This window comes from Epinephelus lanceolatus, chromosome 18, assembly GCF_041903045.1.
Source record: "Epinephelus lanceolatus isolate andai-2023 chromosome 18, ASM4190304v1, whole genome shotgun sequence".
Taxonomy (NCBI): Eukaryota; Metazoa; Chordata; class Actinopteri; order Perciformes; family Serranidae; genus Epinephelus; species Epinephelus lanceolatus.
The window spans coordinates 6,886,701-7,175,058 of NC_135751.1; the positions used below are offsets into that span (position 1 = coordinate 6,886,701).

At 40.2% G+C, this 288,358-nt stretch overlaps 7 protein-coding genes across 14 annotated transcripts in view; 5 read left to right on the forward strand and 2 right to left on the reverse strand.

Moving 5' to 3' along the window:
- Window positions 1–623: 623 nt before the first annotated feature.
- Window positions 624–18,278, forward strand: rrn3 (RRN3 homolog, RNA polymerase I transcription factor). The gene is made up of 17 exons (XM_033645899.2): window positions 624–970; window positions 1,197–1,253; window positions 1,354–1,443; window positions 2,325–2,454; window positions 4,003–4,062; window positions 4,806–4,869; window positions 6,347–6,416; window positions 6,647–6,745; window positions 7,078–7,161; window positions 9,355–9,478; window positions 10,059–10,189; window positions 12,246–12,376; window positions 12,495–12,682; window positions 14,201–14,309; window positions 15,440–15,592; window positions 16,954–17,038; window positions 17,725–18,278. Exons 1-17 carry the CDS (start codon window positions 875–877, stop codon window positions 17,860–17,862), a joined length of 1,809 nt encoding a protein of 602 aa, XP_033501790.1. The 5' UTR covers window positions 624–874; the 3' UTR covers window positions 17,863–18,278.
- Window positions 18,279–20,552: 2,274 nt separating this feature from the next.
- On the reverse strand, window positions 20,553–142,425 carry LOC117267843 (syntaxin-binding protein 4). 4 transcript variants are annotated; one of them, XM_078161309.1, is made up of 21 exons: window positions 142,255–142,425; window positions 83,550–83,623; window positions 75,262–75,357; window positions 65,802–65,871; window positions 65,622–65,696; window positions 57,336–57,415; window positions 55,565–55,688; window positions 53,755–53,896; window positions 43,220–43,326; window positions 42,882–43,023; window positions 42,167–42,239; window positions 35,323–35,411; window positions 31,831–31,927; window positions 30,496–30,623; window positions 30,236–30,328; window positions 29,811–29,876; window positions 28,085–28,282; window positions 26,294–26,410; window positions 24,084–24,133; window positions 23,840–23,970; window positions 20,553–21,706 (listed from the first exon to the last, which is right to left on the reverse strand). In XM_078161309.1, the coding sequence occupies exons 1-21, from the start codon at window positions 142,317–142,319 to the stop codon at window positions 21,648–21,650; spliced, it is 2,076 nt and encodes a 691-aa protein (XP_078017435.1). In that variant the 5' UTR covers window positions 142,320–142,425; the 3' UTR covers window positions 20,553–21,647. The 4 variants fall into 4 exon arrangements, with proteins under 4 accessions (XP_078017435.1, XP_078017434.1, XP_033499778.2 ...); XM_078161308.1 differs by lacking the exon at window positions 142,255–142,425 and adding an exon at window positions 140,865–141,090 and having other exon boundaries at window positions 29,811–29,864; XM_033643887.2 differs by lacking the exon at window positions 142,255–142,425 and adding an exon at window positions 140,865–141,090.
- A 45,281-nt stretch (window positions 142,426–187,706) lies between these two features.
- Window positions 187,707–218,529, forward strand: ppl (periplakin). Its single transcript, XM_033645070.2, has 22 exons — window positions 187,707–187,975; window positions 194,276–194,375; window positions 196,209–196,363; window positions 196,898–197,018; window positions 199,138–199,263; window positions 199,726–199,767; window positions 201,021–201,182; window positions 201,328–201,435; window positions 202,218–202,313; window positions 202,419–202,541; window positions 202,623–202,769; window positions 204,673–204,824; window positions 204,931–205,034; window positions 206,946–207,106; window positions 207,247–207,425; window positions 208,894–209,032; window positions 209,590–209,783; window positions 209,921–210,071; window positions 210,165–210,248; window positions 210,352–210,468; window positions 214,877–214,969; window positions 215,066–218,529. Exons 1-22 carry the CDS (start codon window positions 187,926–187,928, stop codon window positions 217,733–217,735), a joined length of 5,274 nt encoding a protein of 1,757 aa, XP_033500961.1. The 5' UTR covers window positions 187,707–187,925; the 3' UTR covers window positions 217,736–218,529.
- Window positions 218,530–222,998: 4,469 nt separating this feature from the next.
- glyr1 (glyoxylate reductase 1 homolog (Arabidopsis)) lies at window positions 222,999–241,650 on the forward strand. Of its 2 annotated transcripts, XM_033644544.2 has the most exons (16): window positions 222,999–223,108; window positions 225,288–225,324; window positions 225,430–225,509; window positions 225,594–225,732; window positions 227,808–227,918; window positions 228,839–228,922; window positions 232,297–232,350; window positions 233,356–233,406; window positions 234,153–234,226; window positions 234,575–234,674; window positions 235,582–235,692; window positions 235,808–235,909; window positions 236,178–236,340; window positions 238,745–238,924; window positions 239,164–239,288; window positions 240,838–241,650. In XM_033644544.2, the coding sequence occupies exons 1-16, from the start codon at window positions 223,071–223,073 to the stop codon at window positions 240,910–240,912; spliced, it is 1,524 nt and encodes a 507-aa protein (XP_033500435.1). In that variant the 5' UTR covers window positions 222,999–223,070; the 3' UTR covers window positions 240,913–241,650. The 2 variants fall into 2 exon arrangements, with proteins under 2 accessions (XP_033500435.1, XP_033500436.1); XM_033644545.2 differs by lacking the exon at window positions 228,839–228,922.
- Window positions 241,651–247,676: 6,026 nt separating this feature from the next.
- rogdi (rogdi atypical leucine zipper) lies at window positions 247,677–266,244 on the forward strand. Its single transcript, XM_033645187.2, has 11 exons — window positions 247,677–247,861; window positions 249,887–249,958; window positions 253,100–253,182; window positions 255,615–255,669; window positions 255,775–255,855; window positions 258,187–258,282; window positions 258,406–258,504; window positions 260,994–261,107; window positions 261,197–261,246; window positions 261,995–262,121; window positions 265,053–266,244. Exons 1-11 carry the CDS (start codon window positions 247,787–247,789, stop codon window positions 265,092–265,094), a joined length of 894 nt encoding a protein of 297 aa, XP_033501078.1. The 5' UTR covers window positions 247,677–247,786; the 3' UTR covers window positions 265,095–266,244.
- A 3,264-nt stretch (window positions 266,245–269,508) lies between these two features.
- Window positions 269,509–276,794, reverse strand: smim22 (small integral membrane protein 22). Its single transcript, XM_033644239.2, has 4 exons — window positions 276,542–276,794; window positions 274,615–274,743; window positions 272,083–272,153; window positions 269,509–269,953 (listed from the first exon to the last, which is right to left on the reverse strand). The coding sequence occupies exons 2-4, from the start codon at window positions 274,733–274,735 to the stop codon at window positions 269,906–269,908; spliced, it is 240 nt and encodes a 79-aa protein (XP_033500130.1). The 5' UTR covers window positions 274,736–274,743; window positions 276,542–276,794; the 3' UTR covers window positions 269,509–269,905.
- A 4,352-nt stretch (window positions 276,795–281,146) lies between these two features.
- Window positions 281,147–288,358, forward strand: part of cog1 (component of oligomeric golgi complex 1) — a 19,606-nt gene continuing 12,394 nt past the window's right edge. For all 4 annotated transcript variants that reach the window (XM_033645563.2, XM_033645564.2, XM_033645561.2 and 1 more), the window contains exons 1-7: window positions 281,147–281,494; window positions 282,183–282,430; window positions 282,611–282,792; window positions 284,646–284,822; window positions 285,510–285,666; window positions 287,341–287,551; window positions 287,750–288,113. In XM_033645563.2, coding sequence (XP_033501454.2) covers window positions 281,189–281,494; window positions 282,183–282,430; window positions 282,611–282,792; window positions 284,646–284,822; window positions 285,510–285,666; window positions 287,341–287,551; window positions 287,750–288,113 — 1,645 coding nt within the window. In that variant the 5' untranslated portion in view covers window positions 281,147–281,188. The remainder of the gene's footprint in view (window positions 281,495–282,182; window positions 282,431–282,610; window positions 282,793–284,645; window positions 284,823–285,509; window positions 285,667–287,340; window positions 287,552–287,749; window positions 288,114–288,358) is intronic.

Here is a 288,358-nt window from a genome sequence, read left to right on the forward strand (position 1 = left end):
AGCAAAAAATAATTCAGTCAAATCTGTAATGTAAAATCAGAAGCGTATCAATTGGGTTCTATATAGAGTCAGAGGTGCCTTACGTTTTTTTAATCTCATTTTGGTTGCTAACGTCTGTTGTGCAACGATCTGAGGATAAGTACAAGACCAAAATAAGGAGAAAAATAACTCTAACCCTAACCCTAACCTTAAATACTTAAGTAAATATTCTAAGGAAACCTTAAGGAGAATACTTGGGGGTGTGGGTGTTTTTGCAACTAACCCTAACCCTGTGCAACTGGCCACGGGTTCCCAGTCATTGTCTATTGATGACATCACAAGTTTGAGACTTACTTCTCTGGTTTCTTGCTTTAACAGAGAGTCGCTCATGTTCACAAATATTAACTGAACTTCCTGAGGCCATGGAAATAACATATTGGAATTCCTAATTTAGGTGGTGTTCCCCTTTAACATATATCTTTTGTTGTGTATACTTTTACATTGACCTCCGGCATTTTGCTAACTTCCCTTTATGTTACCTTTTCAAAATAATAAATAAAAAAACAAAAGAACAATGGCCAACCGGAACCTTGACCCTATGAGTCAAGCTTATGGGAAGACTTTGAATGTCGCACCGGTGTCCTGTATTCACTTCCGTAAACAAGCGGTTCTCTTCCTCTTGTGAGCACATGCGCCTGTAGACGGCACATTTAGGGACATATTTTCAAAACAGTGCAGTAACTCTTTAAAAAAATCCTTAACATTGTCCTTAAACTTTCGACTGCTGATGACCTTAACGATTTAAAATGTAACCAGCTTGTCTTTGTTCATCAGCCGGAGCCTGTGTCGTGAGGAAAGCTAACGTTAGCGTAGCAAAAATAAGCATTACTGAAGTATGGAGATAGACGGTCGGGACTTTTTGAACACTCCTCCTGTGAAGACTGTCAGATTTGGAGGCAGTGTCGCCGAAACGTTAGCTAAACATAAGCAGGTGAGTAACTACGTCATCTCTGCCTGTATTTATTGATTTAACGTTAGTTAAATGAAAGTTGAGACTGTGTTGAAGTGCAGCCCGGTGATGTTAATCTTTTAACACTGACGTTTCCGGGTGCTGTTAATGATGAATGAAAGCTCTTTGTTGCTGAAGTTACATTTACAGTAAAACATGAACTGTTTGCTTTCTGTGAATGATTTGCTGTTTCTGTCCTTGTTTGAAGGGAGACTCAAGTGACTATGAACTGCTGAAACATCAGCTGGCTGATCCTGAGATAAAGGTAAAGCCTTGGTGTGTTTCAGCTGACCTGGGATCTGTGTAATAACAGTGAGCCTTGGCACGTGGGTTTGTTCCTTACTGAGCTCTCTCTCCTCTGACAGGATGCTCAGATCATCAACTGGCTACAAGAGTTTCGGAGTTGTGTGACCCAGCTAACCAAGGACCATGAACAGCTCATCTATACTATCTTGGTGAGTGTGGCAAGACAAGAGGCTGAGGGTGAAGAATGCTTGTTGTAGCTCATCATATTCAGCTGTGGGGGTGGACACAGAACTGAAATAGGGATGCACGATACAGGATTTTTGCTGATATCCCACATTCCGATATTTTCCAACTCAGTTTGGCCGATTGCCAACGCTGATAGATGCACATATTAATTGCAGAGAACATTAAAGTCTCACCTGTGGTGGAACTGACATATTTTGCTTACTCTTATCATGATGGCCCATTAGCAGATGAAGATGTAACATACAATGGTTTCTGAATGTACACATTCACCGGGCAAAATAAGAAAACTACTTCAACCTGGCGTGGTGTCTGCAGTGATGCAGGAAGGCTGAACTGGAAGGCAAAGCTTCTGATTTACTAGTCCATTTACGTCTCTACTATAGTCATGAGCTATGGGTAATGACCAAAAGAATGAGGTCGCGGATTCAAGCGGCCGAAATTAATGTCCTCAGAAGAGTGCCTGGGCTCAGCCATAGAGATAGGGTAAGGAGCTTGTAGCAGAGCCGCTGCTCCATTGTGTCAGAAAAGGTCAGCTGAGGTGGTTTGGGCATCTAATCAGGGTGCCTCCTGGGTGTCTCCTGTTAGGGGTATTGTGGGCACGGCCAACTTGTAGGAGGCCCTGGGGCAGACCCAACTTCGGGTAAGTGGTTGAAAATGATTGGATGGATTTTCAAATTAAACTGTAAAATTCATCTCTACTTTAACAGACATGGATGATGCTATGCCTGAGATGATCCAGACTACAGCCACAACCAGGGCCAATTCCTAGAAAATAAATGAGCAACTGTTTAAAATATTGATTAATTGCTAAAACTTTTCTCTGGTTTCTTTTGTGTTTTCCTAGAGGCTTCCATGGGTTGGCCGGAGTCATGCTGTGGTGGAGGAGTACATGGCCTTCCTCAGTAATCTGGTCTCAGCACAGACTGTTTACCTGTGTGCCTGCCTCAAGATGGTGGTCTCCCACTTCACTCCCAGTAGGTCCCCCTGACTGGTGGTAAAACAATCCAAAGTTTATACACTAAAATATGGAATTTAAGCTCTCCCAGTGGTGTCAAAGAAGTTAAGGAATGTTGGTTATCTTAACACCACTAGTCTGCAGCCTGACTGTCATCATTTTATCTTTTCAGTTTGGTGTAAATTTTCATCTGAAGGCAAAGGGTGAAAAGAGGAGATTGAATGTATTTACTGTATTAACCATTAATAATCAATCAGTCAATTTATTTGTCAAATAAATCATGTACGGTATAATTCCAGTGAAATGTGATCCTATCATTTTCTTCAATTTTTACATTGTAGTTTAGTCTCTTCTTGTGTCCTTTACTGCTCCTCTTACATTGTAGGCTGCAGCCTTATAATTGTTTGTGTTTCCAGACGAGCTACCCTGAGGTTTTTATGCCATCCTAGATGGTTCTGGTAATCCATGGTTTCTGATTGGGGAATGATTTAACTGTAGTTATGGGTACTATTGTTTTTGTTGTGTTACAAATTAAATCTACAACAGACTCAGGGACGACAACAGCGATGGCCTTGAATGTGCTCCAGGTGGTCTGACCTTTTATGTCAGTGAGAGTGTGCACTGTAGATTTTTGACCACAATAAAATGGCTGCATGGATGCTTTTTCCGAATGCGGGTAGTAATTCCGCTCTGTGGAGTAAAGCAGTGATCACAGTGTTTATTCCCCTTTTGGCACAGTCACTATGTTGATGGAAGTCAGGCATAACCTTCCTGAGGTTAGCCTGATGGAAGTCTTCACGAACATGAACGCAGTGTCAGGAATTACCAGTTTGTGAGCACTTCAGGTCTTTGCAAAGATACTACGGGGCAGCTTCTGTACTCGCCTGTGGCAAAATGCAGACCGCCATTACAGTGACTGATGTGAATTCCTGTGGTAGATAGTATAATCTGCAACTGACTGTTAACCACTCCAGATTGGGGCAGCATTTCAGTATTCCTACCATCACACCAGCCCTTACTCACCATAAAGCACACACCTCTCCCTTTATTCTTAGCAGAGTCCTCTCCTCTGTTAGATCAAAATGTAGCAGAAAAAGTCACCCTGTTTGATTGTGCTGTCTGGTATCCTGGGATTTAGTAACTTGGCAGAGAGGATCCATGTGGCTGGGACTGCAGCCGGTGTATAAGTCATCCATGGATAAGGAGATGGACGCAGAGATGGTCCTGCTTGTCCCTGTAGTCAGGATCATAGCTGGTGCCCATCATCTCCACCTTTCCTCGGTGTTTACTCTGATGTTTACATTTGAAAACCCCAACAGGCTAGATAGCACATTTTGTAGGAGCAGAGTGGTGAGTTGATTTTCACATCCAAAAGAGTAACGCATAGCCATATGCCATCACTGTCCAACAACAGTAACAAAAAGCACAACCAGTACTTGTAAAATATAAGAGCATAAATGTAGCACAGATTTAGTGGAGCTGATGGGGAGGGGTGACTGAAAAGGTCTACGCCTTCTAGAAAAATATGAAGTGACTCATGGAAAAATATTTGTGTCCTTGTTTTCAGAGAGAGTGACCATCTGTGAAGGAGGGGTTGATATCTCTGATTCAGATGACGAAGATGAAAGTAAGTGTCCTCCTCTTGTTTCAAGTGAAACTTCAATATGTTAAACATTTGTTTCAAACATCAGAAACCCACTGTGGTTCAGGACGTTGAGCATGTTTTATATCTGACCATTGTGCTCTGGTGGACTCAGGGAGGTGGGGGGAGGCAGGGGACCTAGGTGCCCTCATGTTTGAAAAAAAGATGCCGCAAAAGTGCCCTCTTTGATGCCCCTATGGAAGATAAAACATGATCAGTTACCCTCTAGGGTGCCCCTTTCAGTGAGGGGAAAAAATGATGTGATGCTCTACGGTGCCCCTCCAATGGAGAAAACACAATAAACTGCTCTCTAGGGTGCCCTTCCAATAGAGAAAGCATGATGAAGTGCTCTCTAGGGTGCACATAAAATTAAGAAACATGATGCCATACAGGATGCCCTACATGCCAGAAAACTTTCTGCGTGTTGGTACCCAACCATATGCAGCTGGTGCCCCTTTTTTATGCCCCTGCCCCTTTGAATTGAATTGAATTGTTTATTGATCCACAATAAGCATCCTTTAACAGCATGAGTTTCCACTGCCATGGCCGGTTTTGCTGCCTGCTAAGGTTTTGCAGGTGACGAGGAAAGGGCAGGGAGAAGTGTGAATGGGAAGCAGGGCAGCGTTAGAAAATGACTTATGTCTTCATCTGCAAATTCTCTGGTTAAATACAAATGATTTAATGACGAATGTTAAATACAAACTCTGCTGTTGCTTTGATTTGTTAAGACCTCCCCAGAAACTTTGATCAGTGTCACCAGGCATTGCAGCTCATCACCAGATACGTTCCATCGTAAGTCTTTTAATATTCAACCTGTTTGTCTTCTTGTTCTAGTTTAAGTGTTTTTACCCACCAGCAGTTAAGATTTGGTCTTATACTTTTCTACAGGCAGAAACTAAAATAAACTAGACTGAATTATCTATAACAGTTGATAAGTGGATTAACTGGCAGAAATGATGTTATGCGTGTGCATGTAAATGTTTAACTAACAACTTTTTTAAAATATACTGGTGTGGCTTGACCGCAAAGTGCTTATATACTGTCTTTGGTGCTAAACTCCATGGCAACAGTAAACAATTTGTCACAGCAAAATCAGAGTAAATCTCCATGTGCAGGGGCGCTGTTAAATGTCCACAATTTTAATTGTTAGCCAGTTATCTCCCCTAAGAATCAGTCTTCTCTCCTTAAGGAGGTTGTAAGGAGAATAAATTCATTCAGAATGCCATCACGACTGCTGTCACCCCAAAAACAGTGGGTGCTGCAGCACCCTCAGCACCCCTACTTTCGCGGTGATGACTTCATGCAAATCAGATGAACTACGATCAGGCTCATTTACATCTGTAGTCTTAGTTAATACACCACTTATTTAGATTTCGTAAAGACTGAAGGTAATTTGACAGTAGGGGTGTAAATCACCAGTTTCATCACGATACAATATTATATTGATTCTTTGGACAACAGTATTTGTCGATATTACAAAGTTGGCCTCGATACGATTACGATTTAATGCGATTTTGCGATTTTGCCTGCGATCAGTATGAGACGATATTATATCCCAATTTAACACAGTCTGTTACAGAAGACGCTGCCACCCCTTTCTTTTTAACTTTTGGCCATATAAGATAAAAACAACATATAAATAACGTAAATAATAGTAACTGCCTTAGTGCAGTCAAGTTTACTTACTTCACTAACACACATAACACAGCACATGGGAAAAGTTAACCTTCAGGGCTTTCCAAGCCATCATCTTTTTCCTAAAACTTCAGGTCTGTCTGGCTTAAAACCCTGAAGGCAAACTTCTCCCAACAGCCATAAAACATGGTTTAGCAACAATATCGTTTAACAAAATTATCAAATTAAGCTCAGTTATAACTGTGTTGCAAACAAACAAAAAAACAAAAACAATGGAGATGGATATTTCAAACTGCTGTGTACTTGTCCAAATGCTATTGAAAGCTGACTAATATCAGCATATCTCACATGTCTTAATCGGAATATAATACATTTGGAATAAGACTGAATTTGGAATATTTCAACAGAATATTTAATCACATAATTTATATCAAATTGAGAAGTTTGGCATATTTGGAACAATAGTGAAATTTTAGCATGCATGTAAATGTTCCCATTGTTTCTGAAAATACTGTCAAACTATGCGTATTTATAAATAAAGTACAAGCATACTTTATTATGCATAGACAGCATGATCTTCACAAACCTATTTTCCTCTTGGTCTGTATTGTACTGGTTTGTCCTCTTCTTTCAGCACGAGTCGCTTTCTGATGCCCATTCTGCAAGAGAACTTCCCCTTTGTGCAGAAATCCTCCAGAACACTGGTAAGAGACAACTGAATGATGCGTCATGTAATACAGGTCTGCCAAGCTTGACAGGGGCTGATTATGATTGGGTGTAATTTGTCAGCTGCCTCAAACAGTAACAAGTAGTGAATGAATGTATACTGGTTCGGACACAGTTAAGATTTAGAATAAGATGTAAACAGTAAATTCTGTTCTGTTACAGCTACACAGTAGTGTTTTGTTGAATGATGGTTTGTTGCTCTCTACAGGAGTGTTACGTCCACAACCTCCTGAGGGTCACCACGTACATACCATCAATCCAGCGAGACATTCTGGAGGTGATCATTGGAAAGATGCTCAAACTGGATGTAAGTAGTTAAACTCCAAAATAACACAAGTGATCCAAAGAGTTTTACAGGGTACATTTCCCTGACTCGGTGGAAGGTGGATATGGTCTCTGAGGAGGCAGGACACCCGGTGACACTAGAATATACAGATAGAAAAACAGGAAATGTTTGTCTGCAGTGAGGTTGTCGCAGATCTTTAGGTTATTTGTAGCAAAAAGACGTGTCAGAAGCATTTCCAGGATTAAAGATGTTTTCTGTTGTGCCTGGCAATACAACTGATTCTGACTGTGAAAATAGTGCTGTTAGTGTGTCTCCTACTGTCTGTAACTGTGTGTGTGTGTGGTGTATTTTAGGTAAGTGCGTCGCGCTCAGACATTGAGGAGGCAGAAGAGAACGTAGTGCAGAACCAGCAGACAGAGGAAGGACTCTTTGACATGGTAACATCCAGCAACTGTTTGATGGTGCTTTTGGGATTTGGGGGAACTCAGTTTGAAATGCTCACTTTTAGAATAGAAAAATTGGTTGGTATAAAGCATTATGCATCTGGCAGTTTCACCCCAGGAAAGTGTTAAGCAGATGTAAAAGAAGAAACTGAATGACAATAAATAAATAATGGAAGTATGCTTATTGTTGAAAATGTTGAAACGTTTCTTATAAAGTGAGTAATAACAAATTTGAGTTTTTGAAATGTCTTATGTATGGCAGTAACAACAAGAACAAAAACTGCATAACTTAAAAGTCAGATTTAAAGAACCAATAGATAACCCTGCAAAAAGCCCCAAAGAACTGTCACGGAATGAAACATAAATCCTCACATTACAAGTGAATAAAAATGTGTACAAACATTTGGCAAATTTTTGGCAAATCAAAGTTAACGCAATGGATCAGAAATCATTCACAAGAACAATTAGGGAAATCAGCAGGGAGACATACACCATCACCTCAAGCCGTAAATTAGCCTTTTTGCGTCTTTTAGTATAGTAATCTATATTCCCCTCAGAAAATAAGCTTCACCCAACAACTATTCAGTAGTTTCTGTGCTTTTACACTAATGCCTAACTATAAAGCACCTTGACCACACGTGATACACTTCTGACAGACACTGAGCCTGCTGTCCTTAGAGTGGTTGTGGAAATTAAAGGGATGCTCTGCGGATTTTTAACCAGCTTTGTGTCAGTGTGGGTAGTATCTTGAAGTGAATTGTGTTAAACTTCCCACTGTCTTTCCAGAGCCCTGATTTCCCTGCTCACTGGCCAGCAAAATGCTGTGGATTTTCACTGGCCTTCATGCTGTTGCCCATACTACAGATTGTACTTCCTTATTTTCTATGCCCACCACCACTGACACGGAGACTATACAGGCAGCATGAGAGAGAGAGAGCTGCGGCTGTAATACAGGAGTTTGTGAACAGGAAGTGGGCGCCATTCTGTTTCTTGTATTGTAAAAACAGAGGCTGAAAAAACTGAGATAAAGTGGTAAAACTAGGCAGTGCTGATCAAATATAAACCAAGATTCTGTTACTGCCTTGCCTGCTTTTCTCCTCAGATGTTTTCATAAACATTTTAGCTTACCGTTAACTGTAAAATGAGATCGTTTGTTTTTGAATAAGCAACTCGCATTACATCACCAGTGGGAATGTTAATGGGTCCAATGTAGCGCAGTGGATTCTGGTAGTTGTACGATTTCCAAAGTATTTGTGTCTTCTACTGCACAGACAGCCCAGTTTTATAAAAAGACCATCTTTCCAGCAGTAAAAAACTTTTTTTAAGGACAAACAACAATCCCCCTTCAGACTAGCACTGCTGGAATAAAACTTTTGTAAAACCTTACAAGGACCCAACTCTTCCTCTAATTACAGCGTACAAAGTGAGTCAATACTGAAAAAAAAAATCACCTCCAAGGCACTGGCATCCCGGGTAGAAACAATCCTTCCATCTTTAATTCACAGTGATCAAAACCAAACCACTGACATTAGAAGAATCTGAAATTTGATTAATTTACAATATAATAAAACATAGACAATTATTGTCTTATTAGACACAGATATGTCTCTTTTCCTCCCATATCCTTACACACACAACTCCCATACACACATGTAAACCTACTCATGCGCACAGTACAATATACAGTGGCATGCAAAGGTTTGGGCACCCCTGGTCAAAATTTTCTTCACTGGCTGCAACACAAGCCTAAAGTATGATTGAGCCACCCCCGTGTTTGACAGTTCAGACTCATGAGCAGACCTGCTGCTTCAAATGCAAGAGCTCAAAAAAACAGTGTCTCTTGAAGTGTTTGCTGAGGTGTAGTGCTCAAAGGGGATTAAAGTATCAGTGGAGATGAGTTTGGTAAAGAATTGTAAGGGTTGCTGTATCAAGCAGAATGATCTGGCAGTGACACCACTGGAAATGATTGTTGTTGAATTAGAATAAATTGTATGACAATAAATCAAATAACGAATTCTAGCATTTAAGCAGGGTGTTCAAAATAGATAAAATGTCTGCAGGAATGTCTGTAATTAATACCATTAGTATATTACAGAAGTTAAAAAAAAAAAACTGACAACGTGAAGAAAGGTGACTGACCAGTGTAGAAAGGCCTTGACAACCTGTGTGTGTGTGTGTCTGTTTCAGGATGAGGACATGTCAGCAGATCAGCCCTCCAGGACGGCTGTGATGGCCCACCCAGTGGCTGAAAGGCTGGACACTCTCATGGCTGTTCTGATGGCTTACATCAAGGACGTCTGCTATGTCAATGGTAGCTGAATTAACACAGCTTTAACACTGAAGACCAGAGTTGCGCCCATATTTCTCGTAACAAGAATGACCAATAACCCCAAAAACACACTAAGCAGCAGCAAAGTGCAGCTCGCCGCATTACTTCCTTTTTTCAGCAGCTGGGAGGCATATTCATGTGTTTTAGGTGGGAAAGAATTCTTTGTAACATCGGTCAACATGTCACAGGAGTCACAGAACAACTCTGTTTGCTGACTGGCTGCAGGTATTCTCTGGCTGTAATTTGAGGCTAAAAGTTTAACTATCACTAACTTTTAGTTTGGCCACACTTCACCATCAGTCGGCCACAGCAGCCTTCCATAGCCATTGCATGGCAGTTTGCTGCAGGCCCCACTTCGCCGCTGCCTGGTGTGTTTTGGCATAACCAGCAGAGTTTATAGAGGCTCTGACTGAGTGGAATAAGTTTGAAAGAATTTCACACAACACAGTTTTGAATCCAAGGAACTGTCAGATGCACTTTTTGTACTGAGCAGCCTTTGTGTCCTTGTGTGGTGAATATTTTTGTTATAAAGTAGTGTCATCATCTGTTTTCTCTCTCTCAGACACTCTTCATGTGGAACGGACCAAGGATCTGTACAGAGATTTGTTGAGTGTGTTTGACAAGCTCATTCTGCCAACACATGCTTCCTGTCACGTCCAGTACACACTCTTTTACCTCTGCAGTTTCAGAGTGGTCAGTACTTTCCACACTTTGTGTGTGTGTGTGTGTGTGTGTGTAATGAAAGCAGAATGTAATATTAAGCCTTCGACCTTATCTCCAGCAGTGAGAGACATACTTAGTTATACTGATGTTAGGGGACAGACACAGTTAGTGACAAGCTGGTGAACATCATGGAGCATGTAGCAGCTGAAGAGACAGATATTTCATTCAGGAGTTGGTGGAGACTAAATATAGAGCTAAAATCAGTGTTGGATTTACATTCACAAGGTGAACACAAACTTAACCCTGAATGAATGTTGTTCTATTTTGCCAAACACAGTGGTCGTGTGATAATGTTAATCCCATGTGAACTGGCACCGCTGTGATTTAGGGTTGCATAGGCTGTGATGATAGTTATACATCAAAGTTTTGACAGCATTTTGGCTGCAGAAGGCTCATCTTGCTATACAGCCTGGAAAAGTGTGCACACAGAAAAAAGCAAGCTCAGATTTTTTCAGAATTGGACAATGTATGGGACACTTGCTTTAATTTAACCCACATTTAAATAAACAATCATTTTATCAGTGTAAAACACACTTCATTCAAAGTCAACAAAAACAAAACAAATCTCACAAAAGCCACCTTGGTTTGTCTTTCCACTGTTCCAACAGTCACAACTCTGGAAATAAACCCTTAATTCACCCAGTTGGATGTGAAAATATGCTGGCTGTATACACGCTCAAATTAATGTTTTAATGCCTCCACGCTGGCGATAGCCGTGGCGCTAATTCTAGTTTAAAATGGAGTCTGGTGGGATTGATGATGGCGATTTCATCTCTGTTTCTGGTTAAACATAAGGAATCTTAATCTTCAACAAAGACATCACCCTCTGTAGGGATCCTTTTGATAGTCGTCAGCCACTTAGAATAACAAGCCTGTCAGTGGCAAAAATGCACTTTATGTGGACATATATTGACAGTGCTCAACTGCCCTGAGGGATTACAGTGCAGCCTGTTTTTTGGCACTGCTGGCTGTGTCGCTCAAAACTGGACCAATTTCAAAAACTGTTGTTCCCATTAGTCACTTAGACACAAACACATGGGAAAATAGGGTCCAGATTGTTACCCCGTAGTAGGGCTGGGTGATATAACATCTGTGCCATATATCAATATATTATCAGGCAGATTTAGATTTAGACAATACAGGGTCAAGTTGCATTATATAAGGCATACCAGTGTGCTTCTCTCCTCTCTCACACTCTCCGCACAGCTCCACCCAACTCACTCACTCGCAAACTCTCCAGCAACACAAAGAGAGACACAGTACTGCTACTGTTTATTCTGTCAGTTTAATCTGTCAGCTCTCAGTACTTTTGTAGCTTCTAACTGAATCTCTGTGGTTTGTTGTTTAGTTTCTCTCCTGCGTCCTGTTTGTACTTTCTGTTTCATGTTCGCTGTCGGCTGTATTAGAAGTTGTGTGAAGTTGCAGCTCAGAAACCCAAGATATATATCGTGTATTGCCATTCAGCCTGAAAATACAGAGATATGAATTTTTGTCCATATCGCCCAGCCCTACCCTGTAGCAACTATGTAAGGTGATATTATGTCCAGTGTTGGTGACAGCTGGTTCTAGTGCCCCCTAGTGGCCAAAAAGCAAAGAATGCCTTGTTCAACTGAAATTAAATTCCATCTTTTTCTCCTACAGCATGCATATCTGCTAAAAAATGGCATTTTCTTTGCTCCAATTTGAAAAAAAATGTAATGATGACTGTGCTGTGTGATTGTTGGTTTTATGATGGTGTGTATGGCAGTCAGAATGCTTCACTCTTCATACAGCCAGTCACCTCACATCCAATTTCTTCGTGAGTTCTACAATACAAAATGTACCACTATCCAAATAATCACTGTATGTTTGACTTACCCAACATCAAGTGTAAACTGCCTTGTTCTAAATCACCTATGCTGCTTTGGATTTGTTGCTTTTTGAGGATAAGGTCTGATTTAGTTATCTCATTTTCTTTGGTGAATATGCTCCTTGTGAGATGAGGCCTGTCTTGAGTCCCGTATGTGTTGTATTCTCTGTGTCACAGGCCCTGGCTGAGGCCTTCCTGGATCACCTGTGGAAGATCCTGCAGAGTCCCTCTCAGCCCGCTGTCCTCCGCCAGGCTGCTGCTGGATACCTGGGGAGCTTCCTGGCCAGAGCCAAGTTCATCCCTGTGCTGTGAGTTCATTCTGCTGAAGAGAACACAATACAAAGGCAGCCAAAGTGAGCAGTTCATTCCTCTGTGACCATGTTTATTCTGCTGTTCTAATCCCCTCTTTGGTCCTCCCTCCTGCAGCACCGTGCGGGCATGTCTGGACCTGCTGCTCTCCTGGATCCATCGCTACATCGACAGCCAGGACAGCAGTGGCAGACAGGCCTGCTGTGACATCAGCCTGCATGGGCCCTTCTACACTGCATGCCAGGCCGTCTTCTACACAATTATCTTCAGACACAGAGCCATGCTGGAGGGCAACATGAAGAAAGGTACACGCCTCTGATCTGCAGCAACATCAACAGTCAGCATCACCTGACACTCAAACATGTTAATCTTTTTTTCAACTGCACAAACTTTCCCTAGGAACCTTTTGAGGAACTTGTTGCATTTTGACTGCAGAGATCAGGGTCTAAATTCAGTCGCAGGAACATTCTTTTACCACCCAAAAAGTCTCTGATTGGAGGGTTAGTACTAGGGTTAGAGGGTTAGAACAGGAACTTCTGGGATGGAGTTTGCAGGGAGGCGTGTCACTGATTGGTCAAACACACAATGAGCCTGCTTCAAGTCAAGTACCGCTTTATTTATAAAACAAGGAAGTACTCTAGTATCAATTTAGGATCACTTTAGGATGAGGGGAGAGCATTTCTCTTTTTTTATGTAAAGGCAGGCTCTGCTGTGGTCTTCCTGACTCATTTTAAAACTGAGAGCGAAAAACAGACATCACACCAGTGAGCTCAGAGAGGATGACAGTGCTGCAGTGCTGTGAGGAAGGTGGTTAATGAGAGAAATAAAACAAATTCTGATTGTTTCACAGAGGATATAGAAGTAGTTTCACAGAGGTCTAAAGCAGAAATAAATGACCATCAAACTCAACAGATGATCCACTGTGGAGACAGACGCTCAAAGTTTCAGTGTCCTTCTCAGCATTTCATTCATTACGTCCAACTTTCAGCATTATATGCAGCAGTAAATGTTGTCGTTGTGTATTTTTCATTTTTTTTAGATGAAACGGGTGGGCAAACTGACTTTGAGGCTGCACTGAGCGAGTTCACCTCTGCCCACCAGCAGCCCTTGTCTGTCATGTTGCTTTCTCTTTCATCAGCAGACTAATTTGCCCAGTCTTCACGGGTTTTTAGACCGTTGTGGAACTGCAGATAACAGTGGGCTGAAGAACCTTTCAGTTTCTTGAAATGTTGACTCTGGGACTAAATGTCCTGGAAACTTTGATTCAAAACGCAGCTTTATAGAAGTCATTATAGAGTCATTTTGTCATCCTGACAGGACCACACCTGAATACTTTCATGCCGTTTGACATCACTGGTTGTTATTAAAATGTGTCAAACTACACTGGGCAAACACAGCTCATCAGTGTATGAACCCAAGGTTCCTGTTAACAACCAGGATTTAAATAAAACACAAACTGCTGAAAAACCATTAACACCAGGGTTTAAGGATTTAGTGCAAGTAATACATATTAGAGTGTTTATGGTTTATCAAGTCAATTGATTATACATCAAATCTGCTTACAGCTTTAAAATTTTTTTGTTCAGTTTGACAATTTAAATGAAACTCAATAAATTCCACTTTCCAAAATAAAATCACAGGTTACTGCGAGTCATGTGATGTTTTAAAATTGCTGGGGTTTTTTTCAACCAACAGCCCAAAATTGGCAGCAAATCCACACTGAACAATAATATCAGAACATCTAGTTTTGTAACAAGGAAAGAGTGGAATGAATCCAGAGTCACTCTGTCTTTTTTTTTTGTGTATGTGTGTGTTTGTTTCAGGTCTGGAGTATCTGCAGAGTCTGAACCTGGAGCGAGTGGTGATGTGTCAGTTGAATCCCCTCAAAGTTTGCCTGCCATCAGTCACCAGCATGTTTGCTGCCATCACCAGGTGCGCTCCCTGACCTTCCTCTCTCATTGGCTCTGCTCATCCATGCTGACAGTTGACAGTAACCGTGCTCTCTAACTTTGATTACTAGTTTCTGTCCTGGAAATGCGGCATAGATTAAGAACCAAACAGTTATTACAGCTGGGAATGTTGTATTTTTCTGAACGTTCTCATGTGTCTCAATTACAGTGGTAGGAGAAGAACCAACACCACAGAGTAAAACTACTTCACCACAAACATTATCAGCAAAATGTACTTGAAGTATCAAAAGTAAAAGTACGTGTTCCACAGGAAAATGGCCCCTGTGACTGATAGATTATTATTTTATTATGTGAGTAGACGTTGATGATAATTCAATGTGTGAGCAGCGTTTTTGTAATCCTCTGATAATAGGTCGCATTTTGCAACCATGGAGCACCACTGTGACTTGCAAATATTATTAATATAGGAACTGGGGAGGTGTTTGTTTGTTTCCAGCTCACAGTGAATAAATTCTCATGTTTAAAGACGTAGCGGTAATGGTTTAAGTTAATGGCAGTTTGCTAACTGCTAACAGTTAACTGTTGGCAGAAAACATCAACTCTTCTGGCTCGAAACAAGCTGGGTGCTTCAAAAAAACAAACAAACAAAAAAAAGCAGCAGTGGTTCCACTTTGATTTATGTAATTATAACAATGCTTCATTATCACAGTATTTTATTTAACTTTATTAGAATAGTACATTATTAAGCTTTATTATTACAGTAGCCACTTTATTTAACTTTATTGTAACTGTAGTTCATTTAATAATTTTAGAATTTTGGAATAGAAGTATAACGTAGCATATATTGGACATACTCCAAGTACAATTACCTAAAAATTTTAATTAGATAAAGCACTTGACTTAAACTTAAATGTGCTTAGTTGCTTTTCACACTGCCAACTTGGTTTTAAATAATACACACAAGAGCTAACGTGGCTGCCTCAGTGTTTTTAGGTACCTAAATCCAAATGTAATGTTATTTGGAAATGGCACATAGTGTGGAATAAACCACAGCTCTGCATCAGCATCAGCATGCCCCCACAGTCGATTGTTTAAATGGTGTTTGAAGTTTCCCTCCTGGTCATCACAGCAGCTCTTGTTGTTTTGTTGCAGGACGTATCAGGTGGTGTTCTGCTACACTATCATAGAGAGGAACAACCGCCACATGCTGCCGGTGGTCCGCAGTTCTGCAGGGGGGGACAGTGTGACCACCAACACCAACCCTCTGGACAGCTTCTTCCCCTTTGACCCCTACCTGCTCAAGAGGTACACTGGCTCATTATTCTCTGTAATGTAACCTTTTTGGGCAAGACAGTCAATCTATAACTCTTTTATGTCTTTTATGTCCTCTGACTTCCCCACAGCAATCTCTGAGTTGAAATTTTGATGAAATTATATTTCTTAGGAGTCAGAAGTTGTGAGTGGATTCTGTAGAAGGGGTGCCATATTCCAGATTGTTCTAATATTTTCAGTGGGATGCTCAATAGGCTGGGATTCAGCCTTCAACTGTAACAACAACAGCATTATGGAAATAATCTTTACTGATGTCGACCATTTTGTTCAAGCATAAAATCCTTTTTGTTTAGTCAGGAACAGCCCCGAAATCATCACTATTGTCAAACCCACCAGACTCCATTTAAAAAACAAACAAAGAGTAATTTAATCATCAAAAGAGACACTTCAGTCAAAGTAGACAGAAGCAAAATAAAACTCAAAAAGCCTGTCTTGGTTCATGTCTCCACTGTTACAACAATCACCAACTCCGGTTTGGTTGAAATAAACTGTTAATACACCCAGTAAGATGTGAAAATATGCTGGCTCTATATGCGCTTAAATTAATGTTTATTTAAATGGAGCCTGGTTTGTTTGGTGATAGCCATTTTGTGGCTGTTTCTGGTTAAACAAAAAAGGATCGTACTCTTTATTAATAAGGTCGACCTCTGTCGGGATCTTTCCATAATGTTGTTCGACACTTAGAATAACAATCTGAGCCAATCAGTGGCAAAAACCAGCACATTTGTGGATGTAAATGAACAGTGTTCAGTTTGCCCGCAGGGACTTTTTTTCTCTTTTCTTTCAGTGGTAGGTCATCTACACTGTTGCTTTGTTGTAATTAGCTTCGTACAATAAAGCGATCCATTGTCCCATTCATGGCTTTCTCCTTATAAATGTTATAATCCCTCACACTGGCTGCCAATCAGGGCTTTTGATGTGTCTCACACAGTAATAATTCCCATGCGCAAACCATGAAGGTTTTTTAAATTAAATCAAATTATATTTTTTAGCCTCTTATCTTTTAGCTGTACTTCTTTTTAGGAAATGGGTGCACACAACATACTGATACATTCAGTTAATAATTAATTAATTATTCTCCAGTGCACACCAGTGTGCCGCCATTTCAGAGCCACTGTCCTAGGAGACTTTGTGAGTGTCTTTGGTGCACAGGAGGTGTGTGACTCTATGTTTGGTGATTGTGTGGAATTAACTGAGAAACAACGTCATACGTCAGACAATGGAAACTCAAACTGTGTAAACCAAAGGCAACAAACAGGGTCTTAAAGGTGTGTGTGTGTGTGTGTGTGTGTGTGTGTGTGTGTTTGTCTGTTTGTGTCTGTGTGGGTGTGCAGGTCTGGTAAGCTGATTGAGCCACTGTATCAGGTCTGGGAGGAACTATCAGATGCAGAGCTGCTTCCCACCAAAACAGGACAGCAGGTGAGACGACAGAAGGATCGGCCTGTTTAAGGAGTTCTATAGCAATTTACTATGACACTGCCATTAAGTTGGAGGACTTGGCAGTTTTTTTAAGAACTGGGTCTGCAACTGTTCTATTTTATTATCAATTATTTCCTTGTTCGATCTCTTTGTCTGTAAAAACATCAGAAAATAGTAAAACATCCCATCACAGTTTCACAGAGCCCAAGCAGACATATTTAGATGTCTTGTTTTGTTTAATCAACAGTCCAAATCCCAAAGACATTTCCTCACCTAAACAATGATATAATGATATACCTATAAACAGCCACATTCACACAGTGGAGACTCTGGAACCAGAGGAACCAACGTAGGAATCGTAGTCACTGATGTCATTAGTGACTTTATTCAGACAAAGAGCAACAAAAGACATCAAACAGCTGTTTCCCCAGGCTGAGTCATCCTGCCTGTGACCTGTAGAATATATGTCAGTGATTAAATGTCCCTTTAAGTCTCCTTCCTCTGTGCTAAGGTTAAATATATGTCATCAGAGAAATGAAAAATACATAAAAATATGAAATGGAAATGTATGTGTTATGGGTAAAAATGAGAGAATATGGAAATTAGCCATCAAGTGTCACTGTATCCTGTGTATTCCTTGATATGGGTTTGGGTTTTATCTTCATGTTTCATTTTGTGTGTGTCAGGGCTCGAGGGAGGACGAGGATGACTTTCTGTGTGGGGAGACGCCCAAAGCGGAGGGCATCGTGGGAATGACACCGAGCTCCTACGGCTCAAACATCTGCAGCCCGAGCAGCGTGGGTTCACCCCCTGTCGCCTTCTAGAGACCCTGATAACGAGCATTACATTTAATTTATATTCAAACACAAACTGAGGAACACATGAGCCAGTCACACTGCGGTGATGGGACTGAGCTCTCATCTGTGTTGAAGAATCAGACTGTTCAGTGTTTCATTTTAGGGAATTACAGGTCTACACAGTCAGATTTAAACTTTATTATGTTATGATTAATCACAGTTCAGGCCATGTTGGCACGTGCAAAAACAGCATGGAAACTGCAATGAAAGCAACCGTATCAGTGAGAGAGCCTCAAACTCCTGATGATCAGAGTAAGTAAATATTCTGACGAAGTATCTGAAGTTTGAAACAAACTGTTTTAGAGGGGCTCTCTGCTTTTGTCTGTTTTTTTTTGTATGGCAGAAAAGTCAACTCAAATTAAACTGAGTTTGAGAAGTTAAATTGTAAAATATTGTTATGAGACAATGTGTTTGTTTATGAAACTCACCAAACAACAATCCCAAAGACATCTGACATCTGAGACAGGAGTCTGAATTGACTGCACGCTTGGCTCATCACGATGAGTACTCTAGTTTAAGCAGTTCTGAAGGGGCTAACCAATGAAAGGGCCACAGGAAACTGGAGGCAGCAGACATTCATTGCCACTAATGAAATTAATGCATTTAGTTACAGTTTGCTACCATGGAGCACTGGTTCAACTTGAAAATACTATTAATATATGAACTGGAGAGCTGTTAGTGCGTTTCCAGCTCACAGTGAGTAAGTCCTCATGTTTAAAGGCGTAGTGGTAACAGTGTACCTCTGTGCTAACTGCTAACAGCTAATTGTAGACCAGAGGGTTTGTAGTTTGCAGTTCATTGCAAAAAACATCAACAGTCAACTTTATTGTTACTGTAGTTCATTAAGTAATTTTGTATTTTTAGTAGTCTACAGAACTTAATATTTCAAAATATTTCAGAGTATATCGTGAATCATGATATAGCCTAAAAATATTACGATATTATCTGAAGCCACACGCCCAGCCCTATTTACAACCATTTATCAAAAGTAAGTCCACATATAAATCAAACTTAGCAACAGAACAATCGATTTTGTATCAATAACGTAGCCTACCATTTTTTTATTTGCTATGGAAGCTACAATGTTGCCATAGAAATGGCAGAGTAGGGGCGACCTCAAGCTCACCAGGTAACGGTTAGGAGTCCTAAGCAGCTGCCCGGGTTAAACTAGAGGATCTAGAGGACTCATCATGACGAGTCCTCTAGTTTAAGCAGTTCTGAAAGGAGTAACCAATGAAAGTGCCGCAGGAAACTGGAGGCAGCAGACATGCACTGCCACTAATGATATTAATGCAATGGGACTCATTGAACAAGCTTCATGGGAAAGTTTAAGTTTAAGTTTATTTACTTTATTAATCCCCTGAGGGGAAATTCAATAAAGATATTCATAAAGATATTCATTCATAAAGAAGACGGAGTGACATAAGATACATGGGTTACACTTTGTAATAACCATCATTAAAAATGGTAAATTAATAGTTAAACTTTAATTGATAGTTGTTTTACTGTTAATAAACAATGAAATGATAATTAATGGTTACTGATTACTAATAATACTGTGTCTCTTCAAGTCTTTTTTTTTTTTTTTTTTTTTTTTAAACCTTCCTCTGAACGCCACAGTTTTTATTTGGCACATCAACTTTCCTCAGATACGTCTCAGATTTTCCACCATAGCATGCACACACAGATGCAGCACTGAAAACACAAAACGTTTTTTTATGTTTCTATACATTTCTGTGGTGTGCTCCCTCTGTCTGATGCCTTTAGGATTTCAGTAGATTGAAGTTAAGTCATGTTTCTTTTCTGCACCACAATTGTGTAAATACATCCCATGCTGTTTTAGGCCTGCTCTTCTGTTTGCCAGAGTCTAGGACAGAATGCACATGGAACACAGGCAATCTGCCCCTCAGTGACTTCTCAGTAATCTTGTTGTTAGTACACATTGTCTGGCATCAGCTGTATAGCACAGTAACATGAGATATGAAAGTCTTGTAGTCTAAGGCATTTAGTTACTTCTGTAGGAAACTGTAGGCCGGTAAACAGATCATGTTGACCAGCCGCCACAGCAGGGCCGGCGTTGTTTTCACCTTTTGAATCTTTGTGTGTGTGTGTGTGTGTCATCATGGCAAAATGGGGTCTTGGAAACACCAGCAGCAGGAACTACCAAAATAACTATTTGAGCACATTGCTCTGTGTTTAAATTTGACTGTGGACAGATTCTGCCACTGTGATAGACTCACAAAAGTAAAAGATGCAGTCACGAAACTTTACATGCGTAAGTTTTGATTAAAATCAAAGCAGAGTTCGAAGATTGGTGGGGTTTGAGCAAGGGTGCAAGAAGTGTGTGTGTGTGTGTGTGTGTGTGTGTGTGTGTGTGTGTGTGTGTGTCTCTCTCTCTCTCTCTCTCCCTCTTTTGGGGAGTGGTGGGGTGGTAGGTCCCTGGCCTAGTGGCAACCTCCAGGCTGAAAATTAAGCCAAACACTGCAGTTCCTCTAGTGCCCACTTGAGGCTGGCTCCAAGAGTGAGTCAATCCCCATAGACTCCAGTGTTAAAATGCCCAACTTTACAGCAGAAATAAACATGTTTACCGAGTAAACAGTTTTAGTTAGTAGTGGAAATATGACGTTAGGAAATCGGAGTAAACACACCATCAGATCCAGTTAGCAGTTAGTCCTTTAATATAAAACAGTAACAGAAAGATATGAGGCCACACCAAAGATGCAATTTTGTTGAAGTACAGGACATGTCAGTATTTTTAAAAGTATTTGCAGCTGTTCATATAAATGAAATGAATGTTCCACATGTAGCCTATGGCTGCCTAGACTCTGTGACTACCAAACACAGGTTTACACAGCAGGAGCTACAGCGACGTCAAAGCCACTCCTGGATGCAGGAGACACATCAATATGAATCATGCAGTACAAAGCCACAGATGACAAACACTGCTCCACTCCAGTATCTCTGAATACTTCATTCTTTGCCTTTCTTTAATGAATAAGGGCATGAGGAGAGGTATCAAGATGGACAAAGGGACACTGTTGGTTTGTTTTCTACTTTTGCTCAACAGTTCATAAGCCCTGTGGCAGAGCAAAGAAGCGACGTTGTGTGATGGAGGCAGATGGCAGCGAGTTATTATGACACAGAGGAAGACTCGTTGAACAGACCAGCTCTGGATTGTTCTTTCCAAGCTAACAAGTCCTCCTATACATGCAATCCAGGGAGTGAAACTGTATGTGTGGGAGGGGTTAGAAAAGTGGTCAGGAAGGAGTATTAACAAGGTTTACAGCAGCATGTGTGTGTTGTGGACTTGGTCATGCAGCTCCTCCAACACCACCTGCTGTCTGAGTAACATGAGAGAGAATTCCAGCAGACTTTTTATTTGGCAGAGCATTTCTCATAGAGACTTCTGTACATAGATTATGGGTGAATGATGAGAGGCCTCGGGTCACAGCTGACTGCAACACACCTTGCTGCTGCTGAACCTTCCAGAAAGACTTGTCGAATATTTCAAAAGAAGACACTAATTTGATGTGTGCGAGCAAACTTTGGCATTAAAACATGTTGTGTTTGATCTGTCTCTGTCAACTGAGGATTTGATTGGATTGGATTGAAGTGATATCATTATTTTGAGAAGGCGTGTTGGATGGTGTCCAGTCTGTTGACTATGATGTCTTCCATCGTGGGTTCAGCTGCTGATTCAGCCTCTTCAGCGTGCCCAGGTCCTCTCACAGTCCTCTCTGGCTCTTTGTTGCTCACATATGATGAGGGTTAACATCTGGGACTGATGCTGCCTCTGATGCACTCGGTGATTCTAAAGGTCAATCACAGTTGGACAGAAAAAGACAAACAAACAAAATCAAGTACTTTAACATGCTCAGTATCATCATCTGTATCTTGTGGTGTGTGACAAGGACAGTCGATGTGCCAGCAACTGATGAAGCAGCACTGGACACCAGCTCCATTCAGTATTAAGCTCAGTAATGGTGCTTTCATACCAAACGTGATTACATACAAAGTCAATGCAAAGACGCAAACAGGTGCGTATTTGTGCTAGACAACGTGAATGATGCTAACGCATCTTCCTAACATACAGTGAGTGGGCGAACTCTTGGGGATGGAGCACGAAAAATTGCTAAAATTTAATTACTTATATTACTCATATTACTTTAATTACTTGTATTAGTAATTACTAAAAATACTAAGAGCGACAACAACATTCAGGGAGCCTATTGAGCCCGAATCGAGCCAGAGCAGCAACTTTCTGTTGCTCTGAAAATAGGTCGGGGGGTGCACGAAGTTTAACAAAAATAGAGCCAGGGCAAGTGGTTTTTAAAATAAGTGACACCTCCCTCAGCCTGTTTGCTATAGCATGAAGCAGTTCACGACATCCTCACTGGGAGTAACTGGAACAATCTGATGTTCCCTTGTTCACTTGTTCGCGTCAAGTTAGGAATCAGTCTAACACATGAAATTCACATAATCATGCCAGTTTAAATGTTTTCAACGTGCGAAAAATTCATGTGATGTAAAGCCTATCAGTGTTGAGATCTAGTTGTGAATAACCTGAATTGACCGAGAATCAGAAATGATGGACAAACGTATTGTTACTGTCTGCATGCACCTGGAGCTCTACAACTCAACATCAGTACTGAAACATTACAGAGACAGAGCAGACAAGAGGGCTCAGAGATTAGTGAGTGATGCCATAGGACTACATAATTAAGTTCTCAAAATATGGTATTTATTTGTGACTTGTTTAAGCTATTTTTCTTAGTTGCTTCTTAGAAAAAATGCTCTGAGTAATTTAAGTTAGTCTTTTATTGTGGAATGTAACCAATGGAAAGAGCAACTCAGTAATGTGCCTCTGTGGTCAAGATGAAAGACAAAGAGTGCTGCCATCTGGTTAATGTTGATTCAGAGCATGGAGCCACCATGTTAACTGTGTTCACATCACTTGATTCAAGTTAATGGTTATACTTTACAACAAATTAAGCTTGCGGGTAGCTGCCTTCCTCAATTGGCAAAACCATTAGCACCACTGTGAAGGGTGAATATTCACCAAATGCAAAATAGTCCAAAAAGAAAAAACACTCCAGCAGCTGTATTTGTGTGAGTAATGCAAGACAAAAATTGGCTTTGCATTCAGTGTGACTGACCAGCCAGTCAGGTTCATCCTTCACTTTTACACACACTATCAAAACTTAATCTACCAACTGCTGTGAAATTAGCCGAGGATGAAACATTTCTAACATGATAATTGAAAAAGAATTGTAAAACAGAAAGTGAAAATAAATAAAATCAATAATAGAGTAATTTGAGTTACAATGTAACCTGCAGCAGACTGAGCCTGTTTCTATCATGCTTGACCAAACCATCTCAGAATGATTAACATAAATATATATCAGTAAACATTAATTGAGTATCAAATTTGATTTCACAATGAATCCATTATTAAATCAATTAGAGAACTAATTATTTCAGCTTGGGCGGCACGGTAGTGTGGTGGTTAGCACTGTCGCCTCACAGCAAGAGGGTTGCTGGTTCAATCCCGGGTGTGGGAGCCCTTCTGTGCGGAGTTTGCATGTTCTCCCCGTGTCAGCGTGGGTTCTCTCCGGGCACTCCAGCTTCCTCCCACAGTCCAAAGACATGCAGATTGGGGACTAGGTTAATTGATAACTCTAAATTGTCCGTAGGTGTGAATGGTTGTTTGTCTCTATGTGTCAGCCCTGCGATAGTCTGGCGACCTGTCCAGGGTGTACCCTGCCTCTCGCCCGATGTCAGCTGGGATAGGCTCCAGCCCCCCCGCGACCCTCAAGAGGATGAAGCGGTTAGAAGATGAAGAAGAATGAATTATTTCAGCTCCAGTGTGTCATGTGTGTTGTAGAGTATTCCAGTGTAGTCTTTTTCAGCCTGCTCTGGTGTATTTCTAGTGTGTTCTCTGTACCTCTGTCATCAGCAGTGGGGGTGCAGACTCCTGCCACCAGCTCTTTGGCCTCCACAGCCAGTTGGAAGGCAGGATCAGGGAGTGGTGACGGGGTGTCAGGGCTGTCAGTGGCGGGAGATGACCTGTTGCTCCTGGTAAACAGAACACAGAGAGGAAGAGTGGTTACAGCAGGACTCTTGCTGCAGAGCTGCTTGTGGGTGACTAAAGATGTGATGTAGAGCAGTAGCTGTTCAAAGCCTCTTACCCGCCTTCTCCTCCAAACAGGCTGGGTGTTGTCAGCACTTTGTGGACGTTCTGAGGACACAATAAGAATTATGTGAAGTTCTGAATTGACATTGATTTCTTAATAACACTGAACCAATTCAGATACCAAGTCTTCATGTGACACTGAAACAAGGACCTGAAGGTCCCAAAGACAGAGAAGGTGATAAAGTGTTTTCAGAGCCGATGGGGAGGTCTGATTTCAAAGCCAGTGTTACAACAAATAGAGCTCCCACTCAGAATGACAGTAGACCACACATACAGTATGAAAATCATGGACAATCAATCATCACTCATGAAATATCTGCACATACCAACTGTGAAGTATCTACAAATGATGCATGCAATAATGTAAACTCTGCCATTCACTCTCATTATTATATCTTGCTTTCATTTTTACTGCTTACAATCATCACTCAATATGAGTATATGCTAAACTGTGCAATATCTATACTTTCATCAGTCTATAATGTGAGATCAGCCATTTAGTCTGTCTCTTTATTATATTTTGCTTCTTTTTGCTGCTTACTTATTATATTGCTTTGTGTTTTAATAGTTTATTTATTATATTGCTCTTTGTTTTGTACAGCTTGGTTATTATATACAGATCTGTGTGTTTCTTTTTACTGATTCGTACAAATATATTACTTTGTTTTTTTCTATTGATGCTTCCTGTTTGCACTATCCCTTTGCTGCTGTAATGTTGCAAATTTCTCCGCTGTGGGAGGAATAAAGGATTAGCGTATCATATCATATGGTATCATATCATGTGGTATCGGATCAAATCTCCTACCTGACTGAACAAATTTGCGGGTAGCTCATAAGAGGGAATTTTTAATTGCATTTAGGAGAGCCCCTAGTAGTAAGGTAAGATCCTTATGAATATGCTGTCTGATCTTTATCGAAGTGGTCTTTCATGTACAAATTTAATGCCATAGTCTACAGCCTGACTGCCAGTAGAGTCGTGTTTGTCACTGAACTTAAGCCTTTCAGAAGCAAGAAAAGACAGACCAATCCATATATATGACACTTGCATGTGGACCAGTCCCACTACTTTGTTCTTTTGCTGCTTAAGACTTGAAAACCTTCTTCAAAAAAGTGACTTTAAAAGAAAGGGTGAGACAAGTCTGTCTGGTTTATCAAATGTTGCAGGGAGCTGCAGTGTGTCTCTCGGCCACTGGGGAGCAGACTGGCTTCAGAACAGTTTAGGGAACTAGTACTGTAGGGCATGAGGATGTTTAAAACTGTCAGGTGTTTCTGAATAGCTCCATGTGCTGTCTGTCTGTTGAATCCAGTGTATGAGACTGCATGAAGTGTCCCACTCTGCATGGATTATGAAATGGGACAGAACACATGCTGATTGTCGTGTTTGTCTGTTTTCATCTATTGACAGTCTTAAAGGCCTGTTAGGTAATGAATTACTCTTATCAAAATCTACAGAAATCTAGAAATGACTACAAATACAGCACTTATCTTTTAAACAAGCTACTGTCAAATATGTGCTATGAACCACTCAAACTGTAAGCTGATCTAGCTGATCTGTTTCTACTGATCTGCTCTGTCTTATAATTAAAAATGACAGCAAAGTTACAGAAATCATTTTAGAGATTTGTCTCTTCAGACGGGTGTTCTCCTCCACAGTCAGACATGCTTTCTGGGAAGGACAACAGAGTGGTAAATGTATTCATGTGTAGCATGTGATGCAACGCTATGCAGACTTCTATAGTTGATTCTTTTATTTTATATTTGTGAACAAATCTAACTGGTTCCATCATCGAAACAGATGGAAAATAACAGCCATGCAACATGGAAGTGCCAAAAACTGCAGTTCCTTGAATGGCCACTTGAGGCTGGCTCCAAGAGCGAGTCATTCCTCATAGACCCCCGTGCTAAACTGCCTATTTAAATGTTAATAAGGCTTAATGTTATGCATAATGTAAGGCAAGGCTGCTGTGAGTGACAGGTGGGTGCCGTCCATTGACAAGTCACCACCACAGTGATAATGTTGGTGAGGTAACGTAACCATGGTGTAACCCCAGATTCACAGAGTATAGACGTTGCCATAGCTGTCCCGATCTTAGTGTGTTTTCAGTGACGTGCTTTACTGTAGAAAACTTCATTAAAACAAAATGGAAGGAGTGAATGAACAGAGAAAATCAAATTCAGTGTGAGAGTGTCCAGTAAAAGTTGTACCTGTGCAAAGCCCAGCAGCTTCTTGTTGGAGATCTCCAGGTGTTTCCTGCTCAGCTCAGACTTCTTCAGCTGGCAATCGATAGTTGTCAGTCTCTTGTTCAGCTCCAGCACCTCATCCTGAGAAACACACATCACAGACACAATCAATCATTTCTTTCGGTATGTCAACAATAAACAGAGAAAGAAAAATAATAATAAATCAGCACAAAAATAATATGGTTTCAACCCAACAGACTTGAACCCCTGAAAATGAAAGAAGAAGGGGTAGGAGGAAGGTTCCACTAGATTAGACCACGTATTTAAACTCATCTAACCACGTGACCATGTACTCAGCAGCTGTCATATTTATTTTGGTCTTCAGAGGAGAGTAGTGAAGAGGTTTCAGAACCTGCTGTCCTCATTTCTGTTATTCTCTCATCATATTTGCCACTGGATAATGCTCTGCCTCACAGGAATCCTATAAGGCCGTATGCCAGTGTACAGCCAGAGGATTTACCACCTGAGATGAAAAGCCACAGGTAGTGAGGCAGTAAGCCTGAGAGCCAGAGGAAATAAATATAAAGCCTTCTTTTCATCAAAGCAGGCTGCTGCGGGTGAAAACAGAGGCAAAGCTCTGTGGCTCTTTCAGTAGGGCTGTGCATCACAGAGAAAAGCTGGGGCACACTGATGCTGCTGCAGGGCCTCCAGCCTGTGACAGAGGATGGAAATAGAACAGAGGAAAGGAAAAGCTTGGCTCAATGCTATTTAAATTCCATGCGATGTTATCTATAGGAGAGGGTTCATGTCTGCACAGTCAATTGTTGCCTCTCGGCTTGAGCTCATATAGCTGCAGAGGTTGTTCCACACACAGCTGCTCTATCTGTTTACCTCCTGTCTGTAGGTGTTACAGGTGCCATCCCACAGAAAAAAGCCTCCGACGGATTTTAAACAAGTCTGTGCACAAGTCTCTGATGCTGGCAGAGATTGTTGAGAGTGAATTCATATGTTTTGAATTAAACATAGACCCTTTAAAAGGCTGCATTACAGTGAAGTGATGTCATTTTCATAACTCACCAGACTGTTGTAGCTAAACAATTATTTATATCTCTATGTTAATATTTTGTGGATCAAACCTATAAAATCATCACAATATTGATAGATGTATTCGGTAAATAATATTGTGATATTTGACTTTCTTCATATCACCTAGCCCTATTAGTTCAATGGTGTTCATTATGTCTTTAGTTTATGATAGTGACTTTAGGTTCTTTTATCCCAGTCCATAAGATGATTTTCTCTTTTGCAGTGATCTGTTATGGCTGATTTGTAGGTTTCTTGGACTATGCACTGAGGACAACAAATACCGGCGCATGGAGGCTATTGAAATAAGGAAGCGGGGCCCAGGGACAATGAACAGGGACAAGGGGGCATACATGCTCTCCCACACCTGGAGCAGCATCCTGGAGAGGCGGCGGACGGACAGCAGGTGGCTCCCTAGTGTTGGCTGATTGACAGATCAGCTGATAAAGGCGTGTCACAACCACCACGAAGTGACACTTCTGAGGAAGGCCGAAGTTTCCGCCGAAACATGTCAAGGTATGTAATATCCTAACATGTCTGAGATAAAAGAACCTAAAGTCATTACCTAGCCCTATTGTTGGGTATGCATTTTATTTGTTGATTACATGTATTGTATGTAAAATCCAAATCTATGAAGTACATAGTAACACACACACGTTTCTGAAATGTAATAAGGATAAAAGTAAAAAATAACATACAACAGAAATTGTTAAATACCTGCTTGAGACTCACCTTGGAGGACTCCATTCCTCGTGTTTGCCTCTTGCTGGCCAGCTGGTTCTTCAGGTCTCTGATCTCAGCTTCCAGCAGTTGTATAACCTCCTCGTAGTCCTGCTCCGCACTGCTGGCCTGCCGCTGGCCTGCCTCAGCCTCCGCTGCCTGCAGACGACTCTTCAGACGGGTGTTCTCCTCCACAGTCAGACATGCTTTCTGGGAAGGACAACAGAGTGGTAAATGTATTCATGTGTAGCATGTGATGCAACGCTATGCAGACTTCTATAGTTGATACTTTTATTTTATATTTGTGAACAAATCTAACTGGTTCCATCATCGAAACAGATGGAAAATAACAGCCATGCAACATGGAAGTGCCAAAAACTGCAGTTCCTTGAATGGCCACTTGAGGCTGGCTCCAAGAGCGAGTCATTCCTCATAGACCCCCGTGCTAAACTGCCTATTTAAATGTTAATAAGGCTTAATGTTATGCATAATGTAAGGCAAGGCTGCTGTGAGTGACAGGTGGGTGCCGTCCACTGACAAGTCACCACCACAGTGATAATGTTGGTGAGGTAACGTAACCATGGTGTAACCCCAGATTCACATAGACGTTGCCATAGCTGTCCCGATCTTAGTGTGTTTTCAGTTCATGAAAGTTTATTGTTACTTTTTGGTTGCCTAAAAACGTCTTGTTCAGCGTTTGGTTGTACTAAAAGAGACTCTAAGGAGTCGGATATTCAGTTTTTCTGATAAGTACATGTTTTAAAGAAGTGGTCTTAAGCCTGTTTTCACTAGTGAAAATTAACATATCGTTGTGCAGAAATGAGTCCTAAAACTCAGAAATGAGTTAGTATTTTAGCACTCCTGGTTAGCTCCTCTTGAAGTCAGTGGGGTTTTTTGAATGAGTTTTTGGTTAGATGCCTGAAACAAGGTCTGTCACAGGCTGAAGAGACTTTCACGTTTTGTTCTATGACATCAAATACCTCAGTAAATACCCCACTCATAAATTTTGAAGCCTTTACCTGTCTTAAAAAAGAAGGTTGCTGGAGTGGCTAAATGAGACTATAGAACTTCATCATGTCCAACACGACTATACAGCCTTGTTGTGGTGGCAACAGTGAAGTCATGCGAACGTGGTGTAATTATTATTTTTTTGATTGCATTTACGCTTCAAAAATCATAAAACTGGTGTTCATTTGTGACGATTATCTTGTTGAACAAAATGTGTAATTATCATAAAACTTTGTTCTTCACAGAGCTTATTTTCTGCAAGAAGTCAAAAGCCAGTGGGAAAATTCCATAGGCTATTTGCTGAGGAAACTGGTTATGTGAACTAAATAAATGTCACCCCTGCAGCACTCTATTAGTATATCACAGCTAATAGCTGTAAATGCACAGTGCTAACTAAGCTAGCGGCTAGCATTAGGGTTATCTCCACCCTCTTGTCCAAATATTGTCATTTCTGGCTCCAAAAATCCAAGATGGCAACAGCCAATATGCCAAATTTGAGTCTTCAAAACAGGAGTTCACAAACCAGTGGATAACATTCAATTGCTTTATTGTCTGTTTCAAACTTGACAACATAAACATTCTATATGGGTGTATTTCCTCTTAGAACATTTGTTGATGCCTTAGCTAACAGGAAGTAAACAGGGATCAAAGATGTTGCCCTAGGAGCAGTATAGCAGTGACACGGTCTATACAGTTTATACTCCATATACTGTCTTGGCTCGAGTCTCACCTCTGAGGTCTTCTGCAGCTCCTCCTCCAGGGTTTTCTTGCTATGCTCCATGTCCTTCAGCATCACCTGCCAAGAGAGGCAGCAGATGAAGCCTGGGAGGGTTTTGACAGCTGCATCCATCAGGTCAGAGGGTCTGAACACTTCTGTGGCTCAGTGAAACCAGACTACATAACAGAGAAAATGCTTCCTTTTGCCCTCATTCATTTCATTTTATTTGGTTACCATAGACAGGTGTCAGCTGTTTTCCAACTCAGCTTTGGCCACTGGCTCAAGGCCACCTTACGATTTTATCCCTAAGACTCAGTGGCTTCTTTGACTGAAAAACACTTTAGAATTGTAGTCCCTTATATTTGACTTTGCTAGAAGTTTTTCCACATTGTAAGAAAATGTCATGTATGTAACTGTGTGTCTGTGTCTGAGTTCACCTTCAGCTGTTTCATCTGGGTTTGCAGCTGCTTCACCTCTGTCTGAAACTGTTCCATCTCCTCACTGCTGTAGCTGCATTCTGATTCATATGTCTGCACACACGCACACACGCACACACGCACACACGTGTACACAGTCATGTATTTTACAGGTTACCTTCATGACAATGAAGCAAATGAAGCTACACCTGTTGGGTATCTTGTAAATATACTCTGTGTGAGAGTGCTAGCATGTGAAAAACTGTGTGAGGACTGCTTACGGGGGAGTGGAATGCGGACGTGTCCATCAAACTAGCTGCTTCATGATAGGAAAACATGAAGGGTCCCGTCCCTAAACCCAGCTCCTCCAGGTTCTCCTGGAAAATGTTCCGGGTGGCCTCCACGAAGTCTAAGAGTCAACAGAAAAATACAGACAGAAATGTTTGCTATTGGTGACAAAGAGGCCAGGGTTGCCATGGCTACCAAACCAAAGAATACTAATCTAAAGACAGGAGAGCTTGTTAGGGCTATGGCTTGCTCACAATCATCATTAGTAAAATGCCAGCTGATGCATATTTCAAAGCTTTATAAATATTCTGACTCCTGAAACCTTGTCCCAACAATCAGTCTCCATGGGCTCCTCTAAACAGCTGCCTAGCACTCTGAAAACTAAAATAAGTGATGCCCACAAAGCAGGAAAAGGCTATAAGAAGATAGTAAAGTGTTTTTAGGTAGCTGCTATCTTTATCAATGCAAAATAAAGAGAACTGGTGAACTTTGCCAAGATAATCATGACACCAAAACATCTGAGAAGTAATTTGCTGAAGGATTTGGGGTTCGACAAAATAGAATCAAACATTGTGGATCAAAGTGAGGTTGTTTGCCAACTTATACTCTGCAGGATAACCACTCACTGTTTGTAAACATGCTTGCCAGCAAAAGTGAGAGTAAAAACCAATCCCAGCTTGCCATTTTGACACTATGTGTCATGTTTGTTGCCATAGAATCCTACACCACATGACTTGGTTCCCGATTTTATTTGCATCTAATCGAAACACCCAAATAATCCTGATGTTTTGATCTGAGAGTGACAAAAATGCTTCACCATGTATACATATACTATAGGTCTGGAAGACATTAGTACCGATAATTAATTGCAGCCCTGAAGAAATGAAATTCTAACTTAATTTTCTCGTACCTAAAAGTGTTTATAACATGTTATTTAACTTAATATTTTAGCATACATTTGAAGATTTATTTTATGACACCTTAATTAGTTGATAGAATTCATACTGATTAGTAATTAGTAGCAATAAACAAATATCATTTTATAATATCATAGCATTTATGACCCAGCTCCTGCTGTGATAAGAGTTACAGGTATGGAACATCATAGAAATGTCTGCCTGGCTACAAACAGACACAGAGCTGCTTCATGGTTACTCAATGTGACACTGCACCCAAGTGACACAGTCACTCACTGACACTTGCTGACATGCAGCCGTCACATGGAGCCTGTGATATGACAGCATTTCAACGCAGATATTTCACCTTGCTGTTGACACAACTGAAAGTGTGAGTGTGTTTGTGAGTGTGTTTCTGTGTGTGTGCTTCACCTCCATAGGCCACAGTGCCTTGTGGGTCTGTGGTCAGACTCTGTCTCAACTTCTTCCTCTTCTCCTCTGTGACATCCAACCCGAGGAAGGACAGAGCCTGAGAGACAGAGACAGAAGGTAAACAGGGATATAAAGACAGCATCTTTACCATAGTTCCTTTGCAGCATCACTTAAAGGTCCAGTGTGTAGGATTTAGAGGTGTCTATTGGCAGAAATGGAATATCATATTCATATTTAACTATGTTTTTTTAGTGTATAATCATTGTGTTTTCGTTACTGTAGAATGAGCCATTAATATATACATAAAGAGTAGGTGCTCTTCCATAGAGTCTGCCATGTTGTTCTACATTAGGCTTGGGCGGTATTTAATTTTTCATACCTTTATACCTACTGTAATATATTTGCATATACCACAACCATCCTCTCTGTAAAGTACTGTAATTAATTGATATTGGAGTTTATGAATAAAATTGAAATTGAAGTCATTGTACTTGGCTCATCCTTGTGTTCTTCTTTCATTGACTTTTTGTGCTTTATGACAGTTGCTCATCTTTTACAGTAGGTCTCAAAGCTAAAAATACCCCTAATCCATCTCACTCTCTCTCTTTTGCAAAGGAGCCAACAGATCAAGAGAGAATTGTGCCTGTTTTCAACATTTAAACTCTCTGTCTCTGTCTCTCTAATCCCATTAATGAATTGGTAGATTAGGATCAACATACTGCTGAGCTAAATTAAAATCAAAGCTGAAAAACAGTAACAAATCTGTACAGGAGGAAGAGACAGTGAGACAGAGAAAGAGGCAAAGGAAAATAAAGACCATCAGCACAGAAATAGGAAGCTGGAGGGCAGGGGTGAGAGGGGGAGCAAGGAGACAATGTGCTGAGAGGGTAAAAATAATGTACAGATGAAGAGCGCAAGTGTGATAAAGCAAGCAGAGAGAGACTGCGAGCAGAGAAATCAATAATTAGAAGAAGAGAGAGCTTGGGGGTGGAAAAGTTGCAAGCCAGTTAATCAGAATGAGAAGAATCTTCAGTGTGAATTCACTTCATGGAGCTTCTTTCAAAACTTAAATAAATGAGCAGAGAGACGTACTGAATGCAAAGTCCTCCATACAGCTTACAGGACTCTCTGGATGTTCTGATGAGTATGAAAATGCTGTGGATCATATACTATGTCCTTCACAGTCACCAGTGTTCTCCACCACCATCATCACAACTAATTAACCTACTGAATGTTGGGTATACAAGTATTAGCCAAGCTGTGACGAAATGTTGGTGGGGGTATAATTACAGTCCCCAGAGGATTAATCATTTTGGCGACCTCATGACCTTTTCTTTTGTGCTACCATCAGGAAAAACTTTCTAATATGGATTGATAATCTGTTTGGGCAGGCTGCCATTAAATGTACTACATCTAAATCTACATCTAATGACCCTATTACCTTTACAATATTTATCAAAATGACTAGTAAGGCTCTGATAATAATTATCAGCATACTGCTCTTTCCATCTGTCATTTCAGCCTCCATGAAATGTTAGCATGGATATTCATGGTCCCCACAGGATTGATTCTTTAGGCGACCTCATGACCTTTCATCTTGTGCTACCTTATTCACTGTGAGGGTCCAAGGACAGAGGGATGTTGTATGCTGTTATGCCCTCTGTGGCTAATTGTTATTTGTAATATTGGACTTTATAGATTAAATTGATATTGAAACTCAGTGGTACTATTTGTACAGCCCTTTGAGGCATGCTTTGTGATTGGGCTCCAATGACTTGACTAATCTGTACAGCGCTTTAGCTTGCTTTTGGGTATGAAATGTGCTATATAAATAAATTTGCCTTGCCTCACCTTGCCTACAATGCTGAGCATGTTGCTGCTCCCCAGAGGAAGCATCTTTTTACATCTAATGACCCCATTACCTCTGCATTTGTTAGCGCCACAACTGCTAAGGCTCTGATAACTGTCATCAGCATATTGTTCTTTCCATCATTTCAAGCTCACACTGCACACTGCAGCTATTCAGCTATTGACAGGCATTATTATGGATCCAATCCTGGAGCCAATCTCAGAAACGGTTTGAGCTTAAAGTTGTAACTTCATGAGAAAAACTCACATATATACTGCCAGAAAGTCAGGTCAGTGGGTATAAAGAGTGACACAGTCTGTGGAGGTACGATGAATGGGTTGAGCACAGAACTTTCACACATGAGCATAGGGTTCCAGTCCTGTTTGAGTCAGTACTGGCTGGTTATTTTTAAACTTAGTTGACTTATTAGTTTCATTTTCTAGGATGTACAAAGCTGCTAAATGCACACTGTGTACATAAACTTTAGCAGAATACCTCCAGAAACTTTTCATTGGGGTGGCCAGATGTGGCCACTGAAAATCTTGGGGTGGCACACCAAAACCAAACGCCAAAACCGAATTTCAGGCATTCAATTACGCTATTGAAGTATATAGGCTAGTTGAACGGGGGGACAGGGGGGTAGGACTAGAAAAGTTTCTTATAACTTCTTCCTATCCCTTTTGGACATGATGTTTGGGTGATAAATTGAATATAGGCAGATGTACTGTTTTCCAAACTGTTAAGGCCTTGTTGCCTGTTGATTACAGGTTTATTTGTTTTTTTGGTTGTTGTTGTTGTTTTTATTTGTGTGTAGGCTTTATTCCTTATTCTGCCTGGATTTTGATTTTGTTTTTATTTTGTTTTAACATGTTCAATAAAAATTGATTGATTGATTGATTGATTGAAAACTATGTCAATATAGAGTTAAGGTATCACGTGGTTTCTTATTTTTGGTTTCTTATTTTACTAATTATCTGATGCACATAGACTAATACAGGTACAGTTAACATTTTAAGCTCCATAACAGTCCTGTTTTAATATGTTATATATCTGTATATACATGTTAGGTGATTGATTGTTCTTCAAACAGGCAGGTTGCCCTTTTTCTTGAAAAGACAAATATACAGCTTAAATTTGAAGGAATAAATTGATTGTAAGGAACCAAATACTTACTGGAAACAACCATACTCCGGTTAAGGGCAGCCTTGTGAGTATCCATAGAACCCATTTTCATTTAGATATATTGAGGTGAGAGTTCAAGGGACTCCTTTAATAATGGCCATGCTAGTTGTTCCCTTGCTAAAATTTAGCCTAAATATGAGGCATTATTTAACCCGTTTCCAGACAAGCAATGCCAACATGGTTGGTACAAATGTTTCACAAGACACTTTGACCTAGCTTAAAAAAATCAGCATGCCACAACCTCTTAAAGACAATAATGCTGGACTTTAATTATTTTGGCCAGGTGGGGCCAGTGGGGGGGCTACAATTGGATCAAGGTGGCCACGGTCTCCCTGCACAGGGAGAGACAGCTTGAGTAAACGACTCCAAACATGCTTTGCATCACACGCCAGGAAAAATATATTTAGCAGCATGGCTTTAAAATAACATCCTTGCCCATCTGACCAGAGGACACGACTCACCAAGTCTAACTTGTCTGATTTGAGGCGTATGTAAGGGTCCAGTGTTATCTTCGGTTTGGAGCCTGTTGGCGACCTCTGGCTGGTTGAACCTAGAGAAAGGAGAGAAGAAAACGAAAAGGAGGGTGGAAAAACAGAAGGGTGGAAAAAAAAGGTAGATGAAAAGATAAATGAAAAAACATGGTTGAATTTGTTAAAGACAAATGGTAAAAGCACTGACCAGGGTCAGAAGTTGCATAAAAAAACATTCCAATGTAGAAAGTACATTATCTGTATGAGATATCAAAGCAGGGACTATTGGCCTTTAAACAGAATGAGGACAGAGTATGTGAGGCCACAGAACACTTAGTAAACAACAGGAGGAGAAATATCATTGGATAATCTGTAATATCAGAGTGGATGGACAGATATTCTCTGTGGATTTGGTGGAAGTGGGCGGCTGTGGTGATAGGGGAGGTGTGTGTGAGTATGTGTGTGGGTGTGGTTGGGTGGGGGGATGAAAAGCAGATGATTAAAAAGAGAGGAGTAGAGGAAAGGTGGATGATTATATAGATGAGAGTGAGGGAAAACAGTGAGAGAGGGGAGGGCACACAGCCAATGCCTAATATTAATTTGATGAGTTTGTCTGTCCCAGATTCGTGTGTCTGCTCGCTGTGGCAACAGGAACCTTTCCTCTGAGTGTCTGTGTCTGCAAACCCCCTGTTGCTAGGGGTATGAACTCATCTCAGTGACTACCCTCCTCCTCATCCCACCCAAAGGATTTGCATCCACCCACCCCCGGCTGGTGGTGATGACTGACAGATCTGCCGTCATGACAACAGACGTGCTTTAAACCCTGGTTACTTCCAGGGTTCAGGGTATTCCACATCATACAATTTGTTGTCATTCTGGTATAATGAATTACTGCCTCGCGGTTGTATGCTTCCCGCAAACCCATCAAATTGCAGTTACAGTTTACATCCATGTCTGTAAAAACATAGATGCTTCACACATATCATCCCCCCACAGCACAAAAAGTCTATACTATCAGCACAGTTTCAAGGCGGACACCTAAGATTAGAATCACCAATTCAGTATCTGACCAAATGTCTCCCTTTCTGTTCATGAGTTATGGTGTTGAATAATGGCCACAAAAGTGTTTTTGCAAAATGTTATGATGTCATAGTAGACTTTGACCTTTTGGATATAAAATGTCATTATCTGATAATTTTTTTCTGTAAGACGCTTGTTTGAAATTTTGTCAAAATTAGCGTAAAATCATGAGTTATAACCAAAAATATCCTCTGTAAGGTCATAGTGACCTTGACCTTTGAACTTCAAATTCTAATCAGTTCATTTGTGAGTCCAATTGAACGATTGTGGCAAATCTGAGCAAAGTCCCTCAAGGCCTTCATTAAATATCACATTCATGAGAATGACACAGACTATTTGTGACACACCCATCTGTTACGAATGTGGTGTTTCTTTTGTTTATTTTGTACCCATCTTTGGCGACAATTAAAGGCCTATAAGATTTTGAGTTCATAAAATGATCAGACATCATTTAGAAGGTTGGGTTGTATGCCTGTATTCCTTGAATGGTGGAATTTCCCACAAATAAATGAATGTGTGGGAAACCCTGGACTGTGTAAATAAAAGTACAAATTTAGTCAACAGTCAGGTTAAACAAAGACACAAAAGGAGTGATTTAGACAGTTAAAGAGGATACATTTTGGCCCTGCATTTGGGGTATAAAAATGTGGCAAGTAAGTGTAATTGAAGGTTGCAGTTGTATCTGTGTGCAAGTGTAACTTAAGTATCACACACAGTTTGAGAACTTTGGGTTACACACAATTTTTTGCTTTAAATCTGTTCACAGATGATCACAGTTTTGGTTTGAATTGACCATTGATACTGTAAATCTTTATAAACACATTATATGTAGATATTGTTACATTGTTTCTACAACTTCAAATATTTTTTGCATATTAAGAAAGTTGCAATTTTCATTTTGATTTCATAGCTTTACAAAGGTTTGTATACCACGACAGGCACTGAAATTATTTCTAAACATCAGAATGAACAACATCATGAACTGAAATTCTCATTGACCCTCAAGATAAAAGATAAATCTTGACCTTGAGCACAGCAGATTTTTTCATATTCAAATTACAGACATGTCATATTCACACAGATGACCTCTGCAATAATTTCAAAATATACAATCCAATCAGCAGAAAAAAATGTTGGAATTGTACATTTCATTGCATGTGCACGTTATTATGTCGTGGATATATTGAAACTTTATGTTTCCACAACACTGAAGTTGTGAAATGTGTGTTTCAGTTTAGGCACAAAAAACACTCAGGTATGGTTAGTAAAAGACCATGATTGGCTTAAAATACACAGTTTTGGGGGCACAATCCCCCGCTGATATCTAACGATAAAAAAACAGCCATGTTTGGTGCTTAAAAAGCTGCTAACCAGTTTTGCTGTTCGTTGGTCTCCTACAGTGGTCTGCAGCTTGGCATGCGACTCGCTCATGATAAAGTCAGCTCATTTACAACCTCACTTTAGAAGCATTGATGATATCATACATGCAAATGTATAATAATAATAATGTAACATAACTCTGGACTGTAGAAACTTAGGATGTGGACATTTTCTTCAGGCAACTGGGCTGAAAGTATAGTAGGTGATAATAGTTGCGTGCACATAGGGTTTTACACATATCTACACAGTTTATCTCCCTAACCCAATCCTAACAGGATTGAACGTCTCTGATGACCTGTCTCCATGCTGTGCTTTGGAACAGGTCAGACACTGCATGGGAGATAAGAGATGAGAGGTAAGAGGAAGGTCAGGCTTTCGGAGGGGTCGGCTGTCTCAGGGAGACAAGCGTGCATACTGTATGTCTAAGTATACATGTGTTATGACCCAACGTCATCAGTTGGCTAAAGAGGCTTAAATTAAAACACAGGCACCCACCAGCAGCAGGAGAAATGAATTAAATTCAACTTTACTTAAACTGGCAGTAAATTAACAAGGCTGCACATTTGTTTCCCATTAATTAACAAGAATGAAATCATACAGAAATGATTATTGTCAGAAGTCAGTGTCAGTATTTTATAAAAATAATAAATGATATCCAGTCAGTATTTGTATCTGCTCACCTCAGCACAAACTGCTGACATCTGTCACAGCTAGCAACTGGCTTAACCAATAAGAGGCTGGAGGGGAGCTAAGTGGTCACAGCACCTAGGAAATAACCTTGACTGGGGTAATCCAGGCCAATAGGATTGGGACAGGCTGACAGGTGGCGCAGAGCTGGGACCCACGGGCGACCCTTCACATTAGAGCTGCTGGTCTGCTTGTAATCTTTCCTTTTTATCATCAAGCACTTTCTCTTTCACTAAAAGCTGACTGCTGTATATTGTTTTTAGTCTTTAAGTTCCCCAGCAAAAATATGTTGTCTGCATGTGCACTGGTTGACCCGCTTTAAAATAAACTATTACACATGCTATTAAAATTCACATGTAGTTTAATCTACAGTAACAATACATTAACTGGTGTGATGTTTATGACCACACTGATCGTCTAATGGAAATCCCTGACCTGAACTGACACTACCAGGACACTGGTGGATATATCTATATTGATATTGGTATCAATTATGTGTCAAATAAGCTGTCAAAAAATGCAATCCCTAGTTGATTTACTGATTGACTGTAACCTTACTATGCCACATGGGGCCAAGCCTGTCTGGGTGTACTAACACTAGACAGCAACAACAAGATGATCACATAACAAATCATAATTGACCGATGCACAAATTGAAAGAAAACATTTTAATAAATACATTAATATAACTAAAATCGCCTGTTAAGAAGGAGACATAATACTGTTGTGATGGGGTTAGGACATTTAGCTAACCTGTGTCTCTCCCCTGCCTGCAGCTGACTGATTGGCCTAATCTGGACCACCTGGGTCTGGTGTCCCTAGTTTACTTAAAGGGGCTCTACTTGAGATCCAGGGAGTCTAAACTGTCTGGATACAGTTCTTAACATGGTGGTGGCTGAGCCGGCCGCTAGCAGCTAATGTTGCTAACTCCATAAACAGCGTTAAGCAACTGCAACAGTGCTCACAGAGCTAACCAGGGGGGAACTAGGGTGCCATACCATTGTTCCAAGGGCCCAAAAGTCATAAGTCCCATTAGTTCAAAAAATGTCACACTGGACCAAAAGCCCATTTCTCAGACAGACCATTATCTGCAAAACAAATGTCCAGTGCTCAAAAGTCCTGGTTTTACAAAAATACACACCCTGCAATTAGTTTCATTTTCCCAGCCACATTTGGGCCACCAAACCGGCGCGACTGCCACTGAACTGCAGCTGTTTGTTTCTGCAGCAAAATGCAGCCAAAATTAAACTTGGGGGTAGTTTCACTTTTAGCAGTGAATTGTGGCCAAGGAATTCCCACAGCCAAACAGTTAAAAGAGTCCTGTGAGTCCTGTAACATGTTGACCTATGTTACAATGAATTTCTTCCCACCTGAAACTCATTAACATGCCTCCCGGATGCAGAATGTAATTATTGCGTTGAACTGCTCTTCGCCACTGCTTGGTGTCAGAAATATATTTATGTCTCTTGCTATCTGTCAGTCATTGTATAGGCTACCAGTGTATCAGCACACACTCATGATCCAATACTAAACATAATACCAAAAGCTTGTTAGACATCCATGTTTTAACTATCAGATCATTACAAACAAATCAGAGCATCTTAAAAAGATTGTGATTCATCATTATCATGAGCTGTGTAGGTCTGAGGGAGAGAGATTTGCATTTTGCAGACACGCTGAGGATAAAATGAAGCATAAAACTATAAAAAACTACACCCACTATTATCAAGACAGTCTTTCATGATCCCTCACATTCCTGTGTACTTGGAGGTCCCCTACTGTGCTGTGGTTTCTATTAAATCCCATCCTCTCCTCTTAATCTCCAATCTCTGAGGGAGCAAAAGTTCCCCGTTATTCATTCTCGGATCAGATGGGTTTATCTAATATGCGTCTGATTTCAGGGACTTTTAGGACAAATCACTGAAAATCTCAACTCTCAGCTGATTTGCCAGGTGTTAAATAGTCCTTTAAAGGGATTTTTTTATGGCATAGCTGCTTTGATAAATGATATCATACAAGTAAACAGGAAGAAAGTGAGAAGGGTGGACAACGGTAAAGGGTTAGAGATGGGTCTTAGGGTTTTAACCAACATTACAGGTCAAATAACCACCAAAACACACATAAAGTAATTATATGAACATTCATTATTGTATCTTTTATGGGAGAAAAATGATATCATATTCTATATTTCTCCTGTTGTTATCAAACCACATGAAAAGATTAAAAAACCCACAATGTTAGACTGTCTCTTAATTCTGTCCCTTTGGTTTTTACCGAAGACTTTAAACAGCCCACTGATATATATAGCTGGCCACTGTTGGTTTTATCAAACCTTACGAGGAAATAGCAAGTCTGTTGGGGACTATTTTCAGATGTGGATTAATTTGGTGCTCTATGGGACTCAGTCCAAATAAACTACAGTATGTGTTTTCAGCATCCCAATCACCATAAAAAATGCTGACGTATGTTTCTGCAAACGACAGATATGCCACATTTGCAAGCTAAAACGTTACATTTCAATAAAGCTATGGTTAACATGCGGTTAGGTTGAGGCACAAAAACCACTTGGATATGATTAGGAAAAGATTATGTTTTGGCTTAGCATTCCCAGTTAGGGTGGCACAATCCCTGCTGAAAAAAAAGTGACAGGTCGCTAAAAACACCCACATCTGGGGGCTGGAAAGCTGCTAGAAACACAGCAATGGGTCTCTAAAAACACACACAGTGGGATGCTATGAAGCTGCTGGATAAAAAGGGATGAATGCTAAAAACACACACTTTTGGGTGCTAAAAAGCCACTGAAAAAATGCACCAGATTGCTAACCCATGTTAGGGTACTACAAAGCTGCTGGGAAACTGTGATAGGTTGCTAAAAATACACCCACATCTGGGAGCTAAAAAGCTGCTATAACTCAGCGATGGGTCACTAAAAATCACCTGGGTTCAGGGGCTGAGATCCCACTGGAAACACAGCAACTCATCCCTAAAAACACTGATGTTGCGGTGCTAAAAAGCATCTAGAAAAACAGCATCAGGTAGCTAAAAGCCCTCACATTTGATGCCTACAAAGCAGCTGGAAACACAGTAATGACTCGCTAAATTACAACTGGTGCTGTCTGTTGGTATTGAACAGTGGCCTGTAGCTTGGCAGGTGTCTTGCCCTGTCTCGTCATCCACCATCCCTCCCACCTCCTGATGATAAAGTCAGCTCACATACAAAATCACATCAAAAACATTGATATGATACTCACGTTATGTTCAAATATAACATTTTTGTGGTTTGCAGAAACATATAATGCCAACATTTTCTCAGGGTAATGAAGAAACATGTCAATCAGTACAACCGTGTGGTTCATTGATGTGTTTTTAATAGTTTGGAGCTCTATGGCAGAGGAAGACTATATATATTAGACTTTGATACACATACAATACTTGATTATAGATTCATGTGTTGCTGCAAAGGGGATTTATTGACATTAAGTAAAATATAGAATATTGCCAGATTTACTGTGAGACCTTTAAAGTTATATAAAGATATAATGTTTGATATTTGAGCTCCTGTAATGTGAAATGGTTCTAAGTACTTCCAATCCTGCGGTGAAACAACAACCCATTCTGCTCAGCGGCAGAGGACAAAAATCAAAGAGAAACAAAGAGAGAGTGTGGATGGTATAGTGAGGTGTTCTACCTGAGATATGGATATCTGGTGGGCAGATGTCAGGAGAAGGTGAGGACACTGGGGCTGGCTCCTCTGTACAGATCTACAGAGAAAAATAGATACAAACTTGAGGACACACAAAAGATGACTATATTAACATTGCCCAGTCATTATGTTCTCCAAAGGTAAGGCTTTAAAACTGTTTAGATAGGACAGCTCTGATTTCCAGGATGTCAACTGAGAACTGTGAAGTGATAATTACTTACTCTGCTATCCTACTGGAAATTAAAAGACATTCACCAACTACTGCACATAATGGAGATGACTGTGGGAGCTGGGCTGTGTCACTGGAATCAGTTTAGACTCTGACATTGTAAAATCCAAAAAAAATATTATTTCAGGGGCACACTCCAAGTTCCACAAATAAGAACACAGCTGATGAACAACACATCCGACCTAAAGTTCACTACAGCTGAGAAAGACCCTGTTTCCCTTAACCCTCTTCTCAACTTTAATCTTCCATCCTGCTGTGAGGAAGCTGGAATCGGAGCCTAAGAAGTGTTTTCATAAACATATTCATCTAATCATATTTTGTCCACTTTTAAATTATTCTCCTGTTGTTTCATAATTGTTTTTGTTGCTAAGGTCATAAAATGTTACAATATCTGGAAATCCACTGGCAGAATATCTACAATCTTGACCTAGTCTCATATGTGTCTAATGCTTGAAACAAATTGCAGCTGACCTCAGGTGATCTGATGTGGACTTTTAGGCGTCCAGAGTTGTAGCTGTTGCCTGCGGCTCTCTGGACCCCGTTGTGGAGAGACGTGCTGCTTGGAAAAAGTCCTTTCCCTGGAATGAAGGCTATGTCCACAGCACTGTCTTGGCTGGAGAAACAAGACATAAAAATACAAAGACATGAGCGTGTACACAGTGATGTACATATAAGCAGAAGAAAGAGGGTGGAGCGTGGCAGTGTGTATATCTGACTGACCCCCACTTTGATCACAGTCTACTCAGAGATACACAGATGTGGCACTCTCATGGTTACTGAATGGATTTAGATGTGCAGACACCACCCACCTTAATTTGACTTTGTTCAGCATGCTTTTCGCCTCCTCGTGGGTCACACCTATCAAGGACTCCTTGTTAACAGCTATGAGCTGATCTCCAGGCCTCAGACGTCCATCCTGCACAACAAAGAGACAGAGTCACGCTGAGCTTAAGAACCACACAGATGTCCTCTTTTCCTTTGATGGCTCATTCTGTTAAACAAGATTGCTTAATCTTCTTGACTTATGCCCACTGTCCTGGGTATGTATAACAGTACAGGCCAGTGTCAAGAATCTTAGTACCTGGCCAAGGATGATCACCCTCAGCCCTGCTCCTCTACAGGAGCTGTGTAGTTATCGACACAGTTTGTGCTTTTGTTTCTACTGTATTTGGGCTCTGCTCAGGAGGTGATACCAAGTGGTAACCTCTGGGGCTGAAAATAAAGCCAGTGCTAAAGTGCCAAAAACTGCAGTTCCTCTAGTGGCCACTTGAGGCTGGCTCCAAGAGTGAGTCATTCCCCATTGACCCCCATGTTAAAATGCCCAACTTTACAGCAGAAATAAACATGTTTACAGCCTGGTACAAAAAACAGTTTAGGTCTCTTTCAACATTTATGACAACTATGCAGGGGGTGAATTTTCATATAACTCACCTGTTTAGATAGTATTAAGGCTTAAAGTTATACACAATCAAAGGCGTGGCCACTTTGGTGGGTGCTGTCCATTGACGAGTTGCGACCATGGCGACAGCATTGGTTAAGTAATGTAACCATGGCGTAACCTCAGATTCACAAAGTATAGGCATAGCTGTGGCTGTCGCTATTTTGATGTAATGTCAGTTCATGAAAGTTGTTTGCAATGTTTTGGTAGCCTAAAAAAATATTTTTCAGCATCTGGTTGTACTAAAAACCCTTAAAAGTCAAATGTTCCATTCTTCCAGTAAATACATTTTGTTTTAATGAATTTAAGCCTGTTTTTTGCTAGCAAAAAAGTAGCCTTAGTATTATCACAGTTAGCCATAGCTGTAAATGTACCATGCTAACTAAGCTAGCAGCTAGTGTTAGGCTTATTCCTCCCTCTTGTCCAAATACGGTCAAAATGCCAACTAGAGGTTTCAAAATAAAAGACCACAAACCAATGGTTTATGCAGTCTATAGGTGATATTAACAAAACATTTACAGAGACAATTCAGTCTGTGGTGTGGGACACGGATCAGAAACAAATGAAACACTGCATTCCAAGTGCTATGGTTGACAAAGTGATATAGTGACATATAAAAGAAAATTTCTCAACTGATGAATAAACATGATGAAAAGGTGTTCTATATGTGGGGGGGTTAACTAGTTGACCACTACAAAATGTCACCCGAGGGATCAACAGGCTCTGCTGACTCTTACCACTAAATATGGCTCAGCACAACCTGTGGTCTGAAAGGGATCAACTACATTGAACTGTTCTGAGAGCATCTTTTTGGAGCAGATGACCTCCACCTCTGCAGATCTGGACTGCCTGTGACACCCACTGTCCAGGCCTAAGATGGCACACAGCCTCAATGCCACAAAGGCAAAACATCACAGCCTCAATGTCAGCATGTGGACAACCTGTTCATGTCTCCTTCTTCTCTCACTCTGTCCTGCCTCAGCCCTCTTGGGATTCACTGACACAACGGATGGATAAAATGGTTAACCCTAGCATTAAAGTCACACCCCAGTCACTGCCATGTCTGTCTCAACCCAACCAAGGTCAAGTTGTGAAGACGACAAAAAGAGACAGCAGCTCTCTCCTTATGAGAGTGAGAAGGCCAAATATGCGTCTTCCTCCCCCTGTTGATCAGAGACCCGCTGACTCGTACTGCAAAATTCTTCTGATGGTTTGTAAACTACTGAATGGTTTAGAGCCAAGATACATTTCTGATCTCCTGCTCCGTTATGAACCAGAGTGTTGCCACCTTATAGCTGCTCCAGTTCTGACAGATGCATGGCTGCATAATTCCCTGGCTGACTCATCCCATACAACAAATCACAGTGCATGCAATGCTAGCTGGCTTCCTATATGACACTGGGGATTACGAGTTGGGATTTGGAGGAAATGGACAACCTGCTGCCATAAGCAGAAGACTGAACAGCTGAGAGTGAGTGTCAGTAGCTGTTGTAATAGAGCCAGGCATTAGTGTACAGTGTCAAGTGACAAGTGTGGACTGCTGCTGGAAACCAAGTTGATGAGAGCAGTTTGTGGGCAAAAACCACAACAATGAGTTTCTATAAAAGGCTCTGCAAAGCAGAGGGGACCTCAGATGTGCATGAACCCTGAAAACTGTTGTTTACTGCAGCATTAAAGATATCAGTACAAAATGCTACAATAACTTATATGATTTTAATGAATACACTGAGCCAAAAAACATTCACATACATAATATGAAATATTATCCAACAATTTGTGACAAGCACACACCATGAGTAATGCTGGTATCAGATTACATAATATTCCTGCCTTTTAAGATAGTCATAGCCAGATATTACAGAACACACTGTAGAAGTTTCTCCAACTCAGTGAGAAAAAGCAAAAAAATGTAGCATGACAGACTTTCAGTCAGGATGTTGTGATGCATCCTTGATGTTGTGTTGGTCATCCATGAACATTATCCTACATGGAATAAAAAGAGCAACTGTCAGCATGGTGCACAGTGGCACTGGGTCATTAATAGGTTGATATCTTGATCTTGGCACATGACTGTCTTACCTGTGCCTGTTAATGGTGAGTTAAGATTAACTGAGTTATGCTCATCATTCCGGGTTGACAAGTGTCAAACTTTGGCAACGTTTTTCAAATGAGAGGAAGCTATTTGATGATGGTGCTGATGTGAGATTTGAAATTTAAATTGAAATCTGAGATGAGCCCCAATCTAAACATCAGAACTGACCAGAGGTGACAGATTACCAAACTTCTGTGATAGCATGCTAAATTCCATCTTGCTATAATTTAACTTTAAAAATGTTATTGTTCATCCAAATATTAATGGCAGATGAGCAGGTTTTAAGCAAGATCAAAGCCTGAGGATCGTCATGCTAAACTAAAATGTAGAACTGAGTATCATCAGCAAAGGTGTCTTGTAAGGTTGTGCAGATGATGTGAAATACTGGACCAATACATAACAATTTGGCCAATACCCAAAAGCTGATACTGACACCGATGTTTTTGTTGTTGTTATTATTTTTCATTTTTCCTTTTGTTTACAGGGAAACAAAGATATCTTCATTATAAAAAAAAAACTAACTGAACTGTTTTAAAGTCATTCAGCTCTTCATTACATTATTACAGGAGATTACAGGAGAGCACAAGTTCAATAATGCAAATTTAAGAAACAACTTTTCATATAACTTCGCACAAGAAAAACATCTTTTAAAATGGTTCATAAGCCTTTTTACTCTATAAATCATAATTCCCTGTCTAATATCTATTTTTCATTGCTGTGAAAATGAACAGATTTCTCCTTGGAACTGGATTTATTTAAGTTTCTTGTCAAAAACTAAATTTCACAAGAACTCATTTCATTTGAACTCATCATGATAATGTTATAATTTTTCTTCACTCAATACTAATTTTTACAGAATAGAGCTTCAGCGCATCATAATGTATCTCAATGTAACCTCTGTTAGCTGTTAGTTCCGACCACTGGCTGCTAATAGCTAACAGCTAACTTTAACTAGCTCTCCTTTGCCAATTTCAACACAGATTTGTTGTTCAAAATTTAGCAGTATCAGGGAAACGACAGGGTTGATAGAGAGTTAACTGTGTCTGTTTTTCCTGAAGGCTTCCCTGGGAAAAACTCAGTTGGTCCCAGACACATTTTCTAGTGTTAGTCTGGAGCCCTGCTTTTTAGCCATGCATATCAAGCTGACACTTAATGTTTAGTGGGAACATGATCTGTTTTTCTCTTAGTACAGCATGTACTGTTAGAGGCTCTGCTTGCAATAAACAGGTCAATATCAGTGTGGAGGTTTTCACTCCAAGCAAAGTTTTCATCTCAGCCATGTAGAGATGCTAATGCATTCTGGAGGCTACATGTGCAGCATACAGGCCACAAACAATGCCAATAATGATCATAAAAAGGCCAGTGAAACTGTATTAATAAACAAGTGTTATTTTAGAGATAAGACAGTATAAGTGTTGCAGAGATGGGTGTTGATGTGACTGATGACTTTTCTGTCTGATTTACCATGTATAAAAAGAGGAAATCTAAACATGAACCACAGCCTGTGTCTTAGTTACCAGAATTTCACTTTCACAGGACTCGTGGGAATCTTGTAACAAAATGTACAAACTAGCGCTCAAACAACTTTCCACAGGGATCATGGGACTTATTCTTAGCCCTGAAGTGCTCTCTTTGATTCACTGTCACTCACTGGCATCTTCAATAAAAATGATGTAAAACTTTGCAGGACATGTGCAACAAGAAACATCTGCTTAGTAACAGCTTTCTTCAAGCCTACAAACACCAATGCATATTCCTGTATTCTGTGTCTCTCCCCTCCATTCTGCTCCTCTTCTTCTTTGTCATATTGCCCACAGTTGACAGTGAGTGGGCGGACAGAGAGGCGAGGATGATGGGATTGGGGAGAGAGCAGCAGAGAAAGCTAGAAAAAAGGAAGATGGCAGCAATATGTGCAAACTGAGGTTTTGTAGGTTTCTGTCAGTGCACATGCCTATTACTGTAAGGTTGTGATTGTTGGTGCTAATTCATCATCATCATCATCATTCTAATTCCTCTTCAATCTGTGAGAGGATAACTGGCTTCCTTACAGATGGCAGGCGATCTGAGTGACTTCCTGCTTTCAAATAATATCATAGTTTTTCAGACATTTCTTCTCTGTTACTCCCTGTGTATATTTGTGGCAATCTCAAACATTCCAGCCTTGTCATTAACCTATACCATCCCATCAAACTATTTATACTACTGCCCCCCTAAATCCATCATAGAGACAGAGAATGTTCCTATGATGGCCTGATTTAAAGGATGACTGCAGTTTATTACAACATGTGGGTCTCATATTTATAATTTTGGAATGAATTCTGAAATTCTTTGGTGTTGATTACATTGTCTTCACCAAAGTAACCTGGAAAACAGCAAACTAAAAAAGCACCAGGAAAAGCACTCTGCTAGGTGATTTAGTGCAGTGGCAAAAGCCAGAATTTAAGGAAATGTTATAGCCGCTGGCCCAAAAATGTCTGTGAAGTGTTTTTTTCTCTATTCCATTCATCTATATATGACTAGCTCAGCCAGAGAAGGACCTGATGTTCATGCTCTATGGGCTCAAAAATGCAGAATGCAGAGTTTTCAGCATATGCACCTAGTGAACCACCATCCTGGAAGCATCCAGTTATCTTAATACACTCCTACAACAAACACAGACAGTCAGCCAATCAGACGGGTTGTAAAACTGTACCAGCTGTGTGCACCACCTGCAGTGCTGCCCAGCTCAGCCAGAGAAGGACATCAACGTGAAGCTCCAGGAAATACACCACACCAAAGGTGAATCCTTTGCTGCCATGGAGGTTGGCTGTAGCACTACACTTGCAATAAAACAAAAATGGATTTTAATCATGGACAGCTGCAGGCTATAAAACCACATAATACCTGTGCATGGCAAATGGCAAATGTTAAAGGTGCTGTATGTAACTCTGAAGAAAGATAGTGGATTGTTGAGTCTCACTCCCAGGTTGTCAAATACCAACGCTTTAGATTGGCTGTTGGACTGTATCACCAACTCAAAGTGTCAGTAATTGATGGCCTGGAAATGAGACTCAACAATCAACCATCCTTCCCCAGAGTTACATACAGCACCTTTTACTGCAGCTCTGTGATGGGTCATGAATTCCAGTCTCCAGCATTTACGTCAGGTGTTTCAAATGTGCCATTTACTTTCTGCGTTGGCGTGAATTAAAATGCATAAGTGTCCAATATGGACATAAATCCCATGATACTGGGCTGTTATAATTTTGTAACAGGCAGGTTAGTGAGAACACATATGTCAAAGTATTGACCATCTATAGTAAATTGTTAAATTAGATTTGGCAGGAAAGGGACTGCTGTGTGAGGGAGCTCTAAAAGAACAAATCCCCCTTAACAAATATGTACATAAACGTTTTAATCAAATCAAATTTCAAAATCTTATCATCATGGTGGAGGGTAATGTAGACGTAAGTAAGATGAAGTCTTCATGATAACCATACTGCATTCATCTGCTGCTCTCTCTCCTCCAGCAGACAGAGTGATTGTGGAGGCCTCCTCTGAGGTTGTGAGGTTGCAGTATTCAGCACTTGTTGCCTTGTTTCTGTCAAGCACAAATTACTGTGTTCCCTACATTCCCTGAGACACTGTGGCCAGGGTCCAGACCTCATCCATCATGTTTAACAGCAACTTCCTGCCAGGATAGATGGAACATTTACTTTATTTCTCTCTCACCTCAACACTGACATGCTTCCACCAGTGCACTCCTGGGAAAGGTCCTTCAGCCCCTCTTTGTCTTTTGACAAAACCATATAGCCAACTGCTCTCAGGATATAAAGACTGGACGTGTAATGATCCACAGATTAAAGGCTAATGATGCTGTACACTTTTCTTTTTTTGCCAACAAATACTATGAAAAGAACAAAACCAACAAGAACTTGATCTTGCTAACAAGTATTGTGTGTAAATTAGAGATCACCAATTTATTATTACATTTAATAATATATTATATTTATTATTATCCTCGTCATCACAGGGAAAATAATAAATGTGTTTGGGATGAACAGAGATCTTCGCTGGTATATCTTTAGGATGAAAGGATGACGTTAACTCCCCATCGACGCATCAGGTAATGCACCCTATTGATAATGCTACATTTTAAACAACAAATCTGTGTTGAAATCAGCAGGAGAGCTAGTTACATTATCTGTAAATCAATGCAACCTCTGTGAGCTGTTAGTTGCAGCCACTGGCTGCTACTAACAGCTCACAGAGGTTGCATTGATTTACATTAAGATGCATTCAAGCTCTATTCAATAAAAATTAATATTGGACGAAGGTAAATTATAACATTATCATGATGTGCTTAAATGTAATCTAATGAAATTCCGTTTTTGTATACATAAAGCTCATAAATATGTATGATTGAATTTGTGCTCATTCAAAGGTGGTTCAATGACAGGCTTCATTACTTAAAAACAATTCAGAACTTTTTATAGACTTTTGTAGATTTTTTTGTTTCCCTGGCACAAAAGGGACAATAAATAACAACTAAAACAAAATAAACAACAATATAAGAACACTGGTATTGGCACCGGCCCAAAATTTTAAAAACCCAGTGTATATCCAAAGCCTGTTGAAACACCTCAATGAGCTACACTGAGCACACACACTGTAGTTTATTTGGACTTAATCCCTACAGTCTTGTTAATAGAAACTCTCACTAGAGCAGTAATTGTAGAAATGTTGATTGTTTCACTGATGAAAACAGTCCAAAACAAATCTACTATTTGCTCCTGGTTGAGAAATGTTTGACACAAACTACAGTGACCAGCTGTCTTAGGTAATTACTGAGACCTTTTAAAAACAATTGAAGATGGAAAGAAACGATATATTTGTACGCATTTTCTAAAGATTTATGTCTTCAGTGGGTCGAAGTGCCATACAGGATACAGACTGCAGATGCTGCTGCTGCTCCTGTAGTATGCACAGATCTACTAGTGTGCAAGACAAAATTCAAAATCCTCTGCATTGTAATTGTGCGTGTGTGTAGGTGGGGGTGGGGTGTAGATGGGGGTGGGGTGATGCCCTAAGCAGAGTCCTGGCTTGATGGCTGACCTTCACACCTGGTGTAGTGTGTCTGTCTGTTCTGGGACTCTGGGACTCCTCTAACAGAGCAGCACTGACACTGAATCAACACAAACACTAACAAATACACAGCGTTTAATGTTCTTTAATCCAGCATGAATTCCTAATTATTCAGTAGGATTTAATGAACAGACAGGATGGTTGTGTTTGGAATGGTAATTTCCTTCAGGAAGTCAAGGTGACACCACAGATAACAGAGAAATACTTTATAATTTTTTTGTTTTCGGAAAAACAAGGAAGGAGCTCAGGCGTAGTGCACTTTGATATGTGACATACTGTGATATTAATATTATGAAGACATATATATATATATATAAAAATATGTATATGTATAGAGTGAATAGTCCTAAGACTGAACTTTGTGGGACACCATTTGTTATTGGTAAAATCTAATATTCCCACTTTTACACACTGTTGTCTGCCAGAGATGTAATTGCTGAATGTCACTTACACAAAAGGCAGGACCACTGAGTTGCTCATTTCTTTTGAGGAACTTACAATAGTTTCTTTTTATGTACATATAATATACCTGCTATGAACCTTTGAATAGGTATATGCTAAATTCAGAGAGTATAAATTGTCTGTACACGGTTCTCAACATTTGGGGCACTGAGCCGCTAATGGTGCTAACTCCAAAAGCAGCAATAGACAACGGCAACAGTACCACTAGAGCCAACAAAGTTAACCGGAGGGTGGGCGCTAAACTACCCCGATGACACCATCCCCATATCAGTGGTAACCTCCATATGAACACTTTGTGAAGCGACCAGTGGGATACGCACTAACATGCACGAATGGCCGGCCTGCCTTACCACAACAAACCACAGAGAAGCTCAGTATACAACAGAGAGAGAGAGGGAGAGAGAGAGACAGAGAGAGAGAGAGAGAGAGAGAGAGAGAGAGAGAGAGAGAGATGACTTCATTCTCTGCTCAGGATGCCATTACTCCACTTTATCTTTTTTCCTCCTTCCTTGAGATATCACTTTCACAAGAATGGGACATACATACATATGGACAACCCGGAAACATAACGCCTCCGGTCATGGCCACTGCCAGCACGGAGGCATGAGTTACAAGCCCCTTTTACACTGCCAGATTTTCGGTGAATGTTGGGCCGTTTTGCCGGCAAGCTGCCAGTATTTAGACACACAGAGCTGGACTGGCGAGTTGATCCGAGGTGCCCAATTTTCCGCCTCGTAGGGTAGTCATATTGGCAGAACCTCTTTGGTTTAAACAGAACGAAGTGGCCTTCTGCCACGGGAGGGGCTGTTGATGACTTGTGGGAGGAGCTGTTGATGACGCCGCACGTACGAGCCACTGGCAGTGGATAAACGGGAAACAGCTGATAGCAGGAATTAGCGAGCAGCTAGTAGCAAGAGGGAAACGCAGATCTGACAGACACTGTAAAGATGAGCAACTGGGGAGACAAGGAATTGTGTGCCCTCCTTGTCCTCGTAAACTAAGAGGCCATTAATTGTCAAGTGACGGGGACGGTGAAGAACGGGCCAACTATGAGAGAATCGCCAAAGGACTGACTAGCCATGGCTTCCCTCCCACGTCACAGTTTACGTCACACGCTGAGCTACACCTTTTGTTACTTGTTCACGCCCCCCATTGCCCCGAAAAAGGCGCATTCTGTATAAACAAAAGTAGGTAGGCGGCATTTTGCTGCACTCCCCGATTTTGCTTTTATACTGCCAATGCTGAAAAAAGACTGATTGGGCTTTCCTGCACATTTGCACAATTCCTGTTTAAAAAGGGCTACAGATTCATGTACAAAATTCAGCAACAACCCTACTATCAGTTGATATTATTCTCAGTTATTATTACTTTAAGATGATGTTACTCTCAGTTATTGTTACTTTAAGTTAATGGTAACACAGTTAATGCTTTATAAATTTTCATTAAAAAAAAAAGACTAAAACTCAAAGATGCCAAAACAAACCCTGTCACCCAAACTCAATCATATCACTGTCATATAAAGTTAATAAATAATAGTTAGTAATTAGTGTGTGTCTGGATGGTCATACGTATTTGTGACAACTATGCAGGTGGAGGTGACACGCAGTTAGTGTATGTCCATTTGGGACAGCTAGTCACAGACACAGGATCAGCAGCTTGTGACCTGAGGCCAAAGCTGCAGAGGTCTGCACATGCACTTTACTTCCTGCTTTGCCCCTCTTTCTCCTCTACCTTCCTCCATCTTGTTCACTTCATTTTCCTACAAGCATTCCCTCAGTGCTACACTGCATCCATCTCTGTCATGTTTTATCCAGGTGACCTCAAGGTCCGCTGATACCGTTGTTTCCATACTGTGGGAAATCTGTTATCTGTAATCGATTGTAGGCTACAGACATCAATCTGATTTGAACATAAGTTGGAAGCAATCATGTCTTATTCCTGAATTATTGCTAAAGAACTACAATCTTCATGCACTTTATCCAATCAGAATATACTATGTATTCAAAATACACTGATCTTGTCAAAGCCCCTAACAGCAGCACAAAATCCCAACATTAAGACCTACTTGTGCCTTGTTTATCTTTTAATTGTTTCCACAATAAAAATATCTTGCTATGGCTCAAAGCAACAACACTTTCTTCCTTATACTCTTCATCTTCCCTTCACTATCTGCACTCTGGACGAAAGTGTCACTCTGTGTATCTCAAGCTTGTGGCTTCATTTCTTACCCGGTGACAGTCTCCTCCGGAGAGCACCTCCTGGATGAAGACAGCGGGACCGTCGGGCCTGTTGGAGCCTCCTCCGATGGTGATGCCTAAACTGCTGGATCGTGCCACTGAGATGAGCTGAATCACTCCTTCACCTGGATGACTGAGAACATGTAGACACATAAACACATCAATCTTTGAAGTAAAGAAAAGGGGCTCTATTTTCGTGAGTGAACATGTCTGTCATGTGTGTAAGCACACTTTTGGTATTTTTGTAGCCAGGGGTGTGCCACACTAAGTTTTATTAGGCCTCTGTGGCATAACTGTAATACCTCGGCACAGTCGCAGATAGAGAGAAAGTGACAAATCTGACAATAGTTAATATATCTTATTATTATCGCCGCTATATCTGTATTGGTCAGTCCCTCCAGGATTTTGTGGGCTGTTTTTGGGATTATTGCGATCCGAAATGCCTGACTTCCCGGCAGCTTTTCTAAAAAAAACTATGATGCATGTTTTTTGCAAAGAAATATTGGGGTTAACTAAAAATTGAAAAAGAAAAAAAAAACAGTTGTGATGCTGTCTTGGATTCTTTGTAGATCATTACAACACTTGAGTGAACCAACAAAGCAGACATGCTGTATTGCACGATCCAAATCTTTGTGAAGAATTGTGATTTGTCAGTGTATATGTTGTTAGCTTGAAGGTTCTTGTGTTGTTTCCCGTCTCAAAGGGGATTTGGAAAATGGTACCACAAAGATAGCTGAAGGGAGGGAGAATGACGGCCAGCAGGTTTATGGCCACAGTCTACATCCAGTGAGTCAGAATAACCTTCTCTGGTCAGGTGGGTGGTGGATGGTGCAAACTATGTTCATTTTTGGCCCTAAATTTCAAAATTCAGATTGGTCACCAGAATCACCAAAATACCAAACTCAGCCCTCACTGTGCTTTGCACTCTATGCCTGCACAGAAGATACAGACCAAGACTGACAACATTTTGGAGAGAGTGACCATTTTCAATTTAAATGATTCTGAACTGAATTTAAGATAGAATATATATACAAACATATACAAAACTATAATATCTGAACATTTTACACAGACATGACTGAAAAAGTACTGGTAGGAATTAGGGATGCTTGTTATTGGATTTTTTTTTTTGCTGATATCCGATATGCGGATATGTAACAGCCTATTTGACTGATGTTGATACATCATCTTTTTTCCCCAGCTAATTGTAGTGATCATCAAGTCCCTTCTGTAGTGAAATTAACATCATATTAAGCATTCATACTCGTATCGTGATGGCCCACCAGCAGGTGGAGACATAAAATACAATGCTTTCTAATGTATGTAATATTCTTTCATTGTGCAAAATAAGAAAAAGAATGTTGGCCGATGCAAATAATTAATTTAAAAGGCTGATTGGCTAATATCGATGATATGCCAATATTATCGTGCATCCCTAGTACAAATTAGTATGAATATAAAGTGATAGTTTAGAAAGGCTGAAGTTTCCGCTTCTGCTGACCTTAGCTTTCACTGCTGCTGTACAGAAATAAACTCTATCCAAATGCTTGATAAAGCACTTAAATTCTGGTTTTTAGTTCAGCTGGGTAGAACGTCAAGCTATAGTTAATCTTAAAGTCAATGTCAACTGCCCACCTGCTGAGAGTACCAATGACATGTATGAATGCAAATCTATAATATAGTTGGTCTGTATATCTGGGTTAAAAGCAAGTATTTGCCAGCCACATGTTCCGAACTCAGTCTCTTCACAACAGCAGAGCAGTGTTGTGGTTGATGTGAATCCTGTACAAACCAATGTTACCTGAGAGAGCGCAGCATTGGCCCACCGTTGTTGTACATGTTCTGAGAGCCCGCTGGACTCAACAACAAAGGACTCTGGGAGCGAGACGAGGAACCAGATGATGTACTATCCAGGTAGCGGCCTCCTTTGTCGTGGCAAGAAAGAACAAAAACACAAAATAGACAGAGAGTATGTACAGTCATTTAACCTGTGTTTTGCAGGGACGTGTAAGATCAACAATTAACAAAATGGTAAAAGAAAAGGCTATAAATATTTCTATATAAATACTTACTTATACTGGATAAGTAATTATTTAGATGACGGGTATTAACTGAGCATGGCATCCTGATATGTGTTCTTTAAGGAGGAATAGTTTAGGGAATATTTTTATTTTTATTTTTAACACATTTCGGCGATACTGTACCGAAATGTATGGAAGCCTTCAAAAATTTGCTGCTGCTACAGATGACTCCAGTGGCACTGAGCTCTCCACTGACAAATGTGTATATTCCTGTTAAACATTTTTTAAACCTGAGCAACTCTAAGCACTGAGTAATACCCAATATGCTGACCAGACCAACTGCCGAGCAACCCAAATATGCCCCAGAATGTTTTTTTTCAATCCAGTGCCTGAGGTAAACATCTGCTTCTTTTCTGTCCTCAGATTCAGAGGTAAACGTCATGGTGAGGAGGTTATTCATGCTGAAATTCAGCAGTATACAAGGATGTCATGGATTCTTTGATAAAATGAGTTGAAAAGACCTCATTTTGTGAGCTATTACACACAGAGCTCTTGCTTCAAAGTGAGTAAATGAGGGGAAGCAAAGCACAACAACATGGAAAAAAAATACTCCATACTGTTTGTTTGCTTGTTAACATGAATAAGATCTGGTTGTTTAGATATACACACCAGGCATAAAACCAGTGTCACATTTCTATAATCATTCCATGCTCGATAAACAATGTGTTTCATATTCAGTCATTTGCATTCATTCCTAAAGGCTTAAAACTGTAGCTTTATCTGATGGTGGAGGAAATGGTAGCTGTGTCCTATGGCAATTGAGCCAAGGACATAGACCATTTCAGTTTGTAACATGTTCACTGACATATAATTCTACACACTTTTTCTTGCTGTTAAAGACGTAGCTTATTTATTTATTATTATTTCTTATTTATGACATCATGGTTTGACAACACATCATATGAACCATGTACTACATTATCTCACTTGTCATCTTTGAGCTTATGGAGACCAGACCACAGTAACTGTGTCAGTCTTTGAGTTTCACCATATTGCAGGCATAACAGATTTTAGTTTAATATCAACAGGATGGCCTTAAATCCATATATCCTCATTCTGGCGCTGATGTACCCTGATGCATCAACACCATTCCCTGCACAGAGCAAACAAGACTCCTCACGTGCTGAAGCCATGTTTTAACAAATCTGTACCAGCTGGCTGCCTCCTTCCCGACTGAAACAGATGTTGGCAATTGTGTAATGGACAAGTGCACTTGTCATAAGCTATTTTTAAAGGCAGACTTACTTCATCTACCCTTAAGCCTTAGTGCTCTGTCAAATACAGGAAGGTCTTTTTTTCCACATACAACTGTATGATAATGCCATTAAGCACTTTGTGACAGTAAAGAGAATATGTGGAGGAGTGCTAACATGAACATTCAATTCCACATAAATTTACATCAGCAGGAGATCTGCCCACATTAAATTACAGTTACTGCTTGTGAAAAAAAAAGTAATGTACAATACAAAACCTGAGCAGGGATTTGCCTACCTTGCTGTATGGGAGAGTTGCGTGTTGATCCTGTGCTACCATTGGATCCATACTTCTCCAGTAACTCAGCAAATTCTCTCCTATTCAGGCAAAACAAACAAACAAACAAAAAAAAACATGATTGAGATGAGAGCTCGTCACACATGGACAAGACAGAAAGAAATACACATAGTTTTATTGACTAAGACAGTGTCTGAACCAGAGCTAACCTTGAGTTGATACCTATCAATTAAAGCTATTATCTTCCTAAGGTATACAGAGTTTTAAGCTGTACGGAGGTTACATTTCTAATAGGTTCAGCTGTTCAGCAGCAAGGTGTGTGTATAAAGGCCTACATGAGCAAAAACCATGGTTTTTCCAATACAATGACTAAATAAGTGCATTGAACAAATAAGTGATACGTTTCTCCACCTATATAAGGATAAAACGGAAATATTTACTTTTGGTGCCAAAAAGGAACGATCAAATGTCAGTGCTAATCTTGAGGTCCTAATGAAGAAATAGACTTCAAACAATATCAAGAGTTCTTGGTGTAGTTCTGGATTCTGACCTAAATATTAAAAGCCACATCAACAGAATTACAAAATAAGCCTACTACCATCTTAAAATATTGCTCGACTTAAAAGACTCATGTCTCAGCAAGACTTAGAAATACTTATTCATGTCTTTGTTCTTAGTAGACTTTATTATTGTAACAATGTGTTCAAAGGCCTCTGTAAAAAAAATCAATGAGACAACTGCAGCGTATTCAGAACACTGGTGCTCGAATCTTCAGTAAAACCAAGAAAGTGAAAAAACATCACCCCAGTTCTCAAACTTTGCGCTGGCTCTTCTGCATCAAAGAAGAAGAAGACGACTTCAATATATTATTATTAACCTACAAAGCATTGATTGGTGTGCTTGCTCAACATCTCCAGGGTCTGAACCAGACATGCAGAGGCAGCTTTCAGTTTTTATGCACTGCACTGATCTGGAATACACTTCCTAATGACTTGAGATCTGCCCCAACCCTGTGTTCCTCTAAACTGAGGCTTAAAACTTTTCTTTTTGCCACTGCAACTCTTGAATCCTGAAAATCTGCTGTTTTGTTTTGTCTCTTTTTGCTTATTTATGCACTTTGAATTGCCTTTGTGTCTGAAATGTGCTGCAGTCTATAAATGAATGTGGACTGGATTGGATTAAAGCAAAAATGAGCCTGGCATAGGTATAATCCTAGACAAAGTCTAAATTCAGCCTAAATTCACAGTTTATTCAGATTTAAACCTTTCAGTGTGTTGGGCACCAGAATTGACCCTTCACTAAGCCCTGCCCCTTTGTGATGGTTCGTCAAGCTGTTGGAGTTAGCATGGAGGCCACACTGTACCAACTGCACTCCCTGAAGAAATATTGTCACATTTTTGGAAAAATAAAAAAGTGATTACAAAGAGAAGAAGACAGTGTGGTCTACAATAGAGGATATATCCAGGATGTCAAACTCACTCAGCAACAAAAACAGGTTTAAAAAGATAGTTAGAAGCTAAAGCTTGACTATGGACTACAGATGACAGTGTAAAAGTGATCCACCACATTAATGGCGTCGAGACAGAAGACAATGACCATAAAGGGAAACTTGACCAGTATTCAATCAGCTGTGTTTCATCACAGTGTGTGCAGATGAACAGTGTTTGGCTTCCCCCTGTGTCGCTGCCAGCGCCTGGACCTCCACTGCTAGATGGGCGGCGAGCTCCGGGGGAAGCCAAACAACCTTCATCTGTACAAACTGTGATGACACACTGCTGGATAAATATTGGTTAAGTTTCCCTGCTTCCCTACAATGGTTCCTGTAGAGCAGGGTAGGTTTTTATTCACTGTTAAAATCATTACAAAGCAAAAGCAGCATGTGTATATTCAGTAGTGTCCCTTCAGTAGCTAGCTAGCTAGCCAGCTAGCTAACTAACACTTTTCAGGGTTAGATTTATGATTTGGAATGGGGGAAAAAACGTATATCTCCTTCCAACCTTTCCAGGTAGAGTAGTAATGTATATCATTATCACACGTGCCCCAGGCACAACATTTAGCTCGATATCCACAAAACCTGAAAATGACAGAAATCTTTTTTTTTTCTTAAAGATATTTTTTGGGGCATTTGCCTTTAATGGACAGGACAGGAAAGTTTGAAAGGGGGAGAGAGAGGCGGGGATGACATGCAGCATAGGGCCACAGGCTGGACTCAAACCCGGGCCGCTGCGGCAACAGCCTTGTACATGGGGCCCCTGCTCTACCCACCAATCCACCAATGCCCCGAAAATGACAGAAATCTAAAATGACTGCATAAAGCCTATAGAGCACAGCTGTGTAGTTGTTGCACCTTTTTCAGAGCTGGCCAATGCTACGCCATTATTGACTAGTCTGCTTTTGTGGGGCAGGACATAGCTTATGGTCAGTTCATAACAGTTGACCAGATTATGTGAGATACTGTGATTCCATTCAAAAACGGATATTCAACAAAAGAAATGAAGAGTAGAAATGAGTGAATGTATTTAATATTAAATACAGAATAAGCTGAAAAGCTTTGGTATGAGTTCTGTGAAATGGACATTGTAATAACACTGCTCATGTCAGCAACGCAGTTTGACAGGAAAACAACATATACTGAGTAAAAATGGTGTTACTGCTTCCTGTCCTTTGCTATCATGTTGTATTGTAGATTATCACTGACAACACAATAATATCATATCCCCTCTGAATGATGATTTGAATGTGCAATATCTAAGCAGATTATGATAAGCGGTTGCATTGGCTTCATGGTGAGTAAGGACACAAATTGTTCTTGGACAGCACAACATGACGACCTCAGGATGCACATCTTTCATAACCAGATGACTGGGTGAAAGGTGGCAGCAGGGCCAGCATTTTCATTTCACACTGAAGTGATTGGACATAATCACAACAGTGAAGCAGTCTGAGAAACTACCACATTTATTCTTTTGATAATTCTCATCCTGTGATGTGTAAGAATCTTTTTGATCTTTGTCATCTTGCATGGGGTATAATGGTGTATACTTTATTCTATCCAATCAAATGTAATGTGGGGCATCTGGCTAACCCCGCATATCGTATAAATCTGCTTTTGACCTCTTTAGCTAGAGTGTCGTTGCAGTTAGTGGATCAATATCATAATTTATACCCCTTTTCCGCCAAGTTGGTTGCAGCTGGAACCAAAAAATATCAGGTTTTCCTTGACCTGAGAGTGTGAAACACAAAGGCATAGGGGGCAAGTCATATTCTACAAGTTGAAATAAAAGAATGGAGTCTTGCACTTAATTGTCTTCTATGTCTTCTTATCATGAAGTGTAAAAGCAAGTATATATAATAACAGACAACAACCTTCACATCCTTGATTATGATAGTTGTCCTCAAAGATTCCAAGATCCTGATTAAAACATGTTTAAGAACCAGAGCTAATTTGGTGAAAAAGGGGAATTGGGGTACTTTAACACCTGAGCTGTTTGCTCCATTTTAACTGATCCTGAAAAATGTCATCATATAGCCTGGTTCATTTGGGCTGGTGTGAAAGCTGTCAATTGAACACTGGTGTGGACCAAACAACTGAACAGAGACAGCCTGAAAAGGTGGTCCTTGGTCCATTTCCAAGAAGACTCTTACAGTACATGATGCCTTCTTTTTGTCTGTCTCTATATGTCATTTTTCACAACATGCAGTCAAAGTGTAGTCTAACAATACTAAAAATGCTTTGAGTCAATTATTTCCTCTTTATGACACCAAAGAACATAAAAAATATACACCAGAAGTATTAAAGTACTGAATAAGCTCCTGTCAGTCACCAGAATGTATAAATTCATTTTTACTCTTCTTGGTTTGTTTGTAAAATGTCAGTGTGAATGGGAACTGAACCAGAACTAAATCCAACAATTTATCACTTTTTCCCCCTGGTACAGACCAAATGTAAAGTACCCCTAGTGGTGGGTGTTAGGAAACAAGGATTTTATCACGTGATGTGAAAAAGTGGTTGAGATCTAATTTATTTATTTCTCACTCATTCCCTGCCTCCTGAAAATGTGGATAAGAGAGGTGTTGGTGGGGGCCAACAGCCCTGTACAACTGTATAAATGGTGGTATCCCACTGCAAACTGCTGTGGTTGTCTGGGGACTCGCTAAGTTGCACCCACCTTTGAGAAATAAATCATATCCCTAGAGGATGTGATTAAATCCCTTTAGTAGGCTCATTATACCCTGACCACATACTCCATTTAATTTCAGAAAAACATCACATCATAGAAGCTAAAGGCGCTTCATGTTTAGCCAGCCCTGTCTCCTAGAAATTTTGCTTATGTTCAACTAATTTGAAATGGCCATATGTTGTGAGGGAAACATAATGCTGAGCAAATTATGTTTTCTTTTAACATAATGAGGAAATGTTGCTAATTAATGTAGCCTAGCTGAGAAGTCATAAAAATTTTGATACTGATCAGATTATCAAAATGTTTATCAAAATGGTCTTTTCCACCAAAACAGGCAATCAAGCAACAAAGTATGGTAAATGGACCTGCACTTGCATAGCGCTTTCCTAGTCACCTGACCCCTCAAAGTGCTTTTTACACTACAAGTCACATTCACACACATATTCACACTCTGATGGCCGAGGCTACCATACAGGGTGCTACCTGCTACTGAGTTGTTAACACACTCACACACCGATGGATAGGCCACCGAGAGCAATTTGGGGTTCAGTACTCTGCCTGACGAAGGTTGTAATGACCGAAACATAGCTGTCTTGTCCCATTAAATATTTTGCAAGTTTGGCAACAGTGTGCGGGAATCTTTTTACTTTCTTGGGTTCAGTACTTCGACTGTAAGGACTGAACTGCTGATCTTTCGATTGGTGGTTGACCTGCTCTACCTCTGACCCACAGCCGCCCTATCCATTTTTAGTCACTACAACATTAAATGTTTTTATTGCATTTTCAACATTTAACCAAAATCATAATCTTTCCCTGACCTTAACCAAAGTGCTTTTGTTGCCTAACCTAAGACAAGAGTCTTTGTTATTACTTGTACCCCTAACTGATATGACCGTCTTTCCCTAACCTTAACCAAAGTGCTTTTGTTGCCTAACCTAAGACAAGAGTCTTTGTTGTTACTTGTACCCCTAACTGATATGACCGTCTTTCCCTAACCTTAACCAAAGTGCTTTTGTTGCCTAAAACTAAGACAAGGGTCAGGATTTGAACCTGAGGTACTGGTGTCAAAGTCCTGGGCTTTGTATGCCTGCCATCCTCCCCAACTACCTTCCCACAGAAGCCTACATGTATAGAGTGTCCCTGAACAAAATCCAGACCATGATTACGTTGCCACAATAACATTATTAAGGAAGCAGTTTAGTAACATACAAATGTAATTTTTAAGAAACAGCATTGAGCTACTTAGTAGAAAAACAGCTTCATCTTGTTTCTGATGAATTTTGTTGTGGTTTAAGTGCATTAACCCTTACATTAAAGAACAGGTTTTGCTGAGGTTATGATCATAGTAAAGTGATTTGATTTTCTGTATTTTTTCCCAATATTCAAAGACACAGCTGGAAAACATTAGCTAGTGCTAAAATAGTTTTGACTTGTTTTTAAAAGAAATAGAGGAAATCTGTTGAGGGGCAGACACAGACAGACAGACAAACAGACAGACAGACAGAGAGCCATAATCCCCCCTCTTCCCTCCTATCTACTCTCCTCCCCTCCAGCTCCTCTGCTTAGGGAGGGTAGTTAAAGCACATAGCACAGATTAACACACAAGGCTCATCTCATCAGGAGCACAGCCCCAGGTTAAGCTCTCTCCTTTCTCTTAGTCTGCTGTCTTTCCTATAAAGACAGAGGAGGGTTGGAGGGGCTACCTCACCACTCACACAGAATACATCACTACATTAGAGTAGGTTAATAATCAACTCCAAACTACACTGCACAAGACATTTGTGTTTTAACCTTCAGAAATCTTAGGATGTCACTCATCAGCATTCACATTCATGCAGTTCTACATATTCATAGCAGCATCTGCCTAATAAATCCACAGTCTGCTACTGGTGGCTGTGTCACAGTGCTATTACCACTGTTAACTTCCAATTTCTGTCAGGTATCCTCTCTAACAGCTGAGGTGTAAATCATGTTTACATCAGAGTCTCTTCACTAAGGATTACACTTAAACGCACTTAAAATGCCACCTATAGGAAATATAAGAACTGATTCACATTCATGTGCAACATAACGCTGTCTGAAATGGACTTGAGGGGAAGATGAGGCCTGTGATGCTGACAGCTGGCACTGACCTTGTTTCACCCAAACTGTATGTGGTCAGATTAGAAAGCTGGTTGAACACTAATACACCCTGGTAATATCAGTGTTGCAATGTCAATACTACTTTTCATTTATTTAATGTATTGTCTACAAGTTTCTGAGTGGATACATTTGTCTTGTTATTTACTTTGCTAATTTTTTATGGCTTGTGTGGCAGCACGTGAGTAAAAGTCTCCATTGCAGTTGGACCATAATAGAAGATGACCCACTGCTGCCTTCTAGGTCTGGGGTCTCATTTATAAACATTGCATATGCAGAAAACAAGGCCTGAAAGAGGCGTACGCCACTTCCCACGCAAAAGTTGTGATCTATAAAGACAGATTTGACAGGGAAATGTGAGCACCTGAGGAAAGTCTGACCCATGGAGACGGGAGAAATTAACGACGCAGATAGTAAGGTGGTGAATTGAAGCCAAATCAAAAAAATCAAATGTGAAATCCGTCATTATAGCCTATGTATAATTATGGCTTTCACACACTTAATGTTGCTACATATCACACATTACTTAAAGATACACCTCATCATAAGCAGTCAATCCAGCAGTGTTTGTGAGCCATACATTTTCCATAACTACCTTTCAGTTGTAAAAATTATAAGCTTACTCAAATCTCACCTCAAATTCTGCTCATTATTTCATCAGTGTGTGACACCATCACATTCCCCCCAAAAGTGCAGAGGAGAGGGATGCAGCTGACACTCGTAGTAAGTGGTGGAGCGCACATCAAATAGCATTAAATAATTGCAAGACAGAGCGTCAACAGATTCCAATAATATCCTCCAATACCATAAATACATATCACCAAGCATGATTTCAGTTTTCAGATAGTTTTTGTATTGTTAAATCACTGCAGTGAACAAGATTGTGCGCACAGAGCGCATTGGAGACACCGCGGTGGTTGCCAATCACTTTTCCTTCACCTGTCACCTCATGAACATCTTCACCACTTGCATATATGGATTGTGTAAATTAGTCAAGTGGGGATTTGGTGGCGTTTAGCAGTGAACTGTAGATTGCAACCAGCTAAAAACTTCTGCCGGCCAGAATTCCTTCAGTGTTCACTGTTCAGGAAGTTTTAATGGGGAGCCAAATTATCCACAGAGGTCTCTTCTCCAAAACAAACGGACCAGGCAATTAGAATCTCTAAAAACACTTAATAACACAGTTTCACATTACAAATCCATGTATTTCTGACACACTTTAGCATGTGGCTACGGAGGGCCAGTCCAAGACATGCTAATGGTCACCTTCTTTTCTCTGATAACATAAGATCCAGATGTTCAGAGAAGGCAAAAAAGCCTGAATTGCCTTATCTGGAGCCAGTGTTTGGTTTGTCTGTTCTGGGCTACTGGAGAAACATGGCAGTGCAACACGGTGATCTCTATAAATTAAGTACATATAACAGCTCATTTTAAGGTAAGGAGAACACAACAATTCATATTTTCAGGTGATTATACACTAAAGAAAACATAATTGTAATATCATATTCAATTTCTGGCAATATATACCCCTAAATCTTAAACATTGGTCCATTAATCACACCTGGCTGGAAAGTTAGCACCACCAACTTTTATCTTGTTGCGCCCAAAACACAATAACACAACTCACCTGTGTTTGAACTGCTTAGGATTCAGCAGTAGTCTAGCTTTCAAAATCATGCTAACATCACAGACCTACTACAAAATCCTGTGGCTGATCTGCTGTATTTCCTTTTGTGTACACTACAAACATACAAGAAGCAGAGAATGATTGCAGGAGTTCGCCTCACACTATGGATGGCTACTTGAAGAAGTTGCAAAATTTGTGCCTAATCACCATGGGCTCATCATCTAGTTCATGAAAAACATTCATCTTGAAAAATTAAAGGCAATCTTTTTACTAACTACACCAGGGTTTGTCGCTGTACTTTATCATCGTACTATATTGTATACATAGACATTTGCTTACTTTGCTTCCTCATCTCTGGCTATGAGAAGGCGCATGTGATTGGTTGCAGAGGCTGCTCTCAGGATGTCCACAGCTCTGTAAAACAAAGAATGGCACATAAATATATTTACATTATTGTAAAGGCTTCACCTCAGCCAGTGATTGTGTGATTAAATGAATGACAAGACTTTACTGGACTACCTTTCACTTGTGACTCCTACTAGACTGTCTCCATTCACCTCCAAGATCTGGTCCCCTGGCATCAGGTTTCCTGTCAGAAGTCAGAGAAAGGTCAGGTGACTGTAAGTCCTTTAGTACATAGTGGAGGTGTCAGCTATAAGAACCTGTAATACAATATGTAGTTCAGTATGGCGAGAAAACATTTCTATTTTTCAACAAGGGCGATGATGAACAAAGATGACAGAATGAGAGGATCCCTTATGTGGGACTTAAAGCTCCGCAACATCAGAGACTAAGGCCCAATCCTATTTCTTTCTTTCTTTATTTATTTTTTACCTCTTCTTATTTTTACTTATCACAATAATGGTATTATCACATTGACATTTGCTATTTATTTGATGGAGATAGAAAAGCATGGACACTTACAATTCTTCATAACTTAAGTTTCACGCTACCAATCGATCAAACAAGTCATTAAGTAAACTAGAATTAATGCCCCACGGATGTATGCCTCTGAGCACCAGACAAGTTTCTTTTACAGTTTACATCCATGTCTGTGAAAGCACAGATCCTTCACACACATTTACCCCCAGCAGCAGAGAAGATCTATACAATCAGCACAGTTTCAAGGAGGGCACCCAAGATTAGTGTCACTAATTCAGTATCTGACCAAATGTCTCCCCTTCTGTTCCTGAGATATGACAATGAGTAATGGACAGAGAAGCGTTTTATGCAGAATATTATTATCATAGTGAAGCTGACATTTGACATTTTGGATATAAAATGTCATCACTTCATAATTATATACTATTAGACATTGGTGTGAATTGTTGTCGTAATTAGCACAAGAATTCCTCAGTTATGGGCAAAAAAATGTTTTGTGAGGTCACACCGACTTTGACCTTTGACCACCAAAATCGAATTAGTTCCTCTTGAGTTAAAGTAGATGTTTGTGCCAAATGTGTTTGATAAATTGATTTGAAATTCCTTCAAGGTGTTTGAGAGATATCTAATCTAATCAGTTCGTTGTTGAGACAACATTTGTGCCAAATATGAAAAAAAACAATTCCCTAAGGCATTCTTGAGATATTGAATTCACAAGAACGAGACAGACATATGCATGTACGGACGACAGAAGGACCGACAGACAGACAACCAGGGAAAAAAAATGCCTCCAGCTTCTGCTATCACCAGAGTGGAGGCAGAAAAACAACACTGCTTCATTACCAGGTCACTAGCAGTGCTCTGTAGGCTAACATTAGCAACCTATGCTGCAACCGTGCCAATCTGCATATCATATCTAATATCAGAGTAGCAGTAACAAGTGAAGTCACTTCGCTGTTGGACTCAAGTTAAATTTCAGGCATCATATGCCTTCAAAGAATAGAATGTAACATGTCAAAATGTGGGACTGTCATGGCGTATGAATTCCTGAGTCGTGGCCAAAAACATGATTCGTGAGGTCACTGTGACCTTGATCTTTGACCTTTGACCAACAAATTCTAATGAATATATTCTTAAGTCCAAGTGGACAATTGTGCCAAATTTGAGCTATATTTGCCTTTATGTGACCATTTCACAGTCTTTTATTTGGATTTTGCATTTGCCAGAAGTGATCATTACAGCCAATATGATTTTCTCAATACTTACTCAGAATAATACACATGTTTTTATTCAAGTCAAGCAACCAAAAAGTAAGTAAAATTGGTTAGTACTTAATTAAAATAAGGAACTCTCTGATAAAACAAAAAAAAAAACCAATATCACAGTCTGTAATTTGTTGCCAGCTTTTGGTAATACACTCTCAGGCAGAGTAACAAGCATATTGTGCAGCAACAACAACTGTGTATGTATTGAGGAAGTGAATAGTAGAATGATCACAGAATGTTTCCTTTTGTCTTTTAGTTTGTGCTGTGGCAGCAAAGAAAACGTTGGTGGAACACTACAGGACCTGAATTAAAACAATGTGAGGAAACACTTAAATCAGGAAATGAACAACATCATTGTACACAGAGTATAATGGCAATGAGAGGAAATAAACACCCAACTGGAGCCAAATATGTAAACGTGTACAAGCATCCCTCAAGCTTAAGGATTGTGAGAGGAATGGCAGAGACTGCTGTTTTGTAACTGTTTTGTGAACAGGAGGGGGTTATGATTATCTTTGTGCTGACATGGCAGTAGCTGGGTAAGAGTATGGAGGTTATAGCTACACAGCATAAGGACTGCTGGTTATTCTTGCTGATGATGCTACTAAATACTCTTTAAGATCCACGCTCTATTACTGCACATCCACCAAATCAGACTCCACCCAAATACAGTCCACTGCTACAGTTGCCACACTGCATCTAACACCAGCTGATACTTCCATTCTGAGAGTATGAAATGCAGTCATGTGATGGAATTAAGTGTGGGAATTCTTCACAATAGTACACTCAACTTTAAGATCTGCTACAAGGCTAAAACCTCAAGGGTAACATGATGTACCAAATCTTACTGTGCCACTGCCACTTCCTCAGCTCTAAGCTCCCTCCAGCATTACTCCACTGCTCGTAACTCGTTCTCTGTGATGGTGGGAAGACCTCTCCTCCTCAGTCTGACTTTAAGACACCTGAAAACTCATGTCTTTAAGAAACAACATTCTACTACCTTCTGTCTCACTCCTCTACTTTTCTGACCAATAGTATCAGACTTTGGAGAAAAGGATTAAACCTCTGCGTGACCAACCTCTGTTCACTGCAGATTTACTGAAAGTAGAGTGTAGCATGGATAAGTAACTATGCGTCATCTATCTATCTATCTATCTAAAGCTCAAATAATTTAATGTGCCTTCTCACACGATCCGTCTGTCCTTTTGGTAACTTCTGTTTAACTTAACGCAGTGTTAAATAAACACTAAAATTACCGTATCGTGGTTGTATGCCTCCACAAACCAGTAAGGTTAAGTTCACATCCACATCTGTGAGAACATATATGCTTTACACGCATCTTCCTCCTGGCAGAACAGAAGATCTATACAATCAGCACAGTTTCAAGATTAGTGTCACCAATTCAGTATCTGACCAACTGTCTCCCCTTCTGTTCCTCAGTTACAACATTAAGTGATGGTAAGAAAAGTGTTTTTTGCAGAATGATGTCACCGTGAAGTTGACCTTTGACTTTTTGGATATAAAATGACATCACTTTATCGTAATATCTTTTTAGACATTTGTGTAAAATCTTGTCACAATTAGCGTATACAATTTTGAATTATGGCCAAAAACATGTTTCATGAGGTCATACTGATGTTGACCTTTGATCTTTGACCACCATATTCTAATCAGTTCATTCTTGAGTCCAAGTGGACATTTGTGCCAAATTTGAAGAAATTACTTTAAGATATCACATTCACAAAAATGAGACAGACGGATGGAGAGACGGAGAGACGGACGGATGGATAAACAGACTGACAACACAAAAATATAATGCCCCAGCCTTCTGCTATTACCGGTGCAATGGTATTAAAAAAAAAAAACAGGTTCAAGTTGTTCTTTTTAACATATCATACCATAAAATATGGCGACAAATCCACAAATATAAAAAAAAGGATTTGTAAACTCACAAAGATATTTTGCAAATATAAACAGATCTGCACATACACAAACAAAATCTAGAAATAAAAAAAGTTATCTGTGAAGACATTAATTTAATTTACAAATAAATAAAAAGCATATGTGAATATCTTTGTAACGTTCACAACTTTCAAACAGGCTGTTGTGAATTAAGTTTTTATTTGTGAGTGGAGAAGGCATTTGTGGATCTCAATTCTAGGCTAATGTCATATTCCTGTGCCAGAGACAGAAAAATTACAACAGGAAACAACAATTGCAACAAAAATGGTGACAAGCACAGAGTAGATCGACTTCAGTGTGTAGGTTGTTGTAAGCGGGCTTACAAAAATGTAATAACTCTTTATCATCATATGTCATGACAAACATTATGCTAACTTTTTGTACGTGAGTGTTTAAAGTTTTAACTTGCAACCACCACCATAATTTTGTGTGGATACATCATTTACTAGTGATTGCTTAGTACAATAATCCCCCACTACCTAACAGAAAACAGCTAACGTGATCAGATGACGCCTGCTCAGTCTGATTATCAGACCAGACAGAACACAGTGTTTCATAAAGAAAATGCTCCTCAGTGTAAGGTAGCCTTATTCAGGTTATTACCAGACTACCACCGCCTGCTGGTATGGAGATTTAGTTCTTCTCACACAGGTGCAGAATGTATGAGCTAATTGGCTGTTGATTGTAGTCTTTGCTGTGTGTTCAAGTGCAACTTTTTTGCCGAGACACAGGTGACCTTAGGCGACCAAAAGTCTTCCTTCATCATCACTCTTTCTTTGATGTTGGCTTGGTGTGTCTGGGCCTTAAATAAATGATTCAATCACTGATCTTTGTGTTGAGCTGATGACATCATGCTACTGATCCAATATTTTTTTTCACATATGGCCTGCCTCTTAAAGGGTGAATGTACACTGCAGTCCCCAGAGTGTCTCTTCAAACCAAGTTCCAAGCCACAGAAAATGTTTCTGTTTTCACTCCAGTGCTCTCCAGACAGGCTCGACACACACAAAAACAGTCTGGCATCAGATTTTATTTAGCAACACTTTATGCAAATCTGATGAACTACAGCTGAACTCATTTACATCTCTAGACTTCGTAAATAAAAAAGATTAAAAAAAACCTTTGCATTTCTGATGGTAATTTACAACAAGCTTATTATATAATGGAACCAAGAAACATAAATGGCACCTTTTCTTTGGATGATCTATGACACACTCTTTGACTGATATATGATTGTTCACTCTGAACTGACACCTTTTTAGAAAGTATATGTTCAGGTGTTAAATCTGAACTTCATTGATCCTACAGATGTAACCCATTTTGATTCCGAATCGAATACGGACACCTTGTGACACTGTGACAAGATGCCTGTGGTATTGATGCCAAAGGCACCCTTTAGTGTTTTTATGCGACAAACCAGGCTTTTAACTAACTCTAGTGTAAACCCATCCACAATAATTGACACGGCGAATAACTAACGTAGTATAAAGAGCAAGAAAGTCTGCATACAACGGGTGGAAGGGGAGGTGGATGGGTCAAAGAAAAACAGACTTTTATCCAGGAGACCACAGTTCATGTCCCATGTGAAACCAAAAGTTGACACTGTTTAAATGTAACGCTACATAATTTACATACAGTCATCATGCATTGACCGCAACCAAGTCATTAATTAACATTACATTATGTAACAAACATACTTTTTTTAAAACCCAAAACGTTTTTTTCTCAATGTAACCAAGTAGTTTAATTCTTAATTTAATTTAATTTTATATACTTTATTAGTCCCATAGGGTAATTCAATGTTTTCTCTCCGTTGTCATATACATACAGTATACACACAGGCCCGAAATACACACGTATGCACAAACAGGACCTAGACATGCATTAAATGGAGAGATGTCAGAGTGAGGGGGCTGCCCGTGAACAGGCGGCCTGAGTAGTTGGGGGGGGTTGGTGCCTTGCTCAGGGGCACCTCGGCAGTGCCCAGGAGGTGAACTGGCACCCCTCCAGCTATCAGTTCACCCTCCATATTTGGTCTGGATAGGGACTTGAGCCAGCAACCCTCCGGTTCTCAACCCAAGTCCCTATGGACTGAGCTACTGCCTAAAACTAACCAGGACTGTTTTACACTGTATAAATAATGGAAGTAGCTACCATAACATCATCCACTGGTTTGTGGAATGCCGTTTGAAGCCTTGAGGTCAGGATTACAGTTGTCAACAGCTTGTTTTGAAGCCAGAAGTGACCAGTGAAAGGCTGGAGCTGTAGAGGAGCTAGGGGGGATCTGTCTCATAGACTGCAGCGATGCCTCGCAGATAGCCTGTCACTCAAGCAGCCCGCCCTTAAATATGCCTAACTTTAGGCCTATATAAAATGCAAATGAGCGAGTTATAAAAAAAAAATCACAGTTGTCATAAGTGTTGAAATTAGCTATAAAGACCAAAGCCGTTTTTTGTACCAGACTGTAAACATGTTTATTTCTGCTGTAAAGCTGGCATTTTAACATGAAGGTCTAACTTCAGGTTTGGCACGTCCGCATTGGCTTCATTTTTCAGTCTTGGAGGTTGCTGCTTGGTTTCACAACATTACACCACATGTTACATGTGTTTCATCTGTGCGTCGCAGATACACTACAGGGTACCCTGTGGGTCGCTATCAGACACCTGAGGGTGTGACAATGGGCTCTAATTTCACAGACCGGGCGAGGCGGGGGGCGCAGCGCACCTGCGCTTCGCCAGCTGGGTGTGTCCAGGCGGATTTTGCAAGTTTGGCACACCGTGCACCTGGCGCAGCTACTCCTCTTTCCCACCTCCGTCCCTCCTACCTGCGCAAGTCAGAAAGAGGGAGGAGAGAAGGCATGGAGTGGGTTTTACACACATCACACCAATCAAATGAGCCCCTTTCCTCGCCCTTAAATGCACCGTGCGAAGGCGTAATGAGAGTTTACTCAATTTGCCATGGCAGAAGAGAGCAGCAGCATCAGACGGCCAAACTTCTCCCAGGAGGAAACTGATGCAGTGTCCGAAAATACGGAACTGCGAGCAGACCTCCACGGGCTGATGATGCAAAGGTAGCCTGGGAGGAGGTCACCACAATTGTAAATCAATGTTGCGATTCTCACGTGCGCGCGCGCTCTCTCTTTCTCTCTCGCAGTCTCACTGTTTCTTTTCTTTTGACTTTTCTAAGATGGCAGATGCTGAATATATACTCCCTGTCTGATGCTGTGGCTGTTTGTGGTTGGCTGAGAGGGATGTGAACTCATTAGTTTGCAGTTGTGTTTATCAAATCAGGTTGGGTTTCCATTACGCGTGCCAAACGTGCCAAATGTGACAAGCGGTGCCAATCCCCTTTGATCTGACATCAGATGTGACGGGACAGTCGATACAGAGATACATTTATGTGCTGATTGCAGATAGTTGCATTGAATAGTGGTTTTTTGGGTATTTATTGCATCGTTAACGTGCCTGGCATTCTGGAAACCTGCCTGTGAGGTTTTGGTGACGTGTGCGCACTGTCCACCGGTCAGCCAAACTTCGGCTTACACCGACTGCGCTCCGCCTGCGCTGACAGTAGACCTGGTTTCAGCTGGCGAGCTTTTAGTGCATCTTCGGCGAAGCCTTTTGGCACGAAACTGTCACTGCCCCAAGCTGGATCTGTCGACACCTCCCCCTGCTGCGCCGCCACACCCATCTCAGCGCACCTCGGTCTGCCAAACTACCAAACTGAGCGCGCCTTGGGTTGCGCTGCTCGAAACTAGCTCTGTGCGGGGTTCGCCACCCTGCGCCACCCTGCGCCACCCTGTGCCGCACCGTGCCGGGAAACTAGAGCCCATCGTGTCAATATTTGATGACCTGGGAATGACAAAGGGTTGGACATACATATCTCTGTACAAAAACAGTATCAAGTATCTCTGGTGTAGCCAGTGACAGTAATCAACAAATATCTATACATGTCGTACATCTTTCAACAGAATGACTGCTATTGTGCTGGAGGGTTGCAATGCTGGCTCAAGAAAGAACTACAGGTAACTGTAGCCAGAGAAAACAGGTGTCCACCTGAACAACACCCTTCTCTGACTCTGGACCAAAACCAAAAACCAATTCTCCGCTAGTACCCCTGAAAGACAGGGACACCCCCACCCCCCCACTTAGTTGCAGCACTCAAATGGTCACAGCTTAAACTTCATATGACACCTTCTACACTCTCTGCCCTTGAGACAGAGTGTGTTTGTGTGTGTTCAGGGAGAAGGGGAAGAAGAAGAGAGAAAGACTGTGTCTTTTTGGTCAAGGACAATAGACATCAGGTATCCGAAACCTGCACAGGCTCCCAATCAGTTACCCACAAAAAAAATCCATTTATGAATGACACCTTATCTGATTTGCAAATTAGCACAAGTAAATTCCTCGGTGAGTTCATTCAGGGACAGGAGACTTCAACAACATATGTAGACCCTCTGCTGGGTACTATATGGACAATCACATGGAGTGTGCAGAGGTTCTTCTTTTGTATTTACATGCAGATCAATAAACCATAATGCATAATGGTCAACTGTCACCTTGTAAATCTGGATTTTCTGTTTCCATTAAGTGACAAGGAAAACAGCAAACCCAAATCCAGGCTTCAAAACCTCCCTACAAGAATGCACCTGGCTGACATCACACTATAGTCATGTCGTCAACAGTCCACAGGCTTGTCCTCAAGCTTATGCTCTACAATGCAAGTAAAAAAATTATAGTAATAGTGATCGATTGTAAAGATAGAAAACCTGATTTACACTTGACTCAGTGAATTAGCTGAAACAGCTTTAAGTTCTCAGGATTTGAAAAGACAGTAATCTCAAATAAAGGTGGGCATCTCCATCACCGATGGTTGTCAGTCATCCACCACTGAGCCCAATATCATGATTTTAAAGCCCCCTGAAAGCTCTTTCTGGCAGAAAGCACCTGAAGGCAAACTTCCTCCAACAGCCATCCATGCCAACGCTGGGCATCCATTTTGTGCATAAAAAGTAACAATTCTGATGAATCTGCCAGATCATCTGTCCTCATCTCAGTCCTGACAACTGTGCTTCTGTTATGCATTAAGATGACAGTTTGCAGGTCAGGTTCAGATTGGTAGAATAACAGCTATCTTTGTGTTGTTGCACCCCCCAAAAACAATATCTTTGTCCTTCACTATGTTTCACTGCCGACGTTGTACTAAGCCAGTTTGATGGACATCATCAAACCCTGATCTCAAATGTACTGATAGTGAAGCTACTAAGGTTTAAAAAAAGGTGAGAAAACTAGAATTTCCAGTGGGCACCCAAGATTAGTCACCAATTCAATATACAACTAAATGTCTCCACTTCACTTCCTGAATCATGATGTTGAATAATGGCCAGAAACATTATGATGTCACAGTATTGATATTTGTGTGAAAATGCTGTTGTAATTAGTGTATGATTTTTTTAAATTATGGCCAAAAGATGTTTAATGAGGTCACAGTGACCTCGACCTTTTGCAACAAAAATCGAATTACTTATCTTTGTTTTTTTTTAAACTTCAGAGTGTAATAATGTTTGATTTAAACTATTCTCGAGTACACCATGTTTTATTCACCAAATGGGTTTGACTTTAATAGGAATAGAATTGTAATGGACTACAGTGCATTATGAAGACTAGAGTAAGATCATCAGAATCACACAGAACTACAGATGAAAGTTTGACATAAGACACAGCACCCTGAGCTAATGATCAGCAGTATCACTGCCTCTGTGTATTTTGCACTTCTGTCTTATTTTCATAATAGGTATCTTTGAATTGAAGTTATAAAACTAAGCCTGGGACATGATGACAAGAAAACATACCCTAGGAGGATGCAGTACTTACCATCACTTGATGCAAGGCCACCTGGTAAAATCCGTTTGACGTAGACTCCAAACTCTTCTCCAGTTAGCTCCTTCACTCCACCAATTACTTTAATTCCTGTTGGGAGGAAAAAAAAAAAATTCTTTATGTTTGTCCATTTTGAGTTTTCAAAGCTCAATCATACTGTAGATATCAATCACTGTGACTAGAGAGACTAATGATTATCTTCTGGCTTCATCGTGTTTAGGACATCATTCATCAACTTACACACATTCATAAACTGGTGGCCAGGGCTACCATACAAGGTGCCCCCTGCTACACAATTAAACCTGCACATGCAATTTGAGGTTTAGTACCTTGCCCAAGGATATTCCAACACGTGGATTGGAGGAGCCGGTAAATGAAACCACCAATCTTCCGATTAGTGGAGGACCCACTCTACCTCCTGAGCCACAGCCATCCAAATTTTCTCCTTTCAAATTTAGAAAATTTGGATTCAAGAGTTTCAGGATTTAATTTTACAATACATTTTTCTGACTCTTGTCTACATAACAGAAAAAAATACAATGGTTAACTTAATATCCAAATGCCTTTTCAAGTTTTCCTGTCTCTGACAGTATGTACTGTATCATTGTACTACCAGTACAGAGTAAAGTCCTCAGGACAAGAAAGTGTACTACATCACTACATGCATATCACTATTTAAGGTTCCACAGTAAAAGGCTCCAAATGGAACAAATGCTAATTCAGTACATAAATGAATAATAATAACTTGGTACAGATGGGATTTTAAATATTGTGATCTCAGGGGAGTGGGGGTAAGGTCATTTGTCAGCAGTTGCTATTTTATCAGCATGCTGCTGACAGAAGAGTAACGGCAGGGTCATTTAAGTCAGCTTTCCAGTCATTCCTTGATTTCAAGGAGCACAAATGTTTTCATTCACTGCAGATTGAGCAAGAGCATTCTCAAGCTGTTCTCATCCACTGTTTGTATGTATAACTATGAAAAGTAATGCACCAGAATTTGTACATTACCTCCGTAATCATGAGCCAGGAATTAATGTATAACCGGCATAACAACACAGGACTTTCCTCTGGGACACAGATGTTCGTGTCCTGTTTGAAACCAAGTTGATGTTGCATTATATTAAGGTAGGTTGTTATGTTGTCATGTTACATTAATTTCGTAACATATCATTAAGTACATGACGTGATGATGCCCAACCACGCTTCTTCTCTCTTCTCTCCTAAATCTAACCATTGTAACTTTACTAAACCTAGCCTACTAAAATCTAGGTTATGTAACTTTACATTAAGTACAAAACGTGACAATGCTCAACCATGCTTCTCTTCCTAAACCTAATCTATGTAACTGTACTTTAGTAAACCTAACCTACCAAACTTAATGTTATGTGCTTAACTTTACATTATGTACATAGCGCGACAATGCCCAATTGTGCTTCTTTTCTTAAACGTAACCTATGTTACTTCACCTCACTAAGCCTAACTTAAGTAACTTTACAAAACTTAACCTACAAAACTTAATGTTATGTAGGATTTCTAAACCTAACATAAAACTAACCTACCAACCTTTACATTAAGTATGCAACTTTATGTCAAGTACATAACATGACAATGCCCAACCAGGCCTCTTATTCCAGATCTTCTTCTTCTCCTTTTTCTTCTTCTAAAAAACTAACTAACCAAACTGTGCATCAAGTATGTAACATGAAGACGCCTTACCATGATTCTTTTCCTAAACCTAACCTAACTGGTAGGGGCACTAATTCTTGAGGCAATAAATAGTTAGGTATCATACAAACCATTGTTTGAGCATACGTTGTCATGCTACTAACATGTTCCATCCTTGTGCTTGAAGTGACTACAAGTGACTGAAGCCTAGCTGGAAAAGTTTTCCTTATCTAACCAGGAGATCAAGGCTTCTTTGGTGCAAGGCTGCTGTTACCACAGTGAACACAAAGCTAACACTAATTGGGTCTGGAGCGAAGTGGCGCATGTTAATTATTGCCTGTTGGAAGAATGGGGTTATAAAGTTCCCTGCCTCAGTCATCCCTCCCTTCTTCCTCTTCTCTGAGGAGAACACTCTCTTGTTCTTTTGTTCAGCCTCAAAGCAATCTCCTCCCCCCCTCCTATCATCAGATAAGAAAAACATCATACTAATGCATAAGCAGCTGGAGCAAATATAAAAGATATGCCTCTCTCCCTCCCGTTCAGCTTCCCATTTTGTTCCCAAATCATTATTTTTTACTGCTCTAGATGCATCAAGGGCATGTTTGCCTCCCAAGGATTAAATGTTCCAACACTTTAAGACCTTGTTAAGATCACAAATTTCAATGTGATGAAAAGGCACTGTTGCTTCTAAAAATGGTTTATAAAAATCCAAGATGACACAACAACATAAAAATAACATGTTTATTGAACCTCACAGCGTCACTGCTGCATTTTTCAGACTGAATATAAGCTTCTTTAAAGCCCACTCTGCAGACAAAATCAGCTGTGACAGAAATGATGTTCACTATGAACACTGTGTCCCATCCACGCACTGAGGTGGTAGAGCTTTCAGTTGCATTAACAAAGAAATTAGCATGTGCTGTCCTCAGTGTAGGACAGCAGCACTGCTTGCTTTAGTGTGCACAGCAGACACCCACCTGCTGCAGAGGCTTCAGTCAGGGGGTCTTTAGGCTTCATGTATTGAACAGCGTGTACACGTACATGTGCCCAAGGTGGACGACTATAAGCTGCTTTGCTTCTCACCTGTGTGCTGCTTTAAGTACTGTGGGTTCACACACACACACACACACACACACACATACACACACACACACTCAGCCTTTCTTCTATCTCCTCCTCACATGTTGGGTGCTTTTCGCTGCTAACTGTAATACGCTTTATTAAATCTTTATCTTCATATATGTAGAGCTCATGTGGTTGATACAGATATAATTTCCACCTCTGGTGCAAAGGTATGGTAAAAATATAAAAACATTGTTTTTAAAGACATTTCTGGCGTGCGTTTGCTCTGTTGTGATTGTTTCAACACAGACAATTGTGATATGTCATACTCTGTGTAATTCTTGCTGACAGGTGTTACTGGTGTCTTTTACTATTCTACTACTACTATCCACAACAACTGTCATACCTAATGAGTTACTAAGTTTTAAAAACAATCTCATTGACATCCATCGCATTTATATCTCAGTTATTAGTAGCAATACAAACACCACTGATATTCTCAGTACTGCACACTGATAAATTGAACAGAGGCTCATTATGATGACATGTTTGTGAGTTATTTCGGGTTTTCTAATGCATGAAAGTGTAGTACATGGAGGCACGAGTTCCACTGTCCCAGCTCAGCATCTGTCTACAATACAACCTACATTTAAATTTGAAATTGCTTAGTATTGCAGATTAATTGCATATAAGCTCATTATGCTGCCACATATAGTATATAATTTACATAATGCATTAATGTCTATGAAGCCAATGAACTACGAATATGAACCACGAATGAGCTATAAATAGTTCTAAGTCTACTAGCACAATGCCTGTGTAAACATGCCTCCTAAAAACGTGCCTATTCAAACAACTAAACACTCAACACTACTCCTCCTTGTCTCCTGGGCAATAGACTTGTGATGACATACTTACATCCCCTAGCAATACTAGAGCGGACGTGTCAGTTGCTAATGGCTAGTTATATGGGACCAGGCTTTTCCAGAAACAAAAGCTCTCACTCCAAAAGTTACACCAATGATGCAAGAAATGTTTGCTAAAATGTAAGATTTATTCATCTGTTCTTCAATGTACTGTAGCAAGTGACAAGGTAGACTGTATTTTGTTTTGTTTTTTTTATTTATTAGTGGTTATCAAAAAACAACAACGATTAAAGTTGGCAAGAGGGCTTTTGATTTGCAACAGTAAGTGATGGCAGTAAGTTCCAGACTTTTGCTCTTATAGCCCTGGCAACTGATGTGGGCCTGCCAAAAACTTAATCTAAATGCAAGTTAAAATGAAGAACAATACACTTTTATACAGTCATGAAGGAACCTCCTAGCTGTACCCACTGATCACTTAACACAACCCTCCCCTATTTAGCACTGGTTGGTAATGTATGTCCCCACGTGGTGGAAGCTGCGCAGACATCGGCCTCTATCGATGCCAAGTTCTTTGATAACAATAGTTTGTAAAACATCCTATCAGCAACCACAATTAGCTGCTTCCAGCATCAGCTCCGAAAAATGATGTGGTAAAAGAGTGTAGATTTTTTTTCACCACTTGCAATTGAGCAAGTAGTGCTGTGGAATTCTGGATCTTAATCATATCTAACAACCAAAATCTTTTCAGATGGAGGTCCCTGATGCAAAATGTTATTAAATGGGGGTCCGTGACCTAATGTGTATCTGCTTAGGGGTCTTTGACTCAAAAAAGGTTGAGAACCACTGGTGTTATAGTTAATAGGGTACATACCACACTAATAATAAATATGTCCAATAACTTAATCTTATGAGCTCACACTCAACACTGCACTTCCTCTGGTCCTCAGCAATACACCTGCCATGTGTGAAGTCAATTGGTTTAATGGTTGTTGAGAACCTCAAAGCACAGACAGACAGAGACTCCTTCTCTTTTAGTTAGATGAGTTCACACTGTATCTTCACTGTATCTTTCACACTGAAAGACAGAAACAATGTAAATAGTACTGTTAAAATCTGTTCGGTTTTTGCAATCAACAAATCCTCCAGAAAGAATATTCTCTTCTCGCTTTACATGCCGTAAAACTAACTGGTATTCAAAATCTTTTATTCCCTCTGCTAATCATCTTTTAAATTCTCTGTAATTTTTTTTAATCTCTTTTATGATAATCTGTCCATTAACTTTTATTATTAAGATTTCTTTATTCCACTCAACGCTGTGGCATATTTTATATTTTTGTTTTATTCTATTACTCATCTATTTATGTCTCTGCATGGTATTGTATGTTATGTTATAGTATGTGTGCAAGGCAAGCTGTTAAAACAAATTGCCCCTAGTCAGATTAACAAAGTTGTCTGAATCAGAATCTATGTACAATTCAGCACCGGTATACAGTACAAATTATCATTAGTCCAAGACCCCACAGTCAGCTGAGATTGCTTTAAGTTGTTATTCAGTGTGCGGTGTACCTCTGGGGACGTTTTGGTCTCCCGCTGGAAAAACAGTGACAAGTCACTACAAAACACCAACATTTGGTGCTTAAAAAGCCGCAGGGATTCCAGCGATGACTCGCTAAACAACAGCTAAAAAACAACCAGTGTTGTTGTTTGTTGCTTCTGAACAGTAGTCTGCAGCTTGGCAGGTGTCTCACCTAGGTGACACGCCATCCTCCATCTCCTACTGTAGATCTCCTGAGGACAAAGTCAGTTCTCATACTACATTATTATAGAAATGCTGATATGATACATATCGAACATGTAAATGTAACCTATTTGTGGTTTGCAGAAATGTAGAATGCCATAATTTTCTTCTAGCAACTGGCCTGGTGTAATAATACGAGTTTAATTCTGATCAGGGGCACAAAAATGTGCTAAAAACACACTCTGTTAAGCAGGATATTTTATAGTCTGACTATAATTGTATTCATGCATATAGAGTGTTTGTCCTTGCGTAGGCACAGGCTCCACCAGTGTGGTGGTGTGGAAGTGCAGTAAGGAAAAAAACAACAGCAGCTCTTTGCATTCTTAACCCAGCTGAGTTAAGTGGGTTAGGGCTTTGCCACATGACCTACTTCCCCTCCCAGGCAAACACACTGATACTTAACAGGGATACGTACTCTGCGGAGAAAATCCCTTTAAAAGTAGGACTTCAATTATTGCAGCTATACAAAATCACACTCCATTGCCAGGAGGATGAGGCTATGTACATTATGTTGTTAGTTTAAGCTGAGCATGTGATTTGGACTTCATATGAGTGAATGTATTGTGTTGCTAATGATGACTGAATTAAAATAGTACATGTTTACCTGGGGTGTAGAGGATCACTTTTGTCACGTCAATGTTATATATATATACAAAATGAACTACATGTAGGTGGGCAGCAGGTGAGAACAAAAATGTTTTATTTTATTTTATTTTTCAGAACAAAACAAATGAAAAAAAAAGTACAGTATACGTGTTAAATTTTGACATCTAAATCACTATTATCACGCTTCAGTTAATTTTATTCTGAAAGTCAGTAACAAAAGTTGAACCTTTGACCCATTCGTCACCTACATGGAAGACTTCAGCCATGAAACTTTGCAGCCTGAGGATGAGGTGGCAGCCTACATCGAGTTCAAGACATCCAAGGGGATCCTTTTGAGGTTTTATTGTGATGGAAGTAGCATGCTAAAATGTTTCCTAACCTGGCAGTGATTGCGCAGAATGTTTACAGTTTTTGCCATTCTGGCATTGAACGCAGCCAGTGACAGAGACTTTTCCTCTACTGGATTTGTAATTCGAGAACAAAGAACCCAGCTTAATGTGAGTTACTATAGCCTGTGTGTTTAATCACGGGTGCGGGTCGGGTCACAAGACTTTTATGAACGGGTGTGTGTGGGTGTGGCTTTGACTTAGACATAATGACAAGTAACGGGTCGGTTCTGGTACTGAACTTAACAGGTATGGACGGATGTGGGTTTTCAAAAACAGACCCATGCAGGACTGTGACACAGATAGAGTTAAAGCTGCACTTAACGATATTTATGCAATAACAATGGATTACATGACTGACTCATCATATGACTATAGGCAATGTGTGTCACTCATACTAACGAACTCAAAGATGTTTTAGCCTCTTTCAATTCATTGTTTTGGTTTTATCATGCACAACTTTGTTTTGGTTCAGTCTTACAGCTCTCATTAACCTGCTTCACAGCAGCAGCAGGCAGCTCTCTGTTGTCAGTGAAAAAGCTCTAAAATCCCTGCAGATAGAGCCCAGCTGGTGAAAACATTGTAGCGTTTAGTAGGTAATGATACAGACATTTCTCTCTCGAGAGTTGGTAAAGAGTAAAGACGCACAGCTAAAGGAGTGTGAATATTGGACTGACATCCATGAGGCGGACACAAACACAACTTCAAATTAATGATACTGCTGCTCTGCACCTGCTGGATGTGTTTGCTAATCTTCTTGCCATAACGGCTTTGTGACAACTTGTTCTGCATCCCCCAAGTGGACAAAAAAATTAGTTAATATTGCTGTACAATATTCAATCAAATCAAATAATCAATGTTTTAACAAAACTCTGATGGAGACATTTCAGTTTATTGAAACATTGGTTGCTGCACTTTACTGAAGTGTTAAACACTAGAGTACAGGACTTCGCATATAAATGAACGTCCATTACATTCAAGCCCTTGCCAAGTAAGCTCACACAATGCAGAGTAACACTTCTGCCACCAGGGACAGCTCTCTCTAATTTTACTCTCTAATACTACAGTTTAAGTGTCAGGTGTCTGTGGCAATTTTCGCACACAGGTGTATTGGGAGTAACCAGCAAGAGCGAAAGGGTGGAGAACTCTTTTTTTTTAAATTTACATTAGATTTGTTTTGCTATTGTTATCTCTTTCTTGGAGTTGCAGCAAGCTAGTATGGGTCGACAGTGTTTATGTAATTACTCTCACTGCCAGAGGGGGGAGACAAAAGCTTCACTTCCCGGCTTTAACTACTCTGACCTCATCCCTCCAGACCCTGCCACAGTGTCCTGTCTTGTTTTGCAACTTTTTAAAGCAAATGATAAGTCCTGTATCTGTTAGCGTTTCTATTGGACAGATACGTCTGACTAGCTCCTGTTACTATCTGAAACCACCAAAGATTATTTATAGTGTGAGGATGACATGCAAGCCAACAGGAGTATTTCGTCATATACTCTGTTCAGTTTTGGTGCCAAGGGTAGGATATTTTAGTTATAAAAAGTATGGAGATTTGTGGATTTCCGTGGAGTTTACATGTTCTCCCCGCATTAGTGTGGGTTTCCTCGGATGCTCCAGTTTTCTCCCACTGTCCTAAGAAATGCAGCATAGGCAACTTGGAGTAAGTTTTGTCTATGTGTGTGTTAGTTGTGTGATAGACTGTAAACCTGTGCAAGGTGTACCTTGTCTCTGACCCTGTGAATGCTAGTATAGGCTCTGGTCCATGACAACCATGAACTCTGGAAGCAGTTAGACCACAAGGAGTGAAGGAGACGGAGAGGAAACAGTTATGACATCTTTACTGTGACAAGTATTTCTTTCTTTCTATCCATGGCTGCTGAAGAGTCAGAATCTACTTACCCAGGCCATTCTCACAGTCTGTAAACTCCATGGAATGAACAGCTCTATCGACTCCGTATGGACCCATTAGTGTCCTGTTAAAGATAGAAGGATGAGAAGGATGGAAAAAAGGGGAAACAAGATACAGAAGACAAGAAAAAAATGTCAGAAACTTCAAACTGAGAGCTAAATCTACTTTGTACTTGTTTTTCCTTAACAGATTAGGCCCTTGAAAGCAACGTAGTCACACTGTGACTACTCAATAAGACGGAGTGCTTGGGAGGAATGTGACTTTGTGATGAATACAGAGTGTCTGTCTCAGAGAGTTTCTCCTACAGCCTTGCAGCAGGAGACTGGAAACACAGCTCTTAGCTCTGGAGCAGTGTGGGGGTAGGCTGTCAGTGTTTCATGTTTGAGCAACCGCCTACCCTACAGTATGCTGGAGACATGCAACAAGGGCTGTCTACAAAATGCAGATTACATGCTAACTCTGACCAAGAGATACTCAAAACTGTTAGAATGCATGCTTAAAACAACAAACAACAAACAAAATGCAGTGCACAAAGGAAATGGAGGAGCAGCTTACAGCTGTGAAAAATTTAAAGTGACTGTGGAAAAACAGCTCCAGGAACAACTCGAAAATGAAACAAATAAATATTGTGCCAAGTACTGAATCACTTCCATTCAGCGTAAAACATTAAGTATGTTGAATTCTTGTATACAAACTGCAACAAGACAGGTCAAACCCTAGTATATGGCTGAACTGTGTATAGTCAAAATGGTGGCACAAATATACCCTTTTTCCATTACAGCTTTTGGCTATGCCCAGTCAAACAATGTTACACCAATATGCAGTGGATAGCGGTGATGTCTTGCCAACCACAGCCAGGCATATAGTTTTGATAGCTGTTTCAAAAAGCATAATGATACTAGTCTACATGGGGAAGGCCTTGGTCTCCTTTACAGTCACATAATGTTTTGTCTGATTTATATATGGTTTTCACCAGTCCATGAAAAGTTGTATACAGCTTCATTACATTTTGATAATGCATTGCGTGGTAAGCTTGATGATAGCATATAACTTAGATGTTTTATTTTAAGAACTATTACCATGTTTAAAATATGAACTTTTCCTAAAAGGGATTTAGCTTGATACCCAGATATGTCCAGACCAGATGGTTGCTGTGTAAATTGCCATCCCTGCCTAACACTAAGAGGGCAGAGTCTCTATAGGAGCACTGCTTCAAAATTCAAACAATTTATTTTGTATCCTGATATGCCTAAAAAAAATATTAATCAAGGTGATGATGTGAGGCACAGTTTTTGCAGGGATTCTGTCAGCTTTAATGCCAACTATGTTGTCATTTTGCCTTACAGCAACTGGTAATGGTTCAAGTACCAGTCCAAAGATTAGGTGAGATAAAGGGCAGCCTTGCCTTGTCCTTCTGTGAAGCGGAAAAGGAGGGGATTTCCTGCCATTTGTTAGCAAAGATGCTTTAGGATTGTGGTATAATAATATGGCCCATTTAATAAAAAAGGGATCAAGGCCAAAGTCTGCCAGTGTTAGGAAAAGATACATCCACTCCATCCTATCAAATGCTTTCTCTGCATCAAGTTAGAAGCTACAGTTGTGTCATCCTCATTTCCACATGAGATGCAACAACCTGCAGAGATTATCAGATGATGTCCTATTTTTAATGAAACCCACTTGTTATAGATGAATAAGGTTCGGTCATATTTGTTCTTAAAGTGAACTAAAATAGCATCTTTTTCTTATTGAAAATATTTATCATTTTATTTTTATATGAAACATCAACTTGCCACATTTAAAGTGGGGACACCTGCTGTTCATCCAATGTTTGGAATGAGGGTTTTGAAATAAAACACTCTAATCGTTTTCAATGGGGGAAAAAAGTGGGTAATATTTAGAATAATCAAGAAAAAAATATTGAAAAGTATTAATATGTTATTGACATGAGAATATAAAATAGCAGAAATTGCTAAAGTTAAGTGTTCAAATAGTGTTGGAATAAACTGACTGAACTGTGTTGTAATAAAGTGAAGAAATTGTAAGCAATGTTGTAAGAGGTACCAGTAATACATCCTGAAAGTTTCATTCAAACCCTACCCAGCATTCAAGTTGTAAGGGTCCATGCTGTTTTTGATTTCTTTGCAGCCGCTTTGCTGTCGTTTGCGTCTCTTGGTGGCCATTTTACATCTCTTTGAAGTCATTCTGCACTTGTTTCTTTGTAATTATTTTGCAGTTGTTTTGTGTCTCTTTGGAGTTACATTGTGGACGTTTCTGATTTCGTTACAGTCCTTTTGCAGCCGTTTCGCAGTTGTTTTTTGTCTCTTGGTAGCCATTTTATGTCTCTTTGAAGTATTTTGTACTTGTCTCTTTGTACTAGTATTGCAGTTGTTTTGCGTCTCTTTATAGATGTTTAATGACTTTCCAACAAGAAATATTAACTGTCACTTTAAACTAAGACTCTGGCCCAGGGGACCCTTGACCTCTTAGACCTCTGGGCTTGTTCCCCGTGGGCCCATTCAGTCATTCAGCCATGATGCTACAGATCATTAGGGCATAGATGGCATCTAAACTACTAGCTCCTATATGGATAACAGACCCTCATTACAAAACCACATCAAAGTATTCAAGATGAAAAAAGAAGCAAACAAAACAACCACTATCCTCCTTTTGAGGACAAAATAATGAAGGTTGCTGTGTGTAAATGACCATCAATATGCTTAACACACAATTCACAAGATTAACCAGTGCACGCTTATATCTGTTTACTAGTAAATGCTGTTAGCAACATTGTTGGTAAAATTTAGACATTATTGTGTTTATATTTTGGAAATCTGGAACAACGTCTTCTCAGCAAAGGAGTTTACACTTTCCTGTCTAGTTGCCACCCGAACAACAAAGAGGAATATCAATATTTCAGATGCAGAGGGTTCACCAGAAGCAACCTGAGACTGCTGTCAGTGAAATAAAGAGGCTAATTGAGGACACACTAAACTTCAAATGAAAACACCGTCCTTATGACTGAAAGCAGCAGCACATTGTTCTATTCATTAAGTAAGAAGACAGGAAGAAGTGTGGGGCATAAATTACACTAATGATGACTTGTAATCATGATTCTTTTGAGAGTGATACTTAAACACTAAGCCTTGATTCATGTGCATGTGCAATTTCAACAGAATCTGTGCGCAAAGCAAGTGGCAACCTCTGAGGCTGAAAAATGAAACCAACACTGGGAGTACCAAAAACTGCAGTTCTTTGAATGACCACTTGAAGCTGGCTTCAGAAGCCATTCGATCCCCAAAGGACCCCCCCTCATGTTAAAATGCCCAACTTTACAGCAGAAATAAACTTTACAACCTGGTACAAAAACAGTTTTGGTCTTTATACTGTACGGCAGTTGAATTTTTATATAACTCACTCGTTTTCATTTTATTAAGGCTTAAAGTTACACATAATTATGGGCGAGTCACTTTGAGGCTGTCTGCTGATAGCGTCCTAGGCTCTCAGTCAGATCCACCCCTTGCTCCTCCACAGCTCCAGCTTCTCGCCCAAATATAGTACTCTTCTTTTGATACACGCACAAAAATATCTTAGCCCTGGTTTCATTGTTCAGATGATCACAACTGAGCCAGCTCAATGACAACAGAGCAAACTCCATAAGACATAGTGGTAAAGCATGCACAGGTGGATTTAATTGCATTAGTGATGGCTGCATTCCACTTTAGGGGGAAGGCCCTGGTGTTGTGCACTCTGGCAAACTAAAAAAGCTTACTGAGACACTTAGTGGCATCGATAGAATTACTAATCTCACCTGTGCTTTTCGAGAAGTCAAAATGTCTGCTGTGTCTGTTGTGACAAAGGTTTGTATGTTATGCCTAACAATAAGCCTAAAAAACATTTAAAAGGGTGAAGCTATACAGAAATTCACCCCCCCCATACAGTTGTCATGAACAGGGAAATTAGAGACCAAAAATGTTTTTTGTACCAGGCTGTAAACATGTTTATTTCTGCTGTTAAGTTTGCCATTTTAACATGGGGGGTCTATGGGGACTGAATGGTTTCTGGAACCAGTCATAAGCGGTCATTCAAAGGACCGCAGTTTTTGGGACTTCCCGTATTGGCTTCATTTTTCAGCCTCAGAGGTTGCCACTTGGTCAAGTCTATAGGGACTGACCAGGCCCCAAGGAAGGCTGCTCAGTCTTGAAGCAAATTTTTCCTAGTGGCCACTCACAGTACTGCTGTGAAAATAACGCCTGCATCCCAAAAAGCTTTTTCCCCATAGACGACCACTGTAAAAGAGACATCTGTAAAACTGTTTACAACTGCAAACAAGGTCGATTATGACTCTTTCTAATATCAATTTTTGAGCCATGGTGGATTTGTATTTGTAAAACTTTCCTTGAGCTGAGAAAAGAGATTTAAAAATCTGTGATATCATCACAATATAAAGTCTATGAGCTGCACAGTCACAGTGGGCCACATATTGCAGAACTAAACCTTGAAGCTAGAAAGGTTTTTTTGGCATATGCGCCAGGCAAGCAACTCCATTGAAATGAATAGGTGCCATCTTGGCATCCAGTATCTAGGTATTATTAAAAATCTATGGGATTGACTCTCTCTTGGATCCAGCATCAAGTGGCCATTAGTGGAACTGTAGATTTATGCACCTATACACTGGCTTTATTTTTCAGCCCTGGAGGTTGCAGCCTGAACCCCATGAATCCTTTTGGGCCTACATCATCTTGCAGACATCTTGTTCTCCGCACATACTGATACATTACTTTCTTTTATGGGTCAATAATGTCACTATCAACACCACATCTACAGCAGAAATATACAGTATGGACTACCTCAATCCTGTGCTGGTGACATGGATGTGCAATTTTGTGTAGTAAAGCACACAATTTCATCCAAACACAGCTCTAAAGCTCCACATTATAGTCATGTGGTTAAATATAAAATTCATTGATTTTTTATTATTTTTCCTGTATTTTACGATTTTTTAAAAAGCAGGTACCAACATGCATGGAGCCATACAGTACATATGGGTAAATATGCTCTACTGCAATAAACATAAGTTTCATGTTTGATTCTCATAACTCTTTCAAAAGCTAAATTACATCATTTTAATCACCAAAAATATTTTATTTTAGCCAAAGGAGAGGCTCTATGCCCCTCATCCCGTGGGTCCAGGCCTTTCTGAGGACATCAGCTACTTTATTAAATCTATTTAATCAGGTTGATTTGGCACCGGAGTAGTAACCACAAAGATGAGCCAAGATTTCGTCCTTAATTCTTTTAAAAAGTTTGTAGTCTGGCTAGTCCTGAAAGCCTGATTTCCTCAAGTTCCAGTGACAAGTTGTTCTGTAATTATCATTACATAATAGTGCCCACCACTTATTTACTACATGCCAGCCAATAATATTGCCATGGTCTCAAGATTCCAAATGCCTACATCAGGGGACACAAAACCACAAAAGACAATTTGTGACACTCAAAAATTTCACATTAAATAACTGAGTGAAGTTTTTGTATATTCCATAGGAAATGTGTCTCTGGTAAAGGGTTGGGCAATATAGACAAAATTATATATTATAATCTTTTTGACTCAGTACCTTCATACAGATATTATGAGGATATTGTAGGATTGATTGTTGGTACTTTCAGGAAATATTTACACAGTGAAATTTTTGATAAATCATTATCAGTAATGTTGATATAATGACTATGAGTAAAGGCAATTAATAGAACAGCTGGAACAGTTTTGTAAGTTCAGAAAATGACATCACTTCCTCTCTAAGATGGTATCTAGTCTAATTCACTGTATCTTTATAATATTGATATATTGCCCAGTCCTAGCCTGGCAACTTGTTGTGTTGGCCCTAGTAGCTCTGACTTTGGATTAGCATAATTATTAGTGGTGCAAGTACAATAAGTCAGTTAATAGATAAGTTGATCAACTGAGAATGTATAGGCAACTGTTTTGATAATTCATTAACTGCTGAATTGATTAAATCAAATTTCAAGCAAAACTGCCAAACATTTGATGGTTCCAGCTTCTCAGATGTGAGAATTATCTGTTTTTCGTTTTCAGGTTGCTGACGTTTTAAATGTCTAAGGATGCTAGAATTTAATGCTGTGTGGATGTTAAGGTTATGACGTTTTACAGATGTTAGGTTTTGTTCTCCATACCTTACGACTAAATGTTGGTATTCTATGTCAAGATGACACTGGTTTGAGAAACCAACAAAATATCAATGTCATCTGTCGTCAATATTCTACATTATTTGAGGCTGGCATTAGTTGTCCTGACATTAAATTTTGGACACCTGACGCCACAACCTAAATTTAGCTAAATCTCAACATTGAAATACATTGGTGGCCAGCTGTGGTCTTGCATTATCATCTACTTTTGGATTTTTGGTCAGACAAAACATGACATTGGATCAACATGGGCCATGCAAACTGAACTTTTTTCACTGTTTTCTAATGTGTAAAAGACCAAATGATAAATCGAGAAAATAAGTGTCAGGTTGATTGATAATGAAAATAACCATTCATTGTAGCCCAGGTAAGCATTAAGCCTGACTGTAATCTAAAACAAGAATATCAATTTATACAGTGTTCTATTCATTTTCTGCTGGTTTAAACTTAAATAATACATATAAAAGCACAATTAAGTATCAGAAATAGACTTCATAGGCTCACCACCAAAAAAATGAAACCTGTAAACGGTGATTGATTGATTGATTGATTGATTGATAAGCAGGAGGAGACATGCTAGGAAAAGGACACTATGGTTCACTAGCCTAGCGGCATTTGATCAATAGGAGACTATTGACACTAATCATTTGGAAATCAATAGGAAGCTTGCTGTTAACCTGACTGATTCATGTGGTGGGCGAATCCATTTTTACAACATTACAACCTCTCACCTGTTAAGGCACATTGCTACACCAACTTTTTGAAGACCATTATAAATCAAATGTAGTCTGCGTTAGAAGCCACAGAATGGCTGTTATTGCAAGGGCACATCATATAGCCTACAGCCGCCTCTCAATGCGCGCGGCGCACGAGCGGCACTGCACAGACGACTGATGGAGAGCTTTTTCTTTTCCCGTGGAATGAATACCAAAATAACACCAGAAAAAAACACGCTCACGAGCTTTACCCACTTTGGTTTACCAACGTGTATGCAATTTGTCTCTCCAAACAGCCACGAGGAATATATCTCGACACTAAGCACGTCCATTTTCAAACCCCATTAAACGCAGCAGCATGTTGACTAGTTTACCGAATGACAGTTAACTGCTTCGCACGCGAGCTCCGCACGAGACCCGCTTTTGTTAAATGCCGTTTTTTCCCCTAGCCTATACAATGACCTCTACGTTTCACTTATTGTTCCACAAACAGAAGCCGTAAACACACTCCAGCACCGCTACTACAACACACACACTACTCTTAACAAAAGTAAAAACACAGCAGCAGCGTCAGCCGGTGTTTCCCCCCCCCCCTACACACACACGCACACACACACACACACACACACACAAACACACACACACACCTTCACCGACACCTCCCGCTTGTTTTGTTCCTTTACCTGCTAATGATGACAGCTCCTTTGTACATGACGGAAAAGGTTGGCATTTTGACATTGGAGCCAGCTGCCCCGGTAACACGCTCGGTCTGTCGGAGCTTCCCCAGCTTTCAGCCTCCAGCCAGCAGCCACATGATGGTCTGTCTGTGTACACAGGCTGCCTCTAATTCCAGTTAACCAGACTGTCCGCTCCAAACATCTCCACCTTCACCCACACATTTAATCTCTTACATAACTAAAGTCGGCGAAAAATTAAAAAGGGCACAGAAAGCACCGAGGGGAGAAATTATTTTGGCGAGGCTTATCTCTCACACGTTCTACCTGTGGTTTCTCTGCCTGTTGGACCACAGCAAGTATTTATTGTTGTTTGAAACAAGAGCTGAAGTTGCATTAGCAGGACAGGACATCCTCAGCACAGCCTGTCCACTGTACAAGATTACTGCTATAATGATGATTACACTGTTCACACTTCCCCCAGTTACAGTAAAATATGTATTTTTTTCTATCTTGTAAAATATATTTAGCTGGGATTATTAGACACTGTTACAGGCATTTTAATTTATTAAATTCACATTTAAAAATGTAATTATTATATTATTATAATTATAATACAAATAGAATTTTCAGACTAATAATAATATTGAATCATAAAGAATAAATTGCATTCATAATACGCTATAGAAATTGTTAAGTCTAAGATAATTCAAACAGCATGAGGGCTTTAGATGCCTTTAAACACATTAATACACAAGTGCCTCGCTCTCCATTTTGCAATTTTAATCCTCAACTGACATCCATTACTCAACATTGTCATTCCTCATTCAAACCAGCTGTGTTTTTTGCTGCGTGTCCAGACTGCATACATTTAAATAATTACGTTAAGTTAATAAGAAGTACAATTTGAAAAGGGAAGGTAATGATAAAATTGAAAGAGTTTTTGAGACTAAGTTCCTCGGGGTAGTGATAGATGATAAATTAACATGGAGACAACATATTGATTATATAAAAAGTAAAATATCAAAATCAATAGCAATCCTGTATAAATCTAATACAGTACAAAGATTCTTTTCTGTGCGGGCGGGGAAATATGGTTTAAGAGATGTTTCTAAGTTTACTAGCCCAAAAGCTAAGAAGGGAATTAAAAGAAGATGTATTTCTGTTGTTGGGGTTAGATTTTGGAATGATGCTGATTTAAATTTACGAATGTGTAACTCATTGTTGATTTTTAAACAAATGGTTGTTAAGGCTTTTTTTGAGAGTTATAAATTGGAATAGCTTTTTTTTTTTTTTTCTTTTTTCATATAAATGATGTTTGATGGGTAGCTTAATTTAGGATTTATGTAGGGTAGGCAAATATAAGCATTATGCTTCAGCCTATACCTTTTCAGTCATTACCATCATATATTAATTAGCATTTTTTGTGTGTTACCTAGAATGTTTATATTTATGATTATTATTGTTGTTGTTGTGAAAATCTGTGTATGTTCCTATGTTGTATGTGATGATGATGACTGAATAAAACATACATACACATAAAGGTTACCTTCGTGGTACATAGTGAATATTGTGTTTACTATGCAGTATAAGGCTCACTCTTGCATTCATGTTCCTGTTTTTATGTTACAGGACGTATAGGGGTTCCATAATCCCATAAAATACTTCCATGCAACCACTGACAAGGGATCAGGGGGTCATTACAGAACAAATGTGAGGAGTTGTGACATTCCTAAAGTACAGCTGAGAGGGGGGAAAACTGTTCTGCCACTCACAATCTTTTAAAGACCTCCTATTTCTTTTAAATTATTGGGCAATTTTACATCTTCAAGCCTCAAAATGAAAATACTACTATTACTACTACTACTACTAATAATAATAATAATAAAATGACAACCAGTGATGAGGGGTCACAAGTAGACATTATCGAGCTGGGCACTAATGTTATTTGATATTGATATTTGGTTAAATTTAATGTCAGGACAACGTCTAATGGCAACGTCAACTGGACATAGAATACTGACGACGGATGACGCTGAACTTTTGTTCACACTTTTGTGTGTGGAGAACAAAACTCAATATCTGCAAAATGTTATGATGCCAACGTCCTCACAGCATGAAATTTTAACGTCATTAGACATTTAATATATCATCAACCTGATTTTCATTCAAACCAAATTTTCACATTTGTCAGACCTAAGAGTCCAACATCTTTCTGACGTCATACTGACATCCAGTGGCAGTTGGGTACCTTGCTTAAAGGAGTTTCAAGCCAAGAAGTTTGAAATCACTGATTTAGAGGTGGTGGGCACAGAATGTGTTAAACTTATGTAATGGCAAAACAAAAACAATATCAATACAAAGTCAATGAGGATCTTTTGTCATGGTGGACACCCAGATTATGAATAAAGAGCGAGAAAGTCTGCACAGGATGGATGGGAGGAGTGACGGATTGGTTAAACATTTATGGACTTTCAACCAGGAGGCCATTGTTTGTTTCGTGTGAAATCAAAAGTTACAACAACATAACATATATCGTCCTGCATCTGTGGTTGACGTTGCAGGATGCTGTGTCAATTTACGCCTGTTACATGAATTGTGTCTTTTCAAAATACACTTCCATTCCACTTCCACAGTTTCTGCTTGTTAGATGCATACAGTCTTTTTCAAAATAGACTTACAATTTTGGTAAAACACATGGTATTACCATTGATTTCCTGACCTCCTGTCCTGTGGTTAGGTTTAGAAAAGATATAATGGTTTGACTCAACATTCACACGGTGAGGGAACAGCAGGCTCCAGGGTGAATGTCCAGGGTTTGTTGGACCCATCCATCTCCTCTCCAGCCCAAAAACAGTATCAGCCCAAGTTCACATACAACACCTCTGGATGTGCGGTGCAGGTCCACACAGACTAAACATTATTCAAAATGAAGACGATTAACCAACATTTTCACTATCAAGCTAAATACAGTGAAATGTTCCTAGAATACTACATCAGCTCAGCGTAGTCTCATAATCCCTGGCATGCAGGCACAAGAACTGTCTGCCAGTAAATTTGGCTTAGCTGTGAAACAGTTGACAACATACCTGGCAAAACTTAGAGGCACTTTCAACCTTTGGAACATGTCTGTTTCTGTGGAAAAGCCTGGATATCTGACTCTTGTTGTTAACATTGGCTCTGCATATTCCCGCTCATGATGCACTGTGGCTGCCAAGCAGCTATAAAGAGTGCCAATAGATGAGGAGATGATAAGCTTATGCAAAAGGATAATACACACAAATCCATATGGTACAACAAAGCGCTAAATACAGGCCTTTATAAGAGGGCTACTCAATTACTCCCAACAGTAAACACAGATTATACCACATTTCTCCCAACTATACCAACATTACATATTCTAAACAATATAATTTTTACTTGCTCTGTATTTCTAGAAAGAGTTTGTGGTTTGTTCTGGCTACAAGAACTAACAATAATGTGTAATTTATGCCTCCAAAGCTGCATTAATTGAGTCAATTTGTTTGTTTGTTTTGTTTTCAGCCACTTGGGGGCAGCAGAACAGCCGTTAGACTTGACATTGAAGTCCCTTCATATATTTCTTATGGTGAAAAGTGTTGCCACTGGGCAAGTAACCCACCTCCAAGCAGCAATGAAAGATCATTTAAAATTTAGTCGGCACAGAGTTTGAAAGAGAGACTGAATAAGTCACATATATTAAAAAGAAGTAATCACCATAACATTTTCACTGACCCCCATGCTTCTTTCTACTGCTTACTAGCCCTGTTTTTCAAGCTGGTTTGTAATGCCAAACACACCAGTAAAAAAAACAAAAAAAAACATACTCCTCTACCGCAGAGCTGCGTACACAGCTCTTATCTACTAGATGTGGAAAAAGAGACTGTTTTTAGCAGATTTTCCTGTTTTTAAAAACCTGCATATACATGCAAATTTTGGTGAAAAAGGGGAAATATTTACACATCCAGTAGACATAACACAACACTAGCATTCATTGTGTTTTAACGTTACTAAAAAGCCAGTCAGTCTGTCAGTCTTTCTATCCAGAGAGCTGAGGGGAACTGCAGGGTTGGTAATAATTCTCTGTGAGTTCATCTTGAGTGACAGCCATCAGTCCACACAGTCATTTGATCCATTGTTAATATAAAATATTGATTAGTGCAGCCCTTTGACAGTATATAACAATCTATGGACTTTAGATGTTTAGATGTATAACTGAATCTGAATCCAATATGGGAGGATTTTTTTTTTTTTTTTTTTACATAAACTGACATTTAAACAACAGATGGACAAACGTAGAGACTAGCTGGTGAATGTAGTGGAATATTAAACAAAGAGTCAGATATCTTTCTCAGGTGTTGCTGGAGAGCAAAGCAGAGCAAAAAGGAGAATGAACATCAGATTTACTTTCATCAGGCAGACAAACATTACAACTGAATGCTAATGTTTGTGTCTGCTGGATGCGTACATAGGCAACTGTTTGCTCAAAATGCCAAAAATGCCCAAAATGTTGCCAAAAAAAAGGAAGATATGTGTCTGTTTCCAGCTCTCTCTGCTGCCCCCAAGTGGGCAAAAATTCAATGAATGCAGCTTTAGCCTTTGGTTTATTTTCTTTAATGTGGTGACAAGCTTTGTTCAAAATTTTAATTGATTTATTCAGGCTTTTAAAAAGCCAATTACAAACACAACATGGCATGTAAAAAACATCACTGTTTCCATCTACACACCAACTCTTCCTCTAAAGCCAGGCCAAGGTTTCTGATGTCTACTCAGTTGTTAAGATTAGAAGAAGCTGGAGGTGTTCCAGCCTCTTACCTAACAGCGATCTTGTACCCACTCCAGACAAAGGCTTTGGGAGCACAGCTGTAAGCTTGGCTAACACTTGACTTCTATGGTAGCCAACTTGTTGTCACTGCTGTCATTTGATTTGGTCATACTGGCCTGTTGGGCCACATACTGTACACAGGAAAAAAGTCCATGCATATACCACAACAAGGAAATTATTGGTGGGATTGGACAAAAGCCTTTGTAATAAAAGTTTGAGAATTGTGAATGAAAATCATGTCCATTCAGCAAATGCAGTTAAATTCCAGATCCTCAGCTCTTGTACAGCGCCACTAGTGATTACTGCCTCTTCAAAGAAAGAAAGGAGTTTAACATAACCAACTAGTCATGCATGTGTGATTGTAATAATTTTATGACTAAATTTGATCATCTAGGTGACGTAACACTGGGAGCCCTTTCACACCTGCCTCATTCTGCACTGACTTTTTGACTTTTCAGTTTGATTTGAACCAAAATTCAAAAGCCAAACCTTGGTCTGACAAAAAGCTTGGTTGGTTGACATGCGCTGACCCAGTGGAACACAGATTTAAAGCTCCCCAATGTAACTCTAGCAGGTGATCTGCTCTATGGTAGGCGAAAGCCTGAAATACACTGCTATCCTTTAAGTTCAGAAATATCTGACAGAATTCTTGCTTAAAAAAAACAAACAACCAAATAAAATGCTGTCACTCATTTAGAGGTCTTGAACCAATTTTTTCCTGCAACTGTGATCAGGGGAACACTTGTATTACATCCTAGATAAATGTATTTATTGCTCATGATTGAAACCTTAACTTCCTAAATGGAACAACACATTCATGTTCAATGTGAAGAATATTCATGAGCTGTTTTTGTGAGAAAATGAAGAAAGATATGCAGTTGTATACAGGGCAGTGTGTTGTCCCTTTCATCATGATGACAGAGGGAGACGACTCTCTCACTCTGGACCTTAAGCCTGACATTCATCAGCTGCTTCTTTTCTCTGCTGTTGCAATGGTTTGGTTGCATGTTTTTCAAATGGCAAGCCAATGTTTGGGGTAAGCCACCTAAATTCATTCAATGAGCATTTGATTTGGGTGACTTGTGTTTACTTTGATCAGCCGCTGGATTACATAACATATGAAATCCTGCATTTTTTAAATCTAATACCTCGAGAAGCTTAGCAGTTCTTCAAAGCATCTTTGTGGGGCTTTAAAGAACTGAAGGGTGCTTTAAACAGGAATCAAAGAATCTGAAGGCTGCAGAGTGCCACCATGTATGCACAGACTTCACTGTTGAGGTCGAGCATTCTGTTTTGGGGTAATGTGCTTTGGAGTGCCAGGGTCTTATAATATTTTACTCCTTTTTTATTTTGAGGCAGATGTGTACAATAACTGAGTATTTCTTTTGGGAAAGGATCAGATTTTGGCTTAAAATGCCTGGTTTTGGTGGCACTATGCTGGCAGGAAACACAGCGACATCTCAGTAAAAAACAACCAGTTTTCATGGAACTATCCCAGTGGAAACACAGCAACAAGTTGCTAAAACACAGATGGTTTTGTTTGTTGGTCTTGAATAGCAGCCTGCAGTGGTCTGCAGCCTGGCATGCATCTCGCCCAGGTGACACAACATCCCCCATCCCCTTCACCTCCAAATGAAGTCAGCTCTCATACTACATCACTTTATAAACATTGATAATGATACAAAATGTACAAATATAACATATTTGTGGAGTATTTTCTTTAGGCAATCAGGCTGTCTTTTCCTAAACCTAATTAAGTGGTTTTTGAGATGAAACCTAACCACATGTTAACTCCAGCACTGGCACATTAAATTAAAAACTGAAACTTGTCATATCAGCTACTTACGAAACATATTAAACATATACATGCTGCCAATGTAATGTATCTGTGGTTTTCAGAAACATTTATTTTGGCTACTGGGTTGTTGGTTTCCACTGTGAAATTTTTTTGTTGACTCTTTAGCTGCAAAACGCTTCACTGTGTGCACCAGCTAGTATCCACCTGTGTCTGACTGCTGTCTTGGTGCTGAGCAGGGTGTAAGAGAGTTTATCATCACTTTGTTTATATCTGGAACTGGGGCTGATGAGAGCTGTGTTTGCAGGCCAGAAACCAAAACAATGAGCGAAAAGAGGCTAAAAAGCTCTGGAGAGCAGAGGAGGTGGCCCTATTTAAACTGCTTTAGCCTGCCTACTGTTGCTGCTTCCTCTGCAAGCTGCTTTGCAACCTGTCTCCAACTTAGCTCCTCCTTTTCATGTTGTGTCTGACTTATTGGTGTCATTTCTGTTTGTCATTGATGCTTGCTCTGTTCTGTTCCTGGGGGGGTCTTTGCTGCTGCCTTCTCTGCCTTAGTCTTTCCATGTAGAGGCATGGAAGGGCAGAGATGTTTGCTCTCTCTGACTCAGGCTGTCCCTGTTTGCAAGTGGAAGGGCAGAGAGGTGTGCTCTCTCCGTCTTAGGCTTTCTGCATAGGCCTAGGAAAGGCAAAGAGACCCCAGAACAGAGCCATATCACCAAAAGTAATACTGCAAATGGGAATAAAGTTATCTTTGACTAAAGTGGTCCTGACCGAACTGAAAATATACAGTATGTATACACAGTAAGCCTGTGTTTGTAACCCTTTTCAGACAGGGTCTGCCCATTGGTCCGACAGCCCATTATTCCGACAATCCATTGGTCCAACATCCCATTGGTCCGACCAGGGGTCGCATTAACCGGATATTCTCCGTCATTGACCGTTTTTTTACAACAATGACCGGAAAATCTGAAGGCCGTCGGTCATTTGACTGGTTGCAATTACCCCCCCTGCCCACTTGGACAGTGCACAGTCAGTGGTTTAAGTGGCTGCCGTTTTCACACTGCAGAGAAAAAGTCATTCATCTGCTTCATGTAGCGTTGTTGACATAACGCCCTGGACACACCAGATGTGTTAGTGCCGCAGAAGTCCTGCGAGTATACTCGCAGGCGCTCGACTCCACTCGTCTGTTCCCGTCAGTACTCGTTTTTTCACCTCAACAGGTCATTTTAAACATGGGTAAGTCCATATTTTAATTGTTTTTTATAACGTAATAAGTTAATGACAATTTGTCATTGCATGTCCATGTATTGAGCGTGTTGGATAAACACTGAATGAATAGGGCATATTGTTCTGACCATTTTATTTATGTAGTTATGCCTGTAGGCTCAGTGACACAAAATTAAAATTGTAATGAAGTGATTAGGGTATTGAAAAATGTGTTCGGTTATGCACTGTTGTGTTATTTTAAATTATAAACATGGTATTTTCTCCTCACGTTTCTCAGTGTATGCTGTTATTTTATTTTGAAAATTGGCCGGATTCTCTCATCTTTTCTGTGTCCGACTTCCTGTTTGGTACGATCCGCTCTATCCAGCTTGACAGAAGCGCTCGGGGCTCGCGTGTAGACCAGACGCCGAACTGAAGCACTGCGGTGTGTGGATGTCTGTTCTTTTCGTTCATGTCCTTATTAATGCACACTTTATAACTTGCTTGTTGGATTTATTAAAAACGAACGAATGAAAACTAAATGTCTTTGAATAGGCTATCTTTATTATCATTTAAAAACGAAAATTAAAATGACCGGTAAAAATAGATTATGACCGGATTTTTATGACCCTGTCGGTCAAAATGACCGGCGAGGAAAAAGTCTAGCGTAACGTCTGGGTCCCACATCCCATTGTTCTGACCATATTAAACCCATTGTTCCGAAATCATAATGATGCCCTGTGGTTAAGGTCTGGTTAGGTTTAGGCACAAAAACCACTTGGTTAAGGTTAGGAAAAGATCATGGTGTGGGTTAAAATGAAAAAGAAAGTGGCAAACACATAAGCTGTGAGCCTGCTTCGCCTCAAGCCTTTCCCAGTTGACCCAGAGAGCCGGTCGCAGCGCACCATCAAGGGAAAAATATGCCCGCTGGGAGCCGTTCAGCACCGCGGAGAGCTCCCCACACAACCCGAACCCCAGAGTTAATAACAGGAGGTTATGGTGTTTTGTTCTCTCCTCTTTATGACTTGTATCTCGACCAGTAGCCTACTTTTGTTGCGTTTGCTGACCCTCTATGGTAGACAAATACAGTATAGCCTAGTATAATCACATATCGGAACAACGGGACGTCGGACTAATGGGATGTCGGACCAATAGGCTGTTGGACCAATGACATGGCGCCTTTCAGACAGGATATATGTATCGTGGACAACACCTGAGGATGTGGACATAGGTGTTTTTTACCTAAATGTTCCTTACAGATTAATTCAGACAGCACAGGACATTCGTAGAGTCTATAATGTTGACGTGAAATTGGCCAAGCATGTCACTGCTGGAAGACAATGATAACTTCTAACACTTAATGACCAGATGGAAGTGTTCTCAGTTCACTCACAGGCTGCATCACTGCTTTTATAACTTATTATGCTGTTGAAACCTGGACTGATGAGCACTGTCAGCATGATGGAGGCTTGCCCCCTCTTATTTCTAATCAATCACCAAATTATTTGATCCGTTGCATTATTTATAAGATAGAGATTTCTGCTGCCTACGTTATACGTTATAACAGTGCCCAAGAAAACAATGTAAAGACTTTACACTGGGACTCACATACAGTGATTCCATTGCTCACATGCTAAACCTAAACTGTTGTTGGATATTATTTTTTTTGTCCATGCAGTTGGCATGAATGAAAGTAGAAAATCTAAGGAGGAAGACAGCTGGTCTAATTATTACTGCTGCTGTGCATTTTGACCTCTTTTGCCCCAGTTGCACTGCAAGGGATTAACTGTAAAATCAGCATTCCTGCAAATGTAAAAGAGAGCATGGGCTCTTAGTGAAACTTCCCTGAATAAATAAAGGCCCAGGACCTTTCATATTTCACATTGTGCACAATTGCATATTCTGTAGTCATCCACTTAATTTTGAACACTGTAGGGCTCTTTTCATTTTAAAACATACCTATTTTTATTGTAAATTTCTATTTTAGATTTATGATCCACGACTTTTGTAGGATGCATCAAAATACCAAGGCAAAGTCTGTATATGGGAAAACCTACTTGGCGATAAACCTGTTCCAGATTCTGATTGTAACTGCACATGCACATTTCAGCACTATTTTAGCATACAGTATGTCTTTCCCCAATACACACACATGCAGAAACGCACACATTATCATCACACACAGATTTATTCTCTTCTTCTATTTGGCAGCCATGGTAACGACCATTTGCCTCAGAACTTTAATCACTAAATCTGCACAGTGGGTCGTTATCAGATTATGGGATTATCCAATCCACACGAAGAAATCAAACAAGGCTGGACCCAATCACAGAGAGACACATGCACACATGCTTACACACACACACACACACACACACACACACACACACACAATCATGCTAAAACAAGAGTTACAAGGGTGTGTGTGCGTGTGTGTGTGTGTGTGTGTGTGTGATAGAGAGCAATACAAAAAGGACAAAACCCAAAGGGAAGGGTGATCACTGTCAAGTGTTTGCAGTAACAAGGCTGCCCTCTATAGATGAGGAAGAGAAGCTACAGGTTCAGTGAGCAGCGGACTTTCTCACAGGTCCAGGAAAATGCTGTAAGAAAATTAAGGTACTCTATGAGCTGTCTACTAAACAAACACAGTAAACAGAGAGTGTTTCTTTGTAAAATGTACTGTATGTATGTTTTGCCATTTTGCAATAGAGATGCTGAGCTAAGCCGTGAGCAGATCAGTTGCTCACATGTCAGCAAAATCATGTTGCCATGTTGGCACTGGACATGTGAACGGGAGAAGCAGTTCCACTTGATGGTGGAAAACTTTTAATGTGAAAAAGCGACATCAAAAAACGTGTTTGCATCAGCAGGAACTTAACAAAACTCTGATACGGCTGAAAGCTATGCAGGGGGGGAACACATCTGCCCAATATTCAAGTACACTCAGAATCAACAAGTACCTCCACCTTCAGAATAACTTCCCTGGGACTAACGCCAGGACCACACTGCCTGCGAAGCGCAGCGCACCAAAATTCTCGGCGAGCCGGAGCACCTCCGTTCACATCAGATGCGCATTTCTCCGTGCCGGTCGACAAGTGATTCTGCTCCCAGCTGTTGTTTTTCCATCATGGGTAACTGCCCGGCTTGACACATTTGCTCACAGCTCGCGCAGAAAATAGACCAGACGCCGAAATGATTGCTGCAATGGCGGAGCTGCGCAGCAGAGCCGCGCCGCGCAGCCGGTGTGGATGACACAATCGGTTAACATGGGCGCCGAAAGGAAACTGGCTTCACTTATCGGCGCTTCAAGGCTATTCGCGGCGCTTCCGCGGGCGGTGTGGCCCTGGCGTAAATCTGAAACCAAAACTACAAGTAGCTTATAAACCTGAAACTACGCATAATAATAGGTCCCATTTAAAGGATCTAAAAGAGCAGCAGCTGGTGGACAGACAAAGTGTGGGCATATGGGATACTACTAACAGTGCTCATCAAACACTTTGGATCAGAGTAAAATGTCTTCATAACTGTCAGATGGATGGTTACATGATTATGTTCCAGGCTGGAATTGTTTTTTTTGTAATATTACAAACACCAAATTGATCCTGAATGAGATTTTCCATAAGCACCCTGCAATAATGCATGAGGTCAAGTTTAAAGTCGAGTCTTTCATGATGTGGAAATCATTCTTAATCAGCACATCGACTGTAGTCCCCTCTTAAGGCCCTGACACGCCAAGCCAACAGTCGGAGTTGGACAGTGTTTGGCTGTTGGTGAGCATCTGTCGCCCTTGTCAGTCTGGTGCATTGCATCACACCCTTGCCCCTTGCTGCCCTTGGCTTTTTTTTTTTTTTTTTTTTTTGCATGTTGGATCATTGCCGTCAGTGAATTAAATCACTGGAAGTTCAGCTCAGCACGAGAGGAGAAGCAGAAGTGAGGAAAGTAAACAAAGAGCCAAAGTCAAAAGGGAGTGAGACCAAAATAAACTTGTTACTTAAGGTAAGATTACATTTTGTAGCCATTGAGAAATGCTTCCTGGTTTATGTTATTGTTGACTGGTGCACAGCCACATGAGGCTACGCAACAGTCGGTTCTTATTGCTGCAAGTTTTCTGAAGTCAGTTTGGTGTGTCTGGGCCTTTAGCGATGGTCTTTGCTTAGCCTACTTTATCATGAGTCTGGTGAAACAGTGAGTGAAACACTTTGCTCATGCTGATGGTAATAAAAGGTGTATGATTCTAAAAATAATAATAATTTTTAATCAGCGGATTGCTTTATAGCTTATCTAAGGCCATTACGTTGTAAACTACCAGCCAACCACTGCAGGCACACTGATATTTAGCCCCTACAGTAACATCACAGTGATAGTATAATGCTTTTTTGGTCTTTATAGACTATACTGAAAACTAACTGTTAACCATTACACACACACTGTGGGTTTCTATAAGAATATTGTTGGATATCACAAGTTTTTGTTTATGGGTTGCAGCTGCGGCTGGCTATAATAATGATGATGCCAACACCATAAAATAATTACTATGTGGTTGTGGAAAACAAAACTAATTAAACCTGTGGCCTCTTTAGCCCTCTGTAGGAAAGTAAGGAAAAACAAGACAAAAAAAAATATCAAAGGCTTCTCCCTCCCCTAAAATATTAATAACAAAATATTTATAAGTCTCTTTTCAGATTTGCATATTTCAAGGATAGAAATGCACCATGACTGTGTAACTACAGAGCTGATTATGATAGGTTTGCCCGGGATTATTTTACCAATGTATTTCCTTCCTCTCTTCATTTTCCAAGTAGACTTATTTTGTTTAAGGTTGTGAATATGCTGGCTTTTGAATAAGCATCTCTAAAGAAAAGTTAGGAAGTACAAGAACACTGCATTCCATGTACTTCTGACAATATAGCTCTAATGAAAGACCAACCCATTTATACACAAGTCTCCTACAAAAAGAATGATCACATACAGTGGCACGCAAAAGTTTGGGCACCCCTTGTCAAAATTCATTTACTGTCAGTAGTTAAATAAGTAGATGAGGACCTGATTTCCAAAGACAAAAAGTTAAAGAAATTTTTTCAATATTTTAAGGAAGTTTACTATTTAATTTCACTCTTTCACAGTTTCAAAATAGCAAAAAAGGAAAGGGCCTGAAGCCAAAGTTTGGGCACCCTGCATGGTCAGTGCTTAGTAGTGCCCCCTTTGGAAAGTATCACAGCTTCTAAACACTTTTTGTATCTAGATAAGGGTTTTTACATTCTTATTTGGAAGATTTTCACCCATTCTTCTTGCAAAAGGCTTCTAGCTCTGTGAGATTCTTGGGCCGTCTTGCATTCACTGCTCTTTGAGGTCTATCCAAATATTATTAATGATGCTTAGGTTGGGAGACTCTGAGGGCCATGGCAAAACCTTAAGCTTGCTCCTCTTGAAGTAGTCCATTTTGGATTTCAAGGTGTGTTTAGGATCACAGTCCTGTTGTAGAAGCCGTCCTCTCAAGATCTTCTTAACTGATGATGTGATGTTTGCCTCCAGTATTTGAGGAATTTAATTGAATCCATTCCTCCCTCTTCCTGTAAAATATTCCCCATGCCACTGGCTGAACACACAAGCCCAAAGCATGATCAAGGACACAGAGAAGGTTTACTTCTGATGACTCTTCCATGAAGGTCATTTTTTCTGTTGGTATCACTGCACAGTAGAAAAGTGCACCACCACTCCAGAGTCTGCTAAATCTTCCTGCAGGTAATTTGCAGTCAAACAGGAGTTTTGGTGTGCCTTTCTAGCAATCCTATGAGCAGCTCTTTTAGACGGTTTTTTTTTTGTTATAAAGCTGCGAATTTGCGCGTCAAGATTACATACAAAGTCAATGCAAAGACGCGATTAGACGCGAATTCGCGCCAGGCGGCGCGATAGACGCGAAATTCGCGTCCAACGCCTCATCGCTCGAGTTGAAAATATTGAACCTTTGAAGCGAATTCACGTGACGCTGTGCCGCGAAAGCCAATCAGCGTTGAGATTCTCCCGATGTCACTGGCGTGTGTCAACAACAATAAACTGCTACTCACCGGAGACAGATGGACAGGCGCTCCGCAGCTGAAATGGAGCGGCTGTAGTTGGTGTCCTGCCGGAAGATCCTAGCGCCAACCCTCGCCAACAGGTCCTCAAACTGGGCCCCAGTCAGCCTGAAGTACTGCTGAAAGCGGCTATCATCCAGATGGAGTTCATGGAGGAGGTGGTGAAACTCGCCGAGCTGGATGCGCTTCTGCAGGATAGGGTGAACCCAAAAACGACAGCATTTGGCCCTCCGACGCATCTGGGACTTCCAGAGGAGGTAAACAACAAAGCAGCGATGGTGGTTATCTTGCCATGGTCGTCAGTGACGTCTTGACGCCCCGACGTCCAGTTGTTGATGCCGAGATGAAGGAGAAACTTATCATTGCGGTGTGCGGCTACCCGGAGCTACATGATACTACCTGTCTACTCTGCAGAGACCGCAACAAAAAGGAGCAGGCTTGGGTGAAAGTTGCCAAGGAGACTGGTCTACTTGGTAAGTTCTGTAAATATGTGTGTTTAATTAATTTGCAGAATGGTTGTACTATGAACGTTAGCACTAGCTTAGCTCCGGTTAGCACAGCCGGCTTCCCCGCTACTCGCGCGAATGACGCGATGACGCGAATGAAGAAAAATGGTCAGGCGTCCAAACTCGGGCGTTACGGGCGGCGCGTTACTCACGTCGCGCGCGTGTAATTCGCTTCACTCGCGCCCGGTGTGAACACAGCTTAAGAGTGCTAGGCAGCTGTTTAGAGGAGCCCATGGCTGCTTATTGTTGGAACAAGGTTTCAGGAGTCAGAGTATTTATGAAGCTTTGAAATTTCCATCACCTGGCCTTTCCTTACGATGATTGTGAACAAGCCGTAGCCCTAACAAGCTTATTATGGTCTGAGACCCTGGTAAAAGTTGTCTGAGAGCTCAAATGTCTTGGGGTGCCCAAACTTTTGCATGGTGCTCCTTCCCTTTTTCACTCTCAGGCCTCTGGTTTCCTGGCACAGCGCAGGGTGGTGAACCCCGCACAGAGCTAGTTTCGAGCAGCGCAACCCAAGGCGCGCTCAGTTTGGTAGTTTGGCAGACCGAGGTGCGCTGAGATGGGTGTGGCAGCGCAGCAGGGGGAGGTGTCGACAGATCCGGCTTGGCGCAGTGACAGTATCGTGCCAAAAGGCTTCGCCGAAGGTGCGCTAAAAGCTCGCCAGCTGAAACCAGGTCTACTGTCAGTGCAGGGGGAGCGTAGCCGGTGTAAGCCGAAGTTTGGCTGACCGGCGGACAGTGCGCACACGTCACCAAAACCTCACAGGCAGGTTTCCAGAATGTCAGGCACATTAACAATGCAATAAATACCCACAAAAAACACTATTCAATGCAACTATCTGCAATCAGCACATAAATGTATCTCTATATCGACTGTCCCGTCACATCTGATGTCAGATCAAAGGGGATTGGCACCGTTTGGCAGGTTTGGCACGCATAATGGAAACCCAACCTGATTTGATTAACACAGCTGCAAACTAATGAGTTCACATCCCTCTCAGCCAACCACAAACAGCCACAGCATCAGATAGGGAGTATATATTCAGCATCTGTCATCTTAGAAAAGTCAAAAGAAAAGAAACACAGTGAGACTGCGAGAGAGAAAGAGAGAGCGCGCGTGCACGAGAGAAACGCAACATTGATTTACAATTGTGGTGACCTCCTCCCAGGCTACCTTTGCATCATCAGCCCGTGGAGGTCTGCTCGCAGTTCCGTATATTCGGACACTGCGAGCTTGGACCTCCCGGACCAAAACATCAGTTTCCTCCTGGGAGAAGTTTGGCCGTCTGATGCTGCTGCTCTCTTCTGCCATGGCAAATTGAGTAAACTCTCATTATGCCTTCACGCAGCACATTTAAGGGCGAGGAGAGGGGCTCATTTGATAGGTGTGATGTGTGTAAAACCCACTCCACGCCTTCTCTCCTCCCTCTTTCCGACTTGCGCAGGTAGGAGGGACGGAGGTGGGAAAGAGGAGTAGCTGCACCAGGCGCACGGTGTGCCAAACTTGCAAAATCCACCTGGCCACACCCAGTTGGCAAAGCCTCGCTCGGTCTGCTTCATGCCTTTTGGAATTCAGTTCATCTATTACCTACTGTTACATGCCCTTTTCCTCATTCTGGCCTGGCAGTAGCAGCAGCAGGAGCTGCTGCATTAGCAGAGATCTTGGTAGTGGTTGTGTGTGACCTTATGTAAGTTGTTTTTGGTTTCCTTCTCCTTTCTTTCTGGTGGGTCCAGTAGTTCAGTTTTCGCGGCTTCATTTCCATTGTTTTTTTGTTTTTTTTAAAACATGTTTTTATTTGAAGAAATGAACATTCATCACAGATATTCAACATACATCATTTTTCTTATTTTCTTCCCCCCCCACCCATCCCCACCATGCTGCCAACACAAAAAATAAATTAAATATTAAAAATAAATTTGGTGAGTGAAAGGCACACCTCCAATGATATATGGAAGAGGTTACAGGTATGAAAATATACAAGATTAAAATAATAATACATAAATAAAAACAATAATAATGATAATAATAATAAAATAAAATAAATAAAAAATAAAAATGAGAAAAAGTGGATATGGAATCATGCCTTCTTAATTTTCATTCTTGTGGGAGGACTTCAAGTTTCTCAAAAGATAGTAGAGGGGCCCATGTTTCATAGAATTTTTGGGTTGACCCTCTAATGCAATATTTTATCTTTTCCAACTTTAGAAATAAAATCAGGTCTTTCATCCAGGAGGAGGATTTGGGTGGATGTGCTGATTTCCACTCCAACAGGATTCTTCTCCGGGCAAGGAGAGTTGAAAAAGCAAGCACGTTTTTAATTTTATTTGTCATTGATGAAACTTCCCCTGGGACTCCAAATATAGCCATTTCAGCACTAGGTTGGCTATCTCTGCTAAAAGCTTCAGATAAAGTTTTAAATATCGTAATCCAAAAATTATACAGTTTATTACAGGACCAGAACATATGGGCCAGATCAGCCTTAGCTATATGACAACGTTCACATGTTTCACTGATATTAGAATAGATCCTAGAGAGTCTGGCTCTACTATAATGGATTCGATGGAGCACCTTGAACTGAATTAAGCCAAGGCGAGCACATGAGGTTGACCCATTTACTTTATATAAAGCATCATCCCAGGTTGCATTGGAGATATTTATTCCAAGTTCTTCTACCCAGTCTGCTCTAATCTTATTTAGCATCACTTTATTGAATGATACTATTATAAATTTTTGAGATGAGACCTCTATGGTGTGTGGGAATTTGCAGAATGATATCTATTCCTTTTTTTGGAGGTAAATTAGGAAAACATGGGCTGATGGTACGAACAAACTGGCGAATCTGGAGATAGCGGAAAAGGTTAGAGCGCTGTAAATTAAACTTGGTGGAGAGAGCATCAAATGTGGCAAAAGTACCATCTATGTAGAGATCACTGAATTTACTTAAGCCTGCCCTCTGCCACTGGACAAAGACATGATCTAATTTGGCTGGGAGAAAGACATGATTATTGCAGATGGGACTATAAAGAGAGAAGTCTGTCAGATTGAAATTTTGTCGAAATTGTGACCAAATTTTTAAGGTAGAGATTACAATCGGACATGAGGAGTATTGTTTAGGAGAGAGGGGGAGCTTTGAGGTAACTAATGCAGGGAGTGATGATGATGATGAGGCATTAATTTCTGGTTGGCACCAATCAGCATCTGGTCTTTGAATCCAATAAACTATTTTTTGTAGGTTTGCTGCCCAATAATAATACATCAGATTGGGCAGAGCCATACCTCCCTCTGACTTATGCCTCTGAAGGAGTTCCTTACGAATTCTGGGATGTTTGTTACCCCATAGAAATGAAGACAACAGTTTATCAGCAAGTCTGAAAAATGACTTCGGAAGGAAGACTGGAATACTCTGAAAGAGATATAAAAACCTCGGCAATATGTTCATTTTAATACATGCTATTTTTCCTGCTAGGGTTAGGTTTAGAACACTCCACTTCTGAAGGTCACATTTAAGATTATTAATCAGGGGAGTAAAATTTTTATCATACAAACCAGAGAACAAACGGGTAACATTAATTCCCAAATATTTAAATCCTGATCTAGACAGAGGGAAGGGCAAATCTGTTTCTGCAATTTGGAGGGCTAAGTTATTAATTGGGAAACACTCACTCTTTAAAAAGTTCAATTTATATCCTGAAAACCTGCCAAATCGGTGTAACATATTCATAATGTCAGGGGCAGATGATGGGTCTGAGATGTAAAGCAATAAGTCATCCGCATATAAGGACACTCTATGTTCTAACTGTTTTCTATAGATTCCCTTAAAGCGTTGTGAGGTGTTCAGCATAATGGAGAGAGGTTCGATAGCTAAAGCGAAGAGAAGTGGACTAAGAGGACAGCCTTGCCGGGTACCCCTGGACAGTGAGAAGGACTTAGAACACAATTTATTAGTGATTACACTTGCTTTAGGTGATGCATATGACAGCCGTATCCAAGATATAAGTTTGGGCCCAAATCCAAATTTTCCCAATACCGCAAATAAATAGGGCCACTCAACCCGATCGAATGCTTTTTCTGCATCCAGGGAGGCCACCACCTCGGGAATCTTCAAGGATGCGGGAGAATGAACGACACTGAGGAGCTTGCGTATATTAGAAAAAGAGTGGCGAGCCCTGATAAAGCCTGTCTGATCTGGCGAAATTATGTCCATCATAGTATCTTAACATCACCATTTAGAAGTGATATGGGCCTATAGGAGCCACAATCAGCTGCATTTTTTCCAGGTTTTAACAAAAGTGTAATATTAGCTTCTGTAAGGGTCTGTGGCAAGGCTCCCTGATCCAGCGAATGATTAAACATTTCAAGTAACAGAGGGACTAATTTGGATGAAAATCTTTTGTAAAATTCGACTGGGTAGCCATCTGGTCCGGGGGTCTTGCCACTTTGCATAGCTGAAATTGAGCTGATTACTTCATTAAGTGTAATGGGCTTATCCAAATCTGTCCTACTATCGAGGTTTATAGAGGGGGCATCTAAGTTATCTAAAAAATTTAGCATGTCCGAATCATCCTCTGGGAAATCAGATGTGTATAAGTTTGAATAAAATGTCTTAAAAATATTATTTATTTCAACAGGGTCAACTGTTAGCTCATCAGAAGACTTCTGGATCTGTGGTATGAGCTGGGCTGCCAATCTACATTTAAGTTGGTGGGCCAAAAGACGGCCTGCCTTTTCATCATGCTCGTATATAAAACCTCGAGACCTGAGCAGATGTTGTTCCGTCTCCTGTGTTGATATTAGGTTATATTGCATTTGTAAGGCCAGTCTTTCTTTATATAGTTCAGGGTGATGTGGAGTGTCTACGGTCTAAGTCAAGCATTGAATCTATGAGTTGTTCCTGCTTTAATTTCCTGGCTTTGTTGCGTGCTGCTGTGTAAGATATTATTTTGCCCCTAATTACCACTTTCAATGTCTCCCACAAGATAGACGGTGATATTGAGTCTGATTTATTTGCCAGTAAGAAATTATCTATAGCTGTGGATATCCTTTTATAAAAGTTTTCATCATCTAGTAAAGTTGAGTCCAATCTCCAACTGGGGCACTGAGCTTGGTTAAGGGGAAAGCCTAAATCTAGCAATACTGGCGCATGGTCTGACTCCACAATGGCCGAATATTCACTTTTCTTAACAAAGGGTAGCAATGTTTTATCAATGAAAAAATAATCAATTCTCGAATACGATTGGTGTACATGTGAAAAGAATGAGAACTCTTTATTACGTGGGAAAAGAAAACGCCAAGGGTCTACACAGCCTGCCTCATTCATAAATGTAGACAGGGCATGAGCCATCCTGGATGGAGACACTGACTTGGGGCTAGATCGGTCCAAGGTCGGATCCATAACACAGTTTATGTCACCGCCAAAGATCAAACGGTGAGAGTTCATGTTAGGTAAAACAGAGATGAGCCTAGATATAAAGCTGGCATCATCCCAATTAGGAGCATATATACAAGCAAGTGTAACTTGCATATTAAAGAGGGAGCCAGTCACTATGACAAATCGGCCCTGTGGGTCTGATATGGACTCCTTAAGAGTAAACTGTACATTTTTGTGTATTAATATCGCTGCTCCTCTTGCCTTGGTATTGAATTGTGAATGGTAAAGTTGTCCTACCCATGGTTTTTTAAGTTTCATATGGTCTGCTGTTACCAAATGTGTTTCTTGAAAAAATGCTATTTCTGTTTTTAATTTTTTAAGGTGGGCAAAAATTTTTGCATGTTTCACCAGCCCTCTCATGCCTTTTACGTTCCAACTAGTAAAGCGTACTGCTGAACCTCTCATTCTTAAATTGCTGCTTGATAAGTCAGTCATGGTCATTCAGTTTTATGGCTGTCATGACCCAGTGACCTCATCTGAAAGCCCATCATATGAAAGCATGTCATCTTATCCACAAAATCAAATATCATAAAATAAAAAAAAAAACACAAATGAATCACATAAACCGATATGACAGCACTGAACTTGAACCCTAATAGAACCCATCCTAACTGTGCCTTCGCTTCCCCAACTGAAGCAAACTGCAGTTCCCTATATAACTTGTAGATCTCCCGATAGACCATCCTCTCATTAACTAACTTGGGAGGGCTCCCAATCAACTTAGTGTGCAGGAATTACACTATTAATTTATAAACCAAACCAGTAACAGTGGTTATAAACTGTGGCATATATGCAAATATGCTGTTTTTCAGAGCAGCATCTTAACCATAAGAGCATCATAATCAACCTCGTATTAATGTGATTAGTGGCCAAGATTCAGGTTGAAGTTAACTTAACAGTGCAGCTGTCTGGCTGCAGCACATTAAAGCAGAGCTACTAAACATATGGTCTTTTAACCTAAGATTACTAACATCTGGGCCTTAGATAAGGTGGTTAGAAAATAAAACAAGATAGGTAATTAAAATAATATGATAGTGATCTAAACAAGACCATACACAATCCAATATTACTCGTGGATGTGTGGGTAGATATTGAGAAATAAAGTAAACAGTTTACATATGGATTCTTGAAACTGATCTTTTGTCTGACCCACTGAGTCTCGAAGCCTGGAGAAACCAAAACCAAAAGCAGTCCACGTTGACGGAAACACCGTTGTTCTGTTGTCTTTTTCTTTTCCTTATTAAAGTCAGCAGTCAGTCCCTGAACACATCGTGCACGGTTGCCACAGAATAAACACAGTCACACAGTCATTACTTCTCTGGTCGCAGCGAGCCTGCGGGCAGATGTTTACTTTGCAACACGGCGATCGTAGAACGCCTGGGCCTCTTCTGGTGTCTCAAAAAGGTGACTTTCTCCATCAAAAGTGACTCTGAGTCGGGCTGGAAAAAGCAGGCGGAACGGCACTCCTCTCTGATAAAGAACCCGTTTAACGCTGTTAAATGCCGATCTTTTCTTAGCGAGAGTGGTGCTCAGGTCTGGGTATATTCTCAGGGTGATGCCCTTATACTTCACTTCGTGCTGCCTGGACCATCTCAAAGCGGCGTCCTTCTCCCGGTACCGATGAAAACAGAGGATGATGGGCCGTGGGGGTCGTCCTGCTGCAGGCTTAGGTCCAGCTGCGCGGTGTGCACGGTCCGGCTCTGGGGGGGACGGGAATACGTTATCCCCCATGACGTCTTTCAGCAACTTTGAAATAAAAATAGTAGGGTCGTGGCCATCTTCGCTTCCTTCAGGCAAATTCAGGATACGAAGGTTGGCTCTGCGAGATCTATTTTCCAGGTTTTCAAGGCGATCCAGCAGGGTTGCGTTCTGGGCCTGGAGGGATTTGACGGTAGCTTCAGCATCACAGATCCGTTGAAAGTTTTCACCCGTCAGGGTTTCTGCTGCAACGAGTCGGCCCTGAAAAGAGCTAACTTCGTCACATAGCCCATTCACTGAAGCTTGCAGAGGCTGAATTGACTGATTAACGTGGCCACATCTTCCTTAAAGTTGACCCGTTGCTTAGATAGTTCTGTAATCAGTTCAGACATGGAGACAGGATCTCCGTGTTTACTGTCGCCAGGTTTTTCGGCATCGGTGGACGCAGCCGCCATTGTTGCTAGCTTGCTAGCTATGCTATGTCTGGTTTCCATTTCGCCGTCGTGAGGGTTCAGCATCTATATAAGTCCAGTACTTTGCGTATAAGTAGGTCCAAGCCGCTACGACGCTTAATATATGTGTGTAAAACTTCGATTAATTACTTAATTAGAGAGTTGATCGGGAGCCCCTTCACCCTACGTCTCTCTCCTACACTGCCAAACCGGAAATCCTTCATTTCCATTGTTTAGGGTTTAGTTGGTTTCTGTTAGGGTAGAGGGGAAAACCCTGTTCCGCCGGCCCATGTGGGTTGGACAGAGGTGGCTCCCTTTCTTTTGTTCTTTTTGGCTGGCCCACCAGTATTTAGTATTTAGTTTGGGAGGGGGTTTTATTTAGCTAGGGTTTTTGTATGTTTTGGTCTCTGAGTTGGTCACATCACTTGTCTGCCTTGTTCAATAATAAAAACATGTGTTTTTTATTGCAACTCTTGACTTGTGTAATTGTGTTCGGTCTCATTGGTACGAACTGATTTAGGGGATCGTAACACCTACTAAGCTATTCACAGTAAACTTTAAAACCAAAAGTTTTGCATGCCACTATGTTATCTTGTTATTCTATTATTCTGTTATTGATGTCACCAATTCCAGTGACATCAATGGCGATGTCCTGGAACATGCTTCAAACTCCGACTGGCTCCATCTCTTGAGCCATCCGGGGCATGCTTCATGGTTTGTTTACATATCTTGACCTCAACAAGAGGGCCACATGGTCAATCCTTGTGAACACAGACAGCGAATCCACTCTGCAGCCGCCTCTGAATGGGGCAAAACAGTAATCCAGAGAGTTCATGCTGCTCATGGCACAGTATGAGCAGGAACAGGACAGTACCTTACGTACCCACTGTCACACCAGTCCTTTTACCGTAAAGCACACACCCTCTCCTTCTCTCCTTCTCTTTGACAGTTCCCTGCTGTCAAATCAACATATAGAAAAAGAGTCTCCTGACAAAATGGTGCTGTCCAGGATTTAGCGAAGTTTTGGTGGATCAAAGAAAATAACAGGTCCTGATATTCCATTGAAAACTGATGCAGCCCGGAGGTCCTGAAGTTTATTATCCAATATCTGTTCAATTGCTAGCAGGATGCTAGTTCAGCTGTGATCATCTTCTCCATCTTGTTGACTTATACATACGTGTTAGATGTACTTACATCACGCAACGTAATGTACTTGCATCACGTTACACAAAAGTACTTATTCTAAAAAGAACCACAATTTTTTTTCTGAGGCTAACCAAGTAGCTTTGGTGCCTAAACCAAACTAAACTGTGACAGTTGCACAACTTTAACCACATGCTTAAAACTGCAACCATGTAATTTTAACACATCACATGCCACCACCAGGTTATGCAGAGTTAAGAGGTTGTTCTTATTTGATGTATCGCTGTGAGATCAGGTTGTATCTAAATACTTAAGCTTTGAGAATTTAAAGGAGTATTTTTCCTCCAAATAAAGTTGCGAAAAATAAACTCTTTGATAATACATATGTAAAAGCAAGCTGGGCAGATACAGGTTGAGAGGAGACAACATGCATTAGAGATTGTGTCTGCTCTATTTAATTTCCTGTGAGTGCCTGCACATTGTTTGAAATCGCCACATAAGCGGATTAGAGGGAGGGTGAAGTAGGAGCAGTGTGACAGACAGGTAAACTACACAGTGAAGAGTTCTGTTGAGAATTAATGATTAATTATTTTGGGTCAAGACATACATATACACATACATGTATGTATGTCTGCATGAGATGGACCCAAACTACAACATAACAGGGTAAACTAAAAGCCACCCATCCCTCAGGTCCTCTTACTCTGTTAGATATTATATACCTTCATACACTCTCACATGTCTCATAGTGTTGTTCAAACAGCTTTGATAAACACATTATACACTACCTGCACAGCAGCAAACAGACACAGTTAGAGACTAGCTGGTGAACATAGTGAAGCATTTAGCAGCTTAAAAGACAGATGTTTCTATCAGGACTTGGTGTAGATCAAAACATTTCAAAGAGAATGAATATTACATTCATCGGGTGGAAACAAACATGACTCCAAATGAAAGATAATGTTGCTGTGTACCTGCTGGATGTGTAAATAAGTAACTGTTTACCCACAAAATTTAACTTAAAAGGTGTATGTCAACTTTGCGTTCACTGCAGGTGTAACACCCAACAAATCTGAGAGTCCAACTAAAATGAAATAGCTTTTTCAAAATTCTATTTATTTATTTATTTATCTGTTTTAGTCTGGTAGGGCACACATTTACTGCAGAATCCTGTGTTCTCCTTAGAAACAAATCTAAAACTGTAAGGGAGATTTATGCTTATATTTATATTTTTTTGCTTTTATGATGGTTCCTCTGTTGCACTGTGCCACTGTTGGCACTCTGCCTACTGTATGTACAATAGATGGGAACAACCAATCAAATGGTTTTTGCTCCCATTTTTCACAGGTTTAAATTAAAGGGCCACTGTGTAAAATGGGTTGAAAACCATTGAAAACAGTGACATCAGTGGTCAAATTCTAGATTGCAGGACTCACTCGCTCACCCCTCCCGTTGGGTAAATGACGGTGGCCTCGTAGGAACAAAACGCCCTGCTCAGACACGAGTTTTTCAGGAGTAGGTCTATCTAGTGACGAGGTGAATGTTTATTTAGAAATCTAAACCATGTTACGATATTGTAATGAATCACTCACGAGCAGGAGACCAGAGGAGCGTTCAGGAAAAAGGCCCGTTTATTTGAGCACTCCAAAAACTCCGGTAACACTCCAGGGGGTAAAAGACTCCGTCCCAAACTCTGACTCTTCTAGCGTAACACACACACTCCATATACACATACTCGTTTACAATACCTAGCAGGCACCCCTTCCCCTCTCTGCTCCACCAATCTCCAGCCCGCACACTGACTGACAGCATAGCCTGTAAACAGAGCTCAGCTGTTTATTTAGCCTAGCAATATCTCCGGACTATAGTAGCTGCAATGGACGACTTCGAACACGATTTTGAAGAGTTTCTTGTAGCAGACACAGACCCGGAGCCATACCTGTTTGAGCCGGAGCATACAGATGAGGAACTTGGATGCTGAGCGGGCCAGAAGAGAGGCTGAATCCTCCGCTCCCATTTTGCTGCACAGAATGGGATTCGGTGCTACCATCGTTGGGGAGATATATCATCAGGAGGAAAAGCGCCGCAGAGTGCATCACAAGGAGTGAAGCTGCGTCTTCTTTTCCTCGCAGATGACGGTTTGGGTTCATTTTTTCCTGCTGCGTGGTAAGTGTGGTCCATTCGCAAACTTTATAACTAAAAAAACCTTTCACTACTCTCTATCGACAAACTACTAACACTCTCTGCTGTTTCACTCCATCACTCTCCTTCTTGGTCAAATAGCCCTTACACAGCCTGGAGGTGTGTTTGGGGTCATTGTCCTGTTGAAAAATAAATGATCGTCCAACTAAACGCAAACCGGATGGGATGGCATGTCGCTGCAGGATGCTGTGGTAGCCATGCTGGTTCAGTGTGCCTTCAATTTTGAATAAATCCCCAACAGTGTCACCAGCGAAACACCCCCACACCATCACACCTCCTCCTCCATGCTTCACAGTGGGAACCAGGCATGTGGAATCCATCCGTTCACCTTTTCTGCGTCTCACAAAGACACGGCGGTTGGAACCAAAGATCTCAAATTTGGACTCATCAGACCAAAGCACAGATTTCCACTGGTCTAATGTCCATTCCTTGTGTTTCTTGGCCCAAACAAATCTCTTCAGCTTGTTGCCTCTCCTTAGCAGTGGTTTCCTAGCAGCTATTTGACCATGAAGGCCTGATTCGCGCAGTCTCCTCTTAACAGTTGTTCTAGAGATGGATCTGCTGCTAGAACTCTGTGTGGCATTCATCTGGTCTCTGATCTGAGCTGCTGTTAACTTGCGATTTCTGAGGCTGGTGACTCGGATGAACTTATCCTCAGAAGCAGAGGTGACTCTTGGTCTTCCTTTCCTGGGTCAGTCCTCATGTGTGCCAGTTTCGTTGTAGCGCTTGATGGTTTTTGCGACTCCACTTGGGGACACATTTAAAGTTTTTGCAATTTTCCGGACTGACTGACCTTCATTTCTTAAAGTAATGATGGCCACTCGTTTTTCTTTAGTTAGCTGATTGGTTCTTGCCATAATATGAATTTTAACAGTTGTCCAATAGGGCTGTCGGCTGTGTATTAACCTGACTTCTGCACAACACAACTGATGGTCCCAACCCCATTGATAAAGCAAGAAATTCCACTAATTAACCCTGATAAGGCACAGCTGTGAAGTGGAAACCATTTCAGGTGACTACCTCTTGAAGCTCATGGAGAGAATGCCAAGAGTGTGCAAAGCAGTAATCAGAGCAAAGGGTGGCTATTTTGAAGAAACTAGAATATAAAACATGTTTTCAGTTATTTCACCTTTTTTTGTTAAGTACATAACTCCACATGTGTTCATTCATAGTTTTGATGCCTTCAGTGAGAATCTACAATGTAAATAGTCATGAAAATAAAGAAAACGCATTGAATGAGAAGGTGTGTCCAAACTTTTGGCCTGTACTGTATATATATATATATATATATATATATATATAAAAGCATAATTATAAGGCTACGAAAACCAATCAAATTTTATTTTATAGCGATTATACACTTTTATAAACATATTAATGGGTAGAATATTCAGATTCAGATTCAGATTTGACAATAAACCATGCCAAATATTACACACTGGCCCTTTAAAGATCCAAAACTTTTTCTATGCACCCAATAGATATATTTCACTCAAAATTTGCGACAAATTTGTTAAAATCTATGTTAGTGAGCATGTCACCTTTTCCAAGATAATCCATCTAGATGACAGGTGCAACATATCAAGATGCTGATTAAACATGATCATTACTACACAGGTGTGCCTTGGGATGGTCACAATAAAAAGACACTGTAAAATGTGCAGTTTGATCACACAACACAATACCACAGAAGTTTTGAGGGAGCATACCATTGGCATGCTGACTGCAGGAATGTCCAGCAGAGCTGTTGCCTGTGATCTGAATGTTCTTTTTGTGACCATAAGCTGTCTCCAGTGTCGTTTCCATGAATTTGGCAGTACATCCAACCAGCCTCACAACAGACCACATGTAGCAACACCAGCTCAGGACCTCCACATACAGTGTCTTCACCTGCAAGATCGTCTGAGACCAGCCACCAGAACAGCTGATGCAACAACTGGTTTGTACAACCGAGGAATTTCTGCGCAAACCATCAGAAGCTGTCTTAGGGAATCTCATCTGCATGCTCATTGTCCTCACCAGGGTCTTGACCTGACAGCAGTTTGTCATTGTAACCCACTTGTGCAGTTTTGAGGTTGGTTGGATGTACTGCCAAATTCACAGAAGTGACTTTGGAGACACCTTATGTTAGTGAAATGAACATTCAGTTCAGGGGCAACAGCTCTAGTGGACATTCCTGCAGTTAGCCTGCCAATGATATGCTCCCTCAAAACTTGGGACACCTGTGGCATTTTGTTGTGTGATCAAACTGCAAATTTAGAGTGGGTTTTTATTGTGACCATCCCAAGGTACACCTGTGTAGTAATGATCCTGTTAAACCAGCATCTTGATATGCCACACCTGTCAGGAGGATGAATTATCTTGGAAAAGGAGAAGTGCTCACTAATACAGATTATAATAAATTTGTGAGTAAAATACAAATATAAGTAAAATATATCTATTGAATACATAAAATGTCTTAGATCTTTAACTTTAACCTGTTGAAAATAGGAGGAAAAACACTAGTGATATGTTTAAATTTTTGTTCAGTATGTATTTGCATAAAGTTGCTACGACAGCTTTTTATTACAGGCAGACGATCACACTGATTCACAGTAGAGGTGGAAATCAGAAATGACTTTGCTTATTGGAATCATATAGTTCACTTTTTTTCTTACATTAAAGCTAAGTCAATAACTTTTATAAAAGTAACTTTTTGTGATATTTGCTGAAACTGTCACTATATTCATACAGTAGTAAATGAGACAGATAATCTGTGGAAAAAATCATATTCCTCTGCCTCCTTGTGGTGCTTCTGATTACCACATATGAATAGAACCAACCAATCAGAGCTGAGGAGTCTCTGACACAGCTGTCAATCATGTCAATCACTTAATTAACTGCATTAAAATTGTCACACCAGGCAGGGCTGATCGAATATGAATAAAGATGCTGTTGCTGGATTTCCTATTTCTGTCCTCGCATAATCAAAAAATAAATACATTTTAATGTACTGTTTAGCTGTAAAATGAGAAAGTTTGTGAACCTGCTGCTATGTTCGAAATAGTTGAGCTAAAAACTGAGCTCCACCCCTCGTCCGGAGCAAACTTACATCTTAACCTACATCATGTTCCTACTTTGACCCAAACAATGAACATTTCCTTAAGCTATAGTCAACTAGTTTTGTTGCCTAAACCTAACTAAGCTGCAACGTTAACCACGTGTTAAAAAAGCTTTCTGGCAGAAAAGCTCTAATGCTAAAGGAGTTTAGAAACTAAGACACTGAGGAGCTTGACAAAATGCAGGTATATGATGCCCTGGGAATGAGAACAGGTTGGAATGTTCCCTCTTACTCTCTCTCGCTCAGTGGTTGACAGTTCAGACATAACTGGGTTTTCAAAGAGTCACTTTTGTTGATCAAATGTTTATGTATAAGATCACATACAGCTACAGATTAAGTAGTAATTATTTTAGGTTTTATCAATAATCTGAGTCAATTAAGTTTTTAGAGTGAGGTTTTTTGGGGGGTAAACATTACAGAATTACCACTTCGCGGTTGTATGCCTCTGCAGACAAGTCAATTTGCACATACAGTACAGGCCAAAAGTTTGGACACACCTTCTCATTCAATGCGTTTTCTTTATTTTCATGACTATTTACATTGTAGATTCTTACTGAAGGCATCAAAACTATGAATGAACACATGTGGAGTTATGTACTTAACAAAAAACGGTGAAATAACTGAAAACATGTTTTATATTCTAGTTTCTTCAAAATAGCCACCCTTTGCTCTGATTACTGCTTTGCACACTCTTGGCATTCTCTCCATGAGCTTCAAGAGGTAGTCACCTGAAATGGTTTCCACTTCACAGCTGTGCCTTATCAGGGTTAATTAGTGGAATTTCTTGCTTTATCAATGGTGTTGGGACCATCAGTTGTGTTGTGCAGAAGTCAGGTTAATACACAGCCGACAGCCCTATTGGACAACTGTTAAAGTTCATATTATGGCAAGAACCAATCAGCTAACTAAAGAAAAATGAGTGGCCATCATTACTTTGAGAAATGAAGGTCAGTCAGTCCGGAAAATTGCAAAAACTTTAAATGTGTCCCCAAGTGGAGTCGCAAAAACCATCAAGCGCTACAACGAAACTGGCACACATGAGGACCGACCCAGGAAAGGAAGACCAAGAGTCACCTCTGCTTCTGAGGATAAGTTCATCCGAGTCACCAGCCTCAGAAATCGAAAGTTAACAGCAGCTCAGATCAGAGACCAGATGAATGCCACACAGAGTTCTAGCAGCAGACCCATCTCTAGAACAACTGTTAAGAGGAGACTGCGCGAATCAGGCCTTCATGGTCAAATAGCTGCTAGGAAACCACTGCTAAGGAGAGGCAACAAGCTGAAGAGATTTGTTTGGGCCAAGAAACACAAGGAATGGACAGTAGACCAGTGGAAATCTGTGCTTTGGTCTGATGAGTCCAAATTTGAGATCTTTGGTTCCAACCGCCGTGTCTTTGTGAGACGCAGAAAAGGTGAACGGATGGATTCCACATGCCTGGTTCCCACTGTGAAGCATGGAGGAGGAGGTGTGATGGTGTGGGGGTGTTTTGCTGGTGACACTGTTGGGGATTTATTCAAAACTGAAGGCACACTGAACCAGCATGGCTACCACAGCATCCTGCAGCGACATGCCATCCCATCCGGTTTGCGTTTAGTTGGACGATCATTTATTTTTCAACAGGACAATGACCCCAAACACACCTCCAGGCTGTGTAAGGGCTATTTGACCAAGAAGGAGAGTGATGGAGTGCTGCGGCAGATGACCTGGCCTCCACAGTCACCGGACCTGAACCCAATCGAGATGGTTTGGGGTGAGCTGGACTGCAGAGTGAAGGCAAAGGGGCCAACAAGTGCTAAACACCTCTGGGAACTCCTTCAAGACTGTTGGAAAACCATTTCAGGTGACTACCTCTTGAAGTTCATCGAGAGAATGCCAAGAGTGTGCAAAGCAGTAATCAGAGCAAAGGGTGGCTATTTTGAAGAAACTAGAATATAAAACATGTTTTCAGTTATTTCACCTTTTTTTGTTAAGTACATAACTCCACATGTGTTCATTCATAGTTTTGATGCCTTCAGTGAGAATCTACAATGTAAATAGTCATGAAAATAAAGAAAACGCATTGAATGAGAAGGTGTGTCCAAACTTTTGGCCTGTACTGTACATCTATTTTTGTGGTGAGATGAAAACCCACAATTAGTGTCACCATTTCAATATCTGACCAAATGCTTTCCCTCCTGTTTCTGAGATATGCCGTTGAGTAATGGCCAGAAAAGTGTTATATGCAGAACATTATGATGTTGGAGTGAAGTTGACCTTTGACCTTTTGGATACAAAATGTCATCACTTCATCATTTAATCTCATTAGACATTGTCCTGAAAAAAATTATAATTATCATATCAATTCTGAAATTATGGCAAGTTATGGCCAACATGTTTTGTGAGGTCACAGTGGCCTTGACCATCAAAATTTAATCAGTTCATCATTAAGTAAATGTTTGTGCCAAATTTGAAGAAAGTAACTCAAAGTGTTCTTGAGGTATTGCTTTTATGAGAATGACACAGATGCAGGGTCACACTGACCTTGACCTTTGACCACCAAAATCTAATCAGTTCATCACTGAGTCCAAGTGAATGTTTTTGCCAAATATGAGGAAATTCCCTTGAAGCAGCTGTGGGGAACTTTTTACCATTCATAAAACTGTCCCTAGTTCGTATCCCCCCCCCCACCGCCCCCCTTGAAGATCCGCATATTTATTTGAACCCAACAGCGACTTTCTCTACCTAGCACCTGGAAGTTGCGATCCGCCAATAAATTGAGAGAAGAAGAAGAGCCGTGTTTACAGAGAGTGTTCTAAAAGAAAAAGAACAGAAGAAGGCTAAACAGGATAGTGAAAGGGCTCAAGCCCAAACGCGTGTAAACCTCAGTCAGGCATTCACCAAGTGGAGAGAGCTGAGAGATCTGAAAGGTTTTAAAACTGATCCCGAGTTGGCCCTTTTCCTAATCGACAGGTATGTAATTTTTGTTTTTATTTAGAGAATATACCGCAACTTGTTAGACGTTGTTTCACTTCAATATATGATGACATGATGGAAGTTATAAGCAAGCTAAATGTAACGTTAGCTGATGTGAACCGCTTTTGTCTAGTAACGTTACAACAAACGCCACAAAATTATCTGTGAGTGTGACCATGAACACAAATATACAGCAGGCAGTTGTCCTCAGTTTATAAGAAATTCAGAGCTACACCAGAACATTTATGACTTTCCTCTCGCTCTTCAAAACAAATGCATGCGGTAATTGCCGGTTGCAGTCAAGTTTTTACGACACCAGGCTGTGGGTGTGATACCGCTTCGACCAAAGGGGGGCACTATAATCAACGAAAATGTAAAGTTCTGCACAGTTGCTTTAAGGTAGTTCTTGCAATATTGCATTCACAAGAATCAGACAGACAGACGGACAGATGGACGGACAGACAGACGGATGGAATCATAATGTGTTATGATTATTGTTATATATTATTATTATTATCATTATTACAATTATGAGTGCTTAAAACTATTATCATACAGCGTATAAAAGCAGATTATATCGCATTATAAGTATAGTATAGTGTTTAGTATAGTGTGTAGTCGTGTTTAAAATGCACTGTGAACATAGGTGTCAGAAAGTGTAACGGATACTTTCTTGAAGAAAGGTAACATTAAGTGGGTTAGTTTTAAAACCTGGTTTTATAAAATATTTTACCCTGTGAGCACTTTATCATTACAAAAATGTTTTGGTTTGGTTTGTTTTTTATTATGAGCAAAAAGAGGTAACATATAACTTAAAATTAAAGAAGCAAATTCTAAACTGAACATCCAGAGGGAAAAACGGACGTTGAATTGGATGAGTGAGGGCTTCCTTAATTACTTAATTTGCCTCCAGCTGACTGAAAGGCAGTGAGCTCGTCTCAGCTAATTACAACTGTAAGGTCACACACCGGCAGCAAACTTACATCCTCTCACTTGAAATGGAGAAGGAGAACAGGACAAGTGTCTGACACCTTTGACACTCCTTAATAGACACAACAGACCACTCAGCTGAAGAAGGTAACATCAATAGGTGGAGGGGGAGTAAGAAAAAATCAGCAACAAGCAAACTTCCCTTGAGGCAAATCCAGTCAGCATTTTTGCATCAGGATCCACAACTTCTGTGGAGAGAAAATCAAAGCCAAAGAAGTCATTCCCAGCAAATCGATCATCACCAGAGGGAATGGGGACGAGAGGAGTCGATAAGAGGTGAATTGGAATCCCATTAGTTCAAATTGATTTTAACTGACAAGGAAGAATGGAGCTAATTCTCACAGTGCCTGTTAGGAGTCTGCAAAATGTAAGAGACAACTACAGAAGGAGATAATAATGCAGGAGATTACAGGGGTACAGGGCAGCGCTGAAGACCATTGTAATACATGACATGGGAACCATGTTTGTTTGAGGTGACACCTTTTTCCTGTAGGTTCACTTTTAAGTTGAAAACCCTAACATAAAGGCACGGATAGACTGAAATAAATACCTGGATGTAGACATTGCATCCAGATAAAAGACAGTGAAAGCAGACGTATTCATTCATATGCAGTCTGCATGTACAGACTGTACACGTGACATGGTCATACATTTTGGGCTGCAGGCATATGCCACAAGGAACCCTTGTGAAAAAGGGAATATCTCCAGATGAACACCCAATAGACCTGGCCCTGTGGTCATGGAGAGTATTATCTAAGAGTGTCTTTCTAGGCTGCCACACTCCTTCATTTAAATGCAAGATATTTCAGCCTGTGTTCTGTGTTTGGTCTGAGTTTGAGAGACAGCTGCCTCTCTCTCCCTCAAACTCTAAACAACCACAGATCAAATGGTAAAACCAGGTACTGCTGATCAAATATAAACCAAGATTCTGTTACTGCAGAGAACCCACAATTCCCTGTTTCTCCGTTTTCTCTGGTCATGTAGTATTTGTATCTCTGCATAGGACAGCTCAGGTTTATGAAAAAAAACTTTCCAGCAGTCAAATACTTCTTTAAGTGTACCACATGTTCATGCACAGGCACATGTTTGTGCTAATGCATGAACCATAGGCATTTTCATGAGGATGAGGGGCAATCATTTCAGCACACCTACTGAATGCATCTTTCAACATCATGGACGCCACAAACGTAGCATTTTGTTGCCAGGTACTTTACGAAGAAAGAAATAAGCATCCAGTAGCTCTCTAGAAAAGACTGACTTTCTCTTTGACATGACAGCTAACCGCTATCATACTGACAAGTTCTGTCAAAAAGAGCCATACGAGTTAGAACAGCCTTGATAATGACACATTAATTAACACACATTCAGACAAATCAGTGGGACATTGTTCGTGTTTAAATTGTTTTAATATTTAGTTAGGTAATAACAAATGTGACAGAACATTATGAACCCCTATGCAAGTATCAAGAAAACAAAAACTGAAGACAAGTTTAATCTATCTGTTATAATTACTTTAATTGTGGTGAAAACAAGGACAATTTGGTAATGAATGTTGAAAACTGGGACATTTTAGTGTTTTTTAGATATATGTCGGGACTTGGGACACTCAGCTTGAAACTGGGACAAAGCTGGACATACCGGGACATCTGGTCACCATACAACAGGGACAAAATGAGGCAGAAGACAATATTTTATCTAAATGACTGGATCTATATAGCACACAAAGCGCTTTGCAATGTGCCTCTTATTCAAACCAACGACAGCAAGCTAGCGCAAAGTGCTGATCTAGAGCAACTCAAACATCCTGCACAAGGACACCTCGACATGTGGACAGGAGGGGGCAGGGATTGAACCACCAGCCCTGTGATTGGTTGACACCCCACCTTATTTCCTAAGCCACAGTCACTTTCTGGCCTGCCTGCAGAGCATTACTGGCCAAGCAGGAAACCAGGTACTGCTGATCACTTGGATCATACCATTGTAGTGTATGCTATATGGTGGTTCCTAGCAGCAAGGAGGGTGGTCAGAATCATAGGAATAATGAATGAAGCCAAATACAGAGGCATTCCCCAAAGGGATAAACAATTTGCAGCACCCCACTCAAAGCTAGAACAATAATTCGCCTTTCAGCGTCCAAAGCACCCAGCCAAGCAGCTTTAGGACAGGTCCCTGCATGTCCTCAAGTGGCCCTGGCCAAAGCCCATTTGAACCCCACAGAGAATCTGGGCAGACCTGAAGATAACAGTTCATCAGTGATTGTAATCCAGTCTGATAGAGGATAGGAGGAGCTGAATTGTGTAGACTGAATATTTCCATGTGTGCAACACTGGTAGAGGCATAGCCACAATGACTAGAAGCTGTAATCACTGCATGAATAAAATGAGCTGAATATATAGTATATGTACTGGAAATAATATCAAGATTAATTTACAGACATTTCTGAATATATTTTCAATAAAAGGTTGGTGATATTTTTGCAGCTTTGGTAAAAACACAGAAATTATTGCCTGTATTTAAGGTCCATTATGGGTATTTAGTCACTCTGGTCGTATGGTTGTGGGGATTGCAATATGGGCTGGTTTTTTGGTCTAGGCCAGTGGTTCCTAACTGTTGGTTCATGGTCCAAAAGTGAGTTGTGGGACCATTGTGAATGGACTGCAAATGGCTCACAAACATGACAAGTTTGTAAACACTTTACTTTAAGTACAGTGAATTTCACACAGCCTAGCACAGAGTGAAGTGTCATTTCCTGCAGTAGAGTGAGTGACTAATGGACAGCTACTTGACAGAGACAGCAAACTAACTCAATGACATGGCCAAATGCAAGTATGACGTTGGATATATTAAACTGTGTGGACCTTGAACAATTGATGCAGGAGAAATCTGGACCCCTGGGCTGGACCAGTTGGCAGTTGGGAACCCCTGGTCTAGGCTGAAATGTCTTAACAACTACTTGGTGGATTAACATATAGTTTAGTTCACACATTCATGGTCCCCACAGGATGAACTGTAATAACTAGGTGATCCTATGACTTTTAATCCAATACTTCAATTAATGACCAAAACCTGCAAAACTAATGACATTCCCGTCACCCTCTGCTGTACGTTGTGTTTACTGCTAATAAGCAAATTTTAGCACGCTAACACACTATTATAAGATGGTAGACATTAGTGATGCGCAGATCCACTTATAACATGCAGGTCCAGTGGGGTGACTTGCAGGTCACGCGATTTAGGTAAGTTTGCTACAAAATATCGTAGGTTTCTGGCAGGCAGGTAATTATGCACCAAAGCAGCATTCTAAAAAAGTTAATTATAACTTACAGAAACATTGTGCAATAGTCCACCCTCCACCTTCTCTTCCCCTCTCTCTTTCTCTCTCTCCATCTCCCTCTCTGTCTCTCTCAAGTACACACAGCAAGCAGCTTTATCCACAGCACCGCTGTCCTTAGGATCTCTGTTATCCAGGTTTGGGCAGGAAAATCTGCAGAAGTCTCACATATTCAAATCTCTCTAGTCATAATGTCCAGGGAAAATATTTTTTCTCTGAGAATATGTGGGCCTAACACTGTGTTTTCACAACAAACAAACAAACAAAACAACGGCACTCACTGATCCATCTTCTTTTGTATTTTAATTGTGGACAGAAAACGAACACATTTCCGTGTAAATCGCTTTACGCTGAAACGCGTTCATTGAGATATATAAAACTTCACCGCCCCATACAGTTGCCATGAATGTTGAAATTAGCTATAGAGACCAAAATTGTTTTTGGCACCAGGCTGTTAACATGTTTATTTCTGCTGTAAAGTTGGGCGTTTTAACATGGAGGTTTGTGGGACTGACTCACTCTTGGCAGCAGCCTCAAGTGGCCATTCCACAAACTGCAGTTTTTGCACTCCCTGTAGGGTTCATTTTTTAGCTCTGGAGGTTGCCGTTTGCCAGCACATTACAAGTGAACATGCTAAACAAAACATCAGCATATTAGTATTGTCATTGTGAGCATGCTAGAGGAACAAATGACATACATTGTAGGTCCATATATGGTGTGGTAGTTCTATATAAATTGCACCACTTTTACTGGATAATCCAGCAAGGGTCAAGAAATTACCCTTAAGTATTTATTGCAGATGACTATTTCATCCACTTAAGTAACTGTTGAAGTAATTGCAGTCTGAGGAGCATTTTTGTTTAAAGAACAATTTTGTCAGATGGCTGAAGCTGAAATTATCAGTGCATTTTACAGGTGTGCTCAAATAGCATTAAGTTGTGCAAACTCTAATCTCCAGTGTTACTGTTTTGTTTCATTTTGTTGGCAACCTGACTGAATTCATGTGAAATGGCTGATGAAATTATCAGATCATTTCTATTTTTGCAAAACACATGAGACACACTACCTGCAGCACATTACTGACTATAGCTAAAACTTAATTACTTACTAGTCCTCAGGACCTCAAACTTCTCTCAGACTTTGATGCTACTTTTAGCACTAAAATGGCTTGTAAACTGCTGCTAGACCAAAACATTAGGAGTAGTTAAGTTATGACACATTCATTATTTTTAGCAGTTTCTCCTATCTCGGTCACTTAGGAACTACAACTCCAATTCCAAAAAGTTGGGGCACTGTGCAAAATGCAAATAAAAACAGGATGCAATGATTTGCAAATGCACTTTAACCAACATTCAATCACATACTGTAAAAAAACACAAGACCTACTTAATGTTCAAAATGACCAACTTTATAGTTTATTTTTGTTTGGTTGTTGTTTTTTTTTTGTTGTTGTTTGGTTTTTGTTTTGTAAATATTCACTCATTCTGAATTTGATGCCTGCAGCATGTTCCAAAAAAGTTGGGACAGGGGAAACATAAAAACCAGGAAAGTTGTGAAATGTTAAAAAATAAGAAGAAAAAAAAAAAGACCTGAATATTCCACAGGTAAACAGGCTCCTTGGTAGCATGTGATTGTGCTATGGCTGCGTCTGAAATGTGCATCCTGAAAAGGCTTGGTCATTGCAAGATTTTGTGGAAAAACTTCATGGGCAAATAGCCCCACAAGAGAACAATGTTTCTCGATGCATAACTACAAAGAAATTAGGGATTTGACCATTTACAATTTATGTCATTAAAAATTCAGAGAATCTGAAGAAATTTCATTTTGTTTTGTTTTTTTGTTGATTTTTTTGTTGTTGAGTTTGTTACTGCATCTACAACTGCAAGTTCAGACTCTGCCATGCAAAGCGAATGCCATATATCAACAACATCCAGAAACACTGCTGACTTCTCTTGGCCTGGGCTCATCTGAGATGGACTGACACAAAGTGGAAAAGTGTGCTGTGGTCTGACGAGTCCACATTTCAGGTTGTTAGTAATCATGGACGTTGTGTCCTCTGGGCTAAAGAAGAAAAGGACGATCCAGATGTTTCCCCTCTCAGTGCCCGTGGCATCATGGGTAACTTGCACATCTCTGAAGGCACCATGAATGCACGGGTTTTGGAGCAACATGTGCTGCCATCCAGATGACGTATTTTCAGGGATGTCACATTCTACACGAGTTACAACGGCCTGGCTTCATATAAAGAGTGCAGGTACTAGACTGACCTGCCTGCAGTCCAGACCTGTCTCCTACTGAACATGTGTGGTGTATTATGAAGCACAAAATACAACAACAGAGACACTGGACTGTCAAGCAACTTAAGTTGTATCAAGCAAGAATGGGAAAGAATTTCAAAACCTCAAACATTAGCATCCTTAATTCCCAAACACTTACTGAGTGTTGTTAAAAAAGGGTGATGTAACATAGTGGTAAACATGCCTCTGTCAAAAAGGATTTGCAAATCATTGCTCGCTGTTTTTATTTACATTTTGAAAAGCACTCCAACTTATTTGGAATCAGGGTTGTACTCAGATGTTTTATGAATACCACCCCTAGTCTCTTCCACTTACAAAAAATGTATTGATGACTGATGGGTTAGGGTAGGGTTTTCTCAGATCTTTTTGCACCAGGTACAACATTTTAGAACAATGAAGACCAGTGCTCTGAGATACTTTTTAGTTTGTTGTGAAGTGTTATTATTTACAATTTCCCTCAGCCTGTCTCATCTACGTCTTCAGTAATTTCTTAAGTCACCAGAATGCCTTTCAACAGACCCTTTAGAATTTGTCTGTTCACATTATGTGGAGACACAAAAAGCAGCAGCGACAGCCACATCAGTGAGGTTTCCTAAGTAAAATCTGAAGTTTCATACCTCACTGGACTGCCAGCCTGTATTCTACATTTACATACACATCTATCCAATAATGACCTTGAATAAACAATAACGGAACAAAGGACATACGTATGTACATTATAACAATGTGTCCCAGATAGGGAGGTGAGAGACGCTAAGGCCAGGTGACTTAATGAGAGCATGTTGTTTTCCTCTGTCACAGCAGAACTAAAGTGATGTTTGTTGCCACCAGAGGCCTGAATACCACAGGACAGGAGTCGAGTAAATAACTGTCAAAGTGCATCTAGTCACACCTGCCACCACTGTCACAGCCTGTGGTCACTTTCACAATGAAAATCAAGTCAAGGACACCAGGTAAAATAAACAAAATGTAAGTAGATATTAAATAAAAAGTGCTATCTGTGATGCTTCGAACAGTGTTTTAAGGAAAGGCTCTCCATATTGTAGATATAAGCCTACAGTATTAGGTGGAATATTTGAATTCCAAAAAAAAGTAGCTAAACATGGTTCATCTGCACACACTGTGGTGACACAGAGCTGGCTGAAATCGTCAAAGTTTCAATGTTAATAGCGTAAATTAATATAGTGACTAGTTAGGCTTTCACAAACACAGCATTTTATTTTCTGTGTTTATTTTCTTAAGCAAAACTGAGTTACCTTAGGGAAATAAACACAGAAAATAAAATGCTGCTTCATGGTAAACCAATACAAGAAAGCACACACATATACCTACTCCCCTCACAGGGATGCATAAAATACACCAAAAGCAAAATATCAGGTAGTGTAAGTAGCAACTGAAGCCTAAATATTGTTGCAATTTAAGCCATAAAAATGTAGATTTTCTAAAAAGGAAACCAATTATTTCTTCATTAAAGAGATTTGTTTTATCTTCTCTTTTGTATATTTACTATTGCTCTCTAATAAAGCAAGATTACTCAATTAATTGATGGATTAATCAGTAGAATTCTCTATAACTATAATAAGGGTTCAGCGATTGTATTGGGCTGGCCTGTGTATTAGTCTTAAGCGATAAGGCACTGTTTGTCACTGTCGCTGTTTTTATCGTGAGCCGAATTATCCAGAGAGGTCTCCTCTTTAAAACAAATGGACTACGTGATTAAAAACAGTAAAAATACTGAGTAAAGCAGTTTTGTGTTACAAATTTAAGTTTCACTGTTTTTCTTGTAGGCTGTTTGGCATTTCGCAGACAGGGCCTGTTTTGTGTGCTCATCTTTTTTTCATGATAACTGAAAATGGGCACACCTTATTTCTGATCCAGGCGTTCATTTACTGTGAGCCAAATTATCCACAGAAGTCTCTACTTCTCCACAACAATCAGACTTGGTGTTTTAAACTGGTAAAAACACTGAATAAAGCAGTTTCTAGGGCTGCCTCCCAATAATTGACCGAACGTTAGCTGACCAGAACTAACTGTCTCACTAGTCTGCAAGATTTCATTGGATGCTTAGTTGCAGAAAGAATAAGAAAAACGTGAAACTCTATTAGGAGCTGTGTCGTGTCAAAATAAAACAAAACCTATATGACTGGACCATGTGGGAATTTAATTTGAAAGGACAGACACGCTCAGCAGTCAGACAGGAGTCACATTAATTTACAGGGCTGGTACCTGCAGTTATTACACAGGCTAGTTAATAACATGTCAGGCAGGAAATCCAAAACGTGGGATCATTTTGAGAAGGTGAGGGACGAACCCAAGGTGATACTGTATGTAAACTCTGCAGGCAAACATTTGCCTATCATTCGTCAACTACAAACATGACGTTTCATCTGAAACATGGAAGTAGCTACATGCCCATTAGCCACTTAGCACAATCACTACTGCTTTGCTGACAGTGTAATTAACAGACAGCTCGCTCAGTGTGTGACGTGCACTTGTAGATAAAATATAGGCCTATATTAATGAAGGTTCATTAGTATGGTTTTGTATTTCTCTGTAATGTAGCGCAGTGTTAACAATGTTACTGATACTATTCTTTCCCAGATCGTGAATTCAAACCATTTTGGTGCCCACCAAAAAATATATAATTTAATAATTAAATCAATATCGTAAACATGATAATGATGACTACTGGTCGACTAGGAAAATTCTTAGTTGGGGGCAGCTCTAGCAGTTTCAGGTTACAAATCAGTGTTTCTCCCACACTGTTTGGCATGTTGGAGACAGGCATTAGCTTAGCACCTGCTAATGCGTGCTCACCTTTTCTGTCTGATAACTTAAGACATTCTAAGTGTGGTGGCCAACATGACAACGTGAATGTCCCTATCTAGAGCCAGTGTATGGTTACTGTAGAAACGTGGCAGTGAACATGGCAATCTCTGTCGATGAGGACCTGCTCCCTTCACAGATATAAACCAGCATCCCACGAAAAAGGAATTAAGTAAAATTACAAGCCTCTGCATGCACAATGCATTCTGCCATCATATGTGCAGCCCTTCCTACTGCTAACACTGCTGCACTGTCTGAGCCGAAGGACTACATGCTTTCATACAAGTTTTTATCATATTTCTAAAGTGGATATATTCTATATAACTAGCAGATAGTAGCCAGATTTCACATAGTATGTATCTGACAAATTAATAGATTTATTTAGCAAATTAATAGATGATGCCCTTTTTTATGGTATGGTAAAGGTAAAGGTATGTTTGGCATGATTAATACAGCCTAAGCAAATAACCTCCATATTTCCATTTTATTCCTATTATTTCTTGTTAAATCCCAATGTAAGTTTCCACCTTGAATATTTGCGGAATTTTGCAACCATAGTCTAAACACCACCTGCCCCATGTTGGTGTGAATACACTCCCTCTGGTACTCCTTGCGGGTTCATCGGGTGATCCATCACTGTGACTTTTCCAGCAGGGTTTTCCTGACTTTTTGGCTGAGCCTCTGATAAGCAGCCTGTAACCTGCTCCTGACCTTTAGCTCTGGATTCCTGCCACTGTTCTACCCTCTTATCCACCACTTCCTCCTTCCAGTGACTTTTCAGTCCATTCTCCTTCACACCTGCTATTATACAATTCTCCATCCCGTCTATCCCACTGTCAAATACTAATAAAGCTGTTTTAAAATGTGCCCAGCCTGTGGGTCTGTTCCAGAAAACATTTTTTAATCTGAGCCAGGGTGAGCTCAGTTTTTTACTGATTGCTGAGCAAAATCCTCCCAAAGCACGCATTCAGTTTGACCAATCACTTGATAAAAATTGATACAAATAAAATGTGCTAGTCACAGCAGGGACCTGCTTCCATCATATCAGCAGTGAACGAATACAACAGGCTGATATTTGAAATGGAACAAAAGGCCAGTATTGGCTTGATGGTTCTGTCTAACCAGAGCATCCAGTGCCAAAAGCAAAACATGAAATTGAAGTGGAAGAGACAGACAAAAAGAAAAGAACAGTGTTTTTTACTGAGCAGCGCACCATCTGTCTCACTGTCTCAACATCCTGTTTGATCTGTGTTGGCAGCTGCAGTGTGTGATTCATGCTCCATGTATCTCTGTTCAAATGTCTCTGAACACTGAATGAATTTAAGTATCTGCATAACAGAACAGACATGTAAAATTTGCTTAACATCAAGAGGCACCGTTTCCTATGATATGCAGTCCTTATGTCACTGATAAAGAATTCAACATGGTACCTGAGAGTTGTCCAGTGACACACTGGGCCACATCCAAGACGTGATATACGAACAATGTTTCTCTTATTTTTACTCATATCCACGATGTGTTATATTTATTAATACCCACTGATCTCTAGGATTTACCAATGTTTGCTTATATTTGCTTTTCTTTTTGGTAAGAGAAAATTTGGAGAGGTCAAGAACACTCATAGAGATAAGACAAAAAAATCTCGTCACACTCCACAAGTTGTTTGTCCAACATGAGGAAAAGTAAGTTTTAAATATGAGGAACATAAACCTGCAGGAATATCATCAAATATAAATTATTACCGTGAAACGTTAATTAAAAGCCCAGGCTATTGTTTGGTCATCAATCAAATTGTTGATTTAAACCAGTATAAATATTAATTGTATAAAAATTAGGCTTCAGATAATATATCAGTTATGAACCATTCATTTAATCTAGCTTTGACAGACAGCAAATCAGACAGAAAGTTACAGCACTCAAGGATTGCGGCACCCGGCACACTGACACAACACCACTTTATCCTGTTAAAACAATACTTGCAACTTGGATTCATTTTCATGAAAAACCCTTTTGATTCTTTTGATCTGAGGAGCCTTACAGACTAAAGTAATACGATAACTTAGAGGGTAATCAAGGAATGGACACATAATTTGAAGTAGCCAACAACCCGGTTTTATACATCTTAAGAACTTCCATAAAAATGAACAACTTGGCAACCAGACCAGGTGTCTGATTGAGACAGGCATTTATATGTCAAAAAGTGTAGCCACACCAGGCTAGTAAAAGGCACTGAGCATTTAATTTGGACTAGGCTTTTAATTGAGGTTTTACAGCATGTTTTACAGTAATTGCAATGATTGGACTATTAAAGGAATACTGCTATAGATGGTCCATTGATCCCAATTACTGTCATTTCGCATACTGTGCATCCAGTGCTGGAATGTAACTAAGTACATTTACTCAACTACCGCACTAAAGTACAAATCTAAGGTACTTATGCTTTGAGTATTTTCATCTCATGCAACATCTACTGCACTACACTTCAGCAGTAAATACTGTACCTTTTACATCACTACAACTATTTAATAACTTAAAGCCTCACTGTGTAAAAATGGTGAGTAACAGTGACAAAAGCAGTCAGATTCTAGATTGCAGCGCTCACTCGCGCTCACACACTCACCCCTCCCGTCGGGTAAGTGACGGTGGCCTGGTAGGACAAAAAGCCTTGCGCAGACAGCAGAGTTTTTCGAGTTTTTCAGGAGTATCTAGCAACGAGGTGAATATTTATTTAGGAATCTAAACTATGTTATGATATGTTATAGCTTACCAGTGAGCTATAGGTTACCTGTGAGATATATGTTAGGAGTGTTTTATTTCTAATTGTTTTGGTAACACGAGCATTAGCACAGTAATGCTAAAATAACACGTTTTATGTGATAGTCACGGCACAGTGGGGCAAATATAGCTTGGTACGATTATAATATATGCGATTCCAGAGTGTTATTCCACAGGACACAGGGAGATGAGGAAGTGGGAGAGGGAGAGGAGGAAGACCAGGGAGAGGAAGGGGCGAGGTGGTAGAAGCGGTGCAGGAACAGTCAGGTGAAGAGGTGTGTCTCGCTACCCAGAGGGAAGAGGAGGAGGAGAGGATGGACGCCTTCGCAGCAGCGCGAGAGGAATCAACAGATTAGGATGTAGGCTAGGCTAACCATTTAGTTATAGCTCTGGGATAACGTTAGCCAAGGCTAGGATAACGGTAGCACGTAAACGTAGCTGTCACTCGAACTTAGACGAGAGGGAAAAGTAGTTGCAAACATGAAGCCAAAATGATTTTAAAATATCAGATTGAATTTCCTGTCTAGCAGAAAGCAGGCAACCTCCCCATCCCTTGTGAAATCCTCCCCCTTCAGGAGTTCTTTCCACCTGGAATAAACAATGCCAATATTCACTCGCGTTTTGTCCCGTCCTCGCTTATCTGATCTTTTTCTTTTATTTGGTGGCTCGGTTTCCCTCTTACGGGGCAAAACATATGTGTGGTCCTCCATTTAAAGTGCAACAGAATCATAAAAGCACAAAGCAGGTTCACGCAGAAGCGCCCCGGATTGATCTTCACCTTAACCGTCTCCAGTGACGGCAGGTTCTAGGTAAACGTGAAAGGCGAAGCACGTATATCCCTTTTGGCCACTGTATTCAAATATGGCGACGCAAGAAGGCAGCCTCCAGCAGACCACGCCCTGCCTGTGTATATATAGAGAAATCATTCTAAGCCTATGAGAAAGCTTCCATTTGTATGTGAATTGCATTACACTTTAACAAATATATATTTATGAAAGCAATAGTTGATATTTGCTAATAAACAACCACGTAAATTACACATTGTAACTTTAAGTTACTAGTTGCTTTACAAAATAAGAGTTTTGCACACAAACCATATGAAAATATACAAGTGCATCTAAAACGCATCAAAGCTTCAAATATGAGAACTTGCTTTCATTATTCATAAATCATCTTCATTTATATTTTTTTCATATTCATTTATATTTTTTTCTGCATTTCTTACATTTTGCAATTTTATTCTAAAGGGCCACTGTGTAAAATGGGTTGAAAACCGTTGAAAACAGTGACATCAGTGGTCAAATTCTAGATTGCAGGGCTCACTCGCTCACCCCTCCCGTCGGGTAAATGACGGTGGCCTTGTAGGGACAAAACGCCTTGCTCAGACACGAGTTTTTCAGGAGTAGGTCTATCTAGCGACAAGGTGAATGTTTATTTAGAAATCTAAACCATGTTACGATATTGTAATGAATCACTCACGAGCAGGAGACCAGAGGAGCGTTCGGGAAAAAGGCCAGTTTATTTGAGCACTCCAGAAACTCCGGTAACACTCCACTCCATCCCAAACTCTGACTCTTCTGGCCTAACAGACACACTTCATAACTTTACACACATACTCATTTACAATACCTAGCGGGTACCCCCTCCCCTCTCTGCTCCGCCAATCTCCAGCCCGCACACTGACTGACAGGGTAGCTGGTAAACAGTGCTCAGCTGTTTATTTAGCCTAGCAATATCTCCGGACTATAGTAGCTGCAATGGACGACTTTGAACGCGATTTTGAAGAGTTTCTTGTAGCGGACACAGACCCAGAGCCATACCTGTTTGAGCCGGAGCATACAGATGAGGAACTTGGATGTTGAGCGGGCGAGAAGAGAGGCTGAATCCTCCGCTCCCATTTTGCTGCACAGAATGGGATTCGGTGCTACCATCGTTGGGGTGATATATCATCAGGAGGAAAAGCGCCGCAGAGTGCATCACAAGGAGTGAAGTTGCGTCTTCTTTTCCTTGCAGATGACGGTTCGGGTTCATTCTCTCCTGTTGCGTGGTAAGTGTGGTCCATTCGCAAACTTTATAACTAAAAAAACCTTTCACTACTCTCTATCGATGAACTACTAACACTCTCTGCTGTTTCCTCCTTCTTCTTCCTTCCTTCCGCTGTCTTCGTTGGTTTATTTATACCTCTCTAAAGCAAGGCCCTTGCTATATATATATATATATATATATATATACGCTACGAAAACCAAACAAATTTTATTTTATAGCGATTATACACTTTTATAAACATATTAATGGGTAGAAGAGTCAGATTCAGATTCAGATTTGACAATAAACCATGCCAAATATTACACACTGGCCCTTTAATGCAGTACTTTTACTAGTAACAGAGTATTTTTACAGTGCGGTATCTGATATGTGTGTGTGTGTGTGTGTGTGTGTGTGTATATATATATATATATATATATATATATATATATATACATATACACATATACATATATACATATATATGTGTGTGTGTATATATATATATATATATATATATACACACACATATATATGTATATATATATATATATATATATAAATATACACACATATATACTGCTGCTGTGACATTTACAGCATTACAAATGTTTTGCTAACTGTTTTCTGTTTTTTGATTTTCCTGCAATGCCAGAAAAACACTAGAAAATGGCATGTTTTTTACAGCCTTTTCTGAGAGAAAATTCAGAGAAATTCTAAGAGAATGTTGCTGCATGAGGCCCAATGACAAGACAGTGGCCAAACTCTCATATCTGTTTTATAATACCTCAGATCAACACCAGTGTAAATGACAGGGAAAAGGACAATTAGTTGACTAGTCAAATAAACCTTGCTACTATAGCTAGACAGCACCAGAAATACTGGTTGATTAACTTATTATTACAATTATTATTGTATGCAATTGCATTCATCCAATAAATGCTGTTGTCATAATCAGGCACATTTTTTATTAACTTTTATTTACGGAGTTGTTGTCATGTTTCGTAGGATAATGTGTAATGTTCATAATGCACAGTGCAAAGAGCCGCACATTTCATCTGCATTTAAAATATGATTTAGTGATGAAAAACTGTGATTAGCGATTTCAAATGGTTCTCATGTTATATGTAATATTATTTTGGACAAAGTTTAACCTTATATATCTTCAATTGTGCTCAATTTGGACTGTCTGAGTGTTTTCTTACCTTTATACCTGTCAAATAGATTAGGTTTTAACTTCCAATTAAATGTTAGTGAAGTTAGTTCTTGGGAAGATTCCTGTTAAATGATCTTCTTATAACCATATATTTTACTCATTTTTGAGAAATGGGACAAAAATCTGTGACACATCTTTAAAGGGTCAACATTTTCATTAAACATATTTTAAATCAAAGATGATTATAACAGCACATTTTTACAATGATGTTATCAGTAAGTACTGTTAGTTTTACATTTTGAAGGCTTTTAACAGATTTTTTCATTCAAGTTGGAATTCTTGTCTGGGACTAGGGTGATTCCTGGCACAGGGCATGTTTAGAAATTTTTAAAAAATTATATTTTATATAGATAAAACCTTTAAAAAATTATGTTTCACCCCAAAAACGGAATTCATGTGTTGAGAAATTATAAACTTAATTTTTTATTTTCTTGGTAGGACATGATTTGTCCCAATTCTCAAGAATGGGTAATATACAGTACTTAAAACTTTGATACTCAAGGCTCTTTGAAACAAGTTCAGCTGAGCTTGGTGTGTTTTGTTCCAAGTCAAATTAAAAATGTGGTTCACTGGTGTAAAATCAAAGCAGACCAACTGCAGGACTGTGTGATAGTAGGAATGTGACTTTAGCATGAATTAAAAAGCTATCATCATTTACAGATCATATCTTCCAAGCAATATATACATCTGATCTATATAATCACGCAGGATCAGTTGTTGTCCTGATGGACACAGCTGATGGTGTGTGTGTTTTAACAGTTCCTCATTAAAGTGAAATGTAGTGGCTACACGGAAACTGTCGTCCCTGGTTTATTACAGTGCCAACACCTCTGTTTCGCTCTCTTTATACCAATACAGCCTGAGGACAGATGAGGTCCGGTCTCAACTAATGCTTGTAATCAGTTTTCTTCATGAGCTCTTGTGACACTGAACACATCAGGTTCAGTATCAGTCACAGCAATTTGATGTATGTAATACTGATGATGCAGGATGACATCACCAAAACTGTCCAATAAATGATTTACCTGTCAGTCCATATGACTGTGTGTTTATATCGCTTGGTTCATTTGTAATAAGTCAGTGTGAACAAGAAACAAAGCCAAAAAGGCAACAATGGACCAAACTACAGCTGTTAACACTTTTTCTAATTATCAAACCTCAAACAAGATCACAAGCATCACACCACACCCCCAACATAACAGTCACAGCTTCATATTATATATGGCTTCAGTACCAGATATGATGTCTCACTTCACACCTTCCCATGATAATTATGTAAAGGGTAACTTTGTTTTTTGTTTTTTATCTGGACCCTGCATGATTTGTGTTTAAGTGACTACTGAGAACAACAATTTCTGAAACTGGTCCAGTATCAGGAGAGACGGCTGTAGCCAGCAGCCACCAAATAGACAGACAATCCCTGCGAGCAATTGAGCACCGATGATGTACATCCACTGAAAATGTTTGTTTTTGCCACTGACAGGCTCAGACTGCTTTTATGCTTACAGAGGCTGACCTCTTTGTCAAAGAGTAAGATCCTTGTTGTTTCACCAGACACAGCCCCAAAATTGCCATCACCAAACACATCCGACTCTATTTAAATCAACAGTATTCCATCACTGTAAAACACACTTCATTCAATGAAGCAAAATAAAACTCACAAATGCTGTCTTGGTTCGTGTCTCCACTGTTCCAACAATCATTACCTCTGCTTTGGTTGAAATAAACTCTTAATTCACCCAGTTAGATGTGAAATTATATATACATGCTAAAATAACTGTTTGTTTAAATGGAGCCTGGTTGGTTTGGTGATGGTTATTCCAAGGCTGTTTCTAATTAAACAAAAAAGATCTTCAACAAAAAGACCAACCTCCCCACAGATCATTTCTATAATGTTGCCAGACACTTAACAATCTGAGTCTGTCATTGGCAAAAACAAGCACTTTTAGAGGACATAGATTTACCAGTGTCAAATGCTGTTGTTCCCATTAGTCACTTACACACAAAAACATGGGAAAAGGGGTCCAGGTTGGAAAATATAAAAGGTACCCTTCAAGAAAGTCCGAACCTTCAATACTGAACAGTGCAATGCTCTTAATTTCATATTTGTCTCTTGTGTTGTTTATAACAAATCATTGAGTCATTGTGGTTTTATATGACTATGACTGCTGCCAAACAACCACTCACAAATTTATTCAACTATGGCTTTCAGTTTGAGTGACATATTATCCAACCATGGGTCAGGCACTGCATTGTTATGCAGCGCATTAATACAAATTCAGAAATAGGTCAGGATGACCATGAATCATTCTCATTCCACACAATTACTTCTTTTCTGCCAACACCTGAGTTACCAGTCACATTTACATATGAAATGGAGTTTGCGGACCTTAAACACAGACAATTCAGATGTTACTCAAAAACACATCATTAAAAGTATTATCAGAGTATTACACAGTAACTTACTGTGTATAAAGTTTGTTATGAGTAAATCATAAATCAAGCCAATCTTTTTATGTACTACTGGATTACTAAACACAAAGCACAAATGTATATATTGTCAATGGTACAAATTTAACACACCAGGTTCTGATATTCCTGCAAAATAGCACAACTTTAAAGAGCATACAATCTCACATCACTCCTGTTTTCTTAGTATTGCAGAACTTCAGCGGTGAAGTCCATCAATTTCATGTATAAGTGCAGGTTTACTTACTCCTCACTGCCTTTTTTCAAGCAACCCAGACAAACTGACCTCTGTACTGGCAGCCGTTTAAAGCAGCACTTTCTCAGCAGATTATTAAGCATCCCTCCTCACCGCTGCGTCTGACCCTCCCTGTGTCACACCTACCTGGTCTTTATGGTGGGATTCATCCTGAGAGGAAACAGTCCCAGGTCTATGTCTTTGCTGTCAGGATTAAACTCTAGGGCTCCTGAGACGTAAATCAGAAAGTAGTCCCAGAGTTCGGGTAACTTCTGGGAGGAGAGAATCATGAGGGAAACTTTGGGGGTGGTTCTGTTTGTGGGAGAGATGGCTGGCAATATGTGGGTGTCATTCAGAAAGAGGGGCACCCAGCAGTGTCACATCACCTCCCTTCAGCTTGCCTTTAAGCGCTCCCAGCTGACCCAGCATCAACAGCCCACTCAGCAGCTACTTTTAGCTGACTGACTCCTCCCTCCAGGCCAAATCACAGGAACAAAATGAACTCCCCTAAACTGCCCTACTTTCCCATGACATCATTCACATTTCATCTTTTTTAATCTATCTTTATGTGGAAAACTCAAATATTGTTCTTCTGAACTGATTTAACTGTTGCTTTACAGATGCCATATGTATTTCCTATTTGGCTCTAAACATTGTGTTTACATACGGTGTGTGACAAACTGTATAATAGCCCAAATCAGTCATTGGTAGTGCTTAATGTTGCTTTATTTTGACAATGCTGTTTAAAAATGCCACTGGGAGTTACCTTAAAGAGGCTTTATCCCACTCCTTAAATACTTTAATTGCACATGTGATGCACTGTTAGTGGTAATTATGAATTTGCTTTATCTACAGGGTTTAAATTTTGCAGTTATTTAAAATGGTTTAAAAAAAAAGGTAGCCTACTACAGTAGGGTTTAGCGTTTTGCCAAAATGACAGTTTCCCTTTAATTTTGAAATACTATTATTTTTATATTTTGTGGTGAAAAATTTAAAGAAGTTTCAAATTAGACAAAAAAAATAACACTTTAACACCATTTGTGTACGCCATCCCCACTAACACACACACACACACACACCCACACACACACACACACACACACATTCCCTATCAGGTGAAAATAATTTAAAAATTACAATTTTTAAAAACAAAAAGTTGGGCTTCACATATTTCTAGGCAACACTGAGAATACTGAACATTATATATTAAAATGCTCATCTGGCAAATTCCGCGCATACCCTATACCGGACCCTGCACCCTATAGTCTACCTATGATGAAAACGTCACTTTGATTTAAAATATGGTAATATATCAACTAATTTTTATCGCTTGTGTGTACACCGGTGGTGGGAGGAACAAGTGAGCCACATTTTTAGAAGTAGTACTTCTTGGTTTTGCGTGCCGAATCTATCAGGGGAATATTATTGATCTGGATGAAACACAGAATTTGCCAGATTAGTAATTAAGTTATGTCTCGCATCCTCTCTTCCCTGAGCGACTTGAGGCTTGAACCCAAACTTGTGCATTTTCACGTACCAGTAAATGAGCGACAGTCCATCGAAACGCTCAAGCTCTCTCCCCCTCTGTTTCAGCAGAGACATATTATCCAAAGGTGGTCCAGGTGTTCAGCCCCCACGCTGCCGGTACGGAGTTTCACAGCAGAAACTAAGTGCCCCCGTCCCACAAACGCATCCCTCTGCCCGCTCCTCAACTCGTCAACCCGCGTGCCTTCGCTGACGGCGTGGATGTGTCAGCATTCATCCCCCTTCAAATCAATGAGACGGACACTGCTCGCCGGTAACGGGACGCTCTGTCGGCCCGATTCTAATCTGACGACACGTGGGCTTTTTCCTGCTGACTGACCTTTATCCATCTGTTTGACAAAATTTCAGTGTCCCTTGAGCCGCAGCACAGTTCTGACAGATCCTGGTGTGCTGAGGACACACGGTGGATTTGACCCCTGTGGATCAGTGCTGCTGCATTCAAGGTCCAATTAAGAAAAACAGTCCGTACGGTATCCGCGGGATAAGTAGTCCACCTGCTTGGAAGACTTCCTGACAGTCACCTGATTTAACAGAGTGATATTCTAGTAGTTGTAATAGTTGTTAGTGATGGGAGGAGCGATTCTTTCCACAGTTTAGATTCATTTGACTTGATACTTGTAAATGTATCAAACCGTTCGAACCTTCTAAGGTACTTTCTGTCAAGGCCATAGTCATGGAGTCATCACTTGGGGGACACTATGCTATGTTAACACAGCTTTATACCAAAAGCTACTACTGTCTTCATAAATTACACATGCAGCATGTCATCTAGGACTGACACTTTACTAAGACTTCAAATGGGCTATCTGACAAATATAACGTAACTAAGACATTAACTTTAGTTGAGTACTTGTGGAGTTTATGATTATGATTACATATGCTAACAATTATTTTGGACAGCAATGCGTGATTGCCTTCTGTTCTCTATCAATATATTGGGGTGTGGGGTAACATTTTTAGCATCTTTAAATATTGGAAGGGGTGCAGTGTCCCCCCAAATATATATATTATAATTACTGCCTTGCTTTTTGCCCAATAGGTGTCAGTTTTTCTGCAACACTCCTTTATAGTACATGCACATCTAACAGCTAGTGCTGCCCGCCCCAGAATCAACATCGGTCCAGCTTTTGATCGTTGGTGTCAGCTGAAGGCAGAAAATGAGCTAAAAAGCCACACAGAATATTTATTTTAGTGAACTGACTCAGTATCTCTCCTGTATGTTGATAGGCTATGTAAGCTCAATACAATGTCACTGACAAAGGACCTGTCATACTTTGAGGGGCAGGTAGCAGGCATCACAGTTATCTCTGCAGCCATGTGCTGCATTCATGTGGTCTCAAAATTATCTGGAAATTAGTTCCGGATCATATTTTATGGCTCACTTGATCCGTTTTCTTTGCTCTTTGTTAACAAAGTGCTGTTTAAAGGGCCAGTGTGTAAAATGGGTTGAAAACCGTTGGAAACAGTGACATCAGTGGTCAAATTCTAGATTGCAGGGCTCACTTGCTCACCTCTCCCGTCGGGTAAATGACGGCGGCCTCGTAGGGACAAAAAGCCTTGCGCACGAGTTTTTCAAGAGTAGGTCTATCTAGCGACGAGGTGAATATTTATTTAGAAATCTAAACCATGTTACGATATTGTAATGAATCACTCACAAGCAGGAGACCAGAGTAGCGTTCGGGAAAAAGGCCCGTTTATTTGAGCACTCCAGAAACTCCGGTAACACTCCACTCCGTCCCAAACTCTGACTCTTCTGGCTTAACAGACACACTTCATAACTTTACACACATACTCGTTTACGATACTGAGTGGGGACCGACCCCCCTCCCCTCTCTGCTCCGCCAATCTCCAACCCGCACACTGACTGACAGCGTAGCCTGTAAACAGTGCTCAGCTGTTTATTTAGCCTAGCAATATCTCCGGACTATAGTAGCTGCAATGGACGACTTTGAACGCGATTTTGAAGAGTTTCTTGTAGCGGACACAGACCCAGAGCCATACCTGTTTGAGCCGGAGCATACAGATGAGGAACTCCATGTGTTTGATGCTGAGCGGGTGAGAAGAGAGGCTGAATGCACAGAATGGGATTCGGTGCTACTGCTGCCATTGTTGGGGAGATATATCATCAGGAGGAAAAGCGCCGCAGAGAGTGCATCACAAGGAGTGAAGCTGCGTCTTCTTTTCCTCGCAGATGACGGTTCGGGTTCATTCTCTCCTGTTGCGTGGTAAGTGTGGTCCATTCGCAAACTTTATAACTAAAAAAACTTTTCACTACTTTCTATCGATGAACTACTAACACTCTGCTGTTTCCTCCTCCTTCTTCCTTCCTTCCGCTGTCTTCGTTGGTTTATTTATACACACGAAACGCGTTCTCTGGCTGGCTGGATTGTCCACTCAGTCTGCCGTACATACATGGCGGCGCAAGATGGCGACCTCTCTAAAGCAAGGCCCTTGCTATATATATATATAAAAAAGCATAATTATAAGGCTACGAAAACCAAACTAATTTTATTTTATAGCGATTATACACTTGTATAAACATATTATTGGGTAGAAGATTCAGATTCAGATTCAGATTGACAATAAACCATGCCAAATATTACACACTGGCCCTTTAATCTGACATATTAACCACAGTATCCCAATCCAAGTGACACTGTGAACCAGACAACTACTACTGGGCAAAAATTAACCAACAAAAATTCTGAACGACTCTTTTTAGTGTCCGCTATTTTTCTGGTTTAGTCTGATGAATGTCTGAGTGTTCATGAATCCCTGACTTTTCCCACTCGCCCAGTCACTGTTATCTGAGGTAGTACTCATACTGCTTGCTACAGAGAGTGAACAAACGCAATTAAATCAGCCTCTGCCAGCTGGAGCCAATGTGCTCCTCAGATGGTCGTCCGCGTTGTGCTTTAAGTTGTAATTTGGAAACAACATGGACGCTACAGAGAAGATGTGTTGTATTTTACAGCTCAGAGTGCTTAAAGGGCCAGTGTGTAATATTTGGCATGGTTTATTGTCAATCTGAATCTGAATCTGAATATTCTACCCATTAATATGTTTATACAAGTGTATAATCGCTATAAAATAAAATTCGTTTGGTTTTCGTAGCCTTATAATTATGCTTTTATATACAGTACAGGCCAAAAGTTTGGACACACCTTCTCATTCAGTGCGTTTTCTTTATTTTCATGACTATTTACATTGTAGATTCTCACTGAAGGCATCAAAACTATGAATGAACACATGTGGAGTTATGTACTTAACAAAAAAAGGTGAAATAACTGAAAACATGTTTTATATTCTAGTTTCTTCAAAATAGCCACCCTTTGCTCTGATTACTGCTTTGCACACTCTTGGCATTCTCTCCATGAGCTTCAAGAGGTAGTCACCTGAAATGGTTTTCCAACAGTCTTGAAGGAGTTCCCAGAGGTGTTTAGCACTTGTTGGCCCCTTTGCCTTCACTCTGCGGTCCAGCTCACCCCAAACCATCTCAATTGGGTTCAGGTCCGGTGACTGTGGAAGCCAGGTCATCTGCCGCAGCACTCCATCACTCTCCTTCTTGGTCAAATAGCCCTTACACAGCCTGGAGGTGTGTTTGGGGGTCACTGTCCTGTTGAAAAATAAATGATCATCCAACTAAACGCAAACCGGATGGGATGGCATGTCGCTGCAGGATGCTGTGGTAGCCATGCTGGTTCAGTGTGCCTTCAATTTTGAATAAATCCCCAACAGTGTCACCAGCAAAACACCCCCACACCATCACACCTCCTCCTCCATGCTTCACAGTGGGAATCAGGCATGTGGAATCCATCCGTTCACCTTTTCTGCGTCTCACAAAGACACGGCGGTTGGAACCAAAGATCTCAAATTTGGACTCATCAGACCAAAGCACAGATTTCCACTGGTCTAATGTCTAATGAACTTATCCTCAGAAGCAGAGGTGACTCTTGGTCTTCCTTTCCTGGGTCGGTCCTCATGTGTGCCAGTTTCGTTGTAGAGCTTGATGGTTTTTGCGACTCCACTTGGGGACACATTTAAAGTTTTTGCAATTTTCCGGACTGACTGACCTTCATTTCTTAAAGTAATGATGGCCACTGGTTTTTCTTTAGTTAGCTGATTGGTTCTTGCCATAATATGAATTTTAACACTTGTCCAATAGGGCTGTCGGCTGTGTATTAACCTGACTTCTGCACAACACAACTGATGGTCCCAACCCCATTGATAAAGCAAGAAATTCCACTAATTAACCCTGATAAGGCACACCTGTGAAGTGGAAACCATTTCAGGTGACTACCTCTTGAAGCTCATGGAGAGAATGCCAAGAGTGTGCAAAGCAGTAATCAGAGCAAAGGGTGGCTATTTTGGAGAAACTAGAATATAAAACATGTTTTCAGTTATTTCACCGTTTTTTGTTAAGTACATAACTCCACATGTGTTCATTCATAGTTTTGATGCCTTCAGTGAGAATCTACAATGTAAATAGTCATGAAAATAAAGAAAACGCATTGAATGAGAAGGTGTGTCCAAACTTTTGGCCTGTACTGTATATATATAGCAAGGGCCTTGCTTTAGAGAGGTCGCCATCTTGCGCCGCCATGTATGTACGGCAGACCGAGTGGACAATCCAGCCAGCCAGAGAACGCGTTTCGTGTGTATAAATGAACCAACGAAGACAGCGGAAGGAAGGAAGAAGGAGGAGGAAACAGCAGTGTTAGTAGTTCATTGATAGAGAATAGTAAAAAATTTTTTTAGTTATAAAGTTTGAGAATGGACCACACTTACCACACAACAAGAGAGAACGAACCCGAACCGTCATCTGCGAGGAAAAGAAGACGCAGCTTCACCCTTTGTGATGCACTCTCTGCGGCGCTTTTCCTCCTGGTGATATATCTCCCAACGATGGGAGCAGTAGCACCGAATCCCATTCTGTGCATTCAGCCTCTCTTCTCACCCGCTCAGCATCAGACACATGGAGTTCCTCATCTGTATGCTCCGGCTCAAATAGGTATGGCTCTGGGTCTGTGTCCGCTACAAGAAACTCTTCAAAATCGCGTTCAAAGTCGTCCATTGCAGCTACTATAGTCCGGAGATATTGCTAGGCTAAATAAACAGCTGAGCTCTGTTTACAGGCTACGCTGCCAGTCAGTGTGCGGGTTGGAGATTGGCGGAGCAGAGAGGGGAGGGGGGTCGGTCCCCACTCAGTATCGTAAACGAGTATGTGTGTAAAGTTATGAAGTGTGTCTGTTAAGCCAGAAGAGTCAGAGTTTGGGACGGAGTGGAGTGTTACCGGAGTTTCTGGAGTGCTCAAATAAACGGGCCTTTTTCCCAAACGCTCCTCTGGTCTCCTGCTCGTGAGGGATTCATTACAATATCGTAACATGGTTTAGAGTTCTAAATAAACATTCACCTCATCGCTAGATAGACCTACTCCTGAAAAACTCGTGCGCAAGGCTTTTTGTCCCTACGAGGCCGCCGTCATTTACCCGACGGGAGGGGTGAGCGAGTGAGCCCTGCAATCTAGAATTTGACCACTGATGTCACTGTTTTCAACGGTTTTCAACCCATTTTACACACTGGCCCTTTAAAAAGTTCAGTCACCTACCTTACAAACACATTACTCCTTCTTCAATGAAGAATTTGAATCTTTGAATGATCAAATGTTGCTTGTTTACAAAAAGTTTAACTAAGTTTCTGTCTGTCATACCCTCCACCCACACTCATACCTAACAGAGCTGTGCTGCATTCAAGAGCAGCCTGCCATAATCTGAAATCATATGGTCTACAGGCAGTCAAATGAAATTCAGACACCAAAACACATGATTGTCAGATTGTACTAACCGCTTTACATGTCTCCATCTGTCTTGTTGTTTTGTGTGTTTTAATGTACTGATGCAGTGCCGGTTTAAGACGTGTCTGTTTGGAATGGGGTGATTGTTTGGCCGGTTGTGTTGCTGCTGGCAATCTTAAGAACTGCTCAACCAAACACTTCACACTCAACACTGCACTTCCTTGGGTCTGGAACAAAAAAATTTGTTCAGAAAGTTCATCATCACTGATGCTTAAAATGTAGAGTTTGCAACAATATAACATCTCCAGGTGGATTATGAGACAATGGGCCCCTGGGCACAGATTTGCAAAGGCAAGATACAAAGACTTTGTTGTGGTTTTGCATCTCTTTTTATGCATCTCTTTGTGGTTTTATGTCTCCTCGTGGTCATTATGCCCGTTTTTGGAAATATTTTGTGTCTCTTTGTGATCATTTTGAGTCTCCTGGTTGGTACATGTTAATTTGACATTTGACATTTTGCAAGTGAAGTCCAGGGGGCCCCCAAGCCTGTGCCCAGTAGGCCCATTTAGTAATCCATCCATGTCTCCGGCCTGTTGAATGTACTGTAAAAGCAATGGACAGCGAGCTGTACCCAGCAGGCTGTTTGGTGGCGTAACAGTTAATAGGGGTCCCCTCTCAAAACGCTACCACACTACTAACTAGAAAACACTCTCAGAGCACAGACCTCCACCAAGCAGCTCGGATTTCCTGACTTTTTATTATTTTATCCACTTCGCCTCAACCGACCACCACCAAAATTTTATCATCTGTTCCTTGTCCCATTATCAACCTTTCCAGAAAATTTCATCAAAATCCATTGAGAACTTTTTGAGTTATTTTGCAGACAAACAAACAGACAAACAGACCAACGCCGGCAAAAACATAACCTCCTTGGCGGAGGTAATAAATACATCATGCAGATCAAGCTTGCACTCGACGCTGTACTTCCATGGATACTTGGCAATACACCTGTCAAGAAAATCAAAGGACAAACATACAGACTGAAAGACAGACAGACGGACAGAGAGCCTGTTCAGAGCTTGTATTTACATGCGTCTTGGGTGATGGGATCACTGGTGGACAACACAGTCTGTCTGTTTACACCTGGCATTAGAATGAATCTCCACATGCTCAAGTGACCACTTGTGATTGGATCTCACTTCCCCACTCCCTATGCAAAATAAAGATAAAAATAAAAAAAGAAGTACATGATTTCAGTTTGCAAAGACCAAATCTGTTGTTGTTTTTAACTATGAAATCTTATTTCATTGTAGTGCTGGCTAACAGACTACTGTTGCGGGAATGTGAGCTCCAGCCGACAAGGACACTTGACGAGTCGGCCCACACACACACGCACACACACACACAGTGACAGGGCTAACTATTAGCATCACACAGCTAACGTTACCTAATGATTATTAACAAGTCAAGCCGTTTTGGTGTTGTTGTGAATATGCTGGGACCATTTAACAGCTGCTGCATTGAACATTGAACTAGAGGAAAGGCTCCGGGGACGGTTCTTCAGCTGCATCTAACCTGTGTTAACCTGTGTGTGTGTTTTTTGTTTTTGTTTTTTAGTTTTTTAATTGGTTTCTAATTTGACACTTGTGCAGCAGCATCATGGGCTCATCGTGTCCTTTTATTCGGTTCTACCTGCGAGACGTGTCTGAGTGCTCTCTGACTCATTCAGTGTTGAATGTGCTAGACGACCTGTGACATGTTGTCAGCTCTGGGTACGTTACACACACACACACACACACACACACACACAGAGTTATCTTTGTAGAGAGAGCCATCATGCGCTACACACTGGCTTATACTCAAACTCTCTTTTAACTTATTTGTAGGGGTCTCTGGGACTGCCACAGGGTAACGATTCTCCTGTGTCATGCCCTCCCATCAAAGCCCTCCGTGCGTTCTTAATGCACACCATGTTGTTTCCTCCTCTACTCACATCATTGTGGATCAGTGGGCTGTTTTTTACCTTTCATCACCTGCTGTGCTTGTGTTTGGGTCCTTGCTCTCCTAAGCGGCAGGTATGATGTGAATGGAATACACTGTTTTTACTAAGTAGAATCTTAATAAGTAGAGAGCACAGAGCACATACTGTAGTGCACAGAGAGTTGCAGGGTTTGGGGTTGTGCTTGTGTCCCCAAACAGGTTAATCCAGTAATGCTGGCATTTATAAAATGTGATCTTAAGTACAAAGGCTCAGTCAACAAGTACATTTTTTCTCATTCAGCCATAAAAAAGCAAATATTTATTACTGTTTGTGGGTCTGCAGGGTGGCTGTTCTGTACTCAGCAGCCTCTTTATCCTGAGGGACGAAGCTGTTTCTCTGTTTCTTTTGCATTTTTTACCGTGGTGTCTTCACCCAGGCAGCAGGGTGTCAAACAGTCTATGAAATGGGTGGACAATGCTAGGCAAAAGCTAGCGATTGCCCCTGCGCCCAAGACTTGCAGGGGTACCAGAGTTTACTGTATTTCTGCTGGGTTTTTGAAATGTGTTTAAATGCAAATTTGTTTTGTTATTTTCACCACAACAGTATAATTACAATATTAACTTGGTCCTAATCTTGTGGCCCTGTTTTGTAGAGGGGCTCTGTGTCATCATCTAGTCCTAAAACATAAAATCTAAATTATTTTATTTTACATTGTGCATATTTCTACATAAAATTTACCACAAACAACAGAAAACCTTAGGCCAGGTAGTGAGGAGTGCAGGTTGGCTTCTGTGTGTCTGTGCAAAAATAATAACAACCCTGCCATCTACAGTGTGCTATGTTGACTGTATTTGATGGGAATTTGGAAGCAGCAGGGGCCCTGCAGCAAGCTTCAGCAGATCTGTTGGCCAGATGGGTGGTGTTCAGGGACCAGGAGAGATCATTGGCAGGGTGCACTCCAAAAAAAATTTGTTTTTACTGACCTGTTCTACTGAGGAGATGCTGAGGTGCAGGAGGTCAGTCAGTGGGTCAGTCTCAAGCATCCTGTAAATCAGTCCCACACTGTTTGTGCCAAATCATACCCACATGTACATAAAGAAGGCATGCAATAGAATAAACCACTCTGTCTCCTCTCTGTTTTCAGAGATCACTTGTCAGTCAAACTGTGTAAAGTTCTTTCATGTCACTTTGTAAGCATGATTGCTAACCCAGTTCTTATACAGTATGTATTCCAGACAAACATGCTGGATGTGATTTTTCACTCACAGCAACTTCTTCCTGTTCTCTAACCAAGCTGGCACCCTGGAGGGCAGCTTCCTGCTGGGTGTCCTCTGAGGACACTGTCAAGTACCCAGCTGATCCCTGCTGTGGACAGTTTACCATCTCACTGTCTTTAGAAAGACTGTCAGAGCATCAGAACCCAGAGCTGCAGCTCAGAAACAGTTGCTTCGCACATGTCATCAGAAGTTGAGGGTTTCAGCAGCCTGGCTGACTTAAAATTCTACAACTAAAAATGCACTTGTTATTTACCCAGGTTGCTGTCCATTGGATATCACGTTTCTCATAAAGATCAACTTTAATGAGATCAGAAAAATACCTCTGTTCTCAGCTTTATGATAATGCATTTCTTTAGCAAACCCAATGTGTTATAAATGGTTTATTTAGCCTAAATTAGCAAATTGTGATTTCTTTTTGGTGGACAATGGTTCCAGTATGTTTTTAGTTTCATTATATTTGATTTTGACAACTTTTTGATGAACAAATATGATGCAGCATTTCTCCACCAGAGCTGTATTACTGCTGACAGTGAAAGGAAGGCTTTTAAACAATTAACAATATAAATGAACATTTTACTGAGTAAATATCCTAATGACTGAATACCTATATCCAAATAGTACACTTTTTTGTCATGAGAGCAGTGTGTCTGAAGTCCTGACTACAGCCATGTCACCAGAAAATAACTCTTTGGTGCCACTGACTTGTCAATATTCAGCCAATGTTCAGCCCACCACAAGTTATCTTGAATATAAATGCACTGATTTACATTAAAATTATCCAGTAGAACAAAATTTTTAGCTCCACAACTATCAAGCCTATAAAAACATGAAAATACTTAGTATGTTGTTATCAGGGTTGGGAATTTTTTTATTTTATTTTATTTTTTATTTAACCTTTATTTAACCAGGAGGTCCCACTGAGATTAAAAACCTCTTTTTTAAGGGAGACGTGGCCAAGACAGGCAGCAGCATAAAATAAACACAGTTACAGACACAACATAAAAAGGACAACATCATAAGAGTACATACAGTAAAAAGAGTAACAATTTTAAAAACTAGTTTATTGCACAGAATTAAGAGCACTGACAGCTTAAAGAAGCTGCCTCTAAGTCCTTAAGTTTAGATTTCAACTAATTTAGAGAAACTAGGCAGTCCAGTTGTAAGACATTTTGAAGATTGCGCCTTTCAGTGGGGGCAGCATAAGCAAATACCTTTTTCCCAAGCTCAGTACGGACGTTTGGGGCTGAAAGTAAGTAATGGTCATGGAAGTGCAAGGAGTATTGTCCGGTACTCCTTGGCATGGTAAGGACACATAGGTAAGACGGAAGCAAACCTAAAATTGCCTTGTATATGATAGAATACCAATGATGAAGCCTGCAGGTGGCCAAAGAGGGCCATCCCACCCTAAAATATAACTCGCAATGATGAGTCAGGACTTTACAATTAGTTATAAATCTCAGGGCAACATGATAAGCTGTATCAATTTTATGAAGACACTGAGCACAAGCATGCATGTACAAAACATCACCGTAGTCGAGCACAGATAAAGTGGCAGCAACAAGTTGCTTTTTTACATTACGAAAGTAGAAACTCAATTTCAGTCTCAGTTTTTCACTAGTTGAAACACATGTGCTTTAAAAGTGAGGGAGTCATCAATTAAAATACCCAAATATTAATAAGAACTGACAGTCTCTATGCTCCTACCATCCAGAGTGACCACAGCAGGGATGTGTGCTCTAGACTTTGAGTTACTGAAGATCATAATTTTTGTCTTTTCAGCATTAAGAACAAGCTTTAGCTGAAGTAGGTTATCCTGAATAACATTAAAATCATCTTGCAGGTGCTCAATGGCCAGGACAAGAGTACAGTAGATGCACAACAGTAAATGACTGTGTCATCTGCATAGAAATGAACCTTTGCATCAGACACATTTTGATCCAGGTTGTTTATATACAAGGTAAATAAAAGAGGACCTAAAACTGAACTGATAGAACTGCATATTTTTATGTTTTTTTTGTAGTTATAGGAATTCTCCCTATTTCCCCCATTAAAATTCCACAGCCAGAAACTAGAACCATCTGGAAACATGGACAATTGTAGAGCAGCGGCCACCAATGTCAGAAGACGCAAATAAGAACTAAATTACAATGCACAAGGTAAAGGAGCTGATAGGATCAAATTTCACTGGAGTTGTACTTTTTATAATTCCATGTGACAAATAACTGATTAATTGATTGAGTTAATGACATGACAACTCATGGCTGTCATAGTAACACAACTTGTTCCCTGGCTCTGGAAATGTCAGGAGCTCAGAAGTAGCCTAAGAAAAAAGTAGCTGTCACAGCAGCAATCCTTTTGTGTGGATTTTATAAGCCTATTAAACCTGTGCTCTCACTGAGACCAGTACAGCCTCCCAAACTTGTCAACAATGCTCTTATTATTTTGATGCTATTTCACTTGATGACTCCTTGATGGTAAAGTAATACACAGGGAAGGCCATGTCTCACAGCTCAATCACAATCATTTTCATCAGCTTAGCGTCCAGTAAACCTTGTGTCGGAAGCTTGTCTGGTGCTATCAATCATTGTAACCTGAGGAGCTGGAGTGAGTTAAACTATTCACCCATACGCTTCTCATCAGGGTGTCTGCTCTCCAATCCTCCTGTTACCTTAATCCCACAGTGAGGCTCCAAGGTTAATAAGTATCAGGCCAAGCATCACTGCTCTGACTGTCTGACTCGTAATGGCTGCAGATAGGATTGAGGACAGGGAGCTGTGATCTTCCATCCGCTATTATAGGAAACCGAGACTAGCTAATCCAGTCAAATCCAAGATGGCACTCTTTCAAACTGCACCTCCTCAGCAACTGACTAACCCTAAAACTATTGTAGCCATTGCCATACACACAGTCTCATCTCACGCTGATCACCCTTTACCAAGTCAAAATGCAGCTTATGTCACTTGATGCTGCAGATTTATTTTTATAACATTTATGTGACCACAGCAACATTTTTGAGCTACTTTATACCAGATACCAGTCCCTGTGGGTGGTGGGCACACAGGGTGGCAGCTCCATGTCATACATTCAGGCTTAGCTTGACTGGGCCCCATGTCCCAAGGCCCGGCCACCAGATGCTCGCTGGCGAGCCCCCATCCAGGTCTGGCTGCAGAGGGGGGCCCTGGTATCCCCATACAAAGCAAGGTACTCTTTCCCTGAATGTACTGTTTCATAGAAGTCTTCTTGGACCGCTCTTCTGGCCCCTCCCCTGGGGCCACATTGCCTTGGGACACCCTACCAGGGGCTATTAGCCCGGACAACACAGCTCAGCTGTAGCCGTAGAGATAGGGTGAGGAGCCTGGACATCTGGAGGGAGCTCGGAATAGAGTCGCCACTTTATGAGTTATGAAGTTGTTATTAAAAAAACAAGGAAGCTACTACCAAGTGTTGGATTGTGGAGTAGATAGCTGTAGGAGCTAAAGTTAGGCTGTACACCCAGTGATTAACTGTAGGCCTCGGCTAACCAAAGTTACTGTTTTCTAATGATTTTGCTACTTGGCATTAAGTTAGGTTACACTGCCAGCTGGGTGGTCTCAGTAACATGAACTGAATGACTGAACTGTGGAGAATCTAACAGAACTATGGGTGTTAAGCATGTCCATATTGACAAAAAATTCAACATTTATATGTGTGTTGCCTGATTTCAGCAGCTAACTGCTGCTAGCTCAAGTGATTAGTTGACAACAGGACAGCAGTCAGACCTGGGGTCGATTTAAGACCTGCATTTATTTGTCAAAATGTGTGGCCACACGTAGAGTTAAATCTGGAATTGGCTTTTAAAGAGGACCTATTATGCTTTTGGGGGTTTTCCCTTTCCTTTAGTGTTTTATATAGCAGTATAGATGTAGGCCTTGGCTAACTGGCTAACCAAAGTTATTGTTTTATAATGATTTTGTTACTCAGCTTATACTAACTTACACTGCCAGCTGAGTGGTGTCAGTAAAATGAACTGAAAGACAGAATTGTGTAAAATCTAACAGAGCTGACAATGTGTATCATGTCCATATTAAAAAAAGTTTCAACTTTTATCATGCTCGGTCTAAGCAGCAAACTGATGCTAGCTCAAGCAATAAGCCAACAACATGACAGCAATCAGACCTGGGGTCGAATTAAGAGCTGCATTTATTTGTCAAAATGTGTGGCTGCACTCGAAGTTTGATTGTGAATCGTATTGTGTGTAAAAAACACATTGTACATCTACAATGTGTTTTTTACTTGGAGCTCTGTTACATGAAGGCTGTTCCCAATATTACAGCATTAATAAACATCATAGTTAGTCTGAGTTACACAGCTAGTGAGGTATTTATGTGATGAATGGATGTGTGTGTGTGTGTGTGTGTGTGTGTGTGTGTGTCTGTGTGTCTGTGTCTGTGTCTGTGTCTGTCTGTCTGTGTGTCTGTCTCTATGTGTATTTGAATACATATGTGTGGTCTGCTGATGCAATGTTTACAGGTGACAACACTGTTGTCAACGTTTTAGATGTTGACTGTTGTCATTTGGTGCAATATCAGTTTAAGATACTTAATTTTCCTTTGTCTTTCAGAGTACATCACAGCAGGGCCCTGGTGCCCATCACCTCTCCACTACAGCCAAATTCCAGGATGTAGGATGCCAAAAAGACCCTCCACAAACTGTCTCAGTGGGCACACAGTCTGTGGCATCTCAAAAGATGGTAGTGATCAGCACACACCTGTACAGGGCTACTCTGAGGGAGCAGCTGGAGAAGCAAAGGTACATAACACAGAAATTATATGGTTTTTTTTTGTGTTTGAGATACAGTACCTGGAAGTATTTTACAGTACTGAAATTATGTTTCCCAAAAGCTTTATATATACAGTACAGGCCAAAAGTTTGGACACACCTTCTCATTCAATGCGTTTTCTTTATTTTCATGACTATTTACATTGTAGATTCTCACTGAAGGCATCAAAACTATGAATGAACACATGTGGAGTTATGTACTTAACAAAAAAAGGTGAAATAACTGAAAACATGTTTTATATTCTAGTTTCTTCAAAATAGCCACCCTTTGCTCTGATTACTGCTTTGCACACTCTTGGCATTCTCTCCATGAGCTTCAAGAGGTAGTCACCTGAAATGGTTTCCACTTCACAGGTGTGCCTTATCAGGGTTAATTAGTGGAATTTCTTGCTTTATCAATGGGGTTGGGACCATCAGTTGTGTTGTGCAGAAGTCAGGTTAATACACAGCCGACAGCCCTATTGGACAAGTGTTAAAATTCATATTATGGCAAGAACCAATCAGCTAACTAAAGAAAAACCAGTGGCCATCATTACTTTAAGAAATGAAGGTCAGTCAGTCCGGAAAATTGCAAAAACTTTAAATGTGTCCCCAAGTGGAGTCGCAAAAACCATCAAGCGCTACAATGAAACTGGCACACATGAGGACCGACCCAGGAAAGGAAGACCAAGAGTCACCTCTGCTTCTGAGGATAAGTTCATCCGAGTCACCAGCCTCAGAAATTGCAAGTTAACAGCAGCTCAGATCAGAGACCAGATGAATGCCACACAGAGTTCTAGCAGCAGACCCATCTCTAGAACAACTGTTAAGAGGAGACTGCGCCAATCAGGCCTTCATGGTCAAATAGCTGCTAGGAAACCACTGCTAAGGAGAGGCAACAAGCAGAAGAGATTTGTTTGGGCCAAGAAACACAAGGAATGGACATTAGACCAGTGGAAATCTGTGCTTTGGTCTGATGAGTCCAAATTTGAGATCTTTGGTTCCAACCGCCGTGTCTTTGTGAGACGCAGAAAAGGTGAACGGATGGATTCCACATGCCTGGTTCCCACTGTGAAGCATGGAGGAGGAGGTGTGATGGTGTGGGGGTGTTTTGCTGGTGACACTGTTGGGGATTTATTCAAAATTGAAGGCACACTGAACCAGCATGGCTACCACAGCATCCTGCAGCGACATGCCATCCCATCCGGTTTGCGTTTAGTTGGACAATCATTTATTTTTCAACAGGACAATGACCCCAAACACACCTCCAGGCTGTGTAAGGGCTATTTGACCAAGAAGGAGAGTGATGGAGTGCTGCGGCAGATGACCTGGCCTCCACAGTCACCGGACCTGAACCCAATCGAGATGGTTTGGGGTGAGCTGGACCGCAGAGTGAAGGCAAAGGGGCCAACAAGTGCTAAACACCTCTGGGAACTCCTTCAAGACTGTTGGAAAACCATTTCAGGTGACTACCTCTTGAAGCTCATGGAGAGAATGCCAAGAGTGTGCAAGGCAGTAATCAGAGCAAAGGGTGGCTATTTTGAAGAAACTGGAATATAAAACATGTTTTCAGTTATTTCACCTTTTTTTGTTAAGTACATAACTCCACATGTGTTCATTCATAGTTTTGATGCCTTCAGTGAGAATCTACAATGTAAATAGTCATGAAAATAAAGAAAACGCATTGAATGAGAAGGTGTGTCCAAACTTTTGGCCTGTACTGTATATATATATATATATATATACATATATGTTTACATTTTTGGTTTTGTAATATTCTTCAGCAGCGATGGGACCAAATCATTGTTTTGCAAGTCACAAGGCATCCTCAAATCTTTGCACTCAAGTCCCAAGTCAAGTCGCAGGTCCTAAACTTTTAATTTCGTATCCTAAACAAGCCATAATTTACTCTTCACCAAATGCCATTTTAACAACAGAGTTAGTTGTGTCTCTGCCTGAGATTTTCTACCAGCATGTTTTGCATACTGCAAAAAGTTTTTATTGACCACAGCAGAGTTTTTGTATGCAAACAAAATTGTATTTGGTATCATTTTTTCCAACTCGCGCTCAGTAACATAACTTTAGTTTTTCATGGTTTACTCCTGCAACTACACTGGATGCTGGACACTTTCAGATACCAATAAAACAGTTCATATTGTTGTCTTTATCGCCAATGTTATTTCACTTTAGGAAATAAGTCCTGCTACACATTTTGCCAAATATCCAGTGAACTTCTCAAGATCCTCCTTTTTCCTGTTGTGGCTGTGTCCACAGCAGATGACTGGCAGTGTCACTGGCAAAGGAACTCAGATGACATCACCTCTGTGATGAATTTAGATTTGTGATGCAAACTGGTCTCTCCCAATGAAGTTGACCAGTGATTACGTATGTATAGATACTGTACTATATTGTGGCGTGACAGTAGTGATCCTATTAAGGTTCATAATATTTTGGTGCCACCTTGATGTTAATTGAGCTTAATGCTTACTATATATCAACACATCAGAAATTCTGAGTTCATCAAGTCATTCTAAATCTATAGTCTCCTGGAGGTAAGATGATGTAGCTCAGCTGCAAAATACTCTAAATAGGCTTACAAGTGAACTGGCGTGATACTGAGTCTGACTGTAATGAGCAGAGGCAGACAGGGAGCTGGACATGTAGCTCCCTCTTCTGGACAATATTCTGACTCTGTAAAAAGTCTCATTACTTCATCTCTGTGATTCTGTCCCAGCAGGCACTTGCTGTCACAACACACAACATATCAGTGGAATTACTATAGCACACTTTAAGCACTGTTAAAGGACATGACAAAACACTGTCAGAATGATGAAATGTACCGCCATTCAAGTCAAATGCAATGTTATGTAGACAGATGTGTCAAATTCTAAAACATTCATGTATTCCCAGAGCACTGTCAGCCGTCAAATTTGCCGAAGATCTATGACTGACAAGTTGCATTTTCAATCGACTCATAGTGCTGGCAGTGTGCAGGAATGTTTTACTCTCTAAAGCATAAATAAAGAAAGAAACTGAATGGGGTGAAAGTACAAATAAAAGATATATAGTTTTAGAAAACTGCGTTCAGGAACGAAGACCACACCTCCTACATCCTGTTTCCGCCCCAAAATATTTAAGCACATCTGATCCATTCTCTTTCTCCTCAATGCATTTCCCACCCACCCAATCCCTTCTTGCCTCTTATATCTTTTTCTCTGCTCCTTTCTGTATACAGGAACCACTGGGGGCTCTATCTGAAGCCAAGCTCACGAAGAGACAACTCCCTATCAGTCTCAACTTCCCAGATCCCTTCCTGCCTTCGACCAACACATCTGTCATTGCACTCACCCACGATCCATTGACCCTCATACTGTCATACCAAACCCTTCAGCCCTCATCAGTGGGCACACACACAGTCATCCCTCATCCATTCGACCTTGACCCTCATTCCATCATTTCTCAACCCTCATCCCTTCATCCCACAACCCTTCAATTCTTATCCCTTCATCCCTCAACCCTTCAATCCTCATCCCTTTGTCCTTCAACCCTTGACCCTCACCCATTCATCCCTCACTCTTCACCCCCTCATCCCTCCACCTTCATCCTTTCATTGTGCACCCTTCATTCTTCAACCCTCACCCCTTCATCCTTCATCTCCAACCCTCATTCCCTTATTTCTTGACTCTCATTTCTTCATCCCTCACCCTTCATCCCATCATCCCTTTATCAAACATCCTATTATCCCTCCATCCCTTGATCCTCATCCCTTCATGCTTTCCTTCAAACCCTTAATCCATCATGCAATAAACCATTCTAAATTTGTATCTTATTGGCATAGTCTTTGTTAGTGAAAGGACCATTATGATATGGGCGTTAAAGTTCACTCTTAATCTCTGGGAGCGTTACATTTAACAAATTCATCGAAGCTCAAAGGTCCAGTTTCAACCAGAGCTTTCTACCAAAAAGGGAAAAAAGTGAGGTCTGGTTGAAAGCTGAAGTCGAAATTTGAAAAGTGATAAGATAGTAAATAGACCTATGAGATTAGATTATCTTTTATATTTATTTGTTATTACGTCAACTGAGGTCATTAGAAAAAAATCTTAAGATCCTATTATCCAGTTTCCTTCAATAGCCCCTCTCGGGTTCTATCTACTGGTTATTCATTTATTCATAATGTGGTAAAGTAGTCACATTTCAGTATACTGAGTCAAAAAGAACTGTTCTCAGTGCTAGCTATGAAGCCTGCACCGCTTTGGGGTTTGGACCATATCCTGACAGGTTTCCACTGGCCTGTTGTAACAAAGATAAATAGGTCTTTGGATCCAATTGCACAACTGAAAGTAAAAACGTATACTGTGCATAATGAATTACAAAATATATCTGACGTTTGACATTTTAATAAATACAATACTAAAACGTTTGTATTTCTTATGTGCAAGTGGGCATTTTGGCCTGATGGTGGTGCTACAGGACAATTAAGGAGGTCATCAAAGTAAGTATTATTTAATCTTTGGTAAACATGCATGTACATACTGGATTTAGTATTTGCCCAGTGGGACAAAAAGCTAACACTAGCCTGCTCACAAAAAGTAAGAAAGACTACAGAGAAGGAGCTGACTATTAAAGTGTGCAAGCAGAGCCGAAAGTTGTCTGAAGAAACAACTGGGCAGTTTGAATCATTAACAAATGCACATGCATAATTACTATTTTCATATCTTGGACATCTGCCCAGAAGTCAGTGACCATTTAACAGTTTTTGGAATCCACCATCCCCCATCTGTGAGGCCCTGAAAGAAACTGCCACATTCATATCATCCCATGTTAATTCAGAGCTGGTTATTTTGAGTGATTTAAATTTAGATTAGTTCTCAAAAACTGTGCTAGACTGCAAGAACTTTGTTTAGAGCTTACTCTATGTCAATTAATTTCCAGTTCTACACAACCAAACAAATCAAATCCTTTTAAGTCAACCATAATAGACTCTATATTAACAAATACTTTTCTTAAACACCCCACTAGTGCAGTATTTCCTCAAGCCATCAGTTATTATTGCCCAATTGCATGTGTAACAAACACGCAAAAAATCCACACTAACACGTATCCTTGCATAACAAAGAAAAGGAATTTTAAACATTTTAACGAGCACAATTTTCAACTGATTCTTATCACTCTGCATGTCACTCTGCATGACACTCTGCTGGTAACAATCTGAACGCGGGTGACACAACATCCATGATTTCTAAAAACAATTTGAAATGGGGACTCGTTAGACCACAGCACATTTTTCCACTTTGTGTCAGTGCATCTCCGACGAGTTAGGGCAGTGTTTCTGGATGTTGTTGATATATGGCTTTCATTTTGCATGGTAGAGTCTTAACTTGCATTTGTATATGAAGCAACACATTTTGTTTATTGACAATGGTTTTCCAACATGTTCCGGAGTCCATGTAGTAATATCCTATATACCATTATGTTGGTTTTTAAAGCAGTGCAGCCTGAAGGGTCAAAGGTCACAGTCATTCAAGTTTGGTTTTCAGCCTCACCCCTTAGGTGCAGAGATTTCTCCAGATTCTCTGAATATTTTGATGATGTTATTGAAATGATGATGAAATTCTACATTCTTTACAATTGTGCTTTGAGAGATGTTGCTCTCAAACTGTTGAACTGATTTCTCACACAGTTTTTCACAAAGTGACCATCCTTACTTTCATACCTATTAATGAAACTATCAGTATCATTAGAATGACCAGTTAATATGTTTACATGTGAAAAGTTTCAGATGTTTTTTCAGCATTCCACAACTTCCCCAGTCTGTTTTTGCCCCTGTCCTAACTGTTTTTTGGAACATCCTTCAGGCATGAAATGCAGAATAAGAGTATATATTTACAAAAATGATACAGTTGAGCAGTTTGAAAATTAAATATCTTGTCTTTGCACTGTAAGCAATTGTACATAGTTCAAAAAGGATTTACAGATCATTGCATTCTGTTTTTATTTACATTTTACACAGCATCCTAATTCCAAATTAGGGTTGTCAAATTACTGATGCATTAAGTAAATACATTTTATAGGAAACTTTATGATTTCATGTGACAAATAAATTACATTAGAATTAAACTGAAATAATGTGTTCATCACTTTAATGTTGCAGCTGGTAAAAGTGGAGCTAACTGTAATTATGTACTGCTGGATAGTTTGATCTATCATTTATTAGTGATCTTATTCTGATCAGGATAGCTGGCTCTCATCTCCTCTCCCCTTCCCTTCTTCTGCATTACTCACTTTCAGAATGGCCTTTTAACTGCAGGCCTAACCTGTTTTTAAGTGCATTCTGCATTATGAAACTAGGTGTCAGTGCAGTCATGTTCAATGAGGAGCAGCACTAGGACCACGTATTTGATCAGGCTGCAGCCTTTCTCTCCTGTGGTTTGGAGCTGGGAGGGGTGGAGTTAGAGTGACAGAGAAAGTGTCCCCGCCCTCCCTGCTTCTCACTGAGATACTGTCAAACACAGTAAATCAAATTAACACTCGAAAAGAAGCCTAGATCTGGCCAAGCAGGTTCACACAAGCAGGTTCACACATACACACACACACACACACACACACACACACACACACTGCTCACATGACATACCAGTTTGAGGTGTGGTTCATTTAGCCCAGACACTGTCAGTTTCAGGTGCACAGAGGAAGGGATGGGAAGTATAGGAATGTAGTGTGCCTTCTCTTCCTTTAGACAGCACATAGTGATCTTACCTACGAGTGGAAGGTGAATGGCTTGATCCCCAAGAGCAAAGGGTAACATGGAGAAGTGAATAAGTGACAATTAACCTTGAGCTAGGCACTAAACTGCTCAAGAGGAGTCCGTAGCAACCAAAAGTCTGTTTGGACAACAAGAAAAAATACAGTAGTTAAAGGTCCAGTGTGTTAGAGCAGGCGCCCCATGTACAAAGGTTATGCCCTCCTTCGTCTCCTTCGCCCTTTCACTCTAAAAGCTGTCCTGTCCAATAAAGGCAAAATGCCAAAAATGATCTTTAAAGAAAAAGGTCCAGTGTGTAGGATTTAGTGGCATCTGGCAGTGAGGTTGCAGAACTTAAACTTCTCCTGTGTGCCAAGCGTGTAGGCAATCTGCAGTGACTGACACAAAAACACAGATGGTTATACCTAGAGTAAGTGTTTGGTCTGTCCATTGTGGGCTGCTGTAGAAACAACATGGCAGATTCTGTGGAAGAGGCCCCGCTCTGGTTCCCTCGTCAAAAAGCCCATGGGATTTTTCCATTGGATTTTGGCTTATTGCAGAAAGTAAGCTCTGTGGCAAACAAATGTTTATGATACTTAGACATTTTGTTCAGCAAGATAATCTTCACAAATGAACACAACTGTAATGATTATTGAAGCTTAAATACAATCACCATAAGTAAAATGCTAACATTAGGCTATAAACAAACTACACTATGGTCGTATGACCTAACATCACCACCACAACAAGACTGTTAAGTCGTGTTTGGCACAGTACATTCCATTTCTGCCAATAGATGCCCCTAAATCTTACACACTCGACCTTTAAGAATCCAATTTATAACAATTTAGGTCTTATTTTTTAAACAATTTCTGTGGATTAAGGTAAAATTGTACTGACCATAGTAATTGCTGAGATGTCTACAATTAAATCTGACTGGGCAAGTCCAAACCATTTTTAGGTCAAACTCATAGTGGAAACATAAAAGTAGACAACAGGTAATAATATTTCATTAAACTGGAAATACACTCTAGTCTATGTGCACAACTATGGTGGGGCAGCCGGTCAAGGTTGAAGCAGAAGTGGGTCTGTAAACTGTGATGAATGTTTAATACAGACAGTTTGGAGAATATTTTACTTTTCACCTTTGTTTACTCTTCCAAAATTCAGCAAAACTAATTTTTGCCATTGTGGGACCACCACAACATGCTGAAACGCAATATTTGATATATATCACACAATAGAGTTGTTAGGCTAATGCATTAGCAAGCAGTTACTTTTTTTTTACACATCCAACATACATAAAACAAACAAACATTGACATCAATCTGGAGTCATGTTTGTGTCCATCTTTTCAATCTAAGTCACTCATTATTTAGCCTACTTAGCTGACATGATGCAAGCTTTATGAGCATTGCGGTGCACACAGTGATGCAATGGGGTGGCGAAATGTGATCTTAAAATGGGGCTTACACATTGATCAAAAGCTTTAATTTTTTCACCCAAATAGAAACTTCACATGAAATTTAGTCAATGTGCTTTGTGGCAGGTAGTGGATAGACAGACCCAAGCTTATGACAGCATAACTTCAACAGCAACTCTGCGACGATGTGACTGGTCACATTGTTGCTGTGTTGCTTGCAGTGTAAACACAGCGTTACTGAATTACTAGTTATGATAGCTATTCATGATGGCGTATTATTTGTGACAACATCTATGTAAAAGTTTTGTCTACTCCTTCAGTGTTTCAGAGAAAACACATGTGGTGCTGGTTTGGCCACAGACTGGAACCAGAGGTGACTCTGTGAGTGTGAGGCTTACAGTCCGGACACACAGAGCAGCAGTTTCCTGTCAGAGGGGCTTTGCTGGGGTTTGGGGGGCTTTAGCTTCTGCTGGTCCATGTGCTTCCTCACACACACACACACACACACACACACACACGCACACGCACGTATTCCCTATATTCTGTAATGAGTATTTTGCATACTTACATTATTGCGTCTACATACAGATCTGTATCACCCGATATAGATCATGTTGTTCTGTTTTGTTGTAATACTTCTGTTACAAATTTATTTTACACACAACAACATATCAGTGCAATGCAATGTACCAGAAACACGTTATTCTCTGCATGATAAGGGTGAATTGAACTTATGTACTGATAGTGCATACACATGTGTACACACACAAGTCAACACACAACTTGATTTATCATGAGCTGCAAACACAGACTGTATTAAAATGCAGTCTGATCACACTCTGAAGTTATCAAAATCCAGTGCTCCGTCAGTGACTTCTGGCGTCAGACACTGACGAAAAAAATCGTCCTTTCACGTCAGCATGATACATGGCCAGTCACCGTTATTGTTTAACAGTGCCTGGTGGCGTCAGAGGGAAACACGGTGGGACAACAATGAAAGTTAATGTAGTGAAAGTCGAAATAGGTTGGGTTGAGTCACATATATTTAGAAAAAGCTCATTTTCTCCACTATAATTGTCGAATTCCGTGACAAAGAGCCTATGGGGGCTTCCATGATTAAAATTCCAGCAGAATAACCTACATTATAGTATTTGTATATGTGCGTCACATGGGCTATATCTTACATGCAACATTAAACTATGCAGGAAAATGCTAAATTAAATCAGGTATGGTCCCTGCAAAACACTTATACTGGTGCAACATCAATCGCTAGTGTGAGTTTTGAGCCGTAATTTAACAGGAAATAAGCAGCCTTGTGTGTCTGACTGTGGATGGTGGAGCTGTTGAATGGATTTGTGGAGTTTGTTTGTTCCATTGGTGGCTGTTAGCAGCTAACTCCTCTTTTTAGCCAATGAACCACAGGAGATGGAGGGAAATCTTATGTCCTTGCAGGACTCCACTTAGATCAGGACTGTCTGGAGAATATTTATGGTTTGTTTGCTGTCTGACAGGCAGGTAGGAGGCTTTGTTATCGGTGTGTGTAGGTGTGCTGTATGTAAACAGTCTTAATTCAACTACTTTGTGAGGACACGACTTTAAACCTCCAGACTAACATTTTGCAGATTTCAAAAGGATTCAGGCAGAAATATAAGTATTTTTCTGCTTCTTAACAGTGACATTGATAAGTTAGAGTTTACAGTAAACCTGGGTACAAATCATAGTTGTCTCAGATGTGTGTGCTCATAAATCATTCTTTGAACCTGTTAAAAACTATGTTGTTTGTCGTATGGATTAATACGAAAGACATTAAAATGACTAAAAATGTGACTAAAACTAATTAGGATTTCCTTATTTTTCAAAGAACATTTTTGGGCATTTTCTGCTTTATCTAGATAGTGACAGAGAGAGACAGGAAAGGCAGGGGAGACAGACATTCAGAAAGGGACCCAGGCTGGACTCAAACCCAGGTGGCTGCTGTAAGGACTCACCCCCATTGGTACCTGGTCAGCTACTGGGGCATGCATCTACACTAATCAGCATTTTCACTGACAGCCCAAGATGAACACTAAATCTTAAATAGCTGTCAAAATGAACACTGGTTGTTGGATGGCACTGAAGCAAAAGTTCTCAGCATTAATACTTTTTTGTGACTTTTTTTACTGAACATTCTATACTAATTTCCAACTTTCCTACTCCATTCTGCAACCTGATTTACATCTAATTGTAATTCAGATGTTAACTGCATTTCCAGAAAAACATGAATCCGAAATAATGCAACTTTCCATTAACTACTGTTATTTAAATATTAGGAGTGAAATAAATAGTTGGTGGTGCTAATTCTGCTGTTGGGTGCCGTGAAACTGTTGCAGAGTAGAGGGTGCAACAAGATGGTGTAGACCTCCAGTCAAAGCTGAAATGAACATAAATAAAAATCCAGCTTTGTGGTTGTATGCCTCCACAAACCAGTCAAGTTGCACTTACAATTTACATCCATGTCTGTGAAAACATGAATGCCTCACACACATCTTTCCCCCAACAGCACAGATGATCTATACAATCAGCACAGTTTCAAGGACACCCAGTTAGTGTCACCAATTTAGTTCAGTCAGGAACACTTTCATCAAATACAGTTATGCTTGGTGCCGATGGCTCCACTCTTAAGATGCTCCCTGGATCAGACAAGAAACATGCTAAACCAAAACAGGGAGTGTAATGCAGAAACCCCCCTAGGTGTACAAGAGTAGGCCCAAAGCAAGACATAAAGTACAGTTTTAGGCTTCGAGCCATGTTAGGACTCTGAATTAGGAAGGCAGAGGTGAGGGTGGAGGAGGCAAAGCTTTACCAGTAGCAGAGGCAGCAGTGGTGTGTGGCAGCATTGGTGTAGCAGGGATGAATGAGTAGGAGGCCATATTTAAATGGACTGCCTTGGTGTGAGAATGGGCTGTGATTGGTGTGTGACTGATTAGAAACAATGATCGAATCAGTTGGCTGTCAGCTGATTACAGCTGGGGCACATGACTTCCAGGTCCTGCATGAACTAATGCAAAGCTTCATTATCTCATCAGCTGTAATCGCTTCTGTTCCTGAAATATGACGATTAGTAATGGCCAGAAAAGTGTTTTTGTAGAGCATTATAATGTCACAGTGAAGCTGACTTTTGGCTTTTTGGATATAAAAGTCATCACTTCATCATTTTATCCTATTAGACATTTATGTAAAATTTTGTCATAATTAACACATTAATTATTGAGTTATGGCCAAAAACATCTTATGTGAGGTCACACGGACCTTTGACCTTCAACCACCAAATTCTAGCCAGTTCATTGTTGAGTCAAAGTGGATGTTTATGCCAACATTCCCTCAAAGTGTTTTTGAGATATTGCATTCACAAGAATGAAAGAAATTCAAAGTGACATTGAACTTGACCTTTGACCACCAAAATCTAACCAGTTCATTGCTGAGTCCAAGTGGATGTTTGTGCCTTATTTGAACCCGAAAACACGACGTCGCAGAGGCATAAAAGAAATAACTGTATATAAGGTCAATAGAACGGAACAGTAGCACTGTAGAGACGTCAGTGTTTCTGTCCCTTTAGCAGCAGAATAAATACCTCAACATTAGACGGCTGCTCTAAGCTCTAGAGCCTCAGCATGAAACTAAACAAGACAGAACCTAGTTAAAGCAACACAGTGTTTGCACCCCTGACCAAGAGAATACTGCCTTCATCTCCCAACTGCAGGGTTATTTATTCCATGCCAGCCAGGCATGCCACAGGTGGGGCATAGGTGAGGTGTCCCTGAGAATGCCTCTGTGACTGTAGCAGAGTGGCACAGTCCAATTATCCAGCCCCCTCTACTTTCATTGGTGTGTGTGCAGCAACTCTTGTAGGGTTTCCAAGAGGATGGTCAGTTATTGGACACTAACAGGAAGGTTGTTCGCACTTTACATTCTTAACATATTTACTCATTCACTTTATAGCACTGTGCATACCTTACATACAATTTACAACACCCAGCTGAATTTAACTTAATTGTGTGCATTCAATCTACAGAACTAAATGGGTCTAAAAAATGGAAAATGGACTTGCACTTGCGTATGGCGCCTTTCTAATCTTTCGACCACTCAAAATTCTTTTACATTACAGAGTCATGTTCACTCATTAAGGCACAAATTCATACACTGGTGGCGGAGGCTATATGGATTTAATATCTTAACAATAATACTTTGCCATGTAGCCCGAAGCTGGGATCGATCGCATTTATCCAAATTAGCAGACTACCTGCTTTACCTCCTGAGCCACAGCAGAGTATATGTGTGTCTTGTATGCTGATATTAAACAAAGGACTGAAAAACATCACCTTCAGTATGTCCAGCTGATGGTGTGGCTGGTAGTTGCCATCGCCACAGAGCAGCAGGACAGTGTATGGAATTCTGTGGCACCAAGCAGCAACCTTTGACCAACTGAAAAAAAAATGAAGCCAATGGGGAATTACCTAAAACTGCAGTTCCTTAAATGGCCACTTGAGACTTGCTCCTAAAGTGAGTCAATCCCCATGGACCCCCATGTTAAAATGACCAATTTTACAGCAGAAATAAACATGTAAAGTAAACATGTAAACATACAGTCTGGTGTAAAGAACAGTTTCAGTCTCTACAGCTAATTTCAACATTCATAACAACTGTACCTGGAGCAAATATTCACATAAATATCCGTTTAAATGTTATCAAGGCTTAAAGTAAAGCATAATTAACAGGCTGCCCGTATATAGTGTTCTCGTGCTCTCGCTGAGATCCACCCCTTGCTCCTATAAAGCTCCACCCTCTTGTCAAATTCGGTCACTTTCTCCAGAAAAAGCAACATGGCAATGACCAAAATGCTGAACTCAAATCCAAAACAGGAGTCCACTAACCAACAGGTGATGTTATGTTATTTCATATAGTCTATGTATAGCACACATTAAGAAAATATATGAGGCCTTAATACACACAAAGTACTTGTAAGAAGATGCATTCATTGTTGGTTTAGGATATTTTTCATGGAATTTGATGACAGTAAGAAAAATGCAGAATATCATCAAACTTATCCAGCTGTATATTAAGTCTTAGCACCTGCAGAAGAATGTAATTTGTTATTTATTATTTGAGAGGGACAGTGCAAGTTAATGAACATCACCATATGAGCAATACAATGATGTAAACATGCCAGACTGTAGCCATTGGCTAATTTCCATCTGTTGTCCCTAGCAGATGTTCCCTAGGTAAAATGTAATGTTTCTATGTTGTACAGCACAGGTGGGACTGAGTCATTGTTTTGCATGACACAAGTCTCAGTTATTTGCACTGAAGTCCCAAGTCAAGTAGTTGGTCCTAAACTTTGAGTTTTGAGTCCTAAACAAGCCCAAATGCACACTTCATTACACATGATGCCATTTTAACAACAGAGAAATAATAAACTAAATTCACAAAGAGCATGGATACTGTTTAAAATGTGTTTTTATTTGTTGAATACGTTTGTTGGAAGTTGTTGCATCTCTGCAAATATGTTTTTTTGTCTACCACCACAAAGCATTGTACGCAAACAAAATGATCTTTGGTATCATTTTTTCCAGCTGGCGTTCAGTAATATAACATTAGCTCTTCACGGTTCTCTACTTCAACTTGATTGGATGCGGTTGGACTGGTTCAAACAAAGTGGATCTGGAGAAGTGGAGAAGTGAGAATGAATAATGTTAATGTTAGCTGATTCAAGAAATGAAGGGAAATGGATTGATTGATGGCACACTTTTTAAATAATGTACTTTTTAATGTTGAGGTTAAGGGGAAGGTGTCAAGTATTTCAAATATTAAGGCATAAGTCCAAGTGAAGTCACGAGTCATTGGTGTCAGAATCCAAGTCTTTTTTTTTTTATTTTGTCAAGTCAAATGTAAAGTCATCAAATTTGTGACTCAAGTCCAAGTCATGTGATTCGAGTCTACCCCTCTGTTGTACAGTATACTGTATCACTGAGAAGTTAAGGTGTTCTCATCTGAGCACAGATATTTGGGCCAATCAAGCCATTCCTTTTTTGTCTGCAGGAGTGTTTATTGAGTGGATTGCATATTTGAGGGCAGGGTGGAGTCGCCTGGATGCCAACAGACTATTTCAATAATGCAAAGCAGCAAAGGGTTAGGCATGTGTCAGAGTGAGTGTTTGTTTGTATGAATGCCTGCATAGATCTGTTTGTGGATACAGAATGCATAATCTGTTGTTGTTAGAAACCTGAAGAGTGGGACACTCCTGCCATTGAGAGGCTGTAGCTGTACACACACCCTTTACCTGATACAATGCTGCTGAAACCACTTTGTTGCAAATAGCTGACAGAAACTGTTTCATTCTCATTTTTGGAAAGCAAAGGAAGAACATTGTCTGTGAATGTTTCGCAAATACATTTAAAATGAACATTTTGCAAATTTGCAGATACTTAGATTAAAGTGTTCTCCTTATGTTGATGAAAGAAGAGAACATCTCTGTGTGGCATTACTTTTATTTTCTGTTGCAGATTGGTAGCATATAAACCAAGCTGCAACCTCAAGGCTAAAAAATGAAGAAGCGCCAGAAATTACAGTTCCTCTAATGGCCACTTGAGTGGACTTGAGAGTAGACCCCCATGTTAAAATGCCCAACTTTACAACAGAAATCAACATGTTTACAGCCTGGTACAAAAAACCTGGGTTTGATTTCTATAGCTAATTTCAATATTCATGACAACTGTACAAAGAATGAATGTTTAAATAAGTCACCTGTGTGAATGTTATTAAGTTGATAGTTATAGGCTTACAGGCTTATATAGTGTAAAAAATTAGGCTATGGCCACTTTGAGTGACAGGCTGTTTGTGGGCAGTGTCACCAGGGTCTCTGTCAGATCCACCCCTCAATCCTCCAAAGCTCCACCCTCTCGCCCAAATATGGTCACTTCTGGCTCCAAAAAACAAAGATGGCGACAGCCAAACTGCTGAACACGAGGTTTCAAAATGGGAGTCCACAAACCAGTAGGTGATATCATGGTGGCTATGTTCATTATTTTATACAGCATATGATATACACAGAGTTTGTCTGAAACAGGGTTGACCTTGGATATTCACTGCAAATGTAAATTTTTCTTGTTAGATAAATGAACAAAAAGGTTTTTAAAAAGTGTATTATACTTGTTATAAAGCTGACAGTTATGATAGTATTAACAAAATTTGTGGGAGAAACAAGAAGGCACTTTACTACTATCTGCATCAACATGGCATTGTATTCTGCTGCTGCTTTCTCTGTTCAGTCTGTGACACAGAATAAGCTCAGTCTGCATTGGCCACACCTGAACTGCGATGTGAGTGTGGAATGGCATCCACACCCTGTGCAATTCACCATTTGTGTGCTTCCTCATTTGTGGTATTTACCCAGCAAACATGCTGGTTTGACAAAGTCCAGTCTGATCACAGAAGGGTTTAATTTGGTCATTTGGTAGTCTTAATGGGACTAATCTTTTCAACCCTGCCAGATCATCATTGGATCCGCCATTCAAAAATCTAACATATTGTCCAGAAAAGAGTTCAAACCATCACAATTTTATAACAATTGTCAAGATCTCAGTGTCCAATGACCAATCATGTCAAGCTGAAATATAGTAAAATCTCTCCTTTTTGTAGCCTGTGTGGGTTTTTTCAGCATTCAAAAATGTTAAGTGTGGCAGAGAAATATAGCTAGAATACACACACTGCAGCCTCCAAAGAGCCATGGTACACAACCAAACAACACTCACGGTCACCTCAAAGACTCCATGTGTGTATGGCACCACCCCTTACAACAATGTATCTAAAGCTGCATGTGTCATACTTGTCATACCAGCAGTGAACCCACCTCCTCCAGGTAATCAAACTCTGGTGACAGCCAGACACACCTTAAAGTCGCCACGTTCACGCCCCCCCTGGGGAATGTGGAGTACAAGCCTAACAAAGGCATGAAGGCACTTCTGTTTTCTTCATGTCATACCTGCACACATTCATCCACATAGCATCACTGCGATTTTAACACCTGTCCACATTTTCAGCATGTCTGTCACCTGGCGAAGAACATAAAAATTCATGTGAGACACATACTATGCACAAAAACTGGTTAGGGGTGTCTGAGTAAAAGTTAAAAAAAAAAAAATACTTTAGTGATGTGTGTGGTGAAAGATGTGGTTTGCTTCTTCAAAACTTGGATGTTACACTACTTCTAGAATGCTTCTACTTGTATTTCTACTATACAGTGCTTCCGCTGCCACTTCTACTACTACAACTACTACTACCACCACTACTACTACAACTACAGATACTTCTACTCCAACAGTGCTACTACTACTACTACTACTACTACGACTATATTCATTACCTCTATAGGGTTTCTACTTCTACTGCCAATTCTACTTCTGAAGCTACTACTACAGCTACCTCTACTTCTACAGCACTTCTACTGCTATTCCTACTTCTACTTCTACTACAACAGCTACTTCTGCAGTCACTCCTGACAATACTACAACTACTACAGATACTTCTACTAGACTACCACCAAAGTAGACCTCCAGCACATCTCCCATCCTGCCTCAGCTGACAGGAAAAAGTTAAGATGGATGATAATATCTGGATTGCTCTGCTTGCCCTGTTGCTGACCAGATATGGACATGGGGGTCATTATGTGTGATCTCGTTGCCCCCCTCTTTGCAGAAATCAGTAGTCAGGGTTAAGAGCAGAGCAGCACCTCAGAGCTGTTAGTGATCCAGGAAACTAAGGCCCCAGCCACACAGAAAGCATTTTGCAGCATGCAAAATGTGAGGGGCACCGCAGTGCCTTTTTTTAAAATTGAATTGAAACCTCATGTCCTTACACTGACCTTCCTGTGTAATCAATCTACCCTTTGATCCTTTTTTCTCCACATTAATAAGAAGGTAGTTCCTAAAATGGACAGGCAGAGGGTATTTGCTGTACCTCTGGTTAAGGGTGAGAGGCTGTCAGCAAATAGTTTGTTGGACACAGGGAAACAGAGATCTGTGTGGGTACATGAGACCCTAAAAAAGAGACTGGATCACAGGGAGTACCATCAGTTGGTCTGGGAACTTTGCCTCGATGATGGCTGTTTCCAGGCATATTTTAGGATGACTCGGGCAGTTTGACAACCTGCTGTCTATTGTTGGACTGTATAGCTCTGGGTATCAAGCAACTGCTACAACCAGTTTCTCCTTCATTGATCGGGGCTTTAATCAGCTTAAAACCTGCTGAATGTTCTCTTAAGTATGTACCTCAGGCCTCACTTCTGTTCCCTGCCTTGTAGCAGCAAATGAAAGTAGCTACACCAGTTTAGCTAATCCTGAAGTACTGTACATCAGTGTCTTCATGAGCCCAGGCAGTGTTTCAGCCTCTCCTGATGGCTGAATCAGGCCTGTGTTCATGATTAGAATGCAGCCATACCTGTTCAACAGTCCAGCCAAACATTCCAGTCATGCTTCAGTACCTGGATCAGCCTCCCAGGCTACACCCTGCTGGAATGCTTTCTTCATCATGAAGACCTGCACCACCTCTGCTACATTAGCACCTACAGAACCAGGGCAGCTTTAAAGACAAATACAAACCCCCTGATCAAATTCTATTTGACTCACTCTTAACCTAATCTATGACTTGGCTAATTTAAAGAGCCAAGTCTTGTTACTTGTTATGAGGAGCCTGTGAAAACTATTCTATACTGTCTTCAGTGGCTCTGAGAAAATAACCCTGATGATCTAACATTTATGAATATGTCTATTTCATAGAAAATGGCTGTGTTTTTTTGTATTTTTTCCATATTTTAACCCATTACCCAATCATCATCAATACTGACCATTTTCAAAGACATACAGGGCTCTAGTTTCCCGGCGCAGCGCAGGGTGGCGCAGGGTGGTGAACCCCGCGCAGAGCTAGTTTCAAGCAGCGCAACCTGAGGCGCGCTCAGTTTGGTAGTTTGGTAGACCGAGGTGTGCTGAGATGGGTGTGGCGGCACAGCAGGTGGAGGTGTCGACAGATCCAGCTTGGCGCAGTGACAGTTTCGTGCCAAAAGGCTTCGCCGAAGGTGCGCTAAAAGCTCGCCAGCTGAAACCAGGTCTACTGTCAGTGCAGGGGGAGCGCAGCCGGTGTAAGCCGAAGTTTGGCTCACCGGCGGGTTAGTTTCCAGAATATCAGGCACATTAACAATGCAATAAATACCCCAAAAAAACACTATTCAATGCAACTATCTGCAATCAGCACATAAATGTATCTCTATACCGACTGTCCCGTAACATCTGATGTCAGATCAAAGGGGATTGGCACCGTTTGGCACGTTTGGCACGCCTAATGGAAACCCAACCTGATTTGATTAACACAGCTGCAAACTAATGAGTTCACATCCCTCTCAGCCAACCACAAACAGCCACAGCATCAGATAGGGAGTATATATTTAGCATCTGTCATCTTAGAAAAGTCAAAAGAAAAGAAACAGAGTGAGACTGTGAGAGAGAAAGAGAGAACATGCGCGCACGAGAGAAACGCAACATTGATTTACAATTGTGGTGACCTCCTCCCAGGCTACCTTTGCATCATCAGCCCGTGGAGGTCTGCTCGCAGTTCCATATATTCGGACACTGCAAGCTTGGACCTCCCGGACCAAAACAGCAGTTTCCTCCTGGGAGAAGTTTGGCCGTCTGACGCTGCTGCTCTCTTCTGCCATGGCGAATTGAGTAAACTCTCATTACGCCTTCGTGCGGCGCATTTAAGGGCGAGGAGAGGGGCTCATTTGATTGGTGTGATGTGTGTAAAACCCACTCCACACCTTCTCTCCTCCCTCTTTCCGACTTGCGCAGGTAGGAGGGACGGAGGTGGGAAAGAGGAGTAGCTGCGCCAGCGTGCACGGTGTGCCAAACTTGCAAAATCCGCCTGGCCACACCCAGTTGGCGAAGCGCAGGTGCGCTGCGCCTCCGCCTCGCCCGGTCTGCGAAACTAGAGCCCATAGTGTTTTGACTGATTGAATGTCTTTGTCCCTCTGCCAATGAAGGCAGTGTGCCAAAATGTTTACCTGTAGAATTGAAAATTAAACACATTTTATCAGTTTTAACAGTCCGTCCATGGTGAAAGCCCTTAAATATGGTTAAAAGCTCAGAATACAGCAACAAAACCATTTGACACTGTTGATTATGCTATGCTCCTGCTCCTACAGAGGCTATGTAATATTGGTTTTGATTATAAGTCCTTTAAATGGTTTGAGAATACCTGTCTCATAGACAGCAATGTGTAATTTTGGGAAACAATCATTCTGTATTTTTACCAATTTCAAAGGGGGCTCCACAAGGTTCAGTCTTGGGTACAGCTTTTATATTAGGAATACAACATCCTCTATAACAAATTGTAACACCTATCTTTATGAGGATAATACAGCTCTGTATTGCTTTGCTAATTCTGCACAGAAATATTGTGGACAATAGTTCTAAATTTTACATTGACGCACTTGTCAACAAGCTACAACAACAACAACAAAAAAGGATTTTTCTATCAGAAAAGAGACAGTTTTCTTGTGTTCAGTGTGTGTCAAGTGAAGACATTTTTTTTGTCTGTCTTGGATTATGGTGCATCCATGGACACACATCTGCCTCCACTCCTAAACCCCTAGATTCAGTCTATTTTCTGCCCAAAGATTTATTACTGGTATCCATTAGTTTAGTCATATTTGCATCTTGTATGAAAACGTTGGTTGGCCATCTCTATCAGTAAGACCTGATAGGCATTGGTTTATATTTATTTATAAAGCCACATATCACTTCTTCATTAAACTGGTCCCATTAGTCAACTAATTCAAGGGGTTGGCTACTGCTTGGAGTCTTGTCTTGGGAAAACCACTTTTAGTTTTGGTGCTGCACAAACTTGAAACTATTTCCAAAACACAATAAAACTTAACACATCAACAATGATTACAAACTCCTCTCTGCTAACTGCTTTTTGTGTTCTGTTGTTGTTTTTTTTCAATAATAATTATAATAATAATAATAATAATGTGTATTTGATTTTGTTTAAAATGTACTCTGGACATTATTTTAAATAAGGCGCGCCCTCAGTGATAGGTTGAATGAATAAAATGAATGAATGAATGTATGAACGAATGAATGAATAAAGGAATTAATGAATAAGATTATTTTGTCAATCTGATCATTTATATTACATTATTTTAACATTACATAATTCTCTGGGCTAATTTAGTATTATTATATTATTATGGTAGGCTACAAAAAACATGACCCTGTGACCTTAAACACTATTCCTAGTTGTTTATGATATTTTATTTCTCATATGAGAAATATGTGATTTATGTGAGACGTTTTGTCTGATTTACACTAATGTTCCTATTAGGGTCCAAGGGTTAAACTCCTTTATCATTCATGTAAGGGCAGGCTGAGGACAATGAGCACCATATACAGAGAGCACCTTTAGTGAATTATGGATCAAATTCAGAGTTGCCTCTACTATGTACATTTCACCTCAGTCTCAATATCAAACTGAAATTACTGCCTCACAGTTGTATGCCTCCATGAACCATTCAAGTTGCAGTTACAGTTAACATCCATGTCTGTGACAACATGGATACTTCACACACAATCTACACAAGATCTACACAGTTAGCACAGTTTAAAGGTGGACACCCAAGATTAGAGTCAACGATTCAGTATCTGACCAAAATACTCCACTTCTGTTCCTGAGTTATGACATAGAGTAATGGTCAGAAACTTTTTTTTTGCAAAACATTATGATGTCACAGGGAAATACCTTTTGGATCTAAAATGTCATCACTTCATCATTTTATCCTATTAGACATTTGTGTCAAGTGTTGTCATAATTAGCATAAGAATTCTTGAATTATGGCCAAAAACATGTTTTGTGAGGTCACAGTGACCTTGACCTTTGACCTTCGACCACCAAATTTGAATCAGTTCATCCTTCAGTCCAAGTGGACATTTGTGCCAAATATGAGGAAACTCTCTGATGGCCATCTTAACATGTAGTGTTCACAAGAACAAGATGTATGCAAGGTCACAGTGACCTGGGCCTTTGACCACTAAATTCCAATCAGTTCATTGTAGAGTCCAAGTGGATGTATGTGCCAAATTTGAAGAAATTCCCCGAAGGTGTTCTTGTGATATCATGTTCACGAGAATGTGACAGACAGGGTCACAGCAACTTTGACCCTTGACCACAAAAATGTAATTGTCACGATCCTGTTTTTTTTTTTTTTTACTTGTTGACTTTATTTGGGGTTTTCTGTTTGTGCTCTTTCTCAATTTATGTTATTTATCCAAGTTTAATCTTTTTCCTGTTTATTTTGATTGTCTCATGTGTCATGTCTAGTTTTACTTCCTGTCTGTGTGTTTTCCCCGCCTGCTTTCTATCACACCTGTCTTCCATCTGTCTTGTTAGTCCTTCCCTGTTCCCAGTGTCTTCCCTTCACACCTGTTCTGTATTAGTCTTGTTTGCTCCACCCAGTGTTCCCCACCACACCCTTGTTGTCAACCAATCCTCATTTCCCTCCTGTTGCCCTCCTCCAGCTGTGTCTCATTCTTGTGATTAGTTTTCAGTGTATATTTACCTGATTGTTTTCCTTTGCTCCTAGTCAGTCAGTAGTCATCTGTGTTCATTCCTGTGTTCATGGTGTTGTTCCCTGCTTTGTTTCCTGCCTTGTCTCTTGTGGTCAGTTTTGGATTTCTTCCCTGAGTTCATTGCGTTATCCCAGTTGATTTTCAGTTTAGTTTTGGTTTGTCTTTCTTTTGGAGTTTCAGTTACCTGCCTGTTTTTAGATTTCTTTTCTATCAGCTTCTTACAGCTTGCCTTTTGTTCCAAATCCACCTGCCTACTGCTCTGCATTTAAAGAAAATTTGAAGAAAATCCCTCAAGGTGTTCGTGAGATATTGTCTTTCAGAATTAGACAGGTGCAAGGTCAAAGTGACCTTGTCTTGTGACCACCAAAATCATCAGTTCATTATTGAATCCAAGTGAACGTTTGTGCCAAATTTGAAAAAAATAAAAAAAATAACAATGACATGGAAAAATTCACAGTGACCTTGACCTTTGACCTATGACCAAAAAAATCTTAACAGTCCATCACTGAGTCTAAGTGGATGTTTGTGCCAAATTTGTAGAAACTACCTAGAGGTGTTCTTGAGAAATCATGTTCATGAGAATGTAACGGATGGATGGAAGGAAGGATGGACAAATGTATGAATGTATGGATGTACGGATATACAATGTATGGTACAGCTGTTCAGCTATACAAATGGACAGACAGACAACCTGAAAACAGAATGCCCCTGGCCACAGCTGTTGCTGGCATGGAAGCATAAAAAGTTAAGGGAGGTTTTAAGATAATTAGTAAATTGTATTCCCTTGTTGTAACATGTCATTAGTGACCAGTATGGGTCTTTTCTGCCTAATATCTAATTCATGGGTTTAATATTGTGGTAAAACATTTTCAGAAGCCCAAATGAAGTGTACATATTACTAACACAATTCACCAGCCAGAGCCTTGTATCCTTTTCATCCACCGACAACATAGTTTCAGTTGCAGTTTGAGTTGCAGCGTGTTTGCGGGGAAGGCTTGGCGTGAAGTTAATGTTTAAGCAGAGAATGGGTTGTCCCCTTCATTAATCCATCACATCAACTTACTCTTACCCTCGTATCAGTAGAGGAATGCAGTGGTGATGGGGTCAGCGGGGGGTTGTCAGCCCTGCAAGATATCACTGTTAGCTTCTGATGATATGACATGAGATAAACACAGCTCGGTCAGATACAGACCTTACTGCAACAAAACTCTTGTTCATTCAGTAGGATTTGAGATCTCACTCTGTTCAGCTGTTTGTTGCTCTGATTGATCTCTACTGTTTCTTACTGTTTGTGTCAAATATGATATATATTCCTTTGGGAATGTCATGTATCTACAAATCACTGCACTACACCCTCATTACAAATTACAAATTACAACCATATTAATGGATGAGTCAAAGCATTTTTGCTTGTATATGTAATTCCCTCAGCAGATGTTTCTGTATTGTCCCTCAGCTGGATGAAAGCAACCATCTGAAATGTTTTCCTTTGCCTGCTTCTCCTATTTCATTCTGTTCTTCTTATGCATATTCATACTCACATTCATTGGGCCATTTTGTTGCATAGAGCTTTAGGCCTAGGTCCACTTGAAGTTTGGTTATTTTTAAATGCAATTTATCTGTGGAAAGTGGGAAGAGAAAGACAAACAGGGGGTCACCAAAATATTGCATTACCCTTCTGTCATGTTCTGTAATGAAGAGTCTTTGGCTATGTCAACGTTACAAACAAATGTGGGCTCAATCCAATGTGACACAGATCATGTGGAGTGTGTGGAGTCATGTGTACACAGGAAACTGATTTTTTCCAATCCGCTTTCAAATGTAGTCCTAAATCCGATACATATCCAATTACTGGCCATGTGACTGCTATTAAAACAGTCATATCTAAATTCATGTGTGTTGTTCCCATACAGCCATGTTTTTTACACCTTAACTTCACTGCACAGGAGGAGGTCACTCACCATACAGTGTCAGAGTCATCTGTTGAAACTACACAAGCTGCTGCTGAGGTAGGCTGCTCCAGACACCACCCAAGAGACCCTGACAGATGCTTTCTGCATGCCATGCCATGACAATGTTGTTGTGAGGCACCAATGGAGATATTGGAACGTGGCCCTGGACAACTTAAGGATTGGAGGAACTGTTCCTCTGTGAAACCCTCCACATTGCAGCTCCACCACTCCTGACTCCTCTTCTGGCTGCACCCACACATCTCTCTCCACAGAACTACCAGCATTAGCTGCTAATAGAGTGATAGTATGGCTTTTGTATTCCTTTGTCTTTTCATTCTCATGCCATTGTTCCAACAGCTCATAATCTCAAAGCCTCAGTAGTGCGAAAAATGTCCCATTTGACCAAAAGCAAACACTACACACAAACGTTAAACACATAACCTGCTCCAGAGCAAGTTAACTTCAGAGTAAAGGATCACAGTCTGTCAACACCCCGACCTCTGACCAATCAGATCACTAAGGTAAAAAGTATCCATGGACAAAAGTCTGGAGTCTCAGGTAAAAAAGAATAGCCTATGTATTGTTATAGGTCAGCAGTGATAGTAGGTCATTTCATTGTTCCAGGGCTCTATTTACACTTGTTTTAAAACAGCTTCTAACAAACAGAGAGATAATTTACAGACTAAACAAATGATTTAAGCAGTATTTTAACTTGTGCAAAGTTTATTTCAGTCGGCAGTAATCGTGGTGCTATTTTACACTCTGATTTCATCACTGCAGGTCATAATACCATGAGACACTTGTGTGATGGGAACTGGGAAAAAAAGATCATATTTTATTTGAGAAATAATCCACACACTGTTAATGGTCTCACGTTATATCACATTATTAAAGCAATCTCAGTCATATAGACCTCATCAGCCATTAACTGGGCAACTTTTTCACCCTTTACTTCAATAGCAGAAACAGTCTGGTGTTACTTTAAAGTGTTTTATGTGACATATTCAGAGTAGTTTCATCATCATCCAACTAAATAGCAAAAAAATACTAAAGTCTTAACACTAAAGTCACATATCACCTAATGATACTTATGCCTTATTTAAGTCTCGGCTGACAGTGACTTTTTGGATAGTATTTCCATTATTTCTACATTTTCTGTTGTAAGATTACAGAGTATTGTTTACATCCCGCGTCACTGACATTTTACTGTCCCGCAGCCACAGACATTTTCTGTACCGTTTCATCTCACATGATATGAAGCAGCCTACTTTATTCATGGTTCTGATGACGTTTCTCATAACTAATACCCCAGCCTCGTTCACATGAACGCGCTCATGGCTGGATTGGAAAACCCAGAGTTGACTGAACTAGTTGTTAACCAGCTTTGTAGTACCAGTTATCCTGATGGCCAATGTTAGGGTTAGTCAAGTCAGATAAAAAAAATAAATCCTGGGTATGCTAATCTGGCTTCATAGTACAGACCTCAGGTGATAAAAACCTTTAAAAACACTGAATCAAACAGTTTCAAGTTACAAATCAGTGCTTCTCTGATGCTGTTTGGCACGACTCAGATGAGACTCAAATGTGAATAGCCCTATCTAGAGTCAGTGCTTAGTTTCTCTGTTCTGGGCTACTGTAGAAACATGGCGGTGCAACATGGCAATCTCCATAAACAAGGACCCGCTCCCTGTGTAGATATAAATGGCTCATTCTAAGGTAATGAAAACACAGTGATCCATTTTTTCAGGTGATTATACGCAAAATTATAGAATTATACAGAAAACATACTTATTATATTATTATACATATATTACATTTATAGCCCTGCGATAGTCTGGTGACCCCCCCCCCGCGACCCTGAAGAGGATGAAGCGGTTAGAAGATGAATGAAGATGAAGATATTACATTTATGCATATATACCCCCCTAAACACAGTGGACCCTTATACTAAGGGTTCTGAGATTTTAGGAATTGCTTCAGTAAAGGGAGGATAGGATTCTTCCTGTCTTTGAAACTTAAGATGGGATGAGCAGTTAGGATATTTTTCTGTAATAGGGCCCATGAAGTTTGATTTTATAGCTCACTGCCATTGTGTCAGTGACTGCCAGATAATCTAAACTTGTCCAAGGTATAGGGAGGAAACATGAGTGAAGGTGATGTGGAATGAGAAGAGAGCAAGGCACCTTTCAGTCAGTTAAGCAAATGCACTACATGTCGTAGTGCTCAACAGAGCAAAGAGTCAGGTGGCTGTGGGGTTTGCTGCTTGCTTTGAACTTCTTTAAACTTGAGCTTCCCTGCAGTCAAAGGTCAAACTATCATAAACTCTGGGGTCACTGACATACTATAATGAGAGTGAACACTGACAAGAGTGGGAGGAGCTGGTAAATATAGCTGCTGTGATAGCACGCAACAAACATACTGCCTCAAAGAGTCACACACAGAAACTCACCCTCACACTTTGAATAAGATTTCCCTGTAAAGATGGACCACATGAAGACTTGTTTGAATAGCTTTAATGACGGGACATTCACTTAGATCAAGTATCTTTCTTTAACACTTCTATTCCCATCTGACAACTGCAAGAGGGGTTTTGCTGTTTGCATGCGACCAGCCATGGAGTGGAGGAGGTGCCAATGGGAGAGAAAGATCTCAAGAATATACTGTTGATTTCCCAAACTAGACATGGGAAGATGGAAACACACACATGCCATTGTTTGGGATCACATCCATGGCTGTTCAGGCTCTTCCTTTCAGCTGATAACAGCCTTTCCTTCCATGGTTGAGAGGTCATGGCATTCAGTCCAGATGCTGAATGACACTGTTTCAGTCCACCAGTAGGGATGGAAAGAATGACTCTGTTTGAAAAAAAACTCCTCTCTGTCAGTCTTTAGAAAGCTTCAGATTAGCAACGGACTAAAATGTATCATGTTCTCACAGGCCAGGTCAATCAAGTGTTTTTAATGTAATGTACGGAAAAAACACCAAGGCGTGTTCAGACTGTAAGTAAGTCCTCCAGCAAAACAACACAAGGGGCTGCGGAGGTGTGGGTTGCTACAGGTAGGCTACCACAGTGAAAAGATTAAACACCAACCTGGAAATCAAGTTTAGAGGATTATCAGACACGAAGACAATGTGCAGCAGTCTGTGCTCTCTCAATGCAAGATTTTGTAATTTGCAAAAAAAAAAAGTTGTGCTGGAGCCAGAGTTATTGCTTAATACATGAACCTTTTCTCTTTTTTTTTGCCAGATACCTCTGCAGAGCTAGATCACTGATCCCACTAAAGTGAATGCAGGGGCAGCATTTTCTACATGTCACTATTGTTGGTCTGAACATGGGGTAAATGTAAAGGTTTTTCTGTATCACAAAAAAGTATATAAATATGTATGCTTAAATGTCAAAAAGGAGTTGCCCTTTATGCATACATATAGTAAAATGGAGTTGTATGGGGCACTTCAGTCGGCACACCCCCAGTTTGGAGAGGCAGCAGAAGTGCCAACATGGAAGCTAAGTAATGGATGGGGGTCAGCAGCAACACGTGTTTTAGAAATCTAAAAAAAAAGTCTCACCTAAGAAACATCATCATCAAGTGTATACTATATTGCAAGTATTTTCACTTCTTTACCTTTCTATCAGACAACCCGTACTAATGGGGAGGCTATTTACAACTTCAGTTCCCCATCTATGCTCTCGTTAAAGCCACCAGACTGCACTGACAAAAACAGTCATTTTGGCTCACTGAACATGGGAGCTGTTGGTCTACTGCTGCCTCAATCAGTTGGTTAGTTTGTGGCTACATACATAGACAAATAAAGGCCTGGCTCAAGTAGACGTCTGGTCTGGTTGCCAAGCAGTTCATTTTTTTTTAATAAAAGATCTTCGAATATATAAAGCCGGGTTGTTGGCTACCTCAAATTATGTGTCCATTCCTCAATTACCCACTAAGTTATTCATATTCCTTTAGTCTGTAAGGGTCCTCAGATCAAAAGAATCAAATTATTTTTCATAAAAATTAATCCAAGTTGTGAGTATTGTTTAGCAGGATCTTGCAGTTTTTAGAAAATCTGATATGAATGACCATTTTCTCCCACAGTGCGAAGACAAAAAATGAAATGCTGCCTGGCACAGGTAATGCAAACAGTTGCAGAAAGTAAGCCAGGGCTGTGTACTTAGAGAGTGCTTACTTATGTTGACTTTCCCACAATAACAAACAAGACCAGGGTTAGCATTGCGTGGGTAACTGGCGACAATTATTTAATCATTTCTATTATTGGGTATTGGGAGGTAAATATTTGAATTCCGCAGCTCAGGTTACAAATCTCCAAATCTCAATCCACCAGTAAAACACACTTGCACATCTTTCTTTGGCCAGTGCAGTGTATTTCCAGGTACTACTGTCTTGTGTCAAGTTGACCAACTTTGTTACAGAATGATTCTATATTTTCTGGGCCTGTTTGTGTCAGCAGCCCAGCTGTGCCACTGCAGAGGACTCACTAAAATGAATGAGAAGGCTGTGTTGTATCACTTAGTGTCCCTCTGAACATAACTGTATACTGCAACAGGCGTTCAAACTAAGAATGGCACTGCTTTAGAAGACCTTGAGAAAAACACTCCCGATCATTGAAATTGCTTCTATTTTCCACTTAAATTGTTTAAGAGAAAAGTCTATCGGTTTACTTATTTTAACTGGTTTTGTGTGTGTTTGTGTGTGTGTGTGTGTATTGCATTATAAATGGTTGTTGTGCTCGCTCATTTGTGTGTGTGTGTGTGTGTGTGTGTGTGTGTGACAGTTGTATTTGTCTGTTTGTTTCATGATGTAATGGTGTTTATGCTGCCCACCATGAGATGGTGAAATGATAAATGGACTGCACTTTGTATAGTGCCTTTCTAATCTTTTGACCACTCAAAACACCTTTACACTACAAGTCACACACTGGTGGCCAAGGTCACCATACAAGGTACCACCTACTACTCAGTAACCGCTCACAAACACTCACACACCCATGGAACAGCCATCAGGAGTAATTTGGAGCTCAGTATCTTGTCCAAGGATATTTCAGCATGCAGACTGGAGGAGCTGGGGATCAAAGCACCAGCCCTCTGATTGGTGGACAATTCGCTCTGCCTTTGAACCACAGCCTCCCCAGAAAAATCCAATCCAGAAAAATCAGTCTGACTGAGAGATTCATGAGTTTAAAAAAATTTAGAGATACAAAAACACTGCACATGGCTTTTTAATATTAGGAAGAAGGATCTAACTCTGGGAAATTATCACCATGTCCATGACAGTCATTTTGTCTTCCTTACTTGAAGTAAGATATTCACATTACAGCAAGTTATCTGCCAGGAATGTGCATTTGCATGTTTTTGATTAACCAATACCATTTTTTGTGCAGTATCAGTGCTGCAATCCGTTTTACTCGAAACTTGCAAAAAACAACCTTGACACGGAAACGTGCAATTGAACAGTCCTTGGAGTCAGAATTCCAAGTTGAAAAATGTCAATATAAACACACCTGACGTCATAGCAACATGGCGTGCAATAGTGCTGGGCAATGTGGACAAAAATTCATATCTCTTTATTTTAAATGGCAAATTCTAAATGGCAATACAAGATGGGCTACATGTAGTGATTCACACTCTTAAACTCAAAACTCATTTACACAGTTTTGACCTGTTGTACATCATTTCAATGAGGAAAGACAAGCAAGACTTATTTCATACACCATTTATCTTCACTAATGGCACTGTGGTAACTGATGTAGGTCCACTGTAGATGCTTGTGAAGGGAAGAGACTTGACATAGAAACATCAGTTGTTGTGGGTGTCCATGTTTTCACGAGCAGTTGCACTGGGCTGCATTGAGAGCTGATGTTGGGAATACCAACTTGGAATTATTGGTATTCCCAACATCAGCTCTAAATGCAGCCCAGTGCAACTGCCCTTGATGATGTCATCAGCGTTACCTCAGTTTGAACTGAGGTTCCATTTGCACTGTAAAGTCAGAATTTCTGAATTCCCAGTCAGAAATTGAAACTTAAATGCCCCTGAAGTTGGATTTCCAACTCAGAAAGTCAGTATAACCTGTCCAACCTCTATCTGTGGACATGTTGCTACAGTGCTTGTACAAGCAAAATACAGTGTAATGTGTTGTTATCAACTGTTATTGCTAATGATGGCTAACCTGGCTTGATCTGGTATTGCTAACAACATCCTGGTTGACTGATTTGGTGTACTGAAATGCGGTCAACTCAGGTGTGATGTCATTCCTGACTCCATCTTCTGCGGTAAATCAACCACAGCATCTGAAGATCTGCTGACAAAACACACTGTCAAACTGCATTATGGGATATGTAAGATCCAGTGTTTTTGATGCTTGCCTCATTATAGGGAGTAAAAGTTGGGGTATTTAACCCTTTGCTGCTTCAATTTTAAGATTTTTTTTTTGAAATTCTGTCTCTTGTAAGTCCCTCACCTTTATGGAAGTGCAAAACACATCTTTCTTTCTCAATTAGATTCCATTTTCAGGTGTAGAAAAACACTCTTGTGCAGTGGTGTACTGTAATGAGGTAATAATACTTAAGTATTTTTTGGGACTATCTGTACTCTACTTGAGTTTTTATATTTCTGTTTACTTTCAGTTTTACTCCACTAAATTTCCAAAATAAATGTAAATATTTCTTTAATACATTTCCCCTAAACATCTTTGTTACTTACAACAAAATAGGGAATGAAGGGAGGAAGGGAGGAGGGACGGACTGACAGATGAATAAATGAATGGGAGGGAAGGAAAAATGATTCTGTTCTTTAAATCCTTTAGGTTGTGACCTTTTTTGTTTCACATGTAATGTACGCTCCATTTTTAAGATGGTGTACATGTTAAGAAGAAATAAACTAAATCATTTTCAAATTTCTAAACATTTACTGACATTTAGGTGACTTCAAACACTACCCAAGTCATTTCTGGTAAGATATCTGTGCTTTTGCTCAAGTGTGGCTTTCTGGTACTTTATCCACCACTGCTCCTGTGTGGCCGCTCTGTGGGTTCAAATTTAACCAAAAGTATCGTACATGAAATTAAGCAAAAAATAAAATGAACTGCAGTGAACACGGTTGTAGCCTAATTCAAATGCTGATCACATGCCAAAATAGTAGGTCACAGTGCACATGAGCTGAGTCATCAAGGCTCTGATGTGTAATCTAGTTTGATGTACCCTTACTTTCTTGTTCAGTTAGGCAGTAGTTCACCTGGACAAGTACACACAGACAACATTCACATAGTAGGAGGACATTGTCTGACTGGTTCAGCCAGTGTACTCTGCTGCCACACCCCCCAGCTACAAAGTAGCTCACTCACCCACGTACACATGCAGCCCACAAAGGACTTCATGGACTCTATAGTTTATTAATATATGCCATCATGTTATACCCTTCTCCCACTCTGTGATGAAAACTTAATCTGTAAATCTGTTAGCCAGCACTACGACACACTGACTGTACAAATACACACACTTTGTTTTCTTTAAAACATAAATTTGTTGTCACACCCTGTTTCACATAGCTTTGCATTTGTTTATTTTTTTGGTACATTAATGTGCAATAGCCTATACTGTAGTGACACCAGTAACTTTTTTTTAAAATCTGATTTTGTATTTAATTCATATTTCTCACGCGCACTTCTTATTTTATTCCTGTAGTTTTGCATATTAGATTGTGTGTGTGTGTTCTGCTGTGAATACCTGAGAGGCCAGCGTAAGGGCGGGGCCTGTCCCTGTGGCCCCACCTGTCCTCTGCTGGCTGACAGGTACACAGGCTGGGTATGAAAACTTCAAGTGAATTTTCCAGGAGGGGATAAGTGCAGTGTCGCTGCTACAGTGTCTGTGGGAGTGGAAGCTCTGACATCGAGAAGGCTGTGTGGACACATCTGACACACTACACAAACGCACCAGGAGCAGCGGAACGAGCAGAGGACTCGCGCACACAGCTGAGCTTCACCTGTCCTGCTGGGATTGTTTTCTTGTCGGAAGCCACAGACAGGTGACCTGTCAACATGTTCAAGAAAAAGAGTAGGACCACCGCTATAACGCAACCAAACTCAACGTAAGTAGGAGACTTTATTCTAGAAGTAGCTATGACTTCTTCTGCGCACAGTGAAGCTTTGTTTTGAATCTTACGGAACTGGTTTGTTGTATTCCTAGTCCTTACCTCTACTGCCAGACGTCATACAAAAAACGTCCCATTTAAAGTGACCTTACTTTGCGATGAAGTCACACAATTACCGAGGCTACCTGTACTTACTTAATGCCTAATGCCTCAGTGTGTCATCATTATGGGAATAATAGTATGAGTAACTCCTTTATTACACCACCAAAATGCACCGTAGCGGGCAGGCTAAAGACTAGTGTGAAAAGTATTTAAAAGTATAGGCTAATTAATGTATCATACTTGGAATACATACCTGCCGAATAAAACATCACGTCGTATTCAGTCACAGAACACCTCAAGTTTAATTTAAAATATGGTTCATTTATCGTACAGATGTCGTCATTTATATTAAGTACAGTTTTTAATGGAGTATGGTGCATATATTGTACACGCAACTAGAGAACGAGGCGCGCCCTATAGTGGTCTAACTTGCTTCATTCAAACTATTAAAGGTAAACTGTCAAGTTTTGGTGCAAGGCTTAAGATAGTTTGAGTCTACTCAATATATGATTGGGATGCAATGTGGATAAAATGAGCTGGTGTCCATGTGATTAATGATTATTTAAGATAAAACGAGAGATTGTAGATTAGGTTGCACAAGTTGTGCTTTAACTCCAGCGAGGGTGTGGTTGATAGGCTGTGCAGTAAAGTTGTAGTAACTGGTTTGATAAGTATTTGCCTGTCCTCCTTAAAAAGACAATGAGGAATGGTTTGCAGCCTCTCCCACCATATAGCTGTACCAAGCCCATTCCCTGTCACCGTGTCATTTCACTGGGTTGGTGTGGTGAAGGTGAAACCAGTATAGCTTTCCACCCTGGAAATGATACAGTGCATATGTTAAGACTGAAGTTAAATCATTATCTCTAAGCTGCACATTTACATTTCAACCAAGAGTCCTGCTTTCAACCAGCTACCTAGAAAGAGGAATGCTGTAATGCTCCCTGTCACTCAGCAGGTGTTAGGGGGGCCAGGGGCCTCAAAAATAACACCCTCTGGTGTCATGTACCAAAAGATTGCCTAATCTTTTTTTTTTCAAATAGTAATTCTCTAGTGTAGGTGTGTTCCCCCCACCCACTCTATAACAGCCATCAAGAGAAGAGGAATGCTTTATCTCCTGCCAAAGGGCTCCTAGTCTTTGTACTGTGCTATGCAGTGGCATCTTAATAATTGAAATCACTTAGTCAAAGAAATCCATACCAAATCACTGATTAATTAGCATTTTTGTAGCTATTATTGGTTTTTACTCATCAGGTAACAAGATAGTGAGGATGCTATAGTAAAGATAAGATTTTATCATGCAGTGCTTCACATTTACTGTACTCTGATAACCACCAACACACAGTTTGTGCACCGCTTCATTCTCCTCATGTTGCTCCTCTTTTTTTAGTTAATGTTTGTTAAGAAAAAAAAAGTGTGTATTGATCTCCGGTATCCAGCAAGCTCTCAGTGTTAGTCAGGCTAATGACAGCTTCAGGTCGAAGCATTAGATCCAAAGATGGCTAGATCGCCAAAGCCTCAGAGCTGGGGATTAGTGCCTACCTTTGCATCCAAACAATAATAAGGCAAAATTCTAGTTTAGGGTTGTTATAATGTTTCTCTTCATATAAAGTTGGGTAAGAGGAAAGTATAAAACAGGCAGCAAGGAGGCACTTTATACTTTGGAATTTATTATCTCTACTTATAACAACATGGATAGTACAGGGTTAGGGGCCCAGTTGTTCAGGGAAGCTCAAAGCCTCATAGAGAGTCAATACGACTACAAAGCACAACTACAAACAGACATCAAACAACCTCAAAGACTCATAACAACAACAAAGACACACAAAACAATCACAAACATATGTAAATCGACCTCAAAGACACATAATCCAAAACAACAACAAAGACACACAAAACAACCACAAACAGGCGAAATACGACTTCAAAGTCATATGAAATGACCTTTAAGACAAGAAAATCAATCTCAAGAGGCACAAAACGACTACATGTAAAACAATCACAATAGGAGGCCCAATGATCCACTGTTTCATAATCCATCCATGTATCTAGAGCTGCAACATATGGACAGAGAGCAGGCAGCTGATACAGAGCAGAACTGGTGTTTTGCTGGGACGCTCACTAACAGCAGCGGCCCTCCACACCCTCTATGACATAGTACTAGAGCTTTCTGGTTTTAATTTCACCTTCTCCCTGTGGAAACATCTGAGTTGTGTTTCTCAAGCTAACGCTCCGGTGCCAGTTCCTTCCCAGAACCAACATAACCGCACTCAAAACATTGAATCAGAGCCAGTGAGCCTCCCTGGAAACTATTGACAAGATGTTTGGAGGACAGAATACATAGTAGAGCAGGTAGAATTATTCCAGCATTGTTTTTAGACACTTGAACTATGATTAAAAAGCAGTATCCTGGGAATCAAGAAAACAGTCTCTTGTTATGTAACACAAGGCTATTATCTTTGAGCACAGTCAGTGTGACTGCTAAACACAAAAGACCAAGGCAGGGTTAGTTTTCATCTGTTCTGAATTTAAGAACAAAAACATCTGCTTTGAAAACATGAATTTTCCTACACATGCTCTGTACAAACCAGTACTTTTAATCAGTTCAATGCATGCAAGGGAATAGTATTGTCAACTGTGTTTATGCCTTGCATTTAACAACCAGTTGATGTACTTTTGGTCCTCATGCATGGAGTCGTGTAGAAGCAATCCAAATACATGTGATTTAGGAGACGTGCAGTCTGTTGGTTTGAAGGTTTCAGTGAGAAAAGAGAACTGTACGTGTTTGCTATCATTAGGTGGTGCTCTAAAGAGACAGAAATCCCCCTCAGGGTATTTTTCATTTGGCAAGGCCATGGCAGACAAACTATCAGCTGCTTCTGCACAACTCTACAGTATATACTAGTTCAAACTTGTGCTGAGATTATTTTATTTCAAAACCAGCAGGGGCTTTGAAATTTAAGTTAGCGTCCAGCGTGCATTCAGTAGACGTTATGTAACTTGTGTACAAATGGTGAATGGGTGTGGATGTGAATGTGTGTGTGAGGAGATGGATGTTGGTTCTGAATCGACAGACATGGACTCGTTTTGCTCTGTGCCTGTCACCGGTACAATAACACACACACACACACACACACACACACACACACACACACACACACACCAAAGTTACGTTTCAAGTACAATGAAGAGCATTGCCTTTGTTGTAGTTAATCTGTAACATTAATGTCCTAACATTTCCTGGTATCATTTGAAGACATCATTTTGGGTACACTGTAAAAAATATGCAGTGTTAAATGGATGTGTGGAATTCTTTCAATAATTTATATAAATAAACAAAAAGTAAATTGCTACTGCATCTTTGAGGTTGGTACCAATATCCCCAAAAGTCTGATTACAATATGTCGCCAATATTTATTTCTTTAACACAATATTTGATAATGAACCACTACGTTTGATGAAAAGGTAACAGAGATGTACTGAATGGGACATTTTACACTACCAATAATAAACTTGTTAGTGCTCTCTGGTGGACAAACAGTGAAAAGAAGACACTGTTTCTGAATGACCTCGCACATATCTTTGATATTTCTGACTTGCAATTACTTGATACTTACCATGAATTTGACACTTTAGATGCACTTCAGCCTACGGGTCACAGTGAGGATTTTGATACTGTGATGATTATACTGTAATCCAAGTTATTTCTTTTATCCATTTCTTATACAATCTGGGCTCACTGGTTCATGATTTTTTTTGCTTGATATCCCTCCATGGCACTTTGCCCTACTTTTGTTCTGAGCTGTTTTATAGATCTGGGGATCTCTTAATCTCTGATTAATGATGGCTTGAGCCTGAACCTTCTCAAAGCCCCATTTACAATGGAATGAAATTGTTTGGAGCTATTATAAAGTGCTTCCTGATTGTATATGTTGTTTCTGTATTCTCTATGTTCCAACTTTTTCTGTATTTTGGTATTCCATAACAATAATGACTTCAATTTGTATGCCTCCCAGTGCTCTATTCAGTACTTAAAAACTACAACTCCCAGGAGGTGGAGCTTTTACCACCATGGTTGTGCACAGGTGTGTTGCATACCCCCAGTGATTAGACTAAGATTGGTTACACTTACCTGCCTGTCCATTGTTGATTCATGTATGCTCTGATGAAGGCCTAAGAGACCGAAATCTCAGAATAAATTGAAACTACAAATTAAGACACCATAAATATAAAATCAGTCAGTGAAATCGGGCATGCTTATGTATCAGTCAGGCTTTAGGGACAACTTGCTCTTGAAGTTGGCAGGTAAAGGAATACATCAAGACAGTCGTGAAAGTGATCAAACAGACGGTTGGTTTCCGTGCTCCATATTAACACTGAGCTTATGCTTCCCACAAGCTCTTTAACACACATTACAATGAGTGTAAATAGTCACAGAGAGGCAAAAACCTGCTGGGCTAGTTTAATTCACTTGAAGGAGATATGTCAACTGTGTTATAAACCTGCGTGTGTCCTGTCAGTACCAATACCTACCAATGAGTGTTCATTGAACTCTGAGTGGGACAGTTATATAATGCTATATATTATAATGAGTTATGATCATTTCCATCCAGTCTGTCAGATCCATTTCTGGCAATGGTGTGTGTTATGACTCATCTTCTTGTTATGAGCACCCCAAAGGAAATAAATGTTGAATAGAGGCCATCAGGTTATTTCCAATTAAGTCATCAATAGCTATAAAACTAGTTCATTGCAATATGGTGGATTTCTCATTTATTATATACAGTAGATGTGCTGTATATATCACAGTGTTATGAAGACTCAGGTTGTTTTGAGTCATTTTGAACAAATTCAAACTATGTATGGTGTTTTTGTTTTTCTGAAGGAGACCTAATACACATATTATGTAAACTGTTTTTGATTAGTAAAGGAATTTTAGCACACCAGCAACAAAGTCTAAGATTTTACAGTGTACAGTATGTTAGTTTGGTTTGTCTATCCAACATTTTTCAAAGTATTGTCCAGATCACCATGAAATTAGCTGTGAATATCAAGGATCAGTTTTTGGCTCCAATCCCGATCAGAGTCCTTTAACATTGGATATCTGCTGATACAGAGTCTGATCTGATACTTAAATTTGCATACATTTTCATTAGATATGTACCAACACATTGAGATAACAGCTGTAGCCTACTTCATCTGACACACCTTATCTTCAACAAGCTACTTGACTTATTTGATTTGAATGAAAGTTTAACTGAGAGAAAGCAAACCCTAAAATTGATGTGATGCAAGATAGGGTTGGAGTTATTTGAAATACAGAAACATTGAGTCCATCTGATTGTACAGTGGTGTTACAGACTGGAGCGTCTTCCCTTAAAAAAGATCTTTGGCAGAGTACAGACCCCAGGCTGCAGAGGGCACTTTGTTTAGACAACAGATGGGTTTACTTTTGATCTGTATAGCTGGCAATGCTGGCAAAACATGAGGAGCACAGTAAAGAATTGCAGTAGAGTAAAGTAAAAAAACACAGTAGAGTGCCGTAAAGAAACACAGTAGAGTACAGTAAAGGATTGCCATTACTCTAGTGCCAAAAATGTGAACTTGCTAACAAAATATCAAATAGAATTGGCAGATAATTGTGAATGAATATTCTCAATGAGTTAAAAATCATTGGATTTAAATAACCCCATGCCTTTAGCAACACTCTCTGGATAAACTTCTTGAAAATACAAATCTATCTCCACTGCTAGCTTTAATAATCTTTTATCTCTTAGGGCTGCAACTAATGGCTGTTTTCATTACTGATTTATCTGTCAGATCCTAGGTGATGTCTTCAAATTGCTTGTTTTGTTTCACCAATTGCAATTGTTGTAGCATTAGTATCTACTGCCTTCTGGGTTTTTAAATGTATGGACATTCCCATAAAGTGTGCAGTATACAAAGTTCCAGCTGACCACTCAAGCTACAGCTCTAATGAACTGAATAAAGACCTCTGTGATGTTGATTTGTATTCAGTATCAACACTGACATTTTGACATGTTCTCATACGCTCTGACAGTATTAAATAGAGTAAGGGTTGCTGTGACTCAGAGTGAGATTGAAAATTACACTATTAATGACTCTGATGATAATTAAGGTGGGAAATAGTGGCTATAACAGACAGTGTCCCCATTCACCTCTCTGTTTGTCTTCCAGGGCTCCGGCCACAGAACTTAGCACTCTGATCGACAAACTGCAGAAGAATGCTGATAAAGTGGAGAAGAACTGCTATGACATCGAGCAGAATCTCAACAAGGTACAGTCTGATGATACAGTCTCCCAAAAGCCTCAGAGATCTGTTAATACTGACAAATACAAGACAATTAATGAATAACAATAAATTAGTGTAATGCTATTTTATTTAGGTTTATTTTCTGTATTTTATTCATAAACTATATAAAATAATGGACATAGTCACCTTGGCGTCATTGGTTTGTCGACTCCCATTTTGAAGTCTTCCATTTGGCATTTTGATTGTCGCCGTCTTGTCTTTTTGGAGCCAGAAGTGACCGTATTTAGACAAAAGGATGGCGATAACCCTAACGCTAGCTGCTAGCTTTGTTAGCATGGTGTATTCACAGCTATGGCTGACTGTGATAATGCTAATGCTAATTTTTGCTAGTATAAAAAAGGCCACAACTGTTAAAACAAAATATACTATTTGGAAAAACTGAACATCTGGCTCCTGTCCTGTAAAGTGGCCTTTATGATTGCGTAACTTTAAGCCCTAATAACATTTTAACAGCAGAGTTATATAAAAATTGTCTCCCATTCAGTTGTCATGAATGTTGAAATGCCATAAAAACCAGAACAGTTTTTTGTGCCAGGCTGTAAACATTTTAATTTCTGCTGTAAAGTTGGGCATTTAACATAGGGGTCTATGGGGAATGACTTACCCTTGGAGCCAGCCTCAAGTGGCCACTAGAGGAACTGCAGTTTTTGGCACTTTCCCATTGGCTTCATTTTTGTCATATTTCTCTTGGAGGATTTTCAAGAGACAGATTTAATTAAAAAAGAATGGAAGCAGCAGCAATAAATGTCCTGACTTTTGGTCCCTAGTATGGGCCAGCTTCCAAAAACACTGGATCATACACTTCCCATAATGCAACTAAGTATCTCTCATTACTGAAGACTCTCCCTACCAGGTAAAACCCATGTCTCTCAAACTCTACAGCTGCAGTTTATAATGCAGTCTTTTTGTTGTCTCCAAGCTCACACCTTTAGAACTCTGATGACATCATCTGTGTTTTTTGGTGTCTGTCTGTATTTTATTTATTGAATAATGTGGACTACAGGGTATAATGATCATTGTAGATGTACTTTACTGCATCAATTAATGTTTTCTGTTCTGCAGCTGTAACAAAGCTTGTATTTTTATAAGATTAGATTAATTAGATCTAAACTACAGCAAACAAGTACTTTAATGGGGATAAACACAAAAACAGTGTAGCGACTAGCAAACCCTGCCCATCATATAAAACTACACTTGACCATTAGCTAGTGTTGGTTGCAGGCAGAGCAGTATCTAAGTGAGAGGTGTGTGTCTGGATTTCAGCAAAAACTTTGTTGACATTTCAAAAGAATGTGGTTAAAGTCCAAAGTTCTCATTTAATCCTTACCCTCTTCCTCCTACTCTAAGGGCACAGGTGAGAGAGTGTGTGTGGATGTTTACAGTCAAACAGCGCTGTATCTCTCTACAGCCACATATCACACTGCAGTCACTAAGCCCACCCATTTCTTCTAATCCCAATTCCAGTCAGATTTTGAGGATTTGACTTAAATCTCACGAAACTAAACCGAGCCCACATATTCCTTTTCGCTGAAGCTAAAGTTGCTCCAACTTGTGTTTCACTGACTTTTCAGCAATTGTAAAAAGTAAAAACAAAAGAAAAAACACTATTCAACTCCTCACCATAAAAACAACCTCTTATATTTTCTAAAGTAGCTTATAAGAAGGGAAGAAAATTCAGACAAAAACACGTGCTTCACTTTGTGTGTGTATTCTGCAGCTGTTTGTCTTTACTTAGATTTAAACAATGAGCAGAAGTGTCTGACTGCACCTGACTGACTTTCTGACATTATCCTGCAGGATGTGAGTAAGATTAATGAGGGGAAGCAGCCTCTGTATCAGGATGACACCAACAAGAGAATCGTCAGCTCTCTGGAGCTGCTCAATGGCCTGGATGACGACGCCATCAACGCCAAGCGCCTCCAGCATCCACAGGCAGAGATGATAGAAAAAGAGTCAGTAGCACTCAGCTCCTGGGCTTTTACTAACTGTGCTGTGTGACATTACCAAAATATCTAAACTACAATATCCAGAAGATGACATGTGTGTTAGTGTCAGCAAGCTGACGCCATTTGGTGAACTCATAAATATATACCTCAGTGGCAGAGAGAACCAGGACATTATTCTGAGCAAAATTATACCGCATAAGAGACAAACCTTAATTTCCCAGTTCCCTAGTTAATGCAAATGTGGTTACCTGCTTAGGCCTATTTGTTTTTATAAATTAGGTATAATGTTAATTTCCAAAACACTAATACCATCAATGCAGCAACAGTGTCCCCACTTGTCTGCTCTCAGTTGATCTTCTCTGACAGAAAGACTGTTTTCATTTGCTAATTATTTCTAATAGCTTCCATTTTGCCATTTATGCAATTGTTGTTAAGCTACCATCAATAGCTCATGATTCTTTAGTCAGAAGTTTAGTCTTTTGTCTTGCATTGCTGAATTTAAGGAATTCAATGAGTGTGTGTGTGTGTGTGTGTGTTCAGCATGAAGCAGCTGCGTGAGAAAGTGATGAAGCTGAGAGAGGACCATGAACGTATCTACCACCTGACCCGCACTGAGGGGAGGCCCAGCATCAACTGGGGCACCATGATGGATGAGAAATTGGTAGGAAGCAGACCTGTACAGTCACACAGGGTACCACTGTGAGAAAATCAAATATCACAATATTTTTTACCAAATACCTCGATATCAATATTGTGACAATATTGTAGGGTTGAGTGTTTTTGCTTTCACAAAATATCTACGTACTGAAATTTTCGATCAATAATCATCACTGGGGTGGATATAGTGACCAAATGGGTAAAGACAAATAATAGAACAGCTAGAACAGTATGGTAAGTTGTGAAAAGTACATCACTTTACTGTAATGCAGTCTTTAAAACTAGGAAAAGACAACGCTTACCAAACTACAATATCTAAAATCTAAGATGATATCTAGTCTCATATCATGATATCAAAATAACATTGATATATTTCCCAGGCCTTACCTTTCATATCTATAATTGTATAATTAGGAAAAACACAATTTGAAAATACATGATATATATTGTCAAGTCACTCATCTGTACACTTTCCTGACGTTCCTAATGTGTTTTTATGCATGGCCAGTGACATTATGTATTCGGATTGACCATCCATCCAAGATATCTCACAAATGCCTTAAGAGAATTTCTCTAAATCTGGCACAAACATCCACTCGTAATCAACAATAAACTGATTATATTTTGGTGGTCAAAGCTCAAGGTCACCGTGATCTTGGGTTTGTCTCACTCTTGTGAACACGATATCTCAAGAATACCTGGAGAGAATTTCTTCAGATTTGGCACAAATATCCACGTTTACTCAAGGATAAAATGATTAGAATTTGGTGGTAAAAGGTCAAGGGTCAAGGTCACTCTGACCTTGTCCATCTCATCCTTGTAAACGCAATATCTCAAGAATGCTTTCAGGGAATTTTCTCAAATTTGGCACAAATATCCACTTGGACTTAGCAATGACCTGATTAGAATTAGATGGTCGCAGCGGATGTGTGTAAAGCATCCATGTTTTCACAGAACTGTAACTACAACTTGGTTCACAGAGGCATACATAGCTCAGTAGAAATTCCATTTTTTTAATGTATCAGATTTTAGCTAACTTAATGCACACTTTCTCTTGTACATCCACAGTCTTGTACAAAAGTTAAGACCATCTTGGGTCCAAAGTAGTTTACAAAAAACAGGTCCAGTCCAGAGTCACTGTCATTACTTACTGAAACCAGATGTGAAACCGAAGTCAGAAATGTATTTTTTTTTTTAAAAAAAGACTCCTAAACTAGATCATGATAAAGTTACACGTACACTATGGGTAGGTAAATTTGTGTCTTGCTCTTCTTACTGGGATTCATTAAAAAGTTACATAAATAGTATGTAATTTTTTTAAACAAATATCGGCCTTGTTTGCAGCAGCAGCATGCAGCTATTTTCAGTGAAATGCCCTTTAAGCCCACCCTACTCTACCTGTTCAGTAGCAATCAGCAGACAGACACAGTTAGAGACTACCTTGCCAACATAGTGGAACATTTAGCAGCTAAAGAGACACAGAGTTTTTCTCAGACGTTGGTTGAGACCAAACCAGAGCTAAAAGGAGAGCTGTCGACCATCAGGTAGACAAACACATGGCTCTTGATGAGTGCTAACATTGCTCTGTGCCTGCTGGGTGTTTAAACAGGCAACTGTTTGCTAGCACATTAGATAGGATGTTTTACAGCTTGTACTGCTGTCCCAAGTTGCTAAAATTTCTATGAATGCAGCATTAATGAACTAACAAAGCTCTGCTATAACAAATAAAAAAAAAACTGGATCAATCTAAAGAATTAGGAGTGATAGGAAAAATTGATCAGTCAGTCTAAAGGTGACAAAGTTAAAAAAAAATACCAAAGCAGAAATTAAACAATGTTGATATCTCTTCACATGAGAAAATAATGTTGAAAAAGTTAAATTTGGCGCAGCAGACAACAATTCAATGTATAGGGATTTGACATAATGTGGACTGTTACATACTGTGCATAGTGAAGGCCCTAAGCTCTGACACTGTCGACTACTAATCGACTTTCTACGTACACTGCCTGGTCATTTCAACAATATTACAGCCACAGTTAATATAAGTAGTAGCCAAAGTGAAGTCCAAACTGTTTGCATGTGGTGGTGTGGTCTAAAGTTTGTTGTTTTGTCTCTTTGCTCAGGACAACCTGAACAACAAGGGCTTTGGCCAGGACCTGCCATCTGTGGAGAATGAGGTGGAGGAACACAACATCTTCCACAGCGAGGTGGAGGCTCTGGCTCCTCACATCTCCAGCAGTGGAGACAAGGTACAAGCAGGAAACCAGAAAAACTGAATGACGTCAGGTTTTATTTTGGGTTTGGGTTTGATGAGCAGTAGTAGTCATGTAACTGTTAGTTGATTAGATATATTGGTTGAACTGGATATTATACTGTATGTTTTGGTTATTTATTAGTCACAAAAAAGGCAAAATAATGTAACCCTAACTAAAGAAATAGCATTAGCAACACGTGCAAACAACCACAACACAAACACTGAATGGTTAACACTATGTTTTTTACATTGTTTATATTGAGAATAAATTGCACAATTGCTTATTATGATTAAAAGCTTGCATACTTTTACCTAAAGGAGTACTTCACTCTCCAAATGACCATTTGTAGTCGCAGTGCACAGTAGTGTGCAATTTGCAGAAGTTCTTTGTTTAAAAATTTCTCCCTTGTCTTGTTTATCTTGTTTTTCACTCTTCCTGTTTTCTTTGTTTCTTCAGGAATATGTCAGTAGCCTCCAGCAGAAGTACAGCAAGCTACTGGTAAATAACTCCCTCACACACATTCATTTTCTCAGCCACCGGGCGTGTACTTTGTGTGCTCCCTGATCACCTGTGTGTTATTTTAATCAGCCAAACCTGTGACTGTAGGCTGGTCTTAAATGAAGAGCCATTCCATCCCTCATCACCAGCCTGATTTTATTATCCCCTCAGGGAGTTTCTGTGTCGTTCCATATTGTCTGCAAAAAAAACCCCAAAAAACAACACAGTTCCTTGCAAGTTTATTGTGTCATATTATGCACACACCCAATGTGTCTTCACCTGCCAGTGTCAGAGTCTTCACATTCGAATAAATTGTTCATTCCGTTTGTTCAAAACACTACAGGCTGGTTATTTTCTATATTTTTTCTCTTATCATCAAATCCCATGCGCCGACCAAAACCAACAATGAATGTGTTGAAGGCACACACTGTATTTCATTTAGATTCGATCCCTCATATACTGTCCTGCTGCCACAAATACTCACCAAATGTAGATTAATACACATTGAAAACAGCCCCCAACAAATGTACTACCTCCCCCTGTTTGATTAATGTTTGTTAAAAACTACAGTATCCAGCCTTTTCAGGTCTAAGACTTTTTTATGCACTCAGTAGATATATTTCTCGCAGATTTTGGTCACAACTTTGTTCAAATCTGTGTTAGTAAGCACTTATCCTTTTCCAACATAATCCATCCACAGGACAGGTGTGAAATATCAAGATGCTGATTAAACAGCATCATTACTACACAGGTGTGCCTTGGGATGGTCACAGTAAAACACTGCTCTAAAATGTGCAGTTTGATCACACAACACAATACCACAGATGTCCCAAGTTTTGAGGGAGTGTGCCATTGGCATGATGACTGCAGGGAGTCAGCACATAGAGACCACTGGTTTTTACCAAGATTGTCTCATTTTTCTACAAAAACAAAACAAAACAAAAAAAATCCATCAGAATAATTTGAAGCATTATATAATTACATAAAAAGTCTACACCTAGGGGCTTCAAGATGACAATGTACCGTTTTTTAAAGCACTTAGAAACTGTTCAATTCACCTAAATGGGTTATTTTTACTTTGACGAAACCTTTCTAATACTACAAACCTTCAGTAGATTAGCACTTTTTATCATATATAAGACTGTACTTTTCTCAAATTAATTTGTTAGCTTAGTGCTATAGCTCCCGGGGATTCTGAGTCATCATGTTTGAAAATGTGTTAGTGGCTCTAAGCTATTCCTTCTCTTGGTTAGGCCAGTTCCACTGAACGCCAGCGCAACCTGCTGAGCTTGCGGGACTACATGCAGCGCTGCACCAATGAGCTGTACTGGATGGACCAGCAGGCTGAGGAGAGGATTGGCTATGACTGGAGTGACACCAACCTGGACTACCCAGCTCGCCAGAGGCAGTATGAGGTAGGACGCATGACAAATAAAAACAAGCTGCATATATAAAATGAGCATCAGTGTATATGTTACGTGCTGTATACAAGGATGGACAATAACAAATGAGAACAATGTGGTCCCCAGTTTTCTCAGCACATCTTTCTTTCCCCAACAGAACTTCATCAGTAAATGTCTGGAGTCCAAGGAGGCCACCATCACCAAACTGAATGATGACGGAGAGAAGCTGGTTGCCTCTGATCATCCAGGGAAGAATGTTATTGAGGTACAGACTCATTAATTTACTCATTTCATATACGTTCTTAGAGTTTTACTTTTATGAACTTCCACACTGACTCTGTTGGGGTTTTCCAAGGATTAATACCAGACCCTCTTCTTTTCTTTCCATACATGCTTCTGCTTGGACTTATCTTTCATAAAGATTAAATTTTCTTTTACTGATATGCTGATTAACCCTGCCTTGAAAATGTACAGCACATTGGTAAACGTGTTGGGGGTTGAAGCCTGAAGGCTTAACACAAATCAGACTATAAATCTGATTTTGTTTGTCCAATCATTCCAAAACTTGTAAGATATGTGTCATAACAGTGTTGAGCCACATGTGTAAAACTATTTCAAAATCGCTCAATAGAGGGCGCAATGGCCTGGTGCAAAATTTGTAAATAAATCAGTGACAGTTTTTGCCAAACATTACCAGACTTGGTAAATATTTTTAGTGAAGCTATTGAAGCATGTCCCCAAAATGTTTCTGCAACTGACCAATAGGGGTCGACAGTGCTGCCAAAGGAGAGCCTGGCCCAGCAAAGATTTGACACAACAATGAATTAGCTTCTGTTTGATCATTATAAAACCTGTTAATTATCTTAAATGCAACTTCAATTTCTAACAGTCCTTGCTGGCAATCAAGGGCGTGGCTGCATTGAGTGACAGGTGGGGCTGTCCATTGACAAGTCCCAGAATCGCAGCAATATTTTAAAATGTGCTTTGACTGAAATTACTTCTCTTTATTTTAATGATCACATGCTTACATACATTGTTGTTTCTCAGGCTCATATGGAGGCAGTCCACGCTGACTGGAAGGAGTACCTGAACCTGCTCATCTGTGAGGAAAACCACCTCAAACTCATGAATGAGTACCACAAGGTTAGACACAGTCGACAGATAAGCACTCCACAGAACTGTACAAACTTCTAACACATGTATACATTTAAACAGGTAAAGCTCATTGGTGTCTGTGTGTGTTCTTAGTACCAAAAGGAAGCGCGTGACACTCAGGATCTGCTGAAGCGGATGGATACAGAGCTCAACCAGAAGTACAACCCAGAGTTCAAAGATGTGTATCAGATGGAGGGTCTGATCAGGGAGCTGGATGTGAGTATTTCTCTACATTAGGCAGTACCACCGACTGCTTCTACAACACTGCAAAATATGGTGCACTGTGTGTGTGTGTAGGACCAAGCCAAGGCCATGGACAACTTTGATGAAAAGATCAAGGCTCTTCAGAAGCGCAGCCTGCAGGTTTCACCTCTTCACCTCCGCAGGGAAACCCCCTCGAAGATATTGCCAGTTGAGGCTCTGTGCGAGTTTGACACAGATGAGGTATGTAGTGTGTTGTTGAAAGTCATTTTTCTCTGTCAGTTGCTATCAGTGCTCTATCAGGATGTTCTCTGATATAAGAGTGCACAAGTAAGCACACTCCCATTTCTTCCCTTTTTCTACTGGGCCTATAACTTGTTGACTTTGTGATGTAATTTATGCAGATCCCTTCAGAAGAGAGCCCAGGCTGACACTGAGTATCTTATTTAAAACCCCTGGGGATCAGAACACAGGGGATTTTAAAAAGATTGTGATTGGAGCCGATGGAGCTCTTTAGCTTAGGTGTAGCAAAGCTCATCGTGTGTATGCTGTCTCTTGACCTTGATGATTTCAGGTTATAGTTATTTTCTACAAGGTTGTCGTTATTGGCCATCATGTGCAGTACAAAAGTGTATGCTCACTAGCAGATGTAAACATTTATGTCCTCAAACCCAGCAATCCTTTTTTGAGGGGCTTTTTTTTAAATCAATCCTACTCTTAATCATTTGCATGGCAATGTCCTGGGACACAAATCTGTTTTGTCAGGTTTGAAAGGGTTTTTCTGTTTGAAAAACTGAATATCAGACTCCTTAGAGGGTCTTCCTTACAACAAAAAACTGAGCAAGACTTTTTTAAGGCAACCAAAACATTACAATTAACTTTCATGAACTGAAAACACACTGGGATAGCAACAGCTATGGCTACAACTCTGTAAGTTTGGGGTTACGCCATGATTGTGTTACCTTATTATCATTGTAACCATGGTAATGACTTGTCAATGGACAGCCCCACCTGTCACTCAGTGCAGCCACGCCCTTGATTATGCATAACAATAAGCCTTAATAACATTTAAGCAGGTGAGTTATATAGAAACTCAGCCCCCTGTACAGTTGTCATGCACATGTCAATTAGCTATAGAGATCAAAACCATTTTTTTAGTAGCAGGCAAACATGTGAACATGTTGTTTTGCTGTAAAGTTGGGCATTTTAACCATGGATGTATCAAGAGAACTGGATACAGCATTGGAGGCATGACCCTATTCATTCCTTGATAATTCGTGGTATATGAAGCCAAAAGGGTTCAACTGTAGCATATGGATTTACCGGGATGATCTGGGGATTATCATCACTGCCGCCACACTGTTCAAGCAGGCACACTGGAGACTTACGGTTGTCGAGTGCTACCTTCCACTGGCTGAGATGGCTACTTCCTGTGTAGCACTCCGCTATCTTGAATGGGGATAAGAAGATTCAATTGTGCAGCTCTTCTAGACTTTCCATGTTATTAGAGCAAATGGATTAAATCCCGACAGTGAAATGACTCATTTAATGGGGTTGTAATGCTCAAACATATGAGTCCACTGATTTACAGAGAATAGAATAGAAAGAGTTTTCTTACATCATTGGCAAATTGTCTGTATTATTCATTTTACTCAATGTATTCATGTGATTGTTTATGTCTTATTCATTTATTTGATATTAACCCCTTTGAGGCGCCATATCTGTTGTTTCAAATTGAAATGAATTATAGCTGGATTTTACTACTGAATTACAGTATATATGTTAAAAAGGCTTCCAGATTCTCTTTCATTATCTCCTGTGGTGTCCACCAGATGCCTTCTAACAAATCCTTTGTCGTCACCAATAATCTGAACCAAGTTCAAGTCCTCCACAGAGCAGCAAGAGCTGTGATTGGTCAGACTCCTAATAACAAATCATGGTTAGCCAGAGCCCACAACAAAATGACTAAAAGTAACATTTAAAAGCCTGTTTAAATGTCTGTATTATCTATGCATTCATATTATTATGCAAATATGAATCTGTCAACTATGTTTTGATGAAAGCTGTGTGTTTGTTTTGTTGTAAATGTGCAACTATATTGTGGTCCAGTAGCAGATGACAGATTGTAATTATTGGACGTGTACAGGGGCCGATTTTGCGTGGGGAGAGATACCAACTGCTCCGGAACAATGGCAACAAATGGGACGTGAAGGATGCAGCTGGACGTAAACTCACTGCACCGGCCGTCTGCTTCATGATCCCCCCCACTGACACTGAGTCAGTGGCCATCTCTGACAAGTGAGTGTATATGAACACGTACAAAAACAACACTCACTGGTTCACAAACTCAATTGTATTTTATTCCAGTGCAGCGGTAACAGTTTTTTATACTGTTTGCTTGCAGCCTGGTCAACCAGCAAAAAGCCATCAAGCAGAAGATTGCAGGCAGCAATGCAACTCTGCAGAAACGCTTTGATGAGCTGAAGAAGGCGAGTGGGACTGGCACAGGTACACAATGCATTCAATTCCGCCATGTTTCAGCTTTTAGAAAACACATCACATCTTCACATTCAAGCAGCTTGATTTATTTCTTGTTCTAATTTGATTATTTGATTTAATATGCTGTGACCTCACACAGTTTTACTCAAGAAAAATCGTGTGTATTTATACAAACCACGATGTATGGCAGGATATGTAATGTATTATTAATATTCGAAAAGAAACTAAATAAAAATTTGATCACAAAAAAAGAAGCCCATGAGGGATTTTCCTGAAATTTGGCACAGAAATCTCTTAGACTCAACAATGAACTGATTAGATTTTGCTGGTCAAAGGTCAAGGTCACTGTGACTTGGTCCATCTCATTCTTGTGAATACAATATCTTAAGAACACCTTCAGGAATTTATTTCAGATTTGGCACAAATGCAAACCTGGACTTAAGGATGAACTGATTAAAGGTCAGGGTCACTGTTTTTATCTTAAAAAGATAGGGTATTTGTCAGGGGCCAGACTTAAGAAGTTCAGAGTACATATGACAATACAAACACAAACTTTTTGACAAGTTTGACAGGCAACTGACTCATGTAGACGTCTTATTTTCAATACATATATGCACCAATACCTCCTCATGCTTGTTGTGTTGACAAATGTGTTGACCAGAGTAAAACTAAAGACATTTCCTGTATATTTTTAATTAATTTAAGATTTCAAAGTACATAATATTGTTTCAGTCAGTTTTAATTTTTTTATTTTTATTTTCACACTAATTATGTGCCACTAATCTTGGGTGTCCATCTTGACACTGTGCCAATTGTATAGATCCTCTTCGTTAAAGAATTTGTAGCGTCTGTACAGCAACATCCCTATTTAAAGCATTGTCAACTGTCATAGCTACACAAAGGCTGGACAGACATGGATTTAAACTGTCACTGCAAATTGACTGGTTTATGGAGACATACAACTGTGAGGCGGTAACTCTAATTTTCCCACCTTGTTTTAGTTTTTAGTTTAGTTTTAGTGAACTATAACAACCTGACCGTCAGACAGACAGTCATCAGTCATTAACTACTTCTCCACTCTTTACTTTGGTAGCAGAAACAGTCTGGCATTACCTTGAAGTGTTTTTGTGTTATGTATTAGTGAGGCCATACAACCAAAAATATCCTGGGTATATTGACCTTGCTCCGTAGCACAGGCCCCAATAGTTAAGCTAAGCTCAGCATCTGTCAAAACAGTTAGCACGAAAACCTAACTAAAACTTAATCTTGTTCAGGTGAGTATGCAAATACAAGACAGGAATATTACAACAGCTAAGTTTGCAATTGTGTGAGTGTTGGTATTTAAAGAATACTTCAGATTAAATAGATATTGTATCACAGAGCTTGGATTTTACTATCATAGGTTTGGCGATTGATTCTGTTGGTTTAGATGATATTTTACCCACCAAGTTAACTGCCAGGATGTGAGAACACAGTTACATCAGTAAAAAGAAGTCTGATAGGGCAGGAAAGCTGTGGGATGATCAGACAGGTTGGAAACAAACTCTATTAGTCAAACTTATTTGTAAAAAAACAACTCGAACAGACAAAACAGTTACCAAACTGTCTGGTGTAAACACCCATCACAATTTGGCCTGCTGTACTGTAGTTGTGCACACTCTGTTTTCCTCCACAGTGAGAGATGATTATCACTGCAGGTGCGCTCTTTCAGTTTAACCACAAAAGTTTCTTGTTGGGCCGGAGTGTGCTGTATGGTTGTCATTATGTCTCCAGATCTCAGCAATGCCTTTGTAATGTACAATGTGTCAGTTTCAGATAAGGCGATATACTGGCTACCAGAGCTGTCACTCTGTACCACTGAAGAAAACAGATGAAGCCAAATAATGAAGATCATCATGTTGTGATTTTGTGTGACCTCAGGAGACAAGCAGGAGCAGCAGTGCCGCCAACTGATGGCTGGTCTGGACAAGGTCACCAGTGACCTTGGCAAACAGGAGAAAGCCATTTATGGTCTAGTGCGCCCGCCACTGGAGCAGAACCGGCCAGTGCAGGACAGCGCTGACCGCCTGCAGGATATAAGGGTAATGATTTCAACTTCATTATGTTGTTGGATCCAAACAATCCTGTTTCACAAAGCACCTACATCTCTCAATTTAGTTCAAAAAGCTTAGAGAGAGTATATGCATTTTACAGTTCACCAACCCCTGACATTTCCTTTCAGGACATTGCTGCTGCTGTCAGTAAGATTGAACCAGAGAAGTCCTCTAAAGTGCAGGAAGCAAGGAGCTTCTTGGCCGCAAATCCAAATTGTGCCAGCGCTCCTCAACTTTACAGCAAGGTGGATGAAACTGACAAGAAGTATGACAAGATCGAGCAGCTTCTTCAGTGCTCTCAGGAGAAGTATGGAGCTTAAAATGTATTTCAATGTAATCTTCTGTTGTAGTTGTGATTGCTGTTAGAGCAGTATTCCTCTATTGTTCCTGTTTCTGAATTCCTTATAAGCGTACAAAATCCCAGTTGGCCATAATGTTGTTATATGTTGATATTTGGTTGAATTTAGGTTGTGATGTCGGTTCGTTGCGATGATCAAAATTTAATATCCTGACAATATCAAATGCCAAAGTCAGTTTGTAATAGAATACTGATGACAGATGACAATGATATTTTCTTTCTTTTAATTTGGTGTTAAGTAAAAAAATCCAGTGTCTTCTAAACGTCTCATGGCAATGCCATTTTATTGTAGAATAACGACATTTAGTCTTAAGGTATGGAGAACAAAACCAGCATCTTCAAAAAGTTAGGTCATTAAAGGTTATTCTCCACACAGCATAAACTTCTAACATCGTCATTTAAAATATGCGATTTTCATTCCAACCAAAATGTAATTTCTGTCCAACGTAAGTCCAACATCTTTTTGACATCGTATTGACGTGCAGTGCCAGCTGGGTTTGTAGTACGCTGCTGCTAGGCGTGTCTCAATCAAACAATAGTAAAAGACAGAGCAATGCTTGCATTGCAGTCAGTGTATCAGTCAATTATCCACAGAGGTCTCTTCCTCTCCAAAACAAACGGACCTGATGATTTTAACCAGTAAAAACACTAAAAAAAAGCAGTTTCACCTTTAAAATCTGTGTTTCTACAATGCTGGTCAGCCTATCACAAAGGGGTTGCTAGCCCAGCTGCTGCTAATGTGTGCTAACCTTTTTTTCTCTGATTACTCATAAGATACAGGCGTTCAGGAGGTTTTTATCTGGAGCCGAAGTGTTTCTAGAGGTCTCTTCCTGTCCAAAAAAGATGGACCCAGTGATTTAAATCAGTGAAAAACACTGAAAAAAGTGATTTCACTATAAAAATCTGTTTTTCTCCGTTGCTGTTCAACATCGCAGGGGCTGCAGCCATTTGCTCAGCTTGTTTCTCCGATAACTTGAAGGGATACCTTGCCGAATTTCAACCAGCTTCGCATTAAAACAGTGTGGGGTAGTATGTGTAAATGTTAAACTTCCCTCTTGATTGTAGGTTTTAAAATTCTTCATCCAGATAAAACATATAGACAGCGTATAGTAAAAATGTGGCTTAAAAATGGATAAACAGACAGCTTCTGGCAGACAGATGGGCAATGGTGTCCAAATGACACGGAACATGTCCTTGATTAAAATTACAAATTTCTCTGGGTTTAAACATTGTTGGAAACATTTAGGAAAATGTACAAATCAACAGAATAAATAACGCTGATTTTGTTGTTTTCAGTCTTTGTAATGCAGAAAAGTTACATATTATATCCTTAAATCAGATTTAAATGGGTTCAAATCATTTTGTTGAATTACATGCATTTGTACTCACCTAATAACTGCTCTTACCTTTGTTTTAGACTGAAGAATTCCAACCAGCTGGAGAATTCCCTTCAAAATGGAAAGACTTTACTGTCTACCTATGAGAACAGGCTGGCCAGGGAGGAGGTTGCTCCTTCTGACATCTCATCAATGGAGAAAACACAGCGGGAGCTTGGGGTAAGATGGCTCTTTCATTCTTTGGCACATACTATTATGACATCCCACTCAGACTGAGAAAGGGCATACTGGTAAATAGAAGACTAAAGTTACATCATATCGATCAGCAAGTCCCCAATTTGCTTGTATCCTGTGGATGCACACAAGGACACGTTTACATGCATATGAACATGTCTTGATCAATCAATCAATCGATAAATCAGTCAGTCAATCAATCAATCAATCAATCAACCAATCAATCAATCAATCAATCAGTCAATCAATCAATCAATCAATCAGTCAATCAATCAATCTATCTATCTATCTATCTATCTATCTATCTATCTATCAATCAATTAATCTATCATCCAGTTTCAGTGAAATGTATGCAAGTAAAAAGATGGTGCCTTTATCACCAAATATACAGTCCAACATTAGTGAAATGCTGAATGTGAACTCTAAAAACAAAGAAAGCCTCCACACACTCCCTCATTTCATCATTGACTTGTCTGTATTATTCTTTCCTAAAGAACACATTACTGTGTATATTTAACCAGTCTGCCTTGCTACTCTGTTAGGATATTGCATCAGAACTGAGGTCCAAGAGGTCAGCTATCGCTGAGACGGAGCAGAACCTGCGTTTGGCTCAAAACAGCTGTGACAACATGGCCACCAAATTCCAAGAGTACTGTCCCGACATTGAGAGGCAAAAGGCAGACGTTCAGAAGCTCAACAAGCGTTTCAACAACCTCAACAAACAGACTGACATCAGGTGAAGTCTCGAGAAAAGGACAGGAAGTTCACTAAGATCTGTACAACAGTAATTACTGGAGGAAATACTGAGCAACACAAATCATATAGACCTATACATAAGTTCTTTATAATGAGCTCTTTTGGTGTGTATTGCAGGTCTCAATGCTTGCAGAGAGCCAAGATGGCATACAAAAATTACAGCAATGATTATGACAATCTGAACAACTGGTTGTCTCGTGTCCCAAACTACGAGCCCAATGAAACTGATGATGCAAGACAAGTGGAGACCAAGCTGAAGAATCAAAAGGTGAGAGTGATGAGCAGCAGGGCGATTTGGACTCTGCATATTTCTTGGTGTGCTGTATAACAATGCTTTTAACAACTTCTTTGTTTTCTACAGAACTTGATCTCTGATATTACCAGAAAGGAGTCTGACTTGAACAACGTGTCCAAAAATGCTCAGCTTTACCAACAGGCTGTCAAAGTAAGATATTCTACATGGACTTAATCACCACATCACTACCTTCAATTTGCAGAAATACAATAAGATGAAGGCTGAGTAATGGTTTACTGATACTTCTTTGTAGGACTATGAGAATGAAACAGAGAAGTTTAAATCAATCCTCGATCTTGATGATGGACTTGTGCCTCAGACATACAAGAGAAGCAGATTGGAATCACCTGCAATGAGAGTCAAGGCAGAGGTGAGGCACAACAGCCAAGCTGACATGATGTTTCAATTCAGTCAGAATATCTTTTGTAGATGACTGCAGTGAAATGAACAAGTAATTCTATGGGATATCTCAAATTTTTTGAAGTGTTTTTTGAAGACAGTATATATATGTAGTAGTAGTAGTAGTAGTAGTTATTTTGTTTGTGTTATTATGTGACTTTAGCATTGAAAAGGGTTAGTTCGGATTCACCAAAGTCACACAATAACACAAACTAACTAACTGATCGAAGCAGCGGTAGACTGACAGCCCCCATGTTCAGTGAGCAAAAATTACTGTTTTGGTCAATGGAGTTTGGTAGCTTTGACAAGATTTTAGATGGACTCCTTTTGGAGCAACCTGTCTGAATTAAACTCATATACTGGCCGTGTTTCCCAGATCCAGTTCAGAAGATCTTAGTGCCAGTGTTGTAGTCAAGACCGCACCAACCAAGACCAAGACATTACTGAGACCAGAGAGTACCGAGAACGAGACAAGACCAAGACATTTAGAGGTCGAGACCGAGACAAAAGCAAGACTTTTGAAGGTCGAGACCGAGACAAGACCAAGACCATATAATAGGAGGATAATAAAACATCTAAATGTGACTTTTTTTTATTTAAGTTTGCTTTTAAATAAATATAACAACAAAAACAATATCTGCTCTGTTGTTGCAGAGCACAATGAAACAAATCTTAGAGTTCACACAGCCTCTCCTCCTGCCGTCTCCATCCTCTGTGTGCAGGGGGCGTGTCAGTCACTCACACTGACACTGCTACCAATGATTTGAAGTTATTAGCTGTTTTTGAGATTTCAATCTTATCAGTAAAGCACGGACAAAAAGCATAAGTGGTGGTCTCGACTGGTCTCGTTCAAAAAACCCAAGTCCGCCCAGTCCGAGACCGAGACAAGACCGAGTAAAAATGCCCTCGATTCCGAGACGAGACCAAGACCCTCAAAAAATGGTCTCGAGATCAGTCTCGAGACCAAGACCGATCTCGAGTACTACAACACTACTTAGCACTAAGAGCTTCTTAAGAACACTCTTAAGCCTCCCATGAAAGAATAATGCATTTCCCAGATTTACACTTAGCTTAAACAGATCTTTCACTAAGAAGGAGTTGTAAGATCGAGCTGACGCACTCTTAACAGTCTTCTTAGCGACCAAACGCTCATAGATCCAGCCGCTTCAGGCAGATTAATATTACACTGAGCAAGGAGATATTAAAACACTGCGCACTGTATATATTTTGATTTATTTTATACTTCAGATTTATATTGTTTAGCATTAATTGGTGACAGAAAAGAACAAATTTCATTCTGCAGGGAAACGCATGTCCTTACTGCGCATATGACAGTGAACACTTTGAATCTTGAATCTATATGTTTTATGAAGACCCTATGATGTGCGCTCAAAGCTGTGGCACAAGTGACGCACCGAAATCTGGCGGAAGAAAAATAATAATAATAAGAAAAATAAGTATGAGGAATAACAAGTGTGTTCCTCTATGTGCTTTGCACATCAGGCACACAAATACAATGAATCATCATCACTATCATTTATCATAATTTGTCTGCACATATCCCACATCTGCATGCACATATGAGATAGTTTACCGCACCCAAAAAATGTGTCAGGGCACAACAGAAACACATCCACCCTACAAGCCTGCGACATTTCACAGATACCAGGCAACTGACAGGTGTAATTGAGCTCAGCTGGAACCTCATCAAGGGACGCTCCACCCGCTACTCTATATAAAGGCGTTGCCAGTTTATACCTGGCATTATGTCTGATTCTCAGTGTAGATTAATATAGTCCATAAATCTGTCAATTTTGTCCTTCTATGAACTGGTCACGTTAAGATGATCATTAGCAGAGACACAATGTTGATGAATGCAAGTAAGATACAGTGTGGTCAGGATACAATGCAGCTCCTTAAGTTCATTTGTCCTTTCATCCGTCTTTCATATTTTTGTTTAAATACACACATTTCCTCATGATTCCAAGACTACTACTTATTTAGTTGTAGTCTTGTTTTCGTAATGAAAATAGGTCAATAACAAATATTTATAGTCTTAGTTTTTCATTAGAATTATTAGAACACACATACACACGAGCAGCAGGGAATTAGTGCGTTAGGTAGCAGCGCTGTGTGTGACTTATGCGCTGATTAAGTGGTGGCTGATCGATTTGCCTGACATCGATTGATTTAGTTTCGGTAGTGGACAACTCCTGTTAAGAGCTTCTTAAAGAGCGATCTTAAGAGCGATCCTAAGAAGGGCATTAAGAACTCATCTGGGAAACACTCTTATCTTAGCGACCCTTCTTAGCTAAGACGTTCTTAACTGTGCTCTTAAGTCTTAAGATCGATCTTAACTGGGAAACACGGCCATTGACTTTTAGGAGGAACCTTTTTTATGTGGCTGAAATACATTTTGTTGCTGACCCACATCCACAGCAGTACATTGCTTAGCTTTCATGTGGGACTCCAACTTTCTCCTCTGAACTTGGGTGCCCACCACTATCTGCTGTAGGTAATACACTGACCATGGATAAGTACCTAATACAACCCCACTTCAAATAGTTCAAACTATCCCTTTAAAGTGCTCTGCAAAGACATACAGTCTGTCCCTGTCATTTTCATCCATATCTTCCATAAACTCTCCCTTCAAATGAGGTTCAAGCATGTGCCTAAGTCATAAGTACAACACAACTGTGCTGGCTCTTTTCAAGCATTGATTAGCCACTGAAGTCACCAGCACACATAATCAACACACCTCCATAATTTTGGGGGGATTATGAGTAACATATTAAAAAAAGAACATTCAGAGCAGTAGAGGCTGAGATGTCCTGACTTTTAGTCCCTAGTGTGCATCATGCCCCTAGAAACCCAGGATCCTACATTTCCTACAATGCAATTACACTGCTCAAAAATATACTAGACTAAAGACTTTAAGACTTAAATACGCATTAGATCTTGATGAACAAATTATTCAAATTGAAATCTTTACTGATGTACATTGTATAATTTGTTGAGAACAAAACAACGAAACAACAGTCAGTTGAAATCAAAGTCATCAACCCACTGGGAGCTGGATTGAAAGTCACACCCCAAATCAAAGTAAAAAACTGAAATCACAACTTGTGTGAATTTTATCATGGCAACTCATAATGTGACTTAGTAGTGTGTATGGTCCATGCACTCCCAACAATGTCTGGGCATGTTCCTGATGAGTTGGGGGATGGTGTCCTGGGGGATCTTCTCTCAGACCTGGATCAGGGCATCTCTCCGTCTGTCCCATTCTCATGTACGTGATATTTTAAGAATGCATGATATTTGATATTTTTGATATTTTAAAATGCATTTTAAGAATTTTAAATTTAGTTTAAAGGATGAACAAATTAGATTTTGGTGGTCAGTTCAAAGGACAAGGTCACTGTGACCTTATTTGTCTCATTTTGATGAACGTGATATCTCAATAACGTCTTGAGGAAATCTCAAATTTTGCATAAGCAGTTTTAATTCTGCTGTGCAACAGCTGTGGCAGGGGGAGTTATGTGTTTGGGTTCTCCATTCATCGCATTCTCATGAGCGCGTTATCTCGAGAATGCCTTGAGGGAATTTCCTCAAATTTGGCACAAATGTCCACTAGGATGCAACGATGAACTGATTAGAATTTGGAGGTAAAGGTCAGGGTCACTGTGACCTCACAAAACATGTTCTTGGCCAACACTCGAGTTCATATACTAATTATACAAACATTTCACAGAAATGTCTTAAACAACAATAAACAATAAAACAATGAAGTGATGATACTTTATATCCAAAAGGTCAAAGTTCACTGTGACATCATAATGTTCTGCAAAAACGCCTCTCTGGCCATTGCTCAACGTCATAACTCAGGAACAGAAGATGTTACATTTGGTCAGATACTGAATTGGTGACACTGGTTTACAAGTTTATTCAAGTCTTAAGTGGTCAGTGTGTTTTTGTCATTTCCTCTGTGGAAATAATTGCTTTTTACCAGCAGTTTTACATCAATAGGCAAGAAGTGCTACTACTTGCTCCAAAATTTGTGAAAGCCACACAAATTTTATTGTAAGGCATACCATCAAAACCATCAAACCGGATTTAGTAACTAAGGACTCTCTAAAGGACTGAAAAAAAAATGAATGGATGAAATTAAGACAATTAAAGTATTCTGCTTCACATATTCTTTTAATTTTTCAGACTTTGTTTTAATCTCTTTAATCTCTTCTTCATACTTTAAAAACTACTCAATTCAAACTGAATTACATGTTGAATTTAAAGAGTCACAAGCCAAAGGTTGTAAACCGCTGAGGTAACTTAAGGACTAACTGTATGCATTCAATGTTTTGTCATTTCAATGTTTACAGGAATCTGCTATTGAGGCTAAGTTTACGGAGGTGAATGTTATAAACCAGCAAAGGCTTCACAATCTGGAGTTTGCCCAAAGTCTTCTCAAACAGGTGAAATATTTTCACAAAATTGCAATAATAACAATAATAATAATAATAATACCACCGTAAAAACAACAACTATAATAATCATCTTTCCCTCTATAGCAACCTGAGGTCTCTATGATCCAGGCTACAAATGTCCAGTCAGTAAATGCTGCTCCAGGAGAAGAGCCTTGGAGATACAGAAAGCAGCTGCAAGATGAGATCCAGAGGAGGGAGCAGCTCGAGAAAGAAATCGAGACTATTCAGACCGAAATCTATGTCCTTGAAGGACAGAAGCCCCAGGACACAATTGTCAAGAAGGAGCTTATCAAAAAGGTTGCTGACCCCCAGCTGGATGAGGAAGTCCATAAGGTACAGCAGAAACTCTCAGAGGAGCGCCGCACTACCCATGTCATGGAGAATGACCTTGAGATACTAAAGTTGAAGCTGCATGGCCTTGAGACAGAGGTCAAAGAAGGGGCACAGCAATATGTGGTCAAGGAGGTCCTGCGTATAGAGAAAGATCGTGATCAGGTGGAGGAGATGCGCAGGCTTCGGGAGGAATTGGATGAGCTAAGAAGGCAAAAAGTACTAAAAGACAATGAGCTGATTGAGATACAAAAGCAGGTGACAATCCTGGCTGAGGAGAAGAACAAGGAACAGGAGGTGATCACTGAAGAGGAGGTGATCAAAGTCCAGAATGATCCCCAACTTGAAACAGAGTACCGGTTGCTCTTGAACAGGAAGCAGAAGGAAATGGACAGCAGGAAGCAGCTGGAGGATGAACTGCAGTTTCTTCAGGAGAGGCTCCGAAGGATGGAGAAGGAGAAGGCAATGGCAGAGGAGAAGATTTCCATCAAAGAGGTGCTGAAAGTAGAAAAAGATGTTGAGTTTGAAAGGGAGGTAGATAACCTCAGGAGGCAGTATGAAGACGAGAAGGCCAAACGAAGATCAGCACAGCGAGAAAAGATTGATATCCAGAGGAAAATTACCAGCCTAGAGGAGGAGAAGTCCAAGGTTATTATCCAGGAAAAGGTGCGGGAGATTGTCCGCCCTGACCCCAAGGCTGAGAATGAGGTAGCCAATCTCCGACTTGAACTTGTTGAGCAACAGAGGCGCTATAAAGATTCAGAGCTCCAGCTGAAATCCCTACGGGATGAGCACACCATGTTGAAGAACAGAGGACCTCAAGTGGAGGTCAAAGAGATCATCAAAGAAGTCATCAAATACAAGACAGATCCACAGACTGAAAGAGAACTGGAGAGACTTCGCAATGAAATCGTAGATAAAACCCACCAGACTGAGAAATCTGAGATGGAAATCCGTCAACTTCGTGAGGAAATTAAAAGATGGCAGGACACCAAACCCCAAGTGCAAACTAAAGAGGTGGTCAATGAAGTGCTGCAGTACAGAGAAGACCCCAAGACTAAGGAAGAAATTGAGACTCTCAAAAGGAAACTTGCTGATGAACAGAAGAAACGCCTTGACCTTGAGAGAGACCGATCAGCCCAAGAAGAGAAGATCAGACTGAGGAAAGTGGAATTGTCTCAGGTCCGTGAGAAGATTGTTCAGCAAGAGGTGGTCAAGATGGAGGAGGATCCTCTCCTCAAATCAGAGTGTGACACCTTCTCACAAAACATCAGCAATGAGCAGAAACAAAAGGAGAGCCTGAAAACAGAGCTCTACCAACTGCAGAGACAAATGGCTGATCTGGATCTGCAACTGGAGGAACTGGAGCGTGAGCGCAGGGCAAGGCGCGATGCAGAATTGGAAATCCAAAGGCTTCGGGTCAGACTTAATGAGCTGGAGATCCGCGACAAAGAGAACCGCGAGAAAGTTACTGTCAAACAAAGGGTAGTGCTGCAGCAGGATCCCCAACAGGAGAAGGAACACTCCATCCTCAGACTACAGCTTGATGAAGAGAAGCACAAACGCACTCTGCTTGAGAAAGAGTTGAATGCCCTGATCCAGCAGCAGGTCACACTGGAGAAGATGGATGTGAAAGAAAGAGTTGTCCGCACTGAGAAAGTCCAAGTTGAAAGGGACCCAGAGGCTGAGATCGAGATTGAGAACCTAAAGAGGACTCTGGAAGAGGAGAAAAGAAGAAGGAGAGAACTTGACCAGGAATTGACCACCCTCACTTCTAGGCTCTCTGATATGGAGTTCTCAAACACTAAATCTTATAAAGAACTTGACTACATCCGTGATGAAAGTGGCCGTCTGCAGCAAGAAAACCAAAGGCTGCAGAATGAAATCCGCAAGCTTAAGTCAGAGATTGAGATCACCAGCACTGAGACTCGGCTTATCACTGAATCTGCACCAAGGGAGGATGGAAAGAACTTGGAGTTGAGGCTTGATTCACTACAGAAGGAACTAGCAGAGCTCAGAGCCGTAACCCTCCAGAAGGATGAGGAGATCGAAAGGCTTCAAAAGAATCTGGTGGCAGTGAGACAGAAGAAGGAACAGAGGGAGAGCCATCTCCGCAGATCTATCGTGGTCATCGACCCAGATACAGGCAAAGAGATGCGACCAGAGGAGGCCTACAAACTAGGGCTGATTGACTGGAAGATGTTCGTCAACCTGCAGAGCCAGGAGTGTGACTGGGAAGAAATCACAGTCAAGGGGCCCAGGGGAGAATCCTCAGTTCTTCATGACAGAAAATCAGGAAAAAAGTTCTCCATCGATGATGCGTTGCGTCTTGGGCACATCACAAATCACCAGCTTCAGCAGTACATAAACAAAGAAATTTCCATCCAGGAGTTTGGTGTACTGGTGTCGGGCAAGAACAAGTGAATGCAAATCTGCTAAGAAGGCATTTTTATAAAATTTCCCCTGTTTCAACTCTGTTATTTAAAGATGCTGTATACAACATTCAGAGCATTAAGACAGCAGCAAATAACTATCTGCTATGTAAAGTTATAGTGGAGTAATGGGGTCCCAAACAGAGAATGAAGTCAGCTCTGTGTGTGCCATAATCCAAGCTTCTCTGTTCTCTGTTGTCTGGCCATGCATGCATGTTAGTGCATGTGTATGTATTCCATCAGTTGACTAATTGCCACTATTCTGCACTGCGCTCATATGGCGGTTACCGCTTGTAACGGCATTTTGACCCAAGGTGGCGGAACATCATTGTCACAGAAGTGTAACACCCACCCTCCTGCTCTGAATATCACATCCAGCTCCTCTAACAATCTTCTTGTGTGTTATTGTTCTTCTACTCTGTCTTTAAAATTGTGGTGACTTGGCATTGCTTTATCCATGATTCCTAAATGCACTATGTATTTATTTGCTTATGCATATTCAATTTGTGGCACTGGTATACAAATATATGGAATGATACTACTATTATTACAACCAACTATGTAACATTTTATGTGATAAGAAGAGTTTGCTCATCTGAGCTTTGCTTCCTTACACTCTGGGTACTTGGGTAGAGAACATATTTTTGCATATCATTATTTGACACTGCCGCTGAAATTCTTATGGGTACTAAATGTTTCATTTATTTGTGGTGTGTCCCCAGGTTTACTCTAACTGGTGTGTGCTCTGTAAGCTTCAATAAAAGTCAAATCAAATTGGAAAAATTGTATGGATTTTTGTGTGGAATGTTATTACGGTTAAACATATGCACACATTTTCATGGCATTACTGAGGAATTAATTACATTGAATTCTGTATGCTATGTTTTGATGATGGATGTCCAATGTGCTACAAAGCATGAAATATCTAATTAGAGCACAATGATAATATGAGAACAGCTCGAAGACTTAGTGCACCTATAGAGCTGCTGTAGGATCACTTGAAATGATAATAATAATTTTATTATTATTATTAGTAGTAGTAGTAGTATGAGACTTTATTTAGGACCTACACAACACCTATTGTAATTGCACTATTCCATGGTTTGATTCCAGCCAGGGACCCTTGTTTGTATGTTGTCCCTCCCTTGCCTCTCTACTCTGACTTTTTGTCACACCTCTACTATCCACCTTTAGATATCAGCAAAAATGCCCAAAACATATTTTTAAAAAAAAAAAGTAGAGACAAGAAAATAGCCAAAACAACAAGATAGTTAGAGGCTCCTCCTTTTACATACTAACAACAGTATTGACAATACTGATCAGTGGAACAAGTGGAGCACACGCATCCCCATTATACAATTAGGGGGAGCAAAGTTATGGTTTTGCTACCTCAATTTCATTCTCTGTATAAACTCATTGGGGCACCCTCTAGTCATGTAGGCTGAGGTCTTCAGTGGCCCAGATTTGATTCCAACAGCCCTTTGATGTGTGTCATCCCCGTTCTCTTTCCCCCATTTCCTATCACTCTCCAGCTGTTGAATAATAAAAAGCCCTAAAAAAAATCTTAAAAATAAACAACTCATCATCATACAGTCCCTACAATCACAATTATATTTAAGCAGGCTGTATCAATAATAATTGTACTATTTTTGGCAACTGACTAAAAAATTAGGAAAAATAAGAAAACATACACATTTTTTGACCTTATATTTGAGAAGTGAAAGTTTACTCTAAGGTCTGGTCCTTCAGTTTTGAGGAGCAAAACTCATCCTCTGAGTTACACAGTAAAATAATCCTTGATTTGAGATAATGTTAAAATGGTTAAATTTAAGAGTTCTGATTATTCATTCCTGTATAACATTACAACCACACCAGCCAGTGGTGCTAGCGAGAATAGCTACCACTAGAAAATGTGTGTAAAATAAATACCGTAAAATAAATACTGTTAATAATAAAGAAAAAAATAAAGATTAAAAAAAAAAGAATATAGAAAAAAAAAGAAAAGGTGTGTAAAATGGGGCGTCGGTGGCTTGGTGGTGGAGCGGGCACCCCATGTTGCCGCGGTGGCCCGGGTCAGCCTGTGGCCCTTTGCTGCATGCCACTCCCTCTCTCTCTCCCCCTTTCACACTTGTCTGTCCTATCCATTAAAGGTTAAAAATGCCCAAAAAATATCTTAAAAAAAAAAAAAATATGTGTAAAATAAACAGGTGGCAATCGAATTAGATAGATGCTGTGAGGCCATTTCATTCATTCAAACTATTTTTTGATGCAATTGTCAGACATTAAGGACAGCACTGGTTTAACGCTGGTTAACCAGGTTCAATTATCAAAATCATATTGTGATATGTTGTAAGGCAATTTGTCCTTGTTTGACACTGAAGATGGCCAAGTAGCCTGCAATCTACGACCATTTTAGGCCACATAATGTTTTTATGAATATATTTCATACATGAAATAGCCATTCTTCTCATATTCATTTCCTGTCTTAAACCACCCAAGTAGGGGAGATCGGTATGGTTGCAAGAGGATAGTTGTAACAGCACTACTTTCACCAAGAATAATAATAATAATAATAATAATAATAATAATAAACTTTATTTATAGAGTACCTTTCATGCACGAATGCAGCCCAAAGTGCTTGAACAAAGCATTATCAAAATCTACAAAACAAGAACAGTTAAAAACAACACATCAATTTAAACAACATCAACAAAACCAAACACTAACATTAATAAAATATAAAATCAAATCAACCCATAAGACAAATTAAAAAGATAGATTTTCAATTTCTTTTCAAAAATAGCTAAGGAGTCTGCCATTCTCCTATGACCTCCAATGACCTATGAGTCATTTTATACATTTATTGTATATTGCCACTTCCTTTCTGATCTTGCATGTGAAACTTTAAAATGATTTTCATTTATTTAGGCTATTGATCTTATTTATGCACAGAGCCTCAACAGAGAGGTCAAGGGAAGGAAGGAGCAAGAGACACATTGTCTGCATTATATGTCTTGTATATGAAATGTCTGAGTTGTCGCTGGAATTTTTAAACACATCTGTCGCCTGCATCCAGACACTAATGTCACACAAAAGACTACAACTACCAAGAAGAACAGCGATGCACTATGATCCACCTCACACACAAACTAGCCAACAAATGCTCACCTGACACTGTCAAGCAGCTCTGTCAATCAATCAATCAATCAATTTTATTTATAAAGCCCAATATCACAAATCACAATTTGCCTCACAGGGCTTTACAGCATACGACATCCCTCTGTCCTTATGACCCTCGCAGCGGATAAGGAAAAACTCCCCAAAAAAAAAACCCTTTAACGGGGAAAAAAAAAACGGTAGAAACCTCAGGAAGAGCAACTGAGGAGGGATGCCTCTTCCAGGACGGACTGACGTGCAATAGATGACGTACAGAACAGATCAGCATAATAAATTAACAGTAATCCACATGACACAATGAGACAGAGAGAGAGAGAGAGAGAGAGAGAGAGAGAGAGAGAGAGAGAGAGAGAGAGAGAGATATGCAGGACATTATTTAAAGTAATAATATTATAGTTATAGTTCTGGCTACTGTGGTACAATATGTTGAAAGTATGTATTAATATCTGGCAGTATACATGTGTGACAATAGTCATATGTGTATAAGAACAGTAGAAGTATGACTAATGACTAATGATGGCAGCAGCAGCAGGAGGCATCTGGCAGGACCACGGCAGCAGCACAACCACACACATCACGCTGTCCAGGCACCGCTGCGATATGAGTTAATCTGAGAGACAGTGGAGCACAAAGGCTCCGGAGAAGAAGCTGAGTTAGTGACATTCAGAATGGCCGAGTTAGCAAGATGCAGAAATAGAATACGAGAGAGAGAGAGAGAGAGAGAGAGAGAGAGAGAGAAGGAGAGAAGGTGCCCGGTGTATCATAGGGGGGTCCTCTGGCAGACTAGGCCTAAGTCAGCCTAACTAGGGGCTGGTACAGGGCTAGCCTGAGCCAGCCCTAACTATAAACTTTATCAAAGAGGAAAGTCTCCTACACATGCAACGCAGTGCTGGATTGCATGTGTGCTACTGTGGTCATTTTTCTTCATCTCATAAACTGATTTAGCGTAGCATGTGCAGCACATAGACTGATGTCCCACATAGACTAATTAACAGACAGATTAAACGGAGTAGCAGCTCTGTGTCTCCCTTAGTGTGGCTGGAGAACTTATGAGTGAGTGAGTAGGGTGGAGCTGTGCAGAGAGTGTGAGATGAACACTGGTATGCGTTATGTAACGCAACTTGACCTTATATCGATATAAACAGTATTGTCTAAATCTATATCTTGCTTCAAAATATATTGATATATTGTACATAGTCGTGATGTCGTTACAACTTACCCTGGTACTTGGGCAGGTTGTAATGATGGAACTCCTTGTATTTGACATCAGTTGCTGAATTCTGTGATGTAGTTGGAGAAGTTGGGAACATTGCTATTTTTAGTAGACAAATAAGGGTACTTTGTGCCAAAGGTAGAGCTCTTACATAAAAACTGAGCTAGTTAGAGGTGCTGAGACAAGAAGTGTTACAACTCTACCCAGTCTCCCCTAAACGGTTCTTGGTGTATTCTTGGATTTCGTAACACCCTCAGTCTAATTCATCTAGACTTGTAAAGTTTGTTTAAAATTACTTTTTTTTCTGGGGGAGGACCCCCAAACCCCCACCAGAATCTTTTCAAGATTGCTCCCCCATTTTAAAACATAAACCATACATACAAATATACCGCGTCTTTACATTATCACATTTAGGCCAAATCCGTGTTAAGCCTGCCTCTCAAAATAGAAACCAAATGAAATTGCAGTGCTTACCTAGAGACGAAGGTGCCATAGAGATGGTCGTCCTCCCACCAGTGGGTGGCAGTACTGTGAAAAGGAGCTGCACATAGAAACACAGGCTACACAAATAGAAATGTTTTTAATTTAAGATTAAAGCTGGTTAAATATCACACTCAAATTGAATATGAACCATACCATCCATTCATTTGTCGCATGTAGATTTATCACAGCATCTGCTTTTATATTGGTGTAATGTTATAGCCTAGTCATTTCCCTCTTTTTGATGTTTAGTTCTTTACACATAAACAAAATACTATTCATTTATATATTAAATGTGTTTTGGCTTGTCAGAAACCAGTTTTCAGAATAATGCAAAGTAAAAATAAACAGCCAGGCGGATGTTACATAGAGAGGAAGGGCTTGTTCTCACATGTGATTAGTGGGTGTGTGTTGTCTTTTCCCCTCATTCAGTGCGACGTTTTATTAAAGTTGTAAGATGGCGACGGTGCATTTGAGGATCGGGGACCTAGTGTGGTGAGAAAACCTCAAAACATTGTCAGACCCCTCCGGTTCTGTTAAATCATCTTGTATTGCATGCAGCAGTGTTTCATTAGTTAGTTTAACGCTTATAATTCATGTTTGTGACAACCAGATGCAATTCATGGAAGTGTTCTCGTACTCGGTTAGTTGATGGTCAACCCAAACAAATTGCTAGCCAAGCTGACTCAGCCAGCAGCCGTCGTTAGCTACTAGCTAGCGGGTAACTTAAAAGAATAAGGTTTAGACCGAAGAGAGAGGGGTCTTCCCCCCGGATACTAGTCTTTTCAACTTTAAATTCTTGCCTCGACGGGTTTATCTGTAGAGCTTCGCTTAATACTTTTAATTTTCAGTACTGTAGAAGTGTTGTGGTCTGTGACGAGCTTTGCTAGCACCGTAGCATAAGCGGATATTTAGCTAACTGTTGGTAGCTTCACGTCTGCTAGGCTTCCGTGTTAACTGTTGCACCTCTTTCTCTGCAGACTACAATGATTTACAGATTGTCCTTAGAGAATGAACTCTGCTTAATTGAACATTGAGAAGTTTGATGATTTATTTGTAATGAGAATAATGCCAAATGGGTGGTCTTATATTGCCTTGTAGCAGTTTGTATTGCTCAAGATGGTATTACCTGCACTGCAAAGTGTCAATACAAGTAACAGGGGCTAGTTGCCTTTAAACATTTGCAACACGCATTTCGAAATATTGTTAAATTTACGCTGATACACGGGTACCTCTAAACTACATGCAACTTAAAGGGCATCACCACCTAAATCAAGAATGTCAACATGTTATTTCCACGGCCTCAAAAGAGTTAAAGCAATGTCTGTTAACTTGAGCTACTCTCTCTCAAAGCCAGAAACCAGACCTGTGTGTCAAATCATGTGATGTCATCAAGTATAAATTTGGAGGTGCTCCATAGACTATGAATGGGAGACTGATTTGGGGTGGTGGTGGGGAATCAAATTAAGTGTACCCATATGGACCAATCATCATGAAGTCCAACTTACAACAGTCACGTCTGAGTAGACAACAAGCAGTTTATTTCAGTTGCAGAGATATGTAAAACTGGCAAACTTGTTTATGTCTGTTGTCATTTTCAGCCATAACTGTAACGTCTAAAGATACATAGTGAGACACTAGTCCGACCTATCTGAAGCCTCTGCTGTGCTTATTTTATGTACTGCGTTGCTCCGCTGTGATCTTAGATAAATCAAATCTTCTGATATAGAAGCTAAGCAGTGTACTGCTGTGGTCAGGGCTGCAGTGAAACATAATTTAGTCACCCAAGGAAATCAATATCAATGTTAGTGAATGCTATATTCGAATATTTTCTCCGCTTTACCTTACACACTAACCAGCTGCAGTAAGCCAACAACTTAAGTGTTGGTAAGTTAAGCTACTGTTTTTGTCAATGGAGTCTGGTGGCTTTGATACAACAGCTTCAAATTCCTGCTGGAAAAGACTATTGGACAGCAAGGTAAAATGGTGAAAATATTCTAAATACAGTGTACACTCACACTGATACAGATTTTATAAGTGAGTTTGTTTTCAGCTGGCTAAAAAAACCCAAAACAAGCTGACACAGCATTTGCTCAGCGCCATTTGAGTTTATGTACATGATGCGCGAGTTTTCTTCCTGGAAGTTATTGTAAGTAAACATGTTACACGGTCTATACTCAGAACATCATATTTTTGTAAATGTGAGGTACTGTAGTGGCTACCTAAGTTGCTGTTACATCTCTCAGAACACTGCAAAATCATGAAATGTGGCAAGAGGAAATATTTCTATAACATATGAGGACATAACTGCAAACAAGAAAGATAAAAAGAACAAGTAGAACCCTATTAACACTGACAAAAATGGGATAAACATTTGTTGATACCTCCAACAAAATGAAACACGTCTCACTACATGAGGTATCGTGAGCTTCCATCGGTTTATGTTGTAAGGGTTTTCACTATTTTGTCAGTTCTCTGTGTTCAAGAATCTTAATATAGTGTTTGTATCTCTGTAAAGTTTGGGTGCTCTGATGGCAAAAGGCACATCCCCTCTGGTCACAAAATTGGACCTGAGCAGTGCCAGAATCCTTAGATTCCCAGAGTGTGATGTAATGTCTCTCTGTACTAGCAAGAAAGACTGATACCAGACCTCAAAGTATCACTCTTCTTTCAGGGGGAAGCTTGGTCGTTACCCACCATGGCCAGGGAAGGTGAGAAGTGAAAACATGCCAGTGGCTGCTTAAAGGCCAGATAGATTTGAACAACTGCATGACAAATGTTACTCTAATGTTTGACTATATTTATTCTCATTTCAGGTAGTAAGCCCTCCTAAGGACTTGAAAAAGCCCAGGGGCAAAAAATGCCATTTTGTGAAATTTTTTGGAACTGAAGACCAGTAAGTGAACCACCAGTTCTGACTGACCTTGCATATCCTTCATCAACAAATGTGTAAGAACTATGTTTCTGTGTGCCTGTTCAGTGCCTGGATCAAAGTAGAACAGCTGAAGCCCTACCATGCCCACAAAGAGGAGATGATCAAGATAAATAAAGGAAAGCGCTTCCAGCAGGCGGTCGATGCAGTGGAAGACTTCCTAAAGAAAGCAAAGGGGAAAGAACAGGTGAAGGGGGGTGGGGGGTTCCTACATCACATAATCCAGTATTTGAGATAAAACTAGCAATTCTAAATAGATTGTGCTTACCCGTACTCTTCAGAAAAAAAATCATTCCCTTGCTTTCATATGTTTTTTTTAGTCTCATGTACAGAATGCAAGGATTTTAGGCAAGGGGGATGGTTAAATGCGTACAGACTTCTGGTGTACCATGAGGTTACAGGTTGAAGCACTTCAACCTCAAAAGAACTCTTGGGAAACACTGAACATGACACATAATGAGATGTAATGTTGACAGAGAATGTTGGTATACATTTTCATGTTGGAGGTTAGGGAAAATGGACATCATGAATGTCTCTGAATGAATGTGTCATTTCTTGTATACCTCTTTTGTTTCACTTAAAAGTGCCCACTAGACCTGCCCTGTGAACATCAGTAGCCCTTTTTACACAGAGATTGCACAGTAGGTTGGCTATGAAGTCCCATCTTTGCGTTGGCTTTGCATTTTTATACAGTACCAAACAACAGTGCCATCATTCCACTCCAGTATGTGATTTCAGACAGTATGCCAGCATCATGGAATCAATAGAGGCTTGATGGGTGTGACGTGTAACACAATAGCGTCGCCTCTAGCGTGACATAGACAGGTCAGCAGCGCTTTCTAAACAATAACAATGGTGTAAACATGGCAATAACAATTTACCTCACCTGTTATATGGCAGCTGATCTCCCGCTGCTCGGAGGGTAAGGAGCTCCTGGACCTCATTGTTTTCCCACTTTGTGAACATTTTCGTCCGCCGTTCTTAGTTAGATGCTAACTGCTAGCAGCTACTTTTTAAATCTCCTGCAGTGAGTCGAACACATGCTGCCAAAATATCACACCTGTGCTGCCCATGATTCCATCCTTTCGACTGTCCACTTTGTACAAATCTCATTTTGGTGCTGTTAATATCTCTGAGAGACAACTCTGTCCCCCCCGTTATGTGATTGTACGTTTTATACAGATCAGCGAGGTGACCTAATGGTGTGAAATTCCTGCCTTGAAGAGGCAGTGTAAAAGCAACTAGTGATTCATATTATTAATCAAGGAACTCATGATTTGAATCTCACTGTCAGTCGAAGCATCAGATTTGTTGTCTCTGTCATTGGACACAGTATTATCAGCATGGCAGACATGTTTTACAAAACAGTCTTGTTTCAAATTGAGCTAACTGCAAACGTAACTTAAACTTAACTGGAAATAAAGAACAGTAATGGAAAAGGAGGGCGGAGTAGCGTGAGTTGTCAGTTGTGTCTGCACACTCTGATACTCTAAGGTAAGGTGTCCAAATTCCAGGAATATTCAAGGTAACTTTACATGGGGATTTCTGGGAAATAACTAGAATAAAATTGTTTATTTGCGCAGGCTGTATTCATTGTGTCAGATACATATAGAAATAACTATTTTCCCACATCAGAAGCCGACATAAACCTGTCTCATAGAAATTAAAAAATCAATTTATTGATTAACCCTCTGAAGACTAAGCCCTTATGTTCAAAAACAGAACATTCTTTGAAAATGAAAATCCAATAATTAGCTGAATCATCAGTTTGTCAAATACATACAATGTGAAATATACCAAATGGTAAGTTAGCTAGCTAGCAAGTTAACTAATGTGATATTGCCCAGCCCTGCTATTATGCCACCACAGCGCAACCAAAACAAACACAGATGCGGAACTGGTTTGTTTCCAGCACTGAAATTGATGGAATCAAATGAACAGTTAATATTGTGAGATTTTACTCAATAAGTCCTGCTCTTTCAAACCTTCCTCGTGAATTCTCCTAGGTCTTATGTTCAGTCTCAGCAAATGTTTGGTCAAGTGGACACATGGTCTCTCTTTAGGCTGCCCACCTGAGTGGAAGCATACAAGAGAATTCAGTCATCCCTTTTCCCAAGTGTATTTGTAACCTGTTCAAAGTTATTTTCGAAACCCTCCTACATTTATAACAGTCATCAGGTTGCCAAGAACTGTCTTGACATGCAAAAAATAGCAGCAAAATATCATTAGTTGTTGATCTTTTTTTGACCTTTTTTTTAACAGAACTCGGATGGGAAAGGAGACTCAAAAGGAAAGAAGACATCCAACAAGCCACTGAAAATACTGGAGGAGGATGATGAGGATCTCAGTGCCCTGAAGGACCCCTCTGAAAAGGTCAGTAGAACACTGACAAGTTAAACTATTGTCCTGTCAAGCATTAGTTAAATCGTGTTTAATTCAAAATAAACACTCTTTAGAAAAGACAACAAACACAGTAAAATGAGGCTTGGAAAAAGTGAAGCAAAGAGAGTGACACTGATTTACAGACAGTTAATGAGTTCTGAACTCCATCCTTCCCTCCTTAGTGCACCGAGCCATGCACAGGTTTTTTCATTGACTGTAGGGAATGTCAACTTGAGGATAAGATCTGTGATCTGTATTTCTGTTAATGTTCAAAACCCAGGCATGAGCTTTCACCCCAAAAGCAATCTGATGAAATTGTCTCCACTAAACCTGCAATGTGCATTTAATGGATTACAATTTAAAGTGACAACATTCCTGCTAAGTATTGCAATGTCATAACAGCAAAAACAGTCACAAATTTTACCTTGTTGAATCTAATAATACAAAGCGAATACTGGGGCTTACAGTATGGATACTAATGTTTAGCCACACCTATCTGAGGTCCCAGTGAACGATTCTGGGTTTTTGTGTTTTTGGTTTGTAATTGGGGTGATTTGCCTGCAGGAACTCAGTGTAACATAACACGTAGCCATTATCTCAGGTTCTGCTTTTGTTTCCACTGTCCTCCTCTGCTTTGACTTAAAGTTCTAAAACTTAACTTGGGCACTGTTCAGATGATGATGCTAAATCCAAGTTCTAGGTACTGTCAGGGGTTGCCTGCAGTGCCTGCAAGAGATTTCTCCACTCCAATACAGTGGAATGGAAGTGGATGAATGGAATTTTATATTTGGTCCTCAACACTGTCTCTTCCATATATGACAGAGAAAACATCCCCCACTACGGCAGACATGGACCTCTAAAAATTCACCCTTTGATTTAGAAGGTGAATATGTGTCTCTCTCCTCCTTAAGGACTTAACTGACTCTGACCCCGAGCCGTCCACTATTGAGAGGCTGGGGGCTGGACCTGGCTCAGGATTCAAATGGGAAAGCAGTGTAGGTGAACCCCCTTCCCAACAAGCCTGCCTTGCCTTGCTTTTTTCCTACCTGACCTTAAGCTTTGGCTTTAATCACCAGCAACTGCAGACCTTTCCCTTCTGACCTGTTTGGTGCTCACTCTTGACTACTGAAACTGTTTGTTTGGCTTGTGCTGTTAAAATGGTCACCAGCTCTGTACTGTATGTGGAGGCTCAAGAGGGGCTGACGTTTGATTCAGTTGACCCAGAAATGTATGATTTCCTGATAAGCTTCCTGCTTTTTATGTGTGTCTGGTAGTAAAGAGAGCCAACCAGCTCCTCAGGAGCGGGGTTGATGACCACTCTAAATTCAGCTCTGTGTGTGGGCAGTTTGTGCAGACCGAAGGTGTTGGCTTCAACCCATTAGGGGTGTACCATATCATATTGTTCACGATAGGGCCGGTACGATTTTTAATATGATAAAAGAAATACATATTGTAGTAATGGCAATATTCTGACTTGTTGACATAATGACATCATACTGCACAGCACCAACAAGCATGACTGAAAGCTCTGTGGTGGAGGAGTTATGTTCTAAAAAGGAGAGTGACTTCAGTAGTGTGGAATCAAATGTTTATGAACAGTCCTGGGGTTGTATACAAAGCTGCTGCTAAAAGTTGCTCCTAGTGATGAAATTCTAAGAAAATTCTTAGAATTGTGACCTTTTCTTAGAATTTCCCCTTAAGGTTAAGACTAGGACCTTGAAAAGTTAAAAGTTATTCACACAGCCCTTACACAAATTGTTAGGAGTAAGGAGAAGGTCTTTAAAGAGGCTCAAGAGTTTCTTAAGCAGAGAAGAAAATGGCAGAAAGATAAAGAGATCAGAAAAATAAACAAATACTGGATGACAGTGAGTAAATTAAATGCTACGTTCTACATTGTGCAGGGATAATATTTATCGTCAATTTCATTAGGGATACACATACATTTCTCACCCAACGCAATAACACCAAAAAATAAAATGATCAGAATAATAAGATATTTGAAAAACTGGAAAAATTACATCACAGCAGTGATGACTTGTGTCTGTCTCAACCCTCTATCAGCAGTGATCTACACTAACAATGACAACACTTTCAAAGCCAGCACTTCATTTAATCACCTCTGATCGGATTGATTGACTGATCAATCAAACTGATCAGCAGAGGTCCCAGTGATGCATGTTGCGCCACCCAGCAGACTTCTGCTGGCGGATGGGTGGGGAGTTACAGGCGCTCGTGGCACGGGGGAAACCAAACACGGTTCATCTGCACACACTGCCATGACAGAGCTGGTTGAAAATAGGCAGCGTTTCCCTTTACACTTCTTTATGGTCTGTTGATTTGTAAACAGAATCAGCTCATTTCCTTGTTGTATTTGCCATGTTCTTTTGTTTTCAGAAACCTAAATGACAGGACAAGATGGAACTGTGAATGTTAACTTATTCAGAATTCATCAGTTCTGCTGACATGGAGAATCAGATAGTCATCTAGTTTCAGAGAACTCAAACTTGGCCATTCTGTGAGAGATACATCACAAAAGCTCATTTTTTACTGTGTGATATGCTAACACATTATGCCTTCACATGATGACCTTATACTTCATCTTCACTTACTGGCTTTAGGGTATTAGCTAATATTCAGTGTAGAGAGGGAGACCACCTGTAACTGTCACTTCATAGGCCAGTCAAACTGTACATTATATAAAGCATGTGGATTTGTGTCAGTTCACCTCTAGTTCTGCTGAACAGCAAACTGTGTTCTTCTTGCTCTGTATTGGTGTAAGTATTCCAAAGGTCAGCCATTTAAACTAACATGCTGTTGGTGTTTTTTTAACCTGAATGTTTTGTGCAGCAGTTGAACACATATCGGGTTTTCGCTGGTTATGGAGTTAATTAGCCTTCACCATTAACACTCCAGGGTAACATCAGATCTTTAGACTATGGACGGAATCACCTCCAAATATGGGTGGGCAATATATGGAATATACTTGATAGGACTGCACAATATTGTAAAAAACTATGACTTAAAGTAAGAAAATTAAAACATAGTGGTGGGGCTTTTACTCACCACAGCTGCAGAGGCTACCAGCTTCATTTGAAACAGACTACATTATAAAAGGACCGTTATTTATTAATCCCTCTGTATCTTTATATTTTTACTTTTTATCCGTTCCCGTTGCCTTGATAAAGTTAATGCATCGCGCTGTCATGTCAAACTCAACACTTTCTGAAATTGTTTCAAATTAAAAGCCCCTTATAACCTCGGCTGAGAGAATCCCTTTATTTTCTAAATAGACTTTTATTGTGAGGGGTGGTGGGGGGCTGGTCTGCTAAGTGCTCAAAGAGGGAGAGACAAGAGAGAGAGGCGAGCGGAGCGAGCAAAGAGCTTTCTTCAGAGCTGCTTTTCTGAAGCAAAACAAAAGTTTACATGTTCTCAAAAAAGGGAAAACATTGCATGTCCTGCGATTTGACTATCACACATGCGCACATCGCGATGGTGATGTTCAAACGATATATCGTGCAGCCCTAATACTTGAAGAATTGTGGCTTGTTCCATGTGGAATGTATAAAAAAAGACAAATTTGAAAACACTGAATAAAAAGGGTAACGTAGTCACACACACACACACACACACAGAAAGACTCACAAACATGGTTTGTCACACACACTACTTCGCCCATCCTGATCACTTTCTTCTGAGCGATAGTGTGTGAGCAGGCGAAGGGTGTTTCTCATCTGCAGGGCTCTAGACCGCAACTGTTATTCACATTTCACAACCATGGAGCACCAGTTCGACTTGCAAATAATATGAATTTATGAAGGGAAGCGCTGTCAGTGTGTTTCCCTCTCAGAGTGAATAAGTCCTCACGTTTAAAGGTGCTGCTGTAATTTAATGTAAACTGTCTGCTAACTGCAAACATCTTACTGTTAACCAAGTTCACGGCAAAAACATCAACACCTCAGGCCCGGGCCGAGCCGGGTGCTTCAAAATTAAAGCACAAATGGTTCCACTTTGATTTTTTAAATTCTAACAATACTTTATTTAACTTTATCATAACAATACTTATTTAACTGAATTATGACAGGAGCTACTTTAGCTTTTTTAAAACTGTAGTTCATGTAATTATTTTGTTTAAGTGAAGATTTCAAAATTTCGCGATATAATCCAAAAGTATTGCTATATTATTTTTAAGCTATATTGCCCAGCCCTACATCCAATTTCTTTTACTACATAATTATGGCAGTTTGTATAAAGACCCTGGTGGGAGCCCTGATGTGTCAGCATGGTGTGGTGTACAGTAAGTGGTTTCTGCACTCTGGTCACTACATAAGCATAGAAAACACTGTCACAGTGATTTCTTTTTCTGTTGCAGCCTGTGAAGGACGACCCACATTTCCATCACTTCCTACTCAGCCAGTCTGAGAAGGTAAGAGGAAGCACGCTCAGTATTTTGACACCTGCACCCTATAATTTTTTTCTTTCCTCCTTTTTTAAATTATTCATTTGCTCTACATGTCTGATTTCGTTCGTTAAGGAATCTGGTGCTCTGTAGTCTTGGTCCGCTTGACTCTGATTTGGTCAGTGCTGATGAAGAGACAGCAGTGTTTCTAGTGGTACCCCCTGTGTGGGCCTGTAACAGTTAAACTGAAACAATCTCTGGCAAAACTGATAAATCCTTTGTCAGCCTGTCATAGGGGTTTGGGCAGTGACGTTTCTACTTTGAGCCCATGATGACCCTGGGCACAGGTCCAAGTTAAAGTCTAGTGTCTTAAATATATATGCAATGATCCCTAATGGGTTGGTAGTTACAAAATATACAGAAACAAAACAATTTCATTCCATCATTTGAGTGTATGAGGTGATGCACCAATCAAATACATCAACTGAATACACAATATTGGCAATGACATTGGAGGGGATGCTGACCAGATGTTTCCAAACGGTGACTGATGTGCTCTGAATGCTGTTTGTTTGTAGCTCTTATTTTATCAAATGTTTACTACAAAATTTTGTTATCACATAGTTCGTTTTACTTAAATGTAAATTAATTCCTACAAAGTATACTGTTCACTATATTGGCATTTTTTCGTCACTGTGTCTGTGATTTTTGTAGCTTCCTCTTGGATGCGTGCTGCTTATAGTTTGGCACCTGGTTACCACTTTTATGAAGTCCCAACCTACCCTGCGTGCTGTGCTAAAGAATGTCCTGACTGTAGAAAAATGATAAGAAAATAAGAAAATCCAGGCAGGGGGCAGAGGCCCTGCAGAAAAAAATACTTACTTTAGTATGGTCTATACATTGTTGTTTAGGAAAATCCTGCGTAATTTTCTTGTAAGATGCAGTGAATCCAATATGAAATTGGCATTTTCTTTGTGACGTGTGTAGAGAATGTTGGTCACATCTATATGATAGTTTCTACACTGCCCACAGCCAGCCTCATCAATGGAACCCATCAGCAAGCGCCTAAAGATCATTGAAGAGGTAAAGTAACTAGTAATTTTCTAGTAAAACTAACCAGTCAAAATGTTCCAACTTTTATGAATTTATTTTAACCTCTTCTACTCCACCCCTCATACAATAGACACATTTTTGTCTTTTTGTGGGGCACAGGGAATCTTAAGCACGTCAACAGTATATGCTACATAGAAGTGGTCTACATCATCTGAAAGCTGGGAACCTGAAGATTAATTTGAGATGCATCTTAGCTTTGTGTGTCAGGTTTTTCTAGTCATGAATCTGTAATAAACATTGTGTTTTGGTTAGATGCTTATTCAAACTTATAAGCATAGAGTTTATAATTTCAAAAAAATAGTTTTGCTACAATAAGATGGCTACTATGGAACTAACGGCATGACACATGATCAAAATTGGGCTCATTGAATCCACAAGAGTCTCAGCTTTCCACTCAGACCCCATTTATGCAATTTCAAGACCGTTTAGGTGACCCCAGTATTTAAAATTTTTTATTTCAAATACAATAAAAATTAAAGTCTTTTAATTTTATGTAGTACAGACTCAACCTGTTACAGCCTTTGAAAGACAGTAATGTCAGCGGGGAATGCTCGTGTCTGCACGGAGTGGAAGAAGTTCATATTCATTTGAACTTCTACAATTGAATTTTACATTTTGGGAATATATTTGGTTTAGAAAATAATGCATAGCAAAGCTAAATAAGGCCTCACTTTCCCCTCAGTATGAAATTGACGGTGTTGCTTTTCACTGTGCAGGAAACAGGGTCAACATCCATCCAAGCAGCAGACAGCACAGCCATCAATGGCAGCATCACACCCACAGATAAAAGGTATTCACACATCCTCAAAATGACTCAGTAAATTTAACCAAAAACACAGAACTGGCTTAAAGGAATACTTAACCCACAAAATGACCATTTGTTGATGTTGAATTTGTAGAGAAAACTTTGTCTGTATGCCTCCACTGAAATTGGGAATATATATTAATTGCCACTGTTAAACGTGGTCCCTTATTTATATACAAATGGTCCTTGTTTGGGTGAAGTATTCCTTTAACACTTATGGATTACTGTTACCAATTTTGTACCTAACCTTTTAATGGGTTACTTGGACATACGAATGCTCATTTTTTTGATCATGTTTGGATTTGTTTGTTGTTTCTGGACTTTGCCCTTCAGGATAGGGTTCCTGGGTCTGGGGCTGATGGGTAGCGGTATAGTTTCCAACCTGTTGAAAATGGGTCATGTTGTCACAGTGTGGAACCGCACAGCAGAAAAGGTACTGTAGTGCAACACAGAGTTACTGTCACACAGGCAATTGCATCATCCAGTGTCAAATAATCACTAATGTATTGTCTGATGAACAAGGTGTCATTAATGTCAGTAGCCCTTATTACACAGAGATCGTGCTAAAGGGCCGCTAAGAAGTCCCTACTTTATGCAGCCGACATTATACGTTATACGGCGCTATACATTAGCAGCTGGTTGCTGTAACTCACAGCTAAGAGAGGTTGCATTGAGTTACATGATGATGCATTCAAGCTCTATTAAGTACAAAAATGAGCAATGGGCAAAGGTAAATTATAACATTATCATGATGTATTCATTGTAAGCTTGTAAAATTAAGTTTTTGGCGAAACTTTAATAAATACAGCTATTTTAGGGAGAAATTTATGTTTTCACAACACTATAAAATAGATATTACAGAGGGAATTATGATATAATGTATATATTAAAAAGACTTTTAAAACATTTTTAAAAGATGTTTTTCATGTGAAAGACTGTCTTAAAGGCTGTTTCATAAATATTAATGATTGAAGTTATGGTCATTCAAAGATAGTGTGATAAAGGGCTTAATGACGTTAAAACAGTCAGGTTGTGTTTTTAGAATGAAGATTTTTTTGTTGCCCTGGTACAAAAGGGGGAATAAATAACAACAAACAAACAAAAATTCAACAACAATGAAAACACTGGCACCAGCTATCAGCCACATTTTAATTTTAAACATTGATACTGGCATTGATGCATCCCTACAATGAACATGACATTAATTGTACCAGAGGATGGCTGCACTGATCAGATGCTTAATAAAAAGATTTGGTACATATGCTGGCAAACCATGGAAGTATGATGTGCTGGCGTACTAATGATGATTTATTAAATAACTCCTGCCTGCTGTGTTCCAGTGTGACCTGTTCATCCAGGAGGGAGCCAGGTTAGGCCGGACTCCTGCCGAGGTGGCTTCCATGTGTGATATCACTTTCTCCTGTGTCTCTGACCCAAAGGCTGCCAGGGATGTAAGTACCAGCTCCACACCAGTAAATGGCTTCCTGTGTAGGCGTGAATCACCTGCTTGTGGGTAAAAAACAAAACAAAAAAAACAACCTTTTTTGTGGATTTGTTGCTCTCCAGTTGGTGTTGGGACCCAGTGGAGTGCTGCAGGGAATCAGGCCAGGCAAATGCTACATAGAGATGTCCACTGTTGACCCAGAGACCATCACAGAACTATCACAGGTAAACACTAACAAAACATACACACAACGTTATCTTAAGCACACAGGAAAAAGTCATGCACTATTGAAATTGTTTTTTATACGCCAAATTCTTTAAATGACTGATGCTTCCCTCCCCCAAAATGTATATACAGTAGTATACGTTATTGTCATTGGAAGAATATAAGTATTGCTGTTTTTAATTAAATATATACAGTAGTAGCACTTACTGTCATTGCATTTTTGTAAGTATTGCTGTATCAAATTGTTATTTAATGTTTGAATGTCAGGTGATTACATCGCGGGGTGGGCGTTTCCTGGAGGCCCCAGTGGCAGGAAGTCAGCAGCTCTCCAATGATGGGATGCTGGTCATCCTGGCAGCTGGTGACAGAAGTGTCTACGAGGATTGCAGCAGCTGCTTCCAGGCCATGGGCAAGACCTCCTTCTTCCTGGGTATGTAGGGTCTACTGATACATGTCAGCTCCCAGTTCAGTAAGACACATGTTATGGGTTCACTGTTGGATAGACTTACAATAGTTTTATCAGACATTAACATGAACAACTTCTTGGCTGTTTGTTGGCTCTGCGGTTGCCAGGCAACCAGCAGAGACTCCAGGAAGTTACTGATCTCTGCTTGGCACATAACCTTCTGTAAATGTTGAAGTGTCATTTTTATGCCTGTGACGCAGGCGATAGCCATGGCCGAATCTTTAAATATTTGTATTGAACAGCCAAATCGGATTTGATTGACATAATTCTAAGTCGGGTACGGCCCTGGGTTTTTGCATAGATTAAACAAGTAAGGTATAACATGTTAATGTTTAGAGGTGCTGGTAGGAGGATTTTGTTACTGTGGACAAAGTCAGGCAGTGTTCATCTGTTTCCAGTCCTTGCACTGCTGAGCTGAGCTAACTGGCTGCTGGCTTGAGTTCGATATTGGTAACCAGTGTTGAGCAAGTTACTTTCAAAATTTAACACATTACATATTACTAGTTACAGTCATTTAAAAGTAACAAGTTACTTTACAGTATTACTGTCTGCACAAAGTAATGTGTTACTGAATACACTACTCTTTTGTTACTTTAACCAAATGACCTCAGGAGAACAACTAGGCATTATAAAATGAAAGAGGGTCATGTTGTTGTACAGCAGGTAATCAACGCACAGTAGCTCCAGTTTATAGCAGGTACAAATCCAGTGGTGGGAGATATTGTACAGCCCAATGAAGTCTCTCCTCCGGCGTGCTGATCTGGCTCATTCTTGTGTTCACATACAGTAGTTACCACTTTTTATTAAAATCCCCTGCTTACATTAACAATACCATGATGATACAGAACAATGAACTAGCCTAGATCCTTTTTAAATAACCAGAAATAACCAGAAAGCCTTGGACACAGAGACAGGCAGGCAGGGAATCGATGTCTGATCAATTATGAGACATGGATAAATATTTGTAGGCCTACAATATGAAACACAATAAACAAATGCTGAGGTTAGAACAACAAACATTTTGGCATACAAATCAGTCACTATGACAGACTCAAATAAATTCACCAGAGCTGGAGGACCCACCTGTCAGTTCCCAGTGTGCCAGTAAGCTTTAACAGTACCAGAGGGAGAGTTGTGTATGAGAAGGGGACAGTCGGCATTACTCCGCTATTGTAGGGGATGTGAAAGGAAAACATCCAACATGCTCACACACACTTGACGACATCACCCAGATATGCTGATCACCGGGACGAGGATAAAATAAACAATAGCAGAATGGGATATGTCATAGGTTTATGAATGGAAACACAGTGAACATGCTAATATGCAATATGGCATCACCCAGGTGTGCTGATAGCTGGCACCCTTCTATTATATGACATATCATGACAAGACATGACAAGACACAAAAACCATCATGGGATTTTTTTCTCTGGTGGCACTGGCAGAAGTGGCACAATATGGATCAATGGAAAATTTAAGCAATAAATACTTAATGTGTGGTTGTAATGCATCACAAGGCATTGTAAATGCAATAATATTACCCCAAATCCTGTTGGTAATGTGTGATAATACTTTGTTACTGCAAAAAGTAATGTGATACTTTAATGTGGTACCCCCATCACTGTTGGTTACAGTCGTCTTTCTGAAAGAAAATAAATATGCGAATTCCCTTTAATGTCTGAATAATCCTGTAAAGGTTAAAAACATCGATATTCAATATTTTTTCAATATTACACGGAAAAATTGACATTTGGGGCATACAAATTTGAATTTTTATTAAAAAATTAATATACCAAAGCTATAACATAACAGTGATGACTTTTCTTTTTTGGTTAGTAGCAGAGAACAGCAGAATGACTGTAGTCAACATTAGCAATAAGAGAGAGCATTGCTGTGGAAAATAAGTATTAAAATGATTTCAAATATTCACTAGTCAGAAATCAATATTTTTAACAACACTAGTAGATTATTAACCAGCAAATAGTGTAGGCTACAATGTCCAGTGTCTTGTCAGTGAATGACCTCTAAAAAAAAAAATCTACCTTTATTTTAGAGAGTCTCTCCTTTGGTTTCTGTCTAGTTTCTGTTTCTGGATGCTTGAGCTGCCGGACGACATCACATGACCACATTTTGAGTTCACTCATTGGTAGAGCTTTTACTGCAAGTCCCCTGCTCTGTGGCTACCCAACATGAGTAAAAAGCCAACTTCAGGCAAACAGAAATTTAGACATGGACACACTAAGGATGATTGTCACGTGTGTGTGGAGACTGTCACATACTCCTAGCTTTATGTGTGCTTACAAATGTGTGTGTGTGTGTGTGTGTGTGTGTGTGTGGGGGGGGGGGGGGGGGGGGGGGGGTTTAGGTGAAGCGGGTAATGCAGCGAGGATGATGCTGATCCTGAACATGGTGCAAGGCAGCTTCATGGCCACCATTGCAGAGGGGCTAACCCTGGCCCAGGCCACAGGCCAATCACAACAGACCTTCCTGGACATCCTGTGCCAGGGCCAGATGGCAAGCACCTTTGTGGACCAGAAATGCCAAAGTAGGTCCACGCAAAGGAAGTTTTAAGTTGTCTTTAAGTGACTTACCTAAACCATGCTCATGGTTGTCTTTTAATTAACTGTATTTCTCAATTTCCTTTTAATGTTGCATGATAATTTTTTTTAGATTTTGGTGCCATAGAAAACAAGTTACATGAACACTGTCAGAGAATTTCAGACAAAAATATTTGAAAATATCTCTAAAGTTATTCAATAATAATCATTTTCCTGCCTTGTCCAGATATTTTACAGGGCAACTTCAAGCCAGATTACTATTTGAAACATATTCAGAAGGACCTGAGGCTAGCCATTTCAATGGGTGACATGGCCAACCATCCAACCCCAATGGCTGCAGCTGCCAATGAGGTACAACTTAGGAATGTTGTTAGTTTTTACAACAATATTATTAATCTTTTGTTTTCTTTCTTTTTTCCTGTGAACTGTTGACCAAAGAATTGCCTTCCTCTTGGTACACATTGATTCTTTGGTTAAAGAGGATGGGGTACATTCCACACTCGGCCTAAGAAATACAATGGATCAATTAGTACATGTGAAGGCTTTAGAGACTAAATGAGTGGAGTGTGACACTGACTGTGTAAAACATAAACAAAAACAGAATGCAATGATTTGCAAATCCTTTTTGACCCATATGCAGTTGAGTACATCATAAAGACAAGATCATTTTATTTTCAAACTCGTGAAACATTTTTATTTAAAATGTAATATAAATATACACTTGTTCTGAATTTAATGCCTGCAACATGTTCCAGTAAAGTTGGAGCAGAGGCATGTTTAGCACTGTGTGACATCACCTTTTCTTTTAACAACACTCAGTAAGTGTTTGGGAACTGAGGACATAAGTTTTAAAAGTTAAATTCTTTCCCATTCATGCTTGATACATGACTTCAGTTGCTCAACAGTCCGGGGTCTCCATAGCCGTATGTTGTGTTTCATAATGCACCACACATGTTCAGCGGGAGACAGGTCTGGACTGCAGGTAGGTCAGTCTAGTATCTGCACTCTTACTATGAAGCCACGCTGTTGAAGCACGTGCAGAATGTTTCTCATTGTCTTGCTGGAATAAGCCGGGGCGTCCCCGAAAAAGACATCCTCTGGATGGCAGCATATGTTCCTCCAAAACCTGCATGTACCTCTCAGCATTCAAGGTGTTTTCACAGATGTAAGAGTTATCCATGATGCCATGGGCACTAACACACAATCTGGGTGGTCCTTTTCCTCTTTAGCCTGGTGAACACGACATCCATGATTTCCAAATACAATTCAAATTCGGCACAAAAGTCCACGTGGACTCAAGAATGAACTGATTAGAATTTGGTGGTCAAAGGTCACTGTGATGTCACAAAACATGTTTTTGGCAATAAGAATTAATATGTTTATCATGTCAAAATATCACACAGATGTTAAAAGGAATAAAATGACCAAGTGATGATATTGTATATCCAAAAGGTCAAAGGTCAGCTTCACTGTGACATGATAATGTTCTGCAAAAAACACTTTTCTGTCCATTACTCAATGCCATGTCTCAGGAACAGAAGGGGAGACATTTGGTCAGATACTGAATTGGTGACACTAATCTTGGGTGTCCACCTTGAAACTTCTAGATCTTCTGTGCTGCTTGGGGAAAATGTGTGTGAAGCATCTGTGTTTTTACAGACATGGATGTAAACTGTAAGTGCAACTTGACTGGTTTGTGGAAGCAAACACCCATGAGATAGGAATTCTGTCCAAGCCATTGTGTGTTTTGGCACGGTACAGAAAATGGAAATTTTCTTCAATCCACCTGCAGTAAAATGAAATTGGTTCTAACATATTAAATATATAACCTATATAACAATAGGGGTGAAGCACATGTAATACACCTGAAACCTCTTTTGTTTGTTCTGTTCCTGTGCAGGTTTACAAGAGGGCTAAGGCACTGGACCAGTCAGACAATGATATATCTGCAGTCTACAGAGCCTACATTCACTAGAGCGAGGTGTGACTTACTTATCCTCTGGACCACACAGTCTTTAATCCCTTTTTATTTCTCCTTTGTCATGTAATGAGTTTTTTGTTTTGTTTTGTTTTAAATTCTAGTTGTTTTATTTCATTTTGCCACAGCGCCAGCCATGTTAGCTGCCCAAAAGTCATGGGGTTGTAATTCCTTTGTTAGAGGCAACCTTGAGCATTGCACTGACTGTACTGGGGGAATATATGCTGTATGAGTGCTCCAGATAAGGTTGTACTACTGCAATTTGCTGTGGGGGCAGTTTTGTGGATGCATAAACCCTAAAGAAGATTGTTTTTTGTTCATGTGCAAATGTTGAGTATATTTAATTGAGTGTGATCTTTGCTTTTCTTTTAAATGTCCAGAATTCCATGAGAGAAAACACCAAGAACATGCCACTGCATTGCCTTAATATTGTAACCCCTCAAGTCTATCAGTTATAGTATTTATTTATGTTTCTTTTTAGGTCTTCTTGGTGCAGTTTGGCCATGGCTTGTTACTGTATTTCACAAGATGATTTATGCTTTTATGTTGGTGTTAATGATAATTTTTGAACAGGTTAAGGACAGAGCAACAATGTGTTGAGGCCTTAAAATGCAGTAATAATTGATACTTCTCATCAAGACTTGAGATTTCCACATTTGAAACCCTTTATTCTTGTGTTTGGAAGAGTTCTCATTTACAGTGTTTTTCTTATTTTAATATATTACTCTGAAACTAGATGAATCCACTTTTTGAGTTGTATTTTAACTGAATGGCATAATTAAGTCCTGATGTCAATTGTGTTTTTATCTGGTAGTTGGAGATAAAAGTTGTGGCTGGGTTTTGAAGGCCAATTTTAGACCATCAATTAACAAAAGTTCACAATTAAAAACCAAGCTAATGAAAGAGTTTCTGGTGGGTCAGTGGTTGGAGAGTTTGTTTCCTTTCAAAGACTGAAACTTAAAGCTGTCGAATAAATACATCTCCAGATCCAGAGTCTGCAGCTGATAGTAGATGGAATGGAGTTATTGAGAAAGTACTACATCAGTATAACCCCAAAACTCACTTCAACTAAACTGTTTGGGTAAATATGGAAATGTAACAATCAGTGTGAATATGAATTCTGTTTTATTTATTTTTTTTACTTCAGGAAGGGGACGATCTTGACCACGTAGTAGAGGTCTTTGCAAGTCCACTCACTTCTTAGCAAACAAGACCTTATTCAGGTCTGAAACATGACAGATAAATTGGCTACATCAACTTCTATAGGCTCATGACAGAGTCATCCTATATGTCGGCTCATAACTTATTTAAATGTCAGTACAGAAACTCCGATACCAAGGATATGTTTGAGGTAGTGAAGAAATGGTGTCTCTGTAACATAGCTTGTCTATCAGAGAGCACTAACAAGTTTGTTAATACGCTGTGAAATGTCCCACTCTCTGCATATACTGAGCGCCATGCCTCAATAAACAGATGTAAAGGTCTTTAAAGATTTGTTTAAAAGAAGAGCATAGGGAAAAATTTTCAGTCACAATTATGTCTTTATGCAGGCAATAGCCGTAGCTTGAGCTGTTATGTTTTCAGGTTTCCGTCCCATTATTGTAAATGCAATATCTCAACAACGCCTCACAGGAATTTCTCCAAATTTGGCACGAACATCCACCTGGACTCAATGATGAACTGCTGAGATTTGGGTGGTCAAAGGTTAAGGTCACTGTGACCTTGTATCTGTCTATTCCTTGTGAATGCAATATCCGATGAAGTCCGGTCTCAGTTGTGCATGCCAGTAAGTCTAATACCCAAGTGGATCCAAGTGCACTCTTAAAAGTTGGGACATAGTTAAATTTGGAATAAACTGTGTGGTGCAGGAAGAGTGACACATACCTAACACTCTTTTCCAGTTTATGTGTCTGTTTATTCTGGAATCAACACATTGACCCACATTCATTTTCTAAATACATTTCTTCTTGTTAGGGTAGATTTTATGGGTCCATTTTGGATTTGGCTCAGAATTTTGGCCCTGGGAAGACCTCTACTATGTAGCCTTACACATACTCTACACAAGTGTGCAGCTGCAAATGACATTGTCCAACATATGTAACATATGTATATGTTGCATACTCAACCAGAGGTGTTCAATACCCGAGAAGGTAAAACAGCTGAGTACTAAAACTGTATCTGTCGGATTTCTGAAGACAAGAAGGCTTCAATCTGTTGGGTGTTAGAGCGCTCTTCATTCTGCTAAAAGTGGTGCGTGAAATAACAGCTTACTGATGTCTGTTAGAAAATTTGCAGAATACGTTTTTGGAATGTGGGTTTTATTTTTGGGCTCGTGTCTATCCCACATGGTGTCAGGAAGTAGGTGAAGTAATAGGGATCGAGATGGTAAATATGACAGCAAATTTCTATCCTCATAAGAAGGAGCACATCACCATGCGAGATGTGACTGATAGAAAACGAGCAAACTAGAAGCAAGCCCTGCTGTTCCTCCACTATAACCCATACAGTATGACATGAATCTAGAGAAAGCAGGAAAGAGTGCACCATTAGAAATTTTAATGGCTTCCTTGCAGGAAAAAGGAGCTCATGGTGTTTTTTTTTTAAGGCCCTTGGTTTAGATCAGTGTAAACTGTAAATTAATACATTACTCATAAAACTGAATCATTATGTTTCATGTAAAGAATCCAGCATCCTGTTTTGAAAGACTTTCTGTTTGCTTAACAAATGATGCGAAAGGTTTTTGATTTAGCTGCCCCTTCCACACTCTAGTATAAAGAACAGTTTTTAGAAGACAGATGTAAATAGCACATTAGGTTGTGTAGGGTTTCTTTTATATCTACAATAACCAGGATTACTGAAAATGACTCATTTTGGTTTTGATTCTACAGAACAACTGTCTAACATCTTTGTTTCTTAATAATGTAGATTGTTCAGTTCAAGTGTAAATGGTTTATTAATATGTGGTTTGTATAATCTGGCTTATTATCGCATTGAAATGACTTGGATCCCGTTAAAGGAAGGAGGGTGTAACTTTGGTTTTGGGGGATATTTATGATTTTGTGTACATGTGGAAATATCAAGACTTTTGTGCTGTTTAATAAATCCTCTCCTGATTACTGACATGTGCATGTTTAATAACTGATCAAGTTAGAATGGCAGCTGTGGCTCAGGAGGAACAGTTGGTAATTATCAATCCTGCCCGGTATTTGGGTGGGGGTGTGTGTGTGTGGGTGTGGGTGTGAGAGAGAGAGAGAGAGAGGGGGGGGGGGGGATAAGAGGCAAATTGAAAAGTACTTTGTCCATTAAGGTAGAAAATGATGCATAAATGCAGTCCGTTTATCATTTTGTTACATTAAAGCTGAAGTGCAGGACTTTGACCCTAAAGAAAAATTTAAACCCAACACTTACGTTTTAGCTTCCATTTTTCACAAGTTGAAGATCTTAGAATTTCATATGCACTCAATAGATACCTTTCTCTGATTTTGATCACAAATTTGTTCAAATCCATGCGAGAGTGAGCACTTCTCCTTTTTCAGCGTGTGATAGGCCTTGGCAGCTCATTATGATGCACTTGACCTAGCACTGTGGACTTTGAAGGATCCAGCCCCTGAAGAAGGACAAAGGCTCTATTTTCCACCAGCCACTTTGAGGTGAGGCCTTCTCACATGAAGGTAAGAACTCATATGTTTGGAGGAATGCAGACTTAAGATACGCCGTAAATCCTGCCGCACATCACTGTTCCTACAGTACACCCATTACATCACCTGCATGACCATGAGCTTTCCACTGTTTTTTTTACATGAAGATTGGTTTACTTCACATGGCATGCTACTGTCAAGACAGTAGCATGATGTCCTTTGTGTCTCTGGAGGGTCCTCATCAAGTCTGAGGACCCTCAGACTTGATGAGGACCCTCCAGAGCCACAAAGGACATCATGCTACTGGAGGGTCCTCATCAAGTCTGAGAAAATAACCCTGATGATGTCATCAGCCTGAGTTACAAACTGGAGGTGTGGAGCTTAAAATATGTTGCCATTTACCAGGCGGGGAGGGAGGGTTCAAGAAATATGCCTTCAAGTTGCATCAAAGGAGATGAAGGATTTACTACTAAGGACTAAAAGTCAGGATATGTTACCCCCTGCTGCTTTGATTTTGACCAACATCTCTTTGAAGTACCCAGCTTTTCTGGAGTGCAATTATAATTTACTTTATCACCCTTTTAAAACTCATCCATCCATCCATCCATCCATCCATTATCAACCGCTTATCTGAAGGTGTATTCCAGATGGTCCTCTCCCCAGCAACTCTTTCCAGCTCCTCCTGGGGGATCCCAAGGCGTTCCCAGGCCAGACAATATGTAATCCCTCCATGGGTCTGCCCCGGGGCATCCTACCAGTGAGATGTGCCTGGAACACCTCTAACGGGAGGCGCCCAGGAGGAATCCTGATCAGATGCCAGAACCACCTCAACTGACCCCTTTCAACGTGAAGGAGTAGTGGCTCTACTCCGGTCTCCCTCCCGATGTCCGAGCTCCTTACCCTAAGGAGCCCAGCCACCCTTTGGAGGAAACTCATTTCGGCTGCTTGTATCCATGACCTCATTCTTTTGGTCAATAACCAAAGCTAATGACCATAGGTGAGGTTTGGAATGTAGGTGGACCAGTAAATTGACAGCTTTGCACACACAATCCTGCAGTGGTGGTAAAAATGTCACAGATCCACTTTTTAGTACAAAGGTTCATTAGAAATACCTCCTGATTTTAATGTAGCCTACTAGTCATAAAAAAATATCGACAGTGATCAAATTGGTATCATAAGAACAGTGTGTGAGATTCAGGGAGATTTAGTGTTGTCAAGCAGTAAGGACTGCAGATGGCAACCAGCTGAAGTGTTTCTCGGTTAGAATTCTTTCTTTGTTCTTTGTTCAGGAGGTTTTAACCAGGAGCTGAATTTTCCGCAGAGGTCTCTGACTCCAAATCAAAGGGACACACTCAGTACGTTTACATGACAGGAAAAATCAATTTGTTGTGTTAGTCCAAATAAAACCAAACTTTTAAAATACATAAATAAAATAAATGCGTAACAGAAGAAGTGAAGCAAAAGAAAAAGTAAAGCATACAGGACAAACAAACTGTACAGAGCTGTAAAGTTGTCCATCATGGTACCAGTTTGCCACTAGCTAAGCATAGCTAGCTTCTTTTGATTGTTGGTCTGTGATGTAATAGGTCAACCGGAAAAAGGTCCAATACTAACAAGCTGAAAGGGGGCATATCATCACCAATCGTAACCATAGCTCCACTTAACTGTGCATGTAAATGTAATGAGTGATTTAAACCGGTAAAACCACTGATTACAGCAGTTTCATGTTAAAAAAGAAAGTGTTTTCCTGACACTGCTTGTTGTGGAGTGGCTTCTAACTCTGGTGGCTGATGCAAAAACATAAAAATGCGAATGTCCCTATCTAGAGCCAGTGTTTATCTAGTCAGGGCTACTGTAGAAATATGGCCGTGCAACATGGTGATCTCCGTAGACGAGGACCTGCTCACTCTGTAGATAAACGTCTCATTCCAATGGCATAAGGTAGTTACGAAGGGCCCCAGTGTACACTGTCATGCACACGTCGTCTCGTCATATGATCAGAGACCTGACATTGGATAACATCAACAATACATACAGCAATCATCACTGCATATCTGTATATAACAAACAATATATAGAATTGTTGATGTATAGTTATAGAATAAGCATATCATTTTGCTGTAGATGCTATTGATTATTCTTAAAAATAAAGGAATAAAACTTGATGGAGATGGGTTTGCGTTTGTGAGGGGCATATATGGCAAATTACTCTGTTTTTAATTTTATGAGAGTTCTTCTTTGAACACAGGCATATTTTCTAAGGTGTTGAAAATGCAACAATTCTTATTTTTAGGTGATTATTCACTAAAGACAACATTCTCATTATATTATATTCCATTTCTGTCAAAGTATCCCCCTAAATCCTACACACTGGACCTTTAACTTCATGTCTGTGACAGCTGACAGATTATCAACCACGACCGGGGTCATTATAATTAGGGGAATAGTGGAACCAAGTACTCAGGGCCCCAGCATTGGCAGGGCCCTCAAAGCCTGGAACAAATAGTTTTATCCACATTTTTTTTCACATTTTGAATTTTAGGACATTAGACTACAGGTAGCCTGTTACAGTTTTCCTGGCAGAATAGTTTACAGAGTATTTCTGGTCTCTTTAACACTATTAGAACAGGTCTGTCTCAGGTGGTAATCAGAGTGTATGTTTACATTTTCCATGTCACCTTTGTGACGCGGGACGGATATTGTATTCCCAAATAAGGACTAGTGGGCGGGGCCACAGTAATAGTGAATGTGTGACCATCCTAATGCTGCATTTACGTGGTTCTCGTAAAAAGCAAAACACATTCCCTTAATTGTAGTGGTTTGGTCGGAATGACTAAAAATATGCATCAACCAACATGATTTCATTTCGGATGTTTCTTAAAACGACGAGCAGCACGCGATTGCTGTTTGCCCCTGTGGCAGAATAAAGAGGTGAAATTGTACGTGCAGCAAAATGAATATTTGAAATCAAAGACTAAACCATACATAGCTAAAAAACAACATTACTTGCTATTTATATACGACATAAGCTTGTATCTTGATCTAAAAGGACATTTTTTAATATGTATCTGTCGCTGATCAGGGTCGTTCATGTGAGCGCTTGCGTTATTTCCGACAGCACGTGAAGGCAGCAGATCCTTGCTAATCGAGTAGGTAGTGAGAGCCCTTTATCCCGAGCCGAGGACAGTGTGTTAACGTGTTAAACGAACCTGTTCTGTTGTGTTCTGCACAAAATGCTCAACCCGCAGAGATCTCTGTCCGAGCTGCCCAAGATGTCGGCTGCCAGTCAAGTGGAGAGAGCTGTGTTGGTAAGCTATTTGAGAGCAGGCAGGAAAACACACTGCTGTTGGGCTGTGCGGCTAGCTGCTTTACTGTCTGACCCGTCGGTTAACATAACGTGTTGGCATTTGCAATTAATGCTTTAAACGACTGTAGCTATAGCAGGACGTGTGTAACGTGACGTTAGCTGTTTGTGTAGTCGCTGGTCGCGGACAGGGGCAGTAGCATCCGCGCGCTACAATGCAGGTGCTGTAGCCAGGGCTCGCGCTGTCACAGTCATTCTGTGATGATGTGACAATGGGCCTGTTGTATGATAACACTTGGGAATAGCGGATGAACTAGTTACCATGAAATGACCGTAACAGTTTATCAAGTAACCGACTACCAACTGAACTCAGTTTCTCGATGCTTTTCATTCAAAGTCCACTGTATGTGCAGTCACTGTTTGCCCTAAGGGCCTGTGTTTGCCTGTTTCCTACCATTTGCTGCAAATCGCACACAATAGTCTAATTTTAACAAAACTACAGTCAACATGATCACTGTGTTGATCAAACATGATCACTATGACATGATCACTGTTACATGATCACTGTGACGATCAAACGTGATCATTGTGACGATCGGACATGATCACTGTGTTTATTAAACATGATCGTAGACTTCAACCTGCTTTTCCAAACTGGGGTCTGACATCTAATGCATGTAATACACTGACTACGTACAGCCCCACTTTAAAAAATCAGAACTATCCATTAATGTCATTTGTCAGGCAGAGTACAGTGTCAGTCTTTTTTGTTGCAATGAATGTGTAATTTTGTAGACAGTAGTTTCATTTCTTGCATATTTGTATAATCTATAGCTGTGCTTGCTTATGATGAATAATGTAATATAGTAAGAAACGAAATTTCAAAATTTGAATCTCTTTTGTGGGGGGACAGATCCCCCAGCAGATTTGGTCCTTCCCAGTGTTGACTTCATGACTATGGCTTTGACTGTGATAATCAAACATAATCACTGTGATCAACTGTGGTGGATACATTCCAAGCTAAGCCTCTGAAATCTGAAATGTTCTACTGTAATGACGTGACTAAATAAAGACCAGTGGCTGCTGAGTAGCACTGAAAATCCCAGTGAGCCATCAAAAGCATTATGTTATGCCTTGGAAAATGGTTATTAGTGATCAAAAGCTGACATGACATGACTTAAAGTAAATAGGCTGGAAAAATGCTAGATCCCAAGTGTTACATGACATCAAAGTACATTAACTCACGAAGACCCAAAGTGCTCAATAAAAGTAATATTTAAGACTTAAGAAGGTGAAATGTCTAACGACATGATTGTGAAATATTCCTTTACATAGTTAAAACTAACCTCATTATTTTGAAATGTCATTACAACATTCTTCTTTTCACAAGTTTTTAGCTTTCACATTCGCAGCAGTACATTGCTTAGCTTCCATGTCAGACTCCTGTCTGTCCAGTTTCCAAACTGGGGGTGTGCTGACTGACATTTACTACTGGTAATACAGTGACTATGGTTAAGTACCTCATACAATCCCACGGTTGAGTTTTGACCTTATGATAACATTGCATAATAGTGTTAATGTCCATGTCCAGCAGTGAGGGAGATGGCGTACAGACTAAAGAAAGATCTCTTGTGGTGTTCAGTGGAACATCTTGGTGGTGTCAGTCTGTAGCTGCTCCTGTATTCATCCAGCCCCAGGATGAGCTCATCAGAAAGCCTTCCTGAGTTATATGTCTTCAGCATGCTACTGCACATGTTGAACAACTAGAACCTCAGAGAGTGCAGTCAGCTCTGAGTCTTCTTGGTCTCAGTGTTACAAGCCCAGTTCACTCTGTTGTCCAGGTAGACTCTCAGGTACTTTTAGCCCTCAACTGCCTTTGATAAAGACAGAGGACTTTTAGAGTTGACTACAGAGACAACATAGAAAAGGAAGAACGGAAGTTGTCCACTGATGTATTGTAATTAATGTTGCTTATTGTCTCACCTCATTTTCCTGTACGAGTTTAATGTTTATTGAAACCTTTTGGTAGGAGGAGGAGTTCAACTGGCTGCTTAAAGAAGAGGTGCATGCTGTCTTAAAGCAGCTCCAGGATGTCCTCAAGGTAAAAGTTAAGCCTTCATGTATATGCTGTATTTAGGACTGAAATCTATATCACACTATTAAAGGGTCATTCTGCCAATTCTACACGTGAAGATTTATTTGTAATGGTTAGTACAACTCAGCCTTTGAAAACAGTAGTATAATATCATCTGTAGGTCCTTATTAAGTCTGAGGCTTGAAGACTTAACATTTATAACAAAAAGATGATGAGCTTATCATCATCATACACTCTTAGAAATAAATGCACTTATTAAAACCATATAGGGTTCTTTGGCTTGTCCCCATAGGAGAACTTTGTTTGGTTCCTGGTAAAATCTTTTATAAAGGTGCCACCTTGAACCCTTTTGGAGGGTTCTACCATTAGACTGTATACAAAGATGGACAACATATCTCCACTTCCTCCCACTGTACAAAAATTAAGCCAAAATATCCCAGATACAGCTGCTGCCATCTTGCACTGGTGACATCCAGTGGTGTAGTGGAGGGTATACTCAGGTACACAGGGTATACCCACTTCTTTTTCTATCCAGTTACAGTATACCCACCTATCAGCTAAAAAGCCATTGTAATATATAGGAGAGTATGCCTACTTCCTCATCAGTAACCTACCTATCTACCGAGTAGTACACCCACCTCATCAACTACCACTACACCACTGGTGACATCATTTGAAGCCAGAGTCTGTGCAGTAGTGATTTCCGCAATATGGAGTTTCTGCCAATACACCTGACCAATTCCGAGCAGCGCCACTGATCTTGAGCTTTCAATCATGACATCAAGCACCCAAATAACTAATCAGAAACCAAACCTTATCAGAAAAACAAACACTTAAAGGAACAGCAGCATGATAAGAAGTATTATTATTAGTATTATTATACATTTTAGTTTGGCCCATACCCAATCCTCTAATATGGAAGGAGTGGGGTTTATGATCTATAGTTTAGCCAACCACCAGAGGGCAAGCCAGATGTTTTGGCTTTACTTTTGGGGAGTTGTCATGTCCATTTATACAGTCAGTGGGTTCTACTCAGAACCCAACATAAAGGGATATACCTAGAGCCATCTGAAAAAGGTTTGACACAGAACCCTCAATGCCAGGCTCTACAGAGGACCCTTCTGTAATGGTTCCACCCAAAACACTCTTGTCCCTTTTCCACCAACATGGAACTGGTTCCGTTACAGTTCTCGCACATGATTTTGAACCACTCATACCATTTTGACAGAAAATAAATTGGTTCAGAACCCCAAAAGTTGGTTCTTACCTGAAACTGAAAAATAGCAGGTCAGTGGGTGTGTCATATTTTACAGGTTGGAAAGAGAGGATGGAGAAGTAAGAAATCTCTAGACAAAAAAGAGGGTGCAGTGGTCTCATTGATATAGTTGGTCCATGCATGTTTTTTGGGTAAAAATAAATATACGTACTAACAGGACAAATGTTCATAGTTAATAAATGTTCGTCCTCCATTGATAACATGTCCTCAATTACAATGGTTCCATGCAAAACTGATAGAAACGTGCCAGTTGGTTAGATAGCAACAAAGTTCCAAAACTTGTGAATGAAAACAGTTCAAGAACCAGAGCTAATTGGATGGAAAATGGGTATAGATGAACCATTTGTGTCAGGTTCGATGCAGAACCCCCTTTGAGAGATTATACAGAGAACCCTTCTATGATATAGTGGCATGCAAAAGTTTGGGCACCCCTGATCAAAATTTCATTTACTGTGAGTAGTTAAGTAAGTGGAAGATGAACTGATTTCCAAAAGGCATGAAGTTAAAGTGAAACATGCTTTTCAACAAGGTAAGCAAGATAAGAGTATTATTTTTGTTTTGTACAATTTTAGAGTGGAAAAAAGAAAAGGAGCACCATGCAAAAGTTTAGGCACCCTAAAACGTTTGAGCTCTCAGACAAGTTTTATCAGGGTCTCAGACCATAATTAGCTTGTTAGGGCTATGGTTTGTTCACAATCATGGTTAGGAAAGACCAAGTGATGCAAATTTCAAAGCTTTATAAATACTCTGACTTCTGAAACCTTGTTTGACTGCAAAATACCTGCAGGAAGATTAATCAGACTCTGGAGTAGTGGTGCACTGTTCTACTATGCAGTGAAACCTGTACAAATATGACTTTCATGGAAGCGTCATCAGAAGAAAACCTTTCCTGTGTCCTCACTGCAAATTCAGCTTCACAACTTTGCAAAGTAACATTGAAACAAGCCTGATCTTTTTGGAAACAAGTCCTGTGGACTGATGAAGTTAAAATAGAACTTTCTGGACGCAATAAGCAAAGGTATGTTTGGAGAAAAAAGGGTGCAGAATTTCATTAAAAGAACACCTGTTCAAATGTTAAACATGGTGGTAGTTCGATAGTTCTTTGAGCTTGTGTTACAGTCAGTGGCATGGGGAACATTTCATGGGTAGAGGACAGAATGGATTCAGGTAAGATTGCTTGCTATAACAGGACAATGATCCCAAATACACCTTGAAATCCACAATGGACTACCTCAAGAGGCGCAAGCATAAGGTTTTGCCATGGCCTTCACAGTCCCCCGATGTTAACATCATAAATAATCTGTAATAGACCTCAGAAGAACAGTGCATGCTATATGGCCCAATAATCTCCCCCAAACAAAAAAAAGACTCTTAGCTGGCTACAAAAAAACATTTAGAAGCTGTGATACTTATCAAAGGAGGCATTACAAGGGGGAATACAAAATGCCAAGTACTGGGTACCTGGAAGACCAAAAGAATTTCAGCAGACCATGTGATATTGTGTGGCATAAAAACTAAATGATTAAGGGGATTCCAGATACACCTACACTTTAAAAGTACCATTTGGTACATGGGAAACATTTGAATATTTGAGAGTGAGATACTTTTAGCACCCACACTTTCAAAAATCCTGAAAGAAGTCTTTGCTCCAAAGAGAGTTCTTAGGATATCAAGGAAACTCAAAGAACCTTTGAAGAACTCTTTCTTCAAAAAAAAACCAGAGGAAATTGATAAATGATATTGCATTGACCCAGTCAATTGTCAGTAGGTGTTAAACAGTTGTAATTGGTTTAAAGAATTATAGATTAGAAACATTCAGTCTGTAGAATTGGTAATCCAATCTAATAGTAAGTTTGCTCTGCCATCAACAGGAGGCATCTAGACGTTTCTCCATGCCGACGCCAGGCCTGGAGAGTCAGCTCAAACAGGAAAACTTCATCCTCGGCAGCTCAACGTAATACTCCACCTTTGATTATTTTATTATAAGTGTAACTGTATAAGTGTAGCTCTTTATGGTGTACAGGTACATCTCAAAAAAATAGAATAATGTGAAAAGGTTTAAAATTTCACGTCAGTTATTTCATAAAGTGAAAATTGTATGAACTCCAGATTCACACAAACTGAAACACCTGCAAAGGTTTCCTGAGCCTTTAAGCTCTCAGTCTGGTTCAGTACACAGAATCACAATCATGCGTATGACTGCTGACTTAACACTTATCCAGAAGACACTCACTGACTGTGGTAAGCCACAGAAGGCCATTGCTGAAAGGGCTGGCTGTTCGCATAGTGCTGTATCAAAGCATATTCATGAAAAGCTGACTGGAAGGGAAAAGTATGGTAGGAAAAGGTGCACAAGCAACAGGGGTGACCATAGCCTTTAGAGGGTTGTCAAGCAAAGCCGATTCAAGAACTTGGGGGAGCTTTATAAGGAATGGACTAAGGCTCAAGAGCCACCACGCACAAACGTGTCCAGGAAAGGAGCTACAAGAGTTGTATTGGTAGTGTCAAGCCACTTCTGAACCAGAGACAATGTCAGAAGTATCTTACCTGGGCTAAGGAAAAAAAGAACTGGACCGTTGCTCAGTGGCCCGAGGTCTTCTTTTCAGATAAATATATATTTTGTATTTCATTTGGAAATCAAGGTTCCAGAGTATAGAGGAGGAGTAGGGAGGCGCAGATCCATAGCCCTTTTTAGATAGGAATTGTGCAATGGAAAGCCCAATCAGTCATTTTTCAGAATTGGCAGTATAAAAACAAAATCAGGGAGTGCGGCAAAATGCTGCCTTCCTACTTTTGTTTATACAGAATGCACCTTTTCCAGGGCAATGGGGGGCGTGAGCAAGTAACAAAACGTGTAGCTCAGCGTGTGACGTAAACAGTGATGTGGGAGGGAAGCCGCAGCTAGTCAGACCTTCCGCAATTCTCTAATAAGTTGGCCTGCTCTTCACCGTCCCCGTCATCTGACGGTTAATGGCCTCTTCATTTGCAAGGGCAAGGAGGGCGCGCAATTCCTTGTCTCCCCAGTTTCTCATCTTTACAGTGTCTGTCAGGTTTGCGTTTCCCTCTTGCTACTAGCTGCTCATTCCTGTTATCAGCTGCTTCCTGTTTATCCACTGCCAGTGGCTTGCACGTGCGGCGTCATCAACAGCTCCTCTCACAAGTCTTCAACAGCCCCTCCCGTTGCAGGAGGCCGCCTCCCTGTTTTTAAACTAAAAGGGTTCCGCCAATATGACTACCCCACGAGGTGGAAAATTGGGCACCTCAGATCAACTCGCCAATCCGGCTCTGTGTATCTAAACGCTTGCAGCTTGCCGGCAAAACGGTCCAACATTTGCGGAAAATCTGGCAGTGGGGCTTATGTTTCTTGATGTCCAGTGTGAAGTTTCCACAGTCAGTGATGATTCTGAGTGCCATGTCATCTGGTGGTGTTGGTCCACTGTGTTTTATCAAGTCTTAAGTCAACGCAGCCGTCTACCATGAGATTAGAGACCACGTCGTGCTTCCGTCTGCTGACAAGCTTTATGGAGATGCTGATTTCCTTTTCCAGTAGGACTTGACACCTGGCCACAGTACCAAAACTACTAGTAACTGGCTTGCTGACCATGGTGTTACTGTGCTTGATTAGCCAGCTAACTCGCCTGACCTAAACCCTACAGACAATCTATGCGTTATTGCCAAGAGGAAGATGAGACACCAGACCCAACAATACAGATGAGCTGAAGGCAGCTACCAAGGCAACATGGGCTTCCATGACCCCTCAGCAGTGCCACAGGCTGATCATCTCCATGCCGCATTGATGCAGTAATTTGTGCAAAAGGAGTCCCGACCAAGTGTTGAGTGCATAAATGAACGTACTTTTCAGAGGGTCGACACTTTTGTATTATAAATCCTTTTTTTGATTGGTTTTATGTAATATTCTAAACTTTTGAGAAACTGGATTTTTGATTTTCATGTGCTGCCAGCCATAATCATCAAAATTAAAACAAGAAAAAGGTTTGAAATATTTCACTTTATGTGTAATGAATCTAGCATATATGAAAGTTTTCCTATGTAAATTAAATAATAGAAAATAGAACTTTTCCATGATATTTTAATTTTTGAGATGCAACTGTATTGGTCTTACTGTGGCCTTAATGTATAAAATACAATGGTTAGCTAGTCAGTAGCGTTATCAGGAGGTCATGTCTGTTACATAACAATGCTTTCCTGTAGGGGAAGTGGCTGTCAGATGCTCTGTGAATGACTGGGTTTGTCATTTCCTTCATGTTGTAATCTTTCAGAGTGGGTGCCCTCCCTCACACACTATAAACTTCCCTTGCCATTATCTGTTTTTAGCTATTGTTGTTTTGGCGATGTGTAATACAAATGTGATGTGTTGTTTTGCAGCATGGATCAAGTGAAAGGGGTGCTGACTCTGCAAGGAGAGGCTCTGACTCAGGCGGTGAGTTTGTCTAGTTCTCACTGAGGCTGTGTTCTCCTTATGAGAAGCTGAAACACTCATTTACCATAAATCTGTCCCTTGATAATGTTTTGCTTTTTTTAACAGGACATAAACCTGAAGGTTGCAAAGAGCAGCCAAGTGTTGCACTTTCAGTTCAGAGAGGACAAGCAGTGGAAACTGCAGCAGGTACAGTGTGTTAGTATGTAATGCTTCCAGAACAATGGAGGCATAACAGTGAGGTTTGGCTGTAGCTATGAGGGTTGTCAGTTTTTTTCCACCCATAAGGAGTTTTTCCACTTTTTGTCTACTACTATGAACATTTGACAGTGTAAAACTATATAAAGATTAAAATGTATAAATCATTGGTTTCATCATGATACAGTATCATGTCAGTTCTTTGGACAACGGTACAATATTTGTCAATATTACAAAGTCTGCCACAATATGATTTCGATACGATGCGATTCAGGGGCCTGCGATTGATATGAGACAATATCATCTGCCCATTTAACATAACTGATTACAGAAGAGGCTGCCACCCCTTTGTTTAATGCTTTTGGCAAAATTTACTTTATACTGACTTCACTAACACACATAAAACAGCTCATGGGATAAATTAACCTTCAGGGCTTTCTTCCAGAAAGTCGTTTCTGGAAGAAATGTTTTAATTTGAACTCAAACCATTCTCTTTTATAAAACCTCAGGTCTATCTGGCTTAAAACCCTGAAGGCAAACTTCTTCCAACAGCCATAAAACATGGATTAACAGCAACATCATTTAACAGAAATATCAAATTCAGCTCAGTTATTGTAACTGTCAGGGTTCATAGATATAATAGCTATCTTTGCTAGTCACCCATTATTAGCTCAGCATGTTTACATTGCATAAATTAGCCTAGCGGCTAGTAGACTTTCCTCCGTTCATAAGTTAATAAATTGCATGTATTATGTATACTTTTTCTCAGTCACTTTTGGTTTAAGTCACTTCTAAGTCATCTCCCAACAGAACAGCAAGTTTGAATTTCAGCCTGCATGCACATTTTTCAGCCCGACATTGTTAAAACATAGCAGCTAATGTTGCTCTAGTGAGACGATAGCATAGAGAGATGCCCATCCAGGCAGGTAATTTTAAATCTTTTTTTTTTTTCTCATAAGGGCATTGTCTATGTACGGTATGTGCTCTGTCTGTTGACCCCTTTTTTCTCTGAAAACAACAGTATTGCCACACTGCTGATTTATTCCTGAGTAAATATCGTTATCCTCATCGTCTTTCTCTTGGCTTCTTGGCATCTTGGCATCTGGCTGCCGCTGTTTGACAGTGACACAACTATTAAAATAAAATTGTATCTTAAAGATGACGATTCAGATTGATGTTTTAACTTTGCATCAACGATACTGGAGTGTTGATCAAAGAATTGGTATATTGATCCAGATCGATTGATCGTTACACCCCTACCTACAATGTGTTGTTTTTGCTAAAATCTTACTTTAAAATAATAATTCTCCATTGAAAGTTGCATTTGATTTTACAGCCTATTTTGTTTGTTGAAGCCCACAAAGCAGATAATTTCTTGGAACTATTTTCGGCTGAACCGTACCCACCAATCATATCACTGTGCAGGAGGAAGTGCGTATCTAGTCATGTATGAGAGGCTCGTGCACGTGATAGCGTAAGCTAACACTTAGACTGATATTGTGGCCAAAATATGTTTTGTTGCTGACCTCTTCACAGCAGTACATTCTCCAAACTGGGGGTGTGCCCACTGCCATCTACTGTATGTAATACACTGACTATAGACAAGTACCCCATACAACCATCCATCCATCCGTCTATTTTTATCCACTTATCCGGGGCCAGGTCACAGAGGCAGCAGGCCAAGCAACTCATTTCGGCCGCTTGTATCCGTGATCTCATTCTTTTGGTCACTACCCAAAGCTCATGGCCATAGGTGAAGGTTGGGACATAGATGAACCAGTAAATTGAAAGCTTTGCCTTCCAGCTTGGCTCCCTCTTCACCATGATGATCTGCTGTAGTGCCTGCATCCCTGCAGATGCTGTGCCAAACCACCTATCACGGTCACGGTGTGTTGAAGCCAACAGAACCACATCATCTGCAAAAAGCAGAGATGCAATTCTGAAATCCCCAAACTGGATCCTTTCCTCCCCCCAGCTGCGCCTCAAGATCCTGTCCATGAAGGACACACCAGGCCAACACCCACTGAGAACATGTTTGACTTTACGCTGAGTTCGTGGATGAAGCTCTTATTTTGGTCATACAGGGACCCCTTTTTTGAAAATGGACTGAATTTTTTGAAAATCCGGACTATCCTTTTAACATGAATACTGGGTTTCCATAGAAATGCCAACGCTGATGTCTGATGTCTAATATGTCTGGCTTGCCTTCTTGTCTTGGCTGTAAATATAAAATGTTAATTTTTTTATGCAAATTGTACTTAATTCTGCCTTACTCATCCTTCTCACAGTGCCACCGTTCTCTTGTCTTTATTCATCCATCAGATTCAGGATGCCAGGAACCATGTGAACCAGGCCCTACAGCTCCTGAGCAGCCGTGATGAGAGCTACCACTTCAAGACAGGGGCTGAGGTTAATAAGGTAGGTCCTGTCTCTTCATGGCATCCATGCCCTGTTCCTTTTAGTACAGAGCTGAACATGGATGTCATCGCAGTAGCTTACTGTGTCATTGATACCAGCTTCATGTTTCTATTTCTGGCATAGCTCATGGATGCAGTGATGCTCCAGCTGACAAGAGCACGAAACCGCCTCACTACGCCGGCCTCCATGACGCTGCCCGAGCTGGCCACCAGTGGTCTGATGGTACAGGACATAGGATACACACACTGCTTTAACACACTGCTTTAGGATACACACTGCTTTAACACACTGAGGACCAGAGTATGACTAACAATGGATCTTTGGGGCAGAAAGTGTTCTGATAAAATCTGATAATGAAGTAGATACCAGCCAATATTTTTTGACAAAGTTGTTACAAAAACAAATATATTTGATAAGAATTTCTGGTTACTGAAGAAGTTGACTTTGGGGTTTCCTATCCAGCCACAAGTGGGTGTGAAAGAGGTTGTTGATTACAATCGACATCATCAGAACCATTAATGATGTAGCCAGCTTTACGTTATATGAGATGAAACAGTGATAATAATTATCTGTGGGAAAGTTATGCTTCAGGGACAGCAAAAAGTTCCATTTATCAAAGTGAAATGTAAACTTAAGTCTATAATTTTACAACAGAGAAGACTAGAAATAATTTCCAAATCTTAAAAGTAAGCCAAGGCTAAAAATTTGTATAGGTATTACGAAATATGTGTAAAGAAGGGATGCACAGATGTGGACTTTTTTTTTTTTTACATTTTTTTGAATTTTAAAAAGAAGTTTATAATCTGTAGTTTATGTACACCTGAGGGTAAGAAAGGCTGAGATGTAGTGAGAAAGTATGGATGATTTAATATTCCATAGTCCTGACCTAACCAAATCAAACCAACATCACCATCACTCTTCCATATCTGCCAACATTAGGCTGTGAAAAAAAGGGAGGTTTTCTGGGGTATTGTCAAATGGCCTACCCCCAATGCCCCTGCCCCAATATAACCCTACACTACAGGTGAATATAATAAATAAAGGATGTGAAAGCAAAATTACTTTTAATCAGTATTAAATGTATAGTTAATGGTAAGAGAGAGGGAAATGATGAAGCCCAGTGTTACTGTGTAAGTCTCTGGTGTATCAGTGAAGTGTATAAACTACACTGCAGAGTGGAGTCTCTACTAACAGAGACAAACAGAGACAGCTGACTCATATGAATGGGTTGGCATCAGCAAGTCCGCGTTACATCTGATGTATGAAAAGTTTATATTGTCACGCTGCATTTTTATAAATTCTATCCAGGCGCTGTCTCACCGTCCCTGGATAGAATCGCCTACAGCTACCAAATAGATTAGCGATGTACTATTGATTCACCTCACACATTAACAATTAACCCAGACAAACAAGCAGCTGTGTCTCACACACACACACACGCACGCAGCTAGAGAGAGTGATGGGCTCCAGACTGCGTTGCCAGGTGAGGATATAAATAAGTGTAGTATCACATGGCGGTTATTAATAAGTTTAACAACAGAGTCGGGCCTTTTAAAACCTTGGTGTTGGATGTAAGCTGCTGCTGTTAATTAGCCTGTGCTAACACTCTGGAGACGGTCCTTCAGAGCTCTGTCTAACCTGTTTAACAGCTGCAGGAAGTTTGTTGAGCTGGTGGGATGTCGTGCAGTCAGAGATTAGACCCTTGGCACAGTCTTGTTGTCTTCCTCTGGAACTGTAAAGACGTCGACACTGCATCATGCTTTGCCCTTTAGACAGAGTGCTGCAGTTGTTGTTCTTATTCTTCTCTGTGTTTATTGGCAGCTTGCAAACCAGGTTTAAAGGTACATGTACCACCACCCACTGTGTCGAGTGCATAGATGCTGCCCTTGTTAAGTCAATTTGTTTTTACTTGTCACTCAGGACTTTTGTCCACAGATCATTTTTTCCAGTGATCTGATTGCTCAGTGGTCAGGGTATTAACAGGTTGTGAACTGTTTCCACTGTGAAAAAGTGAACAAACTTCATAAAAACCCTTGCTTTCTCAAAATCCAGCTTCGAAGTACAGGCCTCTGATTACCCAACATCAGTGTTGGACCTAGCCGGTGCTCTAGTGTCTGAATGGGAGCGAGTCCCTGCAGCCAGGTTCTAACATCTGGGAGAAAGGCTGAAACCAGAAGAGTGTACTGCAGCAGTTTAAAGGGAAACTTTGCTTATTTCCAACCAGGTCTGTGTCACCAAGGTGTGGGGAGTGAGTGCAGATGCGCAAACTCCCCGCCTGTCCACCTGTCAAATTCCTCCAAGTGACGGAAACTTGGCATTGATGAAATGATGCACTTTGTGTCGTCAGTCACATGTTTGCTCATGGCAGGGGCAGCGCTGCAGGCACGGAGGAAAGCCAAACACTGTTCATCTACGCACATTCCCACACCTCTGTGACCCAGACCTGGTTGAAAATTGGCAAGGTTTCCCTTTGATGCTCATTAATCACATGTTCACCTATCACACATGGGTGAAACATTAGCTTGTCCATATAGTTTTAGTGAGGGGGAACAATTTATAGTTGAAAAATAAACTCGTCAGTGCACTCTGGACAAAGTACATCACACACACAAAGACAATGTGGGTTAATTTATCATGAGGTCTGATAGTGTTATTCCATGTTCCTCTTCCTTCTCTGTTTACTGTCTCTGTTTGTCTCCTTCAATCCCCAGAAAATGTTCACTCCTCCCATGCCTGGGGATGTGATGGTGAACTTCTACATCAACCTAAGCAAACTGTGCCTGACTGTCTACCAGCTTCATGTGCTGCCTCCCAACACCACCAAGGTTAGAAGCTGTGGCTCAGCAACAGTGTCTGAAGCCTCACACAGCATCATGTAACTGATGTGTCATGTTCTATCTCTCACCTTCTTCAGAATTTCAAACCAGCTGGAAGCTCAGTGTTACACAACCCTGGAGCCATGTTGTAAGTCTTCTTTCTTTCTTTCTTTCTTTCTTTCTTTCTTTCCCTCTTTCTCTCCTTCCATAGTCACAGACTATACATAAACAGATTTAAGTTAATCATACACAGTGAACACATTAAAAAATATCAATATATAGTTAATGAAAAAAAAATGAAGAAATACAGTGGCATGCAAAAGCTTGGGCCCTCCCTGTCAAAATTTCGTTTACTGCTTGTAGTTAGGTAAGTAGGAGATTAACTTACCTTCAAAAGGCACAAAGACACATTTCATCAATATTTTAAGCAAGATTACTTATTAATTTAAAGATTTTACAGTTTCAAAATAACCAAAAAGGAAAAGGGCCAGAAGCAAAAGTTTGGGCACCGTGCATGGTAGCGCCCCCTTTGGCAAGTATCACAGCTTCTTGTAACCAGCTAAGAGTCTTTCAGTTCTTGTTTGAGAGACCCTGGTAAAAGTTGTCTGAGAGCTCAAATGTCTTGGAGTGCCTAAACTTTTGTATGGTGCTCCTTCCCTTTTTTTGACTCTAAAATTGTACAAAACAAAAATAACACACTAATCGTTTTAAAATGTTGAAAACTCAGTTTATCTTTTACTTGTTTAACCATTAACTTAGGGTTAGTAACAGTAAGCACAATTTTGCCAATTATGCCACTTGCAGGGCTCTATCAGGCAGTGTACCACATTTAGCCAGTGTATCTTTAAGGTTTCTTTAATCTTTGCTGTCTGCTGTGAACACTTTTCCTTCCACAGCGAGCTCAACAACAACCGCTTTGAGGTGAGCCACGTTCACAAGGTAGAGTGTGTGGTGCCTTGGCTCAATGATACGCTGGTATTCTTCACCATCTCACTGCAGCTCTGTCAGCAGCTCAAGGACAAGGTGGGTGTCTCTTGAAAGATGACTCTGAACATACATTTTTTAACTTGATGAATCCTAAAGTAACACAACTTGCTGCCCTAATCAATAGTTTTATATTAACTAAAGAGTTGTGAAAGTGAATTAGGGGCTCTTGAAACGACATTTAGTTATATTTAGAATATAATCCTGTTCTTAATTTATACTTTTTTAAATAATATTCTTTAAAGGGCCAGTGTGTAATATTTGGCATGGTTTATTGTCAAATCTGAATCTGAATCTGAATATTCTACCCATTAATATGTTTATAAGTGTATAATCGCTATAAAATAAAATTCGTTTGGTTTTCGTAGCCTTATAATTATGCTTTTATATATATATATATATATAGCAAGGGCCTTGCTTTAGAGAGGTCGCCATCTTGCGCCGCCATGTATGTACGGCAGACCAAGCGGACAATCCAGCCAGCCAGAGAACGTGTTTCGCGTGGATAAATGAACCAACGAAGACAGCGGAAGGAAGGAAGAAGGAGGAGGAAACAGTAGAGAGTGTTAATAGTTTGTCGATAGAGAGTAGTGAAAGGTTTTTTTAGTTATAAAGTTTGCGAATGGACCACACTTACCACGCAGCAGGAGAGAATGAACCCGAACCGTCATCTGCGAGGAAAAGAAGACGCAACTTCACTCCTTGTGATGCACTCTCTGCGGCGCTTTTCCTCCTGATGATATATCTCCCCAGCGATGGCAGCAGTAGCACTGAATCCCATTCTGTGCAGCAAAATGGGAGCGGAGGATTCAGCCTCTCTTCTCGCCCGCTCAGTATCCAAGTTGCTCATCTGTATGCTCCGGCTCAAATAGGTATGGCTCTGGGTCTGTGTCTGCTACAAGAAACTCTTCAAAATCGCGTTCAAAGTCGTCCATTGCAGCTACTGTAGTCCGGAGATAGTGCTAGGCTAAATAAACAGCTGAGCTCGATAGATAGATAGATAGATAGATAGATAGATAGATAGATAGACCTACTCCTGAAAAACTCATGTCTGCGCAAGGCTTTTTGTCCCTACCAGGCCACCGTCATTTACCCGACGGGCAGGGTGAGCGACTGAGCCCTGCAATCTAGAATTTGACCACTGATGTCACTGTTTTCAACGGTTTTCAACCCATTTTACACAGTGGCCCTTTAAAAGCAATTCTTTAGTAATGAAAAACAACCTATAAGAGTATCGATGAAGAAACAAACTGATAAGGAGTATTGATGAGAGTAGTGGTATCGATTAAATCCTAACGATATCCATCCTGAAAAAGATGGGCATTTATGCCCCAGTGTAACTTTTTGACTTGCATTAGGTGGTATTAAGTCAGTAGTAAGTAATCTTAAGTGTAACCCAGGTTATTTTCATAGCTACAAATTACAAGTGTCCCTTAAACACCTCACATGTAGACTGTATGTAGATACTACAATTTACTGATGTCAAACATCTCATGTGCAGGCAACTGCTGCTGGTTGTGATAGATGGTTGTTGTGTCCAGCAACTCCACAATTTAGCCCGTAACAATGCCACATCAGGCTACTCATTAAATCAAATCAAAGAATACATTTATTATCAGTCAGAGCACTCTTATGAGAGCGCAGCACTAGCACTAACGTGCAGAAGTAATACATAGTAGTTCCAACCAGAGAGCAATAATCAGATCAATGTTTACATGGTTATTAATTACCAGTGTTTTCCTAGTGAACAGATTATCAAAGGTTTACGCCACCACTCAACCTGATTGAAAATTCCTTCATGAGGCATTTTTATTCTGATTGGACTGTTATTCTGTATATCATTTAAATGCGATATACTGTGTTTTTAAGAGCAATACACATGTTTTTAAGTCCAAACTCCATCCTTTTTATGCATATCTATCCTTTTTATAGTATTTCTTTTAATTTCATATTTATTAAATGAGTGCTTGTCGTCTGTCTTTAATTTGTCTTATTACTTGCATTAATTGCACTGACCAGAAGTGGCACTCCTGGAGTGTACTTGTAAAATGACAGTAACATACAATAATATTCCTAAAGATTCTTAGCCACATATTTTCCCAAGAGTTGGTGGAGACCAAAGAAGAGAGTGAATACTAGACTTAGATTCATCAGGTGAACACTAATAGCATTTTAAAGAAATACTACTGGTTAGAGGTGGGGAAAACATCGATACAGCATAGTTTTGCTATATGTTTGTGTGGCAATATCGTATCGTCACACAGTGCCAAGTATAGATTTTTTATTATGTAAATTACTGTTATGGCAAAAACAGATCAAACCTTAGGTTGCCTGGTTTTTCAGTCCACTAGATACATTTTGCTGCTGCAAACAAAATGGCTAAAGTGAGATGAACAGACTTAAAACTTTATCTTATTAAATAAAAGAGATAATGACAAAGTTTTCCTTTGAGGACACACTTAACAGTTGAAAAAAAGGAAATGTATTGCAATACATTTTATCGCAATATTCAGCATATCACAACATATTTAAGATCGCAGTAATATTGTATCGTGACTTAAGTATCATGATACCGTATCGTGGATCCTCTGGTAATTTCCACCCCTACTATTGGTACTGTATGACTTAAACAGGTGACTTTATAAGGTGATAATATGTCAGCTTGTTTTGCTGCCTCTAAGTGGCCAAAAAAAATCAGTTAACGCAGCTTCAGGGTCGCTCTCCATTACAGTTCTTAGATATTTGATTCTGTTCCCGATGTCCAGGGATCTGCTGACTGTCAAAGCTTCTGTCTGACGTAGAAATGGCTACTGAGGAAGTGACTATTTGAGGGCTACCATTAGCTTGAAAAGCAGTATATGACTAGACAGGTGTATGCAAGCTTTGACCATTTGATTGTTAGATAATTAACTTTGCATGTGTAATTGTGTATAAATCTAACTAAGCCTCCCTGTCGTTCCATCTCCACAGATATCTGTCTTCTCCAGTTTCTGGAACTACAGACCTTTCTAATCCTGTCCATTGTCTGGAGACCAGTCAGACCCAAACTAACCACACAAGTGTAAGGGACATCCTAGGAAGGTTTTTATTTTTATATATAATTATATTTATCATCCAGTCCTTCAGTTTCAAGTATTGCATGGTTAGCTGAAGGAGCAAATCAAACCCCAACAGATAACAATATTCCCAGCTGACTGACTGACTGACTGACTGATGTGTGTTGCATCTCATACCACTGACTTGAACTTCTCATTGAATGAATGTGATTGTTTCTTATTAGAATTATTTACTAGTACTTACTGAGTATTTTTCTGGTTCTTGTCCCAAAGTTATCCTCCGAACTGTGTTGTTGTGTGGAACACTAATATGTTCACTCAGGGCTGGAAGACTCAGCAGTACTAAGAGGTCATGGTGGTCTGAAATGCTGTGAGTTCCCTCACAGCTGTTTTGAAATTTCCTCATCTTTTTGCATTCCCTGACATTACAGTCATACTTTCTCCAAAAAGGCAATCCACCAATTTTACATGCGAAACTCAATTTTTGTAGTCCTGTTGAGCACCACCAAGTCATTATAATATCTTCTGTGGCTCTGGAGGAGATTTGTCAAGTCTAAGAAGACAAGTGACATCACACGAAAAATCTTGGGATGTTTTCAAACTTATCATTGGTTGGCTCTGAATGAATTGGTAAACTGTTGGATTTACACAAACATCATTACAAAATGTCTGGAGGAAACTATTATCTGCACAGATACTGGGAAAACAATGTACTTGGTTGCTGGTCCAGTGCAGACTTTCATTCCTTCGCTAGCCAGTTGCTAAGAACATGTAATTTCACTCATTCGTATCCCAGAATGCAAAGCTCACCTAGCTACGGGAGGTGAATTTGCGTTTCGTAGGATAGCGAAGGCATCACCCACCCTACTCTCCCTCTGATTGGCTAGTACTCAATGCCGTTGTTGGTTGGATTGGTTAGGTTAAGGTAAGAGAAGTGCGAACGGTTAGGGTTAGGGTAAGAATGTCTTCCTCTGCCTCTCATTGGCTTACTCTGACAGAGTAGGGCAGGTCATGTTTCTCTATCCTAGGAAATGCAAATTTGTCTATGGGAGCCATTTAGCTCAAACTTTTAAAAAAAAAAAAAAAAAAAAGGGAAAAGTGATCTCCAGGGCTAAAAACTGAGGTCAATGCAGAAGTGCCAAAACCTGCAGTTCCTCTAATGGCCACTTGAGGCTGGCCCCAGAAGCAAGTCACTCCCCATAGACCCCCATGTTAAAATGCCCAATTTAACAGCAGTGATAAACATGTTTACAGCCTGGTCTCTAAAGCTAATTTACCCATGTACAATTGCTGTGTTCAACCAATCGCACTAAGAGGGAAAACGAGTGTCTGGACTAAACTACACAGGTTAGAAAACACCCTTAGTTTGGGTATGGAGCCCAATAATTTCTAAGAAAAGTGTGGGTTAGAAATTGGAAATGTGGCATTGGAAAGAAGTGTGCATTTACTAGAAAGGAGGGTCTAACAAAAGATATTGTTGGGTTGCGTTATGGGATGTGTTAGAGTGTTTTTGGACCTATATTAGGAACCAAAACTAAGGCTATTTCAACCTCTACTACACAAATTTTAACTGTTCTTTTGTAATTTTTTATGTTGGAGGTCCCCAAACTATATTAATGTAAATATATGTTATTTGTGCTGGGTGTTGCACAGTTTATGGGGAATGCAATGGTATCATAAAGAGAAGGCAAAAAAATTGTCAGGGGGGGGAACTCTCAGCTGTTAGGGGATGCAATAATAAATGGAAAAGGAAAACATTTCCCACTGTGATCTTTTACGGGATACAAACATGTCAGTGACAGATGACACTGTACCATCAGTGAATGAGGAAACATATTTTCTTCATTCACTGACGGTACAGTATCACCTGCTTGTGGACCAGTTTCAATGTCGGCCCTTCCAGATACAATTTGATGAGCCATGGTGTTTCACCTCAGAGTTGATCACAAAGGTGAAGTCAGTTAAAATGCGAGGCCATGTGTACATCACATGGGATGGATGGAAGACGTGGGAAAGATACCCATGTTTACGTCTTGCCAGCATTCATGTCATTGAGAGGTAGAAATACTGTGCGTTTATAATATAACACCATATCCATTAAGTCTGGGTTTAATGACATCGAACAATAATCTTTTCATATGTGGTTTTCAGGCATGTCCGTATCAGTGAGTGGGTGGTTGGATGTGTCAGAGCTTTCAGAAAAATTTGGGTTTCCCATTCGTAATTATAACTTGGATGTTGATGTAATTGCTCTTTATAAGTTGTAAACTCTGATAATTCCAGTATGATATTAACATGGCATTAGGGTGGACACTGGAACTGGGATCATGCTTTTTGTTTTTTGTTTGCCTGTTTTTTGTTATTGTTTATTTCCCCATTTGGTGGAAATGACACAATTCACATTCCCTGCTTGTTACAACATGGATATGTCTAAACGATAAGCTACTTCACATGTATGTTGGTGCATTCTTTGATTTCAAGTTTTTGTCTGCTTTATGTTCATATTTATTTGACACAGTTTGCACACGTTGATTCTGAACCAAACGCTAATCCAATCATGAACAAATGACTTCATTCCAGTAAGTGTTAATCTATGTTGAAAAGCTGCCTATCATATAAAATGTGGAAATTATTTATCTGATATCTGTGCAATAAAAATATTCTAAACAGTGACCTGTACATGTCAAACTCTCTTTCTTAACCTTTGCTGACTGCTGCAGTGAGGCTAAAGGTGTCTCATTAGATGACAGTTTGTCTCCACTGGTTAAATAAATTTCTACCAGCTGTGCTTTAGTTTCTTGTTCCTGATGAAGAAAAATGTGTCTCCTCACATGAGACACTAGTTAGTACAATCATCAGCAAAATGTACCAAATGTTTAAGTCCTCATTGTGCAGCAGAATTGTCCCAGTGACTGATGTAGTGTTAGACCATGAATACTGATGCATATGTTAGCAGCATTTTTAAGTATCTTTTATTTTATATTGAACACTTTGGTGTTCTATAGACATGTACCTCAGGAGTTAAATTATATTTTAAGGTTGGACAGATGCAGAGTAATGCTTTATTTCTTTTCTGAAAACAGCAAAGAGATGTATTTCTCCAGGACAGTGCAAGAGTTACAGTAAAGGTATATCACTGAGATCTCTGCACAGAAACGTGACTGAATGGTGAATTGTCAAAGGAGTGAACAAACCAGTGTAGTGAAATGACATAATGTCTTACAGTGGTGATGTGTATTTTTTGCTGAAAACCTGTGAAATAAACACTTCTCTGAGTTCTACTAAAGAGTGTAGTGGCTACCCCCAAGGAGTAATGCACTGCCGTGCCAGTATAAAAGATGATAAGGAGTGTTGTCGTCTTGGTTCGCGCTGGTTGGGAGCACAGAGCCTCCATTATCATCGTGTCCACATCACGTTATTTCAGCTATCAGCTGTACTTTACTGCAAACTAAGTTACCTGATAGCTTCTTTACCCAGTTAGGTAGTACAACCGTTAGCACAGCTGTGAAGGGCAAATACTGGTCAGTTGCAAAATACAGTGTTTGGATGCCAGTTAAAGGCAGACTCCAGTGGGGCATACCAACCATGTTGGCACTGCTTGTCTGGAGGGGGGCTAAATAATGCTCCAAATTTAGGCTTAATTTTGGCGAGGGAAAAACTGGCATTGTTATTTTCAATGGTGTCCCTTAAACTCTCACCTTAAGACATCCTCAGGTAAATGGGTTCTATGGTACCCAAAAATCTCCCCTAAACTTGGGAAGGCTTGTTCCCAGTAAGTGTTTTGTTTCTTACAATCAGTGTACTCCTTTAGATTAAAGCTGTGTATTCATCCTTTAAGGAAAAGAACAACCAGTCTATTTGAAGAACAATGAATCACCTACCATAAGTAATATTAGATAAGTAATATTAACTGTAAAATAAGAAACCAAAGTATATCAGTGTGTGATCTCTTCAGTCATACACTGACATTTTTTCAACAAGCCTATATACAATATAGCAGAATTCCTGAAATTCAGTTTTGACTTTTGGTCTTGGTGTGCCACCCCAAGATTTTAAGGGGCCACATCTGACCACCCTGATGAAAAATTTCTGGAGGGGCCATTGAAAGAGTGAAATATTAAAGACAAAAGTGGTGACTGAGGAGTGTTTGAGCAGGGCAGCAGCTGTGTGATCCCATCTGGGCTGAGCCTGCAAACCTTTGTGCCGTCGTCAGAACAACACAAACATCAATCTCCTGTTTAATGATTTATGCCTTCATATGATTTTGTGTACTTTGTCCTCTACAAATGTTGGTGTGTCTGTTAGCTAGGACAAGTGTTCCATAAATGAACATGGCATACTGAGAAATAAGAGACCAACACATAAATAAATAGAGCAAAGTTGACATTTTTATTATTGTTAAATATTTGTTACAAAGTAAAACCTTCAAATTAAAACTACCATTCTCTTTTCACACACAAAAAAAACAAGATGAAGTTACATTCAAATCTACAGAGACATAAAAACATAAACAGCTGAGTGTTTCCAGCTCCTCTGTTGTATCCTAGCAATTAACTCTACACAGCAGTGACAGAAAGATCACGTGTGTTAGATTTCCATAGCTGGGTACCAAAGGACACGTGAATGATTCTTTCTATGTGCAAGTCAGTGAAATTTGTTTACAGACTGGTGACAGTAAAATCAAAGTTTTGGCACAGGAGTCAGACTTAAAGGCTCTGCTTGTAGCTTCATCAGCCTTCACAATACTGGATCAGTGCAGTTCAGCTGTCAGGGCTCCAGAGCCATGTTTTCTATGCCAACCTTCGTTCTTCGAGGCTGTTGAGGAAGCATAAAGAAATCTTTCTTTAATCACACACAGCTGTCATTATCACAGTAAAGAGTCCTCCATAACCTCAGCTCAATTTCTGTTCATTTCACAACATGACAGGATCTCCCTCTAAGGTGGTTCAACGAATGAAAAGGTTGACATGCCAAGGAGTGCTGAGGACTTACATTCTCTACTGCTGAGGTGGGAGGCAGTCTAGATGTACAGGTTAAACACGATGGCCCCTGACCATTTCTAAAATGTTTTGGCGTCTTTGTGACTGGCCTATGGCTGTGTCCATAATCATACCCTCATTCCCTGGTTTACTGCTCCCTACATAAGAGATGTTACGTAGTTAACTCAATAATGAGCATAACTAAAGGCTAATTTTCAAATCTATCAAATACAATGCACTGCAATGAGGGACTGTTAGTAAAAAGTAGTGTACAGTACATTCCATGGACACTACTCTTGTTTTTGTGCACAAACAGTTTTTATGCCTCCATGCCATGGCAGGCGGCATTATGTTGTCAGGTTCTCTGTTTGTCCCATTCTCATTCATAAGTGCGATATCTAAGGAATGCCTTCAGGGAATATCTTCAAATTTGGCCAAAATGTCCACTTGGACTCAAAAGATGAACTGATTTAGAATTTGGTGGTCAAAGGTCACTATGACCTCACAAAACACATTTATAGCCATAACTCAAGAATTCAGACACTAATTATGCCTTCATTTCACATAAACGTCTACTTGGATGAAATGGTGAAGTGATGAAATTTTATATCCAAAAGGTCAGAGGTCATCTTCCCTGTGACATCATAATGTATCTGGCCATTATTCAATGCCATAACTCAGGAACAGACTGGGAGACATTTGGTCACATACTGAACTGGTGACATTAATCTTGGGTGTCCACCTTTAGACTGTGGTGAATGTATAGATCTTCTGTGCTGCCAGGTTGAATTTGAAACATTGTCTACTGGAACAGCTACACACAGGCCTGCTGTCAGGGGGGGTCAAAGGGTACAGATGACCCTGGCTCAAGGCCAAAGGGGGGGGGGGGGGGGCATGAAAAGGTCTATGCTTGACACTTGACACTTAAATTGGATCAAGTACAGCAATTAACTTACTGACTTACATCACTGACTGAAGTTGCAGGTATGACAGGCAGAGCTGAGGCAGAGTAATTTTTATCAAATAAAACCTGTTGTATCAGGCTCAGTTTTAAAGCTACAGTGAAGACACAGGTATCATATTAATCTAGATGACCTAAGGCATCCATTGGTACTAACCAAATAACGCTCCAAATTTACACTAAATTTTGGTGAATGAAAAAGGAATTTTGCCTTTTTTAAAAAAATGGTGTATTTAAATATTTCTGCTTACTGGGGTCCCTAATCAGTCTTTGAATTTCATAAATTGGGTATGACTGGAAAACTGATAGTTGACAACCATATACTCTTCTTATACTCTACTCCTCTTTGTTCACTCCTGATTTGATCTTACAACTTAATACCTTGCAGTAATTTCCTCAATCAGTGCTAGATTTGACTTTTCTCTCCTCATTCATTGGAGGGCATTTTTCAGCCCAGGACACATACGTGACTACCTCTGCTTTTCAAAATAAGAAAATAGGGTCTTAACACAGAGTAGATACATGGAAATAAGATTAATTGGATTATATTCACAGGAAGTGTAAAAATGTATAGGGATCCACCCACCCACCCCCACTGGGTGTGGATGAGAGGCCCACCTTTGAAAATGTTGTCCCCCTGCCTGTATTTCCTAATGGCTGGCCTGAATACACGAGTCTGGACAGACATGGATGTAAACTGAAACTTGACTGGTTGGTGGGGGCATACAACCATGAGGCAGTAATTCTACTCGTTCAATTCACTGTTTATTTGTGACACACTATATAGGGGATACATTTGCACTCAGATTGTGGACACTTAAATAAAAACTATGGAGGATAAATACAGCACACTACATAATAAATAGGGAATGATTTCATACACAGCCTTTCTCCATGGCGAGTTCTGAGTGTTTAGTGTTCCCACTCTTTGATTTCTGCCCTTGAGTCAGCACCTCGCTACAAGTGTGTGTTTTATGTCAGTTCTCTCTTGTACATGTGTTTACCTTGTCGTCATCACAGCAGCAGCAGCAACAACAGCGGATGATGACCAGGATGACCAGCAGCAGCACCATACCTAAAAACACACACACAGCAGGGTGTGGTTAAGCAGACACAGAGTCCTTTTTTAGGAGTTAGGTCTAATTGATTGGTACCAAAACCAAATCACTGTATAGGAGACAGCTCTGTCCAGCATGCAGTAGCAGCAGCTTTAGCATGCTGTGTTTGAGTAAACTGAGGGCAGCTAGCATTACAGATCAGAATGGCAATGATGCAGACAAAAGAGAATACCAAAGCCAAAGTGCACTTCAAATATTTACTTTCAATGATAAAGCAGACCCACTGCAGAATCCTGTGTTTGAGAGGGATGAAAGTGATTTGCCCAAACAAGCAGATACAGGATATATGTGAAATAGCTGCATAGATAATTAATTATTAGCTCTAGTAGTTCATTAGCTCACACCTCACACAAATCCCTCATTTAACCTATTTACCTTTTGGTTACAATAGGGTCATTCTTAAACCTCCCATATTTTTGGAGTGGATTGAGCATTTTAATACTGTTAAAGTATCAAAATGCTCAATCCACAGAGAAATGCAGTCGACAACAGTCAATATTCAGAAACTGTGCCTTTAGACAGGCCGTCAGGACTTCTGTGAAGTTGTGATGTCACAACTATAAAATGACCATTTAAAACTTGAAAACAAACACTGTAAAAAAAACAACAACAACTTTTTATTTCAAGTTGGAAAGTTTGTTAATGCAGCAGCTGACAAGGAAACTATAAAAGAAGGAAAGAACATGACGTCAGTGACAGCATTCAAATTTTGCATTGGAGCCAGAGTTTGGTGGCACTTCTATTGAGGTTAATGGGGCAGGTATGGCAAATCACACTATAACCCACATGCTTGTTGTTTCACACACATTACTCGATGTCAACTGATGTTTTTTATCTAAATGTGTGCGTTTGTTGTCATTGTTATTGGTCTCTAAACAGATCATCGCTCTGTCCAGCAGCTGCATGTTGCTCAACTCAAGCCCCTGCTGGGTCTGAGATAGCTTCATCATGACACATGACCCAACAGGGCAGGTATGACCGGTTATGGTTATCACTGCAATTATGACCAGACCAGGAAATAGCAGGCTACAAGTAACTAACTGGCACTTAAGTGATAAAGGTCCAGATTTATGGAGGCATATAATTTGGCAATTAGCGCCACCTCCTGACAACAACAGTAAACATTATCAAAAGAGCTGACGTTTTAGCTCTGAGTATTTTTAAATATCATATCATATCATATCATATCATATCATATAAAGGAGAAAAATAAAGCCACTGCAGCTAACTCACTGGTTGCTTTTCTTGTATTCTATCAGGTACAGTAGCATGCAAAAGTTTGGGCACCCCTGGTCAAAATTTATTTCACTGTGAAGAGTTAAGTAAGTAGAAGATGAACTGATCTTTGAAAGGCATGAAGTTAAAGATGGAACAGTGTTGCTTATGGTATAATCAACTAATAAAAATCAGTTCAATAGTTTGTGCCTGTCTTGATACGTTTGCACAAAATTCAGTACAAATCTCTTTAAATGATCCAGTGATGCACAGACTTAGTCTTTAGCTTACAGGTTCCACTCATGTTCTGTTACTGTTGCAACCAGACAGGGGCATAACTCCAAAAGTTCAGACGATAGTTCATTGATATTTCATTTATACTTAACTAGCATTTTATTCAACTAATTGTCTGGTTTTGTTTGCCTCATTGCAACCCTGAAATATATGAATTCTGGTTCAATCATGTAAAGCACTTTGTGGCTTTGTTTTCAAAAGTGCTGTATAAAATAAAGTTTATTATTTTGAACTGTTATTCTATGGTGCTTTACGTGATCACCCAGAGGGATGAGGTTCACACTGATAATGTTTGTTAACATTCAGCTGGCTGCAGTGGATATTTGAGCACCACTGAGTCACTGTATAGAAGTCCATAAGACATCTGACTTCCCTGCTTTAAGCAGTGATAGAGGGATGCAAGCATTGGACAGATCAGTGACTTAAGTTGGACATCTACTCAGCTCAACATCATGTTTGCGTCTTAAATGCTAACAGAATATTGCTCCAGTGGAAATACAGACTCCTGTCAACAGTCACACCATCTTTGTGATCTCTTGTCATTTGTGAAACTTGAAAAGAAAAATAATTTAGATGAAGATGATTCACAGCCACTGGCCAGCCATGATTTTGTACTTAAATACTTATACAGATGTTTGTGTGTCCACTCTTCTTGTATTAGCCCTGCTCAATCTGCCATTTCTGTTGGATAAGTTAATTCTGGAATCCACTGAATACTGTGATCAGGGGTTGTGGGGAAGGGGTAAGATAATGGAGGGGCAGCTGGGGAGGTAGTTGGGAAAATATTCCGACGTAAACTTTTCATTGCTTTCTGCTCATTTTTTACTTTTTTATATACCCTGATTCTGTGTTATATAAATCATTAGAATGACTTTGCCTCTTAAATCCATTACTTTCATCTTCACTCACCAATGAAGATGAAGAAGACTGCAAAAAAGGCGATGTCCCAGTCAGACCGGAAGATCTGCAGTCTGGAAACGACATGACTGAACCGATCCACCAACTCCTGTTGCAGGTTTCTCTGCTCCATCACCCTGTCTGCTTTCACACACACACACACACACACACACACAGCAGCACAGAGCTCAGCTCACAGTTAGTGCCATCTGAGTCTATTCAACACAGCAGCACCACATAGAGCAGGGACAGAGTTAGGTTGCACTGAAACCCTGCAGACTTCATGGAGCTAATAAGTATCTTATTGATGATCATTCACAGCTAATGGGGGGAATGTTGGAATTCAATTAAAATGTTATTGTCTGTTTATACACTAATGTAATATATTACAGAAATATTACACTACTGTAATATTTCTGTAATATATTACACTACTGTAATATTTCTGTAATATATTACACTAATGTAATATATTACAGAAATATTACAGTAGTGTATCAGCAAACTGTCTTAAAGGGATAGGTAGGGCTGTGTGAGGTACTTATCCAGAGTCATTATATTACATACAGCAGATGTCAGTTTGGAGTGAGCAATGAGCAATGAGCAAAGGTATGTTTAGCAAAGGTATGTTTGGAGAAAAATGGGTACAGGATTTCATGAAAAGAACACCTGTCCAACTGTTAAACATGGAGGTGGATGTGAGTATATAAAAAAGGTATTGTTGATTAGAAGCTTTAGAAATGAAGACAATATGCTTATGCCTATAGCTGAGAGAGGACAGGAAATGAGGGGACGGACAAATGGGGAAGGGCATGCAACGAGGTCCCAAAGACCTGGAACAGGGGACAGTGCAGTTGATGGTTGACACATATATTCAGGTTACTGAGGGTGAACTGGTTTATTTTATCTGTTTAGCAAATGTGTGCTGGTGCTGGTGAGTAGTGTGCAGACCTACTGTATGATCTGGGTCAATATAAATTTGGTGAATCAAAGCAAAATCTTACAGGCCCTTTTTGCAGCATACATTTTCATGTCATGGTGGGAAAAGCGCAAAAATAAATACAAATGTCTGATTTTAATTTAGCTACTTTGCTTTTAAATGTTCTGCCACACCATCATGGCTTTTTATGGAATTAATTTAATTTTTAGTAACACCTCTATTTTTCCCTCTATGACGTTATGAAGGTCTATGGAGATCTAAAACACAATATCTTACATACACTACATGATTTAAATAGCTCTAGAAGCACAATTTTCACACCAATCTGTGGAACGTGGTGACAGAAGTGGAACAACAAAAGACTGAAATGTTCAAGTTGTCTCTTGTGTCATTTAATAAAGTGATAAAACAGAATAATAAAGAGTTATAACAGAGTCAGCCTTATTTCAGCTGAAAGGTCAGAGAACACCTGGAGTGTCCTTCCTGGGCTATGTTTGACAAAGAAGAACAGATGCAGTCGCATAATGAAGTTAAAACGAAGATGAAGAGGGAGAATAGGGAGGCCTCCAGCTAACTGATATCTTTTATGAGAACAGAAACAAAACAAGACTATCATACACAGATGAAATGTGTTCAAGGACACAGTTCAATTCAGGTCAGGAAAAAAACTTACACATCAGAAGGAAGCAGAATACTCTTTACAGCAGGATATTACATGTCTATATGTGGTAATGATACATTTGTTCCTACATGGAACAGAGACATATATAATATATTTATGTTGAAACGGACTTGCTACATCACAAATAAACCACTGCTCTCCATGTAGTGTTGACTGTAACTACGCGGACTCATCAGACATGACAACCGCACGACGTAGTTTACTACGTCAATCACTCAGAGGCTTTTAAGGATAGAATATTTCAAATTATTTTAATGTACAATAAATAAAAAATACTAGTTATAGACTACACAATATATTATTTAGACGTGACTTACCTGCCAACGGAGTCGCTTGTTTTTTTCTTTTCTTCCGGGTACGAAGGGCTACCTGACACCTGACACACCTGTTCACACTGGCGCACTGATTCTGTTCTTCCTTCCTCCTGTCGCATTTAAAACAAACGGCCTTCCTGGACTGTGTGTTAGGATTTCCCCATCTGTAATCATAAAACTAAAGCAGACTGACTGCAGGAACAACAGAACACAAAGCCGTGAAACTGAAAGGGTCTACTGTGGGGTGTCAAACATACGGCCCGCGGGCCAGAACCGGCCCGACAAAAGCACTATTCGGACGGGATTAGTTTTATATAGGGACATGGGGTAATGTCACTTTACCACAGGACGTCAGTAATATTAATGGCCGATTCGCACGGGATAAGAAATATCAGTAAAACTACCACAAGTGGGAGGGGTAAATCCATTCACGCACAGCTGTCCCCTCCTGCCGTCATGTGCCTATGATAGGACTGTCAAAAGCACCAGGAAATTGAGTTTGAATATTTGCAAATTAATTTAGTAGAGTTCGAATAATATTAGAATGTATTATTATTAGTATTAGTAGACTATTAGTATTAGTATTATTATTATTATTTATTTATTTTTTTTACAAAAAAAACCCACAAAAAATAAGATGCTTATTGCAATATGAACGTGACACTCGGATGAAACACCCGTTCTGACCTCACTGAAGTGCCAGGTATGATCAACTTCTGCCTTGCTATCTGAGCAATGTTTGGATACTTCAGTGCGTAGTTTTCCACCACAAGAGTGGATCCTGGTTGGCTCATAGTGGTGTCTCATTCTAGTAACGTTTCATCTCTTCTTCAAAAAGGGTAGGCAGGGAGGCAGCAGGTGCACCACTCTCCCTGTATGTCTCCCTGAACAGGTCACACATGGCGGACAGCGCAGTGGGTGGTGTTGGCGCAGCAGGCTCCTCCGTCGGCGCCTGTTCCTCCCTCTGTGTCCCGAACGGGATTTGCCATGATATACAACATTATTGATAGTATTAATTAATTATTAATGATATTCAAATGATCAAATTTAGGTTTGAACTTATAAAAAAAATATATATAGGCTATTCGAATATATTTCTAACTTCGATTTTTTTTTTTTTAACAGTCCTAACGCACATGTTTACTGCTGGTCTATTCGCACGGGATTAGTATTACCTGGGGTAATTGTCCGGGACCCTTTTACAGAAGGTAAAAGTTGCGGTAATCTTTACTGACATCGTGCGGTAATGATTACTTACATGGCACATTTGGACGGGACTAAAATCTCTGGTAATTATTACTTTACCCCATGTCCCTATATAAAACTAATCCCGTCCGAATAGGGCTAAAGACTCCAATCCGGCCCACTGGATGACTTTGCACACTCAACACAGAATGCTCCTGGAATGAGTCCTGGAAATGAGTTAGCATTTTAGCAGTCCCCGTTCCCTTGTCTCAAAGTCAATGCTTTTTTCGAATGGGTTTTTGGCTAGATGCTTGAAATGAGGTCTGTGGTTAACTCATGCTGAAGAGACTGTACCGTTTTGTTCTGTGACATAAAATATGTCTGTAAATACCCCATTGTGAATTCTGAAATTTGTATTTGTCTAAACAAAGATGTTTGCTGACAAGTGGCTAAATGAGACTACAGACTGTCATCACAGCACACATGGCTTTACAGCCTTGTTGTGGTGGTGAGGTTAAGTCATGTGGCTGTAGTGTAATTCCTTTATAGCCCAATGTTAGCTTTTTCCTTATGACGATTGCCTTTATGCTTCAAATATCATAACAGTGGAGTTGATTTGTGAAGATTATCTTGTCAGACAAAATGTGTAAGTATCATAAACATTCATTTGCCACAGAGCTTATTTTGTGAGATATTCCAAATTTCAATGGAAAAATCCCATAGGCTTTTTGATGAGGGAACCAGTGCAACGCACACATCTGCATTTGCCTTCAGAAAAAAATCATCCCTGGAGCACTCTATTGAATCTCATGCAAAGGCTAAGAGGTGTCAAGTTACAGGAGCAAGCAGCCTGCTTTGTGTAAAATGCTGCTTCACAGGCTCTTCAGCCTGATCAGAATACAGTTCTCTGAAAAAACAATGAATACTTATTTTGGTCATATTCAAATATACAGAACACTGTGCAAAATATCATCAATCAGCAGCTTCACTACAAAAGAATCTCTATCACACTTTTATCTTAAAACAATATTGGTGGAATCCTGGCTACACATTTTGATAAATAAATACTTGTCTCAATTAGACGCCTGGTCTGGTTGCCAAGCAGCTCATTTTTTCTTTTAAATAAAGGTTATTTAAATGTAAAAAACAAACAAACCAACAAAAAAAAACAGGTAGTTTGCTATCTCAAATTCTGTGACCATTCCTCTGTTACCCTGTAAGTTATTCATATTCCTTTAATCCATAGGGGTTCTCAGATCAAAGGGGTTTTTCATATCAATGAATCCGAGTTGTTAGTGTTGTTTACCAGGATAAAGTGGTGATGTGTCAGTATGTCAGGTGTCATAATCCTCGAGTGCCCTGACTCTCTCTATCTCACTCTGATACGCTGTCTGTCAGAGCAGGATCAAATGAAAAATTCATAATTGATATATTATCTGAAGCCTCATATTTATACGAATGATATTCATACGGTTTTAAATAAACAATCTGATTGCATTTCCTGATCTTTGCTGAGCAACAGTTTTGTGCAAAAGGACTTAAAGGCCTGTCGCATATAGACACCTGTCCCAAACATAGGCCTATTGATTTCAGTGATTAATTAATTAATATTAATTCAGCCATGACTACTCCAAACAGAGTAACTTCTCGCGTTTGTAAGGTCACTCCAGCGGTAACTTCCTGCAAAAACTCAAATCTTGCGAGACATGAGATTTCAGAGCCAGACTTTAACTCTCTGAGTGAGTGTTTTGACTTGCCACAACAAACATGACCGAATTTTTTTACCCGATTTTGACCAACTGGATCTGGATGAGCCATTTGAATTTGATGACCGCCCGTGTTTATTTGAACACGGAGTACACAGACGTACACGGATGCAGAGCTCATTGAAACTGAAGAGTGGACGAGGAGAGAGAGGGAGCAGCAACAGGCAGAGGAACATGTCAAATATTGGACATCCTATCACTCATTTAGACTCAAGTAGATTGGAAAAATAGGGCCCAGGTTGAAAAAAACATTAGCTCCCCTTTAATATTACTGGGAAATTTCAATTGCACATCCATGATGAAAATCTCCTGTTCCACCACATCCCAAAGGTGCTCTATTGGATTGAGATCTGACTGTGGAGGCCATTGGAGTACAGTGAACTCATTGTCATGTTCAAGAAACCAGTTTGAGATTATTTGAGCTTTGTGACATGGTGTGTTATTCTACTGGGAGTAGAGTAGACCACAGTGTACCTGTCAGAAAGGGATAGACATGGTCAGCAACAATACTCAGGTAGGCTGTGGTGTTTAAATGATGCTCAGTTGGTACTAAGGGGCCCAAAGTGTGCCAAGAAAATATCCCCCACACCATTACACCACCACCACCAGCCTGAACCGTTGATACAAGGCAGGATGGATCCATGCTTTCATGTTGTTTACGCCAAAATCTGAGTCTACCATCTAAATGTCGCAGCAGAAATGGAGACTCATCAGACCATGCAATGTTTTTCCAATCTTCTATTGTCCAATTTCGGTGAGCCTGTGTGAACTGTAGCCTCAGTTCCCTGTTCGTAGCTGACAGGAGTGACACCAGGTGTGTCTTCTGCTGCTGTGGCCCAGCTACTTTGACGTGTTGTTCATTCAGAGATGGTCTTCTGCAGACCTGGGTTGTAACGAGTGGCTATTTGAGTTACTGTTGTCTTTCTATCATCTTGAACCAGTCTGGCCATTCTCCTCTGACCTCTGGCATCAACAAGGCATTTTCACCCAGAGAACTGCTGCTCTTTCTCTTTTTCAAACCATCCTCTGTAAACTCTAGAGATGGTTTTACGTGAAAATCCCAGTAGATCAGCAGTTTCTGAAATACTCAGACCAGCTTGTCTGGCACCAACAACCATGCCACGTTCAAAGTCACTTAAATCACCTTTTCTTCCCCATTCTGATGCTAGGTTTGACCTTCAGCAGGTTGTCATGAACATGTATGTAAATGCATTGAGTTATACAATGAAAGGAGGAAGAGGAGACTTTTCCTACAGAAAGTGGACTCAGGAGACAAAGACATGAGGAGACAAAGACATATAACCGTGGAGCCTGTAATATGGGAAATGCAAAGAAATACTTGGGCATTAATAATGATAATGATACTACTACTACTACTACTACTACTAATAATAATAATAATAATAATAAAAAAATATTATTATTATTATTACTATTATTGTTATTATTATTATTGTTGTTATTATTATTATCATTACTAGGTTACTATTACTAGTTTGAGATTATCTGATTGGCTCAGCATTGTAGGTAGGCGGCTCCCAACCTACACGGAAATGTTCCTGACAAACAGCGTTGGTGACCAATAAACGCATCATACTCAGTCGTCGTCACATTTTTGCTTACGTGGAGGCAGGAAGTGTATATCCCGGGTCTTCCGGGTTAGAGTTCCTGGAACAGCTGAAGTTGTTTTGGAGGTGCGATGGCCGAGGATCCTGCGTTGTCCCTCCGGGTCTCGGAGATCAAGGACCCGGCGGTTCTCTTCGAGCGGTACAACACCGCAGAGATCCGCCGGATCGAACGCAAAGTCCGCGGGGAGATCGAGCAGAAGAAGGAGGAGCTGAGGCAGATGGTGGGGGAGCGCTACCGGGACCTGATCGACGCCGCCGACACCATCGGAGAGATGAGGCAGTGCTCGGAGAGCGTCGTCCAGTCCATCCAGGACATGCACCAGTACTGTCACAGGCTGAAACAAGGCAAAGCCAGTGTGAGCAGCTGCAGACACGAGGTGAACGGCTACCCATCTGCATCTGTTGTAATGGTTGTAAACCTGCGCCTATCTGCGCTGTCATAGCAGGGACACCAAACCTCATTAAAAAATGTGCCAGTTCATTATTCTATGAGTTATATTCGTGCACACCCCCCAATTATGACTTGACTTTACACATAATGCGACTCAAAGAAAAGTGATTATCAATTCGGCGTAAAAAGATTGCTGCCCTAACTTGTAGAAATGTCCAGACGTCTTCGGAGACAAAATACACAATAGCTGACTGCCCGAGCCAGATAAGAAATACAAAACTGTACTCAGGTGAAGTGCTGCTGGTGGATCACACGTATGCAGAATTTACCTGAAGATGGTATTGATTTGTAAACTACCTGAACATGTGTTCTGATAGGTGTGTATTATTGCTGACACAGAAGGCAACACTATATTCTAATATTTATAATGAAAATTGGGGACATATCTCTGGAATACAGTACGTTTACAGCTTTATAGATGGTTCTTTATATATAACCTGACATTCACATACACGTAATACATTATAATGCTACTGTCTATCACCACATCGTCTGGTGCTGACACCTATTATCCTCATATTATTGCTTGTCTCCCTCACATTAATTTCAGTACACACATTATCTAAAGCCTGTTCTGTATAAATATGCAATGTGTCTGTGCCATCCTGTTGTAGAGCCAGAGGCAGTGGCAGGAAAAGTTCTACACCATGGCCTCCCAGATTAAGCTCCTCTTGGAGATCCCAGAGCGCATCTGGAGTGCCATGGAGGCGTCCCAGTACCTCCAGGCCACCCAGCTCTACCTGCTCTGTTGCCACTTGCACAGTCTGCTGCAACTGGAGGCCGCTACAGGGGGCCATTACAGCCCTATTCTGGCCCGCTTCCCTATTCTGGTTCGGCAGGTAGCCACCACCGGACACTTCAGGTACTGGATGTTTTGTTACTTGTGTCTTTATGAAGACACACTGTCATTAAGTAGAATTTCCTGCCTGAGAGCTGGTAATTCTAACAGAGAAACTCCAGGCCCCAAAACGATAAGAGATCCAATTAGATGCAGTTAGTGAGAGCTAAGTCATAGGTCTGTAACTAGTCTGGCCTCTTGCAGATCCACCATCCTCCTGGATAGCAGGTCTCTGCTGCGGGGCCGTGCAGTGTCAGACCAGGCCATTGCTGAGGCCCTGGTGTCCACCATGCTGCTGGAGGACAGCTCACCACGCCAGGCCCTGGCTGACTTCTTGTTGGCCCGGAAGGCTTCTATTCATCAGCTGCTCAACCAACCACAGCATGGTATTCTACCATTTGTAACGCCTGGCAACATATACTCTTTATAAATAAAGTGGGCAGTAACAGCCAGTATGGGGTTAGCCTCACCCGCAGCAGGATGACGCTAACCCCATAAACACCAAAGTCTGCCACTGAGTCACTGAGTGAAGAAGTTACACTGCTGGCCGGTAGAGTGTTGGTGTTTTTCTGTAGGCTGTTGCTCTTTAAAAGTGAATAGGTGCAACAGTCCTTGCCTCTGCAATCATTTATAAGGTGTTGAAACAGTTTGAGACATATGTTATAAGATTTATAGATCAGTGTGGAGTCAAGCAAGAGAGTGACTATGGATGCACTCAGAGCGGACAAGTTTGAATGATTGGAGCAAAAAGGAAATGAGCAATTAAGCTGTAAAGTGTTGGTACAATTTTTCTCTGAATAACTTGCAATGCTGCTCGTCAAGATCCAAATACAGTAGACAAAGTGTCCCCCGAAGCAGGAAAGTTATCTTGCTATGTTTTCTGTCGGACTGACATTTGAGGCTGTGTGCATGTTTGTAATTGTCATTGGATGCTGTCTGCGTCTGGTCTGTTTATCAAAGTAATGCATACCATTGCCTGTCCGCTGTGGGTTGGTGACTGAAATAGGACAATAACAATTTTCTCAATTTTTTTGACTCAAATTTAGCTTACCCATGTTATACACTACTTCAGTACACTTTTAGGGGATAGTTTGGAACTTTTTAAGTGGGGTTGTGTGAGGCACTTATCCATAGACATTTTATTACCTATTGTCGATGTCAGTCAGCACGCTCCCAGTTTGGAGAAGCAGGCTGCAGTCCGACACAGAAGCTAATCAGTGTACTGCCGTGGAGGGGGGAGCAGCCAAATGTATTTTAGCTACCTAAGAAAATCAATATCAGCTTAATTGTATGCTATATTAAGAATATTTTCACTTCTTTACCTGAAAATCAGACTGATTTCATACGAGGAACTGAAGCTGTTCTATCACTCTCTTCAAAGCCAGACTCCATTGAGGAAAACAGTGATTTAACATAGCTGAACACAGGAGCTGCTGGTCTGCTGCTGCTTCAAACAGTTATTTTGTTCGTTTTATTGTGTGGCTTTGGTGCTTTAAAGGGTTCGTTCAGATTCACAATAACACAAACTAACTAAGTGATGGAGGTAGCAGCATGCCAGCGCCTCCTATTTTCAGTAAGCCAAAATGACTGTTTTTCTTAATGGACTCTGGTGGCTTTGACAAGAGCATAGATGGGAAGTGAAGCGGTTTATAGCCTCCTTGTCTTAATGGGGTATCTAATGGAAACAGCTTTCAAAGCAAATATAGTGTACACATAAACTGTTATAGATGTTGCCAGGTAGGACTTTTTTGGATGGCTAAAATATGTTTTGGCGCTGCCCCCTGTCCATGGCAGTATGTTGCTTAGGTTTCATGCCAGACTCCAGCCTGCTTCTCCCAACTGGCAGACTGACATTTACTGTATGTAATACACTGACTGTGGATAAGTACCCCATACAACCTCACTTCAAAAAATCTGAACTGTCCTTTAAAGAACAAACATTACTGTAATCACTACAGAACATTGCAGATGAACATTTAATATCCAGAAATTTACTTGCAGAGAACACCTGTAACAGTTTGGTCACATTAACCCAGACACATACTAGGTTTCCACCTAGTCTTGTTTGGCTTACACAGAAAGCATACAGAAAGAAGTATGCTTAGCGTAACAGCTTTTGCTGTGAAGCCGAGCAGGAGATGCTATTTGCTGTATCAGTATTTTGTAAATGTCTAAATCAAGGAAACAATGACCTGTCAAAATGTGTGCCATTTTATAGTAACTCGTGTATTTGGTCCAGGTGCAGGGATCAAGGCCCAGGTGTGCAGCCTGGTGGAGCTGCTGGTCACCACCCTGTTCCAGGCCTACGCTGTCTTCTACCTGCCCCCTGAGGGAGGCCCCAAGCCAGGGGAGGGAGCCCTGAGCTGCGGCATGCTCTTCTCTATCCTGGAGAATGTCACCTCCACCACACCTGCAGGTATAACAGCTGGAGTGTCCGGATACTTTTGGTCATTTCCTTACCGAGAGCTATCAGACAGGCCTGTTTTAGCTGGATTTGCGCTCCCTTTATTAGCAGGCTTTTGGCATAGGCACTACATGTCATATATAGTTATTTTCAGAACTGGTTTGGGTATTCAAAAATGTCATTATTTGGTATATCGGTTGTATTATATATGCGGTAAGTCAGTTTTTTAAAAGCTAACAAATTAAGATTGTGTTTTTCTTTTTCTCGTTTGAAAGGCCCTGGATTTTAAAACACACAACAGTTATTTGTATTTACATGGACAGTGGAGAGTATCAGAGTTCCAAGGGTGTATGTACTATGTTGGAGGGACATAAACAGAAAGTTAAATGTTGGCAATGGAGTAAATTGTGGCCTGCATCTGAGACCTTTTTTTCCAGCCAATGTCTTTCTACAATTTTCGGAATCTATACCATGAAAAGTCATGCTATATTAACTACGAACACTTCCTGTTTGCACTGTTAATACTAAAGAAAAAAACTTGAAACATGCCGTTTATAGGATAAAATGTACAAGGAGTGCCTTTTTTACAAGAAAATTCCGAGTCAGGCTCAGGGTCCATTAACAGACCGATGTATTCTGAAGCACAAATGTCCATAGATAAAGACAATGTGAGACCATCAATCCTGTCTCTGTCCTCAGCTAAAGACAGGAGGGTGTTGCAGGAAGAGACGAGTACAGCCAGCTGGTTCAAGTTCCTGCCTCCTTCCATCACTGAGTTTCAGCCCGCCCTTCGCACCCTAGCTCAACCAATTCAGAGAGAGCAGCTCCGGGACACCCTGCAGCAGTGGATTGATACGTAAGCTCCTACCAATTAGGACACTGCTTGTCTTTTTCTTTTTCTCTTTCTCTTAGGTATTTTCAGAGTTTGACATGAAAGTCTAATTTTAGAATATACAACCACAGAGACTCGGTTTATGATTTCAGGCATTAGCTGCCGAACCCACTAGATGGTGCTCTTGGTGTAATGAAAAAGGATCAAGGGATGGTAATGCAGTTTGGTTTCAACCCTTTGCTGAACCAAAAAATAAAGAAAATAGTTCGAGAAGCTTTATTTGGCCATTGCCAGTTGAAACCAAACTGCATTGCCATCCCTTGGGCCTTTCTCATTACACCCAGAGCGCCATCTAGTGGGTTCAGCAAATACAACTGGTGGTTCATGAAGCTTCATTTACACATCACTGCTGGGAGTAGATGGATGGGAAGTTTGTCCTGGTCACGTGGTGGGAATCATCACCCTTTGGAGAGCATCACGGTTGATGCATTAAATGATACCAAAGTATGTAATGATTATTAATAAGCCTCAACGGGCTCCAAAAATATGTGTTAGATACAGATGAATTGGTACAAACGGTGGAGGAGAGTGATTGCTCACAGTTTAGGGCTATCAGAACAAATCAGTTCTGGAGACTAAGAATTTAGTCTTGAGTTCTGGTGGTTGCTGCCAGAGGTGTGGACTCAAGTCACATGACTTGGATCCGAGTTGGCGGCCACTGTCTTGGTTTTTTTGGAGCCAAAGGTGACCATATTTGGGCAAGAGGTTAGAGCTCTGGAGGAGCGAGGGGTGGATCTGACTCATAGACTGTGGCGATGCCTAGTAGACAGCTTGTTACTCAAGCGGCCCCACCTGTAGACATGCATAACTTATGGCCTTGATAAAATGTAAATGGGTGAGTTATTAAAAAAAAAAAACAACCTATGCAGTTGTCATGAATGTTGAAATTAGCTGTAGAGACCAAAGCCACTTTCTGTACCAGACTGTAAACATGTTTATTTTTGCTTCAAATTTGGGCATTTTATCACGGGGGTCTATGGGGAATGACTCTGTTTTTTCTCTTTCAAGTGGCCATTGGAGGAATTGCAGTTTTTGGCACTTGTATGTCATCTTAGTTTTTCAGACTTAAAGGGTTGCTGCTTAGTTAGCCCCCACCGGGGACTTGACCTGGGACTTGTCTGTCTTGACCTGGGACTTGACTCGTGACTTGAATGAAAGACTTGAGGCTTACTTGTGACATGCAAAAGAACGACTTGATCCCACTTCTGGTTGCTACTAAGTTCTTCTGGACTCATTAACAGTGACTGTAATGCATTGTACAAACAAACCTCATAATGAAGTTCTGTATAAATGAAAGGTCGACTGACTACACACAACTGACTACAGACATATAAAAGACATTAATAAATGTGATTATCAGAGAATAAATGCTACCATGAATAAATGCAATGAACACAGGGATGAATGGTTAATGATTAAGGGAGGACTGAGACAAAGCAGCCCTCTTTGGTGCCATCTTCTTCCACAAGAACAATTTCTAATATCATATATTGATTGAAACAGAAGTTTCAGGGTGTTTTCCATGCTTTTGAATTGGTAAAGAGTTACTCAAGCCCTTAATCAATCATCAGAAGTATCGTTTATTGTTTTTCTGTTAATATCTAATCAGTGCCTTCTGAATCTGTCCTCCACTCTCAGCTGTAAGGAGGACATCTGCCGTGGCGTTGGCAGCCTTCTTGTCTATGTGAAGAGCCTGAAGGGTTTGGCAGCCATCAGAGATGCTGTGTGGGACCTCCTGTCCACTGACTCCATCAGTCAGCACTGGGGCATTGTGTGTCAGCGGCTGCTGGAGCGCTCCCTGGCTGTCTGGAATGACTTTCTGCAGCAACTCTTCCTTCAGCGGCTGCAGGTTAGTGCTCTGCAAGCTTCACAGTCATTATCGTATTTTTCAGCATCTCATGGGTCTGTTCAGTACTTTATGTGGATTTTTGCCTCCTTAAAATTTGGTGTTGTGTTTGATCTCACAGTAGTGGCAGGCCTGCATACTGATACACTGAAATTGTACATATTGCATAATTCCAAAGATTCCTTCCTCCTATTTACCCAGGCCATCACCAAAGAAGAAACTGAAGCCATCTCAACGAGCTCCGTCCAGCTCCTCACCGCAGCTGTGAGGGATCTTGAGGGCCAGACCATCCACACTTCTTCAGGTACCAACCCTGCCTCAGGCCGTGGGGCCCAGTATGAGGTAGATGTGGCATCCTTCCTGTGGTCTGAGTCTCCAGGGGATCTGCTGAGTGATGCGGGGTGGGTCAGTGTGACCCAGCGGGGGCAGCAGCACCAGAGAAGCAGCCTGGCCATGAAGACCCAGGCCCTGACGCCTTGTGTTCAAAACTTCTGCTCCTCCCTGGATGCTAAGCTAAAGGCCAGGCTGGATGACCTGCAGTACTACCTTCCCTCCCAAGACACAGGTAAGGGCAGTTCAAACTTAGCTACTGTGGGCTAGGCTGCTAAGCCATGTCATATTCAGAACTTAGACAGAATAAAAATAATGGACAAAATCACATTGACCTTACCCATTGGTTTGGGTTGAGGGGTTGAGGTAACCCTACCACTGTTTGCCAGCTTGGTTAGGACTGTGCATAACCAGTCTTTGGTGAACTGTGATAAAGCTAATGCTAATGCTAATTTTTGCTAGTAAACAACAGACCATTTA

Bases quoted from the DNA above. Each gene is read 5' to 3' on its own strand.
- rogdi (XM_033645187.2), top strand. From the start codon at position 247,787: ATGCTCAACCCGCAGAGATCTCTGTCCGAGCTGCCCAAGATGTCGGCT. The intron at 247,862-249,886 runs GTAAGCTATTTG...ACCTTTTGGTAG, and splicing joins AAGTGGAGAGAGCTGTGTTG to GAGGAGGAGTTCAACTGGCT. The intron at 261,108-261,196 runs GTTAGAAGCTGT...CACCTTCTTCAG, and splicing joins TGCCTCCCAACACCACCAAG to AATTTCAAACCAGCTGGAAG.
- smim22 (XM_033644239.2), bottom strand. From the start codon at position 274,735: ATGGAGCAGAGAAACCTGCAACAGGAGTTGGTGGATCGGTTCAGTCAT. The intron at 272,154-274,614 runs GTGAGTGAAGAT...GTGTGTTTTTAG, and splicing joins AGTCTTCTTCATCTTCATTG to GTATGGTGCTGCTGCTGGTC. The intron at 269,954-272,082 runs GTAAACACATGT...CTTCCTCAACAG, and splicing joins GCTGCTGTGATGACGACAAG to CCTCGAAGAACGAAGGTTGG.
- LOC117267843 (XM_033643887.2), bottom strand. From the start codon at position 141,007: ATGATTCTCTCCTCCCAGAAGTTACCCGAACTCTGGGACTACTTTCTG. The intron at 83,624-140,864 runs GTAGGTGTGACA...TATCTTTAACAG, and splicing joins AATCCCACCATAAAGACCAG to GACACTAATGGGTCCATACG. The intron at 28,283-29,810 runs GTGAGACTCGAG...TGTCCTTCCCAG, and splicing joins AGCTGCAGAAGACCTCAGAG to AAAGCATGTCTGACTGTGGA.
- ppl (XM_033645070.2), top strand. From the start codon at position 187,926: ATGTTCAAGAAAAAGAGTAGGACCACCGCTATAACGCAACCAAACTCA. The intron at 201,436-202,217 runs GTACAGACTCAT...GTTGTTTCTCAG, and splicing joins CAGGGAAGAATGTTATTGAG to GCTCATATGGAGGCAGTCCA. The intron at 202,770-204,672 runs GTATGTAGTGTG...GGACGTGTACAG, and splicing joins GCGAGTTTGACACAGATGAG to GGGCCGATTTTGCGTGGGGA.
- rrn3 (XM_033645899.2), top strand. From the start codon at position 875: ATGGAGATAGACGGTCGGGACTTTTTGAACACTCCTCCTGTGAAGACT. The intron at 15,593-16,953 runs GTACACTGGCTC...GTGGGTGTGCAG, and splicing joins GACCCCTACCTGCTCAAGAG to GTCTGGTAAGCTGATTGAGC. The intron at 17,039-17,724 runs GTGAGACGACAG...TGTGTGTGTCAG, and splicing joins CCACCAAAACAGGACAGCAG to GGCTCGAGGGAGGACGAGGA.
- glyr1 (XM_033644544.2), top strand. From the start codon at position 223,071: ATGGCGACGGTGCATTTGAGGATCGGGGACCTAGTGTG. The intron at 232,351-233,355 runs GTAAGAGGAAGC...CACTGCCCACAG, and splicing joins TACTCAGCCAGTCTGAGAAG to CCAGCCTCATCAATGGAACC. The intron at 233,407-234,152 runs GTAAAGTAACTA...TTCACTGTGCAG, and splicing joins GCCTAAAGATCATTGAAGAG to GAAACAGGGTCAACATCCAT.